The sequence below is a fragment of the Vidua macroura genome, chromosome 13, assembly GCF_024509145.1.
Source record: "Vidua macroura isolate BioBank_ID:100142 chromosome 13, ASM2450914v1, whole genome shotgun sequence".
Lineage (NCBI taxonomy): Eukaryota > Metazoa > Chordata > Aves > Passeriformes > Viduidae > Vidua > Vidua macroura.
This window is the reverse complement of record NC_071583.1, coordinates 5,567,694-5,790,696: the sequence shown is the minus strand read 5'-3', so window position 1 is coordinate 5,790,696 and position 223,003 is coordinate 5,567,694. Positions and strand designations below refer to the sequence as shown.

Here is a 223,003-nt window from a genome sequence, read left to right as displayed (position 1 = left end):
CTGCTTTGCAAAACAGCCCCTGCAGAAAGACACTGCAGAAAGGGAGGGAACACTGAGGCAGACCCAGGGACCTGCAGAGGGGATCTCCCTCTCCCTTTTCCATAAGGATTAATCATTGCCTCAAAACCATCACACTAATAAGTGAGAGAAGAGACCAACACACTGTTGAGAAGGATTCATTTTTATCTTCATCTTTAAAGAGAAGCTTTAGGAAATGTGGAAAAAAAATAATGCAGCAAATACTGGTTTAAACCACTGGAAAATTGTAAAGCCCATTATATAAGGGGAACAAGTCCTAGAGAAGGAGAAAAAATATTTTAGCTATTGAACAATGCCAGCATGCAGACAAATGGGCATCATCTGGCTTTTTGAAGGCATGACGCTTGGAAATTAGAAGTCAGCTTCCATTGAGAGAGAGGGAGCAAGAAAGGAGCACATTTAGCTCCTGTGATGCTAATACTGGTAGGTTTGTATCCCTTTTCCTTCTGCAGGGTAGCTGATTAAACAGCCACTGATATAGGGAGTCTGTAATGTAAAACCAATGCATAAGAAAGAGCTCTGACTGTGTATTCACAGGAGAAGATAAATAAAGAACTCGAGGTACTCCATTAAAAAAAAACAAAAAAACAAAAAAACAAAAAACAAATTCTTGGGTTTTTTTTTTACGGCAAACTGTGTTATTTTGCCTCAGCACTGTTGGTGGGAATAAATGGAACTGTAACTAAGCACTACTAGAGGTAATAGAAAAAAATCCTCCAGCCCAGTAAGCAGTGATGAGTTCATGCTGAAATCCTCCTCACTCTTGCTACCACGAGTCCTGAAGTTTGGCAAAGTAAAACTTCGAGAAGCAAAAATCCTTCTAAACCCACCCAAACACAAGGCTGAGGGGGCAGTTCAAGTGCAAAACCCCAGGGGGGCCTTCTTCACTAAAATTTGTTTTTACTCCTGGATGAATCCTGATAGCCAGTTGGAAGGAAGCAGGGCAGGAAGGAACATGCTAACAGTGAGCTCCTGGCTCCAGGCCTGTGACAGCCTGTCCAGCTGCACAGTGACCAGTGCTGGGCACATCAACCAGCTCACTGACAGTTAATTGGCTTGCCAGACAGTTCTAAATATTCCTTTTAGAATATTCTATTCTAAGTAGTAAGGATGGGGGGAAAAAAAGCCACCTGGGAGAGAGCATCAGTTTTCTGTGTTGCAGAGTTTTTGGATAAATCATATTTTCTTGGCAGCTAATACAGATTTGTCCACAGAGCTGTTCACCTCAGCTTCTTAATATAGGGGCCCTCAGATACTGTTCACGTATGAATGGAGTTATGAAAGTTTGCTGTGATTTATAGGCACCTTTCAGTTTACATCTTTGATTTACTTAGACTGGGATTTGCTTCTTTAGGGAGTTCTGCACTGGCATTTGCAAAGCACCAGACCACAGCAAGTTTGTGAAAGACTTGGCAGCTCAGGAGAAATCGTTGCTGTACATGCTTACTAAGAAATGTTTACCCTGCAAAAGCTCTTTCAAACCTTCCTTCAAAAAATCTGGTTCTTCTGCAGCATTTCTTTGCCATCTTACAGCCTGTAAGGAGCCACTCAGGACAGAACTTAAAGCAAGTATGTCCTTCATTTCCTAAATCAGGAAAAAATCTCTCTTGCCCTGCTTAATACATCTGGAAGAGGTCAAGTGATTTGAACACGGCTCCTTTCCATCACCACCTCATTGGCTTTGTTTGCCACCTCTTGCCCACTCTCTGCAGCAGGACAGAGCAGTCCTTTGGTGCACAAGGCATCCCAAAGAAGGGCTTGGTGGGCAGGTGCTGAGCAACCTCAGCACATTAACTCTTCTCCTTCCCCTCCTCCCTCATCTTGCCCATTTGGAACTGGAGGACAATCCTGATCTCCTTGGAAAGCTGCTATGAGTGGCTGACACTGATTTCAAAGCAGTGAAATGTGGTTTACAAGCTCCTTGGCAGCAATCTTTAGGGTCACAAATAAAAAGGCAGTGGGAATGCTGTCACATCCCTGTATCCCTACAGTCACCTCCACTTTGTTCTCCTGTCACTGATTTTTACTGTTCACGCAGGTCTCACCTCTCTGCCCAGCCAATAAATGCTTCATGCTTGAGAATTTCAGGGGAATGGGTGCACAGAGAGCTGGTACCATAACAAATGCATTATTACCACAAAAAGAAAAGGGAAAGGAGTTTGGCAGGGACCATGGAGTGTTAGCTTGACAGAAACTGCCAATAATATGAATGTATCATTTTAGCTCATTTTGCTGTCTACCTGGTATGAAGATTCCTCTTAGGTTCATGCCACCAGAGCTGAAAATTTAAACAGAACTTATGTAATTTAACACTGCTTGAACATGGGTGACAATGATTTGCCTTCATTTTTATTTTCATTAATCCCAGTTTTGCTGTTAGGTCGGTTTGTTTGTTAATCCTACAAATGAAATTAAACCAAAGCTGTTATACATGAAGGGCTTGCATGGATCAGATCTTTTAGTGTCATATTGTGTTATTTTACACAAAATGATTAGCTAGTAATTGGTTTAATGGAAGAAAAAATAAACAAAAACCTCAATGAAATGAGTATTTCACATGGCATGCATGGCTGAAGTTATGCTAACTGTGCTTTGTGCTGGACACTGTCTTGTTCCCAGTGAAACCAGCAGAGATATTCCAGGGTGGGAGCAAGCTCAGATGCAGGAGCAGATAATGAGCAGTTGATGTAATTCACTGTGGTGTTACTGATGCTGGCACTTGTGAGCTGATGGCAGTATATTCCAGTAATGAGCACATCTCCTGCCTCTGTAAAGTGCTCCAAGTGGTGCAGGAATATCCCAACTTTTGGTTCTGTGTGTATGTGTACCACACCTCCCCAGACTTGCTGTCCTTTGCCACAAAGGCAGCTGTGATAGATGGCTCTGTAAATCATGGGGACATGAAACTTTGGATCACCACCCTGCAATACCCCTGATTATCGCCTCACAGCCTGGCGGTCTGCAGTGGCTCAGCTTCCCCCAGCTCTGGTGCTCATCCATCTGGACCTTTGAGTCTATCCCAAAACCACTGAGCACAAGTTTTGATGCTGCAGTGCCAGAATGACAGCAGAGAAGCAATTAAGGCTTTTTAAAGAATCTATAAAATCTTTTACATACTGCATCAAAATTTTAAGCATCATTTTGCCTTGGTGTCTGTTTAGAAATTTGACTCCATTCTGTTAATACCAGGGCAACTGCGTTAATTTGCCCCAGAAGAGGATATGTCTCTTGTTTTGATCAGTGGCATGACCAGGATATTTGTGTATTTTCTGTTCTAATGTCAGAGTGACTTGATGACATGCACAGGCTATTATTCAATAATGATGCCTAAATGGAGCTATCAGAAGGGTTATTATCAAGGTTATTAAAAAGCAATTCTTTCTGCCTTCAGTTTAACCATGAATTGCAGAGCTAACCCTCATCTAGGTGAGGATGTGCATATTAATCAAGAGGCTTCCTATGGTCTACCTAGATATCCCAAGCCTGGATAATGAATGATTTACTCTACTCTTAGATTAGCACACAATCATCCAGGGGTGTTGAACATCTGACCAGCAGAGTTAATTCATGATGCTTGGCATCCATTTTGCAATTTCCTCACATCTGTTCTTTCTGGCTGAGACACTATGTTTCTTTTAAGAGCCCAGAAAATGGCACATAGAGAAATGTTTGTGGTGCAGGCAATGGTCCTACTAAAACCACTTTCACTTCAACATTTTCCAGGAGAAATAAGCTTTCTGTAGAACAATATGCCAGATGCTAAGGCATGGAAAATGCCAGTAATTTTTCAGCAATCATTTGTAGCTAGCTGCCTAGAATTGCATTCCTAGGCAAACCAAATTTAATCAGGTTAGTTCCTAATGAGCCTGTGAACACCATTTGGGCTGAGCACCAACTTTAAGGAAATGTATTTAATTTCACTTCTTGCCTTGCTAAGGTAAAGGGCAGCTCCACATTGCTGTCACATGCTTGCAGCAAACCCTGAATGCAACAGGAGCTGCATCTGTTGAGCCATTTCTTTGAACAGAATCATCAGCTGCCTCAGGACCTTCCTGCTGACTCTGCACTGTCAGGGCACACGTTTCAGGCTTGGCAAGATTCTCACAGTGCTGTCAACCTGACCAACACATCTCTTATTAAATGGTTTCCCGTTTGCTGTTATCATCATTTTCACAGGCTGCACTTCAGCTTTGCTGTGCACTTCTAACACTTCCAATATTGCACTTTGCAAGTGAGGAGACCAGAGATGCCCAAGTGTCCAGCCCAACTCCTTTCCCTGGCAGCCTGAGGGTGACAGCCAAAATTACAAATGGTCACTAAAGGCAGGCAGACTGCTCTGCTCTATCCCTCAGTTATGTTATCAAAACTGCTCATCCTGTCCTGGGAAGTTGTCAAGGATGAAGTGTGCAGAAAAAAATGTGAGGGTGGATTTAATAAAGATTCTTCTGAGAAATATTGTTTGCACAATCAATAAAAAGCTTCGGAGGGGCTCTCAGGGCTTTTGGGCAGTGATTTGAGTATAAGGAGCTTCAACAAAATGGGAGATACAGGCATTTCAGAGGGGGCACTGAGATTCATCTCCTTAGGTTTAAGTGTTGTGTGGCAGGTGATGATGTGCTGAAGGACAGCCCTGTGCTGTTTTTTAAAACACTGCTGTGAAGAGTGACAATGATTACACTGATTTGGAACAGCTGCCAAAAGTAAGAGGAAGGGAAGAGTTGTCATTTGTATGCAGAAAGACATAACTATCAAAAAGTGAAGTATATTCTGCACTTCATACCTTTCATGGAATCAGTAGCCTGGAAGCTGGATTCACAGTAAATAGAGCAGGGTCAACCAAAACTACTTCAGTGGAAGCAGATGAAAAACCTTGTGGAGAATCATCTCAAAAACCTACACACTCCTATTGAATAATTCAGTGCTTGGAAACCCATGTTTAGTTGTTTCTTCTGCTTATAAAGCACAAAATACTAGGATTCTATATTTCTGAAGTTGTGGCATAAACTGAGGTGAGCAGCACTTTGCTCTGAGGAAGTTTAGGTATTTTCTGATAAAAATTCCCCTGTACAAGTACTCTTCCTGTTAGCAGAACAGACCTTACTACACACAGTACTATCAGAGCCCTGCTTCCCCATCCACCAAGCCCAAAAGAGATAATCACTTCTGGAAAAAGCATCTTTATTACAAGGTAGGATGTACTTCAAGCTTCTACTATGGAACCAGCAAATTCACCCCCTGGGAACAAATAAAGCAACAGTGTTTTGCATCCCCCCCTTCAGAGCTGAGTACCAAACACAGATATCCCATCCTGCTTTAGAGTGAAGCTGTTGGATTAAATTCTTCCTCTTTTATGAGAAAACCCATTTTTAGAGAGGATTTAGCAAACGGAAGAAGAGCACCCAGCCCACAGATCTCTCCAGGGTACAGCCTCGTGGGAGCTACAAAGATGGAATGCTGCTCTGGCAAAGCATTTTAGGCATGTCCAAAAGCAAAGTTCTGGGGAGCAGAGCTGCTGAGGGCTTGGTCTGTGTGGAGCTGAGGTGCCCCCAGGGTGGGCAGCACTGGGGTGGGGACACGGGGTGTGGGTGCTTTGGTTCTCATCTTCATCAGGGCTTGCTTGAGCCCAGCTCAGCAAAGTGGACTCCCGTGGCCTGATAATTTATGCCTTGTTATGCCTTAGCTCTGTAATTCACCAAAATAAAGAATAACATTCCTTTAACAGAGATTAATGGCTGTCAGGCTGCAAAGTAATTTTTCAATATGAAATGGTGCAAAACTTACATTTTTAGCACAATTTCCCAGTTCAGTGATGCACCTGGTAATAATTATGATTTACATTAACCATAACATCATCCTTCTTATATCAACTTGCCTTAGTGAAGAATGAAATAGGCTCTTGTTAAATGTTTCATGAAATAATTCAAATTACATATGCTAAAATTTCCCAGCTTCCACTAGCCAAGCTAAAAATCAACAAGAATAAAAATTATTTGCTGCTGTAAACCCCTGATTCTATGTTAGGAATTAGGCAAGTAGAGCCCTAAGAGCTCTTGTGGTTAAATTAATTATAAGAACAGTTGAGAAAAACTTCAAGTCTAAAATAATGATGCAACTGCAAAACTCATTTTATGCAGATTTTCCATGTGCTGAGACTGAGTTCAGGCTCAACTTTTCCTGTAAGAATTTGCCTGTAACAAAAGAAAAGAGGAACAAAACCTCTTCTATCCCCAGAGTCAGCAAAGTTCAGCCCTTCAAGACCACCTAATTAATTAACTTCAGGCAGCAGGGCTGCAGAAAAGCAAAGGAGTTGGTAATCTGTTGCTTTGCTAATCTAGGGCCTGAGTGGGTCCCTCATTCTCCAAGGCAGGATGAAACACTTTCCTAGTGGAGTTTCTTGCTAATATATAATAAACTCCTACAACAAAACCAAAAGACAATGTCTTTTCCCTGGAATTTGTGAGGAATGCAAAAAATTTACATGCTAAAGCACTACATGGAAAAAAAAAAAAAAAGGCACTGGAACAGAGTGAATGATGTGTCTTAGAAACACAGATAAATGAAATACAGAACAAATGGAACCCTAAAGAGCAGGTAAATTCATTTGAATAATGGGATTATGATTTATGATTTTCCTATTGCAAGAGCGAGCTTCAATTCCACAACCTTTAATTATTCACTGGTTGTGCAAAAGCTGCTCCGCTCCCGCGCACGGAGCACCAGGACCCCAGAGAGGATTCAGGGGAGACCTCAGGCACCATGGATGGCTTCTCTCCTGAGCTCCTGCACCTCTGCCAAGGGGAGCCCCTTGGCCAGCAGCTTCCCAGGAATCCAGAAACCCCCCCTCCCCATAAATCTGCCCCCTTCAGTCCCTGGAGCACCTGCTGGAGACAGAAAAGCCCAGGTTAGACTGTAGGATGCTCCCTACCCACATCTTAGGAGCCTGCTGCTGTTTGGGGAGCAGCAGTGGGTGCAGCTCACCCCAGAGGAGCAGCCCCAAACCTGCACCAGCCCACTGCTGCCAGCGTGGCTGTTTGGTGACAGGGACAGCTGATTTTGGCACCACCAGTGGCCAGCACTGCCTGGCACGGGGGTGCAGAGCTGCCCAGGCAGCAGCTCAGCCTCTCCAGTCCAAAGGGCTGCTCCATTTCCTCTGGCTCACCCAGTCTCTATCAGCTGAGCTGGGTAACAGCCTGGTGCTGCTGCCTCTGCCAGAGTAAAGTTCAGCACTGAATCATTAATTAGGATGACTGGATACTCTGGGATTTAAACTAGTGATTAATGAGCCTCTCCAGCTCTAGCTCCATGTGAACAACTATCTAGTTCATGTTATATTTAATTTATTTAAAAAAGCCTCGCCAAGGCAGTAAATCTTGCTCAGAAGAATTAGTGGAGAAAGAAGTAACACACTACATTTATTACGTGGCTTGCAAGATTACATTCACACACTCTTGCACTAATTTGAATGTCTTCTTTAGAGAGATAATAAAATTTATGGTTTAAGAGTTTCTTTGAAAATCTGTTCAGATTGGAAATGGTGAAGGGGGTAAAGATAGGGTAAATGTGATAGGGTAAAATGGGTATGGCAAATAAAGTAAAATAATTCAGATGAAGCAAAAATACAGTGCCTTGTTATTCATTTTGGTATAAAGCTCCCAAGCCCTTTGTGGTAAGACAGCATATTCTGCCAAACCAAGCAATCCACTGTTAATTACCTTGCACAGGAAATTTGAATTGTACTGGCTGCATCACGCAGGTGCTCAGACATCCTGGGTTTCCTGGTGGTTTTTGCTTTTCTTAAGCAAAGGTTACAGAGTGGGGGTGCGTGGTAAATGCATTGAAAACACAATTTGAACTAATCTGTTCAAAGCATTAATCCCCTCCTAAGCCCCCTTCGCTCCTGTAGGATTTATAATCAAAAGCTGGGATCATGGCTGCTGGGGCAGTGCTTCCCCTCACATCTGCAGGCAGACACCAGGAACTCAAAGGCCACCAGTCTTAACTAATTCCTCTAACTGTGCTCAGTGATCTCCTCACCAGGAGTCAGTCCAGGGTATCTGCAAATTTCCATATGTTTGAAGTTCTCCTTTTTTATCTTTGTCTGAAAGCTGTCAAAACGCAGCTACAATTTCATAGGGTAATGAGAAAGAGATTAAGGAACGCACACATCTGTCACCTAAACATGTGCAATAAGGAGAACATAAAATAAATAAAATTAGTGTCCCATAAAAGCAAAAAGCAGCAGCTGAATTGCCAGCCCGGGTGCCTCCTACCTCAGGTTAACTGCAGCAGCAGCACCTCTGCAAGCCACAGGCCCATCCACAGCAGCTCCCAGGATATTTTCATTATTTTCAGCCTTGTGCCCAGGCAGGGAGGTGAGAACGACAAGCATGCTCTCCATCCAGCCCATTCCCCTTTGCAAATGGGGCAAACCCAAACCCCCTGTGAGAGCTGTGCCTCATCTCTCATGGAGCTGAATGAAAACACCCGAATTTCAAGCCAGCTGAAAAACCCAAAGCAGAGTCTTCCTGCAGCACATTAAAAATACACCATTATTAAGCCTAAAATGATATTCTTTGGGATTACTCCAGTATCATCTGTGGAAACACTATCAGCCCTCAGCTTTCCTTATCTGTACAAGACTGAAGAGATCAACCCAAACCCATTCACAGGCAGGAGAGCTCCAGTTTTCCCAGTTTGAGCTGGGATGTCCACACAGCTCTCTGCACAGGAGGCAATGGAGATTGTGCAAATGGGCTCATTCTCTCTATATTTAAGCAATAACATCCCAGCAAACCTCACATTTTCAGCCTTTACCCAGAAATGGTTAAGCTCCTAAATTGGATCCATTATCACCCAAATGAAGACACATACCAGTAAGCTAATTATGTTTCTTACCAAACTCGTGAATAATTAAATATTTTATTGTGATGTTACAATTTGTATTTATTATCCTTTGCTAAGGAATGAAATTAAACATAACGAGGTCTGTTAGTGCCTCTCTTCAGAGACAAGCCTGCATTATAAGCACCTATATCATTTGCACCAATGGTGATTAATGGGTTTAATTTACTTGATTGCATATGTTGGAATTTGTGAGGGGGAGAGAGAAGGAAACTCGGATTGTTAAAATCCTTTTAATTAGACTAATAATGCCAAGTTTGCATGTGTTAACTAGGGTGCACTATTAATTAGTTTTAGTAGGCTGTTTTCTGAAAGGTGGCACTGTAGCATTCAGGCCCGTCTTGTGATCCCAGGAGAGCTGATAAGATGACAAACAGAGCATGACATTACACATAACAGCAAACAAACAGCCTTTAATCTTTCTGGATGAAGAACTGGGGGTAATTGATGGGCAAAACACTTGTTGCACACTAGCTGCCTCTTCCTCTTGTTGCCTTTACTGGGTGTTGTTCACTCAGCTACAGCACAGCCTCCACAGAGCAGCCCATCCTCAGCAGTGGTAAAGCTGTACTTTCGGATCTCAAGCCCCCCAAAACTGACAGCTGAGGGTTTGTTCACTCACCAAGTGCTCAATTCTGGGGTTTCACAGCTTAAATAGCTCTTCCAGTGCAGGAGGCAGCAGGCTGGACAGACTGGTTCCACTGGCAAACAGCTTTCCCTGCAGGTACCTGAGTGCCCTGGGCATCACCACCAGAGCAGCACTGGCCATCTCCTCTGCTGTCTCACCAAGGCCAAACACAGAAAGGAAGGGACAGATTCTGCCTCTGATCAGGTGGCAGGTCAGGAGAAAAGCACAGAGCCGGGCAGAGGTTGGGAAGGGAGGAGAGATATCAGTGGTGAGGAGGGCGTGTGTGAAGCTCCCCGGCATCAGTTTGGCTCCTGTTTGCATGGAGGCAAGAAACACACAACGACTTAAAACAGCTTCCCATACCACTTACTCCCTGAGTGCCACACTGACTGTGTCCCATTGTCAGTGCTGAGGACATCAGTGGGCAGCTGGCACTATGATCTGTGTGCCCCCCACACCCAGGGTGGACAGCAATGCCTGAGCCAAAGCTGCCAAGCTGGGTGCAGCACGGGCTCCCCAGTTTTTTCTAATCAATATTAATCAAGCTGTGCCACCACAAGCAGTCTTCAGGGTGTTCTCAGACCACAGAAGCAATAAAATTCCTGCCTCTTTACCGGAATGAACCTGGAATTCAGCTGCACTGTCAACAGGCATTTGTAACAGTTAGCAGTTTCACTGCCAGAATGGAAGCCTGAAGGATTGAAGATTTCAATCTTTTCTTGGCTTTCTCTGTTCATATTAAACACCTGTCAGTGCTCTAATGTGTGGAATTTTCATCCACATCCGTGGAGACATTTTGAATGCAGAACAAGCAGGGATGGTGCAATTAAGATCCATAGTGCAGACAGGAACTGTAATAATGGAGGGAAAATGTCTCCAGTCCATTTCTTCTGCAGCCCTGTCACACTGTTCCCAAGAAATACAGAAACAGGCTCATGTCCCCGTGGGCTTACTCAGCCCTGATGGAAAAGGAAGTTGGATCCTGTTGGAGCAAACTGGAGGGGAGAGGAGGTGTTTTGGGTATTGCTCCAGGTCAGGAGTTTGGAAGCCAGTGTAACCCTGTGGGAGTGGAAAGGTACATTTTATATCACCCTAAAATCTACACTCATGGCTGGGGGGAGGGTGTCTGAAGTCACCACTTTGAAGGATCACAGGACAGGTGGATGCAGCTGCACAAAGATTATTTCTGCAGGTCCCACAAGGCTGGGGGCAACCAGCATGGATTTGGGACACATGGAGGCAGAGCAGAGGAACTATTTAAGAACAAGTAATTGGGGGTTATTTTCATGAACAATTTTAAATGAATAGAACTACAAAATGGCCTTACTATCATCTATTTTCTTTAAAAACTCTACTCCATCACACATGTAGAGTCAGGAGAGGAAGGAGAAAAAGACCTTGCTCTTCTCCAATCTGAACAGGACACAGACACTTGGCCAGGTTTGGTGTTCCCAGGTCTGCTGGCCATGCTCAAATAAGTTATTGCTCTGGACATCTCTTGCTTTGCTGCTCATTTACAGGAATTTATAGCCTAATATCATCTCTCAAAGTGTCCAGTAACTGATGCCCTATTTCTTACAACAATTGCATGGTCTTGAGTTATCCAATGCCCTCAGTTCCTAGAAATCTAAAAGCTAGAATCTATTAAATGGCCTCCAATGGACTGTTTTTTTCAATTAATTTCTCTTTTTTTTTTTTTTTTTTTTCTCTTGGTCCTGCAGCATCCTACAACCATGAGTTCCACAATTTCTTTAGGCATTTCCTTTTTTATGCATCTGTTCAATAGTGTCAATGTGGTATCTCCCTCCCTTTGTCACATTCAAATTGAGAATAAGTTCCCTGACATTTGTAGTAGTAAAGGCTATTTGCTTCTCAAAGAGAGGAAACCGTTCACATACAAGATAAGTGACTCAGGGATACTAAATATGTACAAATTATCTGAATAAATAGATGCTTAATGTATGTTCTTCTATTGTTAAAGGAACAGATATTGAATCTCTGAGTCTATTGAACCCACCCAGGGATTCCCAGGAAATGAATAGCAGTCTTTAGCATTAAGTGGAGATCAAAATCCAGATATGTCTAAAACCTCTTATGATTCACTGCTGAAATGTATTTACAGACTAAATAATTTCCTATGTGACAGGAAGCCTATTTATTGCTTTGATGTCTATTTGGGCAGCATATTAGCAAATAGGGATCTGTTCTCTTGACAGAGGCACCTGAAGTTTCACATATTTAAGGATGCTTTTTAGAGACACCACATTAATTCCCAAGTGTCTCACACTGTATTTTGGTCTCTACAATTTAATGACTATTAATTTACTAACTTTTAATATACTCATAAATTAATTATATTTAATATTTTGCATCCTCAGCCTTTTGTCTCTGTTTGTTAGCAGGCTCTAAGATAAACCTTGTCCTTCTTAGTCCTTTTTTAGGGGAAAAATCTCATTAAGCCCAGGTTCATAAATTACAATACCCCTACTTGTATAACTGAAGCTAGATGATGTGTGAGGGGAACAGTCAAGCTGCAGACATTGGCATATTTTGTTCTTTGGAGCCACGATAAAAACAGATATTCAGCAAATCTCCCCTCACAGAGGACATGGAGCTGAAATTGGGCTCTGGGTGAGGAACATCCCTCCATTCCTTACTACAGCTGTTCCACTTGAGTATTTAAAACATCCTCCCAGCCTTGTAGTCAGTCTGCTTAACTCCCACTGAAGACTTGATGAGCTGTTTTCAGCCTAAGCAAAGACAGATCAGGAAAGCAAAGCCTCAGAACTCAAGTCTAAAAAAAGAAACCCCATCATGTTCCCACTCTCTAAAGCAGGAGCCAGGGCAGATCTACCTTGCAAACCCCAACAAAAAGGTTTGAGGCAGAGGAGTGCTCTCCTGGAAAGGCTGTTAGATCTATTTGCTAATCTGCCTGTGCCAGGCAGCCCTCTGCATCTCAAGCAGAGGCTTTCCTGCATCCTCCCACCCCTGTAATTCCATTTGCACTCAGATGGAAGCCATCCTTCTGAGGGACTACTCTGCATTGCCAGCTCAGGTGTTTCTAGGGAATATGTACACATTTTTTCAAACATTTCCGCTCACATTTTTTTTCCTACACTGTATCAAGCTTTCCTGATTCAAAATGCACTAAAACAAAGGGAAATGTCCCCACGACAGAGACTTTGGTGTCAGGTTCCAGGTGGAGGCAGTACTTTGAGGATGAGGCACCTCAACCCTGAGCTCATTCACTCTGTCACCATCTGCCATGCCTTAGAGATGAGAAAGCCATCAACAGTTTAGTCCACAAATAAGCAGAAGTTAAATTAAAGCTACAGCCACACAGAACTGTAAAAAATGCTGGGAAACAGTGATAGGTGTTCAAAAGGGGAGGCAGAAGAGAGGAGAAACAGTACCAAAAAGTGTGCAAGTCCCTCTCTCTGTGTCTTAGCTGACATCAGAACAGTTTGGGGCTGCAGCCCCTGAATTTGTTTGAGATGGGCAGGCAGTGCCCAGCACAGGTGAGGGTCACAGCTGAGCCAGAGCTGCACATCCAATGGCCACTGTCACAAAACCTCCAGCAACACCTTATTGCAGCTATTCTGAACGAGCATCAGGTGACCATGAGGACATTACCTGACAAGTGATGTGTCTGGCAATGCACTGCCTGTGTACTTGGACTTCCCCCGGTGAGGAGTGGGGGAGTTAGAGGCAAATAAACCCATCTTTTTACAATTTACCAACTGCTAGGCTGTGAGCTGCCTTTTCAGTCAGATCTTGTCAGCCTAAACAGCAGCACACTCTGGAGTGCTGCTCTGGGATTTGAAAGGAGCCACTCCAGATCCTTCAAGGAAAATGGGTTATGGCCGTTCATTGCAGTTACAGCACATCACTGTGGTTTGCACCTGGTGCTCTGCTCACAGCCAGGATTTAAAATCTGCCTTGCAATAAGGAATGAGCCTGCACCTTTCCCCATAAATATGGATAAAAGTGTGTTTTGTTTGGCACAGGTTCTTCTCCTGGCTGCAATGATACTTTGGCCATGACTAAATCACCCATGGAAGGCAGAGATTCCAAAATTGTGATAAAGGTTTCTGGCACAAACCCCACCTTCAGGTGGAGAATCCAAAAGGTTTTCTCTATGAATATTTTGAATACTCTGAGGCATTTTTTTTCCCTAGCTGGAATAAGGTGAACTCTCAATCATGCTTGGATAGTAAGAAATGTTTCAGTCTGCGTCTTTAACCTTTCTGATAGAATTTTGGACTCCAAACCAAGTAAATTGTGGGCTAGCAAGTATTTCAAACCACAATGCTATTTCACATTACAGACATAACTTTAATCTTTTAAAAAAGTGTGCTTTTAAAGCATCTTCAAATTCTAATAAAAAAGACACACAGGATCCACAGTTCAAAAACTAAAAAAAAAATCAACCACAGCAATTCTAGGCTAGACTTTGATCTCCAGAATTTAGTTTCCCAACATAAATGAGAGAATTACCAGGTTCTTCCACATAGATGAGGAATTATGCTTATTTTTAATTCCTTCTGGCAACTAAAGCATACCTATCACAGCTGGAACAAAGACACCCAAAAGAAAATACCAGAAGGAGGTTATGATAATAAGCTTATTTTCATTACAGTAGGATTATATTTTAAACCTTTCATTAGGCTCTTAAAATTTCGGAACATGCTTCTCGGTGCCTACATTTTTGAAAGACAAAAGAAAAACAAAAGGAAAAAAAGTAAAGTCTGACTCCTGTGGATGAACCCAGTTTTGTTGCATAGAGAAGATCTTTTTGTAAAGTTACTTAATCATATTCAGGGGACATCTAACTCTGATTATGACTAGAATCCTGCATGTCTTCATTTACAAAGTCCTGTTGGAGTCTGTGTCCTAAGCACAGGCCCTTTGAAGCATTGCTAAGTGGGGTAATTTGATTGCACGAGTTTTCTTGTAAAAATTATTGTCTTTCTGGATGTCTAATTAAAATAAAGATGTAATAAAGAATTTATGGTTTTAATTAGAGCATAGATCTTAAAGCAATTATAATGTGATTAATAATTCCTTAACAGGCTTTCTTAGACAAGATGAAGAAAAGAAGATTTGGGCCCCATGAAAAATCAATATGCGTTACTCAATTACATTAACGAAGCTACACAAAGCAGTCTAGGCCTCAATTAAATTGCTCCTCATGTTAAACTGGCAAGGGAGTCTGTGCTTACTAACGAGTCCATCTATCTGTTTAGTCATTTGGGGGGCTTTGAACTATGGGGTTTTGTGGTTCTTTTTTGGAAAGATGCTTCAACACGGATGTGCTTATGGCCTCACCCTGCCTGGGTTCAGGTTCAGAGGATAGGGTGAGCAAGGTTTGCTCCAGGATCAACAGGCAACAGCTCCAGATCCTAAATACACACCTTGGAGACCATCAGCCTCTCCAGGAGCCATAGGCAGAAGGCCTGCACAAGGGCTCCCTTGCTTATGTACTAAAATGAAAAATAAATAACTGAGCAAGGACACAATACAAATCTACAGTGAATGGTGAATGGAAGCTAGGCAGGAAAGATTATTCCCTATTTCTCATAAAAACAGGAGCTCTAGATAGTCTGATGAATGTACCAGGGAGCAGGTATGAAAGTAACCAAAAGAAACACAACCCCAAGAAACACCCCCCCAAAAGTGTCTGACAAAAATACATTTTAAAGATCAAGAACATAAATAGATTTGAAAGGGGAAGAGGGAACTCGCTGATAGGCAGGCCTTCTCCTAAAGGTCCAGATGCCAGTTTGGTGAAGCCCTAACACAGGGATGGCCCAAAGACACCAGAGAACACCTAGAGCTGCCCATCCTTGTGTTCTTAGCCATTTGCACCTGGTTGCTGTCAGGGATGGGACACTTTTCACACAGTCCAGCTGTTCTCTTCTTCCTTAGCTCTTTTTTAGGTGATGGTTTGGTAAATATTGATGAGAGGGGCTTGGGGGGGGATGAGGATATAATGTACAGCTTGTGTGTCATCACTGAAATTTCTACCAGAAATATTATTTTACCTTTCATTAATAACCTGGCTGAACTGGTAGAGCAGAGAATTGGATAAGTTCATATTTTACAGATCAAATGAACTTTAAAAAAACTAACAGTTATACACTCACTCATGCAAAGACAGCTCATCTGACCAAGCTGCCCAGCAAATGAAGCCACACTAATTTAAATGTACAGCAGAAGGAAAATGATCTCACACCAAACTTCTAATTTGTCATTCTGTAATATGGATTGTGGCTTGGAAACTCACTAATTGGCCATTAAGAACACATTGTTAGAGAGGTGGACTTCTTGGTGTGTGAAGAACAAAACTCCCAAACTTCTGAAAGAAAGAAACCACCATTCTCTCCAAATGAATGTAGGGGACATTGATGTTTCATTGTGTTCAGTCTCAGCTATCACGGAGCTCAGATTTATTTTGGCCCTGTCAGCTTGGGTGCATCCCTGAGCCTTCACTGCTGTCTGTGAGTGATGCTGCCCCACTGCAGCCACACACAAAGGTAAAGATGCTGTTAGAGCCACCTCCAGATCCCATTTCCTGGGTACATCCTGTGCTCCTTTAAAGTTCTTAAATCTCCCTTTAAAAATGCAGCATCCTTCAGCCAAAGGACTGCATGAATTCATGGTGACTGCAAAGAGTTGGTCATATTAAGAAAGAAAATATTAAATTATTTCAATAGGGAAAAACTACTATTTTATTACAAGTTATTGCTGTGATTTCAGTTACTTGAAAATCTGACTCTAAAAATCTTTTAAAACCCTTCAAAAGGAGTGCAAGGTATTCCCAAGATTTTCCTTTCATGTTTTTGTCTCTCCCATCCAAGATGTTCGGGTTTTCTCGATGCTCTGTGTGACTGACACAGGACAGGGAGGCACAGCACATTTCAATAGCAAGGACAACTCCTGGCAAGGTCCTGTGCTCACTCCCCTGTCCCCAAGTTCTATCTTTGCTTAGCACACCCTTTCCTCCCATTATTTCTTTTCATATCTCTTTTTCCATCAGGAAGCCATTTGCCTTGGCATGCTTTTTCATCTTCTCATTTACATGTCTCCTGCAAGACAAACTCCAGCATTGATTTTACCACAAGATAATGTTAATAGGATCAATAAACCACAATGACTACATCAAAGTGTCTGTTCTTCACCCTCCAGGACTGCAGAAGGTGCTTTACTCTTAAAGTACATCCAATACAGCATGTCTCACTCTTCTTGTCTACGCTTATGCATGAGAGACTGTCTGTCTGCCAGGTGGAAAATAAATTACTAGCTTGTTGAAATAATTTAAATTTTAATACTGCTTCAGCACATATAAAATATTACTGATGCAATTAAAAAATAGACAATCAGCTCAATGCATCTAAAAATGGGTGTGGTGTGCCCTGAGAGGAATAAAGGAGGCCTGGTGGGAAAACTATTGTAAGTACAGATTTCTCCTTCATCTAAAGAATTCTCAGCTGGTAAAAATCAAGTGTCCTATTTCATTCAGGTCAGCCACCATTTAATGATTTTTCTAAGAGGAGACTGGAAAAGACATTCCCTGCAAGCCAGATCCTCTAGGATGCACAGATGGGTAACTTTCAACAGAATAAAGGAAATTATGTCCTCTTGGGTTTCTTGATTGCTCCATGTGTTAAGGTGGCTCCTTTCCCAATGGTCACAAAATAGGAATGGTTCTGGTTAAAGGACTGGACCACACGTTTCAACAGAAAGGTTTCTCAGGCTCCTTCAAGCACTGTGCACTCCCTGGGAGAACTCACATGGTCCCAAACTGGCCAATTTTTGTTATTCTTTTAGTTTGCAACCAATATCTGATATTTGAACTCAAGGCATTTTGCAGACAGCAATAAAAGACCTGAAAGCCAACCTAATTATTTTTCTCTAGAGCATATGAAATGTTTCAGTGAAATGTTAATGATTTTGTTCAACTTTCACATTTAACTGGCAGGTCCTGTGGCACTGGTGATTTTGGAGGTATTGTAGGGGCTTGTCCAGGTGAAAGTTGGCCTGGGCTGACACCCAAGGACATCTCTGTGTTGGGCTGGATGGGAACCAGCTTTCTACCTCAAAAATAATCCATTTTTTCAGTGTCTGATAAAGGTAAGCAGGTGTGACTCTGAAGAGGTTTAAAGGTTTAGACAGAGGATATGAAGGCAGCCCAGCTGAGAGGCAGCAACTAAAAGTCATCAACTTCCAGGAGCCCCTGTGAAACAGGGCAGGGCTCAGACCTTTGCTAGGAAATGTCTGTGAAAAAAATCCATGTAAAATCCAGCCAGTCTGGGTAAATCAAACCCAGCAGCCTGCATTTATGAGACTTTACTGGAGATAACAGCTGAGATTTATAAAGCACTTCTGTAATTCAGCAACACAATGCTACCAAAAATTCTTCCCTAAGGGTTCTTGTAAATCCAAAACCTCTAAAAACCAGATTTTCTGACTCTTTTCCTATTGATTTAAATGGACTATGTTATCCCCAGAGCACCTTAAAGGTCTTATCAATTTTTTTCCAGTTTTTTATTTGTACATGCCAAATAAAGCCAAGGCTTTATTTATACATGCCAAATAAAGCCAAGGCTTTTACATTATGCTTAATGAAGCAGATTTATTCTGACAGATTAAGTTTGCTTAAATTTAAAACAAAGTTTAGGACTTTAGAAACCTAGATGAGATATCATCATATGATAGGATGCCAGTTTAGCTCCATAAATATATGGTTTCTATCTCTTTTAAAAAATAGTTCTGGAAACCCAAAAAAAAAAGTATGTCTACATCTATTTAAATATGAAGAGCCCCATTATAAAAATTCTGCTCTAAAAATAAGTTGACAGTGAGAAAAAACAGCACAATGTGCTCAGTTACACCAGTGCACATCAGTGTTTTGGAGAGGGTCTGATTTTTTTAAGGTCATTTGGAGCAAATTCCTGTTTCATGCAAGAGCCAACATGCACAGCTCAGGTCAGCTGTGTTTGTCTTCCTGAATCTTGAAATCATAAAATAACTTCTGATTTATTCCAAATTTACCTTGGTGTAGAGCTTGTCTACATAGCAAAACTGGGGAAATGTATCCACATTAAAGTAGACACCAGCGTAAAATAAATTTGTTGAATCATATTTACCTCTTTGTAGGGATCATTATTCATGACTAAAAGAGCAATAATTTGATTTTTGTTTCCAAAGTGAATTAAGGTAAGCTCAATTAAATCCAGCCTAATTCTGTAGGAGACTGTCTTTTCAGAGATTTAATGCTATTCAGTGAGTTGGTTTTAAAAGATACTTTGGAATGGTCTTACTGAGGGCCTCCAAGTTAGACCAGGGACACTATACATATTTAAAAATGTACATAAACCCTTTTGTGACAACTAAGAATAATTTTTCAGTCTTATGGATACATTTTTCTTACAATATAAACCTAGAACAGCTGGTTTTAAATTAGAATTTTATCTGAAGGAAAAAAACCAATTAAACACTCAGAAGAATACTGCAGCCTTGCTCCCAGTAACGTCCAAGGGAGATGGGAAGAACAGCCCCACGCTGTTCCATGGGATTAGCCAGGTAACTGGGGACTGGGACTTCATTTCATTATGTAATTACAATTTCCCTTTATTTGCTGTGATGATTTAGCTGTAGGTTTGCTTTCTAATGTCTGTCATAATGACTTAACTAGCTCTGGGAGCACGAGCAGGAGGAAATAAGAACGGACGTGCTGTATTCAGCTCAAAGGTCAAACTGTGGCCTCAGCAAAGCCATCGGTTGCTGAGGGTCTCACCTGGGTGAAAACTTCCCACCAGGGGCTCTGGCACAGTCTGGCCCATGGAGCTTCCACAGAGAATTTGGTCAAAGTGCAGCTGGAGAAATGACTTTAACCTTTGAGTAAGTGTCCAGTGCTAAGCAGATGTGAACAGCATCCAAGGCAAAATGTCAAAGCAGAACAACTGTGAGCAGTGGGGGAGTCAGGGAGGGACATCAGGGCCAAGTCACACTCACAATGACAAACACTGCCATTTCTTTGTCTCCCCCTTCTATAAGTAAACAGACTTTTTAACAATATGGGTAGCAGGTTCCTCTCAAAAAAGTCAAGGCTTGCCAACTTACTGCCACTCTTCAATAATTGCTTTTCAAAGTTCTTATTTGTATTTTTACTACAACTACTGTTGAGAAAATCAGACTTCTCAAATCCACTTCAAAAAGTCCTCTGGATTCTCCTCGCAGGCTCATTATCCAAATGGTTTGGTTCACACAGATTTCACAGCTGTAATCCCTGCTGTGTGAATGCTCAGAAATGGCAATGAGGGTGAGCAAAGGGCAGAGCTGGTGCAGTGAGAGCCCCCCAGAGCAGCTGCTCCCTGGGTGTCTGTGCTGTGCTCCAGTCCAAAAGAGCCTGCTTGCGTGCCAGGGAGGATGTTTTTCAGCTCTCTGGGGAAAAGGCTGATCAAAGCTCTGATTAAAGGGGATCTCACAGGGTCAAACTGAGCTCCTTTGTTCTTCTGACTGTTCTAAAAAACATTCGCACTCAATAAAGCTCACTCTTCTCTTAAGGACATGTTGGCAATTAAACCTTTGCTTGGCCAGCTGGACCAGCTCAGATTTACTTTAGAAATAAAGAGGAAAGGTGTGCATCTTGAGTCTCATAACCTGAATTTTCTCCATGTCATTCACTTTTTTCCAAGCTGTTGAAGTTTCATTTTAAGTCACGTTTCCATAAAGGCTGGATGTGCAGTTAAGCCAGTGAAAGAATGCATTTCCTCAGCCACTCAGCACACTCAAGTATAAACATTTAGACAATTTCTTTATGCCCTTCAGTCAAAACTGCAATAACAAAGGCTAATTACACCAGAAATGCAGCAGTCCCCATGACACTTGAGGGTGCAGCGCCCACAAAAAAAACTTGACTTCAATAAGTTTTTCTAGAAGGGAAAATACTTTTTATGACTATACAAACACTAAAGACAAAACCAAGTCTGTTAAATGTGCACACAGGCAGGGAATAAGCTGTGATTTTCATAAGTAATGTCAGTTTTTAAGTGGAGCCCTCATCATTTAACTACTGCATCTCCCTGAGGATAAAAGGGAAGGCACAAATCCAGTCCAACAAATGTACAGCATAAGAAGTGAATCCCGTTTTCCAAAACCTTTGTTTCTCAAATCGGAACCTTAAAATTGCTGGGCTGTAGCAACATCCTTTGAAACAACATACCTAACCCTGGTCAATCTTATTTTGCTGCTCTGCTCCACCTAACCTGCCCCAAGCAGTCAGAAGTTGGATACAGGAGGCAGAAACTCAGACACAAAACCCTTTCTTTACCAGGAGTCCCAAAAAGAAGTCTTTCTTACAGGGGCTGACAAGCCTTGCTTCCTCTGAAGTCCTGTTACAGAGCACAGCACAAAGACCCTGCAGATAGACACACAAACATTTTGTATCTTTTGTAAATATTAACAATGTGATTTGCACGTAACCAAGCAATTCTTTCTGCACTAAGGCATCTCAAATTTCTCTTTTCTTTTTTCCTTTTCTTGCTTTTCTGTCAGATTTACACAAACTCCATCTTAGACAGCATAAAATGTGGAAAAGGCCAATTATACACTGCAACACAAACCATTAAAGATAATGTGGTTTTTTTTACCCCCACTCTGTGGTTTTACACACACACACAAAAAAAGGCACTGCGTAGAAATAAATTTTTTAAGCGACATGTTAATTTCAAAACAACCAATGAAGATTTTGTTCATGAACGCTTGACAAAATGGAAATTATGCTCCTTCAAAAAGCCTTCATAACAATTTAACCTACTAATACGAGTTCCTCCAAAGTAGTGACGAAAGAATAGAATTATTCTGAACACATCCCTGTTCCCAGACATATGCAAAGCTGTTTGCATGAAGTTTCACATCTCCAGCTTGTATTCTCAAGGCCCCACAAAGCTGCTCCTCCAAGGAAGGCATTGCCCAAGGGTTATTGACTGCTCACCACTGAAAGCCACATGGATCCCAAAGAACCTCAACCACAGCACTACTGAACCAAATTAAAATCTGACCTTTTACCCCAGAGCTTGCCTCTTGCTCCACTGTGCAGGAAGAAGCAGGGCCAGGAGACACAAACATGGACAAACCCCAGGTCAGATCAGACACCTGAAAGCAAAAGGAAAGTGCCCACATCCTTTTTAGCCTTTACAGGGTACAGGGTGGGCAGGAGCAGGGGGATTTGGCACACAGGATTGATCAGACCCCAGATCACTCCCTAACACCAACAGCTGAGGAGGAGGGATTGCCCACATGTTGCCACTGTGGGATCAATGCACGTGGACTTGCTTCTACCCCTAAAAATCAGCAGCAATGTTCCCACAGCCTGAGGCTGCACAGGATGGGCACAGCTGGGATAAAGGGTGTCCTGGTTATGGATGGATGAAGGAACACATGAGAACCAAGGAGAAGCCAGAGGTAGGGTTAGCACCACCAGCACAGCCTGAATCCCAGTGACTGGAATTCCTGGAGCCAGGCTGTAATAAGCTTTATAACATCCTGCTTTGTGTGCTGCTGCTCTCTGTGCAGCGCCTTATCTCAGGTTGAGAAATTCTGAGTGGAATAAAGCCCCATCCAATGCAAGTTTGGTGGTGTGTCCACAATGAAATCATAACTTAGTGTCTAGACAAAGCAGCTCTCTTCCAGCCTGGCTTCACAGGTGACAAAGTCAGATTGAATTAAATAAATAAAAGTTAAATTTTCTCTCTGCTTGAGGAACATCAGGTGCTGAAAATCTGTGATTTATGGAGTGTAAGTAGGCAGTCTACCCATCTTCCCACCAGATTAACGTCATGAGAGGATCAGAAATGAAATGCTGTATCTTGCACCCAAGTAAGCCATTCTGAAGAGGAAACAATTAATTAGTGCCAGGTAATATTGTCACAGGCTGATTAGGTGACACAGTACATTTCCCCAACCAGCTCAGAGCTGCAATGAAGACACGGCAAGGTTCCCTTCCACTGAAAGCAAATATTAAAACAACATTCATTATCTTTTCATGAAAGAGAAAGAAAACAGTGACCTTGGCAGAATTTGTCTCTCCTTCTCAGTCTTTCAAAATAAAACACAGCCAAGGCAGCACTTCTGCCCCAAGCCCATCAGAAGACAAAGCACACAGCCTTTTTAACCACTGAAGATGTTTGAAGATGGACTTTCCCTACAGGGATTTCAGAAGCCCCATTGCAGATGCAGAAGCCAACGGAGTGAAGCATGGGCCACTGAGTCCAAGAGGGAAGGAGAGCAGTGTGCTACAGAGAGCTGCTTTAAACCATTATTGGAGATCTGTAGCTAAGCTCTCCAGTGGCCTGCTTCCAGCTAAAAGGCTTCCACTTGAGTGCTTCAGATCATGTAAGTTTGTTTAAGATGCATAATTCATGAAGGGTACATAACACCATCCTTGAATAACTTTTCACTCAGCACCTGCTTGACAGGGAGAGAGCTGACAGAGCAGTGTGGCTTCAGAAATCCAACATTAGCACGCTATGTGTCCCAGCAAGGGACAGGGATCACCACATTCTCTTAACCCTTTTGTGGGATGAATGCCTGAGGAAGCCAATTGCACTATCTCATTCCATGATTAGGACTATTTCAGTTTGTTGCCATTATCACTGAAATAAAAGAATGACCAACGGTGTGAAGAGTTATAACTATTTGCATTATAGACCTTGAAGAGAATATGTGAAGAAAAGTGTCTTGTTTTATAGGCTTTAGAAACAAATCTATTGCACACGAAGGCCCTGGGTACAACCAGCCCCACTCACACTGAGCAGTACCTTATAACTCAAATAGTCCCACTGAAATCAATTTGGGATTATAGAATGCAAGGAAGGAAACAACCACCTGGTCTTCTGGTAGCAAAATAAGATGGGTAAGGAACAGATCTTCAGCTGAAATTAATGTAATTTGCCTCATTGTGCCTAATGGAGCTGTGCCCATTCACATCAGCCTGGAGTCCACTGTGACAGTGGGCTGCTTGTAGAGCACTTGGTTTTAATTACCAATGGTAAACACTATGTCCTTAAACTTTATAGACCTTATATATTTGCCCTACTTTATTTTGTAGATAAAAGCCCAACTGTGGCCTGATAGGCAATTTAGGAATGATTTATGGACTCTGTCTGCTGTTAGTAACAGTTTGGAAGTTGCTGTGTGACAGAAGGGAGGCATTTTTTTTCTAATTTATTTTGGGAGATAATGGTTGGAATAGAACTGTCATATATTGCTTTCCCTTATAAAATTGAGAATTTTCTTTTTAGCGAGGCTTTAGAAAAAAGGAAAAAAATATAGGGCAAGACAAGATATGAAGAGAACAATGGACACAATAAAAAGAATGTGGGATCTAGTGCATGGTAGAGGAAGAACACAGCTTTCATAATTTATGCTGTGGGCCAGCAGTCCCAGCAGTGAGCCTTGTCCCACTCTCACCCCAGTCCCAGGGTGTTCTCTCTAGAACTCCATTTATTTTGACTTCTTTATCACTGGTAAAGGATTTCTGCCTCCTGCTCTCAGGCTTGATGTGAGATTTGGATTAAGCACAGACATCTCTCCATTCCATGTAAAAGAAACAGCAAGCATGTACACACACAAACCAGGAGGGGTTAATTTTCAAACCCAGAGTATTTGGGGATGGTCACCCCCTGGTACACAAAGCCTCCAAAAGAGACATTTCACACAAAGCAATATTTTGCCTCCTGTGTACTGCAGAGCAGTGAAGTGAAACAGGACTTCCACCCAGGCCATTCTGAGCATGCACATTTTAAAAGGAGTAGGCTTTTCCATCCAGGAGTTCAGAGAGGTTTTGTAATTGGTGGCCTCTGTGACCTCACTGTGATTTCTGCCCTATACCAGAGTGCTGAGCCTACCTGAAAAGTGATTTGTAAGTCAGAGAGAAATACTGAAATCCACGGACCTGGTGTATTGACAGGCACTTTATCCATCCTGCTGTTACTGTGAAAGCCAGCATGGTTCCTTGCTTTTACAAGGGTCATTTGAGACTTTTATCTGAGTCAAATCCTGCTCTTGCTTCCTGCAGGGCATATGAGAGAAATGACACCAAACATTACTCTCTTACCAAGGGAGAGAGATTATCCCTGTGACATGGGTGCTTTGTGGGGACAGCCAAAAAAAAAAAAGGACAGTAGGAAAGAGTGTTCCATTCCTCATGCTGAGGTTGCCTGAATTGTGAGCTGTTGTTTGGAAGGGAAGAAGTTCAGTGGGCCTTTCAGTGTAATTATTTTCTCCCTGTGTAAAACTGGGCAGAAGTCTGGGCTGGTGAGGCAGAAGGTGCCCACAGGATGCTCTGGCTCAGGATTCCTTCCTCAGTGTCCTGTCCTGGAAGGGGCACAGCTGCTGCTGGCAGGTGCTGTGGGGTTGCACCAGTCTTAGGGAATGGAAACATCCCCATGAGGAATGAGGGCTTATTCTGGATAGCAGGGAAAAGCAGCATAAGTAAACTTGGGGATTAGGGACTGCTTTTGGGCATCATTAGAGTCCCCAAAGAGGGAGATTGGCAGCAGAACTGAAGCCAGGCTGCCTCTGAGCCATCAGCTGCAGGGCAAGTTGGAGAGGAGGGTGGGAGCCCAGCACTGCACTTTGGCTTCCAGGCTACCCCTGTTACTGCTGGGCCTTTGTGGGATAAGGCAAAATGACTATTGGAAGTATTTTAGTAGCTTATGGACTTCTCCCATTCAGAAAGCTTTTGTTCTGAACTGTTCCTGCATGTCTCCTCTGACCTGGGACCAGGGGCAGGTATTGAAGGGTTTTTCAAACACTTATAGCTCTGCCAGATTTCTGGAGTCTGCAGATCCCCATTTAATCCAGCAGCAGTTCTGCAAAGGGTCCACATTAAATTAGTTTGATTTGATCCATTATTACCTGTTTCAGCCTCTGTCCTTTTCCTGCCTCTCACTAGTCATCTGATTTAATTGCCTGATGATGAGACTCTACTCATATCAAAAGGCTGTCTCTATGCAGGACCAAACCTTCTCCCAAGGCACTGTTGAAATATAAATTGAAGTAGTCTTCAAAAGTTTACAGAGTATTATGAGCTCAGTCCAGATCTAACCATTACTTATTAATTGTTCAATTCAAGAAATAACTATTTGATAGAAAATGGGGTGGAGACCTGGGAATGAATGACTTTAATGAGATCTCAGTGACTGATATTTGGAAATATATCATTAAGTTTCTGCAGTGCAGCACTGAGATCTCCCAGTGCCTTCATGAATAGTAATAGCACCTCTGTTTTTGTGTTTCTTGCAGGGTAGAGACATTAGAGGTCAGCCAAAAGCAAAGGGGGCTTCAGAAATGGCTTACCAGGGTTATGCTCTGCCTTGCCAAGGAGTGGAAGAGCCTGGTTTGCCTCTGGAAGCTCTTTTCCTCTAGCAATGCTTTTCTTCTTTCCTCCTCTTCCAGCTTTTCTACCTAATTTAGCTCCTCAGCTCCACACTGGTGTATAAACAGGCTTTCTATTAATCACCTCCTTCTTAAAACTGAAATGAAGAATACATTGTCTTCCTATAAATAAACAACCAAGACAGGAGGCAGGAGAACTGCATCTCACCCCTTTCAGTCCTTGGGAGATGTAACCCACAGCAAATGAAACAGGGGGTGCAGTGCCATCCCACAACTGCATTCCAGCAGGAGGATGTGTGGGAAAGAGTGGACAGAGCAAAGCAACTTCAGGTACCAAATTTTATCCTCGCACACACACATGAAAATGATGCCAAAGAATTACGTGCTCAACTATCCAGCCAAAATCTGCAGACAAGGAAATAGGAAATAATAACTTATTGTGTTGTTGATGTGCACTTGTCTCTGGCACATGAGAAGAACGACATCTGTCCTCTCCAGCAGGCAGTTATTCATGATCCCTGATGGATAACATCAGAAAGCACTAGCCAAAGCCCTGAAAACTCTGTAGCCACAGGTGGCTGATGGAAGGGAGGTTTTGAGTGTGTCCTTTTGAGACATCATTGAGCCCTGCAGCAAAAAGATGGGTTAAAGTTCACTGTGCTGCACTTGGAAGGTGATGCTCAGCTCTCCCCAAGTACAGATGTCCTTTGTGGTCTGTGAGAAAGGCTTGGGCAGAGCTCACAGAAAATTCCCAAAGAAGACTGATGTCATACCAGAAGCCTAAGAGAGAGATTAGACCACCTCTGTTTCCTGGGGTACATTATCCAGAGAGCAGGAAAAAGCCCATGTGCAACCTTTATTTACACAGAGGTGCTGTACAGAGGAGAGAACTCATCTCTACCCAGGAGCAGCACAAGGCTCCTGACCCAAGTGCACACATTATTCAATTGACATTGTGGCAGCCAAATCACCACCCTGCTGAGGCACATGCTGTGCAAATACAGTCACATCTGCACTGGTGGATGCAGCAGAAGGAATAAATACAAGTAAATGAGCAAAAGGTTCCTGCACATTTAGTTGTTCTGAGCTGTTTTGGCTCTGTTCCCTATGCAGGCTGTGCCTGCAGAGGTGCCCAGCCCACGGCCTCCTGTGGCAGGGGGATGTGACAAGTTGCTTTGTCACTGAGCTGCCTGGGAAGGGGATGAAGCCCATGTCCAGCAGCACTGTGAGGGGTGAGGGGACACAAGCCAAGCCTCCCCCTCCTCAGCAGGGCTCCATTTGCCAAGGGAGGTCAACAGCCAGGCAGGGCTCTCATCCTGCACGGAGGTGCAGCAAACCTTGGTGTGCAGCACGTATCCACACAGCCAGAAACAGGTTAGGGCTCTCTGGCTAGGAACCTGCAGTCATGAGCCTCAGAAAGGATGATTTTTCTTTTCTGACTGTCCTGTAAGAGAATATAGGGAACAATTCCTCCTGTCTCAGTTAATGGTCTCTCCCCCAAGAGTTTCATTGCCTGCCTGAGGATGAGATTGTTTGTACAGGGATTCTGTAAGAACAACAAAAGGTCTATCTGGAAGGAAGAGATGACACCCAGTCTCCCCACACCACTGACATGGGTGAGAATGAAGCAATTAAACCACTAACCAGATCCAAATTGAATGTAATATTCATATCTGTTATGCTGTACTTTGGGCTTTCATTCTTTATTTGTTTCTTTGCAGAGGTTGCTAAAGATTTATGATTTATAAAACTGTCAGGCTGCACTCTGTTTCATGGGTCCAGTTAAGGAAATCCAACAATGTGAGCTTTGTGTTGTGAACCTGTACATATTTCTTCCCCTGTTAGGGAAGTTAGGCCTGCCAAAATGAAACTGATAGTTTGGAAATGAGAATGCTGAAGAGGCAAAAAAGACAATGGTTTTACTAGAACTAGTGAAACCCAGCAGGAAAGACTCAGAGAGCAGGACTTAGTGCATGTCTGTGTTATTTGAAGAAGAAGAGAAGCTGTGGGGTCCAACTGTCCAAAGAGTTTAAGATACCTGGGGTTTAGGTCTGTTTCTACTGACAATCTGTTGGATGACCTTGGACAAGCAAACTTTCTTGTTCCACACTTGCTTTTCTCACAGTTTGTTTTTCTTTATCCATTTAAATTGGAAGCTCTTAGGATGGGGTTTGGCTCCTAATGTGTTCAAACAGAAGCTGAGAAGGAGAGATTTTTGTCTCTGTTGTGAGGCTCAAGATGCTACAGTAATACAAACAATAATAAAAAAGAATGAGTAATGCAGTATAATTGCATGAATAATAGCTTACATTTTAAGACTGTTCTTCCTGCCAGATCATCTTTGTGCTACTAAGTTCTGTTTACTCAGGGAATATTCAATAAATAATAAATAAAACCTCAAGCTGAGACTCTCCCAAGCACAGCAGGTAATTTAGGTGTGTTGTCCATTAAAATTAATGCAAAGTATGTGTCTAAATCCCTTAGCGCTCTCAGAAAATTCTTAGGTTGCATATTTAATTTCCAAGCCAGGCAATTGGCAGGGTGGTCTCTGCATCCAGCAGACAGGGGACAGAAATCAAGAGGAGATTGGATGTACCTGGGTGGAGAGCTCTTACTCACCCAGGCAGCTTTACTGGTCACTGGCTGCTTGTGCTCCTCCCCAGTCCTGTGGGAAGTCACTGGGAATGATTCTCCCTACAGGGCTGGGAGACTTTTGCCTCCTCTGGATTCTGAGGATTAACAGATGAGGCAAAGGGAAGAAGATTTAAAAGGAGAAATAGCACCTTCCTTGCATGCAATATGCCATCTCTCTCTTCCATCCCCACTGCTCCAGCCTGAGCTTGTGCTCCTGAGATTTGCAGTGATACATTGCTTTTGGCCAGGGTCAGTGGAGACTCACAGTGGAAAGGGCAAACAGGAAGTTTAAAGCAAGTCTGAGCCACCAGCTCTTCATTTCTCATCTCCAAATCTCCTAAACCCATGCAAGGGGAGAGGAACAGCACCAGACTTCTTGTGAGTGCCACATCACTGTGCAGGACGGGAGTGATGTGCTTGGAAAGGTGCTCAGTGCAGCTTTGGGATGTCACTCTGTCTGTGTCAGCATGACAGACACCAGCCTCCAGACAGCTCTGAGCACATTAAAAATACACTTCCCTCTGCCAGCAATCCCACTCTGCTGTGGCACTGCCTCACCGAGGGCAGCAAGGAATGCTGCCCCTCTGGGACAGCTCTACAAACAGCTGCCTTGCTCCAGCTCTGTTTGCCACCCTTGATAAAAACCCGAGCGAGAGGTAAAAATGAAATGAGCTCTCTCTGACGTGGGCATACATAATTAAGCATTTCTGTCACTGTGTGTTAGAGTTGCAGGCACTTTAATGTTGCTGCTTAGCTCCTTGTTTCTTGCACAGCATCGGGCAGTAAAATTGGGCTATAAGGTTTCAGGAGCTAAACAAATCTCCCCTTTCTTACCCTCTCATGATAGCCATTAAACTTATATTATCATCAGAATCACAGCAAAACAGAGCAGGTTCTGTAATTCTGTAAGGAAATGAGGCTGACAGCATCAGAGCAAAATGCACATCATTAACAGAGCCCTGCTCATGACACAGCTCTTAAACACACAGCTCAGTGAATAATCATGCTCCATTTTTGAGGGACACTAAGCTTAAATTTTGATATTGCAGCTGAATCAAAAGTTCTTGGGCTTCCTGGGATTGGAATAGCAAGGAAAAATAGCAATTCTCAGTGTTGTTCAGGGTACCTTGCTCTCAGTAAACAAGACAGAGGCAAGTTTCTCTACAGAGGAGAAATGCAGGTAGAGCTGTATTTCAAGAAGTGGATTTTGAATATTGTGATGCTGGGTTCATCATTAGAGGACAGACCAGATGGTGAAGGCTCAAAATATAGTCTCATCTCTATGCAAAGGGATTTCTACAAATGCATTTTAACTTTTATTGGAAGTTTCCATACACATGTAAATCCCTCTGTCCTGGACTGAGCATATCCTTTAATAAAAAGCACTTATGTGCATTACAATAAGCAGCAAGAATAGATGACAGTCATTGCAGTTAGAAACTATCTGGTCTCTATGCTTTGAACATAAAGCAGGAATTTTCTATGTTCTGTCTTTTATTTAAACAGCACATTTCATGTCAGCAACACCTTCCCAGATACAAATAGGAAAGTCCAGTTGTATGTATGTCAGTGAGCCCCAAATAAAATTTTAATGTTCAGGATGCACTTTGAAGGTATTGGTCTGCTTAAATATAGTTCATAATTGTGCTAATATCTTAGGGATGTGCATGCCTATATTTTCTCTAGTAGAATTTTTTTTTAAGTCCATAAAACTTAAAAACATCACTCCAGTTCCAGGTGAAAAAGGTCTAAGACACATTTCAAAACCAGATGTGTGACTGCTCAAGCAACAATTCTCTGTCTCAAGAGAAGCCTGTCCTGCAGGGAAAACTAACAAATCAAAACTCCAGAGGTAAAATATTTAAACATCTGTTCTGAGCAGAATGTTTCATAGTCTTCTAGAAACTAGGAGGTATTTTTTTGCAGTGTGCCTAGAAGTACTCCAATAAAATTATTTATTTTCCTCATTTATTCATTTTACCTTTTTTTTTGGTTGTTTACTTTTTGGGTTTTTTTTTGTTTGGTTTGGCTTGTTTTTTGTTCTAAACAGCATTCAGTTACCATTCACTGTACTACAGAATTTTGCTATGTTGAAATGAATTAAACTATCCTGGAGAATTCACCCAAAATTTTGTATTAAATCTATGCCCAAACTGAACTCAGAAAATCCAAATCACAGAAATTATCTAGAATGCTTTTTACTTGGCTTTTCTTGACAACAGAACTGGTAAATATATTTTGCACAGGAACTTTGTATTAGTCCATTGGTGCTACTTATCCTCAAGCTCCCATTAGCAGCATCCCTGGACAGAGCTCAGCAAATTCACCTGCCAGGTGTACCAAGCCCACTGAGGCTGTTCATCATCATCATTTTGCTTGGAGCTCCCTTTGCATCCCACCCGACTGCTGAATCTCAGGAACCCCAAATGAGTAGAAATTACAGGAGCAGTGATTCTCTCTCCATTATTCTCTTCAGAAGACAAAGACCTGGCCTTATCTTTCAGGAAAGAATTTGCCTCAAAGTGAATTCATAACACTGAAACAGAAAAGGTTATTATTTTTTTTTTTTTTTTTTTGTAATGGGAAAATCCTGCAAGCAATTCAGCTCCTTCCAGTAGCACTATAATTACATCACTGCAGGGGGGAGAAGGAAGTGCAGCCCCACCACTCCCAACCCACAGAAAAAGCTCAATTCCTCCAGAAAGCTATTAATTACAAAACAAATAAGTCCATTAAGATGTCATTATATTTGCCCTGAAGAAAATTGTGAGGCACAAATATAGTATAGTGGAAACCCACAGTTTTCCTATCAATAAATGGAAACCAATCCTGTTGATTTCCATGTAGTTTCACGAACTTAATAAAATCTTTGAGTTTTCTGAAGAATCAAGGTTCTTACAGTTCTTCCCTTGTCTTTTTTCTCCTCTGCTGTTGGAGAAAGGACAGATGGACTCCTGGCTGAATGGACACACCTTCAAAGAAAGCAAACATTTCACTCTGGCAGACAGTTATTTTTGTCCTTTGCTACAGAAAGACTGAACTAAATTCTTCATTAAACTTCTTCATTTAATAAGGCTACAAACTCAGTATCAGTGGCTGCTGGCTTGTGAGTGTGTGTTATGTGTATAAAATGAAGTGCAAACCTCTGTCTCAGTCTAAAAGAGGAAAGGGGTGCAAAGGGAGGGTCACAGCAAAGCAGTGCAGAACATGGGGAAGTCAGCCAAAGTGCCCTTTTAGAAATGGCAGTCTTCCCAGCCTTAAAGCCTTTTGTGAAAAATAAAATATTCTATTACATTATTTTCCAATTTCAGCTGCCTCCCTTGCTGGGCTCCAGGGTGGTATATTTCCAAAAGTTCAGGAATATTTTGCTGCTCACCATCTGCCTCAATAGCTGGACATATTGGACATCAACACCAGGACCAAACATCTGTGGCCCAAGGGCACCAAGCAGCCACCAGTGCTGTACCAGCGGGGATATCCATGCTCCAAATATCTGCAACCTCATTGATCACAGCATTATGGGCACACAAAAATAAACTTCCCTTCCCCACTCACTCCCCTTCCTTCTCAGTCAACATCAGCACAAAACTGACTTGCCAAATGAGGATGTGCTTGGGTTTAAGGGGAAATGTTTCACTGTTCCCTGATTTTGTGGAAATGTGCAGAGGGGATTTCTTGGCAGCCTCTTTTGGGTCATGTATCACTCTGCAGTTAGTTCCCATACACATGGCACTTGAACAGCCCTTTCTGGTAGCTCAGGCTCCTTCTCATGGAATCACTTTTATTATTAAAGAGGAGAAATATTTCAGCATAAGGCTGCTAGAAGCAGCCAACCAACTCTGTATTTGGCTTGAACAGGCTCATGCTGAAGCCTAAAGTACTACAAACCTCCTGCACTGGGCAGGCAATGCCTTACACACCACAGGAAAAGCTTTTGGGAAGGTTAAACTATGTAACCTCAGAGATGCCCCCCCCCAAAGTACACACTCATGTTCAAAAAGACACTGATAACTGTTCAAAAGTAACTATTTTGCAAATCTCATCCTGGCATTTTATGTCCCAACAATTCAGAGGTTAATTTAGGAACAGGCTGGATCAGACCAATATGCCCTACAGCAAATGCTAAGCAATAAAAACCCCAACCCAACAAATTAAAACCATGATTCTTAAGAATAGCAGAGCTGAACTGAAAGCTGTGAAATTTAGAAAATATTTTGAAATTTCTTTTTTCTCCATTTGCTTATTTTATTGTGAAACTTGATGGGAAAAACCTTAAAATGACACAGGCACAGCTCCAGGCTGCTTTATCCAGACAACATTTTAGACCAATTATCCTGAAAATATTTTGGCCTAAAATCCCAGTTTGCTTCATGGCAACTTCCCGTTCTTCTCAAAGTAAATAAACAAATTCTCTGCATCTGGAGTAAAGCAGATGAAACATCTGAACTCTAGGTGTTGCTGTCACACAATTTCTTTGCTAACTCCCTGAATTCCAAGCTATTTGCTCAAACCTCTCTGTTGGCTTTCTGCATGGTAAACTGGAGCTCTGCACATTGATTCTGCTCCTGCCCACACCAGAAATGGGCCATTCACACCCATATACAGAGGCAAACAGAAAAACCACTGTTACCAGGACAGAAAGAAATGCCTCTACTTCAGCTTGGACTAGAATAACATCCCTGAGTTTGGCACAGCTGGGAAGGAGGGGAAACAAAAGTTGAGGTCGTGTCGCCCAGTAATTAAACTGAAAGTTCTCATTGTTTGTTTTCAATCTCTCTCTAGAATGTAGAACCCCAAAAAAACCCACCCTGGGACAGTTGTACACGTGTTAATTGTCTGTATCACCCTGGGGAGGATCTGCTCTTCCCTTCTTAGGCTGAAATCCGTGCTGGGGAAGGAGCTCAAAGGTAGCAGATAAACTTCTCTCTCCATTTCAGTGGCTTCACATTGGTTTGCACCATGGCAGGAGCTGTCCCTGTAGAGTTGCCTGCACACAGCTCAGAGCAGGAGGAACTCTGCATTCAGGGCTGTGCACAACAACACAGAAAATCTGTATCAATTTGCAGCTGTTGTTAGAGGAGACTAACCACAAGATTTGAGTAACTGATGCAGCGAGAGAGTGGGGAAAGGGCTGGTATTTTCAGGTCAGCTAGAAGCTATTGTGTTTGTAAGTGAGAGGAAAAAATTGTTCTCGTTGCTTTTATGAAACATGTAATTTTCCATCTCCCTTCCATGCCTTAAGAGCTTAATTGGACACAGTTGATGTAGACACAAGCCCAGCTCCCGTCTCAGGCTTCTGTTTCCAAAGGTCACAGATTTCACGCTGATCCTCTGCATTATGCTACCATTTCCACAAGAACCTGAGGAGGGGAGCATTAATTGCCTGTGACTGTAATTGGCTTCATGATGGTTGTCAGGCCCGTGGCTGGGAGCACACACCCCAGAACAGCTGTCAAACACGTAACCTGGCAGAAAGTCACCGAGTGCCAGCAGCGTGCTCTGAACAGGACTGACATTTCCTCTGCCCGCCCAGGCTCTGCCATCAAGACAGATCTCTTGACATACTGATTCTCAAAAGGGACTAATTTGAATTAGTTTCAGCTGGTGCAAGGCGAAGATGCAAACATGAGCAGCCTGTTGGCAGCAAGTTCATCTCCAGTCCCCAAAGAGAAATGTGCTCTCCTGGACCTCTGTGCATTCAGCCTGTGATGGGGTCACTGTGGTATCACTGAAACAGCACTGACACTCCTGGTCCAGGGCTGGCTCAAAAAAGCCAAAATCAAAGTAGAAAACCAATGGACAGTGAGCAGGTACATGTGGTCTAATTGGCAGTAATACCAGACCTGGTTTCTCTTCTGCTAAGTCAAAACCAGTCCCTCCTTTGAAGCCAAGTACAGCAACTCAGATCAATCAAAATATAATCAGACAGAAGTTTTGCTCTCTGTGTTACCACCAGAAATACCAGAACTGATCTCCTGCTCTCCTTGATGTAATATGCACCAGAGCAGAGAGGTTTGAGTGGGATTTTTAGATACATATGCACCAGTTATACAAGAGCTCTGTGCTCCAAAAGAAATTCCCTTCTCTCCCTGCTGGACACGTCTCCAGTTTGTCTTTAGCCTGATGGGATCCTTGCCCTGGAGTGCCAAATTAATGAAGAAGTGAATTCAAAATGGAACACTTAGGAAAAACCCTTATTTCCTGAAGCCCAGCATATGGGAAACTGGTAAAAACCCTATTAACAAAATGATTAAGTAAGACCTAATGACCTAAAAGACTTGGAAGGTGACATATCAGTCTGTGGTCATGGATTTAAACAATTTGCTGCATATTTCTACTGCAAAATGTAAGAGGATAATCAGAGGAAACTCCTCTCAAAACCACAATTATCTGTCTCAAGTATCAAGCATGCAGGTACTCACATGTCCAGTTTCAGATTAGAATTACAGTTTCACCTAAGTACAGAACACAGCAAAAATGCATATATCCAAATATTGGGTAAAAATGAACTTACCCCTTTAGACACATTCATATTTACACAATTGTAGGAGAGAAAGCAAACACACTAAACACACACCATGAACACACGTCACTGTCGAAGAGAGATGCTTCTAGCAATGCAACACTAGAACATGAGAAATACAGCAGAACTGGAGCATGATTTTCTCCTGAGTCCCACAAATTGGGCTGTACAAGAAAAACCCAGCCCAAGAGTCCCATTTGTTTATTTCAGTGGTACAAAGACCCTTCCCTGTGTGTGCAGAGCATAGCTGGAGCAGCCTATGCTAATCAGTGCCACAGCTGTTCAGGAAGGTAACAGATAGGACCCAGCTTGCTTTTTACCTCAGTAAAAATTAATCTTAATTATAGCAACTCATTCACGGCATTAATGTGAAATACACTGTAAGGCTGAATGTAAATCACAAATTCAACTCAATTTATACCTGCAGCAGCTCTTTTCCACATGGTTAGGGAAGGTGCTGTAAAAGCACCACAAAAATTCCTCTGAAGTTTTTCTCTCAGCTGTAGGAGCAGGAGGGTCCAGTGTTAACCAGCAGATATACTCTTGGGTAGAGCTGAGGAACGTGGTAACACACCAAGAGAAGCCAACAAAAGACTCCCCAGACTGCAGACGAGGCCATGCATATGTTGCTTTGCCATTTGGACCTGGCTTCAAACTGTGAAGCTGGAAAACCAGAGAAAAAGAGCAGCAGAGCCATGGCAGTGACCTCTCTGTGAACCTGAACTGGGTAACACTTTGCTCCCTCCCATGCTTTAATTCATATTTCTGTGCTGACTGTAATGCTGTGTACTGGCCCCAACAAGAAAGAAATTAAATATTTATGCTTTGGTGATGAGATACTTTGTTACCCCATAAAACTTGCACATATGGAACTCTATTAATTTATGCTAATTCCTTATTTCTCTAGAAGAACCTTTCTCCTCATTAGCATTTGATTGTTTAATACAACTTTACAGCACACACTAAATTGAAGCCCATAATCTTCTGTAATTGAGGCTTTGTGTGAATTCATTGTCATTTTTCAAAACAAAAAAAAAAAAACAAACAAAAAGAGGGGGCAGGGAGATGTGTGTGGCATCCTGACCTGGAGCAGATCAGCTCTGCAGGGATCTGCTGGCAGTGCCAGCTGCAGGCAGCACAACTCGTTCAGGAGGCTGGACCTGCCCTTGTTTGTGTTGAGGAGGCATTTTGTGCTGACCTCAGGGAGGGGAGAACCAGTCCTCTGGCAGGCTGCCAGCGCCTGCCAGCTGGGCCTGGGGATGGGGATAGAAAAAGAAAGTAGAGATGGAAATTACAGCCCACAGAGCAGCCCTGCAGCAGGGGCAGTGCCCAGTTCTCCCTGTCCAAGGGAGCCTCTGTCTTACCTTTGCCCCCTGCTGAATCCTTCCATTAACTTCTTGACACCATGTTTCAAAGTGGTGTTAGAACTGGGGAGGAAATCAGACCTGGTATTCCTGGAGAGGAAATCAGTGTTCCTTCCCTTGCCATAACATTCCTTTCCCTTTTGTCCAGTGGTCCAAATTCACTTTCACTTGGCCACGAGTCTAATTAAGCAAATAGCATTGGCTAGTTCAGACCTGTCCCCCTTGATGGGGTTGATTTCTGCCCTGATGTAACTTCCCAGGCTGATCTGTGGGACTCCTCTGATCAGGAGGTTTACTCCAGGCTCATCTGTAAATCAGAAGTAAACCAAAAGATTTCCCATTTCAGGAAAGGAAGACAACAATGTTTTTGTCTTTCAATATGTGGCCTCAAACAGAAACCAGCAGGGAACCACCAGTGGGATGCAATGCTGAGTTTCACATTGCTTTATCTTCCCTTTGTCTTACCTTTCCAGTATCAGCTGGGAATCTCCAGAACATTGAAGAGACAGCTGGCCAGCTGCTGGATTTTTCTAGCAGGACTAAAAAAAAAAAAAGTCTTAAAATCTCAAACATCACAATAAAAAGGTATGATGTATACATTGATATTTTATATACATGTATATAAGTGTCAAATTTCTGTCATTGGACATGGAGGAACAGCTTAGTGCCTCTGTAAATACTGGTTTTGCTTTTCACAGCACTGTTTACTTGTTTTCCAGGAGACTACAGGAAATGCATCCTGTATTCAATCAGTATTTTTAGGTTTTTCAGTGCTTCTGTGTGTCTTGCACACAGTGAAATGAGGGTCAGCTTTACCTCTAGGAGTTCTCTGTATTGTTTTTCATGACAAGAGGAACTCACACAGTGCTCATGTCCAGCTATCATTGAACTTGAACTGATAGGATTGGAAGTGCCAGTGTTTAAATAGAGTCTAGGAACAGGTTTCAAAATGCAGACTGCCTGACTTTCCTGATAAGGGTACTCTCATTCAGGCTAGGAGCTTCTGATACACTTACATCAAAATTATTTTGAGTTTTAATTGTAAGAGTTGTCAAGTAACTGCAGATTGCAGCCTGGGTTTACACATTCTTGACATTTACAGCTGCAAGGTTTAGGGAAAGGCACTCAGCCTCCACCAGCACAGCTGAGTGATAGCTCCAAGCTAGACAGAAACCATCCAGCTGTGGAAGATTAATAATTGCAATGTGCAAAAGCCCCACTTCATCTTTGGGGAGGAGTTCATGAGCACTACCATAAATGTATCCTTAGGACTGCACAGAGGGAAGCACTCGGAATGCTCTCATCTGTTCTCAGGGACACATTGGCAAAGACATAAACAATGAAAAAGCTAAAAATATCCATTGCCCCAGATACAGGAAACACCTGCAGCCAGCAGAGCACTTAAAACTCATTTAAGTCTCATTGAGTTTGGGGAACAGTTAAAAGCCTGGCCACTGGCTGTTCTTGAATCCAGGTGTCAAAGACAGCATCACTTGGTTTGTTCTGTGGACATAAAGCAGTGACTTCAGCACCAACTGCTCTAGCCTGAGCAAACACACGGTTCCAGCAATTTACAATCAAAAAGACTCCACATTTTTAGGTTTAAAATAACATTTCCTGTTTAAATGCATCTGCTTGCACTGCTGTTTATTTAAATTGTCAGTTAATCAATGAAATGTAGTTGAGCTAGGAGCACATCACAGCAAATCAGTGTAATCACCTTCATCTTCATTTTACTTTAACTGGACTCATCTCTCCATTCAGCCCCTGACCAGAGGCAAATCAGAAGTGAAAAAACAAGAAGTGTCTTTTACCTAATGGAGTGATATATCTATGTTGATCCAGCTCCTCCTTTCGTGGGAGCACATCTTTGTGTTCCAAAACACTCAACTTCCAGTGTCTTTTTTCCTAGGGCAATGAGAGGAGGAGATTGGATTACTCACCTAGAAATTAACAGCACAGCCTAAATCTTGTCTAAACCCTTTATCAAATAGCTCTTCACATTTCCTTTACACCTGGCTCAAGGCAGGAATCAACTGTACCAGTGAGCAGCAAAATGCACTCAGGTCTCTGTGGAGGTGACAGCCACCTAATGAAGGCAGCTTGCCTCAAATCAGTTACACCATCATTTCACTGACCATAAAATGACATAGTAAGTGCTTCTTAAAGACAGTTACCACATGGTTATTGCTGCTTTCCAAATTGGATTGTCATCACGATTGTTCAGGAGTGAAAGATACAGGTGGGGAACTCCTTAATTCCTTAGCCCTGGCAGCCTGCAGCTCCCAATGCTTATTCATTTGGCATTAGCAAGAAACATCAGAACATCTCAGCTCCCCACACCACGAGGTAAATTATTCCTGGAGCACTGCACTTGGTAGCCTCAAATTTAATTACCTTGTAATCTGCAGGTCATGTTATTGCTCTGTGGTTACATGATTTTTTTTATATACCTATTTATATAACCTATTAAAAAATGTGACATTGGAGTGAATTTCTATAAATTGGTCCCAGGCACACTGTTCTCCCAGTGTTTAAAAAAATGAGATTCTATTCTCAGTGAGCATCTGCTGGCTAATCCTGTATGCTGTTTTAAGAATGAAACTCATGTTTCAGCGAGGCACAATGCTTTTTAGATAAAGCCAAAATATTAATGCCAACATGAATTTCAGTTTTCAGCACAGATAGCTGCTCCCAGATCAGCTTGGGTCGTATTCCCAGCTGGAGATAATCCAAAGCAAGTTTATCTCAAAAGATCCTTGCAGATTATCAGTTTGTTCAGTAGTTCATCAGTGTCTTTGGTGATGTTTCCTCACATTCAGCATGCTCAGCCCTAAATAACAACAGACACTTTGGTGGATGAGAGCTAAAATCCAAGCATAGAAGGTAGTCAAGTGCTGCATCCTTCTTTGTTCAAAAATAGCCCTCTCATCAAAAGTTTTCCAAAAAAGAAGAGTTCTGTACTTGGCTTTTGTGCCAAACAGTGTATAGGTATAGTCACAGGGGAAAAGTGAATTATTGACCAGAGGAACATTCCACCACTGAGGACAGCAGCTGAGTTGAAGTCAAAGATCTGTCCCTCTAATTGAAGTGGAACATTGACATATAAAGACTTCTTTTTTCTTTTTTCCCCAAAAACTACAGGAAATTACTGTAGCTGTCTCTGCTGGCCACTTCTGTATTGTATTTGACCTTATAAATATTTTACAGGTTTTCTTAATTTAAAACCCACAAATTGCAATAAAGAATGCATTGAATTCTTTGCTGCGTGGTACTTGATTAATGTTAATGCCACCCATTGTTTTTTAGTTCTGGAGAACCTCAATGTGTTAGTAAACAGTTTATAATTTCTCACTACATAAGGGAAGAAGGACACATATATTTTTGTTGCAGGCATCATCTTCTAACTTTTCTTTATCTTGAAAGCACTATTAGGTTTTCCAATTAAATGTTACAAAACTGTGCAAATATGTTTTTTTTTTAATATTTTGACCATTTATCTGATTAGAGGAGGAAGAAATATTTGCTATGCCCTAGAATTTTAATGATGAAATTTTAATCCAGAAGAGAAATTAATTACAAGCAGTTAGTATTGAAGTTAAGTATCTAACTCTTATCACATCACATTTTAGAAATAACTAATCCCTGTGCTGGAACAAACTTTATAGGAGGCATGTGAGTTCTCAGTTGTGCATTGCACTTTTTGGTACAAATATTTTTTCTGCCTGACAGATCCAAGTTCCTAACAGATTTTACCCCCCAATTTGCTTTGTGGCCCTTTGGATTACAAATATCACAAGTATCAGTATGATCTGCTCAGTAATACTTTGAGCAGCAAGTAACTCCCAGGATTAGTTTCAGATGAAGCATGGATTGATGATTTGCCTCAAAACTATGAACAGTTTTTCCTCCTTCCCTCCTCACCCTTCTTCCCCACTCCTTTGTGAATCATCAACAAACACCAGATGCCCTCTGAAATATGAAAAAAAGGCATGTACCCCTCTAAAAGGAATTTCTGAAAACCAGGCAAATTGGATGCTTCCAAGCAGTTCTGCTTAGGGAAATGGGTGGCTGCTCCTTTTTTTACCTGAGAATCTTCAATCAAGAGGGGTAATTTGCACACCTGAGGGAATAAATATGAAGCAACTATAGCAGAATATGCCCAGATGGAATGCACAATCAGGACTCTCTGGGTAGAAATACAACAAGAATTTTTCCTCCCTTCAGCTGAGGGGGTCTCTCTGCTTTTGATAAAACCAAAGGAGCTTTCCCACTGTGTTCAAAAAACTCCAGGGTTTCATCTCTTGCAAGAAGATGTTAATAGGAAAATTAAATAGGAAAAATAGGAAATTAATAGGAAAATACTTTTCTAGACTGATGCAGACTTGTTTCAGGTACTTGCTAATTGACAAAGCAAGCCTCAAGAGCCATCTAGAGGTTGTTTGGCAAGACTAATTTTTATTATTTTAAGACTGCAGCTTTCCCATGTCAGAAACAAACCCCTAGTTCTTTCAGGTTTTTCCCTTATATCCAGCATGGTAAATCAGGAAGATCTCTAGTTATCTCACTTGAACTTCAGCACTGTAGATGTGGTATCAGAGCAACCTCCCCCTTCACCCACAGTGCAGCTGTTTTATTAATGAGCAGCTGCATTCCTGTGGTACAAGAATAAAGTGCTACAGGAGGTGCTACGTGAGGCAGAAAGCATTTGCCATGAGGATTGTGGTCTTGTGAGCTCCAGACACACTCCAGGGGAAAAAAAAAGGACCCAGTAAGGGGATAAGCAGACTTAGCAAAACTGGGATTTGCTTAATGATGATGCTTTTGCAATCCTGATGGTATTGTCTGACCTGAACCTGGCTTCCCTTTAATTCTGTGTGGAATCAAACCAAAGTCAATACCCTGAACTGGGTTTGCAGAGGGATGGGAAGAGAAAAAGGTTTGAGTGAGGTCTGTGAGTTCACTCCCACAGTTTACAGATAGCCAAAATGTGCCAGCCTCCAAACAGACAGATTCTCTTTGGGGCAATCATGGCAGATGTTTTTGAGGTCCTCACATGGCTCAGAAATAAAGGAGAGAACAGGGTTTTGCAGATAAGGTGATGGGAACAGTCCTTCAGTCCTAGCAGATGTGTGTTTCAGTTTGCAGCTCCAGTCTTTGGTGGACTGTGCTTTTATTCAGATTTCAAGACATCTTCAGACACGAGGGGTTTTTAGTGTGAGCAAGGGAGATAATTTTCTGTATTGGGTTTAAATCTCTGATTGTCAGAAAAGAACAAGTATGACCTTCCCCTAAATCAGACTGAAACCACTGTCTGACACCCTTTATTCTCCAGAGAGGAATCCAGTGAAGTTCTTGTATAAATTGCTTTGAGGTTATTACATCTTGTGTTTATCTCAAAAAAAAAAAAAACAACAAAAAAACAAACCAAAAACAAACAACAAAAAAAAACCAAAAACAAAAACAAAAACAAAAAAACTTGGACTTGAAGGTCTAAACATACTTTTCCAAATCAAAACTTTGCACTGACATGATAAACACAACTATACCTATTGAAATCCTTCTGAGTAGGAAGCACATTTGTATACAGAAAGAAACATGGCAGGAATGTTATGTATTTACTTTAGGTTAAAACATGTACTCTGGATTTAGAGGAATCTCTTTGATATTTCCTGTGTAATTAATCTGCTGGAGGAAGTACTTGAATGCCAGACTGGAACTACAGAAGCACAAAGGGGATGAAGTGCTGATGTAGCTCAGTAAAACTGAGCCTACAAAGCTCTCCAGAGCTACACAGATACAGAGATTGCCTGCTCCAGGGAAAGGAGATTCCTGCAACTTGCATTTATTTGGATCTTCCACCGAGGCTGATTTTCTTGGAGAATGAGAATGCAGCGAGCAGCAAGGGAGGTTTAATTTCAGGATATTGCACCCTCCTAAAATGTTTCTAAAGTGATAAGCCAGGCAGCTGCCTAATGGACTCCCAGGTGAGGTCTCTGTGCAGAGCCAGCCCAGGCACAGCTCCCCTCCTGCATTCTGCATAGCCCCAGCACAGCCCAGATGTGGAGCAGAGGGGAACTCGTGCAGATGCTGCTGGGTAATGGCAGGGGCTCTCTGAACCCTGCCAGACACAACCAGAGGTTTCATCAATGCCTATTATGAGTGAGCTGAAGTGAAATGCTTCCATAAGGGATTTCTGCCTTCAGGATGCATAAACTGGCTCGATCAAAATGCTGAAGGTAGAGAGAGACAACAAAGATAAAGACTTCAGGGGGGCTGCTGTTCTGTTTATGCCAGATATTCCAGCCGTGACTCTGAGTGTCAATGAGAACAGACAAATAATAGAAAGGTGAAAACTGAAAATCATGGCTAAAGTGTTTCTCCAGCAGGGATGTATTTCTCTGTACATCTGAATTCAGAACACTGGATGTGAAAAATAACATTTAGGAGTTCTAACCTTTAGAGAGACAACTGCACAAGAATATGTGTTCTTTTAAAAGATGCCAAAACACAAGTCCACTATAATGCAAGAGCCATATAATTAACAAAAAGGAATGAGCGAAATACGAGAAACACAGCATGTATAAATAGAACATAGAATAAAAATACATGTGTATGCACACACTTGTATTCATATATGCAATATGAATATGAGGACAGCATCTGCTGGTAGCTCAGCTATGCTGCACAGTCAACAGTGCAATATGTAATCTATCAACTTGGTCAGATCAAAATAATATCAATTATTTAACAATGTTTCTCTTATAAACTATGGCCAGGCCTGACCCATGGAGAAAGGCAGGGCTCTCACTAGGAATTGGTGGGTTGGTGTAATATAAACATGGTTAGGTGAATATTTATAAATCTCTGACTTTTGCATACTCACCAAGAGCTTAGAACTATATAAACTTCAAGTCAGTACTAACAAGAGCTCAGAAGAGCAGACCAGCCAGTTAATCAGTGATCCTGCCTAAAATTGTTCAATGGTCTCTTGTAAAATGCAGTTTTAAACTATCTTTCCTTAACATGATAAAATAAACAGTGATGATCCTCTGACAGAAAGCACACAGGTAATGCTTCAGAGAGTTCATAGCATTTAGCACCTTTAAATGAAGTCACAGATTGAAACTCAACACAATAATAAACATCACAAATCAAGAGTATTTGTCTAAGAAAAAAAGTGGTTATTTCCTCATTTGCCTACTTAGATGGATTTAATAGAGATATTCTTCACTGAAAAGAAAAGAATAATGTTGCAAACCCCCAAATCTGAAACTCCAGGCCTTAATGGCTAAACCATTGTGGGGTCTTTATTCCACATCCTCACAGTAACCATTGCCTTCAGGTAACATCCAGCTCCCTCCACTGAGAATAAACAAGATTAAAAAAAAAAAAAAAAAAGACATTAGTAGATAATGAATTATTGAGAACAAACTAAACCAGCAAGTAAACACCATGTCTTTTATAAAGAAGGTTTTTGATGCCTTTTGGAGCTAAGCTAAGTTGCCCACAGTCTATTACATGTCTGATTGCTTCTGACAGAGGGCAACACTTCACACAAAGAGCATAAAACACTCTTAAACATCAGAGAAAAGCAAGAAAGAAATGCAGATGAGACATTAAAAGGAACGTCTAGGGCTGGATGTTTGCTTTCCTTTAGTAAAGTCACATCTGTCTGCAGCATGATCTAGGAGTGATGAGGTCAATGTTTGTATTTCAGAGTAAAATCAGGCTCTTTTCCTCACCCATGGATCAGTGTTCTCATTCTCAAGTAGTCCCAGAGAAATGAGTGAGATTCCTGCAGGGTAAGGGAGCACTCAATGCATGCAGATTGCAGGTGCATTTATGCCCAGTTTCAGAGGTAACATATTCTCAAAATTATCAACACATGACTTGGAGTTTTCCTTTGTGTGACACAATTGTAAGACATTACTTTTTAATGTTCTTGTAACCCATTTGCAGACCCACTCAGCCCCCAGAGAATACTGCAGAGTATATAACAACAGCAAAATTTGTGATATATAATCAAAATCTACAGCTTTCAAGGAAAAGTATCCTTTAAAATTTGCCATGCTGCCAGCTACACTGAGCCACACACTTTATATAATGGAGACCAGCCTGTATATTTGAGAACAGCTATAAGTAAATATAGAACCACATCCTACCTGTAGATATTTGCTATATGATTTTTCCTCATTTGCAGGCCCCTGTGTCCACAAATTACAGGCTAAGATGTGGTCCAAAGCCAGGAGAGTACTTCAGAGCTTTCTTTACTTTCCATCTCTTGAAGCACAGCAGTCTAGCTGTGAGCTCAACAAGATGTTTAAATTCAAATTCTGTGAAGCTGACAGACCAAGAAAGAGGAGAAAAAAACACACAAGAATGAAAATTTCAGCATGTGCCAATGTATAAATGAAAAGGTGTCGTGATCCTTTCTCTAGACCGTGATCTCTGTAACCCTCTGACTTTGCCAGCCTGAACTGAGGCTCCAACATTCCATCTTTCCCAGCAGCATCTTTGCATGACACCCAGTGATCCTGCTGGAGGATTTTCATTAAATTCAGATGTTTTCATCTGCTGCTTTTCATCTGTGGCACCAGGTTGCCAACTGCATCAGACTGGCTTTTATCAGCTCACAGTCTTGTTCGTCACGAGGGGAGACGTAGCTCAGATGTACCAAGGAAAAAAATCTGTCCAGAAATGTTTGTCAGGAAATGTCTGTGCTTGGAACAAAAGTGTCTGAACCAAGATGGAGGGCCTAGGGCTTTTTCTGATAATGGATTTTGTGCATTTTTTTAAGTTAAACTTACATTATATGGATATCCGAAATCAGCAGCTGTTGTTTCAGTTCCTGGTACATCCACACACATTTTACTGTTCACCTCAAGGAACTTTTTGCAGAATTTAACCTATGATTTCCATACTAGCACCTAGTGATAGTATTATATGTTCCAGATCATCTACAGATTTTGACATTTTAACAGCCAGATATGAGATGGGGTCCTGCAAATTAGGATATTTATGATGCCAAATGGTTGGTTTGCACAGCTGCTGCTCCATGGACTGAACTTATCAGAATAGTAACATCCTTCCCAGCAAAGTTTGCTATTTTCCTAAACAATCAAGTCACTTCAATCAAATCATTGAAGCTATTAATGTCATTATGTTAATTAAAATACATTAATGTTTATACACTGAACCTAGAAGCAGATAAAGAAGAATGGCATATATTAAAATCACTTAGAAAATGAAAATTTCTTTCAAAATGAGTTTGAAAGGAGAGCACAGAGGTACTCACCCATTTGGTTTGACACAGAGAAACATTTTCAATTAAACAAAGAAAAAAGATGTTTCTGAAAAATTTGGAATCTTTAGTTCTAGTGTTTATCTTAAAAATGGAATGCATTTCACTTTGCTCTTCTCATATTTCATTTTGTCATTTCTAGCTGATGCTCCTTCATTTTCTATTTCAAGATTACTTTTTTTTTCCTGCAAAATTTAATGATTTGTTTTGATCAAACAGCCTGAAGATAAAAATACACTGCTTTGGGCAGACTGATTATTTCAGATGAAGCCAAAATCACTTTTTTTTTTTTTTCCCACAGAAAACAAAACAACAATAAAAAACTAAACAGTGTCTTCTACCTCAGTCACCCTGTTCTTCAGCCTGGCTGGCACTTCCCAAGGGTAGAGGTGAAATGAGAACAAGCAGGGAACTGAGACTTGGAACCCTTGAACTTGGATCTTGCAGGACATTTATGAAATATGATGCAACAATTCCACCTGTGAAATCTTCCAGTTCAGATTGTTGATGTTAAAATTGGAATAGGTCCAGTTCAGACCAATATTTCTGTTTATTACATCTCCAGCTGCCTCCTTACTTCAGCTTTAAAGGTCTCAGGGCAAGAATGTCTGACCTGCAAGTGAGACACTTCACTTCAGAAATGTCTCTCCAGTATTCTTCCTCTGGTATTCCCTGGTATCTGTCCCTGCCAGTCCCTGAATTTCCTGATTTTCAGCCCATTGCCCCTTAGGCACAGCCAGCTGTTCTCTGCCGATGCCAGAGCATGTATGACAGGCACAACATAATATTAAACACATTTTATCCATGGACTCTTCTGGGCTATGTTTTCTATGTCTGGGCTCCTTGCCAAACCTCTTGGCACACCCCTGCCTTTTGCAGCATCCAGAATGAATTGATGACTGAGACAACTTATATGATGGAGTAAAGTACCCTTACTGGAAGTGACAACTGTGTTCAGGTCTAAAAACTGGTGAGTTAGTTAAAAATCAATTTTCCCTATTAGCCAATCAATAAACTAAAGGCAGCTTAGAGGTCACTGGAGCAAAAATATCTCCCCTGAGTCATGAGCTGGGTTCACAAACAGCCCAGAAACCAAAGCTCTCCATCCTCCCAGTGCTGAAGAGCTCACAGTACAAACACCCCTTTTGTCTATAAAAATGCAGCAAACATGGCAACAGTGCCCTGGGATTCCAAGTGAACAATCCTGGGGAGAATTCCACTGAAAAGATTTTTATAACTTTTTTTTTTTTTTTTTTTTCATTGCTTTCTACTTTGATTAAAACACTCTTTACCTGGTGCCTTCTTTTCATGACAATCCTGGTTTTAGCCATGTCAGGTATGACTGATAACATGACAAAAAAAAAAAAAACAAAACCAGGGGAGGGATAAGCCCAGAGACATTCTGAGCAGAGCACTTTCAGTGGCTGGGGTCCAAGTAAAACACAGGAGTCTCTGCACAAAGCTGAATTGGAGAATTTTTAAACCAAGTCTAGGCTTTAAAACCCTTGCAGACATGAGAAAGGTACTGAATATCTGCACAGAAAAGCCACAAAGACACAATTTCCACTGATATGCTGTGTTGCTGTACATAGAAAATTCTGAACATACACCACAATGTAATTTATTTGCTTTTTTCACATATGTTTACAATATGGAGACTAAATACCAAAGTATTTCATGAATGGGGAGCAGGTCCAGGCTTCTGACCCACATGGGGGCTTCTAGAGATTTTCTTGGTTGGATCTACTCTGCTCCTTGAGTATCTCATATACTCAGAATCCCAGGATTTACAGCTTCAGAATAGCTGTGAAATAATGGGAGATCCAGTTAACCTCATTTAGAGGAACAAATCTTTGTAAGGCACAGGAATAAAAAGTGATAACCCCTGAAAAAAGGTACTCCTGTCACAGCTTCCTTCACTGGTTATAGAATATTTTTTCCTCTTTTGTTTTGGACACCCACAGAATAGAGGGGAAAATGGTCCCTTGGGAACTGGTCTTGAACACTGCTAAAAAATTATACCAACTGCACAGCAAGCACTCGAGCTGCATGAAGATGAATGGAGGGGCAAAAATGTCTAATATTCCCTGAAAGTTTTCTGAGGTTTTTATGGAGAAATTCAAGCCCATGTATCTGCTAAAATGGCCATTGTTGTGAGTAGTTTACCTCACAGAGAAGTTCAAATGCTCTTTTTATTTTGTGTCAGGGCAGAAGTATTCACACCCATCAGGTTTACACACAGACATAATCAATTGCTGCTTTTCTGACCAAACTCCATCACTGTAAAAATGCTCCATTAAATGCCTGGTAATAACATTCTGTAGATGTTTTATTGAAAAAACAAGTTTCTCTAAGCCAAACTGCACACAGCACACTGTTAAAAATGGGAAATAAAATGTTCATGCAATGGAAATATGTTCAAACCAGAAAACACTGGTGTAGAAAACACAGAGAAGAGCTCAGTAAATAAGTTTACTCCAGACTATAAAATTCTAGTGGCAATCAAGAAAAGCCTGGTTCAGGTGTTTGGCTGGAATGATATCAGGGAGATTGGCACCAGGAAAATGACCTTTGGTGCTCTTTCTCCTTGAAAGCTGTGCTCCCTTCTCATATTTACTCTGTCAGGAGCTCAGCTCCCAGAGGATCTGTGTTGATATTTTTTGTATGGCTTTTCTTAACAAAAATTTATCTCAAACCTGCCGGATTTCTTCCGCTGAAAGTACACTGGAAATATTTTGTCTCTTTTAATTGCAAAAATGTTTTGGTTTTGGAGAAAAAGCTCCATGTTTTCCAGAGGAGAAAACAAACCTATTTTCTAGGCAGGTGTCCCCCATCAACTGTCTCCTCACCCTCCTGAGAACTGAGCTATAGGGAACACATCAAAGCAGACAGACCCTTCTTCTAATTGTAGGAATTGGTTTTGGTATTTTCTCTTATTCTGTTGACAATTTTCAAGGTTCTGTTTTAGTTTCTTTCTTCTTCAGTTTTTAGTATAAAAACTGGTCTCCTGGTTTACATTTCATTCACTTTTTCCCGTGGTGGTGGTGCTGATATTGTTTTCTCCTGTGTTGGTCACTGAACCTTGGCTCTTGCATTATTTCTTACCTATGCCTGCTGTAGTAAATTCCCACACAACCTTTGAATCCTTGAGACAGAAAAACACAGAGTCTTTGAGGAGATTGTCACCTTTTGGATTTAGGAATGTGTGCAGCCTGGTGAATAAATCCCTGCTCTTGTCTTCAGCTTTGCCACACTTACCTCTGTGACCCAATTTTAAGGGAATTCTTAACATTAAGTTACAAAACTCTGAATTATCTCACCACCTAGGGGTTTTCATTATTCCACTTCAAATCATGTATATATTTTTTTCTTGTTTGGAAAGCCTTTCCTATTCAATTTATCCCAGGAAAACAGGGCAGTTCTTGGGATAATCAGACTGGGTGCACTGAGTAGCACTGAGAAGCTAAAGATTAAGTTCCAGGGGACCAAGAGAGGTGCAGGGGACTGAACTGGTACTGGTGGCTCTTGAAATCCTGGACTTGGAGCAACAACTTAGACTCATTCCAAGTCTGTAGAGATTATTCCTCTGGATATTGCACAACGCAGCAGACTGGGCTATGGAGTGCTCCAAGATCCTGTTTATTCAGTGTATAAAATTTACCTCTGGGGGCCCCAGCTGAAGAAAAGACAAAACAATTTTCACCACAAAGTTTCACAACTGCTCCAAGGGTCCTCTACTAAAAGCCTCCACACTTGTGAAAAGGAGAAGAAAAGGAAAATGCAGATCTGTTCCCAGTTCTGACGTGGGAGCAATCACATTTATTTTCTGTCCTTTTATTCTAGACTAATGCTCTTTAGAATAGAGACCATGGTGCCAGGGAGGTCCCTCGTGACGTGCACAAGGGATTGCTGAGGAAATTTGGTTTAGAAACATATGTAGGATGAGAGAACAAACCCCTCAGTAAAACCACCACTATGCACACCTTTGAATTTGCTCTGGCTGTGGAGGAGTTGGCTCTGCCATGCTCAGGAGAATGGGATGGCCCAAGAACGTGGCTGTGGAGCTGCATCAGGCTGCATCAGCCAGAAAGATTATATTAATAATTATGATATTAACCTGTGGAAACCACGTTGGCATGTCCACTTCCCTGCTGTGCCCAACATTCAGAATCACATTATAGCTCCTAAACCCACATTCAGCTGGGGTGTTTGCAGGGGCTTTACTCAAGTGGCTGCTCTAGGAAATAAAAGTAGATCTGCAAAATCTCAGTGTATAATATATTAGAAATGGAATACAATTCTCAGGGGGATCTTCACTGAGACCAGTGGGATGATTCAGGGGAATATGATGAATGGCTACTGCCCTTTTCTTCTTCCAAATAAACATTTTTGTCCCTCTCCACTGGAGCTGGGCAGCAGATGCAAAATTACAGCACAGAAAAAGAGCATAATTTGGCCATAAAAATGTTGCAATAAGTTGTTATATAACTGAAATGCCACCACCTTTAGTGCATCCACCCACTCATTTTACAACCAGTTAATATTTTTCCGAACTTACACGTTGTATTCTATCCTGCCGCCTCTGCAATCTTTTTGCCTATTTTTCTGCCAAAGCCACAAGAATAAAGCTGTCAACATTGCAGCTAAGCCATCTTTCTTGTCTGGCAAATTGTCTAGTGGAGACTATAACCTCCTGGCTGCTCCACTGCATAATGTAAGTATCCTGTCTTAACAAAACAGAATTTAAATATTCTTTAGATACAAGATATCTGCAGGCTTCTGTGCAGAATCAAGTTAAATATATTTTTTTTTTTACTTTTCTCCAGTGGGAATGGCACAGACATTCATATTAAGCTGAACACGTATTGACATGCTTAGAGAGATGTTATATGGCTTTTCAACTGAAATATCTCCAGGTATTTGAACTGCAATAATAAATATGGCCACTCCTGAGGGAAGGAGGAAGCAGCAAGAAAATTCCCCAGAAGAGTGTGATTAAGAACTGAAGTGAGCCTCTGGCATACAGCAGTTATGCTTTGAATGTGATTGGGATTTATGATTTCAATTAATGCTGGAGCACAGTTTTAGAAAGTTATTAGCAAGCTCCTGGCTGAACAGAACACAGTTCATTTGTGCATTCCTCCAGATTAGCTTTATCATTGTGTTGTTTACAAACACTGGATCCTCTGAGATGTGTTTTGGGGAGGCACAGATGACAGCTGCAGAGGAGCCACACGGACCAAAAATGTGGCCTCATCTGTGGGGTAGTTTTTGGTGTATTGGATGAGCTGTAATTTTACATTTGAGAGATCAAAAGAGAGAAACTCAGAAGAAAGACCAGTCTCTTTTTCTCTGCTTTTCCATGTTGTGTCCCAAGAAAGACTCTGGGCTGTGTGTTCATCTGGTGTAAATTTGCTGGAGGTACAACACCAAGGAGCTGGGCCCTCCTGAGGTTCACTTACAATTTACAAACTAACCAAGGCCTGACCTGACTGTGTGGGCTTGTGCTGCATGTATCTATATACATTTACATCTTGGTATTTATATATTGATACATATAAACATGTCTAAGCTTGCCTTTTTTTTTTTTTTTTCCATAGACACAGTTCTCCCCGTATGCCTCCTGATTCCAGAATTCCAATGTCATCTGTATTTGGTAAGGTCCTGTCACCTCAGGCAGGGTCTGCTCGTGGGGATCTCCATGCTCTGTGCACCCAGAGAGAGCCCAGGAGCTGCAGTCTGGGTCCTAAGCTTGTCTTGGCTCACTGAGCTGAATAAAGCTATTCATAAAGGCAAAAAAAATCAGGTGCAAGCAGCTGAAGGCTTGGAGATTAATGAAGCATTTGGGAGGGAAAGCAGCAGAGTTTTCTCAAGGCAGTCCTGCCCTGGACAGCTGGGGAGGGGCACAAATGCCCTCAGGTTGCTGCTGCCTCTGGCAGCAATGAGAGCAAGGACCAGAACCTTGTCCTCCTCTACCCTGGTCACTCACTGTCCCCTGTTTCAGTTACACCTCTTCTACAAAAAGTAGGAAAGGCCCCTTGTTCTGTCAGGTACTAACAAATATTTATTCATGCCTCATTAAGTAGCTAGGTCAGTGTAAATACTTCGGTTTCTAAGGATGGCAACAATCATTCTTTCTCAGAAGAAATACCAAACTCTCCATTTAGACTGGGTCTTACATAAATCCCCTCTCTCTGGGTTTATATGGCTGAAGAATGAATGCAAGGGACAGCAGAGTTACACCTCCTTGTTTTCCTATTGCCAACACTGCAGTATTTCAGAGCAGTTTTCTGTGAGAAGCATTTTCCCTTTCATTTCAAAGAGCAGCATTTCAAAGCCTGGTGCCAGGCTTGAACCAACACTGGGGCTGCCAGCACATCTCACAGCCACTTTGGCCAAACAATATCTGCCAGTGAGGAGAAAATCTCACTGCTTCAGGCACAGCTCTGTGACAACAATCGAGTAATTAACTTTTGAAACCAACCATTTCAATCCATGCATAAGTAGAGTAGGAGAAACCTTGCACCTGCATTATCTGCTGCGTCCCTGAACCAAGACATGCAAGTGTTTTAAACTTTGTGAATTAAGATTAAACTACAGAAGACACAGCTGATCCAATGGAAAAGAGATTCTGCTTCACACTAATATGTTACTTGTGATTCCTGTCAAGGCTGTGGGAGGTAAAATCTATGAAAAATCATCTCTTCCTTAGAAATTTTGACATTGTGAGAAGCGCTGTAGCAGAGAACCTACCTTTTGAAGTTTTGCTCTCAGTGGGCTTCCCATGTGTCTAGACTACAGTACAGCAAGGCTCCTGGACACAGGCTTCACAATTTTGGGATCTCCACTGAGGCTGGGAGCATGGAGCAAGAGGGAAAGAGGCCAAAGGCAGCTCTGTTTCCTTCAGATCACAGGATTCTCTGTGCCAGCTGCCTTCCACCCAGAGCAATGAGAGGCCCAAGACAAAATTTTGGTGTAAGTTGAGAAATTTTCTGAAGCATTTCAAAGGTGTCTTTGGTTTTACCTGACAGAGCCACTGGAAAAGGAAAGGAAAATGAAATCCATAGCTTGTGGGTGCTCTTAAAGCTGATGTTAGTCCTCCATAGCCTCGAGCACATTCTTACTATTACTCTATATTATGTTTTTATGACAGTTTCAGAAAATTGTGAATAAAATGTTTTTTGGCTTGTTTGTTTTGCCATATATCAAAGGCAAAGCTTCTCCCTTTGCTTCCATTGAATCTAAAACTGACAAGGCTGCTCTTCTTTAACAAATCATAAAGCACCTTATTCTGCCAAGACATCTTTGTTTGTGCACCAGCCACATCAAATGCAGTTAGTGCAGGGCTGGGAATACTGTTTATTAGTTAACCACAGCTGCAGAACTAGCAGATGGAGCAGAGCACATTTTTGTTGAAGATCACAAAAGTAATGACTACTGTTCTTTTCTTTTTCATTTTTAATCTGTCACTGCTTCACGATGGAGTTGCAGATTTCGTTAGAGACTTCACAGATTGGTGCAGAAACCACAGTATCCATTACATTTAATTACTCCCCCATTTGTTTAAACAGTGAGTGATTTTGTTAAATTGAATTATTTTCCTCTGCAGCTTACATGAGAAACGGGCATTATAATTACAATCAGGTTGGCATTTTAAAGTTATAACATTTGTAAGCTACAGCAAAATTTTCCAAAGCCCTGTAGAAATTATATGCATATTTAAATGCCAACAAAATTTGCTCACATACCACCTTTAAAAATTCTTTCTCAGTTCTGTGAGCTGAAACTGAGATCCCAGCTGAGGAGTAACAAATCAAAATGACTGAGTGGGCAGCAAAACCTGCATCCTCTGAGAGCCCCCAGAGCAGAGACAATGATGCACTGCCAAGGAGACAGCAGTAGGACTGGGGCTGCTCACTGTTACTTAGAACAATTCCCACTGGCTTAACTAAAAACAACAAGCAAAACAATAAACAAGAAGTAAGAATTTTTAGTCTTTTCATTTCTAGCATTCTGTCCAATGAAGCAAGTGTGCTACTCACCAGGATTTCAGGTCATACCACTTCTCTTACTCTGATGAAGTTCCCCTTCTGTTTCCAGCCTTTGCACTGGACCTTCCACTCCTCCAGCTTCCATTCCCACACCTAAAGCTTCACAGAATCCAGATCTGAGGACCTGATCAGTCTACAGCTTCCTCAGAAGGGAAGTGGAGGGTCAGGGACTCAGGGACTGATCTGGTGACAGGATCCAAGGGAATGGCATGAAGCTGTGTCAGGACAGGTTCAGGCTGGACATTAGGAAAAGGTTTTTCACCCAGAGGGTGGTGGAGCACTGAACAGCTCCCCAGAGAAGTGGTCATGGCTAATCAAACCTATTGCCACATCCTGCAATGCATGGAAATCAAGCTTATACTCATGAAGAAATGAGTTTTGTCAAGGCTCTTGCTACAAAACACATCAGCAAAAATATTAATGCCATGAAGGATGGAAGATCTCCTCTTCTGCAAATGGAAGTGGGGATGAACAAAAGGAGTAACTGTGTGATGTGATTTTTTACTATGGCTAGCAGAAAAGTGGGGTGATAAGAAGCAGCTTTTTTCTGATTCATTTATCAAAAGAGCTTGGGGTGCAGGGACAGGGAAATAAAGGCTGGGTTTGGCAGGACAGTGGACAGAAAAGGGATTTATTGCAGCTCTCGTGTTGCCCAGCTGCTTGCATTGGATTAAGACCCCCCAGGGCTCCTTGTGCCCCCATGCTCTGCTCTCCTGTTTGCTCAGCCTTTGGCTGCAGGCTCTGAGCCTTTCCAGGTGCCACTGGCACTGGCAGAGGGTCCTGAAAACTACCAAAACCCCCCCAAAACTCCCACCCAATTATGAATGAGTTCTGGTGATGCCATTAACACATTCCCAAGATGCACCTTTGGAAAATATAACCATCAGAACTGCTCTGACAGTGGCAGGCACAGGGGATGTATGGCGTGAGCCATGATTTCCTGACCAAGTCTGTCAGTGCTTCAAAGAGCAAAGCATTTTAGTGTTTTAAGTCCTCAAGCAGATGAAGATGTTGAGAAAAAAAAAGTCAAATGACATCAGCCATTGTAGCTACAGCCAGAGTCGAGTGTCTGTCTAGAGGTAAGGTTTTATAAAACTTGAAGGAAATGAGCCATGGCAAGCAGAACCATGACAATGACTATAAAATTCTTCATTGCAAGTTTGTCACTCAGCCACTGGACAAGAACCACCAAGATCAGTGGTGGGAGCCATCTCTGTGGGCAACTTTTATTACACTGAGATCTATTGCACTGGTTAGGGGAGGTGAAGATGCCATAAGCCTCTCTCTCCCAGAATTACCCCAAAATGTCCCTTTCAGCTCACGGCAAGCCTGCAAATGTGCTCCTGCACCAACTAAATGTCCCTCCATGACAAGAGAAACCTTTGCTGTCCATTTAAGGAAGCTTTAGCCAGCACCAAAGAAAGGCCTTTCTCCTCAATAAGATAATACAGTGCAGGTTCCTTCCATGAGTAGCATTTTTCAACCTGAGTGTATTTCTCTGCTTGAAGATACTGGTATCTTAAAGAGAAATGGGAGAGGTTTCCCAGACTGAGAATTACTAGGAGCTGCTAGGATTGAGACTGTAAAACCAAGGCTCTGAATGCACAGAATCAGACTCTGCCAGCAAACTCCTGCTCTGTGCTGTCCTAGGGATGCTCAAACCCAGCCCAGGCAGTCTCATAACCAGAGCCAAGATTGCTTTGCTGTGAAAAATAACCTGCCTGCACCTCTGGCCTACAGTGCATGGCTTATATCCAATATTAATGTGTTATTGATGTGAAGATTCACACCAATGATAGCCATAAAAAAAGGTGGATCTTTTATCACCTGATGGATGTGAAGGAAGAATGAATCCTCCAATCTCTCTGCCAGGCTTTCCCCCTCACCATGCCTCTGACATGCACATTGCAGATGAGCCAAGTGAGGCATGAAGCACCACAGCTGCCAAAATAATTAATTTTAATTAATTCCACAAACCAACTAAGGCAGCCCCACTTTAAGAGTGGTGGAAATGCTGAGAATGAAATCCTGCAACAGTATTCCAAATACAGGTTTAGAGGTTTAGCCAGGTAGTTTATACATCAAATAAACTTTCCTGAGTAGCAGCTGGATGATCTCTTTGCTCTGTAGAACCTGGGGATGAAAAACTTGGTAGAAGGTTGAATCCATTCATCTCTCTAAGATTATTTCTTGCAGAAAGATGAAGCTATCTTAAGCATCAAAAAAGAAGAAAACAGCATTAGGGTCAAAACATGCTTTGAAGACTCGTGGAATTCAGACACAGTGAATTCCTTCTGTTTCTCCTCCTCATGACAACATTTGTCACAGACACACTCAGCCTACATCTCTCTGGATACTAATCTCTGTGGTGTGAATTTGGTTTGCATTCTAGCAACATGTCCTCAGCAGATATGTCCAACCTTGACTAAACCAAAGGAATCCAAAAAATCATTGGATCTACATCCAACTGATAAAAAATTCTACACTTTTCTTCCCACAGACTGCTTGCAATTGCCACCCACTTTCTAACCTTTCCTGTTTTGAATCAAAAAGAGAACACAGTAGTCAGAGAATCGAATTACAAAATAGTGAAATAAGTCAGAAAACTGCAAAACATCAGTCAGAACAGAAGTGACACAGGAAACTTTTGATGCCCCATTTTCATGACAAAAAAATGTGCAATTCTAGTGCTACCCAATGTTTTCACAATGCATTTGACTACAATAATGTGTGCTGGGCACTTCACCTGTCCTCAGACTGGACTTCACAAAAAGGGCCATAGCAATTCTGCCAGAAGGAAATTGTTCTCTCTGAAACGAGCACATATGCAGCAGAGAAGGACAAATCCCTTCCATGTAGAAATCTGTAAACAACGAACCCAAATCAGTCAGTTTAAAACTATTTGTGTTTTACTTCTGTGTCTAATAGGATCCCAAGTGTTTGTACAAGCTGGATTTATCAGTTTAAAGCATCTTTAACTCAGGAATTCCAGAAATCAATCAAAAACTAACTCAGTCTCTAGGGCAGATGAATCTTAGAGGACATTTATGGAACTCTGTGCTCTTGAAATAAAATCATCTTATATATCCACATGCCAAAATGGGCCACCATGTATCCACATTTAATGAGGTATTGGTAGACAAGCTGGCAGAGGAATATTTTCCAATTAAGATATTTAGGTGTATCTTTATCTGATATAGATAAACATACATCAGATATTTATATCAGGCATAGTTATATCAGAGAAACACACACTAGAATTTATTAAATGATCACACTAAAAGTTTTATAACTGAACAGTGTTATGTACATGCCATGCACAGCCTGAACATAAGACATCATCAACACATTCTCTAAAAGTGTCATTTTAAATTTGAAAATAATTACTGGTACTATACTTTATATGATTTTAAATAATTTAGGACATCAGCTAAAACTTCAGTGCTCTCTTAAAAGTTATAGCTCCAGTAATTTCCAATTCATAAAAAAACAGCTGAAGGCTTTATTATGCTTTGGGCTCCCGAATACTAAGAATTTCTCCTTGCAGAAGGACTTAAAGGATGAATAAGGCTGAACAAGAGATATGAATAAGGGTGAATAAGGATGAATAAGAGATGTCTTATTTATTGACTTACAGAAGTATTTGTAAAATAGAGTTGGCTGCACTGTCAACTCTATGTCAGATTATTATTGTCAGAGGCATCCCCAGGCCTCCAGGTTAAGAAGGGCAAATGTATTTCTAAACTTCCAAATGTATTTCTTAGCACTTATGCATGCTTTTGGCTACTTGGAATTGCTGTCAGAGAAGGGAACCCTTGAAGGAGCAGTGTGGTCTTCCACAGAGCCCAAATCAATGGCTCTGGGAAGGGAACCTCTGATCCTCTCACAAGGATCAGTGGCAGATGCTTGGCTAATTTGCTCCTGAAAACCTCCCACAACAGAGTTTCTCATCTCCTCTAAGCTGGTTTTGCCTTGTTTTGATTCCCCCACATTCCTGATTTGCAGGCTACCCTGGGATTCACCACAAGGATGTGCAGCACTGGAGAACAGCTCTCACAGCCCTGCTTGAGGGATGCTGCCTCCTCCCCTCTGCTGGTGCCTGCCAAGGTCACACTGAGTACAGACAGCCTGGGAGAGAACAGCATCCAAAACCCTCCACAAAAGACTGCATTTTGAAGACTCTTTCACAAGAGGCAGTTCCAGAAGGTCAGAACTCTTGCCAGTGACTCAAGCTGGGAACCCCAAAACGCAGCCCCTCAGAATGACACACACCCCTGGAGAGTGTCAGCCAGGGAGTGCATAATCCGTGCTCAAGGAAGTCAGTGCTCATTGAGGCAATTAAATATCATGCTTTATATTGCTGTCACTTGTAATTTAGTTATACTGGAAATGAAGAATGGGTTGTCTATGCAATTGCTATCATAAACATCACCGAGTCTGTGTGGAAAGATTCACAATAAAACACTAAGTTGCCATTATCTCAGTGGCAGGTCTGTCCTCTCACAGAGCAGTAAGTAATAACTCTTTCACATTTGCAAAAGAAAGCAATATTTGCTCTGCAAGGATGTGTCCTGTTAGTTTGAAAATAATGTCAATAAGGTGCTCTCCTTAGAAACATCTCCACCATGCAATTGTTTCCCAATCACAATTCATTTACTCAAGGACTGCACTCTGCTAGAGAGTAGGAATGATCCTGCTCTCATAATTACTGCTCCTATGTGCAAACATTGACAGCACAGAGGCAATTCTGGCTGATTTAGCCAAGTGAAAGGTTAATGCTTGGGAGCTGCAGCCAGAATATTTCTTCCAGCAGGAAGACATTCCGTGTGCAATAAAACCTTCTCCCCAGCTCCTGTTGGGCCCTTGTACCAGGGCTTTGCTAAACATGGCTTCAGAGAGATGGCAAGAGCTGAGACACAGGGACAGGAGCCTCCCTGGATCATCCATACCTGACACTGCACAACAAAACACCCATGAACCTGCACAGTGAAAATCTTTAACAGCTCTCATTCCCCTTCCTGTGCTGAAATGTACCTTCCTGGCACTGCACCAAGAGGGATTTAAGATAAAAATAATTTTGTCCACTCCAAGAGGAATTTCAGCCAGAGGCAAGATATTTTATCAATTATTGGTTTGGGTTTTTCTTAAGCTGTGGCCTCAAATACAGCACTCTCACAGTAACAAGGCAGTTACTGAACACTGATCTACACTTTTCAAGATGCTCTATCGAAGGAAAAGCACTCAAGGGAGTCAAGTTACAAATTTCTTGGTGGACAGTTATTGATCTTTCTCAACTTTTACAGTCATCATTGGAAGATGCATGTCTGAAACATACTAGAGAAAAAGACTAAATTGAGTGATTAAAAAAAAACAAAACAAACAGGTTCTTGTGCTGTCCCAGACTAGAAATAAATTGAATCAACAGCTATGTAGACAGTCAGGTTATATCTCACACACAGACTGGCAGCCCTCCCATATCACCTGGTGTAGGTACAGAGTCATTCACAATCACCCTGGAGCTTCATTCACACAAGACCCACACTGAATTTCAGATGCTGCCTTCTTAGGAATACAATCCTGTCCTTTGGGAGGTGAAGGATCCATTGGGATTTCATTCTAATCAACATTATTTCAGGCAACAGGAGATCTGTGGTATCCCACATGTGATGGTTTGGGGGGGACTGATTTTTTGAGAACATGATCCAGTCCTCTAAAAACCCTTTGTATCGTGCCTCACACTGAGAAGCCAAAAATGGGTAGAGCTTAACACTCCTTATTCCCAGGCTGCATCTTGAAAGACAGAGGCTAAATCACATCTTGCCTTGGGAAGTTAATTCAGGCTGTTGTAAACAAAAATAAACAAGGGTAGAGGTCTAATGTTTTGCTATGTTTATTGAAATTCTCAGCATCTTTCCAAGGAGGTGATGCTCCCCTTTGATAAAAAGCAACTTTAATTGCAATAGGTGTTAGGTGGCTGTCTGGTGTATCTATTGCTTCATGCTCCTCCAGTGAGATAAAGTGAAGGGAATTGAAGCTGCTAATGATCATGCACATGAATACATTAGCAAACAACTAAGTTAGTCCTCATGTGCATGTGCTGCAGCAAAGCTGTGAGCAAAATGAGCATTATTTTATTTTTTTAACAGTAGCCCTATTTACTCTGCCATCAGGCCAGTATTTTTTTATCATTCTTCCGTAGCCACTGATAATTACCTAATGTATTTTGTAAACTGCAAGTCTGTTTTCAGAGCAGAAAAGGCACTTAGGCACAGATTGACTTCAATTGGCTTCGCTGGCTGCTCCACAGAGGAACAGCCATCATATGACTTTTAATCTCCTATGAAACAAAATGATTAAACTGTCAATATCAGATTGAGCCACCATGACGGCCACCCTGATGGAATGGTGCCTCCACACTGCTCCTAATAATATGTATGCAAGGAATAGATTTTTCTTTATAATGCATGTAATTAGAATACAGGACAAAATGTTCTGTTCAAATTCATGACATGCACAACTAATAGAGAAGGAGAGAATGAGGCCCTTGGCTATTTATTTGCATGAAAAGGCTCTAATATAGGATATACTTTAGAGAAATTAGTTTTTAATCTAGGTGACAAGATGAGATTTTAACCCTGAACTGGTTTTGAGCTGACCTGGGAGAATTTATGCAGTCATAAATGTGATGCCCTGGAAGCCAGACGGGTGTCACTTTTTCATTAATTTTTGAATATCTTGTGCAGCCAAGGGGAGCAGAAAATCAGTCTTTTTAGAGGCTCACCTTATGTGAATTTGCTCTGGTGAGACTGAATCAAAAAAAAAGCAGATAGAAAATTTTAGAAGTAATGTATTCTTTGTAAATTTGGGCGTTGGAGGAGTTAGGTACATTGATTCAGCAGTGATTCCCCTGCTTGACCTGTATGAAAGCAAAACCTACAGCTGCAGCTTTCTATGAATACATTAAGTAGGGCAAGTTACTCTCCCAGCACAAGTCTATTACAGACACTATTGCTCTGCAAATTTAACATAACTGATCCAACAAGCCCTTGAAGGAGCATTTCAGAACACAACTGCTGCTTAAACAGCACTGCTCATTTAATGGCTGATACAGGAAATTTGTGGTTTTTACTGTAGATTTTGTATCAGGTCAGGGCACACACCTCTCATCCCCTGGGAAAAAGAAACTTTGAGCACACCTGAAAAGGACCTGCAGCTCCACCACCTCAAACCTTGATGAATCAGTGCTAACAGCATGAAGTGGGGACAACAATTTCTACTGTGTCAGACCATTAAACAATTGCTCATTTGGCATCTTATTAGCAACTCTCAGCTTGAGTCAGATCCTGCAAGCTATTTTTATACAAAAGCAATCTTTTAAATAATCAACAGGGACTTGGGAGGCACCCCAGTTGTTGCTGGTGGTGTTTGAGGTGCTGGCTGACCCTGGACATGTACCAGGGCTGGGATTTTTAATTCCCTGTTTCTTTCCTCCCAGCAGTGCAATCAAGCTCCAGCAGAAACCCAGACTCCACCAATTCTAGAAATTCAGCATCTCACCCTTGGGAGCCCATAGCACAGGGCTGGCCACCACTGGAACCAGCAGCCAAACATTTCAGACAGGGAAGGAGCAACCTAATGAGCACAGAAGCCTCACAGTGGTGAAGGACATGGAGACATAAATTATTTCAGTAAAAGTCACCCCATTCATTAGGGAGAATGCATAATTTCTTTCTGGTTTTAGGCTTTGAGGAGGGCAGAGAAGAAAGAGCCTTTGATGAGTGGGTAAAGGCAAGGGCAAAGTGTCTTCTGGTGGCTTGATGAATGAACAGGTCACAGCAGCAGGGGGAAGTCAGGGTTTCTGTGCTGATGAAAAGGGTGTTTCTGTGAGCAGCTGCAAGGTGGGAGCAGGCCAGAGCCATTTCGGACTTTGCCTAAGGCTTGGGCAGTTTCAAAGACAATCTAGCTGCAAATTTCTGTGCTAATTGCTAAATCTACCTTTTTAGGGGAAGCCCAGCTTCCAGTGTGCCATTACTAAAAAGTAATAAAATTTTTTCCAATACATGCCTCATACTGAAAACTCTTCCAGGTCAAGTTCTCCTGGAGGCTCATATAAATGAATGTTTTCACATATGACTGTCCAGAAAACTCTGTCAATGCTCATTCCCTTTCCCAATTTCATCTTGCAGCACTGCCAAGAGCTTTTGTAAACATACTTATTTTTTATCTTGGAAAATAAAAGCCAATAAAGATAATTAGAGAAGATAATGCAATGATTGATTCCTCATAACATCAGAAAAGGAAGGTGAGTCCTGAAAGCATTTTATCCTTCTTGGGGAATTGAGTCAAGTCTTAAATAAGAAAATAAACACATATAAAGAACCTCAAAAATAACCATGAAAGAAAGATAAAGACTCTTCCCCTGATACTTTATCTGAGCATGTGTGAAGAGGAGGAATAAAACTAAAGTGTGGAATATTGAAACTATGTGAACTCAGAGGGAAAAAAAAAAAGGGAAAATAAAAAGAAAAAAGTAATATATGTTGTTCAGCCATTGTGAAACCTATGACTACCCAGAGCAAGGCTGACTTATTTCAGAGAGCCCCTTAAAGCAGCATCCAGCTCTTCAAGCTGCCTTTCTGGAGTTCAGCTTTTGTAGCAGGCAGCCCTTGAAAACTCAGTACAGCCGAGTTCCATCACCTGGGGAACTCAGAGCCGACATCAGCAAAGGGGGCTCGTTACGAGTTCCTTTACACCTTTGACAATATCTTTGTATCCGGTGACTGTTCCCAGGTCAGTGCTCACCCTCTACTGCTCTGGAGAAGAAATGTAAAAAACCAACAAAGTTACTTGTGAGCAAATCCAAATATTGTGCAGAAACTGGTGGACATTCCCCTCTAACCACATGTGCTGCCCCAGCCTGGGAAAAGTGGCATCCTGGATGGAGAAAAAATACCTCCTGATTGCTGTGAAGCCCAGAAGCAACAGCTCTGTGAGCAGCTCGAGGGCTTTCCTGAGTGCTGAGCACATCTGCACAGCACCTGGCACATCTGGTAACTTCCTGCAGTTACCACTTGGGCCACTTGACACAGCTGGATTTTTGTTTTGTGTTTCTGTTCTATAATTCTATGATCTTGGCTGTTGAAAATGGGAAATGCAGACAGAAATGCTTTTGGAGAATGGTAATGAGGGGCCATAAATGCTCTGCTAGTACAGTTCATGCATTCCTTGTATCCCCAGCTTCCTTCATGGGCTAATTACTATTCAGGCTCATGTTTTGGTTTCTGAGCAGTTGGGAAACTTGTTGGAAGGTGTATGCTGAAGCTACACTGTCTCATTATGCTACTTGCTTCCTCAGTTGGAAAAATCATCTCTGACAAGCCACTTTCCTGGGTGCAGAGCTCAAAAGACGCCAAGAGGCTTGGGGCTCGATGAAAGGTATTTGATGTCAATTGCATTTGACATATGCGGGTTTGATATGTTCCTGGCTTCTAAGTGATGCCAAAAATGCAGTTTATGAGAATAATAGAAAGGCAGAGGACAGAGATCTAACCTCCTTCAGATAATTGCTCTGAGTTGTTGCAAGGTGACCTTCATCCCCACACAGACAGCTTGTTGGTGAGAGTGCAAAAACATTTATCTCTCCCAGTTTTCCATGGGCACATCAAAAACAGCCAGTGCTGCTAAAAAAACATCTCTGACCCTGTGTCTGCTGTGCAGGTGGGTGAGATGGTGGCCTTTATCCAGGCACAAAGGGAGCTGTCCTCTGGCTTCCCAAACAGTTACTGTCTAGGTGGCTTCCTTGTCCTCTTGGTAAAACCAAAAATTTGGTTTGTAAAGAGAGAGACCTGCAGCATGAAACCTTCCAGAGGTGTAAATCCAGCTCTCCTGTCAGCCTTGTCCTCTGTCAGGCAGGTGTTTGGGCTCTGGGCACTGACAAACAGGTGCTGATGGCCAACACAGCTCCCTTTTCCTCAAACAAGCAGGGAAGGAGGCTGTGAGAGGTGGATCCTGCAGAGCCTCCACTCCTGAGTGCATCCCCTTTCAGAGGTGTGATTTCCCCCAGCTGAGTCCTGAATTGCACCATGAACTGGTTACAATTAAACTCCAGGTGAGGCAGGGCACTAACAGCATGAAAGCACTGGGTGCCTGTGTGCTGAGCTGGAGGCTCAGCCTGTGCCCTGGCAGAGACAGACACACAGCACCATCAAGGGCTCCATTTCCCTGCCCTGCCTGTCCCCAGGGCTGAGGAAACACTCTGGAAAAGGCATGGAAGTGGACACTGGATCTACTAATTCCATAATGTTATTTGTCTGCTCAGGGGACACATCTTCCCTGTCTGCCCACAGTGGCAGCACCACTGTGCCAAACACTCAAGGCAGAGCTGACAGCTCACATAATCCCCAAACCATTGCCCAACGTGATCCCAAAACCACTGCCACGCCTCCAGGGGAGAGGGAAGGATCCCCAGCTCTCTCCTGCTTGCAGGACTCCATCCTCCTGGACAGCCAGCAGAGGCTCAGTCCCTGCTGTCACTGGAGGGCTGGCTGCCACCTCAGCACCTCTCCTGCTCTGAGGAGAACCCTGCAGGGAGCTTGAACCACCATGGTGCCAGCTCTGCAGCTGGGAGAGCAGCCTTGGGAATGTCCTGAGGAACGTGGCATTGGCTGTTTCCACATCCCAGTCACTCACTGCTGAATTTGCCCTGCTGATTCCTCAGTTGCCTCCTCTCACAGCCCCTCCTGGTGCACCTGTGCCCAGGTCAGGCTCAATCCCGTGCTGGCAGGAGAGGACAGTGCCCAGCAATTGCCCTTAGACCTTCTTCTGTGGCAGGAAAAGTGATCTCATCCCTTAGGATGAGGCTGAGGAAGGCCAAGGGCTCTGAGTTTGCACTGCCCACCCTGACCCAGCTGAGCCTGGCAGAGGCTGGGGCAGCACACAGAATCTTCCTGTCTGAACATTTGCATATTCACACAGAATTTTGCTCCAAGGTAAAAAAGAGTTTTTCACACCATGCTCCTTAATGTAGAAATCAACAGGAAAAACAAGCTTCTCTTTTACTGATTCATTTTCCTTGGTGTCAAAGCAGCACAGAGCCACAAGTCAGGAATATTAATGATGTCCTGTCTGGGCTGGGCAGCACTGACAGCCCCAGAGCCCCTCATCAGCACCAGGAGGGAAGAGAAAGTGAGTCCGTGCCTGCCTCTGCTCACTGAGCATTTCCATAGGTGTTTTTCATCTTCCAACACTCCAAGAGTGACCTCACCTCTCCCCAGATGTCATCAGCTGCAGTTTGTTCTCAGCAAATTGCTTTGCTGCTTAATGAGGGCAATTTCCATGCTTGCTTAGATTTTGCATCTCTTACTGTAGGGGCCAGAATTAATCTGCCCTTCCTTTGGGAAGAATACTTCCTGTACTTCCTCTGGGAAGAATATTTTCTATCCTCCAGCTGTCCCTGCTCACACAGAGCTGCCTGCTGAAAGCCCATCTTACCCTGGTGAGATGCAATTGTTCCCAGAAAAGACACAGACAGTTTAAAGATGTTTTTGAAGCCTATCTCATTTAAGAACTTTGGAAAACTGCTGCCCTAAATCTCACAGCTGGAAGTCATGGATGGAGTCTGGATGTGGCTGGGATGGACCCACGGCTGCTTTTTAAAGCAAAGTGTAAATACCACAGCACTCTTCAGAATCAAGCCCTGTACATGCCAGAAGTGGTGCTGCATTCCAGGGATATTTTGCTAAAATCTCCAGAGCAGGAAATATCTATTTTCTACAATAAAATTCAAAATTCTAGCCTGTTTTTGCAAGCTGCAATTCCCAGCTATTCAAATTCATGTCTTTTACCCATCATTGCAGTATTTTACTGAGAGTGTGTGCACTTGTAAATGCTGTATATCATCCAACTGTTCAGATTTGGTTTGGGCTAGAAATTACATGTGCACATAATAAGACATAATCCTGGTTTGAGAGATGCAGACAGATAAATGGTGGGGTACAAAACTCCAAAGTGGAACTGCTGCATACATTTTATTTATTTCATACAGATCCTCCAGGAGCTACCCAGCTGGAAATGCAAACATCAGACCTCTAGATGACTTTTGAAAACACAGGCCAAAGAGAATGAGCAATTTGCCAAAGACACACAGGGAATTTGCAGGAGCACCAAGAATGGGAGCAAGATATCTGAAGTGAAATTTAAAATGCTTGTCCTAACACTCTCCCTGGTACAACACTACACTGTTGATTCTCTGCTTTCTTCCTTAGGTATCTCACGCCAGCTTCTTCAATATCTTTTAATAATATTAAAAAGAAAGGAGGTGCTTCTATTTATGAGTAGGAAACTTAGAAGTTCACAAGAACAAAAAAAGCAATGTGTGTTCCCAGGCACAGTAAGATTTCTGAGCAAGCCTTTTTTATTATTCAATTTAAGCACAAGTAAAATATATAGCTGTTTCAGATTTGGTTCCTCTCTGAGACATGCCTTGTAGAACAATGTTTCTCTCCCCCTGTAATTCTGGCTCCACAACACCAGTTTTATTTGCCAGGCCTGGCAAACAATGATCTATCCATCCACGTCATGCATATTATGTCAAATTTATTATGACAGCTTTCCAGCATATTTCCAGTCAAGGTTTCATTCTTCTTACAGATTCTGCAAATGAGCAACAGTTTTAGTTACAAATGCCTCCCCATGAGGCAGCACTCCTGACAATAGAACAGAACTTACTGTGTTTCTTGCAGAATTGTGACACCCATACAACCAATCATTGTGACACACTGCTGAGGAACACGGTTTTGCTCTGTGGTTGATATATTCCCAACTCAAAATGAACAGGAAGGATACTGGGAGTCATTCAAGCCTTGATTAGTACTTGGCTGGGTCACTCATACATCTTCACGCCCCAACAGGAGAAGACAACCCAAAGAATCAGCTGCCCACAGCCAAGGCCCTGAACCTTGGGAGAGGTTTGACCACAGGACAAAGGGTGTTTGTGGAAGCAGGAATATCAACCATGCATGGAGCAAACCACGGAGCAGAGAGAGCTGCAAGGTGCTCTTGACAAATGGTGGCAGTGCTAATGAGTGTCTGCAGTAAAGGATTCTGTTCCCTTTTGTTGGAAAGCACTTAGAGCTTTATTAGCTCTGACCAGCAAAGCTTTAGCACCTGCTTAGAGCGAGGCTCGCTGACTCACGTGCAGGTAGGTAAATGAACTGGGGTTCATTTGGGCAGGAAAATGCCCTGTCTGGTTCTTCCCATCTGGGGAAGCACCCAGTGCCAGTGGAACATTATTTTCAAACAGGAAATGGAATTCAGTCCCCGCTTTGCAAATTCTCAGCTAAGAAACACTGCAGAGACCAGCTCTGAGCTGCACCAGGAATAAAAGAACTGTCACAGCAGCCCCCCACAACACCTACAGTCTTCTCCTCCCTGCTCACAGCACTTCTTCCCTTTCTGTGCCCAGGAAACCCAGCCATGGTCTCACCTCTCCTCTGGTTTTGCCTGCAGAGGAGCCTGGAGCCAGCCCTGGCCACTCCTGTCTGCTGAAGGCTGCTGGACAGCTGTGTCCAGGCACCAGGCAAGGGAAGAAATGTTTGGGAAAAGCTGGTTGTGCTTTTGCTGAAGGATTTCCCAATCCTTTCAGCACTGCAAACCTCCATGAAAATCGTAACAACCCTGGAATTTCTGTTGGCAGAGGTTCAACAGGGGGCTGAATGCTTGGGAGCATTACTATCCACTCCAGACTGCTGCTCTGACAATCTGTGTCTCATGAAGAGCACAGAAATGCTGCATTATCAGCATCAGAGCCAGAGACGAGGATTAATGTGATTAGTCATAAATGGACCGAGAAAAACTCATTTTGGAGTTTAGAGGAGTTCTGTTGGAGAACATGCAAGTGCAAAGATATTGAGCATCCAATAACTATTTAACCTAGTGTGCCAACATTATTCTGCTTTGGAAGTTTATACCAGCAACTGAAAAAAGCTAGATTTAAATAGCTGTCAGAGAAAATGAAAAGGCTTCACAGCTCTAGAGGTCTGAAGAAAATAAATGCAACCACTAAGGATATTTTTTAAATCATGGAAAAATGACATTGAATAAGCTAACAATGGTGAATTTCATACAGCAGTAAATAGGAATATCACTCTTCAGCCCTGGGTTTTACAAAAGAAACCGATGTCACTTGGCAGATAGCAAACTGAGGTACAAAGAAATAAAAAGATTTTGTCCTGGCACCCCAGGAGACCAGCTGGGAGCCAGGAACAAAGGGCAGATCTGGACAGCACCCCAGTGCCTTTCCCATGAGCAGCACTGCCCATCCACACAGCTTTGTAGCTGCTGCTGATGCTCAGGAGCTCAGCAGAGCCCAGGTCTGAAGGGGCTGAAGGGGCTGAGCCCCTCCCCTGCCATGGCATGGGGTGAGCCCCAGCTCTGGTCCCACTCCAGGGGAAGCCCTCCCTCCTCAGAGCCAGCCTGCAGGATCAGCCACGCCAGGGCTGGCAGTGGCTAACCCAGCCACAGGGCACCACTGGTTTTATCTCCCAAATCCCAGTCCTCTCAGGACCTGGAGCAGATGTTCAGCTCACTGGGAGAGTCACTGAGCCCTGTGGATGTGCTTTGAGGGATGCCAGAGCACACGGAGTGGGCACAGCTTAGACTGTGGAGAGGGCTCCTGTTGCTATCGGACACGAACTGAGTACACAGAAGCTTGGTAAGTTTAAAAGAGAAAAAGACTCAATTTTATTTCTGACTCGGCAATATATAGAATCTCAAAAGTGACAGTGGATTGGAGGATGCAATTGCCACCTCTCCAACCACACTGGTCAAACCAACAGTCCATCAATTCTCTCCTCCCACAAAGAAGAATGCAAAACAATTATTTACATGAACATGCATGAGAACTCCAGCAGATATATGTAAACATTATCAGAAGGCTAAAGAAGTTTTATGAGAACTTTAAAACTTTCAAAAGAACTATAAAAGAAAACTTAACACTTTTAAAAATCAGGGCAACAGACTCCACCAGGTCTGATCACCCAGCACTAAGCCAGGGGCGCAGCTTACCAGAATCAGCTCTCCAGCAAAAATAGCACCAGGGTCTAATCCTACAGCAGCAGTGCTGGGTGACAGCTCTGAGAACCACGTCCAGGGGGACAAGGTGCTCTCCCAGGCTGGTGTGAGCAATAAACTCCTCTGCAGGTCCCAGTTACCATACAGCTGGAAGTAGGTGAAAGTCAAATAAACCTCTCAGAGGTAAAAATGAGCTAAAAACACCCCATCAGCACCCATCCATCGCTGTGCAGGGAACACAACTTCTCCCTTCCATCTCTGCTTACAGCAAAGCACGTGCTGAAGTGGTTTCCTGCTGGGGGATGTGTTTGCAGAGCCGGGCCCCCAGGAGCCATTGATCACTTCCAGGGGAAAACAACCTTGTTTTTCACTAAGCACTGAGTGCATGGATGCAGAGGTGCAGGCTGGGAGCTAGAGGGTTTTGCAGCCAGCAAATTCAGGGAATAACTCCAGTATAAAATTAAAAAGAAAAGAAAAAATAAATAAGGAAAGAAAAATGTTGACTCCAGCTCTCTTTGAAATCCCTTGGAACCCAAAAGCTTCTTGTCCAGTAAAGGGCACAGAGCAGCTTCCAAAATGTAACATCACATGTTGAGTACAATTCATGCATCCAAAGTCTTTTTATTGAAACAGAACTACAGCAGCAAAAAATTCTAGGGAAGAAACAAGCATTGGCTCTACCAGAGGAAAACTCAGGTTTTGTCACATGAATCAGTCAAAACCAGGACAATATTCCTTTGGTTTCAGAATAAACTGTTATTTCCTAACTTTCAGTGAATAACATCCATTCCAAATGGTCATTTATCTTCAAGAACAAAAATAAGTCTTCAACCACAGTACTTCAAGTGCAGATTATGTCCTCAGAGGGGGAAAAAACCAAGTCTCTTTTCCAGTCGCCTGTGAGTAAAACAATTTGCTTCCTAATCCTAGAAAGGACTCTACTGAGCAGAAAGCTACCTGTGGCTGCCAGATCATGGATTTCAGGTGGTTTAAGGCTGGGATTTTTGATTTTTGGTTAGTTAGTTTGTTTGGTTGTTTTTTGGGTTTTTTTTTTTTTTGGGGGTTTTTTTTTTTGGGTTTGGTTTTTTTTTTTTTTTGGTGTTACATTAAATTTTGTTGTCTCTAAATGTGGTGGCATGTAAAAGATCAACATTTCTAATTAAAACCCCCATTAATGGAAAATTAAATAATTCCAGGGTCAGGAATGACTATTAATTTGCTGAATATAACCAGGATCATTAAAAATATTCTCAGTTTATGAAACAATGGAGAATTCTTGGCCCTTCACAGGATTTGCCTCTAATGCTTTTTTGTTGTTAGTTTTTCTTTTCTCCAGATTTTCATTTTTTTTGATATTTCCAAGACTGACAAGCATTTCCCAGAGTATGAGAGCTACAGGAAATCAAGGCCAAGGGAAATCCATTAAATCCATGTTTTCATATAGGTTTTTTTTTTTTCCTTCAGCTTCAGTGAAAGCAGCAGATTGACCTCTCACTTTAGCAACCACTGATTATTTAGGAGACCATCAGGAATTTAACAAGCCAAGTGCTTTATTTATCCCATAATTAAAAGCTGCCCTTCCCAGAGTGCACTCCCTTCCCACTCCCTTGAACACATAATTTTTTTCAAAATACATATCAAGATGTTATTTTCTCTTAAATCTCCTTTAAACTGTCCCCATCTGTCCCTGGGTGCAAGTCTCTCACACCCAGGGGAAAGATATAGCTATGCTTTGGTTATCCCTTGTTACACCAAAACTGCAATGTGCTTAAACAGCAAAACACCGTGAATTTCTGTTTCACATGGAAATTGGAACCTCTGCTATTGGAAATTGGAGCCACAGTTTTATGGACAGCAACTTGGCTGACTTTTCTTCCTGTTGGTGCCACCTCCCCTTTTTTCTTGTGGAGGTGAGGAAAATACAGAGATCAGGAAAAAAAAAAGGCAAAAAATTAAAAAGGGAAAAAAAATCTCAGGTTTCTTGAAATAAATTCTGCCTTGCTTTGGGCTGGTTTTGATTGGCTTCTGTATAATTAGCTCTTGCTCACAGTTTCTGTGATAATTGCACTCTCTATTAATTGAGCATATATTGTACTCCATGCAGTCAGCAAGTGATGAAGCTGTCAGTATTTTGTTAGCTATTACACTGCCTGATTCTTATGGGCTGTTTGATATTAGTAACAAATTAGCCAATTTATATGTCATAAATAAGATTCAAAAGCCCTGCTTTATCAGCTGGAGAGAAAAATACTGTTATCTTGGTTGACAAAATGCTTGTACTAAGATTCCAAGTGCCTTTTGGCAGGAATTCATCAGAGCAGATGTATTCCTTCTATCAGGCACCATTTGGTTCAATTATTCTTAATGTTTAATGGCAGAATAATTGAACCAAATGGTAATATATACCCCCATAAAATACTTTCATCAAATGCTTTAATTGCTGGATCTCTATAACTGCAGTGTCTGAGTGCTTTATTCTGCTTATTGACACCTGACAGACCATGATGTAAATACATGACTTTAATAAATCTCTTGATGAGCTTTATCAGAGGTGAGTATTAAACCCATGCAAACAGGTTTTCCACTGGTTGATGGGCTGGGGAACCGGAACAAATGGGGAAAAGCAAAGTGACCCAAAGCTGCTTCCTCACAATCCCAGGCACTCTGGAGCAGCCACCCTGCAGGAGGAGGAAGGATGAGGAGCACGCCTGTTCTGTGCTTTCAAAACCTGTTCCAGACATCTTCCCCCTTGCTAGGGAGCATCTTGGTCTAAATGGCAAAGCAGTTCCTTGTTTTCCACTTACCAGGCATTTAAGTGCTTGTGCTCAATAAGTTCTTCCTTGGGCTCAATCTGCCAACACCCACAAGAGTTGTGACAACAATAACGTGGGGTCTGACCCACACTCCATGGAATTGGCAGAGGCTGAGGATGGAAACGATGGCTCAACACACTCCTGACCCTCCCTTGGCAATCTGGAATGCCTAGACAAAAGCAGCAGGAGGATGGGGTGAGCAGGGAGGAGATGCAGAGCCAGGGAGAAGTTGCAGGGAGGGGGTGGATGACTGTTTGCACTCCTGCTGGATGCAGGGAAGAAACATCTGTGACTGAGGAATGATCATAATAGGCAGGAATGGTTTGCAGGTCAGGGGGAAATCTTATAAAGCAGAAGAGGATCTCTGGCTCCCCAAGGCACTGCCTGGCTCTAGTGTTGCATTTTTGGCTACTGCGGGGTATAATGGTGGTCACAGATCAGGGCTCCTCACTGCCAGGCAAAGGACGTGACAATCCAGGTACTGTCCATCCAAAAATGGCCAGGAGACAGTGAGGAGATGAAGCCACCTTCTCCCTGCTTCTAGGAAACTCCCAGGCTATCAATAGCAACAGAATTCAATATTAAGCTGAGGCAAGGGAACAGCACAGTGCTGTTCCCAGTGTTACAGGTCCATGTCCTGATCTCCACACCACCAAGATCAGTGCAGGTACTGGACCTGGACACGCTTGTGCAGGCAGGTGCCATTGCCATCCCAGTTTGTGCCAAAACAGAGAGTGCCCAGGAGGACAGAGCAGCAGAGAAAAAAGCAAGAAAAGTGAGTCCCTCCCAGGTCCCCAAAGAGCCCCAGTCTGCTGGGACACCTGCTGTAGCTGCAGACACTGAGCAAACACAAACACAGTGCAAAATCCCTTGTGAAGAATTCTGCTGGGATTCTGAGAGGATTAAACAGAGCAGAAGGAATGGGGAAAAGATGCATTCTGAAAGATTCTCAATTAGTTTCTAATTGAACCATCCAGCCAGTCTGGAGATGTGGGGAAGGGAGGGGAACCAAGGGGTCACAGCAGTTGCTCCCAGCCCAGAGTTCCCCCAGTGCCAGCAGATCAGAACCACCAGGGCTGCAAGGACAGCCTTCACCTTGCACTCCTATTTGTGCTTTAGGCCTGAGAAATGAAACATTACACTATTATGGACCTATTCACTATTCTGTTTTTACCAATCTGTTTTTTTTTTTTCTTTCTGGGTAAAGACAGAATTGAATGAAGATTGAAGGGGTGAAGTCTGTGGAAAAATCCTACCCACTGAAGATTTCATCATGCTATGGCATTTATGGTTACTACAAGAAAAAACCCCTTCCAGTGCCTGAAGGAGGCTACAGGAAAGATAAATGGGACTATTCATCAGGAAGTGTAGGTTTTAAACAGAAAGGTGGTAAATTCTGATCAGATATTCGGAAGAAATTGTTCCCTGTGAGGGTGGTGAGGCCCTGGCACAGGTTGTCCAGAGAAGCTGTGGCTGCCCCATCCCTGGAAGTGTCCAAGGCCAGGCTGGATGATGCTTTGAGCAACCTGGGATAGTGGAAGGTGGTTGGCAGGGAAGGTTTGACTGGATGATCTTTGAAGGTCTTTTCCAAGCCAAATAATTTTGTGATTCTGTAAATGGGAATTATTGCAAACCATTACAGCAGCACCTGCTCTTGAATTGCTAAATGAATGTTTCATTGTGGTTCACATATCCTGAGTTAGGGATGGGGATCCTGGGGCATCATAGAGACACTGCACAGCTCTGTCCTGAAGGCTGGAAGTGATACAGGCACTTTCTGAACCACCTGCTTTTAATACCCATTGTAACACAGAGCGTGTGTGGTTCTGTTACACCAGTAACAGACAGCAGAACAAAAGGAATTCTACATACAAATCCTGCAAACGTGGGCTTTCCTGCTGTTGCTGCATTTTCAGATCTTTGAAAGATCTGGAAACAACCAGAGAAGAACTTAAGCTGTGATGTGAAAAAGCTCAGGCTGAATCGTGAAACCTGGAAATCAGTTATTGGAAGGAGGCACTGCTCTGGCAGACCCCTCTGTGTCCTTTCAAAAGGAGCCTCATGACATGGAGATGGGAATTTCCCAACATGAAAATCCAATGCAGCTGTCGTGAAGAACAAGCCAGGTTCAGCAGATGGAGCATGACAGTGAGAATCCTTCAGGTTTGAGAGCAGAAATTTCTGCAATGAATACAATCCAGATGATAGTGGGAAAAAAAAAAAATCAAGATGACTTCTGTTAAGGAAATCAATAGGACTGAAGCTCCAGGGCTGAGCTGGGCACATGGAGAACTGACAGTCAACTGCTCTGCTGTTGCCCTCAACAGTTTTGTCCTGATGAAGAAGCACTCAGCATTCTCAACACTGGAATGAGAGCAGCAGTGTCCTGCTCCCACCATGGTAAACACAGAAAAAAGATTCATTCTTTTACATTCTACACATCTGAGAACACTTACTTTCTGCTCTGAGTATTCTCTGAAGCGAATGTAAGGATGACTGACAGATGTTCAGTGGACAAGCTGTGGAGGTGTGTTATGTCAAGCATGCCACCAGGGCTACAAGACAATAGAGATGGAAAATTAAATGCAAAATGAAGTATTGCTCCATTTTCCCCGTGTTTTGCACATGCTTGTTTAGAGCACAGCTCAAAAGGGATTAACATCTTTGTATGACATTCCTCCTGCTGTACAATATGGGAAAACCACTTGGGAAAACAGCAGAAAAAGCCTCTGGCTCTGAGGGCTTTCCAGCACTTCAGGAATACAAGATCTAGGCTGAGCAGTGCTAATCAATGAAGCTGAACTTCAGTGAATGGACAGGATCAAGAAAGTCCAAGAGAAATAATGGGAGTTTGTCTGACCTTGTATTAATCCTGGATTCTTTGGGCAAGCCCTAATCATTTCTGTTGACGTCAGAAAGGAATGCTGCAACCAGAATTCCTAAAAGACTCCTTTTCCCATGTCTGCCTCAAAAATGGAAAAAAAACAAAAGGGGCGGAGAGAAAATCACCCCACCAACATTTCCTTTCACTGTAAGGAAACAAGGGAGGGACAAGTCCACAGCTCATCCTGCCCAAACATCTCCAGGAGCTCCTTGCACAGAGCTGCCAACACCAAATCATTTCCCTGGCACCCATTCAGGAGCAAGTCAGGACATCCTAAGAACCTATGCAGAGTCAGAGGATTTTAGGCCTGAAAAGAAATTATTTCTACCTTCCTAGTAAAGTCTGAGCTTGTCTGTGCACGGCACAGAGGGGCAGGACAGTGCTGGTCTGCATTCACCATGCAAAGCCCATCTCCCCCAGTGCAGGTGGCAGAGGGAAGATGAGCCCTTTGATGCTCAGTGCCAGCACTGCTGGGCTCCTATTGAAGGGCAGCAGTCCCCCCACAGCTGCAGGGGGTTCTCTGCTCAGTTCTGGCTCCCCTCCAGCCCAGGATATTGCAGCAGTGGGGTTCAGCCCCACGCTGCTGCCAGTCCCCTTTGAATGAGGCCCCTGGTCCCACACTGCTCGGCCACAAGGTCGGTTTTGCTGAGCAGGCAGCCAGGTAGGGCAGGGCAGCAAATGCCATTTGTGCTGCCCTCCAGGGTCAGCTCCTTAATGGAAGCTCGGGGAAGGAGAGTTGTTACAGGGATTGAGCTGCTGAGTGCTGGCCACGTTCGGTCACGGAGCCAAACAGAGCAGTGCCCCTGAACTGAGTGGCATTTCCTAACCCCCTTTACTGACCTGTCTGGGAAACAAAGGAGCAACATCCCTCCTAAGGACTTGCTGCAATGCCCTTTCTTGCCTGTTGATTTTTGTGTCTGTTTTGGAGCAGCAGTCGGCACCTAGCTCTAAAGAGGCTGCCGCATGCAATTACAGAGAGAAGGTCTTGAAGGACACAGAGTTGAAGCAGAGAGACATTTGAAATAAACTTAAAGGGAACAGCTTTGTTTAGCTCTGTGGCCTTTGGCTGCCCTGTAATTCTTTATGTCGATTATAATAGAAAGATCAAATTTCTCATTTTCTCACCTCTGTATCTAGAGAAATGCAAAATTTCTTTCACTTGATCTCTCCGAGCCCTACTTTCCCAGATTTGCTTACCAATACTTTGTCACTGTCACCTCCTTGATGATGCTCATCCATGCATTCAGAAGAGTTACTCTGGTAAATACAAAGGTCCCAGTTTCCAAATCTGCTCATCTCAACAGCACTTAATCCATGGAGCAACCTATTTCTGTCAGTTGCTTCCTTCTCTCCAGGCTTGACTAGCTCTGTTAGATTTCATTAAAAATTAGCATGGATTTAATTGTGAATTGAGGGCCAGGATATTCCCTGGGCCATTCAAAAATACTCCATATTTCAAAGATATTCCCATTTTTGAAAACACAAGGAGGTTCAGAATGAGGGACCTCCGTACCAGGGAATATTATCCTCGTGGCATTGCTCTTACTTTCTCCTTCTTGATGATGTGTGAGGACTCCAAGGACACAATGAGGGCAGATGTGGGAAACCATCACGATTCCAGTGTGGCGGATTTGAGGTACAGCAGACACGAGAAGCAGGGGCCCAGAGAGGATCCTCCTGGATCCCCTTCCCAAGGCCCAGAGAGGATCCTCCTGGATCCCCTTCCCAAGGCCCAGAGAGGATCCTCCTGGATCCCCCAGCCAGCCCTGGGAGCTCCCTGGCTTTCTGTCCTCTGCCTGCCCATCAAGAGCACTTTGTGCTTATGAAAGAGAATGTGGCAGGGGGAACTCAGTGGCAGCAGGTTGTGTGTAACCACACAGCAGAATGGACACAGGTCCTGTCTCCAGCCTGACACTCATCCAAGACACACAGAAACCCTTTTCCCTCTTCAGCGCTCTCAGTCCTACAGCAGAGGAATGGCTCAGGACATGGGGAGCACCACATGCTGTGCAATGGTCACTGTCACTACCCAGCACCCACCAACACGGGCAGAACAGAAATGCAGAAGGCCAAATTCACATTGTGCACTAGAGATTCTTCTACAGTCTGCTACCAGGTCTTGGCTAAGTCAAATCTTACCTCACAGCAGTTATCTCTGAGGAGTAACATGCAATAATCCATGTATACTTTTATTTTTAATCTTTAGCTGGTACTTTGGGAGACTGAACAAAGACACAGACATGTTGAGGATTCTACCAAGGGTGCATCTGCCTCCAGATGAAAGGATCCTGACATCAAACTGACTGCAGCTGGGCTGGAAAAAGTTTTAAATCACTGTGATCAACACAAGTTTTGCACCAAAGTACAAATACACATGGCATGATTTCCTCTGGGTGACAGGCAAATCCTGTTATTCTACTTATGAATGGGCCTCATTAAGTAGGAAAAAAAATTGTTGGTGCAACCTGTTCCTTTTAAAATTAAACATATTAAAGTTGATAGATACCCCTAATTCTCTGCTCAGCCTTTTATGTGTTGCAATAACACTGCTCCCATTGTTAGGGAAAGTCTTGACTTTGCATAATCTGCTTTTCATTTCCCTGGCAGCTGCAGATCATTCCTGGTGACTAAATTAAAAACAGTTTCTTTCAAGAATCCACCAGATCTGTCCTCCTTTTTCCTCCCTGTACCTACAAGTTAGGAAGAAAAAAAGAAAACAAAACCTTCCCAACAAGCATTAAATCCTATCAAAGTGGGTGGAAGGTCACCTCATCCATCCCTCTGCCTTGAGGCAAAAATCAACTCTCCTTAAGCCATCCCTGACAGATGCTCACCTAACTCTAAAGAACATCCATTGATGATTTCACAGCCCATCCCTTGGCTTACCTCATGCCTACAAGTCTGACCTCAACGTCCCTTACCACAGCCAAAGCTCCTCAGTGCTTGTCCTGTCCCTGCTGAACTTGGGGAGATTATTTCTCCTTGCAGAAGAGTACTTCTCACTTTGAAACAGACCTCAACGAGGGTGCCAAGCTTTCCCAGGCTTTTCACTGCTCTCATTTATCCCAAATATGTCTGTCTACAGCCTCGAAAGCTCAGCCTTGTTTCAGAGCCCAGCACCTCAGAACAGACAAGTCAAACACTCCCCAGCCCATTCCTGCTCCTGCTTTAATTCCTGCCCCACAGGAGTGGGTGGAGGACACAGGAGCTCGAGGTCTTTGCCTCCTGGGACAGCAGTGGGCAGGCACTGAGAGGATTCCAGGCTGGTGTGCACCACCTGCCCCCTGCCACTGGTGCCAGAGCATGCCAGGCTCCCAGGGTGTGGTAACAGCTCTCTGACCACAGAGAGCAACAGACAACTTTCCCAGGCATTTTCCTGGGGAAGGCTGTGAGAAGATCAGAGAAAAGAATGAGAAACAACTCTTATCTTCACTTGCTGCACCTGTTGCTGTGCACGTGTGGAATGTGTCATGGAGATTTGTTTACCAAGGGGTGATTTTTTGATTGGTTACTGGTGATGGTGTTTGGATTAATTGACTAATCTGGCCTAACTGTATCAGACTCTTTGTAAGGGTGAGTGTTTCTTTATAGTAAAGTATATTGTATAATTGTATATGGTATAATATATATTATAATATATATATAATATATAATAGCTATATAATATATAATCGATATATGTATATAATATATATACATATAATATATAGATATGATATAACATATAATATTATTTAATATATAATAGGGGAAAGAAGCTGGGTGATAAATTGAAATGTGCAATGACCTCCTTTGCCCCACTTTGGCTGTGCTAGAGCTGACCTTAACTGCAGAAGACACTCCAATTTCCTGAAAGGCAGCAAACAGAAAAACAAGGAATGAAATCTCACAATACAGCAGCACTGAGAACTGGCATTCTACATGTCACGTAACAAAGCCCTAAGCCTTGGAGGCTTGGGGATTTCTGTAAGGTGACAGTTCTTGCTCTAGGACACAGTTTGGCCACTGCCTGGCTCTGTGCACAGATTTCCTGCCTCTTCCAGCCCAGCAAGGCCGCTCAGTCTGTGTTTTGGGCCACCCTTCGTGCACTCAGCCAGTCCTGGGCTCAGCTCCCAGCACCAGGGAAGCCTCCCTGAGCCACAAGAACCAGAGGATGCTCTTGCAGGTGCCTGAAAGCCCAGGCAGGGCTCAGCTGGGAGGGCAGGGCAGGCAGCCCTGCCTGGCATCTCCTCTGGTGCCTGATTTGCACTGCCACGCCGCTCCAACCACAGCAGTTGTGCATGGCACCAGCTGCTCTGCCCCACGGAGGCAGGCACAGCCCTGACAAACAGGACAGCGAGTGCTCGTTAAGGACCTTACTGCAGAACTCCCAGCTGTTACACTTTCGCTGGGAGAATTTAAAGGTATCTTGTTAAAGATGTAACACAATGTCAGCATCAACAGTTTCCTCCTGTTTTGCCTTCCAAAGTGCCCCGTCCCACAGAGTTTTATTAATACAGGTTGAAATTTCCAGATTTAAAGGCTAATTAAAAACCACTTAAAGCTTTCACAGAGGGGATTAGCTGGAACTTACCCACTGCTTATGCTGCTGTTTGGTTTGTGTGGGGAAAATACAACTAAAAACACCTTTCCCAGGGAGACCAAACCCAACTTTGCACGTTTGCACACGGAGAGAAATGATCCATGCAAATAAAATAAACCAGTCCACACCACCACAGTGAGCCTCTGGTTAGAGCCAGTGCAGAGTGCCTATGAAATACCAAACCTTCAAAGATACCAAACCAGAGCCTAGGGAATTTTCCATTTTACATCTGAAAAATTAAAAGTATACTGTTCCATTCTGTATGTGGCTTAAGAGGAATAAAACTTGTATGTACTGTCATTGGCCTACATATAAGAGAAGATATATAGAGACAAAACTATCTACATTTTTAGATAAAAGGTAAATACGTTGGAGCATAGCAATATCACCCAATTGAAACTAAATTTCAATGCATTTGATTTCACCCACTGTCACAAAATGCTGAATGGAAGTGTACAGGCAAATTAAACATTTTTCTATTTTATAGAAAAGACAAAGTCAATAAACATGTTCATTTTTACATTTATTTGACAAAATGGTGTACACAGTATTAATCTTTGCAAAATAATAATTGTGTACACACAGTGGATGGTTTTGAGACCAGAGTTAGGGACTCAGTGTGTGACAACATTGCACAAACAGTTCTTCCACAGAATCTTAACTTTCCAGTATTAAAATATATAAAATAGAGTGTGAATCTTATTTATTGTGGTGAGGTAAACATTTCTTCCTTCAGAGCAGTGTGGCTTTTATGCACCTTCAAGAAAGCTGCTAAGGATACCCTTCTCCTTCATTCTGTCAATAACTACAGACCTAGAGGCATATTTATTGCTGTTCTAATGGTCACACATTTTTTCCTTGAGCAATATGTAGAGAAAGGAATGGAGAAGGAAAAACCTGCAGGAATTGATGATAGCAACCCATCTGCACTATTTGTGTCAGGAGCCAAAGATTAGTGCAGATAATTTATTTTGAATGTAACAGTTTTAATGGAAATGTCAAGAAAAATTTATTTGCATTTTTCTAAGCAGAGCATGGTATTGATTAGAGCTGCTCAAAAAAAATCACAATTAGGAATTTATTTCACAAATTTTTATATCTCTGCCCATTTACAAGACCAGATCGTAATATCCCCTCATTTGTTCACTGTTCAAATTTATTGATGATTTTCAGCACATGATTCCTGGGCAGAGTGAGATTTGTACAAAGATCTTTAGTTACACAAGATCTTCACTATTGCCTTCTGTTCCCTGAATGAATGATTTGTGTAACTAACAGCTTGAATTTTGACTGCTACAAAAGAGAATATAATCAAAATGAATCTTGGTCAATATCTGAGTACTGAAACTTAGGGTTTTTTTTTTTCTTATACATACTTTTACTGATGCCTGAGAAGTCAAATACTTTCAAAATTGAAAAGTTCATTTGTGTTTTATTCCCAATAAATGAGAAATGGTTGTTGCAAGTTAAATCAGCTGAAGAATTCTCCATGCTCCTGAGAGAAAACTGCTTCAGCTTCTCTTCTCACTTTAAAACCTCACAGCAGTGACATTCTCACAAAAGAGGTTATTTTAAAAAGTTAGCAGCCATTTCCTTAGTGGCAGAAACCTCCTCCTGGAGCCCCCTGATGGCATTGCTACACCTGGAAATACAGCAGAGCAGTTCCAAAAACTAGAAGAGAAATTAATCACATTTCAGTGGTTTTTAGGCACGGTATGAGTGGGAGTTCCTTTCACTACCAACTACTGAGTCCCTTTTCCTATTGTGAGGTATCCATTGGCATCAACAAAAGAGAATCATCTTAAGGCAAAACCAGTGATTTCCAAAAAACAGAAAATAAACATCATTCATTTGAATAAAAATAGGATTGTAAGCACAGCTCTTTACATTATTGCAAAAGTCCATTAAAAATATAAACCCACTGTTAGTTTGCTGACTCTTTACAATACAAAAACGTAAATGAAAATATTGTGAAATAGGTGACGTAGAAGTGTTTGATAAAAGAACAATTCTGTTGACAGAAGTCAATCATTACTTATTTTGTCTCATCATGAGTTTAACAGTGACAATTTTGGAAGGAGAGACAAAAAAGAGCTTTAGGGAGTGAACTATTACTTATTACAGTTGTGACTAACAAAATCACCAAAATTAGACAAAGACATACAAACTTTTGAAGAGTGTAGCTGCAAAATTTCTTGCAAGCTATGGCCTGGGGTGGCCAGGTATCTCCAGTTAATTCCACCAAGCCTGATCTCTGCTTAGGAGAACTCCATTAATCCTCTGGAACAACAGCAGGAATGATACTCTGTGAAACACAAGTACTTTTCATGAGAATAACCTTCAAGGTGTTATTTTTTGGCCACACTTGCCACTGCCTTCTTTGCTGCATCCTCAAGGTCATTGGCAGATGTGATGGGGAGTCCACTTTCACTCAGAATCCGCTGGGCTTCGTGGACATTTGTTCCTAAAAAAGAACACTGACTATAATTAGCAATTAATATTAATGAATAAATGAACATCTCCTAGCATGTCTCTGAAAAATCAGGTAATGCCTCAAACTACACATCATTGCAGTTTAGCAACAGATTAAACGAGTGCCTGAGACTGAGCTGAGTAAGAGGAGCTCTTAATTCCAGTGACAACTGTGACAGACAATGCAATCTGATAGTGGCACTTGTGTGCACAACAGGGGCTTGGTGAAGATTAGGGGGTCAGCACAGCATCCCCCAGAGCCAGCAGGGACATCCAGCAAGAGCTCTGGGTAATGGGACCACGTGCCAGGCTCTTTTTAAGACATTTATTAGCCACAATCAGCTGCAGCTAATCAGTGAGTCAACAAGAACTAAAATTCACCTGTGATAACTGAAAGCTGCCATGCCAAATGAGCTGTTGAAAGGCAAAGATTTGGGTAATCCTGAATATTTAACCAGGTTTAAGCTGCTCCTGAATATGCTTTTGCATTTTTACTAAAAACAGGGAATACAAAGGTCTCTGAAGTAATTCAGCATGACACCAATCCCTCCTCTGCTGCTGCGCTAAATTATTATAATCACAGAAACATTTAGGTTGGAAAAGACCCTTAAGATCTTCGAGTATGACTGGAAACCCAACACTGCCAAGTCCACCAATAAACCATGTCCCTGAGTGCTATGTCTACCCTACCTCAAGTAGAAAATATGATTACACAGCACAAGGGCTCCAGTTTGTATGGAAAAAGCTCAATTTCATTCAACAGACTAATGCAAAGGAAAGGAAAAAAAATCACAGCTGTGAAAGATATTTCAGGAAAAGACATTTTCCCCACTTTCCTTGTCTAAAAGGCAAGAGCATCACCTTCCCATTTACTCTATCTCATTCTTTTTGGAAAACTAAGACTAACAGAAAATCTGAATTCTCCAGAGCTTTCTGCAGCAAAGCCAAGTGACACTTTTGATCACTGCTATGCTCTGCACCACACTTTGGGGTCATACACTAGTCACAAGCACAAGCACCCTGAGCTGATCCTCTTTAGAATCATTTCTATCCTCCTCCTCCTCCATGTCATGTTCCTTGTTCATTTGCCATGCCAAAATGCTTAATTACTTTGTAATTCCTAGACCTAGCAAAATGAATTTTAATTATATTTGGAGCTATACACTAATTATACCCTTAATTATTAACTAAGCAAGAAGCATACTCTTTACTGTGCGACTTCCAGAATGCTCATTTTAAAGGATGATTTTTCAATTTTTTTTTTTTTGCAGACTTCATAAAACATCTGAAATGGTACCACAGAAGCAGAGCATTTCAAAAGCCTGTTTCATCAGCGTGCTCAAGTCAGGATTGCCACTCTTGGAGTTGAAAGGGACCAAAGATATTCCTGTCACAGCGTTTTGTGATGGGAGAGGCAGGATCAGGAAGAGGAATGTGGGACCCATCTGCTCCCTCTGCAAAGGCACTGGCAGAACAGGTCATGCTTCCCATCCTTGTGCAGGGGACACGCTGCAGGGTTTGTGTAGGAAGGTCAAAGGCATCTGAAATCTTTGACAGAAGGGGGATTTGGTTGCTTAGTAACACACAGAACTGTACAGAACTTTTTCTACAGGAAAAAAAAAATATTATGGGCAAAAAAAAGAGCATAATATTTGATTTTTGTTCAAGTATCCTATATAATAAAATGTGGAGGCTGCTACTTGTCAGCCCAGCACTGCACAGGGGAGGCAGGGGCCATTGCCAGGGTTCTGTTCTCTTTGGAGTCCCTCACATTTGTACAGTGATACCCAACATGCCTTAAAGGTTTTGTCTTTTATTTAGATACAAGCGTGATAAGCATTTTAAACAGTCAAGAATGTACTAATCTCTCAAAAACTATTCTACAAGACAAAGTGTTATTGAGGAGAAAAAAATGGAAAGAGGGAAATTTTCCTGGAAATTTTCCAACACAGAAAAAAAGACTGTGGTGTTTGTGATAGCCATGTATTTAAAAGTAACTTTTGCTCTTCACTAAGTGGCCAATATTAATTCACTAACGGGTCAGAGAGGGAACAATACATTGGATCTGTCCTGCACTGCATTGATTGCTCTCCACACCACTTGTCTAACATGCATTACAAAATCAATACAAAACACAGGCCCCTGAGAAGGGAGGGGGACTTTATGCAGGGAAATAAAATGGTGGAAGCTGAAAAAAAAACCTACCTCACTGCAGTCAAAAGTGTACAAATACATTTTGTATTTCTTATATAAAACACTTTTATAGGCAGGCAATACAACTAAACACACTTTTCATCAAGCACTTCCTTTGCTATAATTTTCTTTTTTTTTGTTGTGATAGCCTTTTATCTCATTGTGATTAAGTATTTTAGCTATGTGGAGAATATGGAAATTAAAATGATCCTGCTAAAAGAAGAGGTAAAAGATTTAAAATTAAACATTCTGAAAACACTGGAAACATTTAGGAATCTACAAAGAATACCATCTTGTTGCAACAGATGTTAAAATAAGCAAATAAAGAATCCCACTATTCCAGCATTAACCTCCTGCCACTGGATGGTGTCAGAGAACTGTAAACAGAATCCCAGGCTATCAGAATAACCTGTCCTTCACCCACCCTGCAGCCAACTGAGAAAAGGTGAAAATTCACAGGGCTGGAGGCTGTGGGGCTTTTGTTGTTGCTGGGTTTTATTGTTTGGGGGTTTTGTGTTTGTGTTTTTTTTGTTTGTTTTTTTTTTTTTTTTAACTGGATTCTATGAAGAGAATGGCTTTCTAATTAGAAGTTTTTGTCTTCTGACATATATTACTGTCAACACACTCCATAAAAAACCTGGAAAGATGTAATTTTATGGGCATGTACCTTCAGGCTTTGTAATCTAAACATCCTCCTGTGAAAACCTGGCTTCTGGAACAACCTCTCAGTCCGTGTAAATGCAATCTCACATTTACACTTCTGTGGACCTGAAATCTCTGCTACCAGTAGCAAAGCCAATGTATTCAACTCATTACCAAAAGAATCCTAATAATAAATATTCTGCCTAAGCATGCCTCTACCAGTGGTAAGGTTACACAGCACACACTGTGAGAGGCTGAATGAGGATCAAACAAATAAAACACACCCAGTCATACTCCACGTGCAGGATTTGGATTATGTTCCTTTATTCACTTGGCCTGCCATAAACCCATCAGGAACAGGCTAAATGGTCACTGCTTAATGCTGATGCTTAGAGAGGATGCAGGATTCTGCAATGCCATTTCTGGCTTTTTAGGTAAATAAGCTATAAGGGGATAAAACACAGTTATATCCATTTGCTATGTGCTAACAAAGAGATGAATAACATAAAAAATACTCTGATCGACCCAAAACATTCTGCTATGACAAAAAAAAGTCACAATATGCAGAATGTCAGTTATTATTAGTGACATGAGCAGGTTGTGCCCATGTTGGAGTCCCTAGCCAGGGTGCAGCTTTGCCATGCTGCACTGCTGAGTGCACTGAGCCAAATCTCCCCCAGCAGGGATCCAGGCAATGCTCTCCTGTCTTCCCACAGCCTGGAAACTCGTGGCCCCTCAGGTCCCAAAGACAGCTTTTGGAGAATCAGGTCTGAAGTTCATCACTAGTTAACCTTCTTCAACAATATTTGATTTGAGGTTTGGCTGGTGCCAAGCTCTAATTAGTGACCTTTAGGTAGGGAACACACAAAGTCTTGGTGGCTTGCACATCTCACACCTGTTGGCTCTGCTGTCAAGGATAAACCAACTTCCATTGCCTACCTGTAAAAGACAATTAAACTATTCTGCCCACTCCATTTGCCCTTTCCTACCTTAAACTTTCCCCAAAGAATATTTTAATCTCTCCCTCTGCCTCATGTTTACATCCTAACAGGGAAGGGCACATTTAAATTTGTGCTGAATGTTTAAACCCAAGACATCTGAATAGGCTGATCTGAATGAAGTTGTGTGACTTTGCAGTATCCCATTTTTCTCTCTTGGCAGGCAATTTGAGATACTAAAATTCAAAAAATCAGGCACACATACTAAACTATACCTGCAAACAAGATACACAAGCTGGAGCAAAATTCCACTTGTGTGTAAAAGATTTCTGAAGATATTAGAATGTTTCAGATTCTGAAGAACACAAAAGGTCACTGATCACATGAATGAAAAATATTTAAAAAATTGCATTCAGACATGTGAATAAAAAGCAACTTGTTTCTATCTGAATTTCAACATATTACGTAGTTATGATTTCTCCCAGTCCTTCTTGCCCTATGACCAGAGAAGGAGAGAATTCATTTTTTGAAAGAGAGAGGATATAAGATTTCCAGCATAGGAAGTAGATATCTAATTCACAATTCTTTTTTATTCTTCCCTCTTTTCATCTAACTCTGAGCTACATAAATGAGAAGCAAGGCTTGGCTTCCCTTCAGCACTCCTAGTCAGTTTTCACAAAACTTAAGTGAAGTGTATTACATTTTAAAGGGAAAAAAATCCTGCATAAACCCAGCAGCAGTTACTTTTCTATCTGTAGAAGATGAAATCTGGAATATGTGGTTTCTCCATTTGTCCATAAGCTTTTTAAACAATAATCCTGTGTCTCAGCTGGTGAGTTCTTTGCTGATAAGGCAAGCAAACATATGTAATTATAAAGTTACCATTTTCAAAGAGGAGAGTAATCCTTTCTTTATCCATTGGTAAAACGGCTTGTAATTATTATACAACTGAGAACAAAGATTTGCCCACAGAATCCTACTAAATCAAGACAGATTTGACTGATTAAAACTCTAGTCATCAAGACACTTGTAGCACAGTGCATGTGGGCAAAGAGTCTCTTAAGTGCAGGTCACAAATCTGTTAGATTTATGGGAATAATCACAAACCTTCTGCTGGGAAAATGTTCAAAATGGAAACCCAAAAGAGTCCTTGCTCCTTTTTCTCCTTTTGAAATGTAATCAGTGATGTTTTAAAAAGTCTTGGGTAGTCTTATTACTTCCACAGTACTCATAATTAATTCAAAATCCTTATAAGTTTAAATAACCTGGTGTGAGTTCAAAGAACAATGAAGATGATTAAGGATCCAGAGGGATTGATTTCTGAGGAAAGATTAGAAGGACCAAACACACATGTATTGCTTGGTTACGTGATTAAGGAGGCAGAGGACAAAACAGTGACTTGCTAACAGTTCCAAAATACAACATCTGAAGGTTATAAACATCATAGCTCTTTGTTTAGGATGAACATGAGGAATAGGAGGAGGAATTAAAAAAACTTTTGAGATAAAGATGAAAGTGGGACTTTGCTGTATTATTCTGGGAGAGAGCTTCCTAAAGGAAATGTGGTACTGCCATTTCCAGAGTGAGCAACCAGTCTAGGAGAAACATTATCACAGCTCTAGTAAAGAGTGAGCAGTCCTGGGAAGATGGTAACCCAAAGATGTTTGCATTTCAGTCTGTATTTGACACTCTGAAGATTCAGCTTCGATCTCAGTGGGTGGAGCAGTAAATGGCTCAAAGGCCACAGGCACAAGAGGAACAGGCACCTCTGCAGGGCTTTCACTCTTACTTCTGTACAATCATGGAATTATCAAAATTACAGGAGAAAGGCCAAGCAAACACAGTGCTAGAGCCAGCAGACTGCAGTTTAAAATGACCAACTGCTAAATGCTAACTTTTTTAGCAGTTTCAAATATCACAACAGAAACATCTTGCTCATAGGAAAAACGAATGGCTTTTGCAATATCTTCACTTAAAAAGCAGCACTTACAACAGTTGAGATGTCTCACAGATCTGACAGATAAACTTTTTCCCAGCTGTGAAAGACAGGAAAAGTTTTTTTGCTATGACAAAAAGTGAAACAACATTGCCTAGAGCTGATAAACAATGAGATTTTATATAATGAAACTTTCCTGCTTCTAAGCAACATCCATCAGTCTCTTCTTCATCCATATTAAACTTTTTACTCAGTCTCTTAAGGTGTTGAGTGGTGCTGTGCCATCCAAAGAAAATTTTCACAATTTATTTCTAAAATCCATTTGAGGGTATTTAAACTTCCCTGCACTCACCACAGCAGAATCCCTGCCAGCACGTGCAGTGCAGCATGAGAATGAGGGAGGGGAAGGTTCTGCTTTCTCCTGAAACACAAAAGGAGCATCCCCCTAACCAAAGGGCTCTGTGAGTACCCTGAATCCTCAGGAATCTTGGTGAGGGTAATTTTTGAAAAGTTAAAAGTCTGATGTACTCAGAACATGCTTTCCTCTTCCTTCTAGCACAGTGTGAAAACCACCTCATTATTGCATCTCAGGTCCATAAGGGGATGCATTTCCTCCTTTCATCACCAATGCACAGTGACAGGACATTTTATGCTCTTTACACACATACAAACATGAATATGGATGGTTTTGAGTAAAAGGCCTTAAAACTCACCCAGAAATCCCTCTGTTTTCCAAACATACTTAGCCAGAAAGAAATATTTTCAGCTTACCAGGGTTGTGTGCTGATTGCAATCAAGGCACTTCTCACTCAATGGCAGAAGACTCTCCCTCCTTCAGGGCACTTCTCAGAAATTAGAGGCAGAACTCCACTCTCACTGCCATTAAAGTCTGTAACTGCCAAAGAGTGCTTGTCCTCCCCTCTCTATGGCTTTTTTGTTTCTTGTGAAACAATGCTGGATGCACTAAAGAAAAACTATTCCTTACCATTACCAAATCTTCTAGTTTTTATTGGATTTTAGCTGGACTGGGGGTTTGGGCAGAGGAACACGTTACAGTAATTTCTCTCTCAAAAATACTAACATCTTTCTTTTAATTGACACAGGTGTAAATTTAAAACAACTATATTTTGTTGCAAGTTTAGCAATAATAGAATTGCTTTCAGTGAAAAAAAATGAAAAAGAAATACCTTCCAGTAAACATAAACTTGCATCAAAATAATTCCTATTTGCATTCCAAATCTTACAGGCAAACTCATAACACTTCCATTGCAAAATTTCATTCCTTCCAGTATCATCAGAATGCATAAATGCAGAAATATGAGTTTATTGGCTTCAGGTTGTGCTATGGCTGAAGAATTGGACATATTCTTATTGTGTGGGAGCAATATGTTCAGGAGAAGAAGAAATTCTAAGTGAATCATTGAGAACCTGAAGGATGATTTTGTCTGAATCCAGCAGCACTCACCTTCCAGTCTGACCACCAGGGGTACTTTCAGCTCGAGCTCTTGGCAGGCTTTGGTGATACCATTGGCTATGATGGCACAGTTCACAATCCCACCAAATATGTTTACAAGGATTGCTTCAACCTGTAGGAAAGAAACCAAAGAGGAATTGAGTGGAGGAATGTTTACATTTTGACTTTGTTTTTTAAATAAACACAGGTAAAAGATCCAAACCAGGATACCAATTCCACTCTGTCAGGCAGATTCTGATTTATGGAAGGTACAAGCTTCACCTCTGCACTCACAGAACTTGAGCCTCAGTCTATTGCTTCTCCAGTGTACAGCAGTGATTAATTATCTTGGTCTAAACTGGCATGGTAATTAATGTCATAATTAAAGTATTTACAAAAAAAAGGGGGAATTTCTACCTATAAATATAAATAAAAAGACCTTACACAATCTATAGTTTGATTATTTAAAAAATGTATTGAAAAATCATCAGAGGTTGGAGTTCAGAAAACACAGGGCATGAATGTGTGATGTACATGCAATGAAATATTCATGTGGACACTTCACAAAACAATCTGGATCTTCACTTTATCACAGGCACGACAGAGGAAAAGGTAATAAACTTGCCCTGACTTGATAAAGAGGAGCAAAAATCCCTTCTAATTAACAAGGAGAGGCATGTAATGAAGAGCATTCATTACAACAGGTTAACTGATAACCTCAAAAAACTGCCATTCATTAGTTTCTGGAAACTGCAATTTCTCCACCCGATTCACAATTAAATTGCCCTTCACAACACACAAGGCATCAATACATAAAATACATTAATATGGTTTCTTTCCACTTGGTAAGGCAGCAGAATATTAACCCAAGCCCATATTCCAGGCTCCCAACCATGCCTTATCATGTTGAGGACACCACAGGGATGCAGCCCTGCTGCTCCTCATTGCACCCTGGGGCTATCCCACAACATTTGGGGTGCTCTACAAGAAGCTTCACTGGGTGTCACAAACAAGCTTTGCCAGAATTGTGTTGACTCAAAACCCGAGAGGATAAAGAAGGGATTAGGTGTGAAGGAATGAAATATCACTGCATTGCACTGGTGCAGGATGTCAGCTGCAATTATGCTCAACTCACTGCACCACAGGAAGGGATGCACTGCCCAGCTCCAGGTAGCCAGGCTCATACCAGCACCAGGAAAATTCCCTGAGGCCACCCACGTTTATAGCTCTGCACGATCAGGTTTTACATCTCTCCACAGACAGAATGTGACAATTCACTCCTGTGATGTGCACTCACACACAGTTCAGCACTGGCAGTAACACTGCCATCCACAGTACAAAAGGAAAACAAAACACCTCAACAAATGCTTTACTTCCCATAAGACAGGGACACCTTTCACTAGACCAGGTTGCTCAAAAGATGATCCAGTGCATTTTGAGCTCATGGAGCCTGTGTGTGGCTCATGGTATGGCTTCCTCATCCCAGGCAGAGCACAGGCACCAGAAGGACATTTATAACCCAGTCAAACAAGAATATACAATTTAATTGATTTTATAACTCTTCCTTACATTAAATGCATGCATTTAGCAGTTGAGGGTTTTCTGGATTTTCAGTTGGTGATGCCATTGCATGTTTTTTAATTCACCTTTGTGTTACAAAATCCTTAACTCTGCAGAAGCTACCAAGACTAAAATCATAGAAGACCCCTTCACTGCCTTGTTCCCATTGCTTGTGCACACACAAACATTCCTGGTGTTAGCAGGTAAAACCTAAGAGGAAAAACAGAGCCCTTCCAACTCTTACCCCATTAATCCTTGTGGCAGAGACCTCTCAATGCAAAACACTTTGGTGTTAAAACATCCTGGTGATGGATTCTAACAGTGGGACACGCCACAGACAGCACTCCACCCTTCCAATACATCCTCCTAATTCAGGGACATTGCAGCAGACATGTGACAGAACAACTTAACCAAGTGTGTTTACATTAGTAGAGATAAGGAGGAGGATTTTATGCCCGCTACAGATATTTTAATTCCTAGCACAGACTTTTTCATTTAGGGATCTGCTTTTCAGCTTTCAAGCTGAATTCTAATCATGTCTTCTAATCCATTGGCAGCAAAAGGAAAAAAAATAAGAGAAGGAAATTAGATGCAGCTTGGATAATTGATGTTTGTGTGCTTGACTTTAATAAAAATACACTGTTAAATTGGAGAGGAGTCTAAAAGGATTCAATCAATAAGAAACTGGATCAGGTAGGGAATTCGATCTTGGGTTTTATCATAATCTTCCAAATAAGCCAGAAGATCAGTTCAAATGATGCTGAGATTCACTTCAATTCTGCTGAAATCTGTGAACATTGTTTATATATGCTTCTGTAGCCTGACTAGATCCTGCATTTCCAGCTGAAAGAACTTTAGCATTCAGACACAGTGGATGGATGAAGAGGTTTTCAGTGTTTCATATGCACAGAGAATGCACTGTCTCTGTATTACTTAAGTCTGTGAGAAAAAATAAACCTCCTGTAGCATATCAGAGCCATTATATATCCACATGCTCAGCCTATGGACTATTAGACATCTCAAGGAGAGGGCAAACTGCCTGCATACAAGACAGGTTACTAAACAGCATCATTATTCTAATAACCATTTTTACCTACCAGAATGCCTTATAAATGTTTTTTGTATTTCAGCAATATTGCTAAGGAAACAGAAGGTAGTAGCATATCCATGGGTCAAGCCTTTTTAATGCAGCAAAACAACTGACAGATGTGAAACCCCACAAAATGTACTTGCAACTGATTATGAATTCCTCTGGAGAAATAAGGGAATTCACAATGGCAAGGAAACATCACCACCAGTATTGGAAAAACCCCACAGTCTCCCAGGCCTCAGCACCAATGCTGGGAAGCCAAAGGAATGGAAACTGAGTGCTGCACTATCACTGTCTTCATGTTAGATTTGGTGTTAAATCTTTGCAAATACTGGAATAGCCAGTAATCCCAGAGCTCCTAAGTGCTGTATGAACAGCTATGCAGACTCAGAGAGTATTTTCTCTATATATGAAAGTAAATATATTTATGGATAGCTGTAGCTATGTAAAATCCGTGTCACTTTATTACTAAAACTAATAGTTTTAATTTTCAGTCACTTTTTGGTAAAGTCAGCCTTGACAAAGCCTGCAATTCTGCTTTGAAGGTTTGGCACCAACAAAAGCCCCACACTGCAAATAAATATAACTGTGTACTAAGCAAAGTAATGGTGTTAGGAGATCACTGCTAGAATTGTATTGGATCACCAACACATTCCACAAGGCCACCAGGTTCCACAAAACTAAGAGTATTTGAGGTAGAGCAGAAGCAGCTTTAGCACAGCTGCCTGCTTTCTAAAATCAGATGGAGTGTGTGTGCATTTACTATATTCTCTTTGTATCATTATTTTCTCTAAGAATGTTCCCAGCCTTAACATAACGCAGGCTGAGATCATCACACACTTAAGGATGAACAGAGGCAGCACCATAAAGCATTCCACCTTTCCACAGCCCATCTATAAATCCATACTGGGGACCTCTGGCTGTCTGCTGACCTCCTGAGCCTCACCAACCACACCAGCCCTGCATGCAAAAACAGAGAGGACAAAAGCTTCACAGTGGCAAGCTGTTGTTTCTAATTCCCACTTCTGCTGTCACCACAGAACAGCTACAACAGGTGTAGGATTAAAACGTGCTGCAGCACCAACAGGTCCTTCCTACAAGACAAACTGAACCTCACATAAAGCAGATCTCCAAACACGGACGCAGTTTAACTTCGATGAGGTTTCATCAGCACTGGGAGATGACCCAAACATGGGCAGCCCCATAAAGAAGTTGTCCTGCTTTCCCCCTCCCTCCCCAACTCATAAACATCCCCTCTCCCATGCCTAATTTCTGCTCATGTATTTTTGAGAACCTTTTTCACAATCCTCCCCACATTATCTCATCTGATGACATCAAAGACCTGCAGCAGTTTCCAGTTATTCACAGTGTCCCATGCATGCCCTGAGACTTTGTACACATCTCTTCACACAGATGCATGAACATTCAGAGAGTGAACTATAAATATTATAAAATATTATATTTACCAATATAATCTCTGACCTTGCTGGAAATTGTGACTTTGAAGTTCAGTCCATGTATTTCAGATGAAAACAAGCTATTCAGTAACTGTCAGTAAAACTACATCTGCAGCACATTAAAAACTGCACTAGCAAAGAACATGCTCATGGTTTGTCTGTTGAAGTCTGTAAAAAAACACCTTTTATTTCAAGCAAACTGAATTAATTTATTGACCCCTCCTAACTCATCAGCTGGAAGTGTACTCAGACAGTATGAAGAGATTGTATTAGTGAAGTTTCCTTCTCCAGGATGCCACAGAGCACATCCTGTGGGAGACAGTGGGTTTGCATGGTACAGCTGGCAAACATGGTCCTGCCTGGAGGCTCCTAGCATTTTCTGAGGTTAAAACATGCATCATGTCTCCCAGTCTTTCTGGTCAGCAGTCATATTTTGTGTCTACAAAAGCACATTCTTTTACCAAATGAAGTCATTAAATTGCCAGGAAATGAGTAGGAAAAGCAAGCTGGCAGCTCACTGCCAGGCCTCTGTTTCTTCCCTCATCCCTTCAACAGAACAAACACCAGTGGAAGGATGATAGATCACTCAAACATGTCCCAGACTGGGGGATGCTCACATTGCTGGATGCTGGGAACAAGCAGTGAAGATCCAGATGTGTTCCCAGCCCAGGGAGGGAGAGTAAAGGTGCTGTCACCTACAGCTGGCCCCAGACACCCAGTACTGTCACATAAAACTCTTATATTCAATCCATTCTGATTTTCAGAGATGTTTTACACCTCAAATCCCAGGGAATCCCAGTTAAAAGAAGGGCATTGCCTTTTAAGAGGTAAATAGCAACATTATGAAAAAAAACAAACCACTGGGTAAAATGGGATACACAGCTCTACACTTTGAGTCTAATGTAGTGCATTTAATCCTTCCTACTAGTCCACTGGTGTTTAATATTCATTCATTCATAGTTTACCAAATTTGTTTCCATGTGAAAGAAGCAGATTATATCAAATTCTCAGTACAAAGTAATAAAATGCCCACACTTGCGTCTTCACTCTTTATCCTTCTGCTCCAACAGATAAGCCAGATGCAAACATTTTTATTGTATCTCTGTATTATTACAGCTTGGACCACAGGTCAAATGTAACTTTTTCTTATTTGATTTTGAAATATTACTTTAATCCTCTATCTTTTTATATCATTGAACATTTACAGCTCATTTGAAAATAAAGATTAAGCTTTCTGTATCTGAGCAGTATGAAAGATTTACAAACACAAAAACATTTGCTTAAAACACCCACTAGAGGACAGTGCAATTCAATGTGGAAAAGGGATATAAAAATCTCTTTGGAGAGGAGAGCAGGGTTATTTTTTCTACTTAAAGCCAAACAATATGATTTAACTTTATAAAAATTATGCAGAATATCATTCTGCCTCTTTGGGATGGAACTTTGAAAGTCTGAAAGTGAGAAGTTTAAAGAGGTTGGATCAACAAACAGCAAAGTAGGAAAGCTTGCAGTCAGGTGAAGAAATACTGATACAATACAATTTTGAATGTCTTGCACTATTCTAAAACAGGTCAAGGTTTAAAATTCACTGGCAATGCACCCTGTTTCCCTGGAAGGAAAGGAAATCTGATGAACCTCCAAAACACAATTCAGATTTTTCTGTTTGGGGCACCCCAACTGCTAGGTAGGAAAAGCAGATTAAGGATTTTGCCCAAAGCTAACTTTTGGTCTGTATTCAAGAATTTCCTGAGCAATGCAAATCTCACTGAGAGCAAATACCTTGTTCTGCCACATCCCACTGTTGTATGTGAAGCCCCTTGGATGGCAGCTGAGAGGACAGGCACTGGAGGGAAGCCTTTTTGAAATGCATCTCCTTTAGTGCCATGCTAAGAGTCCCAGATTCCACATTTTTGCAAAGTCAAACCTTTGTAGGTCCAGTTTCTGGTGTGCTGAAACAGCCACCTACAGTTTTCAGTCCTTCCTGCTTACAGCAAATTCAGGATCTAGAACAGGACAGGAATTTATTGGCATTTGCTGGTTTGAAAACAATTCAGCAACAATCCTCTGCTAACCGAGCAGATTCCAGGGTGTGGCCCTTCCTTGGGGTATGAAAAACAGGCAGGCCAGGAGGGGTCTGCAGCAGGGAGAGCTCTGGTGCTCTGCAATACCAAAGATACCCCCCAGAATGGACCACCAGGAACATCCCTGCTGTGGGATTTTGTCTTAATTCTCTGTAGCACTGACACAAAAATAAAAATTAAGGAATCAGAGCTCATTAATGGAATGAGATGAAACGACGACTGGCAAATTACACATCAGAGTTCCACAGTGGAAACAGTCCCCAGAGACTCTCCTTCATTCCTTTGCCCAGCTCCAAGTAGTGCATGTTTTGGGAACAGAAATATTCCAATTCCATACACACAGCCTCTTTCAAATTCCAAAATACCATGGCAGGCAGCAGTGTGATCTCAGGAACCTGCATTTCAATGCATTTCAGTGAGAAGTCTCATGCCAAGCCCGTTTTGGGAAGGTTTCCTCCTCTGCAGGATACACACTCTGCCCCCCCCGAGCCCTGGCACAAACACATCCATCACAATAATCCCTCATTCCTTTGGTCTGGGATCAATTTAAGATGTATTTAGGGAGCTGCAAACCAGCCCCTGCTTCCTGTGCCTGTGCTCCCACCTGGCCAGGCCTCAGTCAGGTCCTGCCAGAAGCCACATCCCCCCACATTAACACAGAGCAGAGTTAATTAATCCCACTTCATGATCCAGGCAGAGCAGGCAAGTGCCTGCAGCCATGCAGGCATGCTCTTTCACTGATAGGAACCACAACCAGCTCCTAATATAATCCTTATTTATGATAATAAGGGAAAAGAAAAAAAGAGAAGGAAAATAAAGGTTGAGACCACAAAGTACCATTCTGAAGTGTACTTGAGAATAAAAGCCTTTAGTACTGTTTTGGGGACATAATGCAGCAGGTAGTTGATAGAGAAATTGTATTTTTGGTGCAAATATGGCAGGACAGCTTTTCTACCAGATCATGGGTATTTGAAATAAATTTGTTCTGACTCTCTTTTAAATATCTGAGCTTCAATGTGATGAACCCCTGGATGAGCAGAGCAGACTTCAGAACAATCCAGGGAAAACAGGTGGTATTGTCTTCCACGTATTGCAAGACTGAAAAAACCGCACATCATCAGTTCTTGTGTGTCAGATGAGAGCACAGTATTTCAGATTGCCTTTCAATTCCTCTTTGTGCACCCAGAACTAAGGGCAGTTGCATGTTTGGGCCTGATTTGGGGGATATTAATCCAGCAGAATCAAGAGGCACCCACACCACCCCTCTTCAGGCACTAGCAGTGAACACTGGTCATTAAATACTCAGGGAACTCCTATTGACTGCTCCATATTAGCATGGTAAGTTATAGACACCCTCCAAACCCACTCATCCAAGGCAGTTTATATGGCAGCATGACTGCACGTAGTTCCTCCACAACAGCAAAGTCTATAAAAATTGATCCAATATTTGCTGAATTTTGCCTCTGCACTTCAGATTAATTTCTCAGAGGCGCATCATACACTTTCTCTAATGTTTTTACTGTCTGAAGTTTCAATTAGATTTTTGCTAAGCAATAATCAGCTTTCTGAAAAATAATGCAGCAGTGGCATCATTATTGAAGCATGTGACACAGGAGGTAGCAGCATGTCCCTGTTACTCCAACAAAATGTTCTGCCCTGGGGTGCCTCTGTGCTATTTCATCATCCTTTATGGTGTGTTAAAAGGCAAAAAAGTCAGACAAGTTTAAATCATTTGAACTAACTGCAATATTCCTCAAAAGAGGGAGCACCTGGAGAGTGGATATATGGATATATAAGATGGATATATGGATATCATGGACATATGATGAAATGGAGCTGGTGCAGGATCCACAGTGTGGGCTGCTGCCAGATGAGTTGTTCCAAGAGTAAGTCACACTGGGTGGTGTGTTGTGGTGTGTGGCAGCACCTGGCAAATTACCAAAGCCAATGCTGTTAAATGGCACAATCACAAATATCCACAACAAGGCCTGACTAAACAGAAATGCTGCTTTGATGACTTTCTGTACAAGACTACCTGTTTAATTCAACAGCCAGTTAAAAATGCATGTATTAGCAGTTTGGAGACATCTCAAGGTGTGCCTTCTCTCTTCCTTCTGGCTTGACTTTCTCCTAAGTCCAACTGGAATGTGCCTTGCTCCAAACAGAGAGTTACTTCATAATTCAGGCAAGGAAAAAAATCAAAACTAAACCACCAAAAACCAAAGCCCCACTAAGATCTGAAATCTTGATGTGAGTAATATTTGAGGTCCACTAGTGAAATTTATTTCCTGAAAGTCACCAGAACCTATCTTTATTTCCTTTTTAGAAATAGCCTTAGAAATAAAAATACTATGTTTATTTGGAGAATCAAAGTACTATGTAAAAGTGCCCATCACATGGGAGAAGAGAGATGAAGAACAGTTATCCTTGTGCTCTAGAAAGACTTGGGATCTTCCTTTTTGTTACCTGAGAAACATCCCTGACTTCTACTCCCCATGCAGAAGAGAATGAAATGCTACAGAAGCTACTATCTAGGTCAGGCTGTATTTCTTAGTGAGACAATGGAAACTTTTAAAAAGGAATTCTGTGCTTCAGGAAGCTTAATTAAAGTACAAAAATGCACTGTCATGGGTACTGAACTGCATATATACATCTGAAATCTCCAAATAATTAAAACACGTTTTTTAAAGTAACCTTGTAGTCATCAAAAACGTAAATTGCTGTCCTCATTAGGTTCCAAATTACTACCACATAAAAATCAGCTCACTTTTAACATGTAGTAAACCAAAGCAGAACTAGTAAAACTCAGAAAGGTACTTGGAAGAGTGATAAAGACACTGGACAAGCTTTGTATTCAGAATATTCTAAATAAACCACAACTTTCCATCTTAGCAAAGGAAACAGAAGGAGGATTCCGAGCCAAGCCTGCAACTAACAAGGGAAAAAGTGAACCAGGCTCAAACATTGTGTACCTGCCTCCAGGTAGTTTTATTTCTTAGTCCTTAATTCTTGAAGTGAGACAGTGAAAATACAAAAGGGATCCTTTTACTGTTATTTTCAGATACAGCATACAGCCATAGTTAGAAATGCTGCCACAGGATATTGGTTATGTCCAAAGCTTATATGAGTTGAGAATATACAGCAACAAATTCCTGGAAAGGAAACAACCAAAGACTTAAAAATACAAGAGTATCAAAGATCACTAGGAAGCATCCTCAGACACTTGTCCTCTCCTTGTGCTCCTCTTTACCTGCCTCTGGCTGCTGCTGGAGAAAACAGATCAGCTCAAGACAGGTCCAAATCTTACTCAATGCAGTTGCACTCTTTCAGTAAAGCACAGGTTACATTTCTTTAATATATCTATGCAACCCTTTTCTAAATTAAATCACTAAATAGTTGGTGTCTGAGTCATATGTTCCTTTATCAGCATCACTGATTACAAAACTGTCTGATCTCAGCAGTTATCACATAGCATCAATCAGGAACGTGGCACTGGACAAGTGATTTGTGATTTTGATTACTTCTCCTTTTATTTTAGTACAATTAATTCCTTGCTCTTTCCTATCCTTTCGAGGATCAGATGCCAGTCAGAAGATGGGAACAGAAATTAATGCCTATGATCTTGTCCACATGTGGAACAAGCTTAAGAAGACCTCATGTGTCCTCTTCCTCTTGCTTCATCCAGCCTCTGGTGCTCAACCAGAGGGGGAAGAGCTTGTTCCTGGGACATACCAAGCTCCGGATGGAACACAGTTCAAGTAGAATTAGGAAATTCTTCTCCCACCTTGCTAAACTCAGCCTGCAACATTCCCTGACCCCCCCAGCAGCTCGTGCTTTTCCCAGTGGTCACCAGCAGGACTCACTTGTACCTCAACATCAGTGAGAATTCTAGTTCCAGAAATGCCACTTCCAAAGGCTGGCATTATATATTAAAGACATTCAGCTCTGGACAGGACTGCTGAAAGACAGAGAATAATCTTTATCTTCCACAAGGTTTATATAAAGGAATTTAAACCAAAAAAAAAAAAAAAAAAAAAAAAAAAAAAAAAAAAAAAAAAAAGAAAGGTACCAGTTTAAAAAATTGATGACCAGTAATAACATCCCCACTAAGATGCTAAGGATGCTAAGCTAAGAACTATATTATTGCAAAATGGGATAGCTCAGGAGTTGACAAAGGGGTTCTACATACTTTTTTGGACTGTCTTGCTACTTGCAAAATCATAAAATGCAACTTAACATTTTTTCCTTATAGCAAAGGGGAAAAGACTGGCCTGAATCGCTGACAAGTAAAATTCAGTGATGTCACTTCAGTCTTCCTAATAATTTAACCTACCATCTTCATCTGGTGAACTTTTTTCACCTATTTTCTATATTAAGAAGGGAATCACCTTCAGAGAAATAATTATTCGATAATAATCTCCCATCCACTTTTCACAAGTTTATCAAAGTATCTTGTAATAAAACCAGAACTGAATGTTTTAGCTGCAAACCCAAAGTGATATAATCAGCAAATCTCAACTGTGAAAGAAGTTATAGAGCTACATTAAGAAACAGATGGAGTGAGCCTAAAACAATCACAGATAAGCCAGCATAAAGGAACTTAACTTTAGATTAATCAAGGTTGAGATGCTCAAGGCAACCATGGGGAGTCAAGCACATTAAAATTAACAGGAGATGCATGTAAATCACAGGCTGCTTCTTATATCTCACCCCAGTTCTGTACAGAAGGGCACATGGAATTGTAGGTGTCCCTGTTAACCATATTCCCTTGCTTTACAAGTGATTTTGCAGTATGGTCAAGGAAAATATCTATCTCAAAAAATGGCTCTCCTAGACTTGTTAACTTCAATGAGAATTGGAAAAAGCTTATGAGGATTTAAAACTCCCACATTAAATTGCACAAAAATGTCAGAACAAGCCTCAAATGTACACTCTCATAACACTTGAAACTAAGCATGATGAAAACAAACAAATAGCCAGCACATACTCAGTTATACAACCAACCACATTTCACACAGCCAAAAGCTGTCACTTGGCTTCAGTAGCACTTTTTCTAAATTCAGATTTTCTGCTGGGTATTGGCATCTTCAATGCAGTTCCTTGGTGTCGGATTCCAAAGATATAAAGAGGCAACTCACAAATAAAAATTAATTCATAACCTTAATATAGTGCAAAATTCAATGGCAATATTTAATGCTAAGCACACAAGTCCAGCAGTGTCTCATACCTTTTATCTCAAAATCAGATGAGCAAGTACATCCAAAGCAGATTACTTATTCAACAATTTGAGGGCATAAAAGTAAAATTGCACATTTATATCTTCACATGGTGACTTTTTTTTTTTTTTAATTTCCTCCTGGATGATCCACAAAAAGGAAAAAATTCCCATTATTAGAATATATTTCCTCACCTGAGAAACATACTGCATTTTCCAATACACACAGTACCAAGACAAACTCATGATCTGGGCTAAACTGTATAGAAGTAGAAGTGAATTAAAAGTCCATATTTCAAAAGAAAACAATGCAAATGGTTATCACCAAGGAAATTATTGCAGCCAGAAACAGTTTAATGCATGCATTGCATGTACTTTTTGTTAATTACTTTTTAAGTACTTACGCACAGTAGTGGCTAAAGAGGAATTACATAAAAGGGAGATTACATAAAAACATTTCCAAGTGGGTGTTTCATGCTGAGCCACAGTCTGTAATAGCAGAGCTGATTAGCCAGGACAGCCTTGGCTTCCCTTCCAAGGCCTTTAATGGCCCACCATAATCTCATTCATAGAATGGCTTGGGTTGGAAGGGGACTTGAAGGGCATCTCATTCCAATCCCTCTGCCATGGGCAGGGACACCTGCCACTATCCCAGGGTGCTCCAAGCCCTGTCCAACCTGGCCTTGGACACTTCCAGGGATCTAGGAGCAGCCACAGCTGCTCTGGACACCCTGTGCCAGGGTCTTGCCACCCTCCTGGGAACAAGTTGTTTCTTCTATCTGATCTCAAAGTACCATCTCTCAGTTAAAAGCCATTCCCCTGTGTCCTGTCCCTCCATCCCTTGTCCCCAGTCCCTCTCCAGCTCTCTTGGAGCCCCTTTGGGCACTGGAAGGTGCTCTAAGATCTCCCTGGGGCCTCCTCCTCTCCAGGCTGAACAACCCCAGCTCTCTCAGTCTGTCTTCATAGCAGGGATGCTCCAGTACTCAGATCCTCTTTGTGGCCCTCCTCTGGACTTTCCCACCTTTTCTTTTTTTCAGGCACCAACAGCATAGATTCCTGCCTAGAATTTGTCTGGCCAGGTGATGACTGAACTGCTTTGCTACAAGTCCCTGTTCCAGATGTCCTTTTTTGCATGGAACACATCACAAATGCATTTGTGTGAGACGTCAGCCCAAAGAGTTCTACCATACTTTGGGGAACCAACACATAGTTAAGGAACTTGAACTGAAATAGCATTTCCTGAATTTGTTCTTTGATTTGATAAAGCCATCTCCCAATGAAGTGTGGACACACTACAAACCTCAAGCTGAGCACTCTTCAAAGCCAAGATACCCTGCAGCACTCTCGACAGCTCTCACCTCAGTGACACCTTCGAGTGTTTACACAGAGCAAACAAAAGGACTCTGGTTTACTTCTGCCTAATTAAAATGTTTTAAAAGAATTTAATTATAAAATGCCAAACTACACAAATGCAAAGATCTTTCCTACAGAGAATTAGTGATGAATTGAATGATTTTTTTTTAATCAAACTGTTGGCAAGCAGTGTGGGTTTCCTGTTTGTAAACAACCATATGAATGCTAAACATATTTATTCACAACTTGACACGAAATACAGCTCTGTAATTAATCATTTCCCTATCTAAGTCAGAAAAAATAAACGCCCAAACTTGTACCCCCTCTTATTATGAAATAGTCAGCTACACATAAATGAATAATTATCTGAATTATCAACTATCTACAGATGTGCAGCTCTTTTCAGCCCAGACAATGGCATTCCCCTGATGCAAACTGCTAATCCCACACACATTCTCTTATTCTTTGTTTAAAGTGAGAAAATCTCCTTACTTATTAAATACGCTCAATCATGGGCTATTAAAGCTATTGTTTCAGGTTATCTATTAATTGCAGGCTCCCCTGTCTATATTCACTGCTAAGATGCCACCCTTCTTATAAATTGAAAAATGCCTGCCTGAGTGGGTAAAATGTTAAAGGCCATGGGTTAAGACTAATTCTGAAAAATAAGGTAAGTCTTAAGCTGTGAAAAGTTGTCACTGGAATTAGCTGCTTGAAATCCTGTCTTATTTTGAGAGGCTGAGTTTCAGATATAAAAAATACTCAGTAGAACTTATTTAATTTCAGGCTTAAATGATTTGTAAGAATATTTTCTTTTCTATAGCAACAAGATGTTTAGATCTGAAAGGCTGTATGATTGCACTCCCTGTAAGACCTGACTTTAGTCTTCTCAAATGCCAACAATTAGCAGTCAATATGAAGGAAGAGGAAACCATTTTGCTCATGGGAAAAGACTAAATTCTTTGTGGGAATATTAAATTAATCCAAAATAGATTAGAAACGTAATCCGTTGCTTGAATATGGTGCTGAATGTAATGGCAGCATTGGTATGCTTTTTTCTCCACTTAATAGGAAAAATAGATGTACAAGATCTTTACAAGCTCAGTACATTCAAATAGAATAAAAGTAATATGCAGTCATAGTGACCAAGTGACATCTTTGACAGACAAAAAAAGTACTGGTAAAATAAACAAACAAAAAGCTACAACACACACAATGCAGGACATGGAAGATGTGCCAAGACCCAGACTAGAACAGCAGGATGCCACCTACTTCTGAAAGATCTTCTGCATCATAGTGAACCTTGAACTAACAAAACACCACATTTCTTACAGACTGAGGACTGAGTGTGAGATTGCTCCAGAAATTTAATACAGTAACTTAAGAATCAATGATTTTGTTTAGATACCTGTAAGTCATGGACAGTATTGCCTTGGTGTGATGGGAAGAGAAGTGGGAAAGGCGGAGAAACAATTTAACTTTATAATCCATGAAGTCAACAAGAATGATTCTTGAATAACAACAGATAATGCAACATTCATTATCAAAGTTTCACTTTGTTGTTTGTCTCCAGTGTCTGCAGCTGACAGATACACTCATTTATAATCCTCTGCCAGTTGCAAACTGGCAAACGCTTTTGAGTTAGTCCCTTGACTTGAGCCTACAAATTTAATTGTTTCCACAAACAACTGGGCAATGTTTCAAGACTTTGCTTCAAGACACCCAAAAAGTCCTGTATCGTACCTAACAGAAAAACCAATGGGCTGTTCCTTGGCATTCCCTGGAATGCTGGTTCTGTTCAGAATTAAACACCACCTGGATGAAAAATTTAAGAAGTATCAAAAGTAATGTATCAAGAAAATCTTTTTTCTCTAAAAACTTCTGACTAGTTCCAATTTTGATCCAAATTAGAAGCATATCTAAACCTCCAAGGACTTTCATTAAGTGATCCAAAAAAGTTTTTGTGCGTGTTTAAATCTGCTCTACTGTGTGTACTTCACCAGAAACACTTTAAACAGAGTGAAAACTGCTGTTCATATCAATGAAGAAAAATTAACAGTGAAACACTATTGAAACTGCATAAAGAAAAATTTATACTTAAACAGAAAAAAAAAAAATCAATGAATTAAAGCCAAGGTAAATGGTACAGTGATGACTGCATTGCTCCTTTCATTTGGGACTATTCTGATCATATAGGATTAAATAGATTTTTCACAAAATCCTCTATGAGGACATGATCAAAGCTATCTCAGAAACACAATGATTACCAGTCACAACTCCAGGCAATACGTTGCTGCAGACAAAATTTATGTAAATCAGAAATGAGAAGCACTGGAAAAATGTGATAGGTCCTTGTTGAAACAGTCAGTACATCTCTCATAAATACTCAAATACTTTATAGTCGTTATTTTTTGTTTTTTTCAACCAGATTACAAACCCCAAATATTTGATTAACAATATATCAAGAGGCCTTGGAATTCAGAATTAAAGAAACAACCGTGTCAGTAAATTATGGCCACTCCTGCATTATGACTGAAATGCAGAAGCATTTGTAAAGGTCCCTTTGCTGGATGTTGCCAAAGGAGTAATTCAATGTGGAAGAAAGAGCATTGCCAGAGATTAAGAACAAGACAAGCTGGATTTGGAAAGCAAAGTGCAAAATGAAAAGAGTCAGTTTTCACTTTGGCACCAGTATGTACCATATGTACCAGTGAATGTCTAAAAGTTTAATTTAAAAAATGTCAAAGTTCTCTAGAAAGGTGAGGGGTGATACAACCAGTGGTCTGAAGAAAGCAAATTAACTGATTATAGTTGACGGAAAACAGAAGGAACAACAATACAGCAATATTGAATTTATCTGATTTCAAATCTGAAATTATCTTATCTGAAGAGTGCAGTTCCTGCACTCTGTCACCTGTGAATTAATTCCTCTGCTCAAGTAGAGCAGTGAGTTTAATGTACATGGGAGTGGTTTACTCATCCTGCCAAAAAACCAAAACCTGTTCAAAGCTCAGATGATCAAGTTTGGATAACAAATCACCAAAATACACATGCAAAATTCTTCATTTTTCTATAGGTTTACAAATATTCAGTTCAGTAGAGATAAGAACAGATCTCATGCAGAACTTCATTGCAATGGATTGAAATGTAAACCACATGAATATATTCACTCATTCACATAAAGAGAACATGCTTTTATAGTCACCAGTATCAAAAGTACAAAAATACATTAAACAATTTAAAATAAACCATTGCCATCAAATTATAATCTTACATCCATCATTACAAATATATTTAACCACTCCAAGCATATGGGTTTTATAACTGAAAAGTCAACACAACATATTAGTAAATTTAAAAAAAAATATTTCAGGAAATCTGAATAAGATGTTTTATTTTTGGTTTGTAATTGCCTCTTCAGGGGTTTCTTTAACCCTTCTCTTTTAATTAGCCATCTGTTAAAGGTTATCATCAGAGATATAATAACAAGTAGAGATGACAATTCTGATCCACATTGGCAATATTTTTTGCTCATGTCCTGTGTTTATTGATTCTGTATTCTTTTCCTTCAAGGACGGGCACTTGAAGCACAGCAAACTGCATTGGTGTTTAGCAAAGGAGGCTTAGCCAGCATCACCCTTTAATGCAAATTGCCAAGGCAAGCCCAAGGACATGACACTTGACTGTCACCAGGATATTTGGATTCTTGGTCTAAATACTTACACCTCAAACTGGCCATTGTTTTTTGCACTAACTCACAAAGAGCCCTCATTCAGTGTCATGACCTCAGTTATTTTCTGGCCTGGACTTCAAGTTTCCGTAAGATCTCCCTTCCTGCAAAGCAACTATGGTTCAGTTAATCACCATCATAGCCAGCCTCTATTATTACCTGCTAGGCTTTGATTACCAGAACTTCAGCAAATCCAATATCCCTGATTTTCTCTTATGGCTGCAGCTGTGAAAATGACTTCTGGAGAACACTGGAACTAGCAGAAAATGCCAAAGTGGTTCTACACTGAGAGCTTGCTGCTCTCCCTCTCGCATAAAATTCACACACAAGTTACAAAGCTACTTCTGAAATAATTGTCCACTCTTTAGGCTTTGAAATCAAAACCCAGCAAGTCTTTCTTGTGTCTGTCCAAAGCCTTCCACCCCACCCAACACTGAGGAATTGTAACCCTGCTTTATGCCCCACATTTTTTATTTGACAAATGAACTCCACAAACCCATGTAATGGCAGAGCTGTGAATGCTCACAGTTAATAATGCTTCATGTGAGGAACCTGCTGGAATTCTTTCAAACATTTTACAGCCAAACAAACAAAATTTACTTATTGTTAAATCACAAACCATACAACTCCTCAGTTAGGATCTACATTTAGCTACAGCCATTGGTAGGCAGGACAAACTGTTTTAAAGCACAGAATAATGCAATAGCTCAGCCTGTAAATTGCTGAATGTGGATGTCACCAGGATATTTGGGTTTTTACTTCACTCACTGGTTAGTTTCAGGCCTTCCCATATATGGCAAGCATTTGTAAACATTCTTCTAAAAGCATGTTGGTCCATTCAAAAAAAAGTAAAAAAAACTTGCATAGACATTGTTCAACACTGCACACAGCTGCAAATGGTAAAAACTTAAATGTGTACAAACCCTCAAAGAAACAAAACCCATTGTATTGATTTCTGGATAGCTATTTTGGTTTCCCAATTATGAAAAAGCTACAGGTAGCAGTTTTCAGTATAATGTTATGCTGCAGTTGTCGCCTGTTTCTCATTAATTTTTCATTCCTACAAGAAAAAGTCTTTCCTGGGAGCACTAAGTGTCAGTGCAAGTCTGTTTCGTTCACTTTTCAACACCAGACACATATTTATTCCTAAGTTTTCAATTCCATTGCATAGCTTGCTATGCAACTTGCACACATCAACCCCAGCAGCAGACAGCTTTTCACCAAAAACTTGTAACTTGACATATACCTTGTCTTGCCTTAGGCTTAAATTGATTAATTCATCTTTCACTTGAGGTAAAGTCTCCCATTTAAAATGTTTTAGTAGGAAAAGGCAGATTTTACAAACTGAACCAGAAAAAGGGACTTTCAGCATCTTTGTCACACTTCCAAATTTGATGTTATGCACAGCTGTTAAGGAAGCCTTTACCTTAATTTTGCTGCTGCTATCTACAAGAAGTTTCTGCTTTCCAGATACTCCTTCCTGTGCAAAATATGAGGACTACAAAGCAATGGTTGTCTCAGTCTTTTCTCCTCTTAGAATTCAATTTAAGCCTCACATTCTCAGATTTTTGGCAAGAAAATGGAGTTAGAGGAGCTACTCAGAATATCAAAACCTCACTTAAGAAACTCATTCTATTACACCACTGAGTGGAACACCACAGAATAACTTTTGACAGGAGACAGCTAATACTTCAAAGGTAACAACATACTACAGTAGGTTAACTATGGAAAAGCTTCCAGGAATACATGTTCAATCTGCCTTAACTAATGATGAAGATTGAGAATTTCTTCTAAAAAAGACATATGCTAATTCAATCACAGAACTCTGACCTCAAGGCAGGGATTTTTGGTCAAATGTTTGTGGGAAGTCAGACTAGATGATCTTAAAGGTCTTTCCTAATCTTCCCATCTGTCTCAAGGAGCATATAACAGATTTGGGGTTGTATAACCTCCATGTACAACATTTTTGCATATTACTGACATTAATTTGTTTTAACTCTAGAGGAACAGGGCAGTTGATCATCAAAATATTCATCAGCTGCTCCCCTGATAGCTCATTTTGATGGCAGGGCACAAGATAAGAGCAGGGGAGTTCAACCTGGAAAAGAAATTAAGGATATATGGAAAGATGTGCTGAATGGAGCAAAGAGAGGAAGAACCCCCTGCCCAAATGTTTTGCTCATGAATTTGCTCAGTTTTGTAACTCTAACAAAGATAAAGATGAGCTGATTTTCATCTGAAATTTCCCCTTTAATAGCAGAAACACTCCTCATGTGCAGAATTTGGGACAAAGAGCACATAAATCAGTGCACTTGGGAGGTTGCTGGATAGAGCCACTTCCAGGTTAGACTGCAAATGTGCATCCACTCTTCCAGGTGTCACTGCTCTCTGTCCTGCAGCTGAAGGCAAGGAATTGTGAACAGCAGCAGGACTGCCAGCTTGATTTTCACTTGTATTTGAGGCACACAGGCCACTTTGAGCCCTTTTCATCCACACAGCAAAGCTGATTTGCAGCAAATGAAATGCTACATCAAGTTATTCTGTGAAGAACTGCTGAGAATAACACTGCTGAGCACTTAAATCAAGGAAAGGTCTGTCCTCTGGCAGGGAAACAAGACACAGGCATGCACCTACCATGTGCCTGAACAGGGGAAGGGGCTGCAGAACAAAGGGTTTTAATGGAAGCCACAACACCTCCTTTAAAACTGAAAACAATGTTAGAAGCTCCATTACATGGCCAGTTCTCTGACCACACAGCTGTACACACCCTACAGCCACATTTCTACAACTGTATTTATCCTGATGTTATGAATTTTACAGTTGAATTAGTGAATGAAATAAAAGCAACCTCAGCAGTGAAAATTCAAAACTGTTATTAATCCTGTAGACTAATACTATTAGTGACTGTCCACCTACAATGACACATGATAGGAGAGCTACTAAACCATTCAAACCATATATTTTAGAAGTTTGTATAATCCTTCCTCTCTCCCCCTCCTCAAATATTTATTTTCCATAGCAATAATGACCTCAGTATTCAAGGCAGACATTGAAGATTAATGACCAATGGAGGTTAATGGTCCTCAGCTATTCTTCAAACCATCAACTCCTCCCAGCCAGTCATTAATCCACAAGAAATGCCTTAATGCTTCACTTATTACTGCTTAAGCATCAAGCCTGTAAATTTTCAGGGCATTAAATCTCCAGAAGTAACCTTTTTCTCTTCACAGACTTCTATTTCAACAAAGCAGACAGATGAGATGAAAGTGACTTCATTTTACAGGGGTTCTCCTCAACTTTACCAAAGAATAGCATTTATTTGTGTTAATTTGCACCTATTTGTTTTGGGCACTAATAAATAACATCTCCTTTCCTGTCAAAATATGGGTACCAAACCTTCTTCAGCCAGCATGTCTTTGATACCTCTATAAACAGGTGCTCTCCCTCAGCTCAGCCCAGCAGGAGACCACAGTGAAGGATGTGGCATTGCACATCTTAGGTCACACAATCTGGTTTCTAACACAAAAAAAACCCCACTTTTTCTCTGCCTCTGGCTGTTGGGTAACTTGGGAGAGTATTGCCACCTCCAGAGAACTTTCTCCTTCCATTCTTTACCAGTTTGGGTTAAACTGCATAATGAAAGGGAGAGTTCTACTGTAGGATGAGGATGGAGAGACCTGAATTTCAGCCCAGGTTTCTATTCCATATTTCAACATAACCAATCACAACAAAACTCTCCCAAGAGCCTGTTAAACTCAGCGTTCCCCTGTACATAATTTTGTACACTGAAGTGGTACAGCATGTAAAAATCATTGAATCACAGAATGCTTTGGGTTGGAGGAACTTGAAAGCTCAACTAGTGCCACCTCCTGCCATGGCAGGGACACCTTCCACTACCCCAGGGTGCTCTGAGCCCTGTTCAGCCTGGCCTTGGGCACTGCCAGGGATCCAGGGGCAGCCACAGCTGCTCTGGGCACCCTCACAACCATCACAACTCATCACCTTTCCTCCACACCATTCAGTAGTATTTTAAAATGTCAGGACAAATGATTTGCTTTATTGTTCCTGGATGTCAACAGAATAAGCCATCAAAAATGGCAAAAAAATCAAGTCTTTCTTTAAATAGTGATATCATCAATCACACAATCTATATCCATTCAGAGTCAATTATACAAAAGTATCTAATGTAGACACATTTGATCTAGGCAGCCCATCAATCATCTAAAGGGTAGCCTTTCTTCACCTTTCCTCTTATTCTTTTAAATGGACATCAAGTTTTACATTCTTTCCTTATTGTAATGCTCTAGCTAATAAGATGTGTTTTACAAAGTGTTCACAACTCTGATGTTCACAAGAAAATGAAAAATTCTTTGTAGGATTCAGTGTCATATGACAAACACAGCAAGATTTCATTATTCCTCAACCATTTTCTTTGAGGAAAACACCACAACACAACTGAGTCAGAAAAATGTTGACACTAAATTTAGAAAAAGACTAGACATAATATCAGACAATTATCATGCTCATTTATATTGGCACTCAACGAGCATTAGTTGTGAAGGCAGCAGGGCTGGCTGTCAAATGTGAGCAAATTGACAAGCTATTAGTGTGCCAACTGGAGGGATTCAATTAGAATATTTACTCTAGCACCAGCAAAGCCTTGCTTTTAAGATAAGGCAGAAATGTGGTGTGTGTGTTGACCGGGAAATAAAGACAGAAAATTAATAGGCATAGATAGAAATGTATCACTTCCTTTCTGCTATAAAAGCTACAAACAAAGAGAATAACTTGAAAATATTAACTCTAAAAAAGGTAATATCCAACACAAATCAAAGCAAAACAGTGGGCAAGCCTGTGTCATGGCTCTGTCCCAGAGACTGACAAGCTCTGATCTCCTCCAAGCTACTTTGGGATCCCCATCTTGGGATCAGCCTTGGACACTGATGCTTTGACACTGACCTTTCCCTTAAGTATTGAATAAATTTCAAGAAGAGCTGGGGAGTTTTTAACAATCTTTTAAGACAAAACAACATAAAAACCACAACCTAAACCTGACAAAGCCTCACCCAGACACATCTTCCCAGAATATTCTGAGTTGTAAGGGACCCACATGGATCATCGAGTCCAACTCAAGTAGATGGACTGAAGCCCTGATATTGGCACTAAATGACACCATTCCCATTTCCTTACTCAGCTTTTCAGAGTCTCTGCTTCCTCCACCAGCCAGGGGTTGAACAGAGATGTACTTGGTTGCTATTTCCTACCAGGGAGGTGGATTTGACTCCGTGTTCAGAAGGGCCACTGCAAACCAGGGCACAGGGGCTAAAAGTACAATCCATAAATGAGGAATGGAAAGATGTTAGGAATACAAATTCCCAAACGGGAAAGGATGAAGACTCAAAAGAAGAGGAAGGAACCATACAAGTAACTCCTGCAGAAGTTTGGGCATACTGAGAGAACACATTTGAAGCCAGATCCTATTTCCAGATGCACATCTGGAATTATACCACAGCCTATGGAAACAGCATTTACCACCTGCCATCTTCTGTGCATGCCAAGAGATCACTAATTCAACTCCAAAAAATACCTGCAAGGAGTTCCAGTTACTCACTTGACAGACCATGAAATATCTTTCCTTTTTCAGCCGACTTACTTTTAAAGCTTTCCAGAGAGATGGCTTGTACTTAATTTCAAATATGAAGTGACTTTTGGCAGGACTCTGCAAACAGAAATGCAGGCTGAGTCAGGGAAGAACCTACTCAGCAGACTCCTTGCCTCATCAGGAAGGGCACACACTGAGCTAATTTCAGGATCAAAGTCTCACACTGTAGCTCCTGCTGATAGGATTTTTTTTTTTTTGGGGGATGATCTTCATTTCTCTTTGTTTCTAAAAACGATTAGTTCCATTTCTACTAAGATTAAATAATTATAGTTCCTCCTTCGTGTTTACACCTTTTATACACTTCAAAATGCTCAGCATGTCCCTTCTCCCAGGGAGTGTAATTTTTTTACCACTTCCCTATAACCCTTTCACCTCCTGCCTCCATTATTTTTGATGTTTTCTTTGATTTATTCAGACACAGAAGTTTGACAGATGAACAAAATTAAGGCATTTATGCCAGGTCCAATTTATCAAAATCTACACAAGAACGATTTCAAAAGACGGGAAACAAAAGTTTTCCCTATTCACATATTTACAAAATGCAATCAAAATTTAAGAAATCCTTTAAAAAAATATTAAAAAGGAAAATAAGAGAGAACACTTTTAATGTAGCTCAGGATAGGAAAGGTACACTAGAGCTTTAAAAACTCTGGACTAGCAGCGAGATAAGGGAAGTTTGCTTGAAACTGTTATGATAAAAATGTGTATGAAGCATGCATGGAAAACTGGTATGTGTGATAGGGAAAAAAAAGGGAATAAAAATTAACAGATGGTGTGTTAGCCTCTAAAGGTTTCACTGCTGTGAGCTTGAAGTGACAACATCTCTAATGGGTGCCAGAGATAGGAATGTCCTACGTGGATTTTCCCCCCCATGAGTGACAATAATCATAAAGATAGAGCATCTGCACCATCACATTCTATTTCCTGCCATTTATTTGATTTTGGCTTTTTGATGTTGGTCTTTGGAGGAAATCAGTTTCTGTGGAAACAATTTTGTCACTGATGCAGCAGGTAAAGAGTCGTGTCAGTGAAAAGTTAGTTTATGCACCATTTTGAAATCTGAAGGGTGGTTGGGTAAAAAACAACCTAAACTGTACTGAAATGTGCATTCTATCTGTGGCTGCACCAACTGCCCAGTGGGCAGTCAGTGCTCAATCACTGCATTGCATCCAACAGTGGAGAAACCTCCTCCCTTCACTCTGCAGGCAGCCAACAGCTGAGGACGAACAGTAACTCAAAAATGTCCAACTCCAGCAGAATTCAGACCTTCAGAGACAGTCCCAAGGGAAGGATTCTGTCTCAGCATGTCAGTATGTGCAAGAGAGGAATCCTACCTTCAACAAGTTCTTTGCCTTGATCCTAATTCTCAAAACACAGATCATCCCCATCTCACCTGTTCCTGATGGTTTTTCCAAGCTGAATGAAACCACTCCAGTTTTCCTTGAAAGCTGAGACAGCTCCTCCTGTCTTCCTAGCATGATTTTCCAAGAAATGCTGCAACAGAGCTGTTGTGACCATAGGAACTGCATTGTGTTAGAATGAATCACAGAATGGGCTGGAAGGAACCTTAAAACTCATCTCATTCCATCTCCTGACATGAGCAGAGGCACCTTGCACTATCCCAGGTCACTCCAAGATCCATCCAAATCTGGCCTTGGACACTTGGCTTTAGTGTGCACACAGTGAACACTGCTTCAGACTCTGTGCATAACTGCATGGGTGCATTACCCAGGAAAAAAACCCAGTTCAGTTCACCTGTACAGAAAAGAACTAAATAGGTATTAAGGATCTAATATGATTTTAGTAGATTAATGCAAACCAGCACTAACACTCCAGTACCAGGAGATTTATAAATAATAGAAATATTTCACTGAGGAGAATCAGACCTTGACTGCTCGTGGAAATAAAACTTTTTCTCTCCCTATGGCAGTTTTGAAATTTCATCTCCAACTCTGAAAATAGGAATTTCAAAATTATTCTCAGTTAAATCCATAGAAGCACTGACCTTCAATATCTGTAATGTTCAAAGGGAAAGACACTTGCACTTTTGATTGACAGATCCATTGCAAACACAGTCTCAGCAGCTCCAGTGTGAGTGTTGAGAAATGCAACCTGAGCATCTACAGCTCGCTCATTCTAACTTATTGAAGCAGCTTTTCCTTGCCAGGGGAATTCAATTCAAGATTCAGCCCTACAGATAACAGCAATCAGGAAACCTCTCTCATGTGTGTGATCTTAAGCACTGGAGTGACAAAATAAATCAAATCTTCTTATAAAACTCCATCTCAATAGGAAAGTGGCAGCTTTCAATTAAAATCTTGAATTATCCTTTGTATTTACTACCTGGAGAATCCATAAGCAATTTAGATAAAATACTTATACTGAAAAAGCCCCTTACACTTCAAAATAAATTTCAAGTTGCAAATTAGGCAAACCTCAACTCAATGGCTATGCAGGTGTTGTTGCAAAAGACAAATTTACTTTGTTCATTCTGGAGAACAGCTTTCTACCACAGAAACTCTTCCTGGGACAGACCTTCCTTGGATCTTTCCAGCCTGAAATTCCACAGCTGATTCCTGGAAGCCTTGCCATCCCAGCCCTCACACAGACCATGCAGCACTAACACAAACCAAAGAGAACCAAAGCACACAAATGTCACAGCCCCTGTCCCGTGCTCCTCAGAGCAGTCTCCAAACTCACCCAAATCAGAAAAAAAAAAAAAATATCCAAGTTTCCTTAAGAGCTAGGGATTAAGAAAGAAATTTGATATTACTTGCCTGCATTTATTTTAAGTGAGAAGTACTCAAAACTGCTAAGAAAACTGCCTTAAAACCTTTCCAGAACTGGAAAATACTGCTACAGCTTTAAGTGCTTTTGCCTCCAACCCTTCCAGACCCTCTGCTATCTAAAATGTTAGATAATGCCTCAGTGGGTTACCAAGTTAAACCCCCTCGTTGAGGGCTGAAAAGCTCTTGAATACATGAGCAAGATCAAAGCAGGTAAGCTCAATAAACTGTGTAGTCCCTGTTTAGGGACTTGAGGAGCATCACTTCCCCAGCATGTTGGAAGTAATTTTCTCTGGTGACATGCTATGTTTTGTCTTACTGAACATTTAACCTCTAGCTCTGGACAGCACACATTTGGCACCAGCGCATTTCTTTAGGGAACACCAGAGTGGTTACTTCAAGTGACAGTTTTCTAATTATTCTGTCAAGCATCAATCTGTGAAGTTCCCAGTTCCTCAGTGCCCTGATTGACAGGGCAATCAGCACTTTACTTAAAGCCTCTAGAGCTGTTCTGGCCTGACAAATGCTTTAAAAAAAACCCACAAAAACAACCCAACCAAGCCCTCCTTCCCAGTGTGAAAATGGAGTGGAATATTTGACTTCCAAAACAAATCCCCACTTTCTGCAAATACAATTCCCCAAAGTAACCAAAAAAATTTGCATTAGCATAAAAAAATGCACCTCCAGAGAAGGAAGAACTGACCAAAACAGTATTTTCTTTTATATTAAAATAATTCATTTATGGCATTTTATTGTGGACCAAATCAGCTGATGAAAATACATCAAAAACAGAGAAGGAACTGAGACAGCACAATCATTTTCACTGAAGTTTTCCTTCTCTTAAGAGAGGGAAAAGAGCCCCACCTGTGAAGCACTTTTAGCTTGATTCCAAGTTCCCCTGATTTCTGATAAACACTATCTTTCTGTGCTGAGGGTGGTATTGTGACTCTGGGGCCTTACAGCACTTCTGACAGAAGAAGAAGTGACAAAATGAGGGACTTGGTGAGTGATCAACAATTATCCCTGTACCAAGCATGACCACATTTTCCTAAAAAACATGAAAGTACTTCATTCTCTTTATCCACTGTGTAATTAAATTCAACACCAGGGCTGAGATTTTTGACCAAGAATTTGGCACTAGAATTACACAGGGTTTGATTTATATGCCAGGATGCTGCACCTGAGAATTCAATAGTGGAGCTGGTCTTGGCTTGCTGGGATGATCTTGTGTTGGTGTGGTTCAACTTCACACAAAGGGAAGCTCTCTCACTGTACAGAACTGCAGCACCAATACCAGCAAAATGCTAATAATAGTTTCTACTGAAATCCAACTTGTGCCAGATTTTCTCCTTTGGTTTGAAATGGTAAATTATGAATAATGGAAGTTTGGTGGCCGGCTTTTTATGGTGAGTGCTCTGAAGTGCTGAGTGGTAAAATACACTGAACTCAGAAAGACAGAAAAATAAATGAAATACCAAATCAGGTGTCAAAAGGTAGAAGAGGGCAGCACATTTTATCCCTAATAAAAGTGAGCTGCAGAAAATTTCTCTTTAGATTTAATCTTTTTTATTGAGGACATTAAATCTGAAACCATATTCACACAAAAAATCCTTTTTTATTTCCTTGGATTTGAAAAAAAAAAAAATTCCAATAGATCTTGAGAGAAGGGAATGACAGAGCTGAGCAAGTGGCAGAAGGAAGTTCTTTGATGAAAAGCCTCACACTTCAGTGGGCAGTAAGGTGGAAGCTCTTCCACTGGTCAGGGGCAAGGCTGAACCCATTTACTTTTCCTATGGAAGTTCAGCAGATGTTCAGCATTATTAAGAGAGTTAAAGGAATGTTGTTGATATGTAGACACCATCCTTGCTCTAATTGTTTTTATCTTTCCAGTTCAATTACTTCCACAGTTTGTATGACTAAGTGAAAACAAAAATATATTTGAGATTCCCTCAAAGTAATACACACAAAATTCCCAGAACAACTGTGCAGAGCCCCATGGAAGTTTTGATTAAAGGCAAATCCTTCACAATTCAGAGAGCACATACTCAATCAATGGTTGAAAAGGAAAACCTCCAGGGAGCAGCAGGAACTAAACAATTCTGATAAGGTTTCTGTGGCTTTTCAGCAAATAGTAATTTGCTCCTTTATATTTCTTCAATGAGAAGTCAAGCAATGCAGTCCCAAACCTTTAAATCAAATGATTTGCTGGGCATCAGGCATTCAACTTTCAACACCTCCTATAAAATATTGACTCTGCACATTCATTCATTTCTACCCAATAAGTAATTCTTCTTTTTTTGCCTGTTACAGGCCCATAACAGTACTCTGGGAGGTTGACTTAATCAAGATTTAGTTAAGAAAAAAGAAATCCTCAGCATTTTCAAGTTTTAATCTTATCTAGATTAAAACTTGCACCACATTAGCATGTATATAATCTATTTTCTTAATGAGATGTTTTTCCTCTTTTCCCATGTTATCACTATTAATTCCAAATTCACCATTCAGAAGTGCCATCCACAGCTTATACAAAGGTTCCTGCTTTAACCACAGGGTTGGCATCACTGTCACAGGACAGGGTTTTGTGCACACTTTTGCTGAACAACCTTCTCAGCAGGGCCCTGCCTGAAGGTGCAGATTTCATTCCCTTCTCTGGTGAAGTGAATATTGACTTACATGGTCAGCTCACCTGTCAGCCACACAGAAATCCAATTTTCTGGCACTGATAGCAGGATTGCTGTGTTTCCTGCACTGAGGCACTGCAGAGTTATTTGGGGGAGGATGGCAGAGGATGGTGGGAGTCACAACAGCCCCAGCTCTTCTGCCCTGAGCAGATTTTTTGCAGCAAGGGAGGCTCCTTCTCCCCCACATTCCCAGGGAATGAACATCTGGTTCTCTGCAGCTCTTTGGTTACTCAGGCTTACCCTTAAATAATTAGAAATGGTTTCTAAAGTACAGCAACAGCCAGCACTGCATACAAAACAGGCTGTGGAAATGTGCATACAAGTTGTGTCAGAGCAGCAGTCGGGTAGAGATCTGCAGATTTACACACCTTCACCATAGCAAGCTGCATGTAAAAATTCAAAAGGAAGTTCTCTTTTCCCTCTACTTATTTGATGAGTAAAATATGTATGCAAATGAAAGAGAATACGACAGCCATAGCAGAAGATTCAAGGTGAAAATGGTTTTGTAAAAGCAGTCAAATATCTTCTAAATTCATTTGGAATAGCTGCAGTGGTACAATACCTGCTCTATCCCAGCCAGAAAGAAGAAATTATATGGCTATTTGAAACAAGTAAGGCTACCTTATTCCTAATCAGCTCTAATTGCTTGGGGGGGGGAAAAAAAAAATCTTTAAAATGTTTGGTACTTTTCTGCTGAAAAATAAATCCCTACTTTATTCTTTAACTCTGTCTAGCCTCTGTTGTAGTTCACCCTTCACAAGGCATCACCTACACACACCCCAGACTGCAAACATGAACAAATTGGCCACTGGCAGATGGAAATGGAAGAACTTCTGCTTCCTGCAGATTGCTGTCAGAAGGAGGAGCACCAAAAGAAATAAAGTTTCACTTTTCACACCACTCTAAAGAGAACACCTGACTTTAGAGACTGCTGAGTGTGACAGGTACAAAAAATGCAACATCTTTTGAGAAACAGGACTAAGTTTATCTTCCTATGAGAGGGTAGCTTTTTATTAGAAGGTGAAACTAAACCTGGAGCAAAAAGATCAAGAGCTACTCATTTGTGGCAGACATGGACTTGATTTGCCAACTACTTAAGCACATGATAAGCTTTAAAAGTGAATAGGCTCATTTATTTCAGCTTTATCAATCCACTCAGAATAATAGATACTAAAATATTAAAACTTGAAACAGGTTTGAATTCTTGTTGAATTTGAGCATGAATATGAAGCTGTGAAATAATTCAATCCTACCTGAAGCAAAATAGAGATACAAGAGAAATAGCTTTAGTCCTCTTTAATTAAGCTGTATTTCAAACAATTTTTGTCTTTTCTAGAACTTTTCCATCACCCTATGATACCCTTCAAAAAAAGAAAAGCATCTTTACTCTAAAAATCTTAGCAATATCAGGCCCTTCTGTCATTAAAAGATAATTTTATGATGAGAAAATGCTTGTTAATTTTGACATGGTTTACCATTTTTCCCCCAAATTGAGTCTTATCAATAAGAAAAATATGAAGTCCTAGCTACCTGTGCTCCATCCATCCAGGGTGCTTCTGCAATGATAAGTAAAACCAGTTGTTATTTATTTCACTCTCACAAGAGTGTGCCTAACCCAGCAAAAAATGGCTGAAAGCACCTACCTGAGATACACATTTCATCATCTGGACCAGTTTGTCAGGAACAGATGGAGGCAAGGTGATTAAATTTCTTCATTTTGATTGAAAGAACAAACACATTCCTAGACTGCCATAACACCCACTTAAAAATAATGAGAATTAAAATGCGATTTTCTCTACAGAAGAGTTTAAGCAAGGACACCTACAACTTTTCTTTTAATATAGTATTTCCTATCTGTATTATCAGATTATTTGTCTTTCATTCTCCTGTATGTGTGCTAGATGGATGATCTAAAAGTAGATTCATAATAAATTACTCATCTCACCAAGATGAATTACCAAATTGACTTTCCCAAAATATCTTCCCTTTTTACCCTTGCTAATTGTGAAATGAGTCAAATAAATGTTCAAAATTTAATGAATTTGGAAATCCCAGTGAAGGATTAAACACTTTTCTGATGTTCCCTTTACTGGGCAATCCCAAGACATGCAGGTTCTGCTGCACAGCCTGGACATGCCGTCAGGCCCCTGGCAGTCAGAGATGCTGGGAAGGTGCTCGGGTGGAGATTTACTGCCTGGATGCATCACCTCCCATCTGAGGCCCTGCTTTGGAGTGACATGGTGACACCAGGCTATGGCACCACAAGAAACAGGTCCCATAACCATTCCCATGTCCTTCCCAAACACTTCCCACCGCAGGCTCAGCCATCCCAGCTCACCAGTGGAGACCTCAGAAAATTCCACATTCTCCAACCCCCAGCCCTAAAACCAAAGCCAATAACAAAATCCTCTGTCTCTTTGATCACTAATCCAGCACACCTCCAAACAAGCAGGAAAATGCAACAAGCCTTGCCCACAGAGCACCTGTCTCAGGAGGGCAATGCCTTTTCTGCTCCAAGAAAAATGGAAATGCCTGCTCTTCTTTCCCTGCTTTAGAAGGGACAACACTACAGAGAGGATAATTAGCACACAAACACTTCCATCCAAACCTACCAGCTCAGTTTGTGTCGTGGCTCTTCCACTAACTTGCCAGCATTCACCATCTATGAAAACATTCCTGCCACAAAGGAAGCAATTACAAAATCACTGCAAGTCTTCCTCTTGCTTAGGAATTTTATTTTCATATCCAGTTTTTAGGATTCATTATAGCCTACTATAAAATGCCAAAAGGCATTCAACTTGTCAGTGCCCATAAATAATGACAGATTCATGTTAAAGTATATTTACATATCAATTACTTAGGACTCAATACTACACATGCTCTTGAAAAATATTTTACTTTTGGTTATAAATCAAGACAATTCAATTATGCATTTTAAATGCATAATTGTCCTCTCATTTTCATAAATATTGTCAATATGCTATCAGTCTGTAAAAGTGCCTCAGTGAAATGAAAGAATGACTTTTCAATATTTTAAGTGTTGTAAAAGATGAATAGTCATTTCATATTAATTCTGCAAAACTGCAAAGGCACATTAGAAAAGAATCCTTTCTATAGTTCTATTAGTCTGTATTTTCTCACCAATGCAGAGCTAATTAAAAATGTGGGGAAATTCCTAAATTAGTCCTATAAACTCAAAACTACAGTACCTTTAAAAGAACCATTACCTGCTCCATTTTCTAAAGACAAAATACTTTACAAATATCTGAGACAAAAACCACAATATGCCTTTGTGAACTTTACCCAGCTTTTCAAGATATTTCTGTGCCCTATTTTCTACCTCCACAAACTTTTATTTTATAAGAATAATCTTCAACTTCCAGAGTCAAGACATTATTGCTCTTGCAAAATTACCAGTCACAGCTTTATGTTTATGTTTCCTCTCTGAAACACAGAAAGGAAGCTCCAGACCATTCACTGGCTCCAAGGCAGGATCAACTCTCCCTGAAATTTCCTGGATAAGTGCTTGTTTAGCTGGTCTTTAAAACTTTGTGGTGCTGGATAGTGTATAAATTCCTAAAATAAGCTGCTGTAGGACTCAACTACCTTTTTTGGCTGCAGTATTTTCAGAACAGCTACCCTGTACAGCCACATTTCTTTGCTGCTCTTAACCCTTATTTCCTGCCTGAGGCAGTCACTGACCTGCAACACCAGGCAGATTGCTCAGGTTAACTGAAGGCTCCTTCACCTTTCTGTGTCTTATTCCTCTTTCAACCCTTGAATCATTTGTATATTTGAAATCAGAGAAAAAGTTGGTCTCTAGCTACCTGTTTATTCCCCTTCAAGACAAAAAGGCCCCTTATTGTGCTGATAGGAGATAATATTAAGATGATGTAGCAAGATCCAGATTCCAAAAACTATGTGGATTTTTTTCAATGATTGATTAGACAACATCCTACAGAAATGTCAAAATTTCTAGCAAAAATTAGAACATGTTTATTTATTATGATTTTCTTTTTGAAAATTTAATCTTGCACTTCTACAAAACCAGTGCTGAGCACTAAACTGCCAGGAGGAGAGGGCTCTGTAATAAGCAGTGAAGGAACAGTGATAACTTTTATGATTTTCATAGCACTTAACTTCTTTAACAAAGTATTGAATTTTTGATCAGTGTTTGTAGATGGCAGATGAGCATCATAACCCACAGTTCACAACAAGGGGTAAACACAGCAGTCAGAGCCTCAACTTCCAAAAGTGTTCACTCAGTGTGACCATTTTGAGACACCCAGCTGGAGCAGTGAGGGCCATGCAGAGTGCAACCACTGCACTGGCAGCAGCACCTGTGCAGCAGTGCAGTGCAGTGCAGTGCAGTGCAGCACACAGGTGTTGTGCACTGGAGCACCTCCTCAGCTACAGCGTTTAGAGCACTCAAACCACAGTATGATGCTTCACCCTCTTCTTTACACAATGTGTAAAGAATTTCCATGCTGTGTAAAGAAGAGCTGGCTAATGAAGTGTGTCAAGGGTGCATGATGTGTGAATGAGAAAGCAAGAGGATTCCTAATGAGTCTGTAGGAACAGGGTTCCTCTACATTATCTGAAATGACACCAAATCTGACAATTTAAACAAATTCAGTGCTAACACTCTATTTTATGTCTGCAACTGAATCTTATTTACATTTCCCTTTTTTGTCCAAAATTATATGCACATTGACATAGGCTGCATGTGTGATAGGGGAGGTTATCTGTCCTACTGATTTATGGGTTTGCATTATTGCAACACTGAGAAATCCACTGGTGCCAATCAGCTAAATGCAGTGAACTGTCCACAGCCAGCCTATGCTCTAACCATGAGGAAGTTCCCTATCACAGAAATGTGGCATTTGGAATTCTTGTATTTTTAAAGCCTTCCCCCTTGAGCAGGTCATTGTTCAAAGCTGCAGAGTGAGAGCAAACAGTCCAGAACCACACAAATATAGTCACTACACCCCAATCTGCCTGAATGATTTGAGATGTTTTGAATGGTCTGAACTGAACTAGCTCACTCAAATTAATTACCCAAAATAAAGGCCAAATGCATTATACATGGCAACTTTATTTTTATTTCTGAAATCTAAGAAAAGATTATCCCAAATTTTTCTTCTTAGTATAATGTTATCCCTTCTGTTGCCACATAACAGACTGCAAATGTTAAGAAAGCTCATACTAAAAATCCCTGAAGCCAAAAGGATAAGCTGGCGATAAAAATGTCTTGCATAATAAGGATGTATAAACTGCATTATTTTCACACCAAACACAGCTGGAAAAGAAGTGAATTGCTAAGTTATGGTTTAATGATATCCTCTTTCAGAATTCTGGTCACTCTCTCAGGTGCCTGGAAAACAAAAGCCCCAAAACCTCTGCTTGACACACAACAGTGAAACAGATCAGTGCCAATTATGTGGTGGGCACAGAGATACATCTGAACATGAACAGGCAAAGCAAGGTGACAGGAATGATTGTCTATTCCATATAATTAAGACAATAATCTGAATTTGGACTAGATAATTGCTTAAGAAAAAAAAAAAAATAAAGTCTTGTGTGGGTTTGGTATTAATTATTCCCTGGATATGAGCTAACAGATGTCAATATGGAATATTTTTTCCCGAGAAAAGTTTGTCTTTCTGTCAATAGTATTTTGCCTAAATAACAAGCAAACAGTTGTTAACATCAATTGATTTGGTGAGTCTTTTGTCATATCATCAATGCCAGGCTTCAAAAAAGGTTTTCAAAGGAACTTTAGTGGGAAAAGGGGAGAAAGAACAACAAACCATGTTAGCTTTTAAGTGCCTGTGTTTCAGTGACATTTTCTAATAGGGCTAGAGTGGCTGATGGTAAAACAAACCTGCTTACAGCTAAGTTGGCTTTTGGATGAGTTTGTGAGGCCAGGTTCTGATAGCAGGGGATAAAAGGTGGCTTCTGTGAGGAGCTGCCAGGAGCTTCCTCATGCCTGATGGAGCCATCAGCTCTGAAATGGAGCCTCAGCCCATCAGGGACAGTGGCATCACCTCTGGGATAGCAGAGTTAAGAAGGGCACAGAAAACTGCAAAACAGCAGCTGGAGAGAGGAGTGAGAACAGGAGAGGAGCAGCCCTGCAGACAGCAGGGTCAGTGAAGCAGGAGGCAGTTCCAGGTGCCAGGGCCAACATTCCCCTGCAGCCCATGGAGACCCAGGAACGAGCAGGTATTTTTTCAGCTTTAGCCTTTCCAAAAACTCTTGTGGAATCCTACAAACAGTCATCATATGGTAACCAGGTCTTCGGCATGAAAAAACAAGCACCTGTGGAGCTTGGCAAGGATGTGAGAGTGCTCATGGATGAGGACTGTGCGGGGATGCCTGAAGCAGGAATTCACACCCAGAACCTCAGAAATACCAAAGGCAACAACCACTTCAACTTCACTGTGGGACAAGGGGGGATAAATTAAGCTCCTGCAGTGTCTCCCAGCAGCTTCAACTGCCAGAATTGAGCCATCTTTCCCTTTCCTGCTAGCATCTAAAAACAGGGAAGACTGTACATTTCCTGCCAGAGCAGATGCACAGCACAAACTTACAGAAACAAGACAGGCAGGAAGAAGGAAAAGAAAAGAAGAAAGAAAGAAAAAAAGCAATTGGAATTTAGACAGCGAATGGAAAGGAATTCAGAACCATTGCAATGACCTGTCTAACCCAGGAAGTATTGGATATGGCAGACAGCAAACAAGACCAGCAGAGTGTAAAAAGGGTCACTGGCTCCAGGGACAGCATTTCCATCCAAAAGCCAGTGGATCACCTTTTGCAACAAAAACCCTCACTTTTTTTTTTTTCTCTCCAAGAATTATAGACACTGACAGCTGACAGGTTAAACCAGCAGCAAACCAGCCCAGATCTTCACTTTTCCCAAAAACAATATCCTCAGCTTCACTGAATGAAATCATGGCATACCTTGATTCGTTTATTTTCTTTGTCTGGGGCAGAGGAGGGGTAGTGTGTTTTTTTGCTTTGTTTGGGGTTGTTTTTTGGTTTTGGTGTGTTTTTTTTTTTGTTTTTTTTTTTTGCTTTAATACAAATAGACATTTTAAAGACAACTGAAGAGGGAGAAAGAGATCGTTTTCAGAGTGCAGTTGAACCTTTCCTTCTGGAAGATTTCATCTTCTGCAATGTCCTTAATTCTGCCAGCACAACTAAAAAAACAGCAATTCTCCATATTACAGCCCTGAAAACATTTTTTTTTTTTTTGTTTATTTCTTTAGTCTCCAGACATCTGGATATTTACAAAAATTAACTGAATCTCAAGTTCCCAAGAACAAATTTTTATCTTATCAAACCAGATGGGAATCAAGTTAAAGGCCACAGGGAAATGACTGACCAGATACAATCTGTGAGTGCTGCATTAGCCACAAAGACTCTTGGGACTGAAACCCTAACATAAGTTATGAAAACAGAGAATTCATCCAATTTTCTGATTATATATTAGTGAGCTAATGGACATGGTGCATCAGGAGAGGAAATAACAGACATTTGCTGTATTTTCTGAATAGAATAAAATAAAACATGAACTGTTTTGCCTTCTGCATCTTCAGCCAGTCAATGCCAGGACTGGCACAGCCCCAGCATAAATGCCTAATCCAGGTCCTTTCCACGCTCCCTTTTGCTTTCTCTCAGCAGCAGAGCTTCCCTAGCCCTGGTGTGTGCAGTTGGAAATAGTTAAGCAGTAACATATAAGCAGAATGTGTAATAGAAGGATATAACTACAAGTCAAATGTTGGGCACGCAGATGTTCTATAGCTGAGAGCTACTAGAATGCCTTTTTGTTTTAAAATTGTTTAAACTCAGTAAGCTTCATCACCAAAATGAATACCTGCTGCTTGTGCTGCAGCAGACAGTAGAAACTACTTAGCACAGTGATAATCACCAGCCAAGTTGTGTATCTGAGACGTTACTGCACCTGCTTCTCTACCACTAACACAAGTTTCAGAACTAAATTACATCTCAGGCAAAGCCAGACCATCACACGCTGCAGAGCAACTCAAACAACGAACACTTGAGGCATCAAGGTACCAGGTACTTAAAAAATATGCAGGGAGAGTTGCAACTGCAAAGAGCTTACGGTATGAAATTGACCTGTGCTTATTTTGTACTGTAAATTTTCTTCCTAATTTTGCCTTGAAATTTTGCTGCAAACAATGCCCACCTCTATTTGAAAAGCCACAGCATTTTGTCACTTGCTGCTGCACAGAGGACACAATTAGAGCAATATGATTGTCACAGGAAGGTGGCATTTAGGAGCCAGTATCACATCACAATGAACATGAGGAAAATGACTGGAATCACAGCAAACATGAGATAAAGGGGATGAAGGCAGATCCACAAAAAGAAGCAATATGTTGAAATAGGGACTTCAGCTGTGATGCTTAGGTGCAGGAAATGGGAAAGATGATCAAAGCCCTCCGACAGATTTCCATTAGTAAAAATATCAACAGCAAGGAAGGTCTGGCTGCACACAAAAGCAGAACTCCATGTTGGCAGGATGGGCAGCTGGCACTGCTCCAAAGCCCACGCCTGATCAATATTCTCTGAGCAGAGGGGACCAGTGACCTCAACACACATCTCTAGAAGTAACTCCTACTCAGTACACAGAGACTAATGTCTTCTCCTCTTGTTCAAAAAAGAAAAGAGCAACTGCAGCTCCATCTGCAAAAGGAAGTGTCAGAACGTTCCAGACTGTGATTCCAGCTTGGGAACGTTAATTAAATACAGATTATCCTGCAATGCAGAGTCAGATATTTTAGAAACCTTGAGTTTAAAACAGTACAAATCAGCCCTTCGAATTAGCTATTTGCTTAATTTTCCCATTTTTCTCCTCAGTCTACTGTGGTACTACACTATTAGGAATGACATTTTAAGCATCTAAGTCTCACAAATTCCATTTTGGGAGTGAGATGCTCTGAGTTCAGCACTGCAATGCCCAGCATTAGCACACCTGCACTTCTGTGTTGAACTGCCTGGAGAAAGCTCCCACTCACAACTCACCAGCAAAGCTGAACATGGATCAGGAATTGAAAAGTCTGTCCAGTGGTTCATATTGAATTCATTTTCCTCCCAGACTAGCCCTTTAGGAACTCACCCTCAGTGTTCTCACCATGATCTGGGTTTTTCTGTGAACTGTTCATGGTCCTACTCAGCCCCACTGCTGCACAGGGAAGCTCCCAGTCCAAACCCAACATTTTTACCTTTGGATCAGCAGTCAGCAGTTTGAATGCTTGATAGACTTGTGCTTCTTTCACACCTCCACCCAGATCCAAGAAGTTGGCTGGCTTTCCACCATTCAGGGATATTATATCACATGTTGCCATTGCAAGTCCAGCTCCATTGACTGTAATTGCAAACATCAAAGTGCTTATAATTCACATAGATAAGATCTGTGAAAAGGCTTCAAATGTATCAGCACAACCCCAGAACATGGCACAAAATGTTACACAGCTATTTCTAAATACTAGTGGCTATTCAAGGATATCCAATGCAACAAAGAATTCAAAATCTGGTGCAAACACACCAACATTTAGGTTTTTTTAGGGCTTAGAAGTGCACCGTCCTTTAAGCATGTATGAGCACTGGAACAGTAATTGTGGCAATGAAAGAACCTTCTGATTGTATTAAAAATAAAGAGATGTAAAAACTTCTGGGAATAGTGATGTGAAGGACAAATTGACTCTCTAAGCTCCTCTCCCCATCACTCTGATAGCAGTGGATGCTTTGTATTACTGCACCACAGACAACTCAGTTTTGGGGACAGACCTCAGATGTTCCTGAAACATCTTATTTCAGATTTGCACTAGTCTAGAAGCAATTCCATGGATAGGAAGATCTAAACTGGGAAAAGTGATGAGAATTATGTGTCCGCTTTATGTTGCTCCTATTGGACAAATGCTCCTGTGTCACCCAGAATAAAGACCACTAAAAAAGTAGCATAATGTTGGCAATTATTATTTGGGTTTTGGGATCTTTTTGGCTGTTTTTTTTTTTTTTTTAGTTGAGATTGAAGTCTCACTGTCACTTAACTGACTCAACTGCAACACATTATTAGATTCTTCTAGATTTGTGTTTGGAATACACATCTCAGCCAATATAAATGCTGGGCATTTTCTCACCAAGCCGAAAAAAAAAAACCCTAATTCAACTGGATTAATAATAAAATGTTGTATTGCCTAAAAGAATTTGTACAAGCACAACTGACTCTTCTACTTATCTCTTCTAAACAGCAGAGTAATTTCTGTTCTACAGAAACTTCAGGAAAATAAAACACCTGCCATTGCCAAGCATATTCTTTAGCAGCTTTCCTTAAAGGGAAATGGAGTTTAATATTCAGTTGTAACTGGGAATGTCACATTTACACAAACATACTTTTCAAGTGCCTTTTAAGTAACACACTCTTATTTTTTAAAATTAATTATTAGGTTTGGATGACCTTTCTTGTTTTGTTTTAATAACTGGAAAGACAAATTACATCAGGTTAAAAACTCAGAAATTGAAACTTCTTAGCCTTCTCTCTGACACCACTGCTTGTGTGCTGTGGCCATCAGCACAGTTTCCACACAATTTTAGTTTCATTCCTGCAAGAACTTGTGGAAGAACAGACAAAACTGCAGAAACACTCAGTAAAACAGACTGAAATTCTGTAAAGGGTGACCTGAATGTCAGATGTAAACAAAGTCTATACACTGAGCAAGCGTACATTTGTTTTCCAATGTCTTTTGGATGTATTTGTTCTTACCAAAGCAAGCAATGTTTCCATCCAGTCCTATATATTTTAAGTCATATTTGGCAGCTTCATTCTCTATGGGCTCGTTTTCAGACTTGTCATCCATGGCAAATATTTCTTTTTGCCTAAATTCTGCGTTGTCATCAAAGTTTATCTTGGCATCGAAGCAAACAACTGGAAGAGAAAATAAAACAACACCCAGGCATTTAGAGTTTAGAGACAGCCAGAGCTTCTGAAATATTGCAGCTCCTCCAGCAGCAAGGGGGAGGCTGCTTTGGGAATTTGGGAATGATGCTGCCTCCAACATAGGAGCAGCTGAAGTTCTAGCACCGAGTCCAGCAGGAAAGGACAGGGTTTCCATAAATCCTCTACTGAGAAAAGGCACAGCAAGACCTCCACAGCACACAGGAAGATCTTCTGTGTTTGCCACAAACAAAGCTCCTGTATGTTATTGTTGGAATCTGAAATGTAGGGAAGTCCCAGAACATTGGGCCTGTAAGCCAAAGCTTAGAATTAAACACAAGAGACTGAGACTTTGGAAAAAATTTCTAAACTTTGGTGATAGATGTGAGAATGTGGATTTATAGTTTAAAGCAAAAACACGTTAAGAAAAAGAAAGTTTAGAGTTTTAGAGTTTAAGATATAGAAAAAATAGAAGTAGTTACCAAAGTAAACAAGAGTTTAGAGTACAGTACTGTAAGTTTGTGTATCATAACATGATTAACTATGAAAAGTTGCACTGTAACGTAAGTTCATAAAATGAAATATTTAAGGATTCGGTCAAAAATATAAATATCTTTGTTGACAGTATTTTATTAGTTAATAAATTCTTAAAAGGTCTTGTAACTAGAAGTCTTGTAACCTTCTGAACTATAATGTAAAGATGTGAACTGAACTCACCCTTCCTACCTATATAAAAGATAAGAAAAATAAATTACATCATCTAAAACAATTCAGAAGTCCTGTCTCAAATTTCTTCAAAATTCCTAATTTGTTATGAAGGCAGTTTTTGTGATTTGGACAGGTGGGCTGCAGCAATGACACAGGAGAGTTTACCTTCCATATTTTGAAAGAATAACATATATAACAGGTAACACCAACCCAAAGCCATGTGTGGTAACATGTACTCATTCAGAGTTGAGCAACACAAAATGCTTTCCTTAGCTATATTTTGAATTTCTGATGTTATTAACTATACACACATTATTTCATTAGAGAGCTTAAAAAAACGGAAGCCAAATATGTTAAAAATAACCAAAAGATCACCTTTAAATAAAGAAAACCAGGAAAGTAAATACAAACCTTTTCATCAAGATCAAAATCCACTATGGTTATAAAAACAAATTAAGAAGTTGCTAAATCTGACTACATTAGATAAAAGATACAAAGGGCTGGCTAGCAGCTCCAATATTCACATAAACACAGCAGCAACAGAAATCCTGTAGAGTGTTATTTGCCTATTTTCTGACTCATTATTTCTATGGCTTTGCATAGGCAAATGCCTCATTAGATTAAAATGTTCTAAGTAAATGTAAGACTATATACTTAACATATTACTATGCCAGTAATTTCCCTTGTACTATGTTCAGATTATAATTACTGACTTAAACATAATTGATTTCTCAAGGCAAACCAATCAAATTTAAGTGCCTTTAAATGCTGTGTCCACAAAAATCTAATAGTTTTTCTATCTGCTGGTGTTTTTTATTCACATTGCCACTGGGACATGTCCGTGGTACCTGTGCATGTGTTCATGAGCATTGCAGACACCTGGAGGTCAATGACAATGAAGAGGACAATTTTAGTCTGGTGGAAATGTAACTCTGTTCAATATACAGTTTCTTAACTTAGGAAAAAAATAGCTAAGGAAACAGCAAATAAAACATTTACACAAGTAGGAGAGTCTCAACTGTATATCTTGATTTGCATTGGGTTTTCTTGGTTTGGGTTTTTGATGTTGATTTAAAAAAAAAAATGAATATTTGACTTGTAACTGATAACAGATTAAAGCTATCAAATTTCACTTCAGTGACTGCAGTTTCAGAAAATTGTTCATGAGTGTATATAAAAAAATCTCTTGGAAGAGTCCAGATCTTACCTGGCCAATTATCATGTGGGAATGTGCCAAAAAGCAGAAATATCTGCAGCTCCTAACATGCTTCCAAGGCACTAGAGCTGCTTTAATTATTTTCTTTAGCAATGAAATAAGACAATTTTTCTTCTTCAAGCTTTCAGGTGCTTAAATTGCTAAACCCACTCAAAGCTAGAGTACAACTGCAGTTTCAGAGCTCTGTTTACCTTACACACAAAACATCTTCCATGTCACATTAATAGAAACTCATTTGTACAGAACATTCATCTTTAACAAAGGCCATGCTGTACAAAATAGCAGCAAAATCAGGTATGAATATTTATCAAACCATTTTCACTAACAAAAGCACATTGTTATATGTATGATAGATTATACAAATGGATTTTTCAAACAAATATCAAAGAATGCTCCAACACTTATATTCATGAAGTACTTCTGTTGTTTTTGTTAGTAGTGTAGGATTTTTGTCATCTGCCAATTCAACAGTTTACACAGAGAGCAAACAAAACAAAAGCAAACAACAAAAAAAAAAGGAAGTTTCAGGCTTCTGACCCATTAGTGTTAACAAATAATTTGCTAGGATATTAAACAAGCAAATACATACAACCTGATGGAAATCCACACAAGTGATAAACACAAAACACAGCAAGAAGTAAATCCATCTTATCCATTACTTTGACAAGAATCATGGGCTTCATACAGAGACTTACATTTTATCATTAGGAAGAGCTGCATTAAGCTACTCAAATGTTCTTCCATTTGTTTTATCTTTATTCTTCTTTAAAGACATTTCAGATGGAGAAACTGCTAGCACGAAAGGAATAAGCACAGGAAGATTCCTGTGCATTTCTGTGATCAAGAAGCCTTTCACAGCTTGAAACCCACTCTGTTTCTGCTCCTCAGCTTCCTGGATGCAAACCACATGGGGAAAAACCTCGGAGAAAACAGCACAAAATCTCCTACCATGCCTCAGATTAAGCCCTTCTCACTAAATATGCACAGCCATTCCAGGAGAGCTAACTGGGTAACTTATCCAAATCTTTATTTCCACAGAGCCACCTCACAGAACTCCAGCAAGGGTGCAAGGTGAGCGCCACCATGGCTCTTTCCGATCTTTAAGGGCCACATTTTATTTCCTTTCATTACTTTCTGTCCTCTCCCTCACTTGCCTCTTCTTGCACACCAATTTCTCCTCTTGTAGCCACCAAATAAGCCTTCAGCACGTCAGTGAAATGGAACAGTGAGGAGGTGACTGTGATCCCCCTGGATCAGCCCTACCATATTTCAATATCCCACAGGCACCTTTAATTCCTCCCCTCTTCACCTTTGTCCAAGTTGCTTGGACAAAAATGACAAATGGAAGGAAAGGTTTAATCTGGAATACCAACTGTTATAATGAGGTGAAAGCTAATTCAGCTCCTCAGTTTTACCCTACACCTCCTCAGCTCTGTAGTCATGGTGCAGAAAGGTCAACGACCCTTTTTCTTCCCAAAGGATGTGGCCAAGTGTCTGTTTCAGCTGAAATTTGTCCTGTGCTCTAGTAGACTGCAGAGTCATGCACTTTAAAATTTAAATTACCCATATGAATGTAAACATAAAAGAACAAGTTTCTTTCCACACAATCTCAGTAATTCTAGCAGCATTAACATACACACACAAAAAAAAAAAAAAACCCAACAAAAAAAAAAAACCCACAAAACAAAATCAAGAAAACCCCGACTTTGTCCATGAGCAGAAGAGCAGAAAATGTTGCTGACTCTCACCAAGCAGAACATGTAGAAGCCAATACTTCCAGTATTTGGATGAAACAACAAAAGGTATTGAAATATACAATCTGCCAAGGGAATATTTATGAATATTGTTTAAATTACATTACAAAATGAAATTAAGGCAAAGCTGCTGCTAGATCCTTCTATGCAATTTAATTTATAGTTTGCATAAATAAAAATTATAATGCATTCATTTGTTTCCTTCAATTTCTTACCTTGCCCTTCTGGAGTTTCACCAAAGGGATTGACTTCAACCTGAGTGGCATCAATTTTCAAGAAAAGATTATACAGCTTCTTAATTTGATCTGCTGCCTAAATGTGATCAAATGATTTACAATTACCACACAGAAAAATAAAAGTTCATGTTTTCAAGGCAAAGTTAGAGCATTATTGATTATTTTTAAAGTATTACATTGCTCAGTAATTCTAGATAATCACTGCTTTTATTTCTGTTTTCTTAACCATATTCATATAGTCTCTTACACTCTTGTAATGCAGCATTATGATACTGTGTAAGATGTAGTAAAAGTGCATTTAAAGACTACAAAAACTGCAGGTTTTCTACAGAATAGACAGTGCAATTACTATGACAAGTTTAATTTGGGAAGTGACTGAAGGCACCAGCATAATGAAGTGTTCTCTGGTACGCCGAGATCTGAATTGCATTCACATTGATCAGTCTGAAGTCAGAAACCACAAAGTAGTTTGTGCACTCTGGTAACTTCAGCAAAAACATCTATTTCTCCTTCTTACATCAGTCTGAAATTTTTTCTTGAAGAACTTGCATCTGAACTTACATCTGTTTACTCATTCCAAGATACTCTTGCTTGTTCCCTATTACTCCTCACCATCTATCCCCATGCCTGATTCCGTGGCTGCAAGTATCACCACTGACTACTCATTTCCAAGTCTTTTGTTCTTTTAATATTTTTTCCACTAATAGAACTACTTAAAAACAGCAACATGAACATGTATTTAAAAATCCCTTTGGTTCATTACACAGTGTGAACCTATTAGCTGAAATAAGTTTGCAGATGGAGTGCACTAATAAAGAACCACTCATTTTTTTCCTCTCATTACTGATAAGCTAACTGAAGTGCACAACCCAAAAATACTTGTGACCTCTCCTAATAAGTGAAATGATTTAGAACGAAGAAAGCATAAGTCAGCTTTCCCCTACAAGGTCAGTCATGCAAAAGAAAACATTACAAGTGGAAAGAATCAACCCCAACCCCAGTTCTGCCCAGAGAGGTTGTGGAGTCCCCATTCCTGGAAGTGTTCAAGGCTAGGCTGGATGGGGCTTTGAGTGACCTGATCTAGTGGAAGGTGCCCCTGCCCAGGGCAGGGTGGTTGAAACTGGATGTTCTTTAAGGTCCCTTCCAACCTAAACCACTCTGTGATTCTGTGCTAAGATTCTTTAAAGAGTCACAGTTGGGAAGCAGTTCCTTAGGAACAAATTCCTTAGGAAGCCTCTCCTCCTCGAGAGTTATCAGTTAAAGCACTCTCAGTGGGTTTGACTTTAAAAAAACCCATCAGCTGTAAATGTGCAGCAGCTTCCTTGGCACACACCCTCAGGCTGACAAACCACCCCAAGAGCACGGGGGGAGGGTTTCAGCAGTGACACTGGGGAGGCAGCCCCACCATGAACCCCACATTGATTCTGGGCCACCTCCAAAGCTGCTGTTGGCACAGTGCTCTGCTGTAATTGCACCAGAACACCAGATTCACTTCACTTTTATTAAGGGCTGCTCCATCTTTCAGCACCTCTCTGAATCAGGCAGCTTAATGCCAACGCTTCCCTTTCTCAGGGTCTATAAGAACTGAGCCTCTTCAAGCAGAAAATCCCAGCCTAGCACTAGAGAATGTATAAGTAAATACCAGGATTTGTCTGGATAAAAACTATGTCCCTGTGCTTCAGTGAATTCCTTTTAGTTGACTGCATGAGGGAAGAAATGCATTCCTGCAGCATTATTAAAATGTGTTGTTTAAAAGTCCATACATATTTGCTGTTAATTATTAAGTACCAGAACTCTTCAAGGGTTGAAAGGTTCTACATAATCATTCCTCCTCATTATATATACAGCTAAATCTTCAAATGTGTGTTAATCAACTTAATCATTATGCATTTGTTAATTGCATGTTAGGATAGAAAAGAATTAAAACTGCTGAATTAAAAATAAAGGAGTTCTACAAAAATGAGTTTCATACTACAGAAAAAAACCCAGGCCAGCTTAAATGAGCTCTCTTCTCTTTTGTCCAAAATGATGCACATAGGCAAATATATATATTCAAAATATATATGTACAGAAAAGAGATACTGAAAATACAACATGCTGGCATGCTTTTGTTTCTGAGTTGAAGAATAAAAAAAATTTTAAAAGTTTCAATCACAAAGCCAGATACATTTTTATTTCTCCTTATCCTAAGAGCCAATTTTCAAAACCAGCTCTACCCATGCCATTCATGGAGCTCCAGTGGAATTCCAGTGAAAACAAAGGAATCCCACATGGTGGAACAGCATGTTGCCATCAACTGCTTCAAAGACAGGGGACTCTTTAAAACTAGAAGGAGCTTATTCAAAATGCTAAAGCCTAATGACAATTACATAGTGCAATTTAGTATTTAGAATGTCAAAATGATCCCGATTTAATGGACACTTGGCCTTTCCAAGTGGCCATTCCTCTTGGAAAACATTTAACATAGAGCTGGGCTAAAAAGTCCTCAGCCTAAAGCCAGGGAGTGGAGTCAAGTTACCTGCTGCTGCAAAGGTCCTTGGAATCCCAAATTTTTTGCCATCTGCAACGCCTGATGATCCTTTATGCCTTCAAAAATATCTATTTCCTCCTGCAACAGTAACATGAGTAAATCTAACTAAATATTCCATCAGAATGGAGGTTTGTAGCTTCAAAAGGAAAACACTTAGTGTACATGTGCAAATTAGTAATTAAAGCCTGGCTGTTTGCCAAGGCTCCCCAACACTGAGGCTATAGCAGCTGCCTATAGGGGATGTTATAATTACCACACTGACTATGAAACAGTCCTTCCAAAAAATATGTCATTCTTCAGGGTGGCACGCTGACAAGACAATGTGACACCAGTTTTCACTTTTAATTACTGTACAGATGGCATTGACGAATATTTAGTCTGTTAATTTTTATGACATATTCTGGAATATTTTCAAGGCAATGAGTGTCACTGCCCAGTAACACTGTGAAGTTTATATGATTTTTAAGTGCACATTAAATATTTTTACAATTTTTCAAAAATTATACTTGATTGTATCAATTATTTTCTCAGCTGAATAGCTTGTCTACTCATTATCTTGCCACAGTAACTTAAAAAATACTTCAGTGTAGTCATCATTAAGAAAGTAATTACAACAGTTGTATTTCAGATGCAAAAGTCTTGCAGGTACAAAAAAAAAAATTAACAACTCTGCCAATTAGAGAAAAACAGCCACAGAAACAGTAAGTATATTGGCACCAAGCCACCTGTGAAAAAAGGTGTACCTTCCTGAAAGTGAAACCCACTCATAAAACATTTCAGATATGAAGTTTAACATATCACATAACAGCCAGATTTAAGATCTTTTTGTAATTGAAAAATTCTAGTAAAATCAGATGTTAAATATGCTTCTTTTACTAGATGACAGGTATGATCCTGTATTTGATGAAACACTCTTTTTATGGTTCTTCCTGTCTCCTTTTTACATGGAAGAAGGAAAAATGGGACGAGAATGGGGAAAAATATTATTTTGGATAACTGACAAGGAAAATTGTTGTTGTAGAACATTATTCCAATACCTTAAAGATAAGTTCTGGGCTAGTTACTGCAACTTCTTCTATGTCCACACCACCCTGTGGACTGCCAACCATGACAGGTCCATTGCAGGCTCTGTCCATCAGAATTGCAAAGTATGTTTCCCTGGAAATATCCAGTGCTTCTGCAACCATCACCTAAAAATGGATAGAGGCAAGGAAAGAAAGCATCAGTGGTTCTGACTGGTCCTTCTGCTTTGCCTTAAAATGCAGCAGTTTGATACTTGCTAGCCTGAAAAGAAACATTGGTTTCACTGCTTTTACCACAGTACTACAACCCTGTGACCTTTTTCCCAAGAAATGCTCTCTCCTTAAGGAGGAGACTCCTCTAATGCTGCTCTTCTCACCAGGGCCTGCAGTGAGCAATGTACACCAGGAACACCTCAGTGCTGGGGTTTTTCCTGCTGTGTCCATACTGCAGACCTCTACATTACCATTTTATCCCAATAATTTGGGATAATTCTTGATTATCAGGACAGTAAATCTGGAAATCAAGAAAGACTTGAGTCCCAAAGGACTCAGTGTGCAGACCACACAGACAGAAGGACTGGCACGTTGGCTTTTGGATGCATCTGGCCAGCAGTGCTGCTCTCTCCAGAAAATCCTCAGGCTTAATTTCCCTCCTTATTCTTTCCAAAGGCCACCCAACCCTTATAATCTCTGCACTGAATTCCTGCCCTGCCCAAGTATCTCTTAATAAAATGGGTTTGCAGCTAATTCTGCCATCCAGCTTTTTACTTTCAATTTAGAGAGTCAAGCAAATGTGTGTCCTTCAGATACTGGCAGAACCTAGAAACACAGATATGTGTTTTTCAATTTATTACTATAAGCTACAGAGCCATTTAGCACCAGTATCTGACAGACACCACAGCACAAAACAGAAAGATGATTCAAATCCCACATTTGGAATCTACAAGCATCACATTAAAAGTGTCAGAAATTGGCCCATATAAAGTCTTTGCTACAATTTTTTCCCTCCTCCCAAAAACAAGACAAGGTCCTTTCCACTTTAGTATTACAATAACTGTACCTTCCTCCTCACCTGAGCTGTTTTTGCAATAGCTTAACAATAGCTATCCAAGCAATTTCAGAGACTGAGTAGTTTTACATTTGCAAAGGACTCACAAAACTGTTTCACTGTAAGAATAAATTAAAAACTAAATTTCCCAAACATTCTTAATTTTAGGAAAAAAATCTGCACATGATCATTAATAATTGTTGCCTGTGATCAAAACAGATGCTATAATCAAAGTTGCAAAGATTGTAGTTCTGCTCTGCACTACAGTTTTGCTTTTCCATCTTAAATTGAAGCAGCCACCTCTGTCATTTAATAAGCATTATATTCTTCCTTAAGAGAGCTACTATTTCCCATCTTTCAATGGAAGCCGTAGAAATCAGGAAATTAACTTCCCAAATATCAATATAATTAAGAAGGATTAAGTGGCAACATCTTCCTAACACGGTCTGTTTCTGAAGTGACAGTTTTGAACAATGACTGCAGACAATGATCATCACTGAATATACCACAAGGAGAAATTCATTCTCTCAGTCAGCAGATCCAAGAGGCATTTTATACCTGCAGCCTTAAAACTCTGCCTACCTGGCACAAGGTGCTCCATCAAACGAGTATTCCTGGGGTTTTCATAGTTCAAGGACTATAAACAGGAAAGATGCACTATACTTTCACCCAAGTCACATTTTTGACAGTCTATTCCAGAGTACATAAGAAAGGATGTAGGGACTTCCTGCCAGGCAGTAGGTATTAGAGAAGAGGGAGGAAAAAATATGTAAGAAACAAGGAATCAAATAAAGCCATCAGTGCTCAGAATTGAATGAAAGATGAAATTTCTTTATGGTCTTTTTGACTTGGAAGAAATTTGCTTTATAGTAATTTTGTTTCCTTGTACTTTTTCCCTCACTTTATTCACACAACATAGGGGGATGTAAAGGAATAGTTCAAATAAGCGACTGTTCAAAAGGAAATTAAAGAAAGCAGGGTGAAGGAGAGAACCAAGAATGCAGAAAACTACTGTACTACTTAAAAGCATCTGCCTATTTTAGTCTACTACAGAGGGATGCTAAAAGACAACTTCAGAGACATAGCTTGGCTACCTGCCAAGATTTGTCAAATTAACAAGCAAGGGTAGGGAAAGCATCCTTAATTTGCTACTATTTTTACCTGCATCCATGTTTTCACCTTCTTACATATCCTGCATCAATGTATCTGAAAAATGTGAGTCAGTTGCTTTAGACATAAGTGAGATAAAACCAACTGGTCCTACTGGATCTTGTCAGAGCTGTTCAGACAGCTTCCACAGAGATCAGGGTCAGGGCCAGACTTAGGATGGGAATACACTCAACAAGTTTTGAGGAATACATTTGCAGGCACAGCAGGTGGAACTAACATTATTAAATCAGGTATCTTCAACTGAGACTTCCAGCTGGAGTGATTGTCCTCACTGTTGCTAATTAACAATGTCAACATCATCAGATACTTCTCTGTCTTAATTCACAAAACTACTGTCTACTTTGCAGTAGGCAACCTTAGAGCAAAAATTATAAGATTGTGAAATATCTCTAATTTCTCCCAACAAAATAACTTTCCTTCACCATCCTCCCCGTTTGATGCAGAGCAAAGCCAGGGAAATTGGTGTTCCAGGTCTTTAAATATCATTTAAGTCTACCTATCACTCACATGACAGAACTAATGCAAACACATTGATGAACAGTTAAGAATAGTGAAATTGAATCTACAGACTGTTGACTCTTCTCACATTTCTGTTATGCTTTTGATAAAGAATATGACACATCATTATCTGTTTACCATATCATATTTATATTTAAAATGTCCTGGGGAAAAATCAGTTTTCATTAAAACTTCTTGACAACTTCAAGCTTTCCTTCTCTGTAACAAATCATTACCTAAAAGTTTAAGTCACACATCTAATGTCATGAGGGTAACTGTAACAGGTTTTCTTAAACAGAATCAAATATGCAAAATGTTCATTCTGTTATTGCTTGGAGAGAAAAAACACAGGTAGTGAATTCTCAGGTTGTCATGATAAGAGAAGACTGTCATCACAGATAGCCAGGCTCTCCAAATTCCACATGCCATAAGAGGATTTTATATAAACTCACAAAACAGGTTCCAAGTTAGGAGGGAATTGAAGAGATTGCTATTAATTTGAGAAACATCAATCTGAACAGGCACAAACACACTTTAAATTCTGTAGCAGGTGCACAAGCTGAGACAGAAAGCTGAAACTATAATTTCCTGTTTCATAATTATTCTAATTGTAGAAAATGTCTACCTTTTATACCTTCCTTACAAATAGATGTAGAAGGTGACTTCCACTCCCTGACTTGACATTAGCTCATTGATTGCCTCACAGAAAGTGACATAATAAATATTTTCCTTCTGAAAAATGCTTATTACTTTTTTTTTTTTTAATAGGAGTATTTTAAACCACTCAAACTTTCCAGAACACTGAAAAGTTTAAAAAGCACAAATCCTTTTCTTTTCTTCCTGAAATGCAATTTTCCTTAAGTACATGTAGAACACAAACTCTCCCATACAAGCAGAGAGAAAGCATGTGCCTTGAAATAGAAAAAAAATGCCCGTGATTTGTTCTCACTTTCCCCACTGCCCTTAGCAAGCCCAGAGAGTCTGCCTGGCATTTTCAGAGCATTAAGTTCCCACTGCATTAAATGATATCTCAGACTTAGCTAAATTTATATATTTAATGATATGACAGTAGCTTGCCCCTTGATTAAAATGTCAGTATTTGATTTTGTAGTCCTGACATCACAAACCTGAGTACCTCAGCTCGTCTAACTACCTTTAAAATCCCAACATGAGCTAACTTTGTAAATGAGAAATTATTTTAAAACAGACATAATTCTGCTGGGAAATAGTTTTTTGATGAAGTAGTGCATAATTTCAAACATGCTTCCTTCACTATCTAATAAGCATAACATTGGGCAAACTGCTACAAAATGAATTAATTTAAGGAGGGTATATGCTCTTACCATTAATTACTAAGAATCAAGAACTCAATACCAAAAATTATAAAACATACTAGTTAAAAGCCAACATAGTTTTAAAAGCCAGCTCTGTAATCAGGATGAAAGTCTATGATTTTGCTATAATTTTGCAAATTATCCCAGTGAAAAGCACCACAGTGGTTTATCATGGATCAGCATTAAAATAGCAGTTTCCCTGGAACTCTATAGCAAAGGAAAAATACACAGTCTTTCAAGGCTGTGCACAATCCTGTACCACCAAAATAAATATCTGAAGTTCAGTAGTGCAAACTTCACCTTAAACTTCACCTCTGCCCCAGCTGCTTAGTCCTGCCCACTGTTCATTCACACAAACAACATGTGGAGGGGGAGAAAGGAGCCACAAGTTAAATATTCTATGGCTACATGGCACAAAAGTCATCCTAATATGAATCCCTTGAATAATCCATGTCAAAAAACCCCCAACACCCATACTCTTCTTCCACTTCTATCAATTTCAAAGAAAATGAGAAGTTTCTGTTTCAGAACTGAATCTGTCAATGATGAACAGGCTTGCACAAAAAAGTAGAATTTCTGTATGGATGTATTCAAGGCAGGCCAACTAGGGCAAAAGAATAAAAACAAAGAACTTATAAAAAAGAAAGTTGCTTTTACAATACTAATTTTCCCAAGCAGAGTGCCTTAATATGGAAAAGGTATATCCTGTCTTATATCCTTAGTATTACCAGGATCTCTGACAGACATGCCTTAATGGTAACACTGAGTCTCCTATTTTAATATATAGTATTTCTTTTTAAAAACAGCTCTGAGGAGTGATGGTAATCTGCTCTCCTTGCTCCCCAAGAGAAGAACTGCCTGAACACCTTCCTCCACCCTCATTAGACAGGATCTTTCCAGACAGGTGCTCCTTCCCCTTCTATGCTAATACACCAAGCTGTTCACAGGATATTAAATGTGAACTGCAGCTCCTTCAGCTCATGCCAAATTATTTCCTGGCATCAGATAGAGTGTGGCTCTTGACTACTTACCTGTATGAGGATTCTTGCTCAGCAAAACAAAGCAAGAGATAAAAACACACACAGCAGACAGGCAATTGCCAGGATTTCCTGACTCGCAGAATTTTACTAATTTGAAGGAGAATCTTGCTGAATCTTTGCTTCTCTCATTTAGGCCAATACAGAACAAGTCATTTATGTTGAAATGAATCTTGGTGCCTTGCAGAAAGCACCATCATTGGAAAATGAACTCCCATGTTCATCTGGTACCTCAACCACTACCATGAACACATATTTTAGTCTGTATCTGCCACAGGTAGAAAGAATCTACTGTTGAGACACTTTTTTCAATTGAGAAAAAAATCTCATGTAAACCTTTCAATACTTAAAGGGGACTTACAATAAAGATGGGGACAAACTTCTTAGTAGGGCCTGTTGCAATAAGTCAAGGTGGTTCTAAACTAAAGAAGACAGATTTTAATTACATATAAGAAGGAATTTTTTTACAATGAGGGTGGTGAGGCACTGGCACAGCTCGCTCAGAGCAGCAGAGCAGTGGTGGATGCCCCATCCCTGGAAAGATTCAAGGCCAGGTTGGATGGGGCTCTGAACAGCCTGATGTGGTTGAAGATGCCCCTGCTCATTGCAGGGAGTTGGCCTGAAGGAATTTTAAAGATTCCTTTCAACTAAAACCATTCTGTGATTCATCTGTCACTCTGTTAAGACTTGTCCAAACCTGAGGGTGACTGAAGTACAGATAATATTATTACTAAAGGGAACCATGTGTCTACTGTTTCTGTAAGCAGAATGTCAATAAGCACGTACAGCTAATGCTATAGTGCAGTTGTATCACCACTTAGCATGTGTTTGATGGAAGATAAGCCTCTGACAAAGGATTCCTTTCAATATACATTGAGAAATCAATTTATTTTTCCATCAGTGCACATGCCAAAATTGATGAACAAAATATATACACAAACAGAAGAAGTAACATCTTTTTTTTCTTTTTAATCAATTAGATGTAATCAATCAGGAATTGGAGAAGGATTGAAAAAAAAATCTATGTTGTACATCCCAGCTTATTAATGCAAAATTGCAGCTGAACATTGTTTTCAACTTTCAAGAGGCCAAATTCTTACCTTTTTAACTGTCACACCATCCTTTGGAGTTTGCTTGGTTGACAGATTGTACCCAATCATCTGTTTAGCAAGCTGTTCAACAGTCTTAGGGCTACAAACAAAGGAAAAATGTTAGTTTACTGAAAAATACTAAAAGAAACAGTCCATTGCTATTGTAAACAGCCTAAGTATTACACAAGGAGCAATTTATTTATAGTTTTTTCAATTGAAAGTACTTACTCTTTAGTTAGATGAACTCCTCCTTTCAATCCACTATTGAAAATACCTTTCCCTCTCCCTCCAGCCAGAATCTGTGCCTTCAGAACAATTTCCTTTGCCTCTGTAAAAGAAAAACACATTGCAATTCTGTGGTTTGTCAATTATTGAGCTTGTTAGTATGAGATCAAAAAGCATTTCCAGATTGGACTCTTAAACCAACAAGAAGTTGTTTATAACTAGTGAGCAATAAAACAAGAGTAAATTCATCACTTCTATAAAGCAACCTTGTCAAAAAAGAATTGCTCAAGGAAGTTAAGGGATACACAGCTTATCAGGCAGATAAATAAGTCATTGTGAGGATCAGAACTGTTGTTATGCTGTTAATGCTCCATGACCTGCACAACAAACCACACAACCAGCCCAGCTCTGTGGCTCACACACTGGCACAGCTTTTAAACATAAATCAGATCATATTTTGTCTTGAATGCACAACAAAAAAATGCTCATCAAGGGAAACAAATTCCATTCCTTGCTCTGAACACATGGAAGGAAATGCATGGATGTGGTTCTTAAAGAAGAAATCCCAATCTCCAAAGAGCAGGTGAGTGCAGGGCAGGAGCTGTGAAATGAAAACATTTCACCTGTCTGTGAGGCATCACCTGGATCTTTGGCAATTTGTGTATATCAGTCTCAGTAACACCTAAGTGCAGCAAGGCAGTGACAACAGCAATTGCACCACGTGCTACATTCCAAACAAAAGCAATCCTGACATCATTGCAGAGAGGGGGGAAAAGGAAAAAGAAAACAACCAACCAAACCAAACCAAACCAAACCATCACTCATCATCTCTGCAGCTCCAGATCACAGCAAATTCCTGAACCATTAACCCCTCCCAGGTGCCTTTAAAATGTTTATTAACACAAACTACTGCCACTTTGCACATTTATCATTATAGTGCTGGCTGCTTTGCAAAGTCTGAGAGCCTAATATTAACATATCACTAAGTGTGCCTAGAAAAGACTCATTGTTACCCTCTCCTGCAGTCTGGAAATCTCTGATTTCAGTGGTTGGATTAGGTCACACCTCGGTCAATAATATTTTATCTAAGTATCAAGAAAACATGAGAATTTGTTGTTAAATTGACAAATTTACTGTTTAATTGGCACAGAGGGCACAGATACTTTCAATCAAACACACACACAGGCTTTCCAGGCTGTAAAAAGATTTTACAGATTATTAAATGTAAGTTTTGAGGTGCAGCAATTTTTGGTGCAGGCAAGCTCTGACACAGCATCATTTCAAGATGCCTGTATAATAAATTTCATCAACTACAAAAAAAAGTTAAACCTTAGAATAGGAAAAATATTAGGAAACATTCTATTTAACACAGCAGTAGTAGTAGTTACTATTACTATTTCTATTATTATTAATAATTATTTTTAACACAGATACTGTACTAAGAAATGCTTAATTTCTAAGCTTCTTGAGGCTAAAATCTCTCCACATGGTTATCCATTCAGTAACATTTGACATATATCACTGTGAACTTTAAAAGAATTCTCCTTGAAAATATTTCATGCATTCCAATATATTCATGTTCTGGGCTCCCTATTACTCATGCCACTGCAGGGCAGATAACAAGGAAATTTAAATGCAACAAAAATTTTTATCTCAAATGTTTCCTAAGCACACAATTAAGATGAATTAAAACTATAAATCACTTTTCAACCTGCACAAGCAAACTCTAAAAATCACAGTAGCTGCTGTGATAAAGAATCTAATATGGTATTGTTAATATATGCTGTAAGCATTTAATTAAATCAATTTTAGCTTCCAACCATCCTGACAATGTGAACTTTGATTGTCAGTGATGGGTGGTATCAGTTCTGGGAGTGATCATCAGCCTCATTCCCAACCACCACGTTCCGTGAGCACCAATTATCTCCACTGGGCTCCAACAAATGAAGTTAGAGAAAGGAATTAATGTGTACATTTTTATAATCCACCAGAGGACTATCAAGGCAATAGAGTAACTTCAGAAAAACAACTATCAAACCCATAAACAAACAGACATGAAAGTGAGCACAGCCACGTAAAGATTAGACCTGAAGAACTAATCAGTGCAGCAGCTCAGCCGAGCACAGTACAGCAGGTTCTTCATGCCCTGCAGGAAACCAACAGGAGGTAATTTAATTCCATAATTATTTGCCCAAACTCTTTAAAATGAAATAAACCATCCAGATCTCATTTTACAGTAACTAGGCTTGATCATGCAGTACTTACGAAGTTGATTCATTATTTAATGTCACCGTCTTATTTAGAGTTGATTTCTAGAAATGCTCACACAAAGTTTTTGCTTGTTCCTGCCTGAATTCCCAAATTATGTTATGAAAGGCTATGCCAAAACAAAAATGTGGGATTAGCTAGAATATTTGGAGCAATTCACCTTCACCTGCAGGTTTAAGGAAAGAAAAAAAAAAAAAAAGGTAACCAGAGTCAGTATTAAACCCATTCAAACCAGAAAGGTGTAACTAATTTCTATTAATACACTTCCAAACTGTTCTAGTAACACTGGAAAAATGTTTAAGCAGAACTGTGTAGTTACACATAAAGGATTTGAAGAAAACCTATCACAAGCAACATGCCTTTACACCACCATAAAGTACAGTACAACATTTTCAACAGTATTAAGGCTTCAAACAACTTCTGTGTATGGCCATTGACTGACCAGCCTGTGTAAATTAAAACACAAAAAATCCAAAGAAAACCAAATGACAAACCAGCCTGCTTCTTAAGTGTGCATATGTGGGTTTTTAGTCACAGATTTATAATTTTTTTTAATCATTAGAAACAATACAAAACCCCAACAGCTTTGAAGTGTCACTAATTTAGCAACAAATAGCTGCAAACTGCTCCGTGCAGATTAATGACGCATTGCTGGTAACAGCATGTGCTCTTCACTAATTATAACCTGGATACATTAATATCTCAGACTGAGCAGCTCTCGTATTTGCCTTTTTTACATTAATCTATGGAAAAGGAGAGAGGTGCAGGTGTGGTGTTAGAGATGGGTTTAAGTGCTGGACCTGGTAGGATTGGGTTAAATGGCTGGACTTGGTGATCTTAGCATCATTTCCAAGCAAAGTGATTCTGTGATTTCTAAGGAATCCAGCTGGTCCCTAAGTCAAATGCCAATAAATAAGCAAGACCTTGACTCCTCAGAAGAACAGTCAGAATTCAAAATTTCAGAGCTGGGTCTGACTCTGTGTATCTAAAAAACTTTAACCACAGGGGAAAAAAGCCTTAAGCACTTATTTTTCTATAATAAATTCCAATGTTTCAGCAGGGCAGAATAGAACACTAAGGGACAAAGAGCCTCTACATGGCATCCAACAAAACCTCTCCTTCCCTCAGCCAGCACTGTGAATACAAACTGCAGTGATACTCCTTGCAATTGGAATAAGCTCAGTGCTGTAATGAAAGCCTATTTAAAATCAATAAAATCAGTCCTGCTTTTGGGAGCTATGATTACTCTGGTCCACTGGTACTGCTTGCAGCAGAAATGAACAGCTTGTTCTCAGCCCACTGCTGTGTATATTTAACTACTGAATTCTTGATCATGAAACAATATACTGAGAAGCAGAGTTCTGCTGGTTATATGCTATGCTAATTTATTACCTGTGAACAACTTTCCATTATTATTGATACGACTGTGTGGCTGCAAATTAGGCATGTTAACAATTACATTAAAATGTGCTGTAGCTTATCAAAAATAAGCTGCTGTAAAGAACACAAGATGTATGGCTGCATGGGAACAGGTCTCACACGCTCCCTGTTCATGAACAAAAGGCTTTCTACCAGAGAGAACTCAGGACTACTTTGACAAGACCTCCCACACTACAGAATTAGAGCTTGGGACAAAGGGAGGAGGTCTCACATGAATTCCTAATCAAATTTCTGTCTCACCATGAGATTTCAGTGGTCTGGCTTCTCTATATGCAGGGGCTCTGTATAAATTAATTACTGTCTGCGCCTTCTTTAAAAATGCAGAACCCTTTCCACCATTACATCAGTGTATTTTTACCCCAGTGAAAGGCAGCTGAGCACAGAAGGGTTCACTGCAAACCCCTGACTCCAATGTAAGCACTGCAGCAGCAGCAAAGTGTCCCTGGAATGTGCCCTGATCTCTGTGGGCATGAGCTGAGCACACATTGCAGAGCAGATGAGAGCAACCCACTGTCACAGGAGCTGCACAATGCGAAGTCAGGACAGTCTTGAGTTCTGCAGCATTCTACCAACAAGCTACAACATGGCTAACTATCTTCCTATACAAGGTCTTTTAAGGCTAAATTACCCAATTAAGAAATGACACCTAAATTATTTTCACTTTTAACCCAGTAACTAATCCCTCGAAGCCTGCAATGCGGACTTTTCTGTCCAATTACAAAATACCACCCAAACCCATGAAGAAGAAGGTGAAGAAGAACAACCAGCCGCCACCCTGAAACCTCCCACATATATTGCTATATTCTAAAACTTTAAGTTTTCCACCCTGTGATATTACACACTTTTAATCAAACCAGAATCCCAGTGCTATCAATCAAGTTTGGGAGCCTTCTCCACAGCCTCAGGTCAGAGATAGCATTTTCTTGTGGGTCTGTGCCCTTCAGCACAGGAATTTTAAAATTCTCAGCATCCAGGATTCCAACATGGACTTGCAAATCCAGGTTTTACAGAAGGCCTGTCTCCTCACTGACCAAACTCCGAGTCTATAAGCACACAGGAGCAGTGCCCATGGAGGCAGCTGGGATGCCAGGATGCACAGGAGGAGCCCAGGCCACTGCAGCCAGGCAGAGTGTCACTGGTTTCAAGAACTTTGCTGGTCACCCTTCTCTAGGTAAAATAATTAAGTCGTGCCTGATGAGCAGAACTTGTGGAGTGCTTCCTCCTCCCTGAATCCCAAAAGAGCCAGATGAGGTACAGGAATCTGCATCCAGCTCCAAACTCTCCACCCCTACAAAGAGGCAGAGGGCAACGTAAAGATGTATTTACCTGGTAAAACTGCTCTGAGGGACACAAATCACTTGCTTTGGACACGTGCAACTTCAAGCTTTGCTTTTACCATCCAGACTTTAATCCACATCTCTTTCATGGTTGTCTGGAATATTACTCCATGAAGCACTGGCTGGGAATCTCACTGGATGACCAATTCCATCTCCCAAGCATTTCTGCTTAACACTGTTTTCCTAAAAACAGAAGTAAATCCAGTGCTTCCTTTCCCAAAGCAAGTGGTTTTTCCCCACTCTGCTTTAAAGTTTTGCTTTCGTAACATGAAATTTGAGGAAAACAAGGCAGACATTACAGACATTTTCTGACAGCAATTATTCCTTATTTTGGATAACACAAGAACTATAAAGACACCAACAAACCCCAGAACACCTACATGGCATTCCTACTTATTTCCTCGCCAATGTTGATGCAAACCCACAAATGCTCAAGTGTCCTGTAAGGGTTCTAAATAATCTCTCCCGAACTGCATCTCTGCAGCTCAGAGCCTTTCTTCCAAAACCAAGGGTTCCCCTTACAAGCTTTAAAAGAGTCCAGTTTGGATTGGTTTTGTGTTTTACTATTCCCATCTAGCTGACCCAGCAGTAGGGAAGTCTACTTTTTGGGGTCTCATCTATCCTGGTTTTTTACTGTTGTTTCTTTCTTGTTTTAATGGTACCCTTACCACCTCAGTTTCCAACTTCCCTTTGGGCAGGACTGGTTATAATTAATTTTCTAAATTTCAGCCACTCTCTTACACTGCTCAGGTGCTTATTACCTTTTAGCAACATCCAGGCCAGAGACATTCTGTAGATTACTCCAGCAAGGAAAAAAAGCGAGAATAACAGTAATAAGAAAGAAAATAACAAACATAATACAATAATAGAAAAACTGTAGGAAAGCTTAGTTTCCACATTGAACACTGAATCTTAAAGTTGTTATAATAACTTTTCACATTTGTGTCTCTTTACACCAACTTGGTCTGAAATCTGAGACAGCTTTTCCCAAGTATTGCTGTCATTTCCACTGCTGCCCATCTTCTGAGAGCTGCAGGGCTGCAGCATCCAAGGCAGTTCCCAGGCTCTGCCAAGTGAGCAGATTGAGATGAAAAAGAAGCTGTCCACAAGGTACCTCCCACATTTACAAAACTACTGTTGTGCTTAAAGGCCTTTTGAATGAAGATAAACAATGATTTTTTTCCCCTCCTTTAATTTTAATTTAAACTCTCTTCGTCTGATATTTTCATCCTTCTCCTCCATAACACCAAAAAGAATTATGTTCTTACAAGCCTATTTTCTACAACCTTTGGTTTGCAAACTAGTTTAGAATTAAAGTTAAATAACTCATCCTTTTTATAATTCCATACTTTTGAATATATTTTATATTTATTGCTAGATTATAAGCCTCATTAAAACCTATAATGATAAATTAGTCAGTCTCTTGATTCTGTCACTACTATTATTAATTGCTCTCATAGCCATTACTACACACTTCACCAGTGATAAAAATTTTAAGGCTAGAGCCTTAAAAGCTAAAGCTCACTCTCAATATTGCAGTCTTAAACCCTCTCAGAGTAAAAGTAATCAAGTATTCACACATCCTACATGTAAGTTAAACCTGATAAATTACTTATACAGCAATGGAGCCTCACCAGATCCAGCAGCACCGCTATAATGCATGGAAAAATATGCACATTAAGACAGGGATCCAAAAGAAACAGTTCTCATATTGAAACTGTTCATTGCATGTGCTTGATTCAAGCTCCATGGGATATCATACTTCTGATATTTTTCAGCCTTTAACAGCTTCTTTTTTTCAACCTAACTTCTCATTATTTTTTACATAAATTTCCTCTGTAATAGACAAAGGGCTTAGAAAAATGGCTATTTTCACATTTGCTTACAAACTTGAGAGCAGACGTGGTTTGAAACTCAATCAGGAAAGGAACAAGTTTGCTCTTTTGGGGAAGAGCACTGAAGTTCACTGACAAGAGAGAAAAAGCTCCTTCTGCCAGCTCTAAAGGAACATCCATTCTATGGGCAAAACAGAGAAAGACAATTTCTGTACCCTGCAGTCACCCTGGCATCCTGCAGCATATAAATAGTAAATACTGAACAAAAATAGAAAAATCCATGCAAAGGGATCCAGGGTTCTTTCATCATTATACCCAACAGATCCATTCTTGCAACTTTTAGACTTCAAAATATCCCTTTTATTATGCCCAAGCCAATATTATTTTTCTCCTCTTCAGATGATTTCATTTTAAGAGGCTGTAAAAGCAAGCAAAGACTTTTCCTTCTGTATTAGTCACAATCCCTATGACCTGACAATACCACCATGGAAGCTTCTCAGGACACTCTGTTGAGCACTGAGAAACCTGGGGATGCAAAATCACATGCTTTAGTAGACCTGCTTTCCTTGTAGGTATTAAATAGATGAATAAATCACAAGACTTGATTTCTAAAATCGTCATTCAAAAATTTGTCAGTTTTAACAGATTCTTATCAAGACATTTCTCTCTATCCTTCCCATTTCCCTAAATTACAAAAAAAAAAAAAAAAAAAAAAAAAAAAAAAAAAAAATTACCTTTTAAAAGCCTACAGGGATTTGAAGTTTTCCTTGCCAAAATAACATGCAAACCTTTCCCCCCCGGCACCCCCAGTAAAATATATTTTAAAGTTAGCAGACTCAGGCAGATCAACTGTGCCCTAAATTCTTGACTGAATACCGTAACACAGTTTGTTTTAATACATTTCAGGCTCTATGCAATCTGTAGTGTTGAAGTCAAGCAGCCATTAGGAACAAGCACTGTTCTCACCCCTTGCTGCAACAATACACACACCTGCTTTCCTGGAATGTGTTCAAAATTTCATTCTTTCTGATTATATGTAAGGCAAAAAAAGACACAAAGCCTTCTCTGACTGATTCTAATTCTTTTATCCATTACTGAACTGCAGAGATGATTTTGAAAAAATTGTATGTAGCATAGAATACATAAAAACCAAGGCACATATATTAGTTTTTTTCAAAATTCACTTTCAATCATAAAGGAGTTGTTGTAGTTGGAGATATTCTCAAAAATGGAGCACAAAATATAAAGCCTACGCAAGACACCAGGGAGTTCACATGGAAAAAAAGCAAATTAATATGAATTGTTAATATGAATTGTTAATATGAATTGTTAATATGAATTGTAGAATCACAAATGGTTTGGCTTGGAAAGGACCTTAAAGCCCATCTTCCTCCAACTCCTGCCATGGCAGGGACACCTTCCACCATCCCTGGGTGCTCCAAGCCCTGTCCAACCTGGCCTCGGACACTTCCAGGGATGGGGCAGCCACTTGTTCCAGTGCATCACCTCCCTGATGGTAAGGAATTCTTTCCTGATACAAAATCTAAACTTTCTCTCTTTCATATCTGAAAATATGCAGAGAGCAAAGACAACTGCAATGTTACCACCACTACCTAAGAAGTGTTAACAGATCCATAATGTGACAGGTGAACCCTGCTCAAGTAGAGACTTGATAATTAGCCTTTGCCAAGCACAGTCTTTCCAACAGGCCTGCTATGCCCAGCAGGATCCTTAAAAATAAGCATTAAAATGGAAACCAAAGCTCAAAGAAATGTGGAGGGCATAACACAGTGAAGGCTGGGCAACCAACAGCCTGCAGAAGTGTGAGGAGCAGGCCACAGGCTCAAAGGGAGAAATCTCAGTGTGCATCAACTTTAGACCCAGTTTCTGCAAGGCTGCCAATTCTAGGCCAGGACTAAATTCCTTCAAAGGGTTTCACCATCTTTTGCTGCCTTGTAAAAGCTGGGACAAAGGGACCTGACAGGTGCCCATGTGCATGCACTGCTCCACTTCAAGGCACCTCACTTCTTTACTCACCACCACAGTGGTCATTTCTCCTCTTTACAACAATTTACAGATGCTTTCATCTAACAGGTAGTTATCTGCTTAATTCTAAGCACACACTGATGCCAGCTTGGCATTTGGGTGCCTGCATAAATATTTCCCTCAGTGAGGCTTTGACACTTTTCATGAAGAACTTCTTAATGAAGCTCCAAACCTAAATCTCTTCTACAGTTTGCATTTTTACCCAAAGCAATGAAAATACTGAACAGCTCTCCGCTGAAAATTTACATTTTTAGCAAAATTAACATTTCTCTCCCAGAGACAGTTCTTGTTATACAATTCTACTCTAGCTCTTAGCCTTGTATCCCTCAGCTTTTGTTTCATTGTGTAGGGCTGCACTAGATACCACACATTTTGCTGTTTAGACCATAAATAAAGCAATCCACATCCAAAACTATAAACATACAAAAGAATAGCAAATCTGGCAGCATTTTGATCTGAGCCAAGCCCAGTAGGATTGAAATGTCCTCCAGTAGCCTGATTCATTATCCAACTCATTCAGTGGAATTAAGTACAAAGTTTTCAATATATTGCTGAAATAATTTATTGAGCCTCTGAAGAGAATCATGCTAGACTGGTCATTATCTGGGAAACATCTGGATGGGAAAATGATCACATTGAAGATTTTCTATCTGCCTCAGTAGTGCTAAAGACAGAAAGTTGAAAAGTATTGCTTTGGAGCTGTTATTCTACATATGCCCTGGATTCCTTGCCCTCATTTAGAAGCAAGACACTGATTTGCCACCCCCTGCCAAAACTAACCCAAAATACCTGACTTTTCCCTCCCCACAGCCAATGTCCACCCTCAGCACCTTCCCAACCTTCTTCACTACTTACTTACATACTTAAAAGAGGCAATTTTTTAAGACCCTGGTGTTGACCACTGAGATGTAGCCTCATTTACTGAAGTGTTTTCTATTTGAAGAAGAAAATCAGACCCCACAATGAAAATAAACACTATCTCAGTTTAAAGAGAGAATCTTTTTCCAGCACAGCTTCTAACAGACACCTGATACCAGGTGTAAAAGCCAGCTGGAGAAGGAAAATCCAGGAACTGAGATGCTGGGCTGAGGGATTGCACAAATGTGACACTCAAGTTCTTCTTCAGCTAAAAGTGGGACTAAAATGATGAACAGGTATGGCTCTGGCCATCTGGAGGAGCAACGAATTTTACCCAGAATGAAAAGAAAATCCAGGAAGAAGGAACAGAGTTGGTTCTAATGTTTCCTTCTTGTTAAGTGCAGGTTAACTAAGTGGAGACTCTGGGCAAAAGCTCATTCATTTCCAGAGCTCTAGATCTAGAAAACAGAGTTATCCAAGTATGAACCAGGCCAAGAAAACTCACCACATAAAGGTTTAAAGAATGCAGGAGACAATGAAATACAAAAATTATTTGAGAGGTATCTATTTAAAACATAGAAACACTGCAACCAGAACAGCCACTTACTCCTGGAGATATTTTCCTGCACAGTTTGCTTAAAAACCTTCTAAGGAATCCTGTTGTTAGATTTCATGGTATCTAGCTTTTAATTGCATTAAAAAATCCTACTACATTAAACAGTATTAAAAGAAATATTTTAGTCCTCTGGCAATTGGTAAATATTAATTGCTGTAGAGAGATGAAGTTCCAGTTGTGATAAGCACTTGTGTTTATAACTTAATGTCAGATAAGACCAGTAATCACTGAGCCCAGGTAATAAGGGATGCATGATCATCCTCCTTCTGTTTTTGTTTACTCATCATGTGAAATAGAAGCAATTGCCAAAATAATCTAATACTGGAAAAAGGTTAAGAGCAAACCTATTAGAAGAATCCTTAAAATCTAATTCAATATTTCAGGCTTAATTACTCCATAAAAAGGCCATCTCACTGATCAATGATACACTGGTTAATTTAGATTCAATGCTGAAAAAAAACTGTTTAGAACATAGTATCAAATCTGTATTACCTGAACAAAGTCCTTTTCACAGCTTTATAAATTTACCCAACCTATACAATTTCTTCTCACACATACAGCCAAGATATTCAATATAAACCCATCCAGAACACATCCCTGACAGTGCATCCCTGACAATATTAATTAGCCCTCAAAGGAAAAGAAAATTTATTTTGGTTATTTTTTCTAGATTTCTTTTTTTGTTCTATGATATTTATTTTAGTATCACATCATCTGCAGACACTTTTCAAAAATGCTGAAGAAAGGCAATTTAGGGAATGTTCCAGATAAGGAGGAGAAAAAAGTCCTGCTGTGTTTTTCATAGCTTGGTAATTTTTATAGATGTTCATCTTGTGATGTATTCTTTTTTCACACCATTGTATTTAAGAGCCATCAATTTTAGATGTTTGGTGGAAGCAAGATAATGCAAACTTTACAGTTTCAGCTCTGAAAACTCACTGCCTATTAGGACAGGTTAAGAGAGAAAAAAATTAGGTTTAAAGTGTTCCCATTACTTATTGAACGATAAGCCACAAAAAAATGCACAGAACTTCGAACAACTTAGTTGGGTGGACCAGACAAGTTTCTACTTGAAAGATGAAAATAAATAATGAGACAAGAGATTTTTATCCTGAGATAAGCCTTTAATTCATAAACCACCTAGAAGAAAATATTATTTATTTCGAACACATGGTAAAGCTACTGTGAAAATACGTTATATCCTCGATTTTCACAAGTAGCTTGTTAGCTGAGCCATTCATGACCATGCCCAGTACCAACAAATGCAGCTCATGAGTGGCTCAGCCTCTCTCTGCCACTTCATTTTCTCTGTGGTTTTATAACGATTTGCTTTTTATTATATGCAGCTACAACATGATCTGTATGAGGACACTGGACAAGCTGTTAGCTCCATTAACTTAATAATAGATTTCTGAGTGTGATTTCTTATTAATTTCATTTTCCTCATTCCACAAGAAGCCAAAATTACAGACAGCCATATGGTGCTTCATAAACAACAATTAAAAGTTATTTTCTAATTTTTAGGCACTAAAAAAAGCCCATAAAAATACATATGGTTGGAATGATATAAAGGAAATTATGCTTTGGAATGTCTAGATATGTCTAGGATGCTCCAAACACTTCCTCAGCCTTTTTCCTATTCACACACTTCTGGTCCATGTCAGCCACTGGAGGTTACAATTAATCACAGTGCATGCCTCATAGATCACAATTAAGTTTTTTCTTCTAGAAGTGGAACTTCACAACAACAGCTTGTATGAACTGTGTAGCACAACTTGTGTTGTGACTCTGATACTCTTCACTTTTACTCACTCCATGAATTTGCTAACAGGATGGCTCCTGCCCAGCCAGAAGTACCTGGCAGAGCTCTGCCAGTCAGAGCAATGAAATCCATGGGTCGGAGACTGGACTGGGAGCCTGTCAGCTCATTGCAGGCTCCCAGTAATGTAAACTACCATGTCATTTACAGGGGCTAAGAATTCCCAGTACCTAACACAGCAGCTGAAAAACCAGCCTTCTCCAACTCATCGCAAGCCGCCCCTCTAAATGACTCCAGAACAGCCACCTCCTTCTTCCCTGCCCTTTATTACATCTTGTCTATGTGCTGATTGGAGAGCAATTTGCTCTGAGAGTGCCACCTGAGTACCTGAAGTTACATAAACTCTTAAAGTCCCTTACTGCAAAATGGAAATAAAAAACTACCTGCATCATGGGAATGGTCTTCTTACTAAAACATCTGTAATGGGAGAAATTTCCTTCAGAGCACCTGGGATAACTCTGGGATAACTGCTTTTACTGCTGTCCACTACTGGAAGTCAGCATAATGGGCAGAGTTTTTCACACACACACACATATATATATAGTATATTTGTTCATACATATGAACAATTTATTTTAAGTATATTTATTCACACACATATTAGTTGGTGCAATCCACTTCAGGTGTGAGTCCATTCAAACAATCCTCTGCTTCCATTTTCTTTCCTTGGTATTTCACACTGGCATTCCCTTTAGATTTTCTAGAACCTGCAGCACAACCTACACAACTCAAGCCAAGCCAGAACATGGCACACAGTGGCAGAAAAGTTTTGGTAGTAACCTGGTGCACAGCAGGTCTCCACAGATGCTCCCTCAGCAGAAGAGCCACAACTCTTTGCCAGGATCCAGCACCTCAAAGGTAATCACATTCATTTGTGCATTTTGCCTTTCAGAATTGCTTAGAAAAGTTTTGAACTAAAATACCTCTATTTTTGCCAAAGAAGATAGATACAGTCAGAAGGCAACAATTTCCTAAGTAACCGTGGTTAAGTGCACATTGTCCTCCATTAACAGGGAATAGATTTAAGTATTTCCTGAAGATCTCTTTTTAAGTGGCCTGTAACTAATTATCTGATTAAGGCTATACAATGACACAACTATGTTTCATATTCCGAGCTGTAGTTATCCAACAAAACCATGGGAAAGTGTCCATCTTACAAGGTAATTTTGAGATTTGAATTTATGAATCAGTTCCCCCTGGAATATACAGGATATACATCTTTGCACCATTTGTCTAAGAGTTATGCTGTAATTAGCTATCTGGCTGGGGACAGAGGGAAGAGTATTCAAATTCAATGATGATGCCTTACAGGGCAAAGCCAGAATCAGTAACATTCTTTTTGGTTGCTAATGCAGTCCCAAGTGAAAAAGAGCAAGAAAATCCCAGTGGTTGAGTTTTAACAATTCCACGGCAATAATAAAAAATGGTTCTTCCTTAGAAAACCCTAATGTTAATTAATAGAAGGTTAAAGGGACATTACAAACCTTATTGATGTTTTAACTCTTAACAAATACTGAAGACCAGCATTTTGCCTTTTCAGAACAGTGCTAGTAAAGTTGTCCATCTTGGTGTAGAGTCATTTATCCCAGAGTGACAAGGACATTGCAGTAATTATCAACCAGACTCATAGTTTTCTTATATTTTCCCCTAAGACAGATCAGCACGTGTCCTAAACAAACCTACATGAATCTAAACCATTCCTCATTTTCTTCTTGTGCACTTCTTTATCACAACCAATTTTTTTTTCTTTGTGTGTACAAATTCCTTTGTTTCACAAGGAAAGACTTTTTCAAATCCATCACAAAAGTAGCTGTTGCGATATTAATAGATTTTTCTTCAAAGTAAATCAGATGCAAAGCCTCTGGACTACAGTTTTAAAGCCAAGTATTCTGAATATATGGGAAATGAAATCTGATAAAGCACATAATAATTTTCTTTTGCTTTATTACCACTGATCTGAAACTGAACATCTACAATCACATCTTCTCTTTCAATTGACTAACACCGAAGTGATTTTCTGACATCAACTCGGTTGGTTTCTGCAGAACCAAGTCTGCATTTGTTAAAGGAATTTTGAAGCAGCAGCAACTAAATTAAGAGTAGGTCCTACTCACCTGTAGCCTGTAGAAAGGTTGGAATATCAACAGTTTCTGTGTTTTCAGCATAGGAAACATTAGGAGGCATAGACATTTAAACAAAACCCCAGCACATTACAGAACAATGGCCTGAGTAAAATTAAATTCTTTACCCTCCAGGGCATCCTGTGTGGAACTCCCAGGGCCAAGCCAGAAAACAAAACAAGGTATAAAAGTCCCCCACCCTCAGAGCAAAGCACTCTCATTGTGCTTGTAACCCAAAAAACAAAACTGCAGGGGGACAAGGGAGCTGGCAGCAGGAGAGGAACATCAGGAATGTTGGTGTGAAATCAAGTAATTTCCCCCAGGAGTGGGCTGTTCCACTGCTCTGTCCAGGGCAGCTCTGGAGGGAAGCTCCAGCCAGCAGTGCAGGAGAGGTGTTGATAGAGAGAACAAGACATCCCAGGCTCTGACCTTGGCCACCCCGGTCAGTCACGTGTGCTCCATGCAATAAGTTTTTCATAAAGCTCTCAGCTGCCCCAGCCCAGTGAAGGAAGAAGCGGGACAACAAGTAAAAGTGAAAATGAAGAATGCATTACTCTCAGCAGAGAGCTACAGCCAACCTCTGCTCTCCTGTCTAAGAAGTGAAGTGATAAAACACCACAATGACTCCCATGGCACTGCAGACTGAGCAGGTGGAGCTGCCAATTTTCTGTTGACATCTCGCAGGAACCCTCCTGTTACACAATTAATTAATGAATAGACAAAGAAAGAAAATTTTTGCAAATGAGCACAGTTACAAAATCAGGCGCATTTCATTACTATCATAATAATTTTCCTACATGGCTTCTTACCACTCACCTAATTCACAGCACTTTGTCATCACAAATTAAAATTTAACTCCCCAATAAACAAGCTGCAAGCAGTTTGAAGTGCCTCAAAATCTGCACAGATCAAAACCACAAACCTATTTTTATTGATTATGAAATATTGACATCTGCCTTACAAAGCTATTAGACAGACACACAAATTTAAAGCCTTAAATAAATTGATTTGCTTTCAGAACTTTCTTTGGGCACACCTGATGAGAATGGGGAGGTCTTGGAGCTAATCAGTGCTCGAGGAAAAAAAATCATAGGCCTAAACTTTATAAATCACTGGTCATTTGTGCCAATCATCTGGAGGCACTGTCTAAAGGTTCTGCTTTCCAAATGCTACAGTGCAGAGTGCCTTTCCCTGCAAACACTCCCTAAAGTCCCAGAGCTGCCAGCTACAGTTGCTGCTTTTGAAACTTGGGACCATCTGTATTTGAAATGAGCATTCTGTACACAGTTATCTGCATCCCTGCCATGCCAAGACATGCCAAACACGGAGTCCCAAATGTAAATGCATTCTGCCTGCATGAATGCAAGACCCAACACACTGATGCACAACACACAGACAAAAATATTTTCCTACAAAGGATGTGCCTTGAGTCAGATGCAGCCTGTTTATTTTGTACTTATAATATCCATTGAATTAACATTTAATATGGTAACAATATTGACGTCCACACAATAATTCTCTCAAAGAAGTGAAAATGCATTAAAATCAAATACTTTTATAACTATTTTCAACTTTTTAAATTTATGCAAAAGATAATTAATACACTTCATAAAAGCTATTCAAGCTTTTTTTCAGTTTGTGTGTTTTAAAGAATTTTCACACTCCTCCTTTTTGTTTTTACTGCTGACACTTTAATCTCCTCTTGTAAATATGAGCTTATAACAATAAATCATGTTTTATTTATTAAAGATATAAACAGGAATCAATACAAAGCAGGAAAGCCAATCTCCATAAAGTTTCCCTCTCCACTGACTGAAATTAGTTTTCATATGAAGATTTAAATATGCATCCAGTTGGCATTTAAGCAAGAGTAAAGATATTGTGAAGATATTTTCTCTCTTGCATTATATAACATGCTAAAAAAAAAAAAAAGAGAAAAGAAAAGTAGTACTGGCTTTGGCCAGTTCTAGTGAAGTTAAATCAATGACAATTCTTTAAAACATAAGTATTCTGCAATGAGGAACCTGACACATCTGAGAACTGTTGCCTAAATTAGCATCAAAGAACTCCACAAATTGTAATATAAAGCAGGTTTTTTTTACTTTTATATTCAGGTCACTTTTAGTCACAGCACCGTTGGTTTGGAGATACAAAAAAAACCACCCTTGATTCTTCTGTAAATATATTCTGCTTGGAAAAATGCCTGTATGAAGCACACCAGGGAACAGGAGTGCAAGCAGCCCACACCACCTTGCCCTTTGTTTGGATTGTCAGTTTTTCCTTTTGATCTTTCTTTGCAGTTGAGGAACCAAAAATTGATTTTCCCAGCTGAACTAAGGTAGAAAAAGGACAATGTTTTATTTAAGATCCTTCATGCCTGCACATAAGCCTATTTCTTTCTTTATATACAAAAGAAACTGTCTTTTTGTTCTTGTAGAAAAATATTTCCAAGTGGGGAACGGTCTCAGTGTACTGACTTTGGATTCGTAACAAAAAAGGGGGGAAGGTGTTTAAAAACCCAAATACTGGCCTCCTGCAGAGAAACCCACTCATCTCAGGAACCTTCCAGAGGTACAGAAGATGAGCTTCAGGGAAGCAGGTCACACTTGTTAGTTGTCTGCAGAAACCTAGGCCGCGAGCAATGTTACACTCAAAACCTTGTTTACAGGCAAAGAGAAAGCACAATTTACATATTTAGACACATAGAAAGCCAGGAATATATTGTAAATATACCCATGATTTCAACAGTGTAGTTGCTATTTTTTTTTTTTTTATTTCAGATTTACTTGTTACAGAACAGGAATAAATGCTTATATGCAGGGGAAAATCCTCTATAATAACACAGTTAAAATTGTTACACAACTATTTTCTAATTGCTACCTCTTTTCCTCGTGTAATGCTCATCCTTCCACTGCACTTCTGGGTCCAAAGGTGGACAGTTTCATTCTGGTCTAGGGCTGCTCTTCATTGGAGTTCTTTGTTGGGAGGAATATTTGTTTGGCTCCTTCTTCTTCACTCTTTTAAAATGGGCTCTTTCTTCCCAGGGTCCATGCTCCCCTGAGTTTACTGTACACAGCGAGTAGTAGGGACATTAGATACCAGAGACACATTTTAACCCACTGTGAGCCCAAAATTATGGAATTTACTAATTAATTTGATTGCTGTCACAACTTGTATTACAGAATAATGTGTTGATATTGGCAGAAACCATCATTCCCTAACACCAGGTATTATTGGTACTCCTGGACCACCAATTTCCTGAGTTATTTGCACAAATTTTTATTAAGTCCTTGAAGAAATCTGAGCTTACAAACTGCCGATCTGCTCTTGAGCCTCACAGGAAAGCTGAGGACACACAAATGCCCACTGAGTAGCACAAGAACCTTCTGTCAATTCCAGGTTTCCCAGTGCTTCTCTTGACTACTCCAGCCTTTTTAATCTCTTTTTTTTCCCCGTGCACTTGGAAGAGTTCCTACAGCTTTGCCCAGGTGTTTCATTAGAATCAGTTCAGCATCTGACTTGTCACACAGGGCAGTTCAGAGCAGTTTTCTGGACAGCACAGTAAATTCTGTGTAATTATGACCCAATGGGCTGCAGTGAGGCCAACCACTGCTAAGCTGAAACCCAAGGAGTGCAAGCTGTGATTCTCCTTAAGATATATGATCAGCTTTTAGAGCTTGGAAAGAACAGGGAGAGTACATAAGACAACCAAATTCTAGTATCCAACAGGGCACTCTGCAGTTAGTTAAAGACAGAGAGAAGTACATACATTCAATTATTGATAGCACTGCCCTGCTTAATTAGAAGCCTCCATGCCTTTCTTTCCCAGTCCTTTGAGGGAATGCAAACATCCTACCCCCCCCAGTTCTGACAGCCTGGCATTTGTTTCTCAAGCTCCAATCACCACCTCAGCAGCAAAGATATAACTATATACATTAAACTTCATGTTTTACAGGTTTCATAGCATTAAATTAGCCTAGAAAAATGAATATAAAAGCAAGAGTGAGCTTTTGGTTTGGCAATCAGCATTTGCAGGAAAGGATGTATCTCAACGTGATGTGGAAACCAGGAAAGCTGTTTCATTTAGGCTTCCTGCAAGTTGAGCTCTGTGGGGATTTTGAAGGCAGATATTATGCTTGGAAATGGAACTCTACATATTTTAATGGAATTGCACAGTCTAAACACCACAATGAGTGAGCAGTCATATCAAACAGTGGAATTTGGAGCTTTCCAAATTACTCACATATAAACTGAACTTTTCTGGGTAAAAATGTAGAATTGGAATAAACACCACCTTTATTTGCAAAGAAAGAGAATGTGCAGCTGATTTAAGTGCCTTGAACCTGTGTTGAACCTATAAAGGGACTGACACAAGAAGTGAGTGAGTACATCTCAAATGGCCACACTCTTCATGCACAGTGCTGTTCAGCACCTTCTCAGCTTCAGACAAGCAGGACCAGGGATCAAATTTGTGCCAAACTTGTCAGAAGATCTGTACACCACATCTGTACACCAGCTCTATAACCCTGAGTGTGTGGGTCCAGCCAGTCAGCCATTTAAATGACAAGAGTGTGACCTAAGCACCATCCCAACGGCCCCTCCTATGAATCCTCAAAAACAGATGCTCTGTGTCATCCTGAGAACTGTGAAGCACTGGTTAATATTTCATTAACTTAAGGTCAGCAAGCTGCTTTGCCACGTCAGAAAGCCCACTTCTCAGCTTCTGCAGAGTCATGGAATCGTGTCTGCCTGGTTTACAAATCAGATGAGGTAACAGCTGAAAATAAACCTCCAGTAGATTACTCCTCTTCTCTGTGCTGCTGAAAAGAACACCAGATTTCGTTGAAATGTCAGATATACAATAGGCCAATCTTTATTTAAAGGCAACACTTTTGCATGATGTTTTGTTCATGCTTCTGCCATTTCTCACATTCCAACCTTCTCACTTCAAGGTCAAATTCAGAATCAGTGTCTAAGGCAGTATAAATCACATTTGTATAAATTGTGGTCACAGTTTACTCTCAGAAAGCCTCCTGCAGTATAAGTTACTTAATAGTATGCAAAAGAAGAAGGCTCTAAATAGCTAAAACAATTTATAGAGACAAAAGAACATATAATTAATGTTGCCCTACCTGCCGTTAACTGCACTAATTGCATCCTTTCTGCACAACTGAAAATTCTGACATCGAGACATCTTCAGTGATATGCAACTCATGTTCAATTACCCCTGAACCTTGGCCCTTAAAAGTCTCTCTCTAGTATTTAGTTTGACTGGTTTATTTTGTTTCTTTAGCAGCAGAGAGATTTCTGAAGGAATGCTTACTCCAGTCTGTGGAAGTCCAGACTTCTCACTATTTACAGGACACTAAACATCAGAAACTCATCATAAAGACAAGCCATAAATCAGAACCCATAAATCAAAATTGTGAAAAGAGTCACAAAGCTGCATAAGCTCAATGACACAGGAGTCTCATCTTGTAAACAAACAACATAAAATATGAAAATACATGAATTTTTTTCATCTTAAAATTGTAAAATAACTTTTCTATACAAACATCTTTAAACACCTAACTTGGCTTCCTATGGATCGAAAAAACCACTAAATAAATACTATCTGATATGCACTTCAAATAGGAATGTCACTCAGAAGATAAAATAAGCAAGTTATTTATAGTATACATTAATTATCATATTAAAATGGCAGATTACTTTATGGCATGAGACATAAGCCTGTATTTCATGGGGGGGGGGGAAGGTTTCATAAGAATAGTTTTTCCTAAGATAGTCAAATTTGTAGCACTCAGCTTCAAGTCTCTCTCATTCCACTTTTCTTCCAAAATATCCAAGCAAAAGGCCAGATGTGGAAAGGCCAGTGAGAAAATCAACCACACTGAACATCTAATGAGCTAAACCCAAAATCAGGGTACAAGATTTATCTGTGGGAACAAGAACAAGAGGGGGTGTTGGACGTGCAGACATGGCATCAGGACTGTTATGAATAATCTTCAGTGGGGACAAAGCACAACACACCAAGATAAGGAAAGCTACTGCTAAACTGTACAGGTGAATAACTGGAGGAATAGAGGGGTCAAAGACTTGGCAGGAGGAGAGGGAAGTGCAGTGCAGCAGTGGTGAATCTTCCCAGTGACTTTATATTGTTAACTGTTTATACAGCAAACTCTTCTTGGTTGCCTTTCTCTTCTCTTTCTCCAAAACCCCCAGGGCTGCTCTTAAGTATTTAGAACAATAAATAAATTTAAGATTTATAGCCTGAAGTTTAGCCGTATTCATCTTACTCAGGTGAGCAGTCCAACTAAGCCCAGGGGAGGTGCAAGAAAAATGTTCCCCTTCATAATGAAGCATGGAACAAAAGCTGACTTTAACTGTAGGACCAGGGAGAGTATGCCACACAGAGGTAAAATTGTCAACTTCAGATTTTTCTTAATAAAACAAAAATCACTTAAAATAAGAGCATAGCTAACTTCTGGAACTACCCTGAACATGATTCTGACTAAATGTTTTTTTGTGGTGACATTCTCAAGGGTTAGAGCATCATTTAAAATATACTGTGATGCAGAGTCAGATAATATCTCCCAGCTGAATCCAGCAGGGTTACAAAGACATATTTTGTATTCATAAATGTGTTGAAATATTTTACTATTCTTGAACCGCAAATATTTGAAGAAATGTAGATAAACATATTTTAAATTCACAGCACTTTCTCAAATATGAAGTAGCAGATTAACAAAATGTCAGAACATCCTTAGCTTCAAAAACTGCTCTACCATTTTAGGTAGAGATTATCTACCAAAAAAAATAATAATCACAGCCTCTTATGATCATACTTCTCAACTGCTGATATATTCAACTTGTAAATTACTCCCGTCTTTAAAGATAAAACAAGCTCTTGCAAGTCATCCTAACCTTTGCAAAATAGCAGTTAATATTACCTCATTGACTGGAAGAGGCTGAGGAGTAAATAGGGGATGGGAATCATGGTATGGAGTCTGGATGCTGGGTGTTCTCTGAGCTTCACAAGAGTTGAAAAGTCAGTTGTGAGAGATTCCTGGCTTGGTTCCAAAATATGTGCTTGCATAGCAAATGTACAAGCTAATATCCTTACTTGTCAATCCAGCCCATCCTAAACCACCACCTGGTGCATAAAGACCAAAGGTGTAATAAATTTAACAGAAACAATTGACAATTTTTTTTAAAAAAGCAACTTTCCCAAATAAATTATATATAGCAAGTAGATAACCAACAACAGTATCTTCCTGCTGTACCCTGTGTCACTTGGGATCAGGGAAATCATGACAATATCAATTATAAACTATCCTATCTTAGGACTGCCATCATTCCTTAGATTTTATTCAACATGATTGTGCTACTAGTCCTTCTACTGGAAAGTTTAAATGAAAAACAGGCATAAGCATCAATTTTGTATTTGAGACCCCTATGCATGGGATTATCCACTGGGACTGATCACATAGAAGATGCAAAGATGCAGCACCACACAGCACAGAGTAACAAACAAGGAAAAGAAGAAAGACAACCAGAGAAGAATGAAACTTGCTTTCAGTAATCAGGCCCTGAACATTTAGAAGCTGATGGGCATCTAGAGAATGTAGAAGGAGTGATTTCTCTCCTTTACACAGCTGCTAGTACTACAGAGAAAACATTTTTGTTTAGTATTCCATATCTTATACATAAAGTGTGTCTAATGGTTCTGATTTTATGCATAAAAAAATGAAAATTTCATGCAGCTGCTTCTCAATTACGCATCTGGTTATTGTTCTGCAGCTGCAAAACTACCTTGAAGAACCATAAAATATGGTGTGACAAGAGTGGGATAAATACCAGCAGTCATCTTGTTCTCTCCTTGTAAAACTTTGCATTTTTTACCACCTGATAAAATTCCTGAATCAAGAACTATAACTTCTGTTGCCTCCTTCTTTCATAAACAAAAATTCAGTAGGGTACTTAACACAACTGAAATTTCCAAAAGCCCACACTGTGGCACACATTATGTTTTGAATTCAGTACCCCATTTCTAGAATATTTTTGACTCTGTGTTTTACTTTCAAACAGCTATTTTGGTAATTTGATCAGAAATCCAACACAGAGAACAATAAGTCAGCTCAACATTAGTGTCAAACATCTGAAATGAGATTTTGATTTGTTAGCCCCCAAGCCATTACTCATATTACTATAAATCTATTGAATATGAAGACATTTGGTGACAAAGTTGGTTATAAAATATCCAACTAATGTAAGCAGTCTCAAGCTTGCATTTACTGACTCACACTCAGCATGTAATTCTCTAACAAAGGGAATAGATAAGAAAAACAAAACAATTTCTTTTTTCATAACAATGCATTTCAAAAAAAAAAAAAAAAATTCTGTAATTCCTCTGGAAGCAGAGGGTCCTGTAAAGTATTTTCATTTCTAAAATATTAAAAAACCCACAATTTTTAAGTTAACTTGAAACAAAAAGGTTCAACTCAAAACAAAACAATACCCAGTAGTAAGCTTTGACAAAATCTATTATTAACTTTGGAAAAGAATAAAACTCAAACTCCCAGTCAGAGAAGCTGGAAGTTTCTCTACCTGATTCTTCTGGCACGCAGGATGCAACACATGTGGCTAGAGTAAAATGCAGCAAACCCTGGATGCCGGGGAAGAGATGATGATGTCTAGCTCCAGATCAGAAGGCTGAAGGATACTTTTATTAAAACTAAAATGTATTATATTAATATACTATTTAAAGAGATACTATACTATTCGACATACTTATGTCTTACTTACCTATCAACAAACTTGTGACTCTGCTGAGAGCCCGAGCCACAGCTGGATGCGACTGGTCAGTGAGCCCAAACAACCTTCACCAGAATCCAACCCAGCAATCACTGCAGGTAAACAATCTCCACACCACATTCCACATGGGGAAACCAAAGGAGCAGAGATAAAGATTGTTTTCTCTTCTTCTCTCTGTGCTTCTCTTGAGGGACAGAATTATGTCTCTCTGTCCAGAGAATGTGAATGTCACATGTGGCCATTACCAACAAATGCATGTGTGGTTCCACAGCTGCCTGGTTCCCACAGAAAACACAGAGGTGCCAAGGCTTTATGTGGAAAAACATTGGTGGAATGAGACAAGCAGGAAGGCAAAGACAGAGAGCCCTCACAGGGCATTGCGCTGCTTAAACACTGCTGCACATAAAAGTTTTGCACTTCTCTGCCACCTCTGTGAAGCAGCTTCTCAGCATGAGACACAAAAGAAGGAGGGAAGCAAAGGGGAGGGAGCACAGGCTGGATTATGAGATTCAAACCCAACCAAGCCACACACACAGAGGAGAAAACAGCAAAACTTTAGGGCTCCTGTCCAGGGGAAAGGTCCTGTAGCACCAACATTCACCGAGTGTGAAACCCTCAAATGAAATGGTAATTCCACCTTGACTGTGCCTTGTGCAGTTCAGCTTCCAAGAGAGATTAAGCTAAAGCCCCAAGAAGCAATGTGTGAGAAAACCAAGAATGTCCATAAAAATAACTACCATGCAGAGCTGCTTTATTCCTGGTTTGTTCTGTTGCTGTATCACAACAAATTCCCCAGGACTGTCTACCAAACTCCCTAGCACAGCACATTTGGTGAACAAATCACTATAACACCTTTCCTAGCTCCTCTGATTTTCCAGGACTGATCTTTTTCATCCAGTAGATGAGGTAAATAAATTGGGTCACTGACACATTAATTACCAAGCCTCCTACAAAGGATTACTTTAACTGCAGCAAACAACATGTTGCCTTCATAATTTTTACTCTACTTCATTATTTTCATCATTTTCAGACACAAGTGAGAATCTTAAAGCTGTTTGCACAACTCTGATACTTGGGGATATTTTCCAAAAATCAAATCACTGCAACAGGGACAAACGTAGGAAAAACCCCATTATTTGCAATATTATTTGATAATATTTAAATATCATTTAAATTATGGTTAGCAATCAGTATTTCCCTTCTGATCATACACAGAAACATTACCTTCTATGATTGCCAAGTCAAGCAAATGTGGGTTTGAGCAAAGCACTTCAGCAAGCAAAAAACCAGTACGCACACAAATGGCTTTTAGCAGTACACAACTGCTAAACATGTGCTCTACCTATGCTAAATAGGGTAACAACTGACTGTTTAGCACAAGAAAAAAGGTAAAAAAAAAAAAAGGAAGAAGATTTTCTCAATCAGAAGTCATAAGGTGGGAGAAGGGCTGAAAAGAAAAAAGCAAATGAGCACAGGGAAGAGAAGGCTCTACGAAACAACAGGGAACTGAACAAGGGACAGAAAGAGAGTAAAACCACAGACACTGACAAATTTTGTGGAGCTTTGAATTGATACATTCAAGGGATGCCTATGAATACTGCAAATAATGGAGTATTAACAGATATTTTCTATCATTGAGAAGTGGCTGAAAAATGCAGATTCACTCTAATTTTATATTTAATCCCTCTGACAACGCAAAATCCATTAAGTGGAACAAAGAAATACTTATGCTCCGTAACACTGAACATGGTCCAAGGCAGCTCATCCATCACCAGTTTTCTATAAAATTTAAAAGATTGTTTTCTAAATACTTACCCATCTGAGAATAGGATCATATTATAACTTACATATAATAACTTACAGCATTATTTTGCCTGAAAAGAACAGTTTCAGAAAGCTATAATTTAAGTCTAAGGAACTTTAATAAAAGCTGTCAGAGAAAATAAGAGGACTTGTGGGAGAGCTGTTCCTCACCAGCAAGCAAAGTTCTGTGCTCAGTTCCCTGGAATGCTATTGCAGCAACACATGATTTTTTTTCAACATATGCAGAAAAGGATAACCTGAGTGGCTCTAAATAATAACTAGTTATAAACACAAAGTACATGAGGGTTTTTGAGAAATAACTTATTATGCACAGGTGAAAAATTATTACTTCACAGCAAAGCATAGAATGGAAAGAAATATGGAAATCATAGAAATGCTGAAAGAAGCAATTCTGCGACCTATCCTGATGGACAGAAACAGAGAGGAAATTAAATCACATAAGCAACCTCATGATGACAGTAAAAAATGATCAGGTAAGTAGCCAAGATTCTCAAATAAAATTTTATATAGAGGGCCACTCTGTACAGGATACTCATAGAAAAGCTCTTCCTGGTATAACAAAAAAGGACCTGAATTCACATTTCAAATATCCTTAGAAACAGGTTCAAGGATGTTTTTAATTTTCCCAGCATAAAAGCTTAAATTAAATCCAAACTGCATTATCACCAACAAATTCTTCATGATCTACACAAAAAGGACACTACCAGCCTAAAGGTCAATTTTTGATCCCTTCTAAACGTAAATTGCTTTCAAGTGGTTTTCACAACTAGTACTAGAGAGGTGGATTTTCAGATAAGGGATCTAAAACAGCATCTAAAAATGCAGCCTTCCCTTTAAATTAAAAAACCATGGGAAGAAAAAAACTTCAGGAGCTGAGACAGGAAGGAGACTGGTGCTCACATGACCAAGAACTCTTTCAATTTTCTAAAAAATGGTGAATAATAGGTGACAGGTAAATGACCTCATGAAAAGATGCTTCAATAAACCTTTTCTGTTCTTTATAAAATACATGTTTACCTCTCCAGCCTGATAGAAAAAGCACACCTTCAGTCCAAAGCTGAATTTTATGAGTTCCCTCATGCATAAGCAATAGAAATAGGACATGCAGAGACTATATTTTGTTTTATTATTTTTTTTTAAGTAGAGTGAATAAAAACCTTGCACTCAATTGAACTGCATTTCTCTGTGATAGAGTGTGAACACTGCACCTGACTGATTCCTAAATGTAATGAAACACTCTAAGTGGCAACAGGCAGCATTCTATTGCTTTTGTTAAAATTCAGAAAAAGAAACGCATGCCAAGTTCCCAGCATCGATTTAGGACTGTCAGCAGTGCCAGCCACCTCTACGTTCTCTACTGATCCAAAGAGCCAAATGACAGGGCACAGCAGCCCCCTCCAGCATAATTACAACCCCTCAGCACTGCCCACCTCCTAGCTGGAAATGATGGGTCCCTTAATAACTTCTCCATCAGGCAGAGCACAAAGAGCAGAACACGAGACTCAAGGGCTTCTGCTGGAGGAGCCCAGAGCAAACCATGCCCTGAAATGATGCACAGTGCACAGATTTTCCTTTCACAAACGATGCACAGCCTATATAAGGATTATTTCCTTAGGTATTGGTGCTACAGTACAAGGAAAAGAAACAGCAAGTAAGGAAATGCCTTCTCTGGCTAAACAAGCCCGAAATTAAGTGAGAATTAGATCAGAAGACTTGTGAGTTAATACAAGAACAGCCACGTGAGCTTGTATTTCAAACAAAAACTTGGTTCCCAAGTATTTTAATTTTTTTTTCTATTAAATAGTTGTACTGGAATGGTAAGAACTTGTTTACACATTAAGTTTCTTCAGAGAGCAGATAAAGCAACAGCATACTGTGCAGCAAAATGGGACGTCTTTCCTCTCTTGAAAACCAAGAACTTTAACACAAACCAGAAAACTATTGTGACTGAATTTCTTGGCACTCTGTAAATATTGCCTTCTCTACAAAAGTTAACACTGGGAAATTGCTTAGCACGTAGAAGGCAATGAATTCCTTGGGGCTTAATTCTGTATTCTTTATTGTGTACAACTTCTTTTGAAGTCAATATTAGTGATGTCATGTTAATTTTTCTTACATCTGCCATTCTTATCTTAGAAGGGGAAAAAAAACCCCAATCCTTTAGTTCCATTAAAAATTCCTTGCAGACTGTCTTTTCTGCAGTTGGTAAGTTTTGAAAGTATCTGAGGAAATATAACATTCAGCGCATATATTAATAAAAATAGAGAGAAACAGAGGAAATGAGCAAAGTGTAACAAAACTGCTGATACGGAATAAAGGCAAACCCTTTCAAGAAGACATGCTTTAACACCTTCCTGACAAGTGAAGACAGCAGCAAAAAATCATCTCATCTCTTTCCACTGCATCAACAGGAAATCCAACAATAGCAAAACTGGTGAGCACAGGCCCTGCAGCAGTAAAGACAGCTCTGCCAAGCACAAAACAGTTGGTGAAATTGTGAAATTAAATTGTGAATTCCAGACTTTATGCAGACTTCCATGACAGAAATTCCTATCCCCTTACCTGTACCCCTTTATCACACACACAGACCCATATGAGTTATGTAATGCTGCAAGATTATAAAGGAAAATTCTTGTTTCTCCTGTATTCCTGAGGGCTACAGAAAGAATTTCTTTCAGAAGAAAAATACTGAACCTTGGACTTTCAAGTTTTGAGAACTTTATCCTGTTTTTATCTTTAAAATATGTTGACAAGCACCTTTTCTTGTTTGAAGAAGCCAAAGTGAAGGACAGCGGCAATGTGGCACACAGCACCTAAAACATGAGGTTTTTGAGCAGGACTTGGCAGGGGAGGTTGGCCTCTCCCCATATTTTACTGCAGAATGCCTGTCTATCAACAACATGCCCAAACTGCCTTCACTGGTCATTTTATTTTATAATATTTCATGCCTCCTGTAGGCTGAAGTTTCCTGTTTTCCCATATCTTTTTACTTTGTGCAGTTGCATATTCAGTTGCAAATTGTGCAGATAACCCTGAGTGACAGAGCCAATATTAATCTGAGAGATCATAAAGAACATAAACCTGGCAAAATCTTGGAACAACAATGACCACAGCAGAAAAACTGATGTTCTTGATTCTTAGTTTTCAAAGTGTATGTTAGAAGTACAAGGACAGCACAGCACCAGAATGATAACAAGGATGTTGTTAATTATTAAGTGGATCAATGGAATGTCAGTCATTCCAACATGAAATAAATTCCACACCATAAACCACAATTCTTTCATGCTCAGTAGTGCACCACGGCTGAATGCAACTACATCAAATGAAGAAAGGTATCACTAAGTTCACTTTCTGAAGTGCTAGCAAGCCCACACAATTAAAATAAAATTTACCTGATAAAGTTGCATGAGCAAACGTTTTTGGTTCTGGATTTTACTTTTGGTTATTTAAACAGAGTTTGTTTGTTGGTTTTTAATAGATGGATATTTCTGTGATTTGAAAAGCAAGCAAGCTACAGAGGTTGTTTAAAATAAACTTAGCATCATAAAACAGAGGAGGTTCACTGCTTTAATGGAGTAATTTATATCTCCAAATAGTCATAGAGATCAAGAACAGCAATAGTTATTGGACAGGCCAATCCATTTATGAGTTCAATCACGAAGAGGAGAGTTTAAGTGCTGTAAGACTGGTGATAAACCTGCCACAGCTTCAGCTAGCATTCCTTGATTTTCTCAGATATCCAGACATGAGGAAACACTCCAATTTCATGTCCCTTGCTTTATGCCCGACTTTGCCATTTTGTACTGCTAAATGACCATAACACTTGCATTTAATTTTTTGTTTCAGGTATATTTTCAAATATACTGATTGTCATAAGAAGGTTTTGATCACTGAAAAATGCATCACCTTAATGAAGTTCTAGAGATTGAACAAGCCATTATGCTAATGCTACTCAGCTACTTGAGCTCTGATGAGATCTTGGATATGAGTAAGTTGTGTTAATTTACCTTCCAGTGTGCAAAACTGAAATGCATTTAACTAAGTGGCCTGTGCATTATGTAAAGCATAAACCAAAATACCTTCCTGTTCCTACACAATTAGACTACAATAATGTCTGGCCTCTGGCATTTTGATATTTGATATATTAACAAAAGCTGAATGAAAAGAGGAAAATTGTACAACTTTAAAAAGTATTTCAGTTAGAACAGATTGACAAAGTACTTTAACACTTTCTTTTTAGAGAGAAAAGCTATTATATAAATTCATTTCTGACCCACATTACTGTCATTTGTTCACCACAACAGAATGAGGGTGTTGTCAGAGAAACAAAATATAGCTCCAGAAGCAGGGTCTTCTCTTCAAGTCATTGTCACATCCTTTTGTGATGATACATCAACTCACCTTTTCTATTTCTTCATTTGGACACACACTTAACAAATATCTAAGTATCCTTTAAAATGGAGAGGCCACAACTTTTTCCTTCCTTTGCTTTTTAATAGAGGGAATTTTTGTTTGAAAACAGCTTTTTACACAAGTTCATTTATTTCAGATCCTTAACCTACATCAAGTATACAAAAAAAAAAATTATCCACAACCATTCATGACATTCTGAATTATTATAATGTTAATTAAAGAATTCACGTCACATGCTGCATGCAAAACATTTGAGAAATAAAGTTCTAAGTATTGCCACTATAAACTTGTTCATATATAAAACTGAGCATATATTTATGGTCTGGATGAAATATCAAAGCTTTTCAGTAAGTGTGAATTTAAAGACTGTTTAAACTTATTAGAAAACAGATTGCTACCCAGTGAAGCAGAGTCCTCCCATTATCAGTCAACTTACTCAGTCTCTGAGCAGCCTCCAGGGCATCATTTGCAGAATCAGCTACAAAGAATCTCTGAACTGTAACCCCATGGTCTGCCATTATTTTTTTGCTTTGGTACTCCTGCAGGTTGAGCCATCGTCTGGGGGTTAATTGAACAGTCTAGAAAAAACAAGAGGGGAAAATAACATAATGCTCATTAAGAAGAGTTCATGAGACAGCCCACTGAGCTCATCCACCTTGTGGTTATCTCAAACCAGCAGTTAAACAACACCCAGAGAAAAGGTAAAATACTTATTGATTTACCTAAGTGCCTTTTCTTAACATTTGTGCATCCCAAGTGCTCTGAAAGCTACAGGTATTTTTTAAAAGCTACACAAGGCTCACTTGGCCAGACAAAATGTCTTGCATTTAATACCAAGGCAAACTTGGCTTGAACTCCAAAGTCTATTTATGTTTTCACGTTTTCCTTTGCTATAAAAGTAGTAACAGACTCTTACATTAAAACAAATTCAATTTCATGTTAAATATCATTATTAATACATTTCATCTAATCCCTCCCTATAAAATTATTTCCATTGATTCTCTGCATTTCTTGAAGCACATCTGAAAGAAAAACAACTGACATGGAATTAGCATTATTCTGTAAGAAACTATACACTAATACATGTATTTTCAGCAGTCTGCTGTCTCTGGTTTGTTTGTTGTGCTTCTAAGCAGGTTTTGTTGATGACACCAGCACAGCCACACCAACCATGCCAGGCCAACAACAGCTGGTTATAATAATTAAAATAATGAGAATAATTAGAATAATTCCCTTTTCATTCCCAACATGCCAGTTTAAATGCCCCTGTGGGAATATAAACACATCTATACCCTGTGGTTACAAAGACACTGCAACCTTACACACACAAAGACAACACATTTGCTTGTCCTGGCAGGAAACCTTGAGACACTACAGAAGTCACAGGGTCTTTTCTGAATGGTTTCAAGTGCGGACACATTCTCCACACAGGATAAATTGATTCACACAAAAGCAGTAATTAAGGAGCTGGAGCTGACTCCTGGCAATGGTATAATTCCATTTTGTGCCAGCCAAAGATGCTTTTCCCACATGGAGACATGAACTGCTGTCCCCCTGGCAGCCAGCCACAGCCAGTTCTTGCTTTCTCCTGAAGTAAGGAACACAGCATGCCAGGCAGTGCTACATATTTAGAAATGCTGGACAAAGAGGATTATTTACTATACTTTCATCCCTAACAGCATGATAAAAAAAAATTTCAACCTAATGCAACTTTATACCGAAAACAAAAACCCTCCGTGCTAAAGTCTCTCAATAACACACCCTCTCACAATACTCAAGGTTTACAGGCTGAGCTGTCTCAAAAGCAAACTCCCATCTGTTCTATCCTCTTTGAAACACAGCACAAAAGATTGATGCATAAAGAAAACACAAACCCATCTTCTACAGTATATAACTGCATGTTTTCTTTAGAAGCGACTCCCACTGAACTTAAACAGTTACGAATAGCTCAGGATGACATTTTAAATCCTTTTATGCATAACCTGATTAACATATTTTAGAGGAACAAAATGGGATTGTCAGTTTGCTCTATGGCTATCTCTAATTCTACACATCATAGAGACACCTCATATGATTTATATTCCTCCATGCTATTCACGGATGATATGTTATTACACTTATGCAATACTTCAAATGTATGGTCAAAATTTAAAGTCCCTTTCATAATTGTTGGCATTTAATTTGCTTTCCTATTATAAATTCTCTGCTAGGCTCTAACAATTATCACTTCAGGATCATTTCCACAAAGGGATTAACACTAGGGGCCAGGAGGGACCCTTCTGATTTATCTAAAAATTTCTACAGGTCAGTAATACAGCTAATAAAATTTTGGTCACTAGTTTTATAATTTAAGACCAAGTCTTCAAAATATCTTTTTTTTTCATAACTCAGAAAAATAAAGCAGTTTCACATGTAAGTATTACTAAGCTGATCTAAATCAAATAAATAAGAAGGAAAATATTTTAATTTTTTTTTTCTGGGGAAGATTTTTGTGGCTGTTGCTTGATGGGAACTGCAGTGACCTCTACTCCCAAACACTCTCTCAGCACTTCACAGGTGCTTTTGGGATACAACAGCTCTACAATTCAAAATATAACTCAAAATGTCCCACTGATTAGATGCTAAAAATCTTATTACATATGCTTAAAGTTCAGACATACATAAGCACAGGGACACAACTTCTCTTATAAAAATTGCAAGATTAATATTAAGATATGGCAACATTCTTTTTTCCTAAATTATGAACCAGACCTGTCAGAGGAACACAGAAAGGAAATAAAAGAATATGTCCTTTGAAAAGGGTCAAAGCAGTCCTAAGGGTGATGAGACAAAGGTCTGCTCAACAGCTGCTGGCACAGAAAAGCAAAGCCTACAAACTCCAGGTTAGTGAGCACACTTTTGCCCCCCTGCTATGTCACTTAATTCTAAGAGAGACCATGTTACTGAGTGCCAGCTGAGGACTTTCAATCAAGTCTTTGCACAAAAGACAAACTCCTGGTTGTGAATGAACTGCTTGATAAAATTAATAAGTATCTGAAGTCTGTACCAGAAGCTCTGAAGAGCAAGGAACATGAAAAACTTGCTTTAAAGCACTTGCAGGATACCCACAGTATGTCATGAGGACAGCAGGAAAACTAAAGCAGTTACAAGAGATGAAATAAAGCACAGGCTTTGAATCTGTAAAGGTGACTGTTCTTTCAAGACCATCTCAAAAAATCAAAACAGCTGTGGACATGCATTTTAGGGTGAAGACAAAAAAAGTGACCATGAAATCTCAGAAACATGAGTAATCAGATGTTGCTTTGAACCAATTTCCAGTCCAAGATGTTTTGTTTGCACTAAATCTGTATCTGAATTTATACAAGAATCTTGAATCCCTACCCTCCAGATACATTTATACCAAGCATTCTCAAAAATTTCAGATGGGCTTCAAATGCCCTAAATTCTTGGGCCTCATAAACTTTTATGCATTCTGCAGATAAATCCACATGTGACACTGACAGTAAGAGTGCTAATGCATAAAGGTACAACACAAAGCTAATGAACAAAGCCTCAAAACTCTAGAGAAAAGCCTACAAATGTTTGAGAGAAAGCTATTTCCTATAGACAGTGTTCTGTAGGCAGCCTTAATCCAGCCCTTCCCCCTGAAAGTTGTTAGGAGACTTTAAACTGGCACAGAACACAGCTCAGCCATCACATGTCTCTGTTTTACTCATTTTCCTGTTTTACAGCTGTTTCATTGCTTGCAGCAGCATCAAACAACACTGTTAGATTTGCCAGTTCAGTTCCAGGTCTCCACAAAGACAGACTAAAGAATTAGATGGTAAATCAGCATCAGAAAAATAATCTCAGTGTGAAAGAGGGAATGGGGGGAGCAGCTGAAGGAGAACCTACAGCACAGGAAAGCAGAGTCTAGCTTTTAGTAATTTCTGTTAATTATTCTCATCACCTTCTATTCCCAGCTTATCCCTGCTTGAATATTTTTATCTCCTCACCCCCCACTTTAGCCAGAAAACACCAGAGATGTCTCAGATCTTTCCATGAAGCTCTGTCCCAGCTGACACCCAGTATGTTCCAGAAGTTCAAGCTGTATCTGTGTTTCATCTGTCTCTTTATTGCTAGGTTGGGCTGGAGTACAAGGAGTAGATCCTGTCCCACCAGCCTGTGAAGAAGAGACTGGAAACTCTGTGTGGATTTTAGTGAACCCTGACTCCCTGTGTGACATCTCATCTTTCATCTTCATAAGATGACAGACAAAGGACCAGAAAATTTTCCACGGGTGGCATTTTTCTGTTATCCTTTCATATGGAAACTTTGTGTTTTGTATTGATGTATACATTGAAGATGCAGAGTGGATCTTATCTGAGATACAGATCTGCCTGGTAAATCAAAAGATGCTGTTTATTTTCAAACCACAAGTAAGGTTTAAGAATAAATCAGTCTGTGAAACTAAGAAAGCATTACTTGCAGCGCACAGAAAATAAAATGTTGTAATTTAAAATAATAAAGCTTTAAAGAGGAATTAAATTCATCCTAATAAGATATTTCTTAAGATTAAATTTCTAATGAAAATGCTTATCAAAGAGATTAGTATACTTAAATAGAGCCCTTTTACAACTGATAACATTTCCTGAGAGCCTGACAACAACATCAAAAATCCCAAAATTTAAGTAAGTGAAACAGAAGGCCTCAACTGAGCAGTAACATGAAGTGAGATGAAGGCAGAATTATTTATTCAAGTACAACTTTCACACCAGATTTTCTCCTGCTGGCTAAAATTATTTGGCATTTTCCAAAAGCACAAAGTATTGGTTGGGTTTCGCCTCTAATCTCCCTTCCCTTTTCCAGTCTCCAAGATTTTTGTTACCAGTCAGAATCACATTAATGTAGACCAAAAACATATAGAGTGAGGAGGATTTAGAAAATTACTGTTACTGGGAATTGTGTATTTTGTTCTGAACAAGCTTTCTGTCCAAAATTCCTTCTTTATATAAGCAGAGACCATATTTGGTCTCACAGCATGATTAAACGAGTGGCACACACATGAAGAAATCAAATTTCTTTTTGATCATCTCAACAAGGTCAGGTGTTGCAGAATTGTATCTGTGGTTTATTGACTACTGCTAGAGGAAAAAATTGATTATTCATATAACCTTCATAACCTCTTATTTACCACCTTTTTGTTTGGTGGGGTTTTTTTTACAAAATGCTTAAGGCCCTGCACAAATAATGAATTTGGATTTCCATTATTCTTCTACTGTTCCATTTGCCAATTCTTTAGCTGTCCCATGACAAGAAAGAAAAATGGTATTATTTAAATAACAAGGGCTAAAAAATGAACAACTTTGTTAAAGCAGTGGAACTAAAAGTACATCTTCTAGCAGAAATTTGCTTCAATATAAACAAAAAAAAGAAACAAACCAAAAACCAAAAAACCAAAAACAAAACACCAAGCTCTCCCCCAAAACCCCCAAAGAGATTTAGAAAACACTGCAACAGAGCCATCGTTGTTATATATGCAGCATTAACTACTCTGATGTAAAACATCTTTCAGATGACCCAGGAGGTATCTTTTGAGTGCTTGCTTTTGGAAAAAGAAAACACACACACATAAAACCAGAAGAAACTGTCTTAACACGTTCATCAAGAAGTTTGCAAGTTGCATGTTAACTACTTCAGCAAAATTCTGCTCAAAAAGAAATGTTCCATATAAGCACCAAACAGGAGCAGCATCAGTAAACCCAAACTTCATCAGATTATGTCACTAATTATTTCTTACCTGAACCTATATGCCCAGGATAACGTTTTCTCATTCTTTGGCCTCCCTGTTACAACATCCAAGGCTGACTTTTTAAAATAGAATAAACAGAATAGAAAGAATCACTTAAGTCTGTTCTTTAAGAAGTATATGAAAAAGCTGTCAAAAGGAATAATTGAAAGGTCAAGTCTGACAAACTGAAGATTCAAATTACGCCCTCTATTACAACTGAGGCCTCTTGGTCTTAAAAAAATCAAATTTTAAAAAATGTAGTGCCATTAATTTCACATGGAACTACCTTGGCTAACCGTCTACAACAAATATTTCACATTTTCAAGTCCAGAATTCATGTGTAGACCATTTCCCTAAAAAAAGCCCTAAATATAAATAATTATTTTCTCTTGGTAAGACTCTACTTTTGTAAAATGCCAAATGATTCTAGCTTGGGGAAGAGAATCCAGTGTTAATCAACATTATTAAAGAAAACAAAACCACCACTAAGCAAATTTCTAGGATAATTGAACATCCCTTGACACACCTATGCAATTTGAGAAGCTCTACTGTTTTCATTAGCATAGCTTAATGCATTTTATTGCATGACTGTTAAAAGGAAGACACACTTTAACATCCAACATCCCTTTTCATTTACAGTATTAATGAAAGCCAATATTATTATCACAAAACAAAGATGGACTTTTAAAAGCACCTGGCAGTAAAGTTGGTCAAATAAATGCCCAATTCTTCCTTCCCCCTCTGTTGCTCCACTGAAGCCAAGCAGCTGTAACTGTGCTCATTGATCCTGTGCCAGTATGAAACAGCTCTAGCAACACAAATTAGCTCTGCATAAATGCAAATATGTCAAATATATAAAGTATCAGGTTTTATAAACTTGGACTTTATTGTAATAGTTATTTTGGAAATAAGTCAATTGGGAAGAAAGACTCTGGTGTTTTTTTGAGGAGGTGAAGTAGATGTGTTCTGTATCTGAAATTAAAAGGAGATGTATAGAGTGTATATGATAAAAAATAAATGTCTGTCACCAAAAAAATCTATTTGCTTAGCCAACAAATTCTACAGCATTCCAGTTTATTCAGTTTGTACACTCTTCCCTGTAATACAATTCCAAGCACATATGAAGGAAAGCAGATACACAAAGATGACAGTAATGAAAGAGCAGACCATTCATCAATGTGAGGCATAAACCTTTATTATATTTATTGACATACAGTCTCTGTAATTGACAAAGATGTAGAAGTTTCTCTCAAAAAGAAACCATAAGAAGCAAACTAAACTGAATACCCTCATATAAACCACTGCAGGTATAGACACATTTTATTAGGTCATGTATTTAAAATATACCACATAGGCAACTGAAAAGAAACTAAAGCACTTATATTTCAGTTTTCTGGCAGTGCTCACAAAATGAGTAAGTTAACCCTAGAAGAAACAAAAATTTAGCAGAATGGCACCGCACTAAACAGAAGTTTATCACAATTATAGTCATAAAATGTAAAAATACACTCTGTAGGAAAGCAAGTCTTTCAAGCATGGGCTTTAAGCTGTCCCATGATCCACGCCACACATCCCCTTCTCTCCAGAGATGGCCAACGCTGCAAACCTGGGGGCACATTATGGACAACAGGAGAGAAAATGTCCTTCCCAACTAACGTCCTGCTGGCTGCCACAAACCAGCAATTTTCATCTTCCAAAGCAGGGGCTAGCATCCAGGTCATGCTGTTTAAAAGCCACAGAGGAAACTGTGTTCCATCCCCATCCCAAATTGCCTGCTTTAGCTGGGATGCCATATGGCAGCCAGGTCTCTTCGGTACCAGCAGAGTCCAGCAGCCTCATCCAATGCTGAGCATTATGACCAAAGCCTCAATGTAGACCTCTGTGATATGAGGGATAAAATTGATTCTGTGAGCTAGTTTAGGAAGAAGTCTTGAATATTTCCCTGACAAAAACCAGTTTTCATACTTTTGTTCACAGCGGTCAAGAATTGCTTATTTTTCAGTCTGTATCAAAGCACCATAAGTAGACCAGGCCTTGAACAAGAGCATTTGGTTTTAAAATCTACAGGTGCATCCAAAGACCTTTTAACATTCCATTACTTATTCCTACAAATGGGAATTAGTTTTAACTGACTTAAAACCAACACACAAGCTCAAGTTAACAGCTACAGGCCTTTGAGTTCCGTATTTGTTCCTGAAAATACAGCAGACAAAATATCTTGAGCAGTAAAATACACAGAAAAAATATCTATCACATTTCCCAGTTTTCTAAAGGCTAAGGCATTTTGATCAATAAACTGCATGGTAATTTATTGTTTTAAACCAATAAACCATATTCTCACTTTTCAGAACGAGTGAGATCTGTCCATGCAACAAAGGTTTATGAAACATAACTTCAAATAAAATGAAAAACACACATGAAGTATGGCCCTACCTTTTTATTTAGTAAATCTGGACTGCCTGTTCTGGTGGATAATTGCTACTATTCCTAACATCTATGACTCTGGCCTGTGTTAAATAACTAAATGGTTCTCTTCATATACTCACAAAATAGAGAAAAAAGAAATGGGAGCTTGTTTGTAAAAGGAACTCACAGTTACTATAATTATTAGGATTGCTGTTGTTAAATTGTATAAAAAAATTGGACTCAAACAGTTGAGAGGGTGGCCAAGAGCTTGGAAAACATAAATTTTAAGTATTCCAAGTTTAACAACTTCAGAGGAGTGAAATAGGCCACCACCACCGCTCAGAATCTCTCCTTCCTGAAAATGAGACTGCACTGCCTGCTGCAAACTAAGCCTGGGAAATACGGTATGAAACCACCTGCTCAGGAGCATTTCTCCTTCCAAAGCAATTACTCACATCCACTGCAATTCACTGTCCAGAACAGCAGCACTCCAGAAGAAGTTCAGAAATCTAGTTTGAAACCATCACAGGATTGTTTTTATTACTCTATTAGGTGTTTGTGTCACCATTTAGTTCTAGTTGATGCAATCAAAACAAGCGCTTAGTTAAATCTTGCCCTGAATACTTTCCCACAGTTCAAGGACAAGCCAATTTCCCTTGTCACACATTGCAAGATTCTTTTTAAGAGGAGCTGCTGCAAACCAGAGAGAGGAATCAGAGTGCATCACAGCAGGAAAAAGAGATGGTGACAAACATGAAAGAAACAACGAGAAGAGCTTTGTTAAATTAGTAACATGTCAATTTTAGAGAAGGAATCTATTTTAACTGAAAAGCTAAAGAAGGTATGTTTAGGGATCTCATCCTTTTTAGTTAGGAGAAACTACTTTTCTCCCACCACCAAGCAGCACTGATTATTTTAACACAACCTAATAAAGCAAAGATTATCAACCACAGATTACCTGCCTGTAGGTAACAAAGCACACTAAACTAATTGATGCCAGCTGACATCACTCATCTCTTGAAAAAAAGGCAGTCACCAATTACTAACAGAACAATAATTTGTTTGTTTAATGAATATGCTAATTTACTGAGCTCTCATTAGACAGATACAAAGGCAATATTGATGAGATCCATAAGGCATTATAAAGTATGGCTGAATTATTTCAAAACAAATTAAAGCAGAAAATATTGTACACTGTTTAATGGAATAATAAAAGCTTGGTAGCAAGTGAATCCTCTGGGTGAGCCCTCTGAAAAAGGCCCAAGCTCTAAGAAGTGCATGGACCTAAACACCTACTGCTACTGATGCCTTGTTGGGACTACCTAAAACCAGACAAAATTAAGAGAATAAAAAGCTTTTGTATTTATTCAAGGGTCTTCAGGTGCATTTCAGGCAGATGAAGCCTCTCCAGGGATCACACCCAAAAATGGGTCATGGGTTTTCACACTTCTCTAACTTTGGTCCATTTGCATATTGGGGGTTAATCTTCCAATTACAGCTTCAGGTAATGAAGCAATTTACCCCAAGTTTGCTTCCCCCCCAATTGACTTTTGTTTCCATCTCTCGGGGCCTGAGACAGTGAGGTGTCCTTGATTCCCAGGCCTGGAGAGGAATTGTTTTGTCTGACCAAAATGGGAGAACAGTATCTAACATGCTATATGGAGTTTAGAGTCACACACTAAAGAATTGCAGGATTACAAATACACAAAAAACATAAAAGCCAAAATCCTAAGGCATGACTACACCTGGGAATTCACCCCCAGGGATTTGGATACTCCTGGACACAGGTGAGAGGCTGTGCCCACCTGGTGCGCAATGCCAGAGCTCCACAAACCCCTGCACAGGCACGAGCTGAACCAGGAGAGGAACTGTCCAGGGGCTGCACTGAGCCCCCCGGGGCTGAGAGCTGGGGGGGAGCAAACTTGGGGTAAATGACTTCATTACATGAAGCTGTAATTGGAAGATTAACCCCCAATATGCAAATGGACCAAAGTTAGAGAAGAGTGAAAACCTGTGACCCATCATCCATGTTTGGGTGCGGTCCCTGGAGAGGCTGCATCTGCTTGAAATGTACCTGAAGGCCCTTCAATAAATACAACAGCTTTTTATTCTCTTAATTTTGTCTGGTTTTAGGTAGTCCCAACAAGGCATCAGTAGCAGTAGGTGTTTAGGTCCCCCAGCAGGGACACCGGAGAACTTTGATTTTCCACACAACCACCCACAATACCTCTGTTACTAATAAATCCAAGTAAAAGCTGGTTCATCTGCTTTTAGTGCAATGCAACACAAAAGCAGTGATTAAATTTTCAATTCATAGTTCATTTTGCTTGTGTTCGGGCTGCATCTTGTTTCTCTTTTTCTCTCTTAATAATTTTAAGTTCCTAAATTAAGAAGGAAATAGAAATTGGTTTTTCACTCAAGAAAGGAATCACTACAAGCCACATCTGTCAATTTGTAATCATTTATTCATACACAATTTAAATGAGAAACAATATAAAGTTCTCCTTCAAATTTCAATTTTACCAAAGAAGTTTTATTTCAATAATACCACAGAAATGAACAGAAATTTCTATCAAACACCTATAAAATATACTCTACATGAGATGGCCATATAAGCCACATTTCTGCTTTTTAAGAAGAAAATACAAAGTTAGACACAAGGGACTGCAGCAGGGAACACTTTTAGGCAGAGTAGGAAGGTCTGACATTTTTTTGTAATACAAGACAGTTCAAAGTAGCAAGATCCTGCAGAAACCAATTATAAAAAGAACAGTTTCAGCCTCAACCTGAACAGCCTACCCAGAATGTTAAAATTAACCTGGGAAAGTGAATGATTTAGCTAAAGAAATAAGCCTACTGGATTTGACCCCAAAGTCAAGTCATGAATCAAACTCCCTCACTCTCCCCCAATTTGCTCACTGAAGTAGGAGAACCTTCCCAAAACTCGCTCACTGGCTGCACTGCCAACTTTCCAAGGTAATTGAATCTAAAAATATGTGGCTCTAGTAAAGTTTTTTTCACATTAAAATTAAAATGCTACCATTACTGGGGGGGTTTAAACATTTCATTCACTACCCACTACCTCAAAATCAATTCATTAATAAATATATGAAACATTCATGAGGATTTACCTCTTCCACTTTTAAAACAACATTCCCTTCCACTACAAGATATATTAAACTGCAATGACATATTAATCAATGTTTATTAGGAAACCTATAATGATACTTCACCATCCCTCTTTATTTTTGACTCAGTGCTTTCTTTCCTTTCTCAACGGTGGAATCCTTCAGCTGGGAAAGAAGAACACCAGGAGTGTGTCCATCAGTTCTGAAGTGGCTGGATGCTGGGGAGGCTTTCTTTGCTTAATTTATCTCTTTCATTAAAGCACACCTAAAATTTTCCACAGTAGCTCTAACAGCAAACAGCACAATTTTGCTGTGCTTTACCAAATGTCACAGAAACAGGAGAGGATTTCACAAGACAGCACCCATCTCTTTGACAATTCTGAAATTTAGAGTACAAAACCATAGATTAAAAAAACAGAACAGTATCTATTCATGAACCTTTCCATTTAAACAAAACTATAGCAAGATGCACATGAAAACCACAACGTTTTAGAAACATCTCAGTTATGTCTTGTGTATTTCACAGTATTGCAGATGAAATGGTAAGGATAGTAAATGTACTTAGGGTGGAAGTGGGACAGAAAATCCTGACTGCATTCTTAACAAAATGTAATGACTCCTTTTCCAGTTCTCCTGAATGTTCCTGCTCTCTGTCTACTGCAACAAACCCTTTTACCTCAAGGGTTTCTGAATGCCTGCCCTGCTATCTTCTTTTGACTTGATCTTGTTCTCCTCCTTGTCCTTCCAGAGTCAGTCTGATTGCAAACTGATTGACCCCAGGCTTTACCTCTGCCCTCTCCTGGGCACGATGAGTGTGGTGTGATGTTCTTCCACTGCAGGGCTCAGTCAGGTCATTAGCTCCAGAAAACACCAATGAAACTACACAATTCTCTTCCAATGTGCCTTTATATCTTCTAATGTGCCTATATATGTACAAACTCAGCTTTCCAATTTATCCTTCTGTTTACTTCTCATGCAAGGAAGCAGACACAAGAATGAACTTGAAGCAAGTCCTTCACTCATTGCAGATTTAAAGTGTCCAGTAACGATTACACTTTATAGACTTATTTACAGCTTGCTTACACTCAGGGATTTTGACAGCTATTCTGTAAATACACTCTGCTACCCACTAAGCTCCATTGTAAACTACCAGGAACATGCACGGGGTCACACTTGAGCTCCTTCTGTCATTCTTATTCTCCTTATCTCACAAAACCAGAATCTGAGCCCACATCCTCGTGCTCTACAAGGCAGATCTAGCAGCCACCACCTGGATGTTCCTTCTGGGTGTCTGCATGTATGGGTTTGTGAGGACTACAGTCCTCAAAAGTAAAAGAGGAGAGGGTGGGAAGACTGTTCTCTTGAACAGCAAGACCCTGACCTCTCTTCTCCATTTCCCACACCTTGTTCAGCAGCTGTTTCAGTCAGGCTGCTACAGACTGACCTCCAAATAAAGCAGAACGTCACCAAATCTCTGACAACTGCATCCTGCTGCCCACCCAGGGGAGTATTCAGGACTCTATTTATATGCAGTCAGAAAAATAAAATTTCTGCAAATTAAGTGACAGCACCCTCGTGACCCTGACAAGTTCTGGGATGCATTTTGGTTAGTGTGGACAGGCTGCCTGAGCAGGGCTGAGCACACCCCAGCCCATGAACCTTCTCATGAACAGTGACCCATTAGCAGCTTCCAAAAACCCTGACACAGGGCAGGTTCCTTATTCTGTGGGATCACATGAAAACTGTCTGCTTCAAACAACATGAAGAAGGTCACATCACAAACAGGATGTCACAAAAAAAAGCTGGCTGCCCAAACCCCAAGCTGCCAGTGCACTCAAAGAGCCAAACCATGTCCTCTGTCCTTACTGCAGAAATTGCTGGCAAAATATTTTTCCTTGCATTTTTAGACCAAATTTCAGCCTAATAAAACAGTATTAAAAATTACTTATTGTACATTTACATGTGCCCAAAGAGCAAGCATGCCTACAGAAGCTTTACACCTCTGGAATTGATTTTCAGACCCTTTGCTTGGGCAAAGGAAGAACATGAAAACCCAGATTCAATTTCTGCTTTTGTCAATGTTCTCACCATCAGAAGTTCTGCTTTGCATTAGTAATTAATTTTAGTTAAATTATGTTCATTTTGCTTATTTCGTACTTCAAAGCCTTAAGAGCAGCATACTTTTCTGACCTAAAAAGTAAGGCTTTGAAGTATCTGATGAAAATAAACTCACTACCATACACAACTGCATAATCAGTTGCAGAAAATACTGTAACACATTCCCTGCCTTGGCAAATGAAAGAAGATTGTTGGTGATATGCACAACACATTCAAAAAGAGAAATAAGCCATCTTCTCCACAGATTTAAGTATCTTGAGGGGAAATTTTATATTTTTGTTCTGATCATAAAAAAGTGTTTAAATTCCTAATTTTTTAAGATTAAAATGATATTTTTATGCAACTATGAAGAAATGCTTTAAATAGTAAACATAGCCAGGAAGAAATAATTCTAAAACTATTGTACCACCAAACATGAGACAAAGTAGCCACTATCAATTTTTTCTTTCCTGCATGCAAATTCAGCTTTCTAACTTGTGACCAAACCCAAAGCATATTCAATAAGATTTACAGAAACGTTTCGGCATTCATATCTCAAGTAATCATATCTATCAAAGAAGCGTTTCACGCCTACCATACCCTGGAAGAATGCTTTTTCAAGTGTTAGAAGTCACTGATATTTTAAGAAAAACACCGATAAAATGCCAATTTAGACAGTTTGAGCTCCATTTTTCATCACAGAGAAGGAAATATGAAAAATAATCACAGCCTTTTTGTTCCAGTTCTTTAATATTGAAGTCAAATCATGATAATTTCCACGCTACCCAACTATGTCATCACAGAATATGACTTTGAGCACTAAAAAACATAACACTTTCAAGCAACAAAAATGCAAATGCCCATGGTACTAAAATAAAGAAATACAGAAAAGTATCTACAGAAACAGTTTCACTGCATGCCTAAGTCATATCTGGTTTATTAAACCAGTCCAGAATGGTCTATACCAATTTCTTTCCTGGAAGCAGTAAGAAAAGACTGGTACCCATTTTTTCTTTTAGTCTGAACTGAAACCCTTTATTGTTAATACGTCTTGGTTTTAATTAGTCCATTTGACTTAGACTGACATGAAGCAAACTCTAAGAGACAAAGACACAAGAGGCAGAGAGGCTTCAGCAACTTGGGCAGAGCTGGGGAGAAACCAGAAACTGCCCAGAATTATCAGTGGAAGTCAGCCTTTAATAAGAAGCCAAACATTAAGAATATTTTTTCTTCCTTTGTAGGTAATTTCTTTATTAATGTTTCTCCATTGTTTATACCTAATTATATAAATTCACTCTGCTGACATTCTCAAATCTCAAAGCAAGCTTAGGACACTACAAGAAGCATCATCTCATCATCCTCAAAGACTTTGACCTAAAGCAGATTTCTACATTTCTGACTGTATGAAGGGAGAGAAAGGTAAACTTTAATCCAGTGAAACAGCACTTCCAAGCCCAAAGGATGATGGCATTACCCCAGTGGTTAAGGAAATTGGGATTGTGCCCAGCCTTGTTTCTTGTGTCTTATTGCAGCCCATGCTGCAATACCCAGAAAACAACATTAGAAATAAACAACAGCCACTGTTCTTCCCTCAGCTTCTCCCCAGAGGGAGCTGCCAGGGCTTGACCAGTTCTTGTTCCCACATGTGAGGTTCAGCAGGGTCTCCTGTTGTCAGCTCCTCACACATCTGCATTTGGAAGTTATCAGAGCTCTGCAGAAACCTCCTGGAACTCTTGGTATGTGTTCCCAGCTGCGCTGTCACTCCAGCAGGACCTGGGGGGAATGAAATCCTCCATGAGGACAGGGCCTGCTGACTGAGGCTTCCTCAGGAGTCTGCAGCTTCATCCTTGCTGATGCAGGTGCCTGCAGCAGAAATGCACAACAGCCCTGTCACTATTGTTGGGGTGCCCACAAATCCTGACCCGTGGGCTCTCAGCTGGGTCATCAACCCTCCCTAGATGGAGCTCCAGCACTCCAGCTGCTCTGGACTCATGTTCAATCATCTCACATCATGTTTAAAGCAAGCTCTAAATATCTGTTCCTCTACTTCCAAAATTTATGGCGTTACTTCAAACTATTTTAATCTGAGCCATTTAACTGAAAAACAAATCTAGACTGAAACTCTGCATGAAAGAATTCAATTAAATAGATTCACTGCTTCCAATGTGTTTGGAGTGACAGAATTGAAGACGATAGAAAATTTAAGGGAAAATACATTTTTATGCCATCTTCAAACCTTAGCAAGTACTATCTTGACAATAAAAAGGATATGGTTCCTATTAATAGGCCTTTCATCTTTAATTATCATGAATAGCTCTATGTTTTACCTATACCCATCAGTGTTATGTACAATTGGTACACAGAACTCCTCCAATAATTGGAATTTCCCTGACATTTTTATACCAATACTCTGTATGAACAACTCTCTTTTTTTTTTTTTTTTTTACACAAGGCAGTAACTGCTTTCTTGGCTGACATGAAATTAGCAGATGTCAAATTAAAACTGTCCTTTTGTTCACAGATCCTTCAGAGGAAGGTATCAAAAGATGATGAAGTGTTCCATTAGTAATCTGTGTCTGGTTTTTAATTTGCAGTTTCATATTTTTCAGTCAAAAGTCTTAGACAAGCAGGCAAACCTACCAAACATGATCAAAACTCTGGCTTGATTTTTCACTCCTTCTGACAATTCTTACAAAACTTTTGCATCTCATGAAGAATTTAGGTGCACAAGAGTTAAGACATCAAAGGTAAACTACAGTAGGAGCGATTCTCTCTCCTCCTGACACAACTGAGGCTGTTTCTTAGACTCCAACCCAACCCAGACTGTGATTCTACAACACACAAATTAAAGACAAACAGTGTAGACAGAAATTGATCTGCCACCAAGTACTACCCATGTGCAAGGTAAGTAAACACAAATGAATAATAATGTATCACAAAATAAGTTTACAAGTCTTTTCTTAAATGAAACAGCCCTTGAGTTAAATACCCCAACCCACATTCAAGCCCAATGGGGTTGTGAGTGCTTAGAGCTTTATGATTTTGGACTCAAAGTTTCTAAACGCTCAGATCATCACAGAATCAAAATAAAACTTAATTCAATTATGGGATACAGACTCTTATAGTTTAGGGAAACTCATGAGCAATTAGAAAGGGACCAGAGAGAGGACAGGAAGAAAAAAAGCTCATGGGTAAATCTCCTCAAAGCAGCACCTTTTAAACAAAACAAAACTTGCATTTATTGAATACATTTGTGCTATCAGTACAAATTGTTGACTGAAGAATTAAAAAAGATGTTCCAACAAGTAAGTGGAAAAACAGCAAGTCTTTAAATTCCTTCACAGTTAACATTTAGCCACTAATTTTACAAAAACATCACCATCAGCACAACGTCACAAACAAACTACTACACCAATATAGGGTTTTAATTTTCATTATCACATTAAAGGATGGCTTCAGCTTGCAGTTCAGAATCTGTTTAAAGTCTCACTTGTACAACAAAGAATTCAGCACCACAGCAAAACTCCACTAATAAGGAATTTTTCACAATAGTCAATCTTAACTCTTATTTGTTTCATACCCACTCCTGCTGTTATCTAGTTAAAATAAAATCAATAGCCAGCTACTAATCATGGATCAGTGTTTAATAACCAGTTCCAAAGCTACTGTCATATGCAGTTGGACAGGTAATATGACTTCTCTGTCCTGTGTTTTATTAAAGTGCTATGAAAGAAATAAGCTGAGTCACAGAGAGTTAGAAACTGCTTTTAGAGTATTAGAGAAGGAAATTTTCTGGAGAAAATCCTCCAAGTACGTGGTCAAAGTCACAAATATGCACCAAAAAATTGGACTGGCCAAGGCAACCATGAGCTGAGCTACTCACTAGAGGTGTGGCCAACAATAAAATTTTCAGTTAAATCACTTTGGAACAAGTGAGTCCCCAAAACAGGGAGGGAGACAGCCTTATCTCTACACATTAAATGAGGACATTGTCCATTTTTGTGAAAATGAACCTTCCAAACAAGAGAAAGGATAAAATAGCAGAGAAAATAACTACTTCTAAGAAACAACTATACCCCAACTGTGTCTAAATCTTCATCTCATTTCTCTGTATTCCCAAAAGTACCTCAGCAGCTTCACACATTTCAGATAAAATCCCTGCTGGCAGCCATCAGCCAGATAGACCAAATGAAAGGTGACTTAAAAAAAAAAAAAAGGAAAACTACCACATACACTGACATTTCCAGAGAAAAACAGGAGGAAACAATCACTCAGATTACTGTAAAGAAAACACAGTTTGTCTATTGACACTATCTAGTTCCTCAGGAGGCAGATCAATGAAAAAAACCTACTTGCTTTTATATAAAAAAAACTTCAACCAATCCTAAACATACCCAAGGAATGTAAGGAGTCTCTGGATAAACTGGTTGCAAGTTCAGCTGGAGGATCAGGAAGAAAGATCTATTCAGAGCCAGGTTTAAGACCACAGGTGTGGCCAATTCTCCATCTAATGTCATATTCATGAAGGCTCTCTTTTCTTACCTAATTAGCCCTATCCCCTGATTATACCTCCATGAGGTAAAAAGGAAGGTAAATCAATGCACCAAAGTGCAGCTTTTCTACCTCAAGATAGAGCTGTGAGGATCTATGTCAGAGCCAGATTGCTCCCAGGGTAGAAGTTCCACTAGTATAAAACTAACTGGTGGAAAAAAAAATGTAAAAAAAAAAATCACAGTCTGAGGTTATATTTATGTTTTCATTTCCTTCTTTCATCTCAAAATAGGTTTCAATAACCATGTGTTTAATGGAACTGCCGGGGAGGAGTGGGCCAAACATCTGCTCCACTTTGGCATTTCAGTTTTGTCTAGAGTTTGAAGAGGGCTTTCCTGTCATTTGGATGAGGTGCCTGTAGAAAAAGCTGTTTGTGAAAGTCTGTAGGCTCATGTATTTCCTGCCTCTAAATGTAAAACCTTGAAAATATAGCAAAACTGCCAACCAGGAAAAGCCAAATAGGGAAGCAGTCCAAAGAAAATTGCAAGAACACCAAAGAAAACTAAGAAAAAAAGAAGAATTCAACATTAAAGTAGCTTCTAAAGCCATGAATTTAATTTTTTTTTTCAGTAACATTTTGTGTCACATGAAAGATCAGTGACCACAGCTGATAGTTTCTTAGAAAAGGCAGAACTTTCTCTGCTCAACATTAATGAGGTTTTACAGATATACAAGTCTAGGAACTGAAGGCATCTGCAGTGAGCAACCTTGCAGTTCCCTACTTGTAACATCTATAGATTCCATCACATTTTATAACAGAAATCTTGTTTAATTTCATCTTCCCCTCCTCCCTTTTTTTTTCTTTTTTTTTTATTTTTTAATATTTTCACCACATGTGGAATCTGGATGTGTTCTGGCAGGACTGAGGCCTGGGATAGGGCTCATAATGCACCAACCAACCTGCTCATCCTTTTAGAATACTGGAGAGTTACCTTAAGCACTTTTTTTTTTTTTTATGATTCTGATTTAATTGTTCCTCATTTATATTCATTGCTGAATTTCACTGCATCTGAAGCTATTTTGAAAACACAGCATTCTCCCAAAGGGCCCAATCCAACTCCCATTGAAATAAACAGCCTTCAATGGAGCCTATTTGTTGCCAGCCAACAAGATTGAATTCTGCTGCCGAGTGGTCCCCGGAGCATTTGTCACAGCTCTTTACAAATATTGCTCCAGCAAGAGCAGGCCTGAATGCTCCTGTCCACATGCACTGCAGACAACTCAAACCTATCTTTTATCTTCTTGAAACGTTTGGTCAGATTTAAAACTCCAGCAGCACAAAGAATCGAATCTACCAAGAATATAAACAGCAAAAGGAGTAAAAAATGTTTAACAGTTATAAAAAAAGTAAAGGGAAAGCAAAAGGATGATAAAATAATTTCATATGATAGGATCAACTACCATTTACTCCACCCCTGAAATGACCCTACACAGGAAAACGTGTGCAGGTTACAGTGATAGCATATATCCAAATTTCACTGCTACAGTTTTGAAATAGTAAGAAATTTTGCAACAAAGTATAGAAACACCACTCCAACAGTAAGTCATAAGGGCTATGAGGAAAGATTCTAAATCTCACACAGGGTTACCAAAACAACAAAGTTGGAGACTGATATTTCTTGATCACATTCACACCATATGGAAGACCCTCATCTGTGAAAGAAATGCTGTGATGGGCTTTGAGGACAGATTTTGGTGGTTTGTGCTAAATAAAGTAACAGTGCAACTTCTCATCTGAGCAAGAGAATGAATGATACAAATGAGAAAAACCTTCAATGGAAGGGCTCTTACTCTCAGATCTCTTATCCTATTTTGTAGCACAGAAGTCCAGACTCTGGCTGATAACTCATTTGTAGCTTAAAGTCTGAGACAGTGGAAGATTAGGAGACTGTTTAGATGGGAATTCTATTATGCAACATTGCCAATTGAAGAGCTTTATAAAGGAAAGTGGTTTGCTTTGAAATTAAGAACTCGATTTGTTGTTATACAGTATTGATGTGGCTCTTGAAAATAGCCTGCTTGGAAAACACAGATCTTGGGAGATGCTCTCAGTGTCTGGTAGAGTTCAGAAATAAAGTAACAAATTGTGATTTATAATACAAGCTCAACAGCTCTAGTTCAAAAATAAAGCACATTTTTTTTAAAGTTGGCCACCTTGATACCCTAAGAATACTCTTGAGTACCTGAGCTGATATCCAGTTATTTCAGTGGGTAATTTACAGAGTGCCTCCATGCTTTGAGAGATGACAGAATAGAGCATGAGCTCCTAATTTCCACCTATATCTCACTGCAGCACCAGATAAAGACAGGGCTTGAAACCAACCAGAACACCTCCTAAGTTCACACCAAGATGACTCTTTTCAGACAATGATCCATATTCTAGCCTTTCCAAGCCCTTTACAAGAACAGGGACGTTATGTCCAAATTCCTAATTGCAGGATCAGATTCCTGCCTTGATGACAGGAACACATCTTCAACCATACAATGCATATTCCCCAAACATTGTTGTGACTGACAGTATTGCCCATCCACACTAACGAGATTAAATCTGTATATATACAGAAAAATGTATGTATATAAATATCATTATATGTGTCTATCCACACATAAACAGTCTGTGTGGATAGACACACATAATGATATCTATATACATACATATCTGTATATATACAGACTATAAACAGTCTCCCTGTATATTATAACAATTATATTATATATAATAAACAGTCTTCCTGTTTATGTGTGTATACATTAAATGGACGAATGCTAAATCAACAAATCAATTGCACTGAGTTCTCAAATACTGTAACCAGCATTCAAATAGGAACGTTGGGCACAAAAGATTTCGGATTTACAACCTCCTTCAGGTTAAAAGATAAACCACACAGCCGCAGTTGTGCAACACAGGTTAAGCATCACCAGCACCCTTTACCCCAGAGCCCGGCACCTGCAGCCAGGAGCGTTCCCAGCAGCGGCACCTGCGGACACACCCGGACACAAACACGCTTTGTTTGCTCCAGCGGCTTTTGCTCCGGGGAAAACATTTACGCTCAGAAGTGTGGACCAAAGATTCTCGTGCAGCTGCTCATGATGAAAAGGTAAAATAAGAGAGTTGGTTGCCAAAGGCTCGAGGGCTGTCTAGAATGTGCGTATCTCATTTTACCTCGGCACGGCTGCTGTCGAGCTGAATAATGAACTCCTGCTACACCTCAAGAGAGCCCCTGAGCCCTGCCAGGAGGCTCATCTACTCTTTCCCACCGCTCTGGTGAGGTTCAGGACCACCGGGAATCCTGAGCTAGGATCGATTTCCCCAGGAGAGCACAACCAGGCATCTTCACCCCAGCGTGACCTCAGGCAGCCGCACTGAGCCAAGCCAAGGCGGTGCTGCCACCCGAAACGTGTTCAGACAGACGCTATCGCTTCGTGCACAGCGTCACCCAGCTCTGCTACTGGAATAATTCACAGTTCTGGCAGCTGTGGGGGCAGCGAGGCGCTCGGAGCGGGCGCTCCCGGCCACCTTTGCTCTGCCCAGCCCTGAGCCGGCGCCGCCGCCACAGCTTCGCCCCGACCCCGCAGGCGCCGGGGCCGCAGGTTGGGCGCGCCCTCCATCCCGAGCATCGCAGCCAGCGGGAGCAGAAAGGTCCCTCCCGCTGCCAGACACGGGCGCGGGGAGGCTGCGAGCGGAGCCGCGCCGGCCGCGGGGCTCGGGCGGGCACAGCGAGCGGGGCGGAGGCTGCCGGCAGCAGGGACGGCGGGGCGCGGGGCCCGGCTCGCTCACTCACCGGGAATTCGGCCCGCAGGCGGGCGGATCGCAGGGCCAGGTCCCGCAGCACGGCCCCCGCCTGCCCGGCCAAGGGCGCCGCCATCTTCCCCGCTGTCCCCGCCCTGCCCCGCGCCCCGGGCGGAAGCCCCGGCGGAGGCGGAGAGGGGCCGGGCGGGGCCCCGGGAGCGGCGTGAGGGGCTGCGGGAGGCGGCGGCGGTGGGGTCGGCACCCTGGGCTTGGGGATGGGTGTCGGCCGCTGTGCGGGAGGGTGCGTTGTCTCTCTGACGAGGAAAGGCCGAGGGAGTTGTGCCTATTGAGCCTCGAGAAGAGACCACCGAGAGGGGACTTGGTTAATGTGTGTAACTGTGTAAAGGTTTCACCGGGCTCTGCTCGGTGGTGGGTAGGGATAGGACAGAGAGGTAGGATAGGAGCTGATGCTCAGGAAGTTCTGCCTGAACATGAAGAACTTCCTCGCTGTGCATGACGGACCACGGAACAGATTGCCCAGAGAAGCTGTGGAGTCTGCCTCGCTGGGGATGCTCCAGCGCTGTCTGGACACGATCCTGTGCCCGATGTTCGGCTTGAGCAGGGAGGCTGGGGCAGAGGAGCCACTGTGGTCCCTTGCAGCCCGAGCCATTCATGACCCCATGAAAGTGTGTTTGAGAGGAGTGTGCCCAGCGCGGCCGGGTTTGGGACTGGGGCGCAGTGCAGTGACCAGAGCTCTGTGGAGAAGGCAGCGCCTGGGAACACGCGGGCAGCAATGAGTGGAGAGGCTGGCAAGTGTGAGGTCCCAGCCTTGAACTGCTGGAGGCTGATCCGACTTCTTTTTTTCCTAATTAAAAGGTCTTTTGTTTTTTATTAGAAAATATCAACCCAAGCTAATAACCTGTAATAGGGCTCTTCAATTTAATCTGAACTCCACAAAATACCTCTGTTCTTTATCCACACGTAAAATATGTCAATGTCAGGTTGAACATTAGGAGGAATTTTTTCACAGAAAGGGTTGTCAGGCATTAGAATCAGCTGCCCAGGGTAGTGGTGGAGTCACCATCCCTGGAGGTTTTTAACAAAGGACTGGATGTGGCACTTGGTGCTGTGGTCTATTTGACAAGGTGGTGATTGGTCACAGGTTGGACTTGAATGTCTCAGCGGTCTGTTCCAACCTAAATGATTCTGGGCAACCTATGAGTTAATGCTAAACCTGAGACACCAAACTCAGGCCCTTTTGGGGGATGGAGCAGAAGAGCCAAGCCCTGGTAGCTTTATATCCAGCATGTGGACTTAAAATCTGACATGAGTTCACAGTCTGAGCAGAGGTTTCATGAAAGTGAGTCCCAGCAGCCAGCTTTGTGGAAATTGTTCCATCCATCAGGAATGACTTAGGGGCTGGTGTGGACACAGGTGTACCAGTTCTGCAGTCTGAAGTAAACTCAACACTCAGCCTGGTCTTTGCAATGTGCCTCGCTTGAGCATTTCCTTGTCTGTTTCTCTTTAGTGCATACTTTGGATAATCCACCTATGAGTAATAGAGAATTAACCAAATAGCTCACACAAATTTTCCATTTACAATCATGGTTTGAAATAAAAAAAAGCTAAAATTGAGAGGTGGCTGAGATACCCTTGCAATTTTACAACAGTTCATATTAAATTTGCCTATATTGAAGCATGCAGAGTTAGCATTATATGGAGGCATTATTTATGCTGAACATTATTTATTCAGTGGTTTATGATGAAATAGTTGGATAAACACTTAAATCCTCATCTCCCAGTCCAGGATGTGAGTGGAAACAAAGGAAAATGCTCCTGTCAGGGCTTAGAACTTACACTCCCAAACATGTTTTTTAAAAAATCAGGACTGAACAACTCCTTTATTGGAATTTAATCAGTAAATAAATTATACGTCTAATATAGAAAAAATCTACAATTTCATAAAAACTGAGGTGCTAGAAAAGTCTGAAATTGAACGCTTTTGTCTTTGTCATGACAATTTAAGTAATGTAATATGTTTCAATAAAGAATCTGGAGATGCTATTGTTGATAGCACTGAGCAGTAGTGTATGGTACCAGTATTAACCCAGGTATTACTGTGTGCTTGTTCTTTCAGAATATTATATACTGACTTAGGTATTATGATGGAGGAACTATAATTTCATTTTTAGTTTCATGACTGTGGTTTAGTAAGCACAGTGTTCCCTATTCATACAGACTATTATGGCTGTCTGCATTAGGTTTATATATATAGCAGGTGTATAAGCTTTCAGATAATGTCTGTGAATTGCATGCAAGGCTGTCATTTAATGCTATGAGGAGCATTTTCACTGCTTAATATAAATAATGCAGAACCTGCTTTACTATATATTTTTTATTGTTTAGATTTAGTGGAAAACCACTGCACAGTGTAGAGTAGCCACCAAGACCTTTTTTTTTTGTATCTCTATTGCAGAACATACCCGACCTTCAAAGTATGAAGAGAAAAGGTAGAGAGATTCATTGTCTTCACATCCAGTTTCCTTTTATATATGTGTGAACCCAAGAAAATTTAGATGAAACAGGTCTCTGAAGAAATTAGAGAAGCAAGAGCAGAATTTTTGGATCATGGAGTACAAGACGTGTTGGTGGGAGGGACAAATTCTGAATTATTGTTGGGGAACACGCTACAAATGCAGGAATTTGGGAACAGCTGAGGAGTAGTCTCAACACACCATCCTCACAAATAAGGAGGGGAGGGAAGTGAAGTGCAAAATAAAAAAGGTTAGAGGGAGAGGCTGGTTTCAAAGGTCATTCCTTCTGGACTTCCAGACATTCCTCCCTGTATCTCTCGTGGATATGCAGCGTTTGAGTGTGCTTCTGTTCTGTCTTCCCCAGGATACACAAAAGGCTACATAAGTTTTTTCTGCAGTGGTCCATTTAATGCAAAACAACCAGTAATGGTTTTGCAATTAAGTTTAAAAAAGAACATTGTGTAAGGTTTATACCTCTTTAGAAGTTATCCTTAAGGCTAAATGGTTGTTAGTGTTCAAGTGAAAACATTTAAAGACAAAAGAAATCACCTTATCACAAGTAAAGCACAATTCTAAGTGTTTTTGCAATGACATTGTATATTCATTTTCTTATCTGTGCAGATTACCTCTCAAACCACTGGTTTGTTTGTTTTTTTTTTTTTTGTAATGCACTAAATAGTTCCTACATTTTTTCATTTTATAATGTGTTGCTCTAGCTGGGTTTTGATGAGTTGTAGTTTCATTTCAGAGTACTGGAACCAGTGGGCTGAAAGGCATTTCCTCATCTGCACATTGCCTTGTAATTGTTCTTATGTTAACTACAGAACTTGAGCTTTATATTCACATGGATTTCATAGGAAATAAGTTTATAACAAATAAGTTTATTTGAAAGATACCCCACACACAGCATCCCCAAGAATAATAAGTGAGCATAATAAAGCTGCAGCTAAAATAGTCCCACTGTAGGTGGCTGAGGAGCAGGAAACAAGATCATAGGGTGAATCTGACAGTGCCACTGCAGAGCATGAGTCCTGATGCTCAAACACCTCTCAGATTATGATGTTCTCCCAATCATTCACTATTTCTCATTCCCTTTCTCAGTTCAAATATTAAACCAAAAAGAAAAATGTGTGGTAAGTGGTGAATACACCCATGGGTGGAGGAAGGGTAACAAAGGATTAAAACAACAATGTTTGGGTCTAAAAAGAAGGATGAAAATAAGGAATGAAAAACAATGTGTTAGAATTGTAAATTGCCCCCTAGGTCACTGAGTTCAGTCATTGCATCCAGCCACAAATGTCCCATTCATTAGAACATTATTGAAATATACTGGAAGGTATTCTGGAAGGAAGCAGGATGGGGTGGTTTTGGCTAGGTAGGATCAAACATCCTGGTTTCTCTGTCTGCAGTGACATAGGAGCTTTGTGTGCTGCTGCTGCATCACCAGGCTGTGTATGTAAATATCAGTCTGCCCTTTTCATTTTCAGATTGTCTGCACCTCTGCTGTACATAGTGGAACTTGTATATGGCTCAGAATGAAGGAACCAAGCAAAGCCTTAAAACAGCCTTTTTATCTTCTGCTCAATGCTGTGGGAAGCCAGGGCACTGCATTTTAACACTGTGTGATAACTGTGACTTGAAAAGTAAAAATAAGTGTCTAAAACAGGGAAAACCTTAAATAATAACATGGATTAAAGAGAAAAAGTAATGGAATAACCAACTTTAAAAAGATTTATAGCAAGAGAGGCAACACGAAGCATGGCAATAATTACAATAATGCTCCACCTTTTTGATATCTAACCACCTGACTGTAAAAACAAAACTTTCAGGAATTATGACATAAATTAATAGGTTGAAAACAGTTGAAGTGTTGCATCAGTTTACAGGAGAGCTACTGCTACCTCTTGCCAGTGGCCTGCTGTATAATGAGGCAGGGGAGTTCAGGTGTCTCAGCAGAGATAGACTGTAGGTCTATAACACTCAGTTCCAACAACACTGAGAACCCTGATACTGAGGGTAGAAAGACAATTTTATTGAACTTCTGTCACAGATGATACAGGACTGTGAATACAAAAAGTGTAAAGATCTGAGCTGTGGGATACCATGAAAACAACCTCTCAGAGTCTGGACCTCTTTGATAAGATGTCACTGTATCATTACAAAGACTTTGAATTCTCTAAAAAATACAGTGAATCTAAATTCAGGAAAGAAATGTCTAACAGTCTTAAAAAAAAGAAAGCTAAATTTACTTGGGGGAAGGAATAGAGGTTAGAGTAGCAGCAAAACAGTGATGTAATGAAAAGACAGCCTCTGTTGTGTCTGCTGAGCAACACAGTTTATTCTATAGAGGAACATTCTAAAAAAATTAGATTTATTAAATATGAAGCAAAATCTTGACTAGATCAATAATCTCCTGTACATTGTTTTTAAAAACATATTTAGTAGCAAGCCATTATATTTAGAAACATTCCTATCAGCAAGCCCTCTGGAGTGTACAGGCAAGTTCCCAGATGAAGAGTTTGCTAAGAAAGTCAAATGTGGAACCTCCACATCCACCCTGGTGGCTGATAGGAATCTGTGAATTCCATATGAGCCATGCAGTAAAGCTCTTTAACTCTTTCTCAGTGGGGCTGCAATTCCCATATGGAAGAATAAAGGCAAGATGGCACTGCCATAAGAGAAATTACTTGGGTGCTGATAGAAAAAGCTTTGTTTTATGGTGTTCTGTGTGTCCTGCACAGTTACCTGCGAACGGGTGAGCGTTTTGCAGGAATGAAACCTGGTTACTGCTTGAGACTGTTGAAGGCTGTAGCTGAAAAAGCATTGTTTGCCCCTGCCAAAGGGAGACTGGGAAAATCAGGAAAGCTATAGGTGTTCCCATCACAGCTAATCCATGTTTTAAATTCACAGGTTGCAAAATACCTTGTTGCCTCAACCTGTTACAGGGTTTGAAATTGTCTCTTGTAATTAATTTCCAAACCAGTAAGGTGATAGGGCTGCTAATATGTGAGGGGTAATTTTTTCCTGATGAATTTTATGGATTGCAGAGGCAGGGAAATTGATTTTTTTTGCCAAATGAAGTATTGATCTTAAAGAAGCTTACTATGCTACCTCGTTTGGGGTCATAGGGTACTATTTCTGTGGATTCTGTAGATTGCTTGCTGTGTTTTCCTATTTCAATAAAATCTTTTGTCATGGAGGCAGGTTTCACTTTCATTACAATTGGTTGGACACCAGCGAGTGGTTCAGTGATCATGGAAGTTTATAAAAACACTAACCTTTCTGAGGAGCCTAACAAAGAAATGCAGCGCAGTGTGAAGAAGCTTGTAACAAAACCTGAATGCACCACCAGAGGAAACTGAACATAAAGCAGGGTGACAACAGTTACTATGGCATTTGGTGCATATGCTCACTGCTTTGTTGTCTAGACAGCATATTTGGACATTTACAAGTGTGTAAAATAAAGGATTATTTTACCTTAGCTGGTGGCAAGAGCAGTTACAGCTGATGGAGCCAGGCTGTCTCCAGTCACAAATGCAGGCAGACTTCATCACCACTGCTTTGAAAAGATCTCAGTGGCTCTATATACAAATGCCAAAGTTTGTACATTTTTTTCTGGTTTTCTTATGGTTTATGGTGTCATCTCTCACACCAGCTGTGAGAAGAAGGAGAATACCTACAAATGCATTCACACAGACAAGACTGTGCTGATTTGTTTTGTAATCTGTTCCCTTTAGAATAAAACTACCAGCAAATAGCAATCTTACAGCACATGGGACTGGCAAGGAGTGCTTCTAGGCTCTCTTTTGCTAGTTAATGTATCAATAACCAGCTAATGTATCAATTCTTCAAAAATGTAGTCAAAATGTAAGTTCATGGAGTAGAAAAAACAGTGTCTTCCTGAGATCTCTTCAAATTACATGGAGGGAGCCTTTAGGACCTGATGAAAAAATTAAATATAATTGACTAAAACTGATCATACCCATGGTAAACTGTAGTTTCCTGACCATATAGCCTAAATACTTTAACAGAATTCCAACAACATTTGCAAGCATCACCTCCCCTACACAGAGATTTGTAAATCAGCTGCATTAGTATTTGCTCTTTGAATGGTGCTTGCAAATTTTATGGAAATTCAAAGAGAAAATGGGCAAAGAGCAAAGTCTGTGTCCTCAGAGGACAGTATCTATATGAACAGATGAGTAGGGAGGGTAAAGCCTCATGCTTGCCTTCTATATAGATGAATTTTATCCAGTAAAGGAAGCTCATATAATTTATTGACTTCGTTTCTGTAAAACTTTCTTTAGCCTGTAAGCAGAATAACTCAAAAATATTTTGCTTATGAAGATTGTTACAACATACAGCTATCTATCTTCATAAACTCTTGGAAATGTACATAGATTATCTCACCTTCAAGTCTTATGTGTGTGTACACATATACATTACATTTTTTTCATGGTTTGGGAAATCATAATATAAAGCTTTCTTCTATCAGTAAAGCTAAGAGAATCAAAAACAACTTCCCCATGGCCTATTCCTTGAATAGCCTTTACAGAAGTATGTAGGAATTACCATAATTTTAATTAATATGCATTTGTTATAAAGATCAAAATGGGAATGTTTTAGCCATCAGCTTGGCTGTATCAGAGCCTAAAAAAATTCTTTTGCATTCTGTCTCACAAAGAAATTGGAATAAAATTTCTCTAAACAACAAGTTCTAGTATCCATCTGATTTAGTAAAGTAGCATTTGCAAGCTTAGCTGTTAAATATAGCACTGTCAGGTACAGCTTCTGCTTTGTACATTGTTTGTCCTTAATAAATGTGTTTTGATGATTTTGTTTCTCTAGGAACACTGGGAATGTTTTACTGCATACAAGCAAGTTTGCAATCAAAATTTTACCACAAGAAGCATTTTTAAGCTACCAATCTGTGCTTCAGAAAATGCCAGATTTTTTTCTTTAGAAAACCAGTGAAGACCAGTTCATTAACAGGTGCCATAGGAAGTATGTGATTTGTTTTGAGAGTCATTTAGGATCTAAATCCTGTGTACTGTAATAAAAATTCAGGGAAACAACAGAAAATCTACGTGGACAGCTCATTGAATGGCTGTGATGATTTTATGTTTGAGGTAACATGCATCTTAAGTGTAGTATCCTGAGCAAATCACTATTTATTCACTTTGGATTTGGCTTCCTTAGACTTTCAATGTATGTGATGAGTGTTGAGCTATATAGTGGAATGAATCCCTTTGTTACTCAAGGCTACATGTGCCATACTTGATGGAATTCAGAGTAGAATTCATGACAAATAACAGAGTTTGAAGGGATAAATGCTGAGAGTAAAGTTCCTTATCTCTGCTGGTTTTGGGGAGCACAGTTATTACAGTGTCTGTGGTTCAGTTCTCTACAAAGGAGAGAACTTCACTACTAATCATCCTGCAGACATAATGTAGGAATGCTCAAGTTGTGAAGTTTTATTTATAACTGAAAGAATTTAAAAGAATTTTAATATTGCCAATGAATACTCCCCCAAATTCCAGTGAAATTTATATCTGTGTAAGGGTTTGTGCGTGTTTCATTCAATAATTGCATCTAATATTGCCAGCAGGGAAAGAAAAACAATAATGTATGCCTGGTATGACACATGCCATGTTTCAACTGAGAGCATAACTGTTGCCACCCTATAAAACAAAATTATTGCAATTAATTCATTACTTCAGAACAACAAATAACTGAGGAATTTGCAAAATACATCAGTCTTCTGTGAAGAAGAGAAGACTTTATTAGGCAGTAATTGTTATGAATTAATCACTTAGCTTTAATGCTAAGTATGATCTTGTGATACAGCATAAAAATATGAGTGCCAGTCAGTAAGCAGACGATGAATAGTCTTGGGAAGGGATTCATCTCTTGTCCTGAGTTCCTGGAGAATAGCAATGACTTTTTATTTTAACCTCTCATTGGAAGGAGCAATTCAGTTCATGCTGTCTTACATCAGAAGCACAGGCTTCAGCAGTGGCACTGTGCCTAATGCAAACTTGTCACCACTATATCCTGCAGAAGTGTCTCACTCTTTGGAGGCCAGTGGAAGTGATAAGTCAAATATTTCTTGCACCATTTAAAGCACAGAAGATACATATATATGTGTGTGTGTCAGTACATGTGTGTGTATATATATGTGTATATATATATATTTAGTGGAGACCTTTACTGATAGAACATTTATATTAAAATATATGCTAAATATTATTTAAGATCTTTCTTCTGCTGGTTTCTGTGACATTAGGGATTTTGCAATACTTTCCTCCCTAATTCCTCAGGCTTCCTCCAGTTTATTCAAAATGGTGAGGAAGTTTCAGTATACCTAGTATTCCAGGGATTTCTAACCAGAATGAACAGATTAATTGCATATAGCACAGATCAAATTGCATAGAATTGCTAATGTAGCCCAGTCATGCCCTGTTGCATCTGTGCTGTCAGACTGAACAGGTCTGTCTTAATAACCTGAGAGAGGTTGAGAGAGTGAAAATCAGCTCCATAAAATTCCACCCAAATGAGAAAATCAGTCCTGAATGAATGGTGAGTACAGACCATCAGAAATCATTTTTCTTGATGAGCAGATGGAGAAATGTGTTTTTGAAGGTAGGTTGTTAAGTGTTTGAAAGGTAACTATCAGAGGTCATTTCAGCCTCAGCTGATTATCTCTTAGACTTTAGCTAATACTAAAGAGCAAGTTCATAAGGCTTATCTGTACAGCTGTGCTCTGCAGAGTGAGAGGTGTTTATAAAAAGCTGAAGAAAAGAGACAAAGTCAAAAACCACAAAAAGGACCTTTAAGGGCATTGTGTTTATCTGGGAATTGAAAGCCAAGGATGGTTTATGTTGTGTGGCATTTTGCTCCCTTGTGTATGTGGAACCAAACCAGAGGTCCTGTTTGTCATGCAATTTCTCCTTGTTTTGTAAAGAATGCTGGGTTTGTATGTCTAGAAAACTCCATCATTCTCCATGAAGATAAGATGGTCTGCAACTTAGAGGAATAAAAAAACACAAAGGAGGCAGCAGTAGAACACCGAAATTGTCCTCCTAGTCAAAAGGTATCAGCAGCATGTCCTTATCTTCATGATGTACTTCATAGCCATGGAACAAAGATGGAGCAAAAACTCACAGAGAGATTTGATATTCGATTGTTTTGTCTCATTTCTTTCCTTATCTGCCGAAGTGTACAGCAGTCCCATATGACAACTGTCCTTTACAGACAAGGTTGCCATCCTGACTTCAGCCAGCTCATCTATCATTTCATGGCCACAGTGTTTCAAAGCACTGTGGCTGCAGTGTTGCTGAGACTTCTGCTGCTGCAATGACACCCGAACAACCATCCACTCTTAAGGCAGTTCCTCTCAATTGTTGAAGTAAGCTGAAATTTTCATCAGGGAGCTATTGCGTCTCATTTATAAAGAAAAACATCAGCTATTATGGTAATAATACAGAAAGCCTCATTAATTACAGCACACAATAAAGAATAAAGTGAGTGTAAAGAAGCCAAGCAGATGGTGCATTATAATCAGACTTTTTAAACAGTAACCTTCACAGTAGGGAATGCTGTAGGTAAGAGTGCAACTTAACTTTCATTAGAACATTTTTATTTCTATGTTTAGGACATAAGTGTATTTCCAGATATGGTTTTTGCTGGAAGTTGAATTATTCTGGAAAGCCTGAGAAAAAAACAAAAAGCAATACAATTTCTTTCTAATTACAGAGATTATAGAGTGTGATGTGGGGGAGAAGGGGAAATGCTGTAAAGTTTTTACTGGTTTCTGTCATTCCTTCTGCAGTTTTGAAACATACTGTAAAGAAAAAATTTTTAAAAACTTTTTAGGAAGAGATGAAAATAGGGGCAGCTGTAGCTCTCTATTTTGGGAGTGTGGAGTTGGGGAAGAGGAGGCTTAGAGAGCATTGCATAAAACTAGGAGCCTTTGAGGTACCATTTTGCCCAAAGGGAGAGAAGAGGAGGGTGAGAAAATACTGCTATAGATTAGTGGCAGTTCTAAGAGACAAACCCAGCAAAGATTCCTCCTCCCATATCTTGCACTCCTGTGTGCCCAGGAAATGGAAATGTAACCTGTCAGTTGCCCTTGCAAGTGTTCAGAAAATAGCTGTAAGAGAAACCTGTAAAATATTTTGTTAGAGAAATAATACCCAGATAATTGTACATACCATAAAACAAGCAAAACTAAACTGTGAGGTGTAAGACTTCAATTTCCATACAATAATTTATTAGGGGGATTCATTTTATTGAATGAAATGAATGCTAAGAAAAAGCCTCTCTCTGCTTCAGCACAGCAATAAAGAACATTGTTCATCTCTGCTGGGTAACTGAAGTGTCCAGCCCCAGGAACAACAGCTGCTCAGAAAGCACTTTGTGTCCACACCTGCAGCCTCTGTGGGCTGCCCAAACTCAGCCTGCATGCAAATCCCATCTGCCTTTGCTGATACTGCAGTGGGAGCAACCTCAAGCCTTTTTTTTTCCCCAGTATCCTGTGACTTCAGCAGGATAACAGAGAGGATAACAGAAGGACTAACTCTGTGCTGAGAGCTGAGGAGGATCTATGAGAGGGAAGTCTTGACTATTGGAACAGTTTGATGAAATAGCTTGAAAGCTCCAGAGCCATGTTTGAGAGCTTTTGCTAAGGTTTATTGCAAACTATGAGCTTCCCATGGCCTTAGTGCCATACGTGTTACCCTTTATTGTCAATGAAAATCTAATATTTATGGCAATATACTGACATTCCATTACTTTTCTTTTTGTCTTCTTGATTTCTTTAGCAATTAAGTCCAGCATATTTTTAGTCAGGACATTGAATGGCAAGAAAGCAACAATCATATAGTCTATATTACAAAAAAAAAAAAAAAAAAAAAAAAAAAAAAAAAAAAAAAAGAACATATTAAGAAAATACATCTGTTACTTCAATTCTTAACTGTACAATCAGGTGGAATTGGAGAAATTGCTTCTGTTCAACTTTCTGGGTTGGCATGTTTTCAAAGTGGGCAGTGGGAAGCTTGGGTTCCTTATGCTTTCTCCCATTGCAGTTCTCCTATAAAAATATCAGTGTATGGTAGAGAAAATATTCAGAGCATTGTTGTGTTTGTGGTGATTCTTCCTAAGTTTGGAGGGATTCACTGGCCAAGCCATCCATACATTATACCTTGTTTTACAGGTCAGAATGTGAAAGGCAGCTCCTGGGATGCTGCACAATTCTCCTTTGGGTACCTTACCACTGACCTTGGCCTATCCTCATGCCAGTCATGGGCAGCTCTTGGGGGTTTTTGATCCATCAGTGGTTGTATTTACCTGCTCCTTGAATGTGGCAAGAGAAAGAGACAAATCCTATCCCTTGAAGAAAACCTGCTGTTGTTAATGAAGCTTTCAGTCATCCATCTGAAAGGATATTTAGCTCATGTGTTCACAAAATGCTTGTTTGCAACCGTGGCAGCTCTGAAACTGAGGAAAGGAGCACTTTGCTGCCACCTCTCAGTGAACTGAGAAGAGAGGGAGCTTTATGTTCAAACTTTTGGGCCTATTTATTTGCCTTCTTTCTTTCTGAGGTGCATTTTTATCCATTTCCTAAGGAATTGACTAAAACTTGGAGAATCAGAGAAATGAAATAACATTCTATTTGTTTTAGTGCCCAAAAATCAAAATGGTATTTAAATATTACCTGTTTTGGAGTTACCACAACTGAATCTCAGTCTTGCATGGGGTAGTAAATGGAACGGAATGAATATGAATATGTAAATACATCTATTTCTAACTGATCTGGTGTATTGAGTGTGCTAAAAAATGAAGTGCAGGCATCAGCATGATGATACCAGAAGAGGATGATAACAATAATAGAGGATTGGCACTGACAAAGGCTGTAAATGGAGGAGACAGTAAACTGCTTCCTTTATGAAATGAGGCAGTCCTTGCTGAGAGTGTTTGTCAATTTGCCTATTCCCTTTCTTTAAATGATGAAAGGGGTGCAGCTGATGGATAAACAATCCATCATTTGTTCATCAAATGATCATTTGTTCATCAAATGGTCTGATTTGTTCATCAGCTGAGCTACAGGATGTAGTATCTGAGTCTGGTCCTTTCTGTTAGCACCAATATTTGGAGGAATAGTTCAATGTTTGTGTGATTACAGGAAGTTTTCTTAACACAGTACTCATGAACAGGCTCATTAAAATCAAAGACTCTGTGGCTGTGCAAACACCCAGAAGAGGAGTTTCTGTGACACCTCCAGGGACTGCACCACTGCTATTGATTTTACATGAAGGCTCTGGGATGGTACAGTGATGGACGGCACAGTAAAACCCTGGGAGAGATGGATAGACATGATTAAGTGTTTATTGGCCAGCAGTCAGTGCCTTTTCCTATCCTCTTAGGTCCCAATCCACAGATGATATGCTGTTACCACTTTTCGCTCCCAGGCTGGTCGTTAAACTCAAGCACAAGGAGCTGATATATTTAGGACCAGAGGTCTCCAGTTCATTGCTTGTTTATCACCATGCTGCAGTCTGACATCATTACAATACTGAGGCCTAAATAAACAAGAGTTCTGAATATTTAATTTGCAAAACTGCTTTATTCAAATATCTTAAATCTCTAAAGTTTTCAGCTCTTTTGTTTGTTCCTTGGGGAATTTACAATTTCCCTTGAGATTGTGGTCTGTTGTTATTCTTTCCAAAGGGAATATAGAAATCATATTTTAACCTGAAAGGGTTTTATCCTCCCTTCATGTTCTCCTTAATGTTTTTTTAGTTGAATAGTGTGAACTTTTCTAGACACATTTCTGGGATTTATGCATTAATATCAGGCTCCAGGTGGAGAGGCTTTTTATCAGATAAGCAAACCTGGGAGAAAGTCCTGAATGTTAACACTGAGGATGGAGATGGTATGGCACTTTTTCTTTGAGCAAATCTGATTGCATTTCAATGACAGAGAAGATAGAATGCTTTTATTTTATTCACTCATTCTATTACTCCCACAATAAGCTATATAAGCTCAGTAAAAAGTTTCTGAGATGTGAAAAAATTTGATAACAGATGTACTAAGGAACAATGGACATATTTTGTAGTTTGCTCCTGCTTGATATTAAGGTGGCCAAGGTTCTTAAGAGTGCTTTCAGATCCTGCAGATCAATATTCTGCTAGGTTCTGATTTTACTTGAGTTGATGGTACTGCTATCAATGCCTTTCAATATAGCAAGAAGTCTCTCTGGAATGAAGCATGTGGGTGTCATTCAGAGAATATTCAACTTCTTTTTCAGCCCCTGACATCAGCTTTGCTGGCGCTTGTCTCATTATGTCTGATTTTATGATGCAGCATCAAGATCTTAATTTCACTGAGATTTTTTTATTCTCTGGGAGAAAGAATAGTATAGAGTTTCATGTTAGAAGGAACAGGCCAGATCTACCCTGGCTAGAGGAAATAGCCATAGCTGATACTTGTGTAATCCACAAAAATATAAAGCAAACTGTACCCCATTCACCTTTGTTGCACCCTTTTAGTTAAACATAGCTTACAATTAATATAGAGCATATATCTGATTTGATTGGAGCTAATTAGATAACTCTGGGTGAGCACTAAATTAATGCAGTGTTTAATTGGTATTTTCTACTCAGGAGCGGGCTGTGAACTGCCCTCATGTCATTCCTCATAGTTGTTATTCAAGAGCTGTTTTCTGGCACTTCTGGATTCAATGAATTTGGCAGGAAAGCTGCATCTTAGAGATGTTACCCCAGTGCCCCTCTTCAAGTGAAGTCATATGAGGTTGTCTCAGACCAACAGTCTTGCTGGCGCTCCTATTAATATTCTTTGTAAAACCTGCTTCCTACAGTTCTGTGCCCAAAATGCATTTTGGGCACTAAAACAGGATGGAAATGGTCAATTCCAACACTTCAGAAATGTTAGGTAAGCCAGTGACTGAATATTCATAACAACCTTCTTTTCCTTCTTTTGCACTATGTATCCTTTTGCAATAAAACATGTGTTATTTCTTTATTTGCTGATATTCCCTAGTGACATGTCAGTGGTTCTGGGAACAAAAGCCTTTAAAAATCTTGGTGTGCTTTTCTGTCACCTGAAAATACAGAACTACAAAGTCTTTGCCCAGACAGCCTGGCTTGTTGTCTATTGTCACTTGCTTCCATTTATCTAACAGATGCTGCCAGTTCCTTAGGTTTATCACAGATTCTGCTTCACTTTCCTTTCACCTTATGATGTGACAGCTCCATCACAGAACTGTTTAATAGATGGCTCAGCTTCATTTCTCACTCCCTTGTCCACACAGTGTGGGGAGAATGTTTCTGATCCGTTTTGCTTGCCAGGGACTCTGGAGCAAAGATGTTTTTGGTGTAAAGAAGTACTGTCAGCCTTCCTGTTGTGACTGAACTGCTGGCTCTTCTCAGGTGTACCCCAGCCTGTGTGGTTTCAACTGCTTTCCACCTGATCTGATCAGATCAGCACTTATTTCTTTAGTGATGTACATGTGTGAATGTTGGATTTTATTATTTTATTTTATTTTATTTTATATTTTATTTTATTTTATTTTATTCTTCTGTGCAGCTCTGTCTTGATTTCTTTTTCACATTCATTCTTCCACATTGTGAACTCGATGATGGCTGGAAAATTCATTTTTTCAAGCCTGCTCTGAAATTTTATTGGAAATATTGCATTGTGTATGTAATTACACCTTCTTCCTCAAGATCACTCAGTAATTCATACCCCACTAGGATGTATTTCTCTGGGAAATAACAGTTACTTGACCAGCTCAGTTTTACTGTGTGTTACAGAAGATTTTACTGCCATAAAACTCCACAGTAAAACTTAACAAAAAGCTGATTAATCCAAAGATAGCTGGAAATTTTATACAAATTCAAGTAGTATGACAACAGTATATTATGTATATTATGCATTATGTAAAATGTACCCAAGCTATATTGGTATCTTCCACCCCTACAGTAGAAACAAGGGCAGATATTGTATTAAACTTCTCAAGTGCTTCAGCCATTTGACCTTTCTGTAGGGTGTGTATTGGAAGCACCCTGTGTCCTGCAGCAAGGCAGCTTGCTTATGACAAACTGGTTTATAATTTTTCTCTAAAAGCCATTCATGTTTTACAGTTAATTTTTAGTGAAACCATGGTATTTTCATCACATCAAACTAGTTGATGAAGTATTTAAGAGCAGACAGAAAAAACTGAGTGACATTCTGCTAAATGTGACAGTAGCTTTATGTTTTCATGCACACTTCAAAAGAAAGGATTTTAAAGGAGCTGGAGAGCTCCTCCAGAATGTGATGTATTTTGGACAATTGTACTATTCTTATCTCAGCAGTTGGAGAGGATTGAATTTGATTTGTTGGGAAGTGTTTGACAGTGACTCTTGATGTGATTCTTGGCGGTGTTATGGTCTAATGGTCTCTGCCCCAGGAGCTGTGCCTGCTCCTTCTGGCACAGGAAGAGCCCAAGCTGACATCCCCTGCAGCTCCTGAAGAAGGAACACTGTGAATGGAATGTGAAGAAATGCTCCTTGTCTGTGGAAGAAAATGACAGACTAAAGTTCACAACTCTTCTAGAAATGGTGGGTATATTAGTTTGCTTCATATACTTTCTCCAGAGACTCAGAGGATTTCAAAGGAGGAAAAGACAGTTGCAAATATTACACTGTACTACAGAACAGTGATAAGAAACTGATAGAAGAATGTGACCTCCAGCTGCAATTTGAGGTTGCTTGCAGAAATCCTTGTGAATTCCAATTCCTTTCCTCGAGCTAAAAGAGGTACATGGATTAGGATGCATAATTTCTGTAGGCAAAGGAAGAAAACCTTTGCCACCTTGCTGCTGCCTGTGTTTAGCTCTATTATTCCTCTACCATTTCCTTTTCTTCAGTGATGCATCACCTGTCCAGGTAATAAATCATAGAATCTTAGTGGATAATGTCTTCATTTTGCATGGCAAACACATGCCATAAATCTAGGTGAAACTTAATAATTGGTATATGACATCTTTCTTCCTGTGAATGGCAGAGACAGAGGATCCCATTTCCACTTACTTTCCCACTGGCAGAGAGACAAAACCTGTTGATTAACTATTTGAATACTGCAGTGATTGAGATAAATGCTCAAAAAAAAAAAAAAAACCAAAAAAAAAAAAAAAAAAAACAAACAAAAAAAAACAAACTAGGGGAGACACTAATACTGGCCTGGCCACTTCTCAAAATCCATCAGGAAAACTCCACGCTGGTCAATGTGTCTAGAAGAGGATGGCATTGGAAACACTTGTACCTTGTCACTACTCATGTGCCAGCACTGACCCAGTTCTCTACCAGAACTGTCCTTATCTGGCACTAGATATTATCATGAAGACCTCCTGGTCTTGCTTTTCCTGGAGCATTGTTGGACATGACAGTGTTTCTGTGGGGCAAACTGGCCAGGTGTGAAAGGACTGTAATGATTCAGAGGGCTCTAAAATGGAGTGGTCTAATTCTAGAGTTGACTGGACTAGTACAAGCATTTTCCTGAAGACATGGCATCTCCACACTCCTTGCACCATGACTCCTTGGGATATTTTGGCAGCCAGATGCTCATTGTGGTATGAAGTGCCAGATTACAGAGCCATAAGCTCCCAAAGTGGAACTGACAACTCTGAAACAAAGGCAATGGAAATTTTCTCTGAGCAGGAGTGGTAGTATGAGGCCCATCAAGTGTAAGGCAATTATGGTGCCAGCTAATGAAATCAGATGCCAGCTTTGCTGATGTAACTAGTTTCACAACCTCTAGCCTTCCTAGCATAACACAGAATAATTCATAATAAGACTGCACAGAACTCTTTCAATTAGATTGCAGCAGTGGAGCAAGTTATTTTAGCTAGGCAGAAGCATGCAAAGCCTGTAGGCTCAAACACATGGTAATTGAATAAATAGACTCAGGCTTTTGCTATCACACAAAGAAAATAAGATGTAAGAGCCTTACTGTAGAAGAAACCCATTCAGCTGAAATCATCTGCCTGCACTCCATTCAAAAATCACACTTCTGGATGAGGAGACAGGTTGCCATTTCTCAGAAAAGCTCTCAGTGGTGAGGATGCCTTCAAGTGAGGATTGGGAGAGCAGCTGTAACTTTCAGATGGCACAAATGTCAAGAATGCCTGCAACACTTTAAAAACAAACAAACAAACAAACAAAAAAATGAATGCTAACCAGTAAGCAGGGATTCTGAAGGCAAGCTCTTTCATGGATACTTCCTTTATTAAAGGTGATACTTCAGCATTGCAGGCCAGTATCTGTGTTACTCACATGAACACAGTAAAGCACAGGCATTTGTGTTTCTGTGTGGGGTTTTTTTGTATCTCCACACCATCACCTGCAGCCTTCCTGGTGAGAGAATTGGAAACAGCAGCCAAACATCACAGCACCTCAATGTTTCTGGCCCACTGCCATAGTGCATGGAAGGTTCTTTCCGTCTTTATGGCGGTTTTTTGCTCTTTCCTGATAATAACTACTTCTAGGATTGAGTTTAAGTCACCTTACCTTCCCCATTGTGATAGGAATTCTTCTCCATGGTTCCCCAGACGGATTGCTTCAGACAAGCATCTTTGATCCAGGGCTTTTATTCTGAGCTTCAAAATTCTTTCAATCAGCAATTCATAGATGAACATACTGGCATAGCTCATTCCTGGCCTGCCAACGGATTTGAGGACAACAAGAAGATAACAAATTCAGGCCTCCATGGAAGAAGAAGTCCATAAATATTCTTTCCTGATTGCAGTGTTATGCTGGAGAGGAAGCAAGGAGTAGTGTTGATTATAATAGTTTTACACTGTTTTGCAGAAATTATCTATATCATTCTCTCCAGTGCACAAGGCAGCATTGCATAGGGAAAGAAAAGTGTGGTCAATTTGCAAGGAAGCTCCTGGGACTTTCGGTTCTGACTTCAAAAAAGAAAGAACAAATTATTTTAGCTTCTCGGTTTGAATAAGAATTGCTTATAGTGAAAGAGATTTTACAGCCCATTAAGTTCAGTCAGTACAAAATGAACTTAACTGGCCAGATTGACACCTGGAGAATACACCTTGTGCTAGAGGGAATCTTCATCTGTGTAAAGCTGATGCAGCTAATTCTGTTATTTCTTGCTTTGGATTTGACACCTGTGAAGTTTTTGCTGCTGGAGCCATATTTTCTGGGTGATTTGGAACAGGCTGAGGCCATAGGAAATGAAGGAAGGGTCGAAGGAGAATCAATACTATTCTGCTATGCCCCATACTCAGTGAGCAAAATAGGCTGACAGGATCACAAGGCTATACTCCTACAGCTCTAGAGACATCCAGATCCTACAAATCACTCCTCTGATGATCATACCTGAACCATGAAAGCTGTGATACATCCAGTCCATTTGATACTCCTGTTTTTCTTAATCATTGTGAAGGACAGACAAGGGCTAATGTCCTTTCCCTGGTCGAAATGGCATATGACAAACTGATGTTGTAAATTACTGAATGGTGTTTGAGATCCAGGCACTGAGAAGAGGACGAGAAGGCAGATTTCTTGTGTAGAAAATAAAATCCTAACTCTGCTTGGCTCTTAAAATGAAAAATGAAAAAAAAAATTCCTGTCTGAAAATGATCCAGAGTATTATGTCCTTCACAGGAATGAAAAATTGCAAAGTTCAGCTCAAGTGTTGACAGAATAGTTTGTCACAAGGTAAGCCACTTTCTTTAGATAACTCTTGCTTTTTAAATTCCTACACATAGAATTGTTTTCCTTTTGAGGACATTTAAAAATAAACTATCAAACAGGGTATTTCCACAAGATCCCGAATCTGCAATAATATTTGGTCAATATATTAAATGAAATTTCCTTCTACCATGGAGTTAAGTGGTAGAGTATGAAACTGGCCAAGCACATGGACAAAATCAAAAGCCTCCAGAATGAGTCCTATGGCAATCTAAACAGTCATGTTTTCCCAGAAAATTTGTTGCCTTGCACATCTAAAGCATCAATCACAGTGTTTGATGCCACCTCACAGAGAATTTCCATTTTCATTTCTTTGCTGTGGCGTGGGATTATCTTTACAACAATAGTTGTGGCTATGTGTAAATTGCTGTGTAAAAATAAGGGGCTGTAAGTGACAGGCAGTGAAGTCTGGCAGCACAACTTCTATCACTCAGGATTTGACAGGCTTTGCACCAAGTCCTGCACTCAGCTAACAGGATCTCTCATTATTTGGTCTTTGGAATTTGTAGTGCATCATCATGATGCCAAATTGACTGTTTTTGCCAAAAATAAGGAACTGTGAAAGCTGGTTACTTCTTCTGTATATTGTCTGGCACTCTTTTGTACAGTTTTTTAAGTCAGTCACAAAGGGAAGTCCTAGAATTCATAGTGTTTTCTTTATGAACTTAGGTAAGAAGTTTTCATCTACTTGGATACTACCATGGGTCAAAGAAATCATCCAAAGTGCTTCAAGTAGCCACGGAGCACAAGTTTTCAAAGGCAAAGGGAACTTGTGTGGTTTGTTCTGCTAAAAGCAGGAGCCAGCTTTGATAACTGGCTGGGCTCAGAATTGCACACAAGAAGACCAAGGATGTGTCACTTCTGAGTGCTTTGTTTGGGTGACAACTTTTACTTGTGCACAAGTGTAAAGGCAGGACTCCCTGTCAGTCAGTTTCTCAAAAATGGAAAAGGACTATGGGACCTCATCCCTGGAAATGTCCAAGGCCAGGCTGGATGGGGCTCTGAGCAGCCTGGTCTAGTTCAAGGTGTCCCTGCCCATGGCAGGGGGGCTTGGAATAAAATCATCTCTAAGGTCCTTTCCAATCCAAATCACTCTGTTATTCTATGATTATTTCCATTGACTCTAACTCAGACATTTACATTCCCTTTTTTTTTTTTTTTCATTGCCTTCCCTTTTGAAGAATTGATTTCAATAAGGGAAGCAGTACCAAGAGAAGATTGGCTGTATTGAATTCACATTGAACTGATTAAAAAACATTGAACTTATTAGAAAAATAAACATATTTCCTTTTTCATTATGCAATATTTCAACAATAAATTTATTTGTTTAATATAATGTCTATGTAAATATGATAGGGAATCTTATTAAACATGATTGCAGAATAATTTTGGAAGCTGGAGAACATGTTTTTATGTGTTCAATACAGTTTCCAATTAAATACGTCTTTTTATAAAAGTGATCATACAATTTTTCACCTTCTGTAGCAAAAATTGAATAGTGTGAGGATTGTCTAAATCTTCATAAAAGAGCTTAGTTCTGTTAAGATTTTTCCAGATTATTTCAATATCCTAACTACTGAAGAAAATCTATGTAAGAATAATTTGGACAATAAGCAAGTGGCAGTCTCAACTACTGATCACTATTTCCAGTGTGCAAAGCTGGAGTTCTGGCACTGAAAAAGAGGTGCTGTCGCTCTGTTCTTTGGAGAATTTTAAAGTTCTTCTGAAAGTTCCTATGCCTTCTGATATCTACATATTTCAACTGAGTTTTCTCATGCATGTTCATGTAAATAATGATTGTTTTGCATTCTTCTTTGTGGGTAGAGAGAATTGATGGGCTGTTGGTTTGACCAGTGTGGTTGGGGAGGTGGCAGTTTCACCCTCCAATCCACTGCCACTTTTGCTATTGTATATATAGTAGAGTCAGAAAATAAAGTTTGCTTTTTTGGGTTCTTTTTCTTTCCTTTTACATCTAGCCTGCTTCTGTGAGTTATTTCGTGTCATACAGTGACAAGGTGCAATAGCTGAGATGAAAATCTTTTTTGCAGCTTTCAGAGTAAGTAACTAAAGATCGGGAATGGGAACTGCTGTTTCATCATTCCAGTTTGTTCCTTTGACTTTCCGTAGATTTTCCATTGCTGAGGCTGTTACTGGTTATTAACTGATGCAATTAGACTGGGGAGATGAGACCTTGCTGGTGAAGAAAGCGTGAAGAATTGAACTGACAAAGTTGTACCAGCAGTGTGGAGCCTGCACTGGGTTGTGCTGTAATATTACAGATGCCTTGTTTTGATGCAGGGAAATTAGATCAGTGCCCATGGGCCCCACCACAAAACTGTGAAACAAGGCAGTGTTCCATGTCTCAGTACCAAGGATATGCACTCACTCTGCAGAGTGACTGAACTGGTACAAGTGTTAAACCAGAAGAAAAACATCATCTCTGCAAAGTACACTGACAAAAATTCCGGCAATGTTCTACAGCCACTGCTATGTTCTTATTGCTTTTAATAGTTCAGTTTTGGATTATTCAGGGTCCAACACAGTGTTTGGAGCCTCAGAAGCAAACTGTTCTTCGAGTATCTGTGCTTCAGGCACAGGCTGTGATTCTTGGGGCTGTTTGATGGTCCTGGTGGGTTTCTTCCAGCTCAGGATGTTCTCTGATTCTCTATAGTGTTGAGCCATGATCTGCACATACCTGGGTGTAGAGTGGGGTCCTAAACCTCTGTGAATGATGGCTACAGGCACCAGTCATTTACAGTCACTGCAGAGCTGTGAACCGGAGCACAAAGACTTCACTGAAGATAGTTGTTAGGTATTGCTGCCTTCTAAATGATGCCTTGGTTTTACAGCTGGAGTCTTCAGTTAAAATGTCTTTCTAGGTGCTTCTCAGTGGTAGGAAAACTTGCTTTGGGTTACGTTTGTCCTAAAGACTTTCCCAAGATTTTCCCAATGCTTTTCTCTTCAGACTGTAGGGCCAGACACTTTGCTGACATAACTCTGACCATTTTCTCTGATGTAAAGGGACCTTTTAGGGATTTGGACCAGCTGAACAAATGATGTATAACTTTACCATCAACACTTGGTTTATACAGATATGCACACATTAGCAATTCAGACCCAAACATTCCTTCATAAAATGCTTGAAATCGTGAGCCTTGTGTCTATTTTGTACCTTCATACTTTGGCCCTTCACTAGTGATAGTGCCTGCATGCAATTCTACCAACTTAAAAATTCATACAGTCAGTTAAACACTCACCTTGGAACATCCATTATCATTAGAAGATAAATAAGGCCTTTTACAAGTGCCTTTTCTTCCACAGTGTAAGTATTTTTTTCCATCATTACGACTGGGTGCTGAAGTTTGCTAGTTCAGAGCAGTAACGCACATTCTGCACATATGAGTAACGTGGGAAATGAGGAAAATCAGGCTAATTTAACCTCTTTCTGAATTTGTTCTAAAAGAAGGAGTTATTCAGTGAAATTAAGTTTTGGGTTGGAGAGACGAGCACTTGCTCTGCATAGGCAAATGACAGCATATACCGCAGATTTAATTAAACAAAACAGAGATAAGTACTGCATTGTATGCTAAAGTAATGTTTACTATAGCAACTGATTACTCTGCAGACAGCTTGTTATTTTCTTTTCCAATTTAAAGTGAAGATAAGAAATATAGAAGGATGATAAATACTCGATCGGAACTGTACCTTTTAGGGAGGTGACTGAAAGATACTGGGAACACTTATATAAGAAATAAAGCTACAAAATCCTTGGGCAATATAAATTGGGCTATTTCCATTTGACATTACTGAGTGTTGTTTTATACCAGTTGAGGAGCTACCTCCCAAGAGAGCTTATAAAAAACTTTTGTACCTTCAAACCTTTCTGTGAAGAGCTGGACTTTTTAGATCCATGTGCAATGGCCTGATAAATCATCATCCATTTTTTTCTGAGAAAGTGAAGCAGTGATTGGGAACAGTGCTGTTCTCTGGAAGAAAGCTGCATGACATTACAAAGAGATGGTAACCAAATACTGGTCAGTCCTCGTCCAGTCAGAGCCTCCACCTTTGTCATTGCTGCAGTTGCTGTACAATGTCCCCTCCTCTGTTTTGTTCTGGTGGCTGGTTACAGGTGGTGTAAGGGTGGCTTTCTGCTGAGGGAGGAGATTGAGAAACAATTCTATTCCAGAGCCATTACATGACTTTGGAAAACTACAGTGCTACTGTGTGCCTGAATTTCTTCATCAACATGCTCCTTCCAAGCTACCCTATCTCATTCCACCGTCCTTTTCTTTCTGAAGGGCAGGAGTGAATCACGAGCAGTCCATGGCAGAGGCAATGCTCCCATGCAAATCAATTTAATTTAAACACCAGACAACTTCTCACCCAGAGCCTATTCTGTCCAGGTTAGAGCCAGCTAAATATAAAACAGAGACAACAAAGCTTAATTGTTACCAAATCATCTGGGAATAGGTGGGGGCCCCAGCTTTGCAGCTCCACAACATGGTGGTGGTGGTGGGAAACAGCTTGGATCCTAAAGTTAGCAGTGGGAAAGTGGCCCCTTGTCCTGGTGCAGCAGGACTTTCAGGATTGTGCAGGAACCATGAGGTTCAAGTCCTTCCTGCAGGAGGGACAGTGCACTGCTGGCCCTGTGCACTCCTCTCAGAGCCTTGCACCAAGCACTTCCTGAAATCCAGAGTGTTCCAAGCATTCAACTCACGTTTCCAATGTAGCAGAGCGAAGCCAGACTTTACATGTGTCAGATTTATCCAAGAATAAAACCAGACTGTGTGAGCCTCATTATTCTTTTTTTATTATTATTATTTTTATTAATGTGTATGTATTGCATTTAATTGTGGCATGAGCTGATGCTAACTACTTCCAAACAGCCTTTTTAACTAGAAAGTTTATGTTGTATTTTATTAATGCAATAGGTTCTGACTTTCCAAGTTTCCTCGAAATGAAACAATTTTCTTTTCAAGTGTACATCACTGAAGTCAAAGAGACATAATATTCCCAACTGTATAAAACAGCCCGTGGCAACTAGGTTAGAGCTGTCAGTTTTACACATGGGGTGCCTGACAAACATATTATACATACAATTCAAGGCTGACCTTATACTGCACCTGAATTTAAATCTGTGTGCTGCACAATGCTTTATATCCTAAATAGGCTGTTAACACCCTCTTGCAGCCCTTCCCTTTATAATGGGATATAACTGCAAACTCTATATTGTCAGGAGCAGCAGCCAGAAGGTAACACCATAAAATTAGTTAATTTTAACATAAAGATGCCAAATCAATGCTGCACACATTTGAAAAATACATTTTCTGTAAAGTAGTTGAGTGCTTGCAGATAAGAAGAATGTTCCATAAAAATTCACCATTTTCCCCCGTGTTTTAAAGTGTCTGGTGTCTCCAAAATACAGGGGATAAGAAAATGGTGAACATACAGGACTGAGAACCTTTAAAATAGAAATTCAACTTTGAAAGAAGCACAGACATCAAAGAATTATTTCAAAGAATTTTTTATTCCAAATGTTGCTGTAGGGAAAACTGTATGCAGTGGGGAAGTACAATAATCTCTACAGACCATGGTGATAGCATACAGCTTTTCTCAGGAGTTTCTGCAAGTCTTGTGAAGGCACTTCTTGGGCACTAGGCTACAAGTGGTCACTGTGGGGCTCTTGTTCATCTAATGGGGAACACACTTTGCCAACCTCTCCTTCCTGGAATATCCAGGTGGTTTTACCCACATCTCTTAATCCATCTGTGAGATAATCTCCTCTAAACTAGAAATTGCTGTTTCTACTAGTTTGGAGATGCTGAGATATAAGCCAGTGCTTTCCAAGAGTGTAGCAGTCATTTTTCAAAACTCCTGGTGACTTCAGCAGGGTAGAAATTCTGGTGTAACTAATGAAAGCACCACAGAACCAACCAGCAGTGCTTCCTCTGCTCGTGTGCTGGGGAACGAAAATTGTCATTCCTCTCTTATAATGACTGGAAGATTTTAAAAGGGAATTTTTGCAAGGGATGGTGTGACTGCAGCCAGTGCAGGAGTCAGGGGGAAGTGGGAACAGGGAGGATTTGAGCAATACACTAAATCTCAATGTAAATTTCTGTAAGGGTATGTAGGAGGCTAAAGAGGGAGGTGAGATGTTGAGACCAATGCTTTGCATCTCTTGACTCTCTCTGCCTTCCCCCCCTTATGCTTCAACCTCAGGCAGGAAGTTTTCAAAGCTTAAGTGTGGATTCAACTTGTCTCCAAAATGGATTTTTCCCACCTATGGTCACAGGGGGAAATAGTTTGGAGTAGGTTTAGGATGTTTGTTATATAAAATTTAAGCACTGCTTGTCCTGACTGCCACACATGCAGTTCATAGTGTCACATAGGCAAAGCAGGGGCAGAACTGGAAAGTGCTTCAGGCTCTGAGTATTATTTACACTGTTTAGTATCAGTGCATCCCTTCCTCTGCCGAGTAAATAGGAATATGGAAGGAATCATGGAATCAAAGGGGTCCATGTACCTAGTCAGTCCTCTGGCCTTTCCCTCTCAGGAGGTCTGGTCCAGTGCTGTAACACTGCACACTCAGTAGCTGTGTCCTTGCTCAGAATCCAAAGCAATTCTGGGGCTTACTTTACAGCACTGTCTCTTATCTTTCATGTCCTTGTTGCAGAGATGTGCTGTTTGCATGTCAAATTACCCCTATATTCCTGCTCAGAAAACCAAACCAAAAAAAAAATATATCCAGCCAAACCAAGCTCAGGAGAAGCTCCAGAGCAAGGAGCCTGATTTCAGACTGACCCAGGCCAGTGGGAAGGTTGAGATCAAGATCTCAGCCTGAGTTCTGTAAATCGGGCTTGGTTCTTTGGCCGGTTTCCAATCCACAACAGGAGCTGGCTGGGTCTGGCTTCCTGCCCTGTCTCTGTGAGCTCCTACCATGCCTGGCACCTTGAGCAACAATGGAAAATAGACTGCTTTTCTTGGCATAAAAAAATCCTTTTGGAAATGTTTTCAGGCATTTGGAAGAACTGTTTGGAAATATCCCATTTCAATCTGTAGATTCCCTTCTTTATTCTCCTAAATGATCCTGTCCAGCATTAATAGGTACTGTTTCCATTTAAATCCTTTTGGAAGTAAAATCCTTCAGATTATTGTGTTTGTCTTTTGATTTGGGTAGTTGCCACTCATTGATTCACATCAGACTTTAGAAAACTGGCTGAACTAGGGCACAGTGTAGCATGTATATTGTTATAGTTAATGAAATTATTTCTCACCAGTGGTGCTTTGCTAACAAACAGTAGTAATTCATTGACTGGATTAGTTTCTATAATTGATTACCAACTTTCTCAACAAGCTTGTACTCTGAAACTTTTAAGCATAAGACGACTCCTCTCCCTCCTCTGGAGACATCTGTCTTGTATGCATTATAAAATGGGTACAAGCCTATTAAGGTATTCTTCCCTGCTTGGATATGACAGATATTCTCAAAGGAACTATACTCATTTCTGCACATTGGGCTAGAGATCTGAAGAAGTAAATGATAATTTGTCCTCCCCAAATAGCACTTCCTAGTTCAGTACCTAAGCTGGATCACCATCCCATGGACTTCACTCATGGAGGTTTATCTGTGGATCCAAAGCCATATGGATTTGTTTTCATAATATACAAATAATTTTGTAGATAATGTTGGAAACAAACATTTTATTACTGATTTCCTGTAAATTAGACAATGTCATTGACAAAAATTTGACTAGTTACACAGATTCTATTATGGTTTTGCATATTGACTTTTAATTATGCACTGTTTAATCAAACAAATAACAATGTCTTTCCCATCAAATGATAGGTAAAGTATGCAGTGTCTATCGTGACTCATTTTCTTAGCTCACCCTCTAGATTTTGTGAGTTGAATGAAAAATGAGAATTTTAAATGTGTGTTGAAAAGTAAGAAGGAAGCCTCTAATATTCTACAATATTCTTACTTGGAAGAATGCTTTGTTGAAGATGGGTTAGATGTTTCATTGGCACTGATTTAACTGGCATAGGCAATTTGACTGTTTAAACTTGGTCCATATGTCACAAAGAGATTTTTTTCAAGGCACCCTTATGTTGCATCTCTTTCTTTAGGAATTCACTTTTGTAGGCTGAGGTTTTGGTTCAGGACAGGAAGTGTTTATTTTCTGTGAACAAAGAGATAAAATACACTGGGTGTTAGGCATCAGTTCTCCTGTTAGGATTAGCATGCAACTGTTCACAGGCATATACTAACCCTCAGTGCTGGTGGGTAAAAGGGCAGCAAAGTGTAAGCAATTCCTTTTGGGCTTTTTAATCCAAGCAGGGTTATTTAAACAGCTTTTCCTCTGGGTCAGATGATCACTTAAGCAAAGTCATGGTACTGCCTCTCAGAGAAGAGACTTTGTCCTAGAGATGAGCAGACATTGAAATCAAGACCTGTTGACTGTCCCAAGTGTGAATAGGCTGGTGGTTGCTGAATCCCAGTCTCAGTGTCCCTCTGAATAATCTGAGCTTGCTGCTCTGAAGCCCAAAGCCATGAGATGATCCAGCAGGTCAGAGCTTCTCTGCATGCTCTTGGCCTAATTCTGATCCAGAGATATTCCCCCTCTGCAAGACAGGTAGGAGAAGTCACAAATACAGAGAAAATAGTTTAGGAAGACAGAAAATAGTTCTAGTAGCCTTTCCAAAAGTGGTAGAAGTCACAAGCATATTACCTTTCAAAACAGCCATCCTTCCATTTTTGTGGTTCCTAGCCCACTTTTGCTGACCCAAGATTCCTCTCAAGATCACTGTTTCCCTGTAACAACTGTAATTCCTCTAGCCATTCCTAAACTACACTTTAAAAGCACAAATAAAATGAAACTATTATGAGAATGTTATTCACATATGAAACTGTGGCCTGAACAACTTTCCATGTGTTTTATTTGTTAATTAATCTGGAAGCTTCCAGAGCTTATTTTAAAGAGTCCAGTTTATAGACACATGCACCCAGTGCAGCAGCCTGTGCTAAGGAATATGTTTAGACTATATGCACAGAATTGGTTTATGCTCATATAAAGTATAAATGTTGTTTTCTCCAGGTTGTAGTATCATGATTCTAAAAACTGAAGACAAAGGGTTCTGTACTAAAATCTTGCCAATGGAATGAACAATAGTTATTAGTACTTAAGCATTTTTTTATTAGAGTGTTAAAAATACTTATCTCTGCTCACCTCTGCATGACGTCAGGGGAGAGGGGGGACTAAGGGGTACTAAAACAGTTGCATTTGCTGTTATGTGGAACACACAACTATTTTCCATTGCTCTCACTGCCAAGCAACTTGGTAGCAATGAATTCTTTGAAAAGCAACCATTTTCTTCAAGTGGCAGAGCTGGTCCTTTAGCAACTCCTTCTGTTAGAAAGTTACTCACACTTAAAACCATAAGAGAGAGATTTTCCAAACCTCCCTTTGTAAGAGAAAGCCAGCCTGTAGACGTAGTGGGTGGGTATTCTTACCCTTTAATTTTAATTTTAGGTTCCATTTAATTTTAAGGTTCCATTGAAATCAAATCCTGACCTTACAGAGTCAGAGCTTTTTCAGTGCTAAGGGGGTTATGCAGACACTTTGTTAACACAATTGATGAGTTAGCTGCTGCCAACTGCATGTTAATTTGCTATTAATTGTTGTTATTAAATAACTCCAGGACAAATGCACGAAGTGTAAAAGGTTCAATATCATTCTTGTCTGGAATTAAGCCCCTACTGCAGACTCTGGTACCACAGGGAGCACATACTCAATGTGCAAATTCAGATATGTACCTTCCATGAGACATGCACTGCCTGCCTCCAAGAGATGCACAAGCCACAGAGAGCTGAGGATCAGCCAGATATCCAACATATTTTTCTTCTAGCACTGCAGCATATGCATGTGGGCTCAGAGTCCCAAGTTAAGCCCTGACAGCCAGCTAACCTGGGCAGGTGCAGGGCATCCATCAGTGAGAACAGCTATCTTAGGGCTAATGAAAGAAGCCTCCAAGAACTGGGACTTGCTTGCCTAATAGTTTCCTTGATGTACAGCACAGGTGCACTAAAGCATTTGGGAACTGGAATCCCTTGGTTTTGGCTGTGCTTTTCTGAAAGTGGCAGCTTATCTGTGCTTCTACATACAAGAAAAAACAATGGAAATATCTTCAGAAGTGAGCTCAAGAGGCTGAATCATAGCTCCAGCAGAGATATATCCCACTTTTCCTTATTGACCTTTAATATAGCTTCCCTGGCACTCTGCAATCAATGTAATCTTTTCACTATGATCATAATGGCCATTATCCTGGAGAAAACAGATAGAAGTGGAAGCAATATCAAATTGAAAAATAGCTGAAGGATTTCTTTGTTTTCTTTATGGGTTTCTCACGAGTTTTTCTTTTTTCTCTCTCTTTGTTCTTCCCCTGGAGTCAAAAATATTTTTATGCTGAAGCAAGTGGTTGGCCCCATTAATGTTGCACACTTTCCTCTGTTCCAGTATGTTGCCAACAGTAAGGTGTTATTTAGGGAAAAACATAAATGCATAATAAACAGATCTATACAATCATTACTGAACTAAAATAGCAGTTAGGAAAGTATTTTTATTGTGAAAAATGGCCCTGTAAGACTTGCTGGCTATTTGTAATGTTGCAATGTAACTCAGATAAATTGGTGCCCAGGAGTGTGACATTTCAAAAGCTTGAAAATACACTAAATTTTTCTGGGCCGCCATTTTTGTAATTCTTCTAGCTATTTTGCAGGAGCAAGAAGCAATTCCTCTATGCCCAGGCAGTTCAATTAGAGTGTTGTAGATGTTGTCAGAAAGTCTAAACATGAGTGCCCCTAAGCAACAGTTGCGATTACATGAAGTATCCTGTCCCTCTTCTCCCTGGTAATTGACATTTCTGGTCATTTGTGTGCAATGTTATTAAATAAGTTTTTAGGTGATGACTCATTTTTCTTGTACACTTTGTATGACAAGCCCTCCCATTTGGGTTTAGCCATGCATTTTTTAGTAAAAATTGGTTAATAGATGAAGACTTCCACAGGGACAAAGGCTTTTTTCCAGTAAGTATTTCTACTAACATAAGTAAAAGTTCACCAGATTCTGGAGATGGATGTAGGGCAGCCTGGTAATGTTATCTGCTTATCTGTCATTATTCATAATGCAGATCAAGAGTTCAGGAGATACCCAAAATCCATAGTGAATTGTGGAGTAAGAAGGAGGGAAGCAGATCAGGCACTGACATGGCTGACATGGGGGTTAAACAGCAACCTCAGCTACCTGAAGGCTGGGCAAACAGCACTGCACTTTAGGGGCAGAAATCAAGGGCAT

The 223,003-nt window shown here is 40.1% G+C and overlaps 1 protein-coding gene across 2 annotated transcripts; it reads right to left on the bottom strand.

Annotated features, from left to right (window-relative positions):
• Window positions 1–79,702: 79,702 nt before the first annotated feature.
• On the bottom strand, window positions 79,703–192,482 carry SUCLG2 (succinate-CoA ligase GDP-forming subunit beta). Of its 2 annotated transcripts, XM_053989617.1 has the most exons (12): window positions 192,399–192,482; window positions 171,101–171,242; window positions 141,278–141,377; window positions 141,059–141,149; window positions 134,887–135,039; window positions 133,838–133,927; window positions 131,299–131,395; window positions 127,235–127,396; window positions 125,694–125,836; window positions 88,843–88,963; window positions 87,432–87,477; window positions 81,530–81,660 (listed from the first exon to the last, which is right to left on the bottom strand). In XM_053989617.1, exons 1-12 carry the CDS (start codon window positions 192,480–192,482, stop codon window positions 81,624–81,626), a joined length of 1,266 nt encoding a protein of 421 aa, XP_053845592.1. In that variant the 3' UTR covers window positions 81,530–81,623. The 2 variants fall into 2 exon arrangements, with proteins under 2 accessions (XP_053845591.1, XP_053845592.1); XM_053989616.1 differs by lacking the exon at window positions 87,432–87,477 and having other exon boundaries at window positions 79,703–81,660.
• Window positions 192,483–223,003: the final 30,521 nt, after the last annotated feature.

Bases quoted from the DNA above. Each gene is read 5' to 3' on its own strand.
- SUCLG2 (XM_053989616.1), bottom strand. From the start codon at position 192,482: ATGGCGGCGCCCTTGGCCGGGCAGGCGGGGGCCGTGCTGCGGGACCTG. The intron at 141,150-141,277 runs GTAAGTACTTTC...CTTTGTTTGTAG, and splicing joins GGAGTTCATCTAACTAAAGA to CCCTAAGACTGTTGAACAGC. The intron at 125,837-127,234 runs GTAAGAACAAAT...TTGCAATTACAG, and splicing joins TGGAAACATTGCTTGCTTTG to TCAATGGAGCTGGACTTGCA.